Source organism: Homo sapiens, chromosome 3 (genome assembly GCF_000001405.40).
Source record: "Homo sapiens chromosome 3, GRCh38.p14 Primary Assembly".
Lineage (NCBI taxonomy): Eukaryota > Metazoa > Chordata > Mammalia > Primates > Hominidae > Homo > Homo sapiens.
In genome coordinates this window covers 3,645,179-3,933,536 of record NC_000003.12, presented here as the reverse complement: position 1 = coordinate 3,933,536, position 288,358 = coordinate 3,645,179, and the positions used below count along the sequence as shown (strand labels likewise).

General features: G+C 40.1%; 1 protein-coding gene and 1 long non-coding RNA gene across 5 annotated transcripts, besides 4 other annotated features; one reads left to right on the top strand and one right to left on the bottom strand.

Annotated features, from left to right (window-relative positions):
- Positions 1 to 83,702: 83,702 nt before the first annotated feature.
- Positions 83,703 to 134,106, bottom strand: LRRN1 (leucine rich repeat neuronal 1). Of its 4 annotated transcripts, none has more exons than NM_001324188.2 (3): positions 133,618 to 134,106; positions 132,291 to 132,572; positions 83,703 to 89,173 (listed from the first exon to the last, which is right to left on the bottom strand). In NM_001324188.2, exon 3 carries the CDS (start codon positions 88,893 to 88,895, stop codon positions 86,745 to 86,747), a length of 2,151 nt encoding a protein of 716 aa, NP_001311117.1. In that variant the 5' UTR covers positions 88,896 to 89,173; positions 132,291 to 132,572; positions 133,618 to 134,106; the 3' UTR covers positions 83,703 to 86,744. The 4 variants fall into 4 exon arrangements, with proteins under 4 accessions (NP_001311117.1, NP_001311118.1, NP_065924.3 ...); NM_001324189.2 differs by having other exon boundaries at positions 132,291 to 132,495; NM_020873.7 differs by lacking the exon at positions 132,291 to 132,572.
- Positions 130,958 to 131,252: a silencer, noted in NCBI's record as "tiled region #107; HepG2 Repressive non-DNase unmatched - State 21:Repr". NCBI's record gives its function as "represses a minimal TATA promoter and a strong SV40 promoter by Sharpr-MPRA in HepG2 cells {active_cell/tissue: HepG2}" and the evidence as "EXISTENCE:reporter gene assay evidence [ECO:0000049][PMID:27701403]".
- On the top strand, positions 132,662 to 232,723 carry LOC100130207 (uncharacterized). The gene is made up of 6 exons (NR_149025.1): positions 132,662 to 132,836; positions 144,463 to 144,623; positions 150,836 to 151,034; positions 154,215 to 154,296; positions 155,734 to 155,812; positions 231,076 to 232,723. It is a non-coding gene; the product is annotated as an uncharacterized LOC100130207 (long non-coding RNA).
- Positions 133,786 to 133,895: a silencer, noted in NCBI's record as "silent region_14013". NCBI's record gives its function as "represses an Ori minimal core promoter by ATAC-STARR-seq in GM12878 lymphoblastoid cells {active_cell/tissue: GM12878}" and the evidence as "EXISTENCE:reporter gene assay evidence [ECO:0000049][PMID:35858748]".
- Positions 134,036 to 134,125: a silencer, noted in NCBI's record as "silent region_14012". NCBI's record gives its function as "represses an Ori minimal core promoter by ATAC-STARR-seq in GM12878 lymphoblastoid cells {active_cell/tissue: GM12878}" and the evidence as "EXISTENCE:reporter gene assay evidence [ECO:0000049][PMID:35858748]".
- Positions 134,136 to 134,205: a silencer, noted in NCBI's record as "silent region_14011". NCBI's record gives its function as "represses an Ori minimal core promoter by ATAC-STARR-seq in GM12878 lymphoblastoid cells {active_cell/tissue: GM12878}" and the evidence as "EXISTENCE:reporter gene assay evidence [ECO:0000049][PMID:35858748]".
- Positions 232,724 to 288,358: the final 55,635 nt, after the last annotated feature.

The following is a 288,358-nucleotide window of genomic DNA, read 5'->3' as shown; positions in this document are numbered from 1 at the left end:
CAAGGTTTTTTTTTTTTTTTAATTTATTTTCTGCAGTTTGAATATCATATGCCTGAGTGTATGTTTTTTAATGAATTTATCCTGCTTGATGTTCTCTGAGCTTCCTGGATCTGTGTTTTCATGTCTGATATTAATTTGAAAAAATTCTCAGTCATTATTGCTTAAAATATTTCTTCCGTTTCTTTCTTTTATATCCTTCTAGTATTCCTATTACTCAACTACCTTTTGTGGTGGTTTCACTGTTCTTGGATATTCTATTTTCTATTTTCCAGTCTTTTTCCCTCTGCTTTTCAGTTTTGGAATTTCCAATGAGACATCCTCAAGCTCAGAGGATCTTTCCTTAACCATGTCCAGTCTACTAATGAGCTCATGAAAGGCATTCTTCATTTCTATTACAGTGTTTTTGATATCTAGCATTTATTTTTTATTTTTTTCTTAGAATTCCATCTCTCTGCATACATTAATCATCTATCCTTGCATGTTGTCTATTTTTTTCCACTAGCACTCTTAGCATATTAATCACAATTTTAAAAAATTTTTAGTTCAGAGTATCTGCCATATCTGAATTTGGATCTGATGTTTCCTCTGTCTCTTCAGACTTTACTTTTTAATATATCTTGTAATTTTTTTGTTGAAAATTGGACATGATGCACTGGAGAAAAGAAACTGTTGAATAGGCCTTTAATGATATGGTAATAAGGTGTAGGCATCAGGGAAGTATTATTCTGTAGTTCTATAATTAAGTTGCACACATTTAGTGAGCCTGTTTCCTTGCACTGTAATCTTCACAAGTGCTACTCGGTCCCTTTTCCTCCCCTTACGTAGGGCAGATAGGATGCCTAGAGGGAGTTGGAGTTGGATATCCCTTCCCCATATAAATGTTTTGTAGTTTTGGGTTTGGCATTTTTGCTTATCTTTTAATAGATTTATTTCTAAATACTTGATTTTTTGAGCCACTATGTAAGTGGTCTTTTTAAAACAATTCTTTCTCTAATATTATTTTTTCTCATATATGAAAGTGCAATAGATTTTTTACTACTAATCTTGTTTCCAGTGAACTTTCTGAATTCACATATTAGTATTAAAAATGTACAGATACATTTGGACTTTCTACATACATGATCATGTCATCTGCATGTAACAGTTTTATTTCTTCCTTTTCAGTGACTACACCTTCTTTTCCTTGCCTTGTTGCACTAGCTAACATGTACAGTTTAATGGTGGTAGAAATTGTAATAGTAGAGATATTTATCTCATTGCTGATTTTAGAGAAAAAGCTTTTAATATTTCACGAGCATAATGTTTATTGTAGTCCCTTCTATTTTTGTAGATAAGATTTGTCAGATTAAGGATGTTCCCTTTTATTCTTAGTATTTGAGTTTTTTCTTACATAGATACTACATTTTACGAAATGCTTTTACTGCATTTATTGAGATGATTATACTTTTTTTCCATTTTGTTAATTGGTGAATTTTATGGATTTTTTTTTAAGAGACAGGCTCTCACTCTGTTGCCCAGGCTGGAGTGCAGTGTCATGACCATAACTCACTGCGGTCTCAAACTCCTGGACTCAAGCTATCCTCCTGCCTCAATTTTCTGAATAGCTGGGACTACAGGCATGTGCCACCACAAATGGTTGATTTTTAAAAATTTTTTTTTGTAGAAATGAGGTCTTGCTATGTTGCTGAGGCTGATCTCAAACTCCTGACCTTAAGTGATCGTCCCACATTGGCCTCCCAAAGTTCTGAGATTATACACATGAACCATCATGGCTCACCCTGGATTAATATCTTGATAGCTAAACCAATCTTGCATTTCTAGAAGAAACTCAACTGAGTCATGATGGATTAGCCTTTTTGTGAATTGCTGGATTCAATTTCTTAATATTTTCCTAAGATATATACATCTATGTTCTTGACAGAGATTGACTAGTAATTTCCCTTTCTTGTAATTTTTTTGGTCAGATTTTGGGACAATGTTATGTTGTTCTGATAAAGTGAGTTTGTATTTTTTCTCTCTTTTTCTAAAATCTACAAACATTTGTGTAAAGTTAGTATAGTTTCTTCATTAAATGTTTATAAAATTTCAACAGAAAGGCCAACATGAGCCTGTATATTTTGTTGTGGGAAGCTTTATAAAGTATAGATTCAATTATTGGGCAAATAGGGAATTATCTAGACTTTTCGTTTCTTTTTGTGTTGGTTTTTGTGGGTTTCATCTTTCTAGAAATTAGTCTATTTCATTTAAACTTCCAAATTTATTGTCATAGAGTTGCTCCTAATATGTTCCTGTTATCTTTTTAACATTTATAATGTCTTTAGTGACGTTCCCTTTTTAATTATTGATGTTTAAAATTCATGCTATCACTTTTTTCTTAATCAGCTTTGTTAGGTGCTTATAAAAGTTATTCATTGTTATAAAGAACCATTATTTGGTGCTATTGATTTTTCTATTGAATGTTTTGTTTTATTCCATTAATATTTGCTCTTACCTTTATTGTTGCCTTCCTCATATGTTCTTTGGGTTTTATTGGCCGTTTTTCTAATTTCTTGAGATAAATCTTAAATCATTAATGTTCAGTCATCTTTTCAAATAAATGGATTGTAAGGCTAATCATTTTCTTCTGAACACGCCTTTATCTCCATCCTCCATATTTTTTCACTATCTAAAATGTTTTAAATTTGCTTTAATATTTGAAGAATAATTTGCTCTGAATGAAATTCTATGTTGTAAGTTTCTTTATTGTAGCATGTCAGATACGTCATCCCACTTTTTCTTCGATCCTATTACTTATTTTGAGAAGTAACCTGTTAATGTTATTGTTGTTTCTTTGAAAATAATGTCATCTTTCTTTAGCAGGGCTTAAGATTTTTCCCTTGCTTTTTTAAAATTAGTTTTGCCAAGATGTGCCTAGATGAGTTTTTTCATGTATTGATTGTTCTGGGAATCTGTAGCACTTCTTGAATATATGGGTTAATGTGTTCTATCATTTGTGAAAAATTCTTTGTTCTCTTTTCCCTTCCCTTCTAGGAGGCAATTACACTTATGTTGGTCCTTTTCACCATGTCTCCTGTCGTAGATTAAAGATGGCCACAGATTATTTGCTGCTCTTCCAATTAGGAAATGGAATCTATTCCCCTGAAACACACTCTATCTCCTTAGAATCTGGCCTGGCCCTGTGACTTGATTTGATTATGAGTACCTCCTCATTATAGCCAGTGGTACACAAAGTGTGGTCACTGGAGCAGCAGTTTGAATATCACCTGAAAAGCACATATTTTGAGGAGCTATCCCAGACCTACCAAATAAGAAACTCTGGGAGTAGGGCACAGTGAGCATTTTTTGACAAGTCTTTGAGGTGATGTTGATGCATGCTAAAGTTTTAGAATAGCTGTCCAAGCCAATGGCAGTTGGTCCAAGGGGGTGGTTAGATAAACTAAGCAGGATATTTGAGTCTTTTGCTATGATTATATAAACCCTAGGAGGAAGAAGCTCTCATTTTCTGATGGCATTGCTAAGCTAGTATAATATAACCTGGAGCTATTGGCAGCCACTTTCTGTCTCTTTGCAGAAAAAGTGCCCCTAGAGTAGGACAGAATAAGACTGACACATAGACAGGAGAAAGCCCAGACAACTTTGTGTGAACCCTTAATCCCATTGTGCCTAAAGTCCCTGATTAGCCGTTGACTTCTCAGTTATGTGAACATTTTTTCTTTGCCCAAGCTAGTTCTATATGGTTTGTGCACTTAAAACTAAAGAATCATGACTAATACACAAGTAAGCCCCCATCCCCCTACAAATGATATCTCATAGAGCACCTCTAACATATAAGACAGATAAAAGTAGGTCTGCTCTGAATGAGGAAGAAATAGAAGTCCTAAAATCTTACCATGTGGCTCTTCCGGGGTGTGATAGTTAATTTTATATGACAACATTACTAGGTTAAAAGATACCCAGATAGCTGATAAAATATCATTTCTGGGTGTGTCTATGAGGATGATTGATCCAGGCAATCAAAGGGAAATTGGATAACCACTCCATAATGGAGGTAAAGAAGCATATGTCTAGAATACAGGATATCCCATGGGGCATATCTTAGTATTACCATACCCTGTAATTAAGGTCAATGGAAAACTACAATTCAATCCAGGCAGGACTACAAATGGCCTAGACCCTTCAGGAATGATGGTTTGGATCACCTTGCTAGGTAAAGAGCCAAGACCGAATGAGATGTTTGCTGAAGGCAAAGGAAACACAGAATGGGTAGTATAAGAAGGTAGTTATAAATACCAGCTACAACCACATGACCAGTTAGAAAAACAAGGACTATAATCATCATGAATATTTCCTCCCTAATTTTTATAAGTAAATTTGTGTGTATATATACATATATGAAGGAAATACCTTTGTTTTCTTCCCTTTACTGACTTATGTAAGTATGTATAAGTATTTTCCTCATAGTATTTAAGTTATGGGATATCAGGAGAAGAGTAAATATCACTCATGGACTTTTTATCCTCAGGGAAAGGATTTGTTCATTTTTGTTTGTTTGCAGGATAGTTGCATCCTGCTAGGTGGAATTAGGATCTTGTTATTATCTTTAATTGGAGAGTAAGTATGGTGTAAGGAGATACATATGAGTACCAGTTTGACAAGGGAGGGACTTGTGATTGTTAATTTTATGTGTCAAGTTGACTGGGCCATATGATGCCTAGATATCTGAATAAGCATTATTTCTGGATGTGTGTGTTACCAGAACATATTACTATTTGAATAGGTAGATTGAGTATAGATGATCCCCCTCATTAATGTGGGTAGGCGTTATCCAATCAAGGGCCAGGATAGAACAAAAAGGTAAAGGAAAGGCAAGTTCACTGTCTCTTCTGGAGCTGGGATATCCATATTTCTCCTACCCTTGGGCTTTAGAGCTCCAGGTTCTTGGGCCTTCAGACACCAACACCAGCAGCCCCTACCCCTGCCCCAGGTTCTCACACTGAATTATATCACCAGTTTCCCTGGTTCTCCAGGTTGCAGACAGCTTATCATGGGTCTTCTCAGCCTCCATAATTGCATGAGCCAATTCTCGTAGTAATCCCCTCATATATATATAAATATCCTATTGGTTTTATTTCTCTTGAGAACCCTAATACACTAGGTCCTTTCTCAGGCCTCTCTGGAGCCTTTTTGCAGAACAACCCCAAAGTTGTAGGCAACGTACTTTAAAAACCACTTGTAGTAGATTCTTTGTGGCCTATGACACAACCTCTTGTTCCACCTGATTTCAGCTGCAGCTGTGATGGAGAGTTGCTTAAAGTACACTAACTCAAGTGCCAGGCTGTGTCTCTGTGCTTTTCTGTCCTTAGGCTTTTTCTAAAGTCACTAGGCTTGCTTAGTCATAGCCTGAAAACTTGGGGAAGTTAAGGCCTGTGGGAACAACCCTCTACTGGAATGAGTGGTTAAGTGTTGTGGGCTTCCATCCTGTGAAGGCACATTGCTGATGTATGTGGTGTATGATTCCAGTGGGTCCATAGTGAGATTTGGCCCTAGTTTCCCATAGTGATAACCAAATCAATGTTGCATCTATTTTTCTCTTCTTTCTGGCCTCATCTTCCTGCTTTATTGCTCCCATTTCTTATGATTACTTCTAAAATAAACCACCTGCACCCAACCCCTTTTCTCAGGCTCTGCTTTTGGGGAAATCCAAACTAAAATATCAGTATTAGGAAGTCTTATAGTTCTGAGTCTCAGCTCTGCAAGTTAGGTTATGATATAGGCCAAATTGCTTCCTTTCTCTCGGCCTTAGAGATGTCATTTGTAAAATGAGGAGGTTGAATTAGCTGCTTACTTGGTTCCTTCTAGCTCTGACTTTCATGTAACACTGTATATTGTTTCAGAAACTGAACACTTACAACATAAAACTAAAATGATGAGACTGGTTGATCTGAATAGTCAGGCCCTTGAAACTTCCCTGTTTTCTAGCCATCTTTTTCCATAAGTGTCCAGATGATCTGCCTTATCCTCCACCTTCACTGCTGGTTGTAGATACAGACACAGAAAAACACCAAAAATACCCAGCCCAAGCAAACTATACACAGCTATTTTGACAGGGAAGAAGCTCTCAAAAACCACTGACATTTAGAGCCTCATGTTTATGCAGGACAGAAAGATTGAGAGTGAAAACAAGTATAGGCTGAATATGATCAACTATCTGGATGACTAAATGCATCATAATAGCCTTAGTACTTTAGAGTTGGAGCCAAAAATACTTACTGCAAAATGCTTCCATTTCATATTGATTTTAAAAAATGAAACGTTACACCTGGGGATCTAGCTATAGATTTCAATCTACTTTTCCTTGTAATTTGAGACAAATTGAAATCTATGGTAATGAACATAATCAGGAAGGGAAAGTCTATTATTTTCTTCTTTTAGTAACTAGAAATGATCAATTTGAAATTTTATTGTTTTTTATTTCTATTTTTAACACAGTGGTAGCTTTCCGTGGGGCCTTAACACAATGATTGCATTGATTCCTGTGGGGAAGAAGAACAGAGAGACGCAATGCTTGCTGTTTTAAAAGGAAAAAGGTCTGGAAGGGAGGATATTCTGCATACTACTGTCTGGAGAGAGGTGCTCACCATGCTCACCAGTGGCTTCTTCAGCAGGACTGGTCTTAAGAAGAGAGTAGGCAGCCACCAACAAATATGGTTTAAGGGGTTCATGCAGGGCTCCTGTTTTTCAATATGTTTTCTCTTTACTCCTTGATGTGTAAAATTTCTTTAAGGTAAGAACATTCCTCTGAAATTAAAAAAAAATACCTTTGTGAAGGTATAATGAATAGAACTGTGAGTTGGGAGTCACGAAACAGAATTCTTGCTTCTGTTCTGTATGTACATCATTAGCTCTGTGAACTCAGGTAAGTCCCTTAACCTTTCTGTGGCTAGGTCTCCACATCTGTAAAATGACTGGGTTCAGAAATGGTTTCTATCATCCTTTGCAGCTCAAAAATCTGGATTATTGATGGAAATTCATGCTAATTCATAAATGACAGGTGTCATATTATTTCTCAGAGTTCATTGGATGGGAGGAAGAGAAGTAGACAAAAAGGAAGGTAAGTATCAAGGCTGGGAGAATCTGAAAGTGGCCTGGGGACACAAAAAGGATGAACTATGCTTCTTTACAATTTTACCTCTCATGTGTATTACCACTCCATCTGCAGCACTGCATAGAATGACATTAAATATAGGAGGAGGCTTGCAGTAGTCTAATACCAATAGTTTAATACTTTCATTGAAAGACAAACCTTGATTCTGATCCTGGTTCTGCCATTTATCAGTGACTACAGGAAATTACTTAATAGTTTTGAGCCTCAATTTACACATCTATAGAATGGGGAAGGAAGGAAGGGTTTGTAAGGATTTATAAGCTGGTTTTTGCCCTCTGGATGACATTGTGTCTCTCTAGTACAGAAGATCATGAGCTCTGCTCTCTGCAGGATATCAACTTGAGAGACAGAGGGAATCATAGACATGCTAATACTCTGGCAATTTCACCAACAGTTAAGCTACATTAGTACTGCTCAATACTGCATCATTTCAAAGATAGCATCCAGTGCTAATATCTTTGGAATCAGCAACATTTTCCAAAAGTAGTGATGCATCATAGATCTTATCAATATCACTAAAAATGGACTCATATCTAGGCACATGGAAAGTTAAAGCTTAATTATGGATCATTGCTGTGCAGTAAATATAGGCTGTGTTCAAGTAGCAAATAGTCTCAAATAACTGAAACCATTATTTTGAAGAGAATAGTCTGAACTGAAATCTACATTTATTATTAATGTTCCTGATGTTGTCAGAAAAGCTTAATATTTTCTTTTATTCTAATTGCTTTTGTTATGTGTAAAGCTTCAACCATAGAGAAGAAAACATCTCAGAATATATCTTCAGTTGAGTATGAAAATTCATCATTCCATAATGTGTTTTTTATACCTTGGAGAGGACTTTATGGTTAAAAACTCCTTTTATAATTCTTGATATTTTAATTTAAAAGCTCTTTATAGTCTTTAATACTTCTTTAGAAATCATGAATACCAATTCTTCTAGTGATATGTTACCTTAACTGACCACCCCAAACCAAGAGAAGTTGAATTTCATCTTAACTCTGAGGATGACAGATTTTGAAAACCTTAAAACTTCTTGAGCAGTTTGGATCTAATATGTGGACCCCTTAAATGGAAAATGCTGTGACTTTTCAGCTCCAGCTATTATAGAATCATCAGAATTTATTCCTACTTTTATTTCTGCACAGTAGGAATAGTATTCAAATCTCCTGCAGCTCATTGCTGCAAGATGAGGGATTGAAAGTCAGATTACATATGCCTACTATAAAAAGTCTGTGTGGGAAAATATGCAAGTTTCCAGTAATTCTCATTACCCAGTTTATCCATTCATAAATGCCTTCCAGTGAAACAATGCAATATGTACTTTGTGAGTATTACATGCTTCCTTATTAGAATTGAAAGGAGAACCATAAAATATAACTGGCCACCTCCTTCTTGGTAGTTATAGTGCATCTACTGGTGATACTACCAAGAAACATACATTAAGCTCCCATCCAATAGATTTTTTCTTTATGAGAAGAACAGTACATACATCTTCCCTTTTTTTTATAACCGTTAATGCCATGTACCTATGTGAAGAGGGGAAATCTAGACTCATTCAGGAGCTCGCTGATGAGCATAACAAGAACCCAACTGCAGCATCCATACAACATCATTTTATTGAGAAAATTGTTATTTATCAGCAGAAGCAGCAGTGGGCTGTTTGTTTCATAAGTAAGCTCCCCAGCCTTATTTAATTAACTTGGAGGACCTTATTCTCAGAAACAACAGCACTATAATGAGTGTACCATCAGACACCGATTTATTTGCTGAAACAGAGGGAGTTTGAAATGTACAGTAAATAGGGAGTTCCTGTGAGCAGAGAAGACAAACACCGGAGAAAGCTTGCTAATGTAGGGCATGGTATTTGACCTCTTTTAATTGGTTAAAATTTCAAAATTGGCTAAAATTTCAAAAACAAGGCTGTGAGGAGGAAGAAACAGCATGGGTAGTGATGGAAGAAGTGACTGGATCTCTAGAAACAACTTGAACTCTTTCTGCTCTGCAGCTTATTGAATCCTTTGAAGATTTTTCTGTGTTGTGGCTAGGTTGCTGTGCTGATTATGAGACAGATCCTGGTTATGAGCATATCACAGGGTGACGGTCTTGGTACATGATACCATCTGTGTATCATGAAGTTGTTATCAGGTAAGCCTTACCTAGATAGACATCCCTGCTTTGACAAAATAAATTATTAAGAGATTAGTTTGTTTTATTTTGGCTGATGTGAAAGAATCAGAGTGACAGAAAGAATGAGAAAGAAAAGAATCAGACAGCAAGAATGAGAATCACTGTATATGTGATATTCACAAATCTTGGCCTCTTTTTTTCTGAAGGTAGCCAGATCTTTTGTGTTCTTCAAGTCAAGGGCATTTCTCAAACTTAAAGTAGAAGCTGCTTGAAAATAATTTTTCTAGTTGCCTTTTGTGATTGTTATTGAGGAAGGGGAGGCAGAAGAGGGAGAGAGATGAGAAATTCCCTAAAGTAGAAGTGGGGCAGAGAATGACATTATAGGTCCCAAGTGTATCGGAGACCAGCACCATAAAGCTTGGCAGCATGCCAAGTAGCAGGATCTGGAAAGAGAATGGTGTTGTGTCCAGACTGGGATCCCTAGGTAAGCTGGTCAAAGGTGACCCTTTTTTCTAGGCTCACTTCTCTGGGGTCAGTCCCCTGGCTTGGCCTGGTTTTTATACTGGAGTCTAAAGACATCTCCAGAGCATGATGAGGGAGGGGTGGAAATGTCCCTAAGGGTTGAAATTCCACCTCCTACCAACTTGGCAGAACAGGGGCTTGTATTAGATTTCCAGGGCTGCCAAAACAAAGTACCACAAACTGGGTGGTTTAAACAACAGAAATTTGTTCTTCCATAGTTCTGGAGGCCAGAAGATAAAGGTATCAGTAGGGTTGGTTACTTCTGAAGGCTGTGGGGAAGAACTTGTTCCATGCGTCTTCCTTAGTTTTTGGTGGTTTGTTGTTAACCTTTGATAATTTTTGGCTTGTAGCCCCATCACCCTGATTTCAGTCCTTGGCTTAATCAACTACGTACATAGTGATGCCATTTGCTGAGATGGGGAAGATTGTGGGAGGGACAGATCTACACAGGAAAAATCAACAATCATATTTTGGCCAAGTTAAGACTGAAATGCCTATAGACACATAGATGAGGATGTCAAGCAGTTAGCTAAACAGATAACTTTGGGGCTAAATTAAGAGGTCAGGGCTAGAGAGTCCTTGTTATACATATTATATTTAAAACACAGGTCTAGATGAGGATTAATGTAGAGTTTGAAGAATGTAGGGACAGAAAAGAAGACTAAAGGAAAGCTTGGTGTATTCACACTTCAATGATTGAAACAGGAGAGAGAACTAGCAAAAGTGACTAAGAAGTAATGGCCAGTGATATGGAAGGCAAATCGTGAGAAATCAAGAGAAGGGAATATTTTAAGAAGGAGGGAGTGGACAACAATGATAAATACTTCTGAGAGGTCAAAAGAGATGAAGAGAGAGATGATCATTTGAGTTGGAAATATGGAAGACACCCTGTTAAGAGTGGTTCATTGGAAAGGGAAGGAGTAGTTGGCGGGAAAGAAGCCTGGTTTTAGAGGATTGAGGGAGAATAGAAGGAGAAGTAGAGATAGCCGCTTAGAGAGCAGAGAAACATGGATGTGTAGAGCTAGATGGGATTATACTGCAGTGACAAAAACCAACTAAAAGCTTCAAACAAAATTGGTTTGTTTCTTGATCACATTCCATGTCAGTAGCTAGAGGTCAGCTATGCCCTGTACCATGTGTCTTATGACTGGACACAAGCTGACAGAGCTCCCCCAATCTGGGACACATCCTTTTGATAGAAGAGAGAAGAAGTGAGAGACAGAACCATGCCTTGCAATGTCTCAAATCTTCAGCTTGAATTTGCCATACTACACATTTACACACATTCCATTGACCAAATCAAGTTACATGGCAAGCCCAATGTCAATGGGCAGAAAAGTACACTCCTTCTGTAAGACACTTCACTGCCTATGGTAATGTGCACAAATGAAGAAATAGTGAGCACTTGAAAACAATAATGCAATCTATCCCCCCGCCCCTGCAACCACCACATATACACACCTTTTTTTTTGTTGGGTGATATAGACCATGTTTACATGCTGTTGGAAATCATGCAGTAGATCCATTAATTGTAGAAAAAAGCCTCTGAGGAGGTGAGGTTGCTTTCTTAGGGATAAGAATACTATATTATTAACAGGAGGAAAGGTATAGAGAGAGTACGGATACTGAAAGGTTGGTATGCTTGCCATATTTTTTATATGATGACTTTTTGATTCTAAATTTTGGTTCTGTTTTTGCTTCCCAATAACGTCTAAGATCAAGGTACCTGGGGAGTATATTTTCTGAAATTTGAATATTTAGACATCTTTTGTTGCCTGTTGCCTTCAACAAAACAATTTGATAGGTCTGGAATTATTTTTTTAATTTCCAAATGTCTAGCCATATTGCTACATTGTTGTATGATAATATTTCTGTTACAGAGGTGTTTAATACTAAGATCTCATTATCTCTAGGACATGCCGCCTGAGGGTTATAGCAGCTCAAAGCCTGCTTATTGAATGAGTGCATGCATGAACTCCATACATTACATTTTTTCAGACAACTCTTTAATGGCTCATTCTTTAATATTTTTAATTAGATCATCTTTTTTAGCTCTGGGAGAGTAAAGTGCAATTCCCTTTGATGAATACTAAGTATGAAAGGAAAAAATAAGTGTTATAAGCATGTATTTTGAGAATGAAGTCCTGTAAAATGTAGATAGATCAGGCACAATTAAAAACTCTAACATGTAGTTTGTAGTTTCTTTTCTTGCCTGAGACGGTATGAAGAAAATCATGTATCTATTAAGGTGGTAAAGCAGCAAGGCTTTCAGGGTGAAAACTGGATCTTCCTTACAGTCTATATATTAAGATCATCAATCTTAGTAATAACTTCTATGGGATGAACAAATATAAGGGATTTCACCTACGTAGAGCTTAGAAATGAACTCATTTCCTTCTCATAAAATATCCTTTTCTTCATAGCAATGGTAAAAGGTGGTAACTCAAGTAATTATCATTGAAGAATGAGAACACCTACTTAAAGTGTCCTTGCATGGATGGCTTCCTTGCTCTCTTCACTGAGCAAAGCCATTGGGATTGGAGAGATGGGTATGAATGCTCAAGTGTGTGGCACATCAATATGCAGTGGCATTTTTCAGTAAGTTTTGAGCTATTGAGTTGCCACTTGTCTCCTCTGAGAACCATGATTCTTAATTATAAGAAAGACATTTTGACAAAGATTGACAGCGGCAGAGACTTAAATGTAAAGTTAACTGTGAGAATATCATCTGCCCCCCGTTTTTATGTGTTCTGGAGAGTATTTGGGAACAAAGTTCCAATTTCATAGCTATTGCTCTTTAGTATATTAATTGGCAGTGATGGGAGAGGGGAAGTTCATGGCATTTCTGCCCAATAATTTTTAAATTATTCCTAAAACAAAAAAATCACCTGATTCATTTTTGAAATTTAGGTGTTGTCTAACCAATAGGAAGCTCAGGGACCTCTGGGAGACAGCAAGCCTTCTCCTGTAGTTTAGCCGTAGATAGACCCAAGTTTGAAAAATGATTCTGTCACTTACTACTTGACTGAAATTGGGAATGATTTTTTTTTCTTTATGGAGGCTGGTTTTACTCATCTATAAATAGGAATACTAGTGTTTGTCTTATTAACTCGTCTATTTACTCTTTTAATAATCACTGACTAGTTACCATATTCTCATCCCTGGTTTGTGGATACTAAAAATGCAAATAATAATAGCTAACAATTGATGGGTATTAACCAAATATAAGCCACTCTGAATGCTTTTATTGTTCCCATCAGATCTGGGAGAAAAATGGATACCATTATGCTCATTTTACAGATAAGAAAGCTGCACTTAGAGTTTAAGTACCTTGTCCATGTTACATAAACTAGGAAGCATGGAGCCGAAATTCAAACCAAGACAGCCTTCAGTTGAGAGTTTATTTTCTTAACCACTGTGCTATACTGCAAAGATGCAATGATAGACTCTCTGCTTGCTAGTATGGACACAGACAAGAAAGTAAGCAATTATAATAAATGGATATGCAAAGTATCCAGGCATTATAGAGGAACAAGCATTTACTTCCTTGGAATCAGCTTGTTTTGAGATTCAAGATCATGATGAATCTACAAAAGTCTTATCTGATGTGTTGGATTTTGTGCTGATATCAAAGCCGTTGGCATCAGAAACATGCATACATACTATAATTTTGGAAATGTCAGTATTTAATGTCAGTCCCTCTCTATAAAAATTCATGATGTTTTGGTGATACAGTACCAGAAATCTTACCAAATTTCTGCTACTAGGAAATACTTAGCCTAGGCCACCATTTACATTAAGAACATGGTTAGACATTTTAAAGATTCTGATTTTGTTAATGACTGATGCTATTAAGAATACAATTCACAGAAAATATGCTAATAATATTTTCATTAATCAAGTGCATATTTTAATAAACACCAAAACGTAATTTTTATGAGCACATAATAGGAGGATGTGATGTGTGAACTGTACTACACGGGTGCTGATAAATCAGAATGAAACAAATGAAAATAATTAATTTTTAATGACTTGAAGTTTGGGTCAGAAAAAAAGTGAAATTAGAACGTCTTCAATTAGTAGCAGACTGCAAGCTTGAAGACCTGGATACAATCCACCCTTTGTATGTATGGTGTGCTATTAACTTGAAAGCAAAAATGGCCTCTGTAAAACATTGCCTTTTGTTAATTAGACAACTTTGAGCTTTGAACATGAATCATTAACTGCTGATATTGCCCTAAGGCCAAATATTTGTGATCTCCTGGGGCTGTGAGAGATAAAGAAGATAAAACAATGAGGAAAGGAAAGTGCTTATTTCTCAGTTTTAGATTATCCAATTATTTCAAGTAGAGAAATACCATTAAAAGAGTCACTTAAAATAGAGTCAGTGGGAAAATAGGAAGACAGCATCCCCATTTCAGGCATGGAATTTTATGACAATTACAAAAACCTAGCAATCTATCATTTTAATGGTGGCAGGAGAATAGTGGGTTGCAAGCTTGTCCATGTGAGGAAGATGTGACATGTACCAGTAACATCTCTATTACTACAAAGTAGGGGACCCAGCTTTCAAGCAAAGCCTATCAGCTATTATTAAGGACTTCTGTGATGTTCTTGGCCATATGAGACTATGTAGATTGAAAGGGAAATTTCATTATATCTTTAAACATTTAAATACTTGGCTTCATAGTTCACTGATCTTGAGCAGCCTGACTGTCATTTTGATTCAGGTTTCCTTTGTTCCTTGGTGGTTTATTGATGGTGCTTTTCTCATTTATTGTGTCACATTGAGAGGCGCTCCCTCCCTAAATGTAGAATGACTGTCATGTGCTGATTTTGCCAGTGATGTGACAGATTTCCTGGGATCATTTGTAGGATTACCTCTTTGAAGCTCTGGTGTCAGGATCCACTGCACATGTGCTGAGGAAAGTGTTCTTTATCTGCAAAACTACAAATTACCAGGATGAGCCTGCTTCACTCTGCTCTTACAGCTCTTTTGTGGCCTCTGTTCCTGGGAAACAAAAGGTGTAGAGGTGAGAGGTAAAGACCAAAGTGTTCTCCATTCTGTTCACATCAAGAGACTTCAGCACCCAGAGATGATAAGCGGCGGCCAAGGAAAAATGGAGTGAGGAGGTAGTGTCAAGGAGAAAATGGCTCTGAAACACTTCACAAAATGTAAAGTGCTATATTTAAGGGTTGTAGGTATTATTTTTATTTCTTGCTTCGACAGTTTAAATTTCCTGTGCTCCCTCTGAAATTATGCAAGGGACCAGGCTATATTTTTCTTCTAACACTTTTCTCTTCCCTGCCACTTTCGTTCCTCTTCAGTACTGTTCTTCCTATGCCCCTTACCCTCCTCTAACAATGAGGCCCAGTAAGTGGCGGATGGAAGGTCTGGGCAGATCCACTCCCTGTCTCTGTTCCATGACCCCTGCCCCTTCAAACTGTGAGGAAACTAATGGTGATCTTGTTGACTGACATGTTTACATCCTTCCTATGTTCAGAACCTTCCACTTGAGTCACAGCTAGTTTTTACTCCAGCATCCCGGCCCTCTAAGTGCCTCTCCCAATGTCCTCTCCCTCATGTCTAGTTTTTTCTGTGACCTATTCCTTGCCTCCATTGGCAAGTACTTTCTTTTTTTCTTTTTTGGTCTCTTTATGTGCTCAATTTTAATAAAAATCATGGCCCTTTTGTACTGCTTAGAGGCATTTTATCATGATCTTCAGACAATAAAAGAGAGAAACATTTCAAATGAGAGCAACAGGGACTGTGTGCCCAGATCATCTTTGTTGGATACATGCCGGTTTGCACAGCTAATGGTCTTCTTTGTGCCTGGGTGGTTATTAGATGTTTAATGACCATTGCTCTGTTAGAAATCTAGATGGTCTTAAATCTGGGTGAACAGTTTAAAATCTGGCTGCATTAGCGAATGCCTCATTGTAAGGAGACATATTTCTTCCTATTTCTAAGTAAGAACACAGCAAGATTTAGTTTTTGATTTTTGTGGGGGATGAAATTCGGCACGACAGTGGATCTGTTCTGTCAATAATTCTTATTGGAAGACTGCTAGGTAAGGACATCGTAAGCACGTGGGTATTTAGAATGAAGGGTGATACAAATAGAAATAAATCTTGTTTATAATTTTATTTATGGAGGCAACACATAATTTCTTGATCAGAGATTTTGGGATTCTGTTTCCTGGAACCTAGGAAAAGACTTGGTCCATAATGGACACTCAATAAGTGTCCTAGCCAACTACATAGTGAATGAATGAATGAATGCAAAACGCAAACACAGGAAGAGAAACACATGGCAAACAGAAGATAAGTATTCAGACACTGCTAATGAAACCATCCATCAAGGAAAGCCATCTGTTCAGTGGTAGTATCTCTGATAGAAAAGGTAAATATACATGAAAAACAAGTAGTTTTGTTTTTGTGACCTCTCTGTGCCTCAGTTTCTTCATCTATAAAAATGAACAGTCTGAATTAGATCAATATTTTTAAAACTTTAGCTTTGTGCATGACAATCACCTTGCTGAAGAGAAAGTTTGGGAATCCACTCCAGATAATCTGAGCTGATGGTTCTGGGGTAGAGGTTAGGAGCCTACATTTTTCAAAAGCCATGTTCAGTTACCTTCATGGATTGATGGCCAGTCTTTGAGTTGGCTGACCTTGGGTCAAGTTCACAGAGTTCTGGCTGGAGTGAGGCTATTCATGTGTACAGAAGATGGCCTTCCCTGCTCAAAGAACTGCTTTTCTCAAAACAGGCTGTGAGTGCGGCAAGCACTGACTGACCTACCACTTCAGTATTATCCAACTTGGCTCTCACATGCTCATGTGGTAGAGATGGCCTTGCTCAAGGCACCAAGATTCTTCTGATGGAGCTGAAGCCACAATGGGTTTGGCTGCTCCCTGTTCTGGTGAGGCACTTCTGCCTTCCAAATGCCATGCTTTATGCTAACAAAACTGACAAGACTCCATATCAGCCTTTGCTGATGTTATTGCTGAAAAACTGGTATCTGTTTTTACTTCACCTTGTACCTTCCTAAATTCTTTTCAGTTGAGTTGATGGACTGTGGCACTCCTGACTTGAGCTCAAGTACATATGCCTTGAGTAAAATGGCATTTATTTTCCTTATCTTTCATTTTTTATATGATTTTTACAGGAATACATTTTATAGTTTTATAGCTAGGAAAAAAGTGAATGAGCCCAGGTAATCTTATTACATACCTGTCTTCTCTGGGTGTACTGGAATTTTTTTTTTAAATTCTGATAAATCTCTCCAATCAGCTTGACATTCCTCCCATCTCTTCCTTACGTGACTCTTATTTCCTGGTTGGTGAAGAGTATCTGTGGCTTCTGTCTTAACAGGGTCTTGTGAAACATTTATTATTGTTCATTGGCTCCAGTTGCAAATACTGTATTAAGAGTTCATTTCCATGATATGTTTTTGGAACTGGGGTGATGCTGACAAAAGAGCACAGTGCCTGGCACATAGTAGATACCCATAAATGCTGTTGGATGAACAGATTAATGCCTGAGTTGGGGATGTCAAGTCCTGACTCTACTATTTCTGAGTTCTGCCTTCTCAGGCAACTCATTCAGCCTTTCTGAACTTCAGTTTCCTAATCCGTAAATGAGTTCAGATTAGGTGGCCTCTTTCTGCTAAAACAAAAAAAAAGTAAAAATTCTGATGTGGCTCTAAGCATAAAAGAAACCCTGGATAGTTGTGATTGTATATTGAATATTTGCCTTACCTCTCAGGATACTTTCTGCTGCAAATTCAAAGTAATAGAATCCTACACTGAAATGGCCTAAAGGACATTTATTTTCTTATATAACAGGAAGATAAGAGGTAGCGCAGGCTTTATATTTCAGTGATTCAGCAGCTCAACAATGTCACAGGAACCCAATAACTTTCGTCTCTCTGCTCTGTGATCTTCTGCATCAGCTTCATCCTTTGCTGGTTCTCCTGGAGACTTTATGTAAATTGAAGCGTCATGCTTTTCACATCCAATGTGAGAGAGAAGAAAAATCTCCTAGCCAACTACATAATATAGTTCCTTCTCTTCAGTCTGTTTGGGCCAAAGACCCGTGCCCCTCCTTGGACCAGCTGAGCCCCCAGAGGATTGAATAGGGTGATTAAATTGGACTGATCATGTGGGATGGGATAGACATGAGTCTACTCATGCAATGTCTACTTAGGTTTCTTAATCATTTCTGCAATTGTTCTTCGGGTGCCAATCATCTATCTGCTGTCCATTATTAGCTATTATGTATTTGGTCTTGCAGTGGTGAATAGAAGGCAAAATCTACTTTGATGCCTTTATATATCTACTAGTAGGTACTAGGCTTGCTATTGTAACTGTGCACACCAAGAACCAAGTTTCAGCTTGGTTACTGTGTTGAAGACACCTTTGCTATATTTCAAGTCATTCCTTCTTTTCTCAATTTTTTTTAATTGACAAAAATTTTATATATCGTGTACAACATCAATCAATCTTGGCATCTGTATTTGTCAGGGTTGTCTTAGAGGGACAGAACTAATAGGATATATATAAGGGGGAGTTTATTAAGTATTAACTTATATAATCACAGGGTCCCACAACAGGCTGTCTGCAAGTTGAAGAGCAAGGAGAGCCAGTCAGAGTGCCGAAACTGAAGAACCTGGAGTCCGATGTTCAAGGGCAGGAAGCATCAAGCATGGGAGAAAGATGTAAGCTGGGAGGCTAGGCCCATCATTGTTTAATGCTTTTTTTTTCTTTTTTTTAAATTTTATTATTATTATACTTTTAGGGTACATGTGCACAATGTGCAGATTTGTTACATATGTATACATGTGCCATGTTGGTATGCTGCACCCATTAACTCGTCATTTAGCATTAGGTATATCTCCTAATGCTATCCCTCCCCCCGCCCCCCACCCCATAACAGTCCCCGGAGTGTGATGTTCCCCTTCCTGTGTCCATATGTTCTCATTGTTCAATTCCCACACCTATGAGTGAGAACATGTGGTGTTTGGTTTTTTGTCTTTGCGATAGTTTGCTGAGAATGATGGTTTCCAGTTTCATCCATGTCCCTACAAAGGACATGAACTCTTCATTTTTTATGGCTGCAGTATTCCATGGTGTATATGTGCCACATTTTCTTAATCCAGTCTATCGTTATTGGACATTTGGGTTGGTTCCAAGTCTTTGCTATTGTGAATAGTGCCGCAATAAATATATGTGTGCATCTGTCTTTATAGCAGCATGATTTATAATCCTTTGGGTATATACCCAGTAATGGGATGGCTGGGTCAAATGGTATTTCTAGTTCTAGATCCCTGAGGAATCTCCACACTGACTTCCACAATGGTTGAACTAGTTTACAGTCCCACCAACAGTGTCAAAGTGTTCCTATTTCTCCACATCCTCTCCAGCACCTGTTGTTTCCTGACTTTTTAATGATCGCCATTCTAACTGGTGTGAGATGGTATCTCATTGTGGTTTTGATTTGCATTTCTCTGATGGCCAGTGATGATGAGCATTTTCTCATGTGTTTTTTGGCTGCATAAATGTCTTCTTTTGACAGGTGTCTGTTCACATCCTTCGCCCACTTTTTGATGGGGTTGGTTTTTTTTTCTTGTAAATTTGTTTGAGTTCATTGTAGATTCTGGATATTAGCCCTTTGTCAGATGAGTAGGTTGCAAAAATTTTCTCCCATTTTGTAGCTTGCCTGTTTACTCTGATGGTAGTTTCTTTTGCTGTGCAGAGGCTCTTTAGTTTAATTAGATCCCATTTGCCAATTTTGGCTTTTGTTGCCATTGCTTTTGGTGTTTTAGACATGAAGTCCTTCCCCATGCCTATGTCATGAATGATATTGCCTAGGTTTTCTTCTAGGGTTTTTATGGTTTTAGGTCTAACATTTAAGTCTTTAATCCATCTTGAATTAATTTTTGTATAAGGTGTAAGGAAGGGATCCAGTTTCAGCTTTCTACATATGGCTAGCCAGTTTTCCCAGCACCATTTATTAAATAGGGAATCCTTTCCCCATTGCTTGTTTTTGTCAGGTTTGTCAAATATCAGATGGTTGTAGATATGCGGCATTATTTCTGAGGGCTCTGTTCTGTTCCATTGATCTATATCTCTGTTTTGGTACCAGTACCATGCTGTTTTGGTTACTGTAGCCTTGTAGTGTAGTTTGAAGTCAGGTAGCGTGATGCCTCCGGCTTTGTTCTTTTGGCTTAGGATTGACTTGGCGATGCGGGCTCTTTTTGGTTCCATATGAACTTTAAAGTAGTTCTTTCCAATTCTGTGAAGAAAGTCATTGGTAGCTTGATGGGGATGGCATTGAATCTATAAATTACCTTGGGCAGTATGGCCATTTTCACAATATTGATTCTTCCTACCCATGAGCATGGAATGTTCTTCCATTTCTTTGTATCCTCTTTAATTTCATTGAGCAGTGGTTTGTAGTTCTCCTTGAAGAGGTCCTTCACATCCCTTGTAAGTTGGATTCCTAGGTATTTTATTCTCTTTGAAGCAATTGTGAATGGGGGCGTTCACTCATGATTTGGCTCTCTGGTTGTCTGTTATTGGTGTGTAAGAATGCTTGTGATTTTTGTACATTGATTTTGTATCCTGAGACTTTGCTGAAGTTGCTTATCAGCTTAAGGATATTTGGGGCTGAGACAATGGGGTTTTCTAGATATACAACCTTGTCATCTGCAAACCAGGACAATTTGACTTCCTCTTTTCCCAATTGAATACCCTTTATTTCCTTCTCCTGCCTAATTGCCCTGGCCAGAACTTCCAACACTATGTTGAATAGGAGTGGTGAGAGAGGGCATCCCTGTCTTGTGCCAGTTTTCAAAGGGAATGCTTCCAGTTTTTGCCCATTCAGTATGCTATTGGCTGTGGGTTTGTCTTAGATAGCTCTTATTATTTTGAGATACGTCCCATCAATACCTAATTTATTGAGAGGTTTTAGCACGAAGGTTGCTGAATTTTGTCAAAGGCCTTTTCTGCATCTATTGAGATAATCATGTGGTTTTTGTCTTTGGTTCTGTTTATATGCTGGATTACATTTATTGATTTGCGTATGTTGAACCAGCCTTGCATTCCAGGGATGAAGCCCACTTGATCATGGTGGATAAGCTTTTTGATGTGCTGCTGGATTCGCTTTGCTAGTATTTTATTGAGCATTTTTGCATCAATGTTCATCAAGGATATTGGTCTAAAATTCTCTTTTTTTGTTGTTGTATCTCTGCCCGGCTTTGGTATCAGGATGATGCTGGCCTTATCAAATGAGTTAGGGAGGATTCCCTCTTTTTCTATTGATTGGAGTAGTTTCAGAAGGAATGGTACCAGTTCCTCCTTGTACCTCTGGTAGAATTTGGCTGTGAATCCATCTGGTCGTTGACTTTTTTTGTTAGTAAGCTATTGATTATTGCCACAATTTCAGAGCCTGTTATTGTTCTATTCAGAGATTCAACTTCTTCCTGGTTTAGTCTTGGGAGGGTGTATGTGTCCAGGAATTTATCCATTTCCTCTAGATTTTCTAGTTTATTTGCGTAGAGGTGTTTGTAGTATTCTCTGATGGTAGTTTGTATTTCTGTGGGATCGGTGGTGACATCCCCTTTATCATTTTTTACTGTGTCTATCTGATTCTTCTCTCTTTTCTTCTTTATTAGTCTTGCTAGCGGTCTATCAATTTTGTTGATCTTTTCAAAAAACCAGCTCCTGGATTCATTAATTTTTGAAGGGTTTTTTGTGTCTCTATTTCCTTCAGTTCTGCCCTGATGTTAGTTATTTCTTGCCTTCTGCTAGCTTTTGAATGTGTTTGCTCTTGCTTTTCTAGTTCTTTTAATTGTGATGTTAGGGTGTCAATTTTGGATCTTTCCTGCTTTCTCTTGTGGGCATTTGGTGCTATAAATTTCCCTCTACACACTGCTTTGAATGTGTCCCAGAGATTCTGGTATGTTGTGTCTTTGTTCTTGTTGGTTTCAAAGAACATCTTTATTTCTGCCTTCATTTTGTTATGTACCCAGTAGTCATTCAGGAGCAGGTTGTTCAGTTTCCACGTAGTTGAGCGGTTTTGAGTGAGTTTCTTAATCCTGAGTTCTAGTTTGATTGCACTGTGGTCTGAGAGACAGTTTGTTATAATTTCTGTTCTTTTACATTTGCTGAGGAGTGCTTTACTTCCAACCATGTGGTCAATTTTGGAATAGGTTTGGTGTGGTGCTGAAAAAAATGTATATTCTGTTGATTTGGGGTGGAGAGTTCTGTAGATGTCTATTAGGTCCGCTTGGTGCAGAGCTGAGTTGAATTCCTGGATATCCTTGTTAACTTTCTGTCTCGTTGATCTGTCTAATGTTGACAGTGGGGTGTTAAAGTCTCCCATTATTAATGTGTGGGAGTCTAAGTCTCTTTGTAGGTCACTCAGGACTTGCTTTATGAATCTGGGTGCTCCTGTATTGGGTGCATATATATTTAGGATAGTTAGCTCTTCTTGTTGAATTGATCCCTTCACCACTATGTAATGGTCTTCTTTGTCTCTTTTGATTTTTGTTGGTTTAAAGTCTGTTTTATCAGAGACTAGGATTGCAACCCCTGCCTTCTTTTGTTTTCCGTTTGCTTGGTAGATATTCCTCCATCCCTTTATTTTGAGCCTATGTGTGCCTCTGCACGTGAGATGGGTTTCCTGTATACAGCACACTGATGTGTCTTGACTCTTTATCCAATTTTCCAGTTTGTGTCTTTTAATTGGAGGATGTAGCCCATTTACATTTAAGGTTAATATTGTTATGTGTGAATTTGATCCTGTCATTATGATGTTAGCTGGTTATTTTGCTCGTTAGTTGATGCAGTTTCTTCCTAGCCTTGATGGTCTTTACATTTTGGCGTGTTTTTGCAGTGGCTGGTACCGGTTGTTCCTATCCATGTTTAGTGCTTCCTTCAGGAGCTCTTTTAGGGCAGGCCTGGTGGTGACAAAATCTCTCAGCATTTGCTTGTCTGTAAAGTATTTTATTTCTCCTTCACTTATGAAGCTTAGTTTGGCTGGATATGAAATTCTAGGTTGAAAATTGTTTTCTTTATGAATGTTGAATGTTGGCCCCCACTCTCTTCTGGCTTGTAGAGTTTCTGCAGAGAGATCTGCTGTAAGTCTGATGGACTTCCCTTTGTGGGTAACCTGATCTTTCTCTCTGGCTGCCCTTAACATTTTTTCCTTCATTTCAACTTTGGTGAATCTGACAGTTATGTGTCTTGGAGTTGCTCTTCTCGAGGAGTATCTTTGTAGCATTCTCTGTATTTCTTGAATCTGAATGTTGGCCTGCCTTGCTAGGTTGGGGAAGTTCTCCTGGATAATATCCTGCAGAGTGTTTTCCAACTTGGTTCCATTCTCACCGTCACTTTCAGGTACACCAATCAAATGTAGATTTGGTCTTTTCACATAGTCCCATATTTCTTGGAGTCTTTGTTCATTTCTTTTTATTATTCTTTCTCTAAACTTCCCTTCTTGCTTCATTTCATTCATTTAGTCTTCCATCACTGATACCCTTTCTTCCAGTTGATCGCATCGGCTCCTGAGGCTTCTGCATTCTTCACGTAGTTCTCAAGCCTTGGCTTTCAGCTCCATCAGCTCCTTTAAGGACTTCTCTGCATTGGTTATTCTAGTTATCCAATCATCTAATTTTTTTTCAATGTTTTTAACTTCTTTGCCATTGGTTTGAATTTCCTCCTGTAGCTTGGAGTAGTTTGATCGTCTGAAGCCTTCTTCTCTCAACTTGTCATTCTCCATCCAGCTTTGTTCCATTGCTGGTGAGGAGCTGCATTCCTTCGGAGGAGGAGAGGCACTGTGCTTTTTAGAGTTTCCAGTTTTTCTTCTCTGTTTTTTCCCCATCTTTGTGGCTTTATCTACTTTTGGTCTTTGATGATGGTGATGTACAGATGGGTTTTTGGTGTGGATGTCCTTTCTGTTTGTTAGTTTTCCTTCTACCAGACAGGACCCTCAGCTGCAGGTCTGTTGGAGTTTGCTAGAGGTCCACTCCAGACCCTGTTTGCCTGGGTATCAGCAGTGGTGGCTGCAGAACAGCGGTGGTTGTAGAACAGCGGATATTGGTGAACCGCAAATGCTGCTGCCTGATCATTCCTCTGGAAGTTTTGTCTCAGAGGAGTACCCGGCTGTGTGAGGTGTCAGTCTGCCCCTTCTGGAGGGTTCCTCCCAGTTAGGCTGCTCAGGGGTCAGGGACCCACTTGAGGAGGAGCCAAGATGGCCGAATAGGAACAGCTCCGGTCTACAGCTCCCAGCATGAGCAACGCAGATGACTGGTGATTTCTGCATTTCCCTCTGAGGTACCGGGTTCATCTCACTAGGGAGTGCCAGACAGCGGGTGCAGGATGGTGGGTGCAGTGCACCAGGCGCGAGCTGAAGCAGGGCGAAGCATTGCCTCACTCGGGAAGCCCAGGGGGTCAGGGAGTTCCCTTTCCTAGTCAAAGAAAGGGGTGACAGACGGCACCTGGAATATTGGATCACTCCCACCCTAATACTGCACTTTTCCAACAGGCTTAAAAAATGGTGCACCAGGAGATTATACCCCACACCTGGCTCGGATGGTCCTATGCCCACAGAGTCTCCCTGATTGCTAGCACAGCAGTCTGAGATCAAACTGCAAGGTAGCAGCCAGGCTGGGGGAGGGCTGCCTGCCATTGCCCAGGCTTGATTAGGTAAACAAAGCAGCCTGGAAGCTTGAACTGGGTAGAGCCCACCACAGCTCAAGGAGGCTTGCCTGCCTCTGTAGGCTCCACCTCTGGGGGCAGGGCACAGACAAACAAAAAGACAGCAGTAAACTCTGCAGACTTAAATGTCCCTGTCTGACAGCTTTGAAGAGTGTAGTGGTTCTCCCAGCATGCAGCTGGAGATCTGAGAATGGGCAGACTGCCTCCTCAAGTGTTTCATTCTTTTCTGCCTGCTTTATATTCGCTGGTGGCTGTTTAGATGGTGCCCACCTAATTAAGGGTGGGTTTGCCTTCTCCAGCCCACTGACTCAAATGTTAATCTCCTTTGGCAACACCCTCACAGACAAACCCAGGATCAATGTTGCATCCTTCAAGCCAATCAATTTGACACTGAGTATTAACCATCAGAGCATTATATAGAAAATCCAGATTAAGTAAATAGCATGTTTCTTGCTCTCCAGGAATTCAGAGTTTCATAGAAGAAGCAAGGAAGAAATACCCAAAAAGTTAAATTAGAATACAAGTAGAGTACATGTGAAGTGCCAAAGGACCCATAACAATATATAACCAACTACTAGACACCTACTGTGTACGAGGCATTGTGTTAGGTGTGTTGTATATGTGATTGTATTTAATTCCTGCAACAAACGTACTAGGTAGATGGCAATATCTCCACTTGATGGAGGAGAAAATTTAGGCTCACAGAGATTAGGTACCATGACCCAGATAACACAGAGCTGGGATTTGAACCCAGAGCTCTGTTTCCAAAGCCTGTGTTAATGTTACTACATCATGCTTTGGACAATATGTAAAAGTAGGACCAGAAACTTCCAACCAATTAAGTATTTTTTATCAACTTATTTTGGAGTGTTGGGCTGAAGGGGATGCAATTAAGAGGAGTTAAGATCACAGAACAGAAAAAGGTGATTGTCACAGATTGGGTTCTCAAGAAGCAGATGCTAAAATGGAGTTTGAGATGCAAGACATTTCTTGGGTTTCAACACCTGCAAAGGGGAACAGCAAGCAAAATTGTACAGAGGAATAAGTTAAACTGTGATGCAGGCCCAAGAAACCCATGGCCAGGTTGGCAGGGAGTGCTGCAGTGAGCATTGCCCTGCATAGTGTCCTGCTACAGGCTGAATGGCAAGACCTGTCTAGCCCCACTTTTCTCAGCCAGTGGATAAAAGCTATCCTGGGAAGGGCATGACCTCTTTGAGCCAGCTCTCTGCAGCTAAGGTGGTCCTGCAGAGGCTGACAGCTGGAGGCTGTCTGCTGGTGATACTCCCTGTGGCAGGGAAGCAAGGCCTTCCTTGAAGGGGGCCTGGACCATGCCTTTCTATGTCTACCACAGTGATGCCAAAGGCAAATTCTGCCGGTATCCCAATTCTACCCATATCCTAGTTTGTGTCCAGTGGGTGTTACTAAAAGTGGTGAGCAGGGACCTATTTGAGTGAAATGGATAGGGGCCTGGGAATGATAAGCCCACAGATGTCATTTCCATGCTTGCCAAATGCTTATGGAAGGACATCTTTCAGTCTGGCCTCATTTCTTTCAAACTGGGGTCTCATTTACTTTCTCAGAAGCAATTTTAAAAATGGGCCATGGTGTATCAAAAGACAGGAGTCATGCTTTTTATCACAGCAGTGAGGTTTGGCCAAACCAGGTCACCAGAGTTCATTGTTTTTTCAAAGCTGATGGATTGGGCTCTGCTGTGGTAATCACCAGATCACAGTAAGCTTCTTGAGGTCAAAAGTTTACTCCTCTCATTCAGGGATCCTGGCTGACTCACTGACTCATCTGCAGAGGCCTAGGTTACTAAAGTGACCTGGAGATCTTTTCTGTCCCATACTGCTTGCCTGAATTTGCATGTAATAATTAAGAGATATTACACAATCTAAACCACACTAATGTGCCCATGAAACAAGGCTGGAGGAGAAGCATAGATTCTCCTTTGTCATTCAGATATCATACATAATAACATTCCACCTTGCCTTGCAATGGTCAGACAGGTCTGGAGTAGTCTTTCCTGGCTCTCTAAGATGCTAGGATAACTGAGTGCCCAGCATACCCAGTGCAGGTTAGTGGGGATATTTGCAAGCATGCAGTGTGCACCTATGAAAGATTCCTCCCAAAGAGGTGCTGGAGTTGCTAATGGAAGCGATTTTTCCTTCTCTCCTTTTCTGTCCAGAATGTGCTGCCCTTCTCCTTCTTAGCCTCTGTATTAGTCCGTTTTCATGCTGCTTTTCTTCCCGAGACTGGGAAGAAAAAGAGGTTTAATTGGACTTAACAGTTTCACATGGCTGGAGAGGCCTCAGAATCATGGTGGGAGGCAAAAGGCACTTTTTACATGGTGGCAGCAGGAGAAAATGAGAGAAACAAAAGCAGAAACCCTGATAAACCCATCAGATCCCATGAGACTTAATCATATCAGGAGAGCAGCACGGGAAAGACCAGCCCCCATGATTCAGTTACCTCCCCGGAGTCCATCCCACAAGACGTGGGAATTCTGGGAGATACAATTCAAGTTGAGATTTGGGTGGGGCCACAGCCAAACCATGTCAGGCCCCATCAGGTTCCTGGGCTTGCTAGGTGGGTGGCCTTGATACACCAAAGCTGAGCTCTCAAGCATCAAGCCACACACAGCCTCAGCCAGGAGAACAAGGGAGCTGGCTTTTGGCAGGGTTCCACACAGGCTCTATTGGAGAGACAATTGGTGGGGCTGTCATTAGTTACCTCTTAATGGCTTTCTTAAATGTGCTGACTTAAATTTATTTACTTCTAGGGGTTCTCTGAGCAGTCATAACTATATTTCAAATTGTGATTTCTATAAATTAGAAATGCCATTTTTCTTCAGCTCAAGAATTTCAATGAACCAATTATTCAAAACCAAATCTAATCAAGTGCATTTTTTTCCTTTGCAAGCGTGTGTTCCCTGGACCTGCAAAGAAACACAGTGTTGCCATTGGATTGGCTGAACAGAGCTGATAGATGGGGCTATCAGAATTTATTGCTAATTTGGCTGTTAAGCCTTGAAAGGACTTGATACAGAACTGGTGCCTTACATAATAATATTTAATGCCTGGCCTTGGGTTTAAACTTCAGTTTTCCCAAGTGTTGGTAAACACATGGCTTTGCTGTGCTTTTGCAAGTACTCTCGACTTGGTTGATTTCCTTTGACAGAAGACAATGTACAGTTGTGGCAATTGTTTTACTGCATTCTCTCTTTGTTCTCATTGTGCCCCATGTGCTATAACTTGTGCGTGTGTGTGTGTGTGTGTGTGTGTGTGTGTGTGCGCACTCATGCACACAGGTGTTTCAAGTAACTACCTCTGACTGTGGTATCCACAACCTATTTTATTGAGTAAGGGTATAAATTCTGGTCAAGGAAAAAGGACTGCAGAAGGTTACCAGAGTAAGAAAGTATGAGAAATATTATAAATTCTTTTGTCATATTTAGAGACCAAAAATGTACTAAGAGCACAAAATCAGCCCAAGATTCCCTAGGCTGAATCCTGGCATCACTATTTACTAGTTGTATGACCTTAGTGAGTGACTTGTTGTGGGGATATGGTCCATGTAAAGTGGTTGCTCATTGCCTGGTTAGAAACTGCCCACTTTATGCTGGCTATTGTTACCATCAATACAAGCTTAGAATGTGCTACTGAATGATTGCTTCACAAAATTCATGGACAAAGGTAACCCCATATAACAGAGACAAGGCTTAAAGACCAATAAATGATGATCTTCCCACCTTGCACAAGCATTCATTGAGTTCGACGTATGTATAACCTTGTAATGGGATCTCTGCCTCTCCAAAAACTAAATAATAATAAAGGAGCAAGGTCTTGCTCTTGAGGATTCCAAAATCAAGGTATGTTAGACTACAAGATACCTGAGATATTTTTCAGCATAAAAGTCTATGATTTACAGTCTCTTTACCTTCAAATTTGGTGATTGTTATTTTCTAATATCCCCAGGGAACTCTGAGATGAATCTCATAGGGTAGCATTCGGTTTCAGCTTTCAGGTCTATATATGGAAGATTTTGGAAATACAGCCAGATCCCATTCCCCATCTTCACCTCATGCCTCCAGGACCTATTCTGGCCCAGTGTCTAGGAGGTGAACTGAAGGGGAGGATTTCCCCACATATTATGGCTGGCTCCAATTTGTGTTCTAGGATGGATCTCTATCATGGATAATCATTCTAATAGCTAACATTTATGGAGCACTTACTATGTGCCAAGCATTGTGATGATTACTTTATGTGCATGTCATATTTAATTGTTACACTCACCTTGTCATCTAGGCATGATTAGGATCTTTATTTTACCTGGGAGGAAATTGAAGCTAAGTGGGATAAAATAAGTGGCAGAGTTGGAACCTCACCCCAGATTGCCAAACCCCAAAGCTCTTCCTGGTACCAGCATGGTGGCATGGACAGTTATTTCCTGGCTCTTTTTTTACCTTTCTCATCTATAAAGTGAGGATGCTAGGCTTTGTCTCTAAGACTCTTCCAGTTATAACATTCTATGACTTTAGATGCGTTGAATGCTTTATATCAAATAAAATTTTTGTAGAATCCACAGTCATATACATCATCCCCCTAACTCCTTCTCTCCTTTGACTTTGTTTCAAATGACCTGAGAGTGGATTGCAGAGTAGTATACATGCATTTTATTTTCTTCTTTTTTATGTGTGAACTCACCTCAGTGGATCGCTTACATACTTTGGGCTTTGCTTGTTTCTGTGTCTGATTCTGGTCCTGAGAGGCACCCATTCTTGCCTACAGTGATGACTGAGAGCAGCTATCTGGGGACATTTGACAAGTCATGGCTGAAACAAGGTAATAGTTGTGTTCAGTAAAATGTTTTCATCCAAGTTAGCACTGAGGCTTGAGGAAAGCAGGTAATAGCTGGCCCTCTATTAAACAGAAGTATTTGAAAATATGTGAGTTCTTTGGAGTGCCTGATAGTAAATATGTGGTATAATTTTTTTCAGGTTTAGGCTATCACCCCTTCAGGTTTGATTATTAATGAGGAGGCTATGAACTTTGGAGAGTGATAAAGCACTCCCTGCTCTCTGATAAATGACATGTGAAATCAAATGACATGTAAAGACACAGCAAAGAGAAAAGGAAGGTGAACTAGAAAAATTTCAAATCCTATTTATGGAAATGTTTAGGATAAGCCTTTTTAGGCCAGGTGTGGTGGCTCACACCTGTAATCCTAGCACTTTGGGAGGCCAAGGCAGGTGGATCACTTGAGATCAGGAATTCGAGACCAGTCTGGCCAACGTGGCAAAACCCTGTCTCTGCTAAAAATACAAAAATTGGCTGGGCATGGTGGTGCATGCCTTTAATCCCAGCTACTCGACAGACTGTGGCACAAAAATCACTTGAACCAGGGAGGCAGAGCTTGCAGTGAGCTGAGATTGTACCACTGCACTCCAGCCTAGGCAACGGCATGAGACTCTGTCTCAAAAAAAAAAAAAAAAAAAAAAAAAAAAGGAAAGAAAAAGAAAAGCCTTATTAAATTATCAGAGATTTTACTCCCTTCCTTAGAACAATGCATAATATAGATGTAAACTTACCTGATTACCATGATATTTATAACTAAAACAGCATTGCAGAAGGCTTTTGATCTCAACTCAACAATTAATGGCTAAGAATGGGATGATAAGCAAGTATCCATCTTTTATTCTTATATTTAGTCATCACCCATCTTTGTCTGGAATCAGAATTATTCATGTAGGATTGTGTCTGAACTTTGGAAAGATGTTTGTTACTTTTACTTCCATTTCTTTCTTTGTAATATAAATTAGAAATTGCTAAAACTGAAAGACCTTGACATTTGAAGGCCAACATAAAAATATCTGAGAAGGCAGATTTTAGGAGGTACCTTTAAAGGCTGGATGTCTTGGTTTCTTAGCTACCTGACCCTCCAAAGACTGAGAAACTAGTTTTTTGAAACTTTTGATGTCTCAAACACACACGCACACACTCAAACTTTATATATAGGGAATATAAAATGAGGATCAAGATGGAAGAAGCAGCAAAACTGTGACCACTGGATTTTATATAGTTGTTAAACATAAGTTTGGCTAAGAGCTTCCTGGTTGCCAAGACAAAAATGGCAACACTAAAAATTATGAGATTCACTAAAAATTATGAGATTCCCCAGTTTCCTTCTGGTGGCAAGAAGGATACATATTTATTTTACTTCCTGTGATATTTTACTGTTAGAATATTCCAGAAGGCAAGAAAACAGTGGAAACCTTGTCAGTAACTGTAGAGGCATGCCTTGTTCGTAGCTTGAATGTATATGGCGGTTTTAGTAACCCAAGAATAACCCTTAAGTCAGCTGCCTTCATGGTTCAGATTTTTTCTCTCAGTTTACTTCTACTCCCTTACTGAGTTGATTGACAATTCTCTATGTATATCTTGCATTCCACTTCCCCAAGAAAGGAGAACTGGTTGGAATTGTTGGTCACTGTTCAATATGGAGCATTTCTGTTGGGCACAGTTCTCAAGTCAAGTAACCCTAGAGGTTATTTCCCAGCATATAGAACACCAGTTCAACCAGGTGTGGCTAATTCGACCTGGTCTAGTGGAAAAAGCATGCCAAACCTCTGAGTAAGCATCTTCTTGTAACAGTTTCCTCAAAAGAGAGAAGTGCAACATGTAGGATCTTTGAGGTTTTGTGACCACTTGATACACTTTCCTTGCCAGAAAGGAAGAAGCCAGTGTTGGCTCTATCCCTTATTCCCCACCTTAGAGCAGACACACCATTCCTGGGAAATGGTAATGGCAGGGTGTGCAATTGTTTCATTTTACTGAACTTATTCAGGGCACCAGATGAGTGAGTATTCACCCTTTTCTAATCCTAGGCTACTGGGATTTCTTTTCAAGTAGCAATGCTAACAAGTGAAATAGATGAAAGAATCTGAATTGTAATGACCTTATTTTTTGCCTAAAATGACTTAACCAGCATCAGTGAGAGAAACAACAGGTCTACAGAATCTAGAAATCCACTTAATAGTATGATATCAAGTTAACTTTTTTGTATATAACTAAATTATTCTCCTTCCTGAAGTTTTAAATCTCCCAAAGTCCTCCCTAGACTTTTTCTCAAGAAGGAGATACTAGATCACTGTGGCTCCATTTCTAATTACTGTTTGCTTTATTGGCATGTGGTTTTTCTTATTTTAATGCCAGGACAAGCAGGAATGAAGTATCCAGAGAGAAGCATTTAGCAAACACCACATTTTCATTTGTTCAGCTTCATACTGTGTTCTTAGTCAAAAGAATGGAAACCATCCCAAAGTTACTTTGATTAATCCCACTGTATTATTTCCTTATTTAACCATGACTCCTGACCTGAATTTATTTAACTGAATTTATTTACTCTTCTTATTTCTACTACCAAACTTTGATATCGTTCCCTCTTTGTATACAGTTATTTCCCCTTCTATTTATAATGCTGCCCTTTCAAAATGTAACGCTTTTACAAAAGAAACAAAACTTTTCCTGGAATTGACTTCAAAAATAAGGTTCCAATATGGACTCTTAACTGGGGGTTTAGTAGTATAATTGATGAACAACTAATGATGAGTTTTATAGCAAAACGAACACAGTTTAAGTTTGATCAACACCCAATATTCCTGGGCAGGGAGTTGAGGAGTCATGTGTTAGATTCCTATGAGTGGAAGTATGAGAATTCCACTTTTTGCCTTGCTTTTCTTTGTGTTGCATTTCCTGCCTGTGATAAATGTGTCCCAATATTTGTCTTTTGGTTGTTGTTGTTGAGAATCATTTCTCATGTTGGGAAATGTGAAGTCAAATAGTGTGACAGGACTTGCTGAATGATTGAGTCAACCACAAATGGTATTGTCAACCATGGCTGTTGAATTAATGAGAACAATTAAAACTCATTTTTCAGAGGTCAAAAGATGCTCACTTTTGTGATTTCATGTCAGATGATTGATGACTTTTTTTTTTTTTTTTTTTTGAGACGGAGTCTCACTCTATCGCCCAGGCTGGAGTGCAGTGGCATGATCTCGGCTCACTGTAACATCTACCGCTCAGATTCAAGCAATTCTCTTGCCTCAGCCTCCCGAGTAGCTGTGATTACAGGCGCCTGCCACTGCGCCCGGCTAATTTTTGTAGTTTTTAGTAGAGGTGGGGTTTCGCCGTCTTGGCTAGGCCAGTCTTGAACTCCTGACCTTGTGATCCACCTGCCTCGGCCTCCCAAAGCGCTGGGATTACAGGCATGAGCTACCACGCCCAGCCTGATGACCATTTTTCCACCCTTCATTTTGACATTTTTGATATTGAAAACCACCTGCAACAGAACACCATTTAAGATCAATGACTAGTGTCAGAATGAAAGAGATAACACTGTTCATATTTGAGAGGCAGAACCTTAGAAGAAACTGGGTGTTAAGACGATTTGTGTTAGAATTCTAGCTGTGTGATTAGCTCTGTGACCTTGGAGATATCATCAAACCTCTAAAAACTTACCTTCTATTGTTTTTTTCACTTGTAAAAGCTAGGTAATACTCTTACTTTATTTTAATAATCAAATAACATGATAAATGTGAAAGTTTGCAATCTATAAGTCACAGTGCAGTTCTATTATATATTATAATTTTCTTATTTTGTTTACTTAAAATTTGTTCTGAAAACATATTATCTATCAAATGTTCCTTAAATTACCTCAGTGAGTGCTATATTGGGTCTTCCTCTGGTAGGGCTGTGATTAGTCCCTTCTCACATTGCTATAAAGACATACCAAGAATGGGTAATTTATAAAGGAAGGAGGTTTAATTGACTCACAGTTCTGCATGGCTGGGGAGGCCTCAGGAAACTTACAATCATGGTGCAAGGTGAGAGAGAAGCAAAGGCATGTTTTACATGGCAGCAGGTGAGAGAGAGAGGGTGTGTGTGTGAAGCAAAGGAGGAAGAGCCCCTTATAAAAACCATCATATCTCATGAGAACTCATTCATTATCGTGAGAACACCATGGGGGAAACCACCCCCATGATGCCGTCAACCTTAAACTTGGTCCCTCCCTAGACACGCTGGGGATTATGGAAATTACATTTCAAGATGAGATTCGGCTGGGGGCACAGCCAAACCATATCAGGTTAAGGGCTATTTCACAGGAGATGTGACACTTTCAAACGAAAGGCAAGAAAACTTTTCTTTGAACAAAAAGATTAATTGTATGCCAGGAAGATTGACTAGAACGCTGAATAAATGTCCATCTACTTAAGTAATATGGCTGTATTCGTTTTCTCTTACTACATAACAAATTACCCCCAAACTTAGCAGCTTAAACAATACATATTTAGTATCTCACAGTTTCTCTGAGTCTGGAATTCTGCTTTGTTAGATGTTTCTGGTTCAGTGTCTCTCATGAAGTTATGGTCAAAATATCAGCTTGGGTTACAGTCATCTAAAGACTTGAGAGTGGCTGTTGATAGGAGGTCTCAGTTCCTCACTAGCCATTATCCGGAGGGCTCAGTTTTTTTTACCATATGGGCCTCACCGTACGGTTGCTTGAATGTCTTCACGAAATGGCAGCTGGCTTCTGCTAGAGTGAGTGATCCAAGAGAGAAGGAGGAAGCCACAGTGCATTTTCTGACCCAGGCTCTGAAATCACACATTACCACTTCTACTAGGGTTGCCAGACATGACACAAAATACCCAGTTACATTTGAATTTCAGATAAACAATAAATAATTATTTTTACTATAAGTATGTCTCATGCCTGGCTCACCTGCAGTATTGTTGATTCCCAACTATATGTTTTCTCCCTTTGTAGCTATCAATGGTGCTAAAATCTGAGTTCAAAATCCATAGAATTTCATATATTTAAAATTAAATATTTTGTCAAAGGCCTTTTCTGCATCTATTGAGATAATCATGTGGTTTCTGTCTTTGGTTCTGTTTATATGATGGATTACATTTATTGATTTGCTTATATTGAACCAGCCTTGCATCCCAGGGATGAAGCCCACTTGATCATGGTGGATAAGCTTTTTGATGTGCTGCTGGATTCGCTTTGCCAGTATTTTATTGAGCATTTTTGCATCAATGTTCATCAAGGATATTGGTCTAAAATTCTCTTTTTTGGTTGTGTCTCTGCCTGGCTTTGGTATCAGGATGATGCTGGTCTCATCAAATGAGTTAGGGAGGATTCCCTCTTTTTCTATTGATTGGAATAGTTTCAGAAGGAATGGTACCAGCTCCTCCTTGTACCTCTGGTAGAATTCGGCTGTGAATCCATCTGGTCCTGGACTCTTTTTGGTTGGTAAGCTATTGATTATTGCCACAATTTCAGAGCCTGTTATTGGTCTATTCAGAGATTCAACTTCTTCCTGGTTTAGTCGTGGGAGGGTGTATGTGTCCAGGAATTTATCCATTTCTTCTAGATTTTCTAGTTTATTTGCGTAGAGGTGTTTGTAGTATTCTCTGATGGTAGTTTGTAGTTCTGTGGGATCGGTGGTGACATCCCCTTTATCATTTTCTATTGCGTCTATCTGATTCTTCTCTCTTTTCTTCTTTATTAGTCTTGCTAGCGGTCTATCAATTTTGTTGATCTTTTCAAAAAACCAGCTCCTGGATTCATTGATTTTTTGAAGGGTTTTTTGTGTCTCTATTTCCTTCAGTTCTGCTCTGATGTTAGTTATTTCTTGCCTTCTGCTAGCTTTTGAATGTGTTTGCTCTTGCTTTTCTAGTTCTTTTAATTGTGATGTTAGGGTGTCAATTTTGGATCTTTCCTGCTTTCTCTTGTGGGCATTTGGTGCTATAAATTTCCCTCTACACACTGCTTTGAATGTATCCCAGAGATTCTGGTATGTTGTGTCTTTGTTCTCATTGGTTTCAAAGAACATCTTTATTTCTGCCTTCATTTTGTTATGTACCCAGTAGTCATTCAGGAGCAGGTTGTTCAGTTTCCACGTAGTTGAGCGGTTTTGAGTGTTTCTTAATCCTGAGTGCTAGTTTGATTGCACTGTGGTCTGAGAGACAGTTTGTTATAATTTCTGTTCTTTTACATTTGCTGAGGAGTGCTTTACTTCCAACTATGTGGTCAATTTTGGAATAGGTGTGGTGTGGTGCTGAAAAAAATGTATATTCTGTTGATTTGGGGTGGAGAGTTCTGTAGATGTCTATTAGGTCCGCTTGGTGCAGAGATGAGTTCAATTCTTGGGTATCCTTGTTAACTTTCTGTCTCGTTGATCTGTCTAATGTTGACAGTGGGGTGTTAAAGTCTCCCATTATTATTGTGTGGGAGTCTAAGTCTAAGTCTAGGTCACTCAGGACTTGCTTTATGAATCTGGGTGCTCCTATATTGGGTGCATATATGTTTAGGATAGTTAGCTCTTCTTGTTGAATTGATCCCTTTACCATTATGTAATGGCCTTCTTTGTCTCTTTTGATCTTTGTTGGTTTAAAGTCTGTTTTATCAGAGACTAGGATTGCAACCCCTGCTTTTTTTTGTTTTCCATTTGCTTGGTAGATCTTCCTCCATCCTTTCATTTTGAGCCTATGTGTGTCTCTGCATGTGAGATGGGTTTCCTGAATACAGCACACTGATGGGTCTTGACTCTTTATCCAGTTTGCCAGTCTGTGTCTTTTAATTGGAGCATTTAGTCCATTTACATTTAAAGTTAATATTGTTATGTGTGAACTTGATCCTGTCATTATGATGTTAGCTGGTTATTTTGCTCATTAGTTAATGCAGTTTCTTCCTAGCCTCAATGGTCTTTACACTTTGGCATGATTTTGCAGTGGCTGGTACAGATTGTTCCTTTCCATATTTAATGCTTCCTTCAGGAGCTCTTTTAGGGCTAAAAACTCTCAATAAATTAGGTATTGATGGGATGTATCTCAAAATAATAAGAGCTATCTATGACAAACCCACAGCCAATATCATACTAAATGGGCAAAAACTGGAAGCATTACCTTTGAAAACTGGCACAAGACAGGGATGCCCTCTCTCACCACTCCCATTCAACATAGTGTTGCAAGTTCTGCCCAGGGCAATTAGGCAGGAGAAGGAAATAATTTCCTAATTTTCCAATTAGGAAAAGAGGAACTCAAATTGTCCCTGTTTGCAGATGACATGATTGTATATCTAGAAAACCCCATTGTCTCAGCCCAAAATCTCCTTGAGCTGATAAGCAACTTCAGCAAATCTCAGGATACAGTATTAATGTACAAAAATGCACAAGCATTCTTATACACCAAAACAGACAAACAGAGAGTCAAATCATGAGTGAACTCCCATCCACAATTGCTTCAAAGAGAATAAAATACCTAGGAATCCAACTTACAAGGGACGTGAAGGACCTCCTCAAGGAGAACTACAAACCACTGCTCAGTGAAATAAAAGAGGATACAAACAAATGGAAGAACATTCCATGCTCATGGGTAGGAAGAATCAATATCATGAAAATGGCCATACTGCCCAAGGTAATTTACAGATTCAGTGCCATCCCCATCAAGCTACCAATGACTTTCTTCACAGAATTGGAAAAAACTACTTTAAAGTTCATATGGAACCAAAAAAGAGCCCGCATCGCCAAGTCAATCCTAAGCCAAAAGAACGAAGCTGGAAGCATCACGCTACCTGACTTCAAACTATACTACAAGGCTACAGTAACCAAAACAGCATGGTACTGGTACCAGAACAGAGCCCTCAGAAATAACACCGCATATCTACAACTATCTGATATTTGACAAACCTGACAAAAACAAGCAATGGGGAAAGGATTCCTTATTTAATAAATGGTGCTGGGAAAACAGGCTAGCCATATGTAGAAAGCTGAAACTGGATCCCTTCCTTACACCTTACACAAAAATTAATTCAAGATGGATTAAAGACTTAAATGTTAGACCTAAAACCATAAAAGCCCTAGAAGAAAACCTAGACATTACCATTCAGGACATAGGCATGGGCAAGGACTTCATGTCTAAAACACCAAAAGCAATGGCAACAAAAGCCAAAATTGACAAATGGGATCTAATTAAACTAAAGAGCTTCTGCACAGCAAAAGAAACTACCATCAGAGTGAACAGGCAACCTACAAAATGGGAGAAAATTTTCGCAACCTACTCATCTGACAAAGGGCTAATATCCAGAATCTACAATGAACTCAAACAAATTTACAAGAAAAAAACAAACAACCCCATCAAAAAGTGGGCGAAGGACATGAACAGACACTTCGCAAAAGAAGACATTTATGCAGCCAAAAAACACATGAAAAAATGCTCACCATCACTGGCCATCAGAGAAATGCAAATCAAAACCACAATGAGATACCATCTCACACCAGTTAGAATGGCAATCATTAAAAAGTCAGGAAACAACAGGTGCTGGAGAGGATGTGGAGAAATAGGAACACTTTGACACTGTTGGTGGGACTGTAAACTAGTTCAACCATTGTGGAAGTCAGTGTGGCGATTCCTCAGGGATCTAGAACTAGATATACCATTTGACCCAGCTATCCCATTACTGGGTATATACCCAAAGGACTATAAATCATGCTGCTATAAAGACACATGCACACGTATGTTTATTGTGGCATTATTCACAATAGCAAAGACTTGGAACCAACCCAAATGTCCAACAATGATAGACTGGATTAAGAAAATGTGGCACATATACACCATGGAATACTATGCAGCCATAAAAAATGATGAGTTCATGTCCTTTGTAGGGACATGGATGAAATTGGAAATCATCATTCTCAGTAAACTATCACAAGAACAAAAAACCAAACACCGCATATTCTCACTCATAGGTGGGAATTGAACAATGTGAACACATGGACAGAGGAAGGGGAACATCACACTCTGGGGACTGTTGTGGCATGGGGGGAGGGGGGAGGGATAGCATTAGGAGATATACCTAATGCTAAATGACGAGTTAATGGGTGCAGCACACCAGCAAGGCACATGTATACATATGTAAGCAACCTGCACATTGTGCACATGTACCCTAAAACTTAAAGTATAACAATAATAAAATAAAAAATAAAAATAAAATTAAATAAAATGCAGAGAAACTTAGAGGCAGAGAAAACACCTAGTGAACCACAAGTGTAATTAATATTTTCCAAATAACTATAATTGTTGAAGGACAGTGGTATTATCAGATACTCTCCATCCTGACCCCTGAATTCTATGTATAGTGTAACTGCCCCCAATTAGGGGAAAATACAGGGTGCCTATAAGTTCAGAAGCACAGGAGAATGAATGAATATAATGTTGTTCAGGACAACTTCAGTCTGTGTGTGTGTGTGTGCACATAAACATATATAAAATTCACATTTTCAGACTTTGTAGACGTCCAATAGTTAAATGTCAGACAATGTAAAGAGAGAGTAAGAACAGTTAAGGTATAGAGATAATTAATGCCTGAATAATTCTTTTTGAACACCATTCTGGGATGATGTACATTTATTCCAAATTATCCAATATATATAGTCTGCACTGATCACAGAAATGAAGTCAAGGTGGAGGCAGTGTGACATAGTGGCTAGGAATATAGCCTCTCTGGGTACCATTCTGGCTCTGGGACTTGAAACAAGTTTCTTATCTCATAGGGGGCTTGATTTCTTGATCTGTAAAATGGGAATGATAATAATAGTACCTCACAAAAAAATTCTTTTCTTAGGATCAAGTAAATTAAATTTTCTACATAGTAAGAGCTCAAAAACTGTTGGTAATAATTATTTAGGAGTGATTGAAATATAGAAATGAATAAGAATTGTTCCCAAGGAAGGAAAAGTCTGGCTTTGAATAGCTAATCAAAAAGAACTGGTGGCTTCTACATGTTTAGGTTTTATGTGCTTGGTCATCATTGACTTTTCAAGACTGATGTGCTGACTGGTAGGGTAAAAAACTTGCGACCTTCAGTTGCTGAGTTTCCCCCCAAATAGCAGCAACTGCTTCGTTTTCCCTCAGTTCCTTTGCTCAAAGACTCAAAGACATTCCTGTTTTTCCCACACATCTTCATCCTCTTCTCTGCCACCTATTGCTGTTAGTGGGAAAGTTTTCTGAAATAAATGAGAGCTCTTTCTCCTCTTCTGTCATTTGTTTTCCAGATCTTTTCTAAATTATACTTCAAATGCTACTTCCCCATTTGTCACCCACCTTCCCGTCAAGGTTGACAGTGATGATTAGCATACCCCTACATCCTGCCACTCATTCCCCGCCTACCCTAGCGTCATACTGTGTAAAGGGGTCTGCATTTGCACAAGAGCAACTCCAAGACTCCTTGAAAGGGGCCCTGAAATGAAATGCAAAATAAATATCGTTGGTACACTTCAGAGGTGCTGTAGAAGAGATCCTTGCTTTGGGTAAGAAAGGGGACTAATGACTGATAAGTTCTCATTCTCTGCAAGGACTCCATGAATATTATGGGAGATTTATCATAATTCACTATGATCTTATTTTATGATTCTTTTTTGGCTCCCTGTGGCAAGTTTCTTAATTTTTCTTCCTCACTAACAAGAATGATAATTTGGGGTATGTGAATGAGATAAAAATTCACAAATAGCTCCAAGAACACTGAGAAATTAGTTTGATGAGTATTTTTTATTTTGCCTTTTCCTTCTCTCCTTCATCTTTTATCATTGTACTAGTTATTTAAAGCTGTTGGAGTTCATTGATTCTAAGGTGCTTTTTCTCCCCCACATTTTTACTTCTCTGCAATAGAGCTTTGTCTCATGTTTGATGGTTTTTTACAATTAATTGACATAATTTTTTTCTTTTGTAGAAGCACATGCCTCAACGGTGCATCTTATAATGGATGATTTCTTAGAAAAAATGAAACAGGGCATTGTCCAGGCTTTGTGCTATGTCTGTTGTGTACATTTTCTAATTTAGTCCTTACAATAATCCAGTGATTAATTAACCAGTAGATTTACTCTAAACAAACATTTATTGAGCTAATACAATTAATAATAATATTTAACATATTGAGCAGGCACTATATAAGTACTTTACATATACTCTCTCCACTTAGCACTTAGATGACCCTGGGAGGTAGATATTGATATTATTTGCATGTTTGCATGTTATAGGCCAGCAAAGGGAGTACTCAGGCGTTGAAAAACTTGCCAAAGTTAGAGAGTTAGTAGCAGGCAAGGCAAGATTCAAGTCTGGGTTGTTCTGACTTCAAAACCTATGCTATTGACCACTACCCTACATTGTGTCAAATTATTATAATTAACATTGGTGAAGTACTCTACCATTTACAATGGCTTTCACAAACATCTAATTTATTCCTAGCCTAAAACAAGACAATGCAATTCCTTTTATATATTTTACTTTTAAATATATAAAACACTGTTAAAAACATTCTTAAAAACCTTCTTAAAATGGTATTAGCAAACCAAAGAAACTTTAAGGAAAACTGAAAATCTGGGACTGTTTCACTTTATTAGGACAAAGTAGAGAAAAGCTGAATCAGAGTTCATGCTAAATAGTATCCAAAGGATAATTATCTACTTTATTATAGAAAATCAAGCTATTGCACCATATGAGCCTTTGCTCTGAGATCTAAGTTTGAATTTCCAACTAACTAAGGAAAATACCACCCAAATCAACTGGATTATTAAAACGACGGGTAATAATAATTTGTAAAATGGATCACTGGAGTTAGTAAATATGATAAATGAACTTAGGCCAATGAGTCTTCTGTATAGCTTCAACTTTACAGGGAATGACTTGAAAATTCACACTATTAATGTATTTGGGTTAAATCTATTGTCTTGTTATTCTAGTGATTTATGGCCAACAAAAAAATACCCTAAAAGAGGCATATGTCTGAATGAACAAGGGAGCTATAGTTAGATTCACATTGTCCCCAAAGAATTGTAACCATTTCATCCATTAAGTAATCTAGAAGTGGGTAGCTGACAAGGTGGCTGAATAGGAACAGCTCCAGTCTGCAGCTCCCAGCAAGATCAACGCAGAAGGTGGGTGATTTCTGCATTTCCAACTGAGGTACCCAGCTCATCTCATTGGGACTGGTTAGATAGTTGGTGCAGTGCATGGAGGATGTGCTGAAGCAGGATGGGGCATTGCCTCACCCAGGAAGTGCAAGGGGTCAGGGAACTCCCTTCCCTAGCCAAGGGAAGCCTTGAGGAATGGTGCATTCCAGCCCAGATAATAGGTTTTTCTCACAGTCTTTGCAACCTGCATACCAGGTGACTCCGTTGGGTGCCTACACCACCACAGCCCTGAGTTTCAAGCACAAAACTGGGCAGCCATTTGGGCAGACACCAATCTAGCTGCAGGAGTTTTTTTTCATACCCCAGTGGCACCTGGAATGCCAGTGAGACAGAACCATTCACTCCTCTGGAAAGAGTGCTGAAGTCAGGGAGCCAAGTGGTCTAGCTCAGCAGATCCCATCCCCATGGAGCCTAGCAAGCTAAGATCCACTGGCTTGAAATTGTCCCTGCCAGAAGAGCAGTCTGAAGTTGACCTGGGATGCTCAAGCTGGGTGTGGGGAGGGGCATCCACCATTACTGAGGCTTGAGTAGGCAGTTTTCCTTCACAGTGTAAACAAAGCTGCCTGGAAGTTTGAACTGGGCAGAGCCCAACACACCTTGGCAAAACCACTGTAGCCACACTGCCTCTCTAGATTCCTCCTCTCTGGAAAGGGCATCTCTGAAAGAAAGGCAGCAGCCCCAGTCAGGGGCTTATAGATAAAACTACCATCTCCCTGGGACAGAACACCTGGGGCAAGGGGCGGCTGTGAGCACAGCTTCAGCAGACTTAAACATTCCTGCCTGCTGGCTCTGAAGAGAGCAGTGGATCTCCCAGCAGAACACTCGAGCTCTGCTAAGGGACAGACTGCCTCCGCAAGTGGGTCGCTGACCCCTGTGCATCCTGACTAGGAGACACCTCCCAGTAGGGGTTGACAGACACCTCATACAGGAGAGCTCCAGCTGGCATCTGGCAGATGACCCTCTGGGACGAAGCTTCCAGAGGAAGGAACAGGCAGCAATCTTTGCTGTTCTGCAGCCTCTGCCGGTGATACCCAGGCAAAAAGGGTCTGGAGTGGACCTCCAGCAAACTCCAGTAGACCTGCAGCAGAGGGGACTTACTTTTAGAAGGAAAACTAACAAACAGAAAGGAATACCATCAACATCAACAAAAAGGACGTTCACACAGAAACCCCATCCAAAGGTCACCAATATCAAAGACCAAAGGTAGATAAATCCACAAAGATGAGGAAAAACCAGCACAAAAAGGCTGAAAATTCCAAAACCAGAAGGCCTCTTCTCCTCCAAAGGATGACAATTCCTTGCCAGCAGGGGAAAAAAACTGGATGGAAAATGAGTTTGGCAAATTGACAGAAGTAGGCTTCAGAAGGTGGGTAATAACAAACTCCTCTCAGCTAAAGAAGCATGTTCTAACGCAATGCAAGGAAGCTAAGAATCTTGAAAAAAGGTTAGAGGAATTGCTAACTAGGATAACCAGTTTAGAGAAGAACATAAATGACCTCATGGAGCTGAAAAACACAGCACAAGAACTTCCTAAAGCATGCACAAGAACTTCATGAAGCATACACAAGTATCAATAGCTGAATAAATCAAGCAGAAGAAAGGATATCAGAGATTGAAGATCAACTAAATGAAATAAAGCATGAGGACAATATTAGAGAAAAAAATGAAAAGAAACAAACAAAGCCTCCAAGAAATATGGGACTATGTGAAAGGACCAAACCTACATTTGCTTGGTGTACCTGAAAGTGAGGGGGAGAATGGAACCAAGTTGGAAAACTCTTCAGGATATTATCCAGGAGAATTTTCCAACCTAGCAAGACAGGCCAACATTCAAATTCAGGAAATACAGAGAACACTACAAGGAAACACCTCGAGAAAGGCAACCCCAAGACACAAAATCGTCAGATTCACCAAAGTTGAAATGAAGGAAAAATGTTAAGGGCAGCCAGAGAGAAAGGTCGGGTTACCCACAAAGGGAAGCCCATCAGACTAACAGTGGATCTCACTGCAGAAACCCTGCAAGCCAGAAGAGAGTGGGGGCCAATATTCAACATTCTTAAAGAAAAGAATTTTCAACCCAGAATTTCATATCCAGCCAAGCTAAGCTTCATAAGCAAGGGAGAAATAAAATCCTTTACAGACAAGCAAATGCTGAGAGATTTTGTCAACACTAGGCCTGCCCTAAAAGAGCTCCTGAAGGAAGCACTGAACATGGAAAGGAAAAACCAGTACCAGCCACTGCAAAACATTCCAAATTGTAACGACCATTGACACTGTGAAGAAACTGTATCAAGCAATGGGCAAAATAACCAGCTAGCATCATAATGACAGGATCAAATTCACACATAACAATATTAATCTTAAATGTAAATGGGCTAAATGCCCCAATTAAAAGGCACAGACTGGCAAATTGGATGAAGAGTCAAGACCCATCAGTGTGCTGTATTCAGGAGACCTATCTCATGTGCAAAAACACACATAGGCTCAAAATAAAGGGATGGAGGACTATTTACCACGCAAATGGAAAGCAAAAAAAGCAGGGGTTGCAATCCTAGTCTCTGATAAAACAGACTTGAAGCCAACAAAGATCAAAAACGACAAAGAAGTGCATTACATAATGGTAAAGGGATCAATGCAGCAAGAAGAGCTAACTATCCTAAATACTTATGCACCCAATACAGGAGCATCCAGATTCATAAAGCAAGGTGTTAGAGACCTACAAAGGGACTTAGACTCCCACACAATAATAGTGGGAGACTTTAACACCCCACTGCCAATATTAGACAGATTAATGAGACAGAAAATTAACAAGGATATTCAAGACTTGAACTCAGCTCTAGAGCAAATGGACCTAATAGATATCTACAGAACTCTCCAACCCAAATCAACAAAATATACATTCTTCTCAGCACCACATCACACCTTTTCCAAAACTGACCACATAATTGGAAAGAAAACACTCCTCAGCAAATGTAAAAGAATGGAAATCATAACAAACAGTCTTTCCACAGTGCAATCAAATCAGAACTCAGGATTAAAAAACTCACTCAAAACCACACATGGAAACTTAACAACCTGCTCCTGAATGACGACTGGGTAAATAACGAATTTAAGGCAGAAATAAATGTCTTTGAAATCAATGAGAATGAAGACACGACCTACCAGAATCTCTGGGACACAGCTAAAGGAGTGTTTAGAGGGAAATTTATAGCACTAAATGCCCACAGGAGAAAGCAGGAAAGATCTAAAATCTACACCCTAACATCACAATTAAAAGAACTACAGAAACAAGAGCAAACAAATTCAAAAGCTAGCAAAAGACAAGAAATAACTAAGATCAGAGCAGAACTGAATGAGATAGAGACATGAAAAACCCTTCAAAAAAAACTCAGTGAATCCAGGAGCTGGTTTTTTGAAAAGAATATCAAAATAGATAGACCACTAGCCAGAATAATTAAGAAGAAAAGAGAGAAGAATCAAATAGACACAATAAAAAAGGATAAAGGGGGTATCACCATTGATCCCACAGAAATACAAACTACCATCAGAGAATACTATAAACACCTCTACACAAATAAACTAGAAAATCTAGAAGAAATGCATAAATTCCTGGACACATAAACCCTCCCAAGACTAAACCAGGAAGAAGCTGAATCCCTGACTAGACCAATAATGAGTTCTGAAATTGAGGCAGTAATTAATAGCCTACCAACCAACAAAAAGCTCAGGACCAGATGGATTCACAGCTGAATTCTACCAGAGGTACAAAGAGGAGCTGGTACCATTCCTTCTGAAACAATTCCAAACAAGACAAAAAGAGGGACTCCTCTCTAACTCATTTTCTGGGTCCTGCATCATCCTGATACCAAAGCCTGGCAGGGAAATAACAAAATAAGAAAATGTAAGGCCAATATTTCTGATGAACATTGATGCAAAAATCCTCAATGAAATAGTGGCAAACAAAATCCAGCAGCACATCAAAAAGCTTATCCACCATGATCAAGTCAGCTTCATCCCTGGGATGCGAGACTGGTTCAACATATGCAAATCAGTAAACAATCCATGACATAAACAGAATCAATTACAAAAACCACATGATTAACTCAATAGATGCAGAAAAAGCCTTTGATAAAATTCAACACCCCTTCATGCTAAAAACTCTCAATAAAATAGGTACTGATGGAATGTATCTCAAAATAATAAGAGATATTTATGACAAATCCACAGCCAATATCACACTAAATGGGCAAAAGCTGGAAGCATTCCCTTTGAAGACTGATACAGGACAAGTATGCCCTCTCTCACCACTCCTATTCAACATGTTATTGGAAGTTCTGGCCAGGGTAATCAGGCAAGAGAAAGAAATAAAGGGTATTCAGTTAGGAAAAGAGGAAGTCAAATTGTCTCTGTTTGCAGATGACATGATTGTATATTTAGAAAACCCTGTTTTCTTAGCCAAAATCTGCTTAAGCTGATAAGCAACTTCAGCAAAGTTTCAGGATACAAAATCAATGTGCAAGCAATATGAAAAATCACAAGTGTTCCTCTACAACAATAATAGACAAACAGAGAGGCAAATCCTGAGTGAAGTCCCATTCACACTTGCTACAAAGAGAATAAAATACCTAGGAATCCAACTTACAAGGGATGTGAAGGACCTCTTCAAGGAGAACTACAAACCGCTGCTCAAGGAAATAAGAGAGGACACAAACATGGAAAAACATTCCATGCTCATGGATAGGATGAATCAATATCACAAAAATGGCCATACTGCCCAAAGTAATTTATAGATTCAATGCTGTCCCCTTCAGACTACTATTGACTTTCTTCACAGAATTGGAAAAAACTACTTTAAATCTCATATGGAACCAAAATAGAGCCCGTATAGCCAAGACAACCCTAAGCAAAAAGAACAAAGCCGGAGGCATCACACTACCTGACTTCAAACTATACTACAAGGCTACAGTAACCAAAACAGCATGGTACTGGTACCAAAACAGATATATAGACCAATGGAATAGAACAGAGGCCTCAGTAATAACGTCACACATCTACAATCATCTGGTCTTTGACAAACATGACAAAAACAAGAAATGGGAAAGGATTCTCTATTTAATAAATGGTGTTGGGAAAATTGGCTAGCCATATGCAGAAAACTGAAACTGGATGCCTTCCTTACACCTTATAATAAAATTAACTCAAGTTGGATTAAAGACTTGAACATAAGACCTAAAACCATAAAAACCCTAGAAGAAAACCTAGGCAATACCATTCAGGACATAGGCATGGGCAAACACTTCATGACTAAAACACCAAAAGCAATGGCAGCAAAAGCCAAAATTGACAGATGGGATATAATTAAACTGAAGAAATTCTGCAGTGCACAGCAAAAGAAACTATTATCAGAGTGAACAGGCAACCTACAGAATGGGAGAAAATTTTTGCTATCTACCCATCTGACAAAGGGCTAATATCCAGAATCTACAAGGAACTTAAAGAAATTTACAAGAAAAAAACAACCCCAACAAAAAGTGGGTGAAATATATGAGCATTCACTTCTTAAAAGAAGACACTTATGCAGCCAACAGACATACAAAAAAAAGCTCATCATCACAGGTTATTAGAGAAATGCAAATCAAAACCACAATGAGATACCATCTCATGCCAGTTAGAATGGCAATCATTAAAAAGTCAGGAAACAACATGCTGGAGAGGATGTGGAGAAATAGGAATGCTTTTACACTGTTGGTGGGAGTGTAAACTAGTTAAACGATTGTGGAAGATAGTGTGGCGATTCCTCAAGGATCTAGAACCAGAAATACCATTTGACCCAGCAATCCCATTACTGGGTATATACCCAAAGAATTATAAATCATGCTACTATAAAGACACATGCACACGTATGTTTATTGCGGCAGTATTCACAATAGCAAAGACTTGGAACCAACCCAAATGCCCATCGATGATAGACTGGATAAAGAAAATGTGGCATATATATACCATGGAATACTCTGCAGCCATAAAAAAGGATGAGTTCATGTCCTTGGCAGGGACATGGATGAAGCTGGAAACCGTCATTCTCAGCAAACTAACACAGGAACAGAAAACCAAACACTGCATGTTCTCACCCATAAATGGGAGTTGAACAATGAGAACACATGGATACAGGGAGGGGAGCATCACACACTGGGGCCTGTCAGGCGGTGGGGGGTTAGGGGAGGGATAGCATTAGGAGAAATACCTAATGTAGATGACAGGTTAATGGGTGCAGCAAAACACCGTGGCACGTGTACACCTATGTAACAAACCTGCACGTTCTGCATATGTATCCCAGAACTTACGTATAATAAAAAAATGAAAATTAAAAAATAATCTAGAATTATCATAAAGGCACAGAGTGGTAGAATTTTAGAGATAGGAGGAGTCTCAGGAGGTTGAGCATTTCCCACTTACACAGATAGAATGTGAACTCCCTTAAACAGCTATCAATATTTCATTTCATTTCTTCTTTGTTGGGCGTCTTCTTTAATTGCAATTTGTTCTTGTCTTATAAGGTTTTATAGGTATCTGACCTGGGTTTGTTGGTTTTGAAACTTTTATTTTCTGGAACAACACCCTTTCTAATCCCCTTCTGACAGGTGGAGGGGGGGCAGTGATATGGAATATGATGTTACTTTTGACAAAGGGGTAGAAATATTACCATTTTGAACACCAGGCATCCTCCAAAGCGTCCCATGTTTTATGCAAGAGATGGATTATGCTTGGTCCTGAATGCCTGCCTTTTAGTCAAAGATCTCCAGGGTGAATGAAGCACCTACCAACTAGGTAAAGGATTAGTAACCAAGGTGAGGAAAAGAAATCTTCCTTTTATCCAATCCCAAACTTTCCCTTCTTCCTGTTCTTCTGTCTGTGGAGAAAACCCTCACCATAAAAAAGCCTGTATAGCCCAAGAGACAGGCAATAATTTTTTATCTCAATATTTAAATAAAAATTTTTATAATATATTTTTCTTTAAAAATATTACCTGACATTATTTGCCATGGAATTATAATGGATTTAGAACTGGAATATACCTCAGAGATTATCCATTCCAATTCTCTTATTTTGCAAATGAAAGATTTTGTAACTGGAGTGATTAAATGCCTTACCCAACAACATATAGCTATTTGTGGCAGCTGTAAATCTAGAACCTTTGTGTTATAGTCTGTTTGTGCTGTTGTAACAAAATACCACAGATTAATTAATTGATAAAGAACAGAAATTTATTTTTCACAGCTGTAGAGGCCAGGAAGTCCAAGATCAAGACTCTGGCATATGATAAGGGCTGCTGTCTGCTTCCAAGATGGCACTTTGAATGCTGCATCCTTTGGAGGGGTACAGCGCTGCACCTTCACATGGCACAAGGTGGAAAAGCAAAAAGGAACAAAACTCTCTCTATCAAGCCCTTTTATAACAGGATTAATCTATTCATGAAGGCAGAGCCCTCATCATCTAAACACCTTCCAAAAGACCCCACCTTCCAACACTATTGCAATGGGGATTAAATTTCCAACACATGAATTTTGTGTTGAGGGACACATTCAGACCATAGCACCTTGTTTCCTGACTCCCAACTTGATTCTCCCCCTATAAAAAATTTTTCAATTAATATTGGAAACTTCTCACAAGTAAGAACAATTTCCGTAAAACTCTTTTCTTGGGAAAACTGGCAAAATATCCTGACTAGGTTGCAAAAGAGATTGCTCTTTAAGACAAAGTTTCAGAAATGACCTTTGAGGGCATTTTCCGTATTTCTGATTAGTGGGTGCAATAACCTTTAGCTGAAGAAAAGGGCACCCAAAAGAGCAGAGCAATAATAGAGGAATTACTTTGGCAATTACTATTACAAGTCCACCTTTGAAAACAGGTGGAGAAGTCAGTGATGGAAAGAGCCAGCATCACAACCTATGATAAGAACAGAAATGTCAATATCAACCATCTAGGGCATTTCTTTGCCTTCTCTGCTTGGTAGCTAAAAAATGAAAAAAACAGTATGTTTTTTCCCAGTTTAGTAAAAGATATTTTCTATGCAGCTAGGTGTAATTAAACCTAAGAAATTACTTGGTATCTTTTAATTAATATAAGCCATAGCCTTGTCACCTCTAAAATGAAAGTAGTGTAACCTAACCAGCTTACCTCATATGATAAACATAAATTTAATAAATGATAAGACTGAGAAAACCATTCTGGTTTTGAGTGAAATGTTTGAACTCTGTTAGGGCTTCCTCTTAATGACAGTAGCCTTTAGATGCATTTCTTTAGATTATTTTATGTAAGTGCTGACTCCTGCTTCCCAGTTCTCTGTAAGTTATGGAAGAAGACAGAGAGTATCTTGCTTAAGATGAGAAAAGCTTCAGGTCATTTTTAAGTTAAACTATTCAGCTGAGGATAATTGAGTGAGGGAATACAAGGTGTGCCCAAGAGTATGCCTTCAACATTTCCCACAACACAGGCTTGGCTTTGCCCATGGTGGGCATGCCCATCATAAACAAAGCCCATCCTAGCATGGCAGAACACAGATTAGACCAATAAACCCTTTATTTGAGCAAGTTACATTTGCTTTATCTTCTTTTATCTCTCCAAAGAATACAATGAGAAAAAAATTACCTTTTCTCTGACATTAGCTTTTCTAGATTCCCAAATCCTTCTTTTTCTGTTTTTTTTTCCAGAATTAAGAATTTTTGGCTTGTGGTGACATGGAGTGTCAGCAGTTAAAAAAAAAAAAAAAAAAAAAGACCTTCATGACTCTGCCATTCACACTCCCACTTGGGACCATGATAGTTTTCTTGCAATTTCTCTTCCCTGTTTCCTCCTTGGAGGGGAAAAGTACTGTCTTTTATCCATAGTTTACCCATTAGGGATATCCTGAGAATAAATGAAACCATCACATGTTGAGATAATCCTCTGAATAAAGATCTCTTAGAATCTGATACCATTCAAAATTTTAATAGAGTCACAGGGTACAAAATCTCTCACTCTTTGCCAGGCTATCCCAGGGATTTTTGAAGATATGAAGGTTTTACTCTCAGTTCTATCACTGGCTCAGCTGTAGGGCCAGATGAACACCACCTGTCAGCTCCGTGCCAAGCCTTCTCTTCTCCAAAGTAGTCACCATCATCTTTCATCTTTTGACATCTTTTTTTTAATTGAGACAGAGTCTCTCTCTGTTGCCAGGCTGAAGTGCAGTGGCATGATCTCGGCTCACTGCAACCTCCACCTCCTGTGTTCAAGCGACTCTCTTGCCTCAGCCTCCCAAGTAGCTGGGACTACAGGCATGCGCCACCATGCCCAGCTAATTTTGTATTTTTTGTAGAGACAGGATTTTACCATGTTGGCCAGGATGGTCTTGATCTCTTGACCTTGTGATCTGCCTGCCTCAGCCTCTCAAAGTGCTGGGATTACAGGTGTGAACCACCACGCCCTGCCCATCTTTGACATCTTAACCAGCGCTCCTAACCAGTTCCTGACCTCCAATTAAGAATAGGACTCTACCTGGACAGATGATTTAACAAACCATATAAAATAAAAATATTTATAGTTATACAGCACCTTTTTAGATATGAAAGTACTTCCTCATTCATTAATAGAAAATTAGGCCAAGATTTTGAGGAATATGCTTTCTCAAAACCTGAAGTAATCTTCATAAACCATCTACCTTAAGGCATCAGCCTAGCTTTGCCACTTGACTTAAAATTTCTGTGTTGCAGCTTTCCCCTCTGGGGAGAGGCCCAGAAATGTTATGAGAATAATGAAGCCACCATTGGATTCAGACAATTTCCTGGACAAAAAATGAAAATGCCCTGTGAACTCAAAACAACGTTAGTTATTCTACGGACTTGGGGGTTGCTGTGCATGCATTTATGCCCACGCATTTTTATCTCTGTTTCCTTGAACACTCCTTCTTCAAATTTAATTGTTCTCATTTTTTTCTGTTAATACCCCTTGACCACATCCAAATCCTTGATTTCATGCTAAGGCTTTGAGACACTGAGAAGGAGCTATGCTACTTGGTATAAGTGGGGGTTCCAGTTCAATTTAAGAATTTCTGAAATTGCCTTAAGCTGTAATCAGAGCAAAGGAGCAAGTGTCAGAATATTTCTGTCTGTAATGGAAATAACCAGAGAAATGCAAAATATTTTTCTCTAGTCCATACTAACCAATTCTATTTTAGATTCCAAGGCAACTGCCAATTTGATACCTGGGTCCCTTTAAGCAGAAGTTTGGACTTGCAATGAATTTAACAGGCTGCAGGCTATTAAATGACTGTTCTCTTTATAGCAGCTCCCTCTCCCTTTTGTTTGAAAAATTTAAAATGGAAATCACATAGTCAAAAATTCCTGATTTATTTAGGTTCCTCCTTAACCTCACTCATCCAACCGATTAGGAGAAACAGTGCTTTTAGAAGAATGTCTTAATTTTGGTTTCTCTGGAAGCAAACTCTGAGGAAAGAAATTGAGTACAAGTAGTTGATTTGGAAGGTGATCCCAGGAAACAGTAGTCTAGACGTGGGGAAGAGAAAAACAGAAGGAGTCAGTAAAGGCTGTGCGATTAAAGAAATTACCACTGTGGGTAACTGAAGCTCATTCCTACCGGAGAACTCCGGGAACTAGCGTAGAACACACACCTCCCTGCTCTCTCCCTGGAAGAGTGAGAGAGCTGGGGTATTTATGAAGCAACTCCAAAACCATCAGATTTTGGTTGAGAAATGCAGGTGGGGATGTTGTGCAACTTACCAGCAATAGGTCCTTGATTATATCACTTAAGTCCTTTGAATTTCATTTTCTTATGAACGAAGTGGAAACAAGAACATTGCTTCACGAGATTGTAGTAAGAATTCCATGCACTAGTGTGTTAAAGGGGTTTGTAAATTACTAATTTGCTAGACAAATGTTATTTATTATTAATACAGATGAATAACACATGCTCTACACCACCAAGGACCTTGAAGTCTTAGGGAGTTAAGACATAAATAAATACAGCAGTTCTCCCTTATCCTTGGTTTCACCTTCCACAGTTTTAGTTACCAAAGATCAATCACAGTCCAAAAATCTTAAATGGAGAATTTCAGAAATAAACAATTCATAAGCTTTACATTGTGCACTGTTCTGAGTAGCATGATGAAGTTTCACACGGTCCAGCTCCATCTTGCCCAGGTCGTGAATCCTCCCTTTGCCCAGAATATCCATGCCGTAGCTGCCACACATCCACTAGTCACTTAGTGGCCATCTCAGTGGTCAGATCGACTATGGCAGTATCACAGTGCTTGTGTGTTCAAGTAGCCTTTATTGTCCCTAATTGTTCTATTTTATTATTAGTTATTATGGTAAATCTTGTACTGTGCCTAATTTATAAATTAAACTTTATCATATGTATGTATGTACAGGGGAAAAAATGCATAGTATATACAGGGTTTTGTCCTATCCGTAGTTTCAGGCATCCACTGGGGGTCTTGCAATATATTCCCCATGGATAAATGGTGACTACTGCAACTATCAAAGACAATATGTAATCCATACCATTAGAGAGGAACAAATTTCTCTGATAGTACAATGGATTAAGAACCTAGCTTTTGAGTTCCAACCTTTGCTCTGCTACTTACTAGTTTTGTGACCTTGGGCAATTTACTTGCTCCTTATGAGTCTCAGTTTTCTTATCTACATGATGGGAATGCCAGAACTGTTCATGAAGTTGGTATAAATATTAAATTAGACAATATAAGTAAAGTGCTTAGTGCTTATTAAATGGTGGTATTATCACTCTTATTATTATTTCTGCTGCTACTACTACATGGGACTCACAGGAGGGAGAGATCACTAGTTTGGAATGTGAAGGACTCTGGGAAGTCTCCTGACATGAGGTAGTGAATAATGGAAGGCCTTCATTAACTGTACTTTCTATCATCAATTTCAAGGTATGATTAATCATAAATAGGGTTACATGACTTGGGCATTAGAGTCTGTAGAACTATGGAGGCAGACGTGAGAGAGGAAATGCATTTTAAGTATGAGAAATGGAACATGGAAATGAGAAAAGACTGCAGTGTCTCAGACACGTTTTGCAAAGAGTGAGCAGAGTCGTGGGCATGAGGAGAAGGAAGAATGAAGTGGGAGATGGCGTCAGTACAGGGAAGGTCTTGGGGACCAAGGTAAAGAACTGGAGACCCAATTAATGTTTTAAAGAGATGAGTGACTTGGAGTCATTGCTTTCACAGTTTTGCATGCCTGAGCCTTCATCCACTCATGTGTGGCCTCTTCAGTCCTCAATCCAGAGCCACCATTGTACTGCCTGGCTTGATTTCCTTCTCCTTCCTCTGTCCTGGGTGCTCCTCTTCCTACTCTCCCACTTGTCTTCTTGCTAGTCTTTGCTAATGCTGCACTCCTTACCTGGAGTCCCTTTCCCAATTGTGTCCTCCTTAATCACATCTGCCCCAGTCAGCCATGCATTTCCCACAGCGATCCCTTCTGCCTTAGCACTTTCAACACTTTTAGTCTCTACCATCCACTTGACCCATTTCCCAACAAGAGTAAGGCCTTTCAATGCAGAGAATGTATTTTCTATTTTCATATTCCACACAATTTTGGATTCACAGAGAGTTCTTAGCAAATACTTGGCTGCTGAGACCAGTGGCCGTATCTTCCCAAGGGTCTCAACTTGTGTTTGTTAGGTCAATTGTGTCTTTCTTGAATGCATCTGGTCATAGTCAGCGGAGTAAAATGACAGGCCTGTCTTGACTTCTTTAAAGAAGGTCTGGTGATGTTAAAATTATATGGCTCTGTGAAATGGGATCCATGAAGCTCCAGGTAGCAATTTGGGAAAAAAGACTGATGTTTTCTGTGATATTTTGGATATAACTGTCTTGTGTGCTATTAAATTTCACCTTGATTCACTACTAGCTTTGAACCAGAAGTCAAGAGATCCCATTTTAGTTCCAGATTTTCCATGAACCAGCTATGTGCATTTGGGCCAGTGTTTTCCTCTCTTTACCAGTAATGGCTGTCATTTATTTGACTGAGTGCTAGGTAGTCTGCTAAGTGCTATACATTCATTATCTCAATCTTCACATCACCCCTGTGAGCTGGGTACCACAACTCATCCTATTTTCAGATGAGTAGAACCAGGTTCCAGTCTGTAAAGTAACTTGCTCAGAGACACAAAACTAGTAAAGTGGCAGAATCAGAACTCAAAGCCCAGGTTGTCTGATTCCAAAGCCTATGAGTTTAACCACTATGCTTCACTGCCTCAGTTTCTTCAAGACTCTGCATTTTCAGCCTTACATAAAGAGATGGGACTCAGATCTTTAGGATAATTTCTAAGTTGATGACTGTACTCTAGGGTCTCATGTTATTTCAGGCATGAAATAGAGATCTGTAGCTTATAACTCTGCCATCCCCCAGCTTCTAGCTAAGGTTACTCCCTGAGGAAACCCTCACTCTCACTTGGCAGGGTGTGTGTGGTGGGGTGGCTGACCTCTGCTCCCCCCACCACCTCCAGGGCTGGCATGGGACCCAGGACCAGGCTGATCAGCTTATTGTATTCTTGGGCCACAGTGCTTGGTTCAGATTTGACCATGTGATTTAATTCAGGCCAGTAGTAATGAGGCTCAGGATTTTTGTTCTGACTTTGGAGGAAAACAAGTACTCATTTGCACTGAAATTGAACCTGGGAAGATGCAGACTCAGAGCTTGTAGCAGTCAGCCACATTGCTGCTTGTGGAATCTGGGAATAAAACAACACAGAACAGAGGAGAGCCAAAAGAGGGAAGGACTGTGTCTTACTGACATTGTGATATCCCCTGAATCCAGCCCTGTCTGAGGTCAAGGCCTACGGCTGAACTTTGCAGATAATTGAAGCATGTGTTCCTTTTGCAGGGTTCAGTTTTCTGTTTCTGAGCACCAAAAGAAAAGAGGAGATCATGATTCTATTCTTCTTTTTGGCACAAACCTACCAAAATCTGATTGAACAAACGATCAGGATCACACCCAGCCAGAGTGCATCAGGCCTGGAATCACCTTTAATTATTGTAGGGAATATATTATTACAGTGGATGGAAAAGTACCTAATTTATCATATGATAAAATATCTGTTAAGTGGTACGATGAAACTTTATGACTCCCTTCTGCCAAGAGGCTTCCTGATCATTTGCTTGTCTCCAGAAGACGTTAATTGCTAATTGTCAATGTGCATTTCCAGAAAGCGAGCTGCTGCCTGTGATGCCTGTTAGCTTTCAGTGGCAACTCATGTCTGTCCTCTTCATTTCTCTGTAATTACATTTGAACTTTGAAACGCAAAATCATTTAGATTGAGGCAATATAATTTGATTGAATGAATTATCTTGTATTTTTACATTAGTAATTATATTTCATTGAATCATGGAATGTTAGGGTCAAAAGAGACTTTTAGAGAATAGATTTTCCAACCTCTCTAATTTAGTAGATGAGGGAAATGGCAGCCAGATGTTGACACTGAGTCACAGGGCAGTGAGAGCCTGTTAGGGACTAGAGTCAAGGTCTCCTGATGAAACCAGGGTAATTTTCACTATACTATACCATCTCTCTTGACCCTGTCCTGATGTGTTACATGAATATAAACTAAAAAAAAAGCTCAAGAGACATGCTAAATAAGTGTAGTCTGCCAGATACGAATTTACTCATTGACAGTTCCGCCTCCCCAGTTCTTTCTCCCCACCTTCTGTTCTTTCCCTGTGTCAGGCTAAGGGGGTTGAAATGTCTCCTGGGTAGCCGATTCAGTTAGGAAACCTACCAAGAAGCTAATGCAAAGTAAGGTAAAACCTTAGGCACTTGTCCCCACAATTTGTGATGAGTTTTAAGGAATTTGTGATGAGTTGTGGTGCCTGGAAAAGAACAAATTTTTCCATGTGATATAAGAAAATTCATTTTCTAATTACAGGTGGTTTTTGAGTTTTCATTATAGTAGGTTTGATCCATTCTCTGCCTGGCAATACTGTTAGAACTTCAATTTATATTATTACCCTTGAAAATAAGAAGATCCTAATTATTAATTACATTCTGTAATTTATCTATTTTTCTTTCTTTCTATGTTTGTTTGTTTTTGTTTTTGTTTTTTTGAGACAGGGTCTCACTCTGTCACCCAGGACGGAGGGCAGTGCCATGATCATAGCTCACTGCAGCCTTGACCTTCTGGGCTCAAGCAGTCCTCCAACTTTAGCCTCCCAAGTAGCTGGAACCACAGGTATTTTTCTTTTTTTCCAGATTTACATTGTGCACCAAGATTTCAACTATTTCAGTGAGAGACAAGATTAAATTTATTTTGGGATCACTGAGTCCATTGTAGACTAAAGCCACTTAGCAACACTGCAAAAATGCTATCTTAATTCATCATTAAGGGTCTCCCTCCTAAAAACTTAATTAGTACACTACTATCCGTAATTTTTCAGAATAAGAAATCAGAGAAGAATCAGAAGGAGGACCAATAGGAAACTTGGATTTCCTGCTGGATTTATAAGGACACATTTTTTAAAGACGGCTTTCACTTTAGTGACAGTAAATAACTGGAAGTGCTAACAACCATCCCTGAGGTTGGTTAACCAAGGGCATAGACTGTCACTCAGACTCTCAGAGTGAAGAGGGAGAGCTGCAGAAATTACCCTTTGAAAATGGACATGTATAAGTGATGGTCCTTTTCTGTTGTCTCTGAAAATTTACATTGCAATTCATCAGTACAGCATCAAAGACAAAATTTAGGCTCCTTGAAATTTTGAGCTTTTGATAGACAGGTTTAACGATAAAAAGTGAGAGCCTCAGTTCAGAATTAGAAACATAACTTAGCAATGTATAAAGTTAAATTTTGACACTAAAAAAAACACATCACAAATATCTGTTTAATTATTGATTCTTGCTAGAAGTATTAAGGTCATAAGAAGAAGAAAGGTAACTTTGGAAGATATCAAAATGAGGCCCAGTGTAACTTTTCCTAAAGTAAAATGACTGGGAGGTGATTGTACATTTTTTTTAAACAATTAAGCAAGTGATAATACTGATGCTGATAAACTGGGTTTCTAACCAAAGGTGATAATCTTAGAACTCAGTTCTTTTTTATGGAAGATCTATTGAGAGCTTAGCGGATGTCTTTTCGAAAATGTTAAATCCCTGTAAAAAATTATGTCAAGCCAATAGGAAAACTCCCCACTCTCTGCTAGCAGTAAAGGATACTTTATGGACTTGAAATGTTAAAGGTGAATGGACAAGTTTACTGCTGATTTAGTGTCCTGTCTCTGCCGAGTTCTAATGCTTCGTGTAGTAAAGAAAGGAAGGGCCTTTTAATAGGAACTGCCCCATTGGAGCTGTGGATGGGGGCCGAATGAGGGCAAGGGACTGGGCAGGGTGGCCGTTTAACACAGGTGGCAGGTGTTACGAAGATGGCTGTATTAACAGTGCAGAAATGCCCTCCCGAGCCTTTTCACAAAACCACTATCACAAAACACCACCACAACAAAAACCAGCCAGGAGAGTGAAAAAATGGAAAAATGCCAGATTGTAGGCCCCCAGTCACATCTGACAGGTGGGCACAATGCCAACCCTTCCTGAGGACCCTCCCAGCCTCCAGGGCTCCTCAGAGCCCACAATTCTACAAGAGTATGGCACTCTAGAGTTGGCCTTTTCTGCTGTCTGTGCCATTATGTTGACCCATGTTTGAAGAAGAAATAATTAATGCAATCTTCAACAAATCCTTATTGGACACCTATTCAGTAGCATCCTACAGATCTTAAAAAAGCATCCAAATATGGATTAATATAACTACATTTTCTCACTGATACAGTGGTAGATAGTAGGCCTCTAATCCAACTAGTTGATTACATTCCAAATAGTTAAAACTCTTCACTTTGAATATTAAATAATTAATGCAAATCTTAAATACTGGGTGAACACCTATTGGGTGGCAGATTTTATTGCCTCACATCCCAGAAAGACTCTTTATTTATTGAGCAATGATGACATTAGATTAATAAGAAGAACATAGTCACTGCCATTTGGGAGTTTACAGTTCAGTGAGGAGACAGGCAATAAGCAAGTAAACAAACAGAATTTATAAATTGTTGTAAGTACTAAGAAGGAAACAAACAGGGCTCAATATTAGAGGACATTAGGAGAAAGAAAAAAGCTGAAACCAAGAGATGGACCATTACTTGTGCAAGACCAGCCAAGAAGTTAGTGATGGAAAGGAGATTTTAGAATCTATAAGCAATTCCTGAGCTCTATGTCCCAGGTATTTTTCTAGGCACTGGTGGTATAGCAGCAAAAGCAACACAGACTAAAATCTTTGCCTGTATGGACTTTTAATTTTAGTTTGGAGATATAGATTACAAATAAATGAGCAAACAAAAACATATAGTATGCTTATGTTTCTAATTACTATGGAGAAATTAAGCAAACCAGGGAAGGTGGATGAAGAGTGCCAGGTGGCGGTGACTTGCTCTTTTAAGTACTTTGATCAGGAAAGCCTCACTATTAAAGTGACATTTAAGCAGATACCTGAAAGAAGTGAGGGAATGAGCCATGCAGATATCTCAAGGAAGAGCACAGTAGACCTGCTTTGTCTAATATGGTATGCACTAGCAACATGTGGCTGTTTACATTTAAAATAAATAAAACACATACAATTAAAAACTCAATTCCTCAGTTGCACTGGCTGTATTTCAAGTGCCCAAAAGCCACAGGTGCCTGGTAGCTACTGTACCTAAAACAGATCTAGAGCAGATCTAGAACAGCACAAATCTAGAATATTTCCATCATGATAGAGAGTTCTATTGGATAGACAGAGGAACTAACCAGTGCACAAAGGCTTTCAGAGGAAAGAGGGTGTGAAGTGTTTGAACAGTGGCAAGAAGACCGGCACAGTAAGAGTAGAGGACTGACTGAGAGAATTGGAGGTCGTGAAGTCTCAGAGGTAGCTGGCAATGATAGGAGCACAACTAGGCCTCAAAGGCAGTTGTAAGAATATGGGCTTTCACTCAGAGTGAGGTGGGAAATCACTGGAAGGTTTTGAGCTAGGGAATTCCATGCTTAGTCTTACATTTAAGGGGATCATTCTAGCTTAGGGTCAAGGGCAGGAGCAAGGGGACCATTTAGGAGTCCCTTGTAGTCAACCAGGCAAGAGATGATAGTGAATTGATCCAAACCAATCAGAGTCTGGATATTTTTAAGGCAGAGGCAAGAGAATTCACCAATATTTCAAGTGAGAGGTGATGGTGGTACGGATTGGGTTTGTGTCATTGGAGGTAGTGAAAGTGTCGGATTCTGATTTTGCACCAACGTTAGAGCCAACGGGATTTGCCAGTAGAGCAGATGAATGATATGAAGGGAAAAGAAGAGGCCAGGATGAGTCCAAGATTTGAGACTCAGACAAAATGAAGGTGGATTTGCCTTTAACAGATATGGGGAAGTTTGGGGGTAGAGTACGTTTTGGGGAAAAATCAGGAGTTCAGCTTCAAACATGTTAACCTTAAAAGGCTTATTAGAAATGAGGGTACAGATGCATATTAAAGACTAGAACTCAGGAGAGAGGTGTGAACTGGAGGTAGAAATTTCAACCATGAATGTGCTGGTGACAATCAAAGCCCTGAGACTGGAGTGTGTGTGGGTGGAGGTGTGGGGACTGAGTCTTGGAGTACTCCACAGCGAAGAGTTTGGGGAGATAAGGAGAAACCAGCAAAAGGGCTGAGAAAGACTGTTCTGTAAGGCAGGTGGAAAATCAAGAGGGTGTGGAGTCCCAGATGCCATGGGAAGAAACTGTTTCCAGGAGGCGGGAATGATCAACTGTGTCAAATGCTGCTCACCTTTCAAGTAGGATGAGGCCTTTAAAGCAAAATCATTCAGTTTAGCAGCATGGAAACCATTGGTGTCTTTTTCAAGATCAGTTTCAGGGAAGTAGATTCAAAAGTGGATTTATGGGAGGGGATAAACTAGAGAGTCTGCTTTAAAGGGCAGCTGAGAAATGAGGTGGTAGCTAGAGGGAAAAGTGGGTCAAGATTGTTTTTTTTTGTTGAGATGTAAGAAATTACAGCACACTTGAATGCTGACGAGGATAATTCAGTAGAGAGGGAAAATTTAATTATGCATGAAAGAGAGGGACCAATTGCTAGGGAAATATCCTGAAGTAGGCAAGAGTGGATGGCATCTACTGCACAATTGTGGGGAATTAATTTAGGTAGAAGCAAGGACAAGTCCAGGAAGCAAACAGGAGTAACAGGAGGGAAGGCAGGGCATATGGACACAAATGCAGGTGGGAGGGTAGATGTGGCTATGAGAACATACAGAATTTCTCTTCTGATTGTGTCTATTTTCTCCATGAAATAAGGAGAAAGGGCATTCATTAGCTGGGAGTAAGGGAATGGGAGGAGTTGTGATGTCAGGGGAAACAGAAAGCGTGAAATACCTCTCTTAGGAAACGGGGAGAGGGAATGCACTGGGGGATGCAGTAGGATTACTGGGTACTGCTATAACCCTTTTGGGGTTCACAATCGTTAACTTAAAGGCAGAACATTTCTAATGGTTGTAGTTTTCTTTCCCCAGCCATTTCAGCTACACAGGTATAAATTCAGGGTTGGTAAAAAGTTGGATTTACCTAGAGTAGCGTTTGGTTGGAGAATATGAAAACAATAAAGGGCAAAGAAGTGGGGGTTGTATACACATCAAGGAATGACACACCTGACATAGAAGCTGGGTAATAAAGAAGTGAGGACATACGAGGTTTAAAGGACAGGAAAATGGCTTTAGAATAGTGGACTGCTTGTCCTGGTTGGGAATGAAGAATCATAGGAGGCAATGGATCTGCTTTCCAGAGTGGAATATTTGAAATTGAGAGTATGGAGGGTTGTTAGGAATGATGAGGTCCAGAGAATGACTGTTGGGTAAGTGGCTGAGATTGTGTGTGGGACAAGGTCATTGGAAGACAGGAAGGAAGTCAAGGAATTAAGATGCCATGCAACTGGAAGGATTCTCTACATCAATATTAAACACATCAGGAATGATGACAGGAGTAGTACTGGAGAAAGCAGCAGTAAGTCAGGACCTAAGATCTCCAGGAATAATGGGGAGTGACAGGGATCTGTAGAAGCCTGTAATAAGAACTAGTAGTAAGGGGTAAAGCCAGATCTTGGGGTGTTTATAGAAGGGGGGAGGAGAAAGGTCTTTAAGTAGAAGGAAGCATAGGATGCCTTAGAACCCTATTCCTTCCTTAAATGCCTTTATCTTCACCTAACTACCATAAATACCTTTTCCCCACTGGGTCAGGGGAAAGAGCTGGGTTGGCACCACACAGAGTTGGCACTGCTCATGATTTTTTGTCAGTTGAGAACAAATTGTGTTCTTATAATATTCCTGGGTCTCAAGGTTGTGAAGCCACATGATTGCAGAGATGCCAGAGGGAACATGGCCCATTGGTGAAAGTTTTCAGTTCTAGAATCAGAAAACCTATATCCAACCTACCTTTCTCCACTTTCAGTGTGACATTGGGCAAATCACTAAATCTATTTTTGTTCTCCATGTTCTCATCTGTGTGACAGAGTTAATAGTAGCAATCCTTCCAATTGCATGGCATCTTAATCTATTTTATCAAATTGTGGTGAGGATTAAAGGAAATAATTTACACTAAGGGCCTTGAATGTAGGATGTAACTGGTAAGTTTCGGCTATTGTCAGTGATATTCAGATTGTGATGTTTATCTTTACTCAGCAAAATGTACTTTGCAAAGTACATTCATTCCTAGATTGGGAACTGGTTGGTTCCTTGCAGATACTGGACTTGTAATTCAGGTAGGTGTCACCAAAAGTGAAGGCCTCCTAGATTTCCCAAACAAGACTTCTTCCCAGGCTGGCCTAGTGGATTATCTGTCCTCTATTCAAGAGTTGAGAAATCTCCAAACTGCTTTCCGTAGTTGTTGAACTAATTTACATACACACCATCAGTCTATAGGTGTTCCCTTTTCTCTGCAGCCTCGCCAATATCTGTTATTTTTTGACTTTTTCATAGTAGCCATTCTGACTGTTGTGAGATGCTATCCCATTGTGGTTTTGATTTGCATTTCTCCATGATTAGTGATGTTGATCATTTTTTTCATGTTTAAAGAAACATAAATCATTCTACCAAAAGATACATGCACTCATATGTTCATTGCAGCACTGTTCACAATAGCAAAAGCAGGGAATGAATCTAGATGCCTACAAATGGCAAATGGGATAAAGAAATTGTGGTATGTATACACCATGGAATACCATGCAGGCATACAAAAGAACAAAATCATGTTCCTTGCAGCAACATGGATACAGCTGGAGGCCATTATCCTAAGCAAATTAACACAGGAACAGAAAACCAAATACCACATGTTTTCATTTATAAGTGGGAGCTAAACAATGAATAGACATGGACATAAATATGGTAACAAAAGACACCAGAGACTGCTATAAGAGGGGGTGAGGAAGGGTAACAATGGCGGAAAAACTAATTATTGGGTACTGTGCTCATTACCTGGGTGATGGGATCAATCGTGCCCCAAACCTCAGTATCACACAATGTACCCTGCACATGTACCCCCTGCATCTAAAATAAAAATTGAAATAAAAAAGCGGGCTGAAAGGAGAATTTGCTTATGCCCTTGAGCAAACCATTTAATCTTTTGAATGTTAGTTTTGGTATCTGTAAATTGAGATAATAGTACGTCTCTGATCTAACTCAGGTACTCAATAAATATTTGCTGAATCAATCAGTCAATTTGCCACTACTTAGAGGAAGCCTACCTTTACAGCCTTATTTCTAACACTCCCCACCTTGAAATCCATGCTGTAGTCATGCCAGACTATCTGCATGTCCAAGAACACACAATTTACTTACACATCTCTGTCCTTTGGCTGTACTGCTCTGTCAACTGGAATTTCATCCTTACATTTCCAAACAGCGACATTCTGCTTTTCTTAAAGGACCAGTAATAAAATAATCTCCTTTTTGAACCTTCTCATTGTCTTCATTGAATTATTCAGTCTCTGCTTTCCCTCTCCAAGGCATTCTGCATATACAGTTATATTTGTATTGACCATAGCATCATATTATAGTAGGGAACATAGGTGTTTTCATTATTAAAGGATGGATTCCTTATGGGGAAAGATGAGTCTTCCTTATAATTGCATCTCCAAAGGCTAGCTCAGTACCTCAAAATTAGAACATGCCTGATAAATGTTGGCTAGATATATAGGTTATAAGCAGGCTCTGTGTTGGTTATTTTACATTCATTTTCTTTCAGATTTTTATAGTAGTATCCCATAGGGATAATTACTATTATTATCTCAGCTTTGCAGATGAGGTTAAATTCTTGTCCAAGGTCTCAGTTAGTAACTGGCAGAGCCTGTATTTGACCCTAGACAGTTTGACTCCAGAGCCCATAATCCTAAGAATGCAGCTACTAAAATGGGGGTTTTAAATACAGAACTCTCATTTTGGGCATCTCTCGTGTTTCAAGATGCCAGCTTTGCAAATCATTTTTGTGAAAAATAGGATTTACTGAAAATGTGCAGTGCAGAAGTCTGCCATCTATTCTTACATCAGTACGGTTATTTGCTGTCTCTCAATTTTATTTCTTTAGGAATAAACTTACTTCTTTTAATCTCTTCATTAAAACTTAATTTTCAACTCCCAGAGCTACTGTGTTTCGAGAGAGAGTGGGCAAAAAAAATGCATAAAAGAGGAATTGGAAGAACAGGATAATTAGAAAGAGTGGTGTGCAGCTGGGCCTATTTCTATATCCATGATTTGGTAGAAGCAGATCCTAGCAGGTCATGGAAGAGCCGCATTTGATGTTTTCTTTTTATTTCTGCAAAATTCCCCATCCATTCTCTCTTCCTCTGAACTACCAATATAGGAATCTAGATTACACAATTTAGTATTTGATTTCATGGTGTCTAGAGGTTTTGGGGCTGCAAGATTTCCTAAAATGCTAAGATTTTAGAAAGTTGGAACTAAGAGAGCTTAGACATCATTTGTCCAAGTCTATCATTTTATTTATTTATGTATTTTATTATACTTTAAGTTCTAGGGTACATGTGCACAATGTGCTGGTTTGTTACATATGTATACATGTGTCATCTTGCTGTGCTGCACCCATTAACTCATTATTTACATTAGGTAAATAATGTAATTATATTCCTCCTAATGCTATCCCTCCCCCCTCCCCCCACCCCATGACAGGCCCTGATGTGTGATGTTCCCCTCCCTGTGTCCAAGTGTTTCCATTGTTCAATTCCCACATATTAGTGAGAACATGTGGTGTTTGGTTTTATGGTCCTCGTGATAGTTTGCTCAGAATGATAGTTCCCAGCTTCATCCATGTTCCTACAAAGGACATGAACTCATCCTTTTTTATGGCTGCATAGTATTCCATGGTGTATATGTGCCACATTTTCTTAATCCAGTCTATCACTGATGGACATTTGGGATGGTTCAAAGTATTTGCTATTGTGAATAGTGCTGCAATAAGTATACGTATGCATGTGTCTTTATAGTAGCATGATTTATAATCCTTTGGGTATATACCCAGTAATGGGATTGCTGGGTCAAATGGTATTTCTGGTTCTAGACCCTTGAGAAATCACCACACTGTCTTCCGTAATGGTTGAACTAGTTTACAGTCCCACCAACAGTGTAAAAGTGTTCCTATTTCTCCACATCCTCTCCAGCACCTGTTGTTTCCTGACTTTTTAATGATTGCCATTCTAACTGGTGTGAGATGGTATCTCATTGTGGTTTTGATTTGCATTTCTTTGATGGCCAGTGATGATGAGCATCTTTTCATGTGTCTGTTGGCTGCACAAATGTCTTCTTTTGAGAAGTGTCTGTTCATATCCTTTGCCTGCTTTTTGATGGGGTTGTTTGATTTTTTCTTGTAAATTTGTTTAAGTTTTTTTTGATTCTGGATATTAGCCCTCTGTCAGATGGGTAGATTGCAAAAATTTTCTCCCATTTTGTAGGTTGCCTGTTCACTCTGATGGTAGTTTCTTTTGCTGTGCAGAAGCTCTTCAGTTTAATTAGATCCCATTTGTCAATTTTGGCTTCTGTTGCCATTGCTTTTGGTGTTTTAGTCATGAAGTCCTTGCCCGTGCCTATGTCCTGAATGATATTGCCTAGGTTTTCTTCTAGGGTTCTTATGGTTTTAGGTCTAACATGTAAGTCTTTAATCCGTTTTGAATTAATTTTTGTATAAGGTGTAAGGAAGGGATCCAGTTTCAGCTTTCTACATATGCCTAGCCAGTTTTCCCAGCACCATTTATTAAATAGGGAATCCTTTCCCCATTGCTTGTTTTTGTCAGGTTTGTCAAAGATCAGATGGTTGTAGATGTGTGGTGTTATTTCTGAGGGCTCTGTTCTGTTCCATTGGTCTATATCTCTGTTTTGGTTCCAGTACCATGCTGTTTTGGTTACTGTAGCCTTGTAGCATAGTTTGAAGTCAGGTAGCATGATGCCTCCAGCTTTGTTCTTTTGGCTTAGGATTGTCTTGGCTATACAGGCTCTTTTTTGGTTCCGTATGAACTTTAAAATAGTTTTTTCCAATTCTGTGAAGAAAGTCATTGGTGGCTTGATGGGAATGGCATTGAATCTATGAATTACCTTGGGCAGTATGGCCATTTTCACAATATTGATTCTTCCTACCCATGAGCATGGAATGTTCTTCCATTTGTTTGTGTCCTCTTTTATTTCATTGAGCAGTGGTTTGTAGTTCTCCTTGAAGAGGTCCCTCATATCCCTTGTAAGTTGGATTCCTATGTATTCTATTCTGTTTGAAGCAATTGTGAATGGGAGTTCACTCATGATTTGGCTCTCTGTTTGTTATTGGTGTGTACGAATGCTTGTGATTTTTGCACATTGATTTTGTATCCTGAGACATTGCTGAAGTTGCTTATCAGCTTAAGGAGATTTTGGGCTGAGATGATGGGGTTTTCTAAATATCCAACCATGTCATCTGCAAACAGAGACCATTTGACTTACTCTTTTCCTAATTGAATACCCTTTATTTCTTTCTCCTGCCTGATGGCCCTGTCCAGAACTTCCAACCCTATCTTGAATAGGAGTGGTGAGAGAGGGCATCCTTTTCTTGTGCCAGTTTTCAAAGGGAAACTGTTTTTGCCCATTCAGTATGATATTGGCTGTGGCTTTGTCATAAATAGCTCTTATTATTTTGAGATATGTCCCATCGATACCTAGTTTATTGAGAGTTTTTAGCATAAGGGGCTGTTGAATTTTGTCAAAGGTCTTTTCTGCATCTATTGAGATAATCATGTGGTTTTTGTCTTTGGTTCTGTTTATATGATGGATTACATGTGTTGATTTGCGTATGCTGAACCAGCCTTGCATCCCAGGGATGAAGCTAACTTGATCGTGGTGGATAAGCTTTTTGATGTGCTGCTGGATTCAGTTTGCCAGTATTTTATTGAGGATTTTTGCATCGATGTTCATCAGGGATATTGGTCTACAATTCTCTTTTTTTGTTGTTGTATCTCTGCCAGGCTTTGGTATCAGGATGATGCTGGACTCATATAATGAGTTAGGGAGGATTCCTCCTTTGTCTGTTGATTGGAATAGTTTCAGAAGGAATGGTACTAGCTCCTGTTTTTATCTCTGGTAGAATTTGGCTGTGAATCCCTCTGGTCCTAGACTTTTTTTAGTTGGTAGGCTATTAATTATTGCCTCAATTTCAGAGCCTTTTATCGGTCTATTCAGGATTCAACTTCTTCCTGGTTTAGTCTTGGGAGGGTGGATGTGTCCAGGAATTTATCCATTTCTTCTAGATTTTCTAGTTTATTTGCATAGAGGTGCTTATAGTATTCTCTGGTGGTAGTCTGTATTTCTGTGGGATCGGTGGTGATATCCCCTTTATCATTTTTTATTGCATCTATTTGATTCTTCTCTCTTTTCTTCTTCATTAGTCTTGCTAGCAGTCTATCAATTTTGTTGATCTTTTAAAAAAAACCAGCTCCTGGATTCATTGATGTTTTGAAGGGTTTTTTGTGTCTTTATTTCCTTCAGTTCTGCTCTGATGTTAGTTATTTCTTGCCTTCTGCTAGCTTTTGAAGGTGTTTGTTCTTGCTCCTCTAGTTGTTTTAATTGTGATGTTAGGGTGTCTATTTTAGATCTTTCCTGCTTTCTCTTGTGGGCATTTAGTGCTATAAATTTCCCTCTACACACTGCTTTAAATGTGTCCCAGAGATTCTGGTATGTTGTGTCTTTGTTCTCATTGGTTTCAAAGAACATCTTTATTTCTGCCTTCATTTCATTATTTACCCAGTAGTCATTCAGAAGCAGGTTGTTCCGTTTCCATGTAGTTGTGCAGTTTTGAGTGAGTTTCTTAACCCTGAGCTCTAATTTGATTGCACTATGGTCTGAGAGACAGTTTGTTATAATTTCTGTTCTTTTACATTTGCTAATGAGTGCTTAACTTCCAACTATGTAGTCAATTTTGGAATAAGTGTGATGAGGCCTGGAACATATAAATGACTTGCCTAAAGTTACACAGCAGGTAAGTGGCAGCACCAGAATTAGAGGGCAGATCTGCTCACACTCAGACTAAGACTTTGGATACTAGATCAAGGTGCCTCTTGCCTTCCAAATTAGATTTTAAACATCTCTTGAAATATTTACTCTTGCCTTCATATAACAGACATTGTCAGAATGTTTTCTATGTGCCACACATGTACTAGGTACTGAAGTATGAAGAGGAATATGTTCGCATCTCAAGGGCTCAGGCATGAAGCATCCTTATCTCAGTCCCTTGAAAACTCATCCTTACAGGCATGAGCATTAACGAAGGTGTGTACAGAATCCTCCCAGACTTCTGTACGTACAAATAAGTTTCCAAGCAGGAGCTGGGAGGCAAAAGGCATCCCAGCAGAGGGATGGGCATTTGCAGCAGCATGGTGCATGAAGGAGGATGGTTTGGCTGAGGGCAGAGTATACAAGGTAAGAAGGTATGAGAATGAGATGGGAGGAAGAATAAGGGAGCCACTTGGGGAATGGTGAGAAATAAGGCTGATGACTGTGGACAGGGGTCAAATTGTGAAGGGCCTAATATAGTATCCCTAGAATGATAGACTATATCCTATAAAGAGTAGGAAATAACTACAAGTTGTTAAGCAGGAGAATAACATGATCGGACAATATGCTCTTTACTTTTCTTAAACCCCCATGTAGAGTCAGGCTGGTGTTGGGTAGATAATAACCGATACGGTTTGGCTGTGTCCCCACCCAAATCTCATCTTGAATTGTAGTTCCCATAATCCCCATGTGTTCTGGGAGGGACCAGATGGGGGGTAATTGAATGATGGGGGAGTTTCCCTCATGCTATTTCATGATAGTGAGTGAGTTCTCACGAGATCTGATGGTTTTATAAGGGGTTTCCCCCTTTGCTTGGCTCTCTTTCTTCTTCTTCCTGCCACCATGTGAAGAAGGATGTGTTTGCTTCCCCGTCCATCATGATTGTAAGTTTCCTGAGGCCTCCCCAGCCTTGCTGAACTGTGAGACAATTCAACCTCTTTACTTTATAAATTACCCAGTCTCTGGTATGTCTTCATTAGCAGTGTGAGAATGGACTAATACAATAACATGAACTTAATTGACTTAAAAACAGAAACTAGATTCAGTGGTAAGTTTCCAATCAAATATGCACTTTCTCTTTCAGGAATTTCTGGAAGTGATCATGCTTTATTTATTAAAATTTATTGGCATTTTTGGACAAGTACAATGGTTTATACATATATTGGTTGCTGTAAGAATTACAGCCTTTAGAATAAAGGAGTAGCCCGCCTATTCTATCTCACTATTATACTTCCCTCCTGCCATGCATGTAAAATGAAGGCAAAATGTAGAAGAAGGCACAATGGATAAGCAGAGGATGCTCAAAAGGAACTTCAGGGATTCACACTGGGCATCTGACTTAGTGATCAGAGGTTGAGAGTTAGTGGATATTTCAAACCCATCTTGTCCTTCATTTCTCCTTGAATTGTTTCCTTACATACTGCTTACATCCTGTATTTTCTTCTATAGAGAATTCCATAAAATAACATTCTCCAAGTTTTTTAAAGAACATTTTTATAGTGTTTCATTATTCTAGTATAAATTCACTTTCCCTTGGGTTTGCAGTGTAGATGTTTGTAAACTGACCTTTGGTCTTATCTGTGATAGTTGTTAACTATGTTAAATATTGCAGAGTATATGATGAAGCTAAGTTTTACCAATGATACCAAAATTTTATAAGCCTCTATCTTTCTCTGGGGCCTTTTTTAGTCATAATAGACAAGGTCCTCTATCTCTCAAATTGCCAAGAACCCACAGCAAGAAAGTAACACGTTGAGGTGAGATCCACAGAGAGACACATCAAAGTGTGCTGCTTTGGCCTCTTTCGGTAATGCTCCTCACTGCTTATTTCATGACTGAATTGTTGTAACAGAAGACAGGGTTGGAGGGGATTAGGAAGTCTGGTAGTACAGGCAGTCAGTGCTCTGCCCTTATGTTGTTGAATTTACACCAGTCTGAGTATAGATGTCTACACCTGTGTCTCTTTGCCTGAGGCTTCCTCCAGTCACAGCCTGCAGAGTGGAAGTGCTGGTGAATAAACATCCCCGAAACGGTCCTTTAAAAATGGCTGATGAGAGTGGGCATATGTATTAGTTTCCTACTGCTGCTGTAACAAACTACCACACACGTGGTGGCTTCAAACTCTGCCAATTTATTATCTTATAGTTCTGGAGGTCAGAAGTCGGACACAGGTCCCGCCAGGCTATCTCAACAGGCTGGCAGGGGTGTGTTCCTTCTGGAGGGAAGAATCTGCCTTCTTGCCTTTGCCAGCTTCTAGAATTCTGTGGTCTGTGGCTCCATATTGCTCTGACCTCTGCTTCCTCGGTCACATTTCCTTCCCTGACTCTGACTCTTCTGCCTCCCTGTTTTAAGGACCCTTGTGATTACATTGGGCCCACCCGGCTAATCCAATCTAATCTCACCATCTCAGTATCAATGTCCTTAACTTAATCTTGTCAGCAAAGTTCCTTTGGCCTCGTAAGGTAATATATCCACAGGTTCTGGAGATTACGGCATGGACATCTTTTGGTGGGTGGTGGACATTATTCTGCTTACCACAATGTATGAATATTCTAGTTTCCTCATTCTTTAAGTGTGTAACTGAAGCATATGTTCTGCGGTTTTCACGGTCTCCAAGTGAAATTTAGCCCTAGCTGTTCATATTGGTTACTTGCTCAATAAATACCCTTTCCTGATTTCCTTCCCTTTCCCATTTCACTGCCTCATTTCCTTCCCCATGGCTCCCAGAATTACCTCCCAAATCCAAATACTCGTATTTGGATCCTTTTCTCAGGGTCTGCTTCCTATAGCTTAGTTGCCTAACTTCTATAAATTCTTATGAGTGAATTTCTTTGAGTGCTCAAATAATGATGGACAAAGGGACAGGTCAAAAGGACACAGGTGCCAGCTTGAAGGAACTCCCAATAGCCAAATCTGAGACAACTGGTGAACCAAAATAAATAATTATAATAAAGGATTATAATGTATTGAATAAAGTGTTATAAGAATCCATGAGTCCATAGATAAACAAAAAACAAACAAATGAAAATGGAAAACTCTTTCTTATAGTCAAAGTCCAACTAATAAATATAGAAAGGAAGATGAAATTATCAAATCATTATTTGGCAAACATCATAATAATAACTAATCCAGACAAGAATATTCAATGACTCTTAAAACCAGTAGGTGAAAGTTTGAGGAGTAACAGGATATTTACATAGTCTCAAAGCATTTCCCTCACGAGATAATTACAAAGGGTAAAAGAATAACTTTATAGTGGAGAAACCTGATATGCCACCTTAACCAAATGACCTAATTGGCTTATGGGATATGGGATATATCTGTAGCATGTGCCTTCTGATATGATGCACCGAGAAGAACTCAGCATCACTTCTGTGATATTTCTGCCAAAAGTGTGTAGCTGGAATCTAATCTTGAAAAAAGATCTGACAAAACCAAATTGAGGGACATTCAGTAATCTTGGCCTGCCCTCTTCAAAAATGTCAATGTCACAAAATACAAAGAAAGACTCAAGAACTATTCCAGATTGAAAGAAACTAAAAAGACATGAACACTAAGTGAAACACTTAATCTTAGATTTTTTATTTTGCTATAAAGAACATCGTTAGGCAATTAGATAAATCCAAATAAGGGCTGTAGATTAGATAATAGTATTATATTCATATTATTTGTCCTGATTTTGTAAATTGTACTGTGGTCATGTAAGAGAACATTCTTTGTTTTAGGAATTACACATTGAGGTATTTAACGATAAATGGACATCGTGTTTGTAACTTGCTCTTAAAGAGTTCAGAACAGAGAGAAAAATGAAACAAACGTAGTAAAATGTTAACATTTGGAAGATCTGGGTAAAAAGTATATGAGAATTCTTTGTATTATTCTTGTAATTTTCCTGAATGTCTTTAAAATTATTATAAAATTTTAAAAGCACAAAAATTGTACGGTGTTTTGAGTCATTGGGTCTTTGTGCTTGCTTACCTCCATGATGGATCGTGTCATTATGAGATAAGTGAAGTGCCCTCAGAATTCTTACGCCAAGATATCTCTGTCTATATATGTCAATTGGGAAACCCAAGGATGTACTGACTATTAAGGAGACTTCCTAATACCTGTACCAGAGCACAGGATTTGGACTAAAGAAAACAGAATTTGAGTCTTTCTCAAAAGTTGTGAGACCTTTGATAAGTGATTTCACTTTTCTTGGCTTTAAACCATGTCTGGAATGTTAAGGGCTTGATATAAGTGATTCTTCTTTAACCCTTCCAGAACATTAATTTATTATTCTCATATGTTCTTTGAGTATTTAAATAACTGAGTCTGTTCTTCTGAATGTGGCTCATGATGGCTGCCTTATAACAAATTCCACTTGATGTGGTCATGAATTCATGTGAAAGAAATTTCCATTGTAAGGTTACTTGTTTGTTGTTTTAAAGGAAGAAAAAGCCAGCTGAAACAGTCAACAAAATTATTCAGTTTGTGATTCTGTTGACTAGATTTTCTCACACAGGAAATTTTATGAGTTTAGGCAAATAAACTTCATATTAATAATTATTGAAAACAATTTACTTAGCGTAACAAATATGCCCTGTTTGTTGAGTTGGGATTGAGTTGGTTTATTTCTAAAACCTTCGGGCATATGTTAGTTCCCAACTTACACTGAAGGATAGAATTAAATGGTCTAATGTAAAAAGCTAGCAACAGGGGGATCTGAGCTGAGCCACAACATCAACCCCACAGCTGCTTTGCTCCTTAATATTTGGCAGAGGGTAGTTCTCCAGTCATTGCCCTTCCTCTTTCTTAAATAGAAGTAATGAGGCTTGAACCTCTGTTGCCTCTCAGGAGTGCTGCAGTGATGAATGGAAATGCCATTTGAAAACTGCTGTGAGTCCTCTGCTAGGAAGATATTTAAGTAACAAAGCATCCTCATCAGAGTACAGTCAGCTATTGCTACAAAGCCAGCACCAGGGGACTGAATCTTTTCATAATAGCATGATCTAGAATGTGCTGTAGATAGCCGTGGGTGGGGGCCAGGGAGGGTTGGGGAGGCGGGGGAAGGAATAGGCTACCTTCTCTCTCTCACACAAAGTATTCTTATCTCAGTACTCTTATTTTTTATAGTACTTATCATAAACTGAAATTAACTAATTATTTAACTTATTATCTAGTTGTCCTTCAAAAACATAAATTCAAAGAGGGCAAGAAACAAGTCTGCTTTGTTTTCTTGTATCCCCTGACAAATGGTAGGAGCTCAATAAAGACTTATTTAGAGATTAATTAATGAATTAGAAAATCCATGATACAATTTTGCTATTCTTTTTTGATAGAATTTGAGCACATTTGCTAAGATGCTTATAATTGCTCATGAACATTTGAATTTCCATAGCCAATAGGCAATTTGCCATGCATGTGATTTTTAAGATATCAACTGTAGACAACAAATAAATAAGTTGGCATGAGATGCTTAAAAGTGAATACTTCATGTGTCAGTACAATCTTCTTAAGGAGCTTCAGCATGTACACCTAGTATCAGTGAAATGGATAATTGAGAATGTAGATTTTTTTTTGCAAAGTAATTTTTTTTTTCTTTTTTTGTGACAAAGTCTGGCTCTGTCGCTCAGGCTGGAGTGCAGTGGCATGATCATAGCTCACTGCAGCCTTGAACTCCTGGGCTTAAGGGATCCTCCTGTCTCAGCCTTCTAGGTAGCTGGGACTACAGGTGCATGCAACCACACCCAGCTAAGTTAAAAATAATTTTTTTAGAGATGGGAGCTCGCTATGTTGCCCAGGCTGGTATCAAACTCCTGTACTTAAGTATTCCTCTGCCTCAGTCTCCCAAGCAGCTGGGATTACAAGAGTGAGCACTGCACCCTTGAAGTAATTTTTATATCTGTTTTTTCTGCTCCATATCTTGTCACATTTTGTTGTGTTACATTGCTATAAAAAGCGCATCATCCACTTTATATCCATCTCTTTATATCCAAAGAGCTAAGGGTCTCATACCACTGCAGGCAGAAAAGGAGCAAGGTGGCAGTAGGGCCACCCACTGGGATTAATCATTTTGTCACAGGTAGTCCCCATACTTCTATGGGTAATTGATCTTTACTTCCATGCAGGTTTTAAAGATGAAGAAACTTTTGTGTTGCACCTTCCAACAGCCACCATTGGGGATTTGCTTCATTTGTCTCTCTAGCCTCCTCTGTACTGGTGCCCCATAGCCTGACGTCCTGAAGCAATTCATGAAATACAGGTGGGGAAAGATGAAGACTGTCTTTCTCTTATTAACTGCCTCAGTTCTTTAATGGTAGCTGAAGCAGGGAAATTACCTTGGTGCTTGAAAGCTGCACTTTTATTTTATATTTTTAAACTTTTGTAAGAAGTCTTGGTGGGGGTCTTTCTTGCATGTATTTTGGATGCTTGATCCTTGATCATTGTATTATTACCTTGACCCTCCTAAAGAATGACATTGATTATGTCATTCTCATTGTTCAAAGTCCTTCAGTGGCTCCCTTCTACTTGAAGAAGATAGTCTCAGGCCTTCACTCCAGCACAGTTTTCCTCATAATCTAATCCTAGGATAGTGTTGTGGTGATGAGCATTGATTCTGGGTTAAATACCTGATTCTGCCTCTTGTGACCTTGAACAAATTGCTTAACCTTTCTAAGCTTCCTGTTTCCTCATGTATAAAATGGAGGAAACAAGAGAACCTGTCTCATAGGATTGTTTTGAAGATTAATGAAATTATTCATATAAAGTGCTCACCATTGTCCCTGGAACATTGTAAAGGCTCAATAAAAGTTTGTTATTTTTACCACTTCTCCCTCCTGAACTAGTCCAGCAACTAAACTAATTTTTGTTGCAATACCCCATAATTGACATTTTCCTTCAGACTTCCTTTAGTTCATGCTTTTCCTTCCCCGACTTTCCCAAGTTCAAATGCTCCCCATTCTCTGAGGCCCTGCCACAGTGTCACCTCATCTCTAAATCCTTCCACAAAAATATACTTCCCCCTGTTTTTCCCTCTACAGTTCTAAGAGATCTCTCCTTTTTTTGAATTCCTTAACACTTTTTGAAAGCCACAGCCACTTAAATCAAGGAGGCTCTCTGGACTCCCACTTAGGTGAGGTCTGGGGGATGTGTCTTCTTTTCCCGTGGGCTTCTATGATGAGGTAATGTCAGTCCGCTCTACCATGCTGACTCTAACCAGTAAAGAGGACCACCTGTAATTATGCCCAACACATAATAGTTGCTCAAAAAGTATTTATTCAGTGAAAGGACCATCCTGTGACTACTGTACAGATCACTCCACCAGAAGCCCTAGTTTCATTCCAAACTGCAATTCCTCAGAAAATGTGTGTTGAGATTTCAAAAACTGTTGAGCCTTGGGTCTGGGGAGGATTTGGTAACATGTCAGATATATTGTATGACTCATTAATTTAAAGTGGTTTGGGGGATTCTATATGCTAGTACTCGATCTTTTCAAACTAAGAGTTCTTTTCTCCATAACAGCTATAGTTTTTGCTCGTGTTAGAGGTTCAAAATGATTGCATGGGAAGTGGAATGCTTTGGTATTTGAAAAGATTATAAGGAGTTATTTCTGTCTTGCTATCTTCTTCCCTCACAAGATGGCTGGGAAAAAGATGACATCCCCTATATTTTGAAAAAAAAAAAAAATGTCTTTTTTATCCAGAAGAATAGAAATGGGCTTGAGGATTGCTGCCTGTGGTTTTGCTCAGCCCAATTGATCTAGGCAGGGTGTTGGGGTGAAAACGGAATGGAACTTCTACACATTATAGGAGCTAACAGCAAGACTGTCACTCACTGGTGGCTGCTGGAAGGTGCAATATATATAGCCAGAAATATATATGTCCGTAGATTATTCCTCCTCAACAGACTTAATGAAATTAGCCTAAGGCAATTTTCCTCATAATGCAGGGTGAGAAAATTTTGGGGGAAAGCTTAAGTTTTCCTATTTCTAAATGTAGGGAGGCTTTACTTCTAGTTTCAGCTTCTCCACTCACGGGTTGAGAGTGCCTGGCTAAATTATTCTCTTTCCCTGGGCCTCAGTTTCTCCATCTGCAAAACAAGGGTATTGAACTAAATGGTCTATAAAGGTTCCTCAAACTTTTATCAATATGCCTTGATGAGACATATCGGGTTGGGAGCACCCATTTGGCGAGTGAGAAAAGCAGAACTTGTTTTGTATGTCATTGTGAAGGGTATGCCCTACCCAGGATTCACAATGACAGTCAACTACCTGGACATACTCATCCAAGCAGAACTCCCAATTGTTGTGGTTGAATTGTCTCCCCAAAGTCCCTAACTGCCAGTACCTCAGAATGTGACTACATTTAAAGACAGGGTCTGTTTGGAGAAAATCAAGTTAAAATGAGGTCATTAGGGTGGACCCTAATACAATATGACTAGTGTCCTTATAAGAAGAGGAAATAGGACCAGATGCGGTGCCTCCTGCCTGTAATCCCAGCATTTTGGGAGGCCAAGGCAGGCAGATCACCTGAGTCAGGAGTTCGAGACCAGCCTGGCCAACGTGGTGAAACCCTGTCTCTACTAAAAATACAAAAATTAGCCAGGCATGGTGGCGGGCACCTGTAATCCCAGCTACTCGGGATGCTGAGGCAGGAGAATCACTTGAACCTAGAAGGCAGAGGTTGCAGTGAGCTGAGATCGCGCCATTGCACTCCAGCCTGGGCAACGAGAGTGAAACTCCATCTCCAAAAACAAAAAAAAAAAAAAAAAAAAAGAAGAGGAAATAGGACACAGAGACACACAGAAGGAAGACCATGTGAAGACATAAGGGGAAGACAGCCATCTACAAGCCAAGGAGAAGAGCCTCAGAGGAGACCAACCCTGCCAACATTTTTCCTTGGACTTCTAGCCTTGAGGACTGTGATGAAATAGATTCCTGTTGTTTAAGCCATCCAGTCTATGGTACTTTGTTATGGCAGCCCCAGCAAATAAATACAAGGACTGTGCTCTCTAAGGAAAAGTAGAAATGCTATTGTGGTGAGGGAGAATAGCAGGAAAAAACTGGGGTGAGAGAAAAGATTTTGCAGGGCTGCTCCTAAAATTGTATTTCCTAAGTGCCCAGTCCTTGGGTCAGAAGTTGGGCATACATTTACTCATTATTTAGAAACGGGGGAGAAAACAATTGAGAAGTTACCTGGGGCCATGTACTGTTGTAGGCCCTGGGCATGCAGTAGTGAATAAGGCAAATATCTTCCGGTGGTGAATAAAGTCAGCAGCCATAACGGTTGCTAAGAAGGAGAGAACAGCCTAATATAAGAAGGTATGACAGGCAAAACTAACTTAATCTGGGCTTCGAAGGCTTTGTCTAAAAAGCTCCAAGGAAAGAGTGAGGATTAAGCAGGGGAAAAAGGAGGAGGTGTTTCAGTGAGAGATCTATGTGAATGTGAGAAGGTACGACCAAGGTTCTGAAAAGCATTCTAGTGGAACTGCAATACAGAGAACAAGAAGTAGGGATGTGGAAGTATAAGCCAGTAAATTAGAAAAGATAAGTAGCTTAATTAGCTTAATACTTTTCATGGAGGAAGAGAAAGGACTAGGGTTAGAAATGAACTGACCGAGCCATTTGGCTCTGACTGCTAGCCATTCTAGACTTTATCCATCATTCTTTCACCTTCAGGATGGCTAATCAAGGGATGGTCAAGCCTATCATATGCATTTTTTTTTTTTAAGAATGCATGGACAGAGCTTTTATTCTGGATGCCTTTTTTCCGTATGCCCTGGGGAACTGGCCAGGACAACTTAAAAAGAAAACTTTAGGATCCTTAGAGTCCAGACCCCTGCCTCCACTCTTCTACATCCAACTTCGAGCTTTCCTCACTCCCCAGAATGGATGTTGCCTACAGAGAAGAAGATAATCCAAATGAGAGAGGTGTTACAAGTAATTGTAGAAATTCTGAACAGCTTTGCTTAGAGAAAGTGAAAAAGAAGAGGGAAAAGGAGAGACTGTTTCCTAAGAGGCCAGTTTAAAAGGCTCTTCTTTCAGCAAACTTTGAGTTATAATTTGTCCACTCCCACCAGGATCTCATGTTACAGAGCTTTGAGGGAGAGAGAGATGTCTACCACTCTGCCCCTAAGCAGTATTTTCTGACTACACCATCTCCACTGTTTGACATTTCCACAGTGGCTGTGTGGCTTTCTTTCCCTTCCTCCTCTGGTGTCATTACTCTTTCCCAAACTTCTCCCTAACCTGACCTTTGGTAGTTGTGCTACAAGAGGAAGATTGTGTGTTAATTCCCAGTATTCATCTCCAAAGTGCAAAATTTGCTGGGGTAAAAAATAAGATGGCTGTACTCTTTTGAATAAGGCTTCCAGAGTTTGAGGAACTGTGAAAGTGTACCCCCCTGAACTATAAAGAATAGGTACTCATCTGACCAAATCTACTGAGAGTTGCTACGTGCCCAGAAAATGTAAGCTGTTGTGTTGTGTGTTCAGAATAGCACCTTGGGGAGCTGAACACAAATCCAAGCAATCCCAGATCATTACAAGTGGCTCAGCCCAAGCAAGATGTCCTGGGTTGTATGATTTCCACAAACTTGGAATGAAGTTAAGGGAAATTTCCCAGGTCTCAATATGGAAGAAAAAAAAAGAAAATTTAAGAAATACAATCTGTTCCCCTAAATCAACCAAATGCCAGCTTGCTCTCTGCAACAGTCCAGAAATCTATTACCAGACAAAACAAAGTATAACCAGGGAGATGAATGCATTTGCTTCTAGCAAAAACTTACTATTCACTCCAAAGTCAAAGTTGTGAATGACTTCATTCATTCAACAAACCTCTATTGGCTTTTGGATGGTCCAGTGTTTTTCACTGCTTACAAACTGCTCCTCTCAATTTATGTAGTTAATGGGAAGCTAACTATAACTTGTAAGTCTGGGGAAATGAATTGAAATTAAGCGTTTTGTAAGATGGTCAGTTGAGTATTTCTCCAGAGAGAGACCAATAATTCAGAGGAGGTGTTGATGGAATCTGCCCTGGACAAATCTCCTAATGATCAAAACAACAAGACGTATAATGTCCACCCATATACTTGTTAAGAGCAGAATTGGGGAAAATAACCTTTTCTATCAATCTCTTTTTGCTATCAGGAATTTCCATGATCAGAAAATCAATCCAATTAAAAACCCAAGGAAAATCCCATAGGAATAAAATCTAGATTCAGAGGTATTTTGTATTAAGTTATACTACAATGTCTTTGACCTGTTTTACTTTTGGAAACAAAGGGAGGGGAGCAATATGTGAGTCTGGGGGTACATGTATCCAAGTATGGTTCTTTATTACTATTCCAAGTCTAAGGCCTTGTTTGTTACACTAAAAAAAGGATCAGAATTTTGTCTAAGCAAGTGAACTAGAAATATTTGTATTTAGTGGGCAAAGGACAAGCTGAAGAGGATTCATTTGTGCTTCTAAACACCACATAATCAGTTTCAATTTTCCAAACACGCACTTCCTATTTTCTTGACACCACAGACACCAAAGAAAACCTGTACTAAGTGCAAGCCACTGACTGGGATAGTCTTAAGCAATTAGGGCAATCTCACATCTGTTTAATGCTTATGTCTTACATATTACCACAGCTGAGGTTCCACACTGAGGCCCCAGGGCTTGGAAGGTTTATCAAATTGCTCTTGTGAGCTTCTCTTATCTCACCAGGAAGGCACTCCCCCCAGTGATTATGTGGAATGGCTTAAAAAATCAAACTGGGAATAAAGCTTCATCTGGGGACCATAGGCTCCTCATACAATCCAGCCTCTCCCTCTCCCCTCTGCACAAAAACTTGCTGTAGTTTCTCTCCTACTTCAGCTCCCAATGTAGTTACCCTGTATTTTTAGGAGCCCTTTCCCTTTTATCAGAAGGCCTCCAGAATCCCCAAGTCCTCCGGGAAGACTTCTTCCACTTCCTTAGAAAGCCTGTGATCACAGCAATTTGTTCGCTGCCTAGGATGCCCTCCCTCTGGATGCTTGCTTGTGAAGCCCTCGGCTCATCTTTTCATTCTGAGCTTAAGTAGTGAGATCTGAAATTTGAGCTCCCCAGTCTGACCAGGGTTCTTCTTCCCTGTGCTGTCCTGCTGTTTCATCTTCTCCGTGTAGTTATCATACTGGATGGTCCTTTACGTGGATGTCTATCTTCCTCTGTGACTACATCCTGGAGAGCAGGGGCAGGGTAGGCTCATCTTTATGTCCCTGGTGTTTGACGTGGAAGAGGCAAAATGCTTCCAAAAGGACTTGTTCCATTACTGAATATCCATATGATAGATGGTTATACAGCCTTTAATACCATGGTTTCCAAGATAGTTTAATAATATAAAAAGATGCTTACATTTTGCATAATAGAAAAAAGTGTACAAAGCTATATATACCATGATTCCAATTCTATACTCATAAAGGTATATATTTTTTATAATTATATGTATATATACATATATAAATACATACACAGAGAAAAAAGAGAGTAGAAGGAAGTGTACCAAAATCTCATCTGGTTTTGAGTTGTTGAATTCTATTTTTAATAAATATTTTTCTCTAGATTCTCTATAGTAAACATATACTACTGTTATAATCAGAAGAAAAAATGCGATTTTTAAATGAGTTGCAAACACGAACCATCTTATGATGGTGGGAGCCCCCCTAAGCTAGTTAGAACAAAAATTTGGTAAAATCAAGTACTGTTAATAGGTGTGTGGTGCTCTGATAAGTGAGAAAATAATATGAAAGCATATATTTTGGTTCATATTCATGGTCACCTTCTTTTCCTAGTTTCATCAGTAGCACAGGAGATACTTAAACCAGTCTGCCTCTTACAAGATTGAAAGTAATATATTTTTAAATTAAGGGCTATTGAGATCACAAAGATACAGGATTAGTCATAAAACTCTTCACTAACAGTTCTCCAGGGAGTTTATCCTCCTAGCACCCCCAGCCCCCAGAATGGTCTATAGGAAAGTTAAGATGAGATTACTTACAGCATCAGAACAAGACTTTGCTCTGGATGATGTGGTATATGATTAAAATGGGAGACTAACCTTAATGGTTAAAAAAGAAAAGCAGCAAGGTAGCATTTCCTTTCTTATCTAAGGCTGTGGTATTAAATGCCACATGAACAAGCCTTCTGTGGGGAGGTCCCTTGCAAGATTATGACACCTACCCTTTTCTTTGTTCCTCATTCTCAGGAAAGAACTAAATCCATCAGGCCAATGAGATGGCCAGCCCAGTACTCTGAGTGCCTTTTCAGTTAGAACATAGATTCATGGTTAGTCTTGGGCCTTGGAATCTGATAGCCAGGGCTGCTTGGCCTCATCACTTATCAGTGATGAACTGAGGCTCAGTTTCTCTATGTGAAAAATGGGGACAGGAATATACCTACTTTACAGTTATTGAGGATTCCACAAGATAATACAGGCCAAGCGCTCAGTACGGCATCTGAAGCACAAGTGCTCAAAATACGGCCATATTTGGGACCTACTTTTACTCCCACCCACTCTCATTTTGACTGATTGCTTTTCTTTTGCAGCTTCAGGTTCTTCCAGTTCAATGTAGGGATTTGTTGTCACAACCATGGAAGACCTGTCCTTTACTTTTTCCTCTTTGGCTTGTGATTTCCGTATATTGATCTCAGGTTTGAGTCTTAAATTAGACCCTCCCTCTTCTCCATTGTTCCTGACTCAAATGCTGAATATTTGGGAGTTATGTGCTCTCTATTCCTGACCTAGATTTAGCTTGTGGACCATTATACAGTTGGAAAACTACTGGTTTTAGTCAGTCAGTCCTGAGTTAAGTCTCAGTTGTTTCTTACCAGCTGTGAGATTTCAGGCAAGTTGCTTGGCTCTGTGAGGCTGAGTAAACACTATTCTCTAACATAGGGACGACATGGGCAACTGAAAGGATTCAATGTAAGTAATCTCTGTGAAGCTCCTAGCAGAGGGTTAGATGCACAACAAATGCTTCTCCCCACTTAAGTCACAGCTGTAAAAATGTAGTCCTTTCTGCCCCAATTACATGGTTTGTTTCCCTTCTCCTCATGACCACTGTCTTGTTTATATGAATGAGACGTGGTAATACGCAGACTGATGCATTAAAATGCTACCTTATTAATTCAGGACACCCCCACCCCTTACTAGAAATTCATGATCACTCTGTCAGGGCCCAGGCTGAAATTTACTTTGTCCATCTAATCTTATGGGAGGGAGACAGGGAGGCCCAGGTGGAAAGGAGAGGCATGATCTGACGCACTTTGTGGCCAGAACTGCTTGCATGAGGTACATGATACTGGATTTGCTTCATATTTAATATATAACTGACATAATGGGCTGTCAGGAGGGCAAATGCATAATGCCACTTTAATGTCTTACGGCATCCATATAAACTGGGGAGGGGGACTGGATGATTTCCTAAATATAAACACATCCACAAACTCCACAATTTGGTAATTATGCAAGAGCCATTGTCTGGCTGTTCCCTGTGTTTTCAGGCATGTCAGGTACCCTTGCAAATTGCTCAGTTTATATGAACTTCACATTTCCGCATTTAAGCTTTGGAGCTAAACACTTGAGTTTGTCATTAATTTTATAAAAGCTTTCCATGGTTTCCTGCTAAGGAAAGAGTTTGGTGTCTTCTCCACAAAAATCTATACATTTCAAAATTTTAGGAGTGTGTAACAGAGAATAGTATGGGGGAGTTCAAGATTAGAATTAAAATTTAGCCTGATATAAGTATAGTTTTGGAATGTACCTCAAGATTCCCAGCATATAAGGTTTCTTAAAGAAGAAAAGATAAATAAATTTGAAGACATAAAGAAAGCCTTCATTGTCATCTCCCGCCGTCAAGTCTCCTAGGAATTCTTTAATATGAGAAACCCATTTAGTTCTGTTTACCTGTTCTGGGCAATGTTGAACCAGCAGACATAAAAATCCTTAGTTCCCTCAGCATCTCCTTTTTACTAAAGAAGCTGGTATCAGTGCTTATGGGGGAAGTGGGGGTTGGGGCAGGGGAACTGTCCACACCAGATTAGATCAAGTCCTGCAGAGATTCCAGGCCAAAATTATTCTAGACCTCCGGATGGTGATTCTGAATCACCAATCTTTAAAGAAACATTTTTTTTTCTTCCAAGCTAATCCCTTTTGAATAACAATAAAAAAGTCTATTTGCAAGCAAGGCGAGAGTGAAAGAACTGAGGTGAAGAAAGCATTTCCAGTTGTACTTAGAATGCTTCAGAAGTAGTTACATTTCCCTTTCCAGTGAATAGAAAGGGAAAAAGTGTGGTTTTTCCCAGCAAACTGTTGGAGATATAAAATGCTTCCCCCTACCCCACCAATGGTGAAAACAGTAATAAAGAAAAGAAAATGCCTTGGAAAATGAATACAGAAATAGAAAACAAACACCAAGTAAAGGGTTGACTATGGCGTCCTTAGCAAACAAATGAATGATTGAATAAATAGAAACCACATGAGAGAAAATATGCACTTTGATATTGTTTGCAAAAAAATAGAGATGATTCCTTTTTGCCAAATCAGAAACACTGACAATCAAACATTACATTTGTTTTTATATCCATGGCATCAGTTCAATTTTTCATTAATTAAATGAGCAAGTTAGGGAATGCCTGTTTTAAGAAACTGCTCCAAAAATAACCTTGAAAAATCAGGTTAGAGATACACTATATACCCTGAAGGCAGCAGAAAGCAAAAGGGAAAATATGAAATTAGAAAGTGACCTATAATAACCACTTCACTGTTAAAGGTGACATAACATTCATTATCCATCAGGACCTAGTTTGAGGTCTAATTTCACTGGCTGTCTAATTTATGAAATTAAATACAAATGAGAAAATACTTGGCCAAGGAAAAAAGTACTCTATCATTTTGTTTTCTATCAGCTGAAAATCAGCTCATTAGCACAGACAGGGAAAAGTAAGTTCCAGTACTTTACTGAAGAAAAATGTAAAAGGGGTTTTTCCCCCCAAACTGGGCTGGCAGAAGATATTGTTGATGAAAAATCTTAGATTTCCCGGTGCTTGCTATATCTTCAGAATGGAGAAACGGCTGAGGTTTTTCCCTTCATTTATTGCACCCGTATTTAAGTGCTCATTCTGTGTAAGTTCAAATGTTTGCTTTATGGGCCGAATGAAACCTCGCAGATTTGCAATTGCAGGCTGCTGAGGGTCTAATGCATCAGTGCCATCCATTTTCATGGTTCACAGATGAACAGGAAAGTTGTAACATGGTCCATTACTCTGCAGACGTTTGAAGACAAGAATTCCTCAAGGGAAACACCTCAAGTTTGCATTCAACGCAGCTCCAATTCTCTGTGTTTCCCATACATACTTTGCAATACTAACAGTAGAGACACCGTCTGATCTGCCCTGTGCTAAAATGTATCCTGAGTAAATGGGAACTTGAGGATGTACTGCATTTTTGAAGCAGGGGCACTAGAGGTTATTCAGAACTGCAAAAGAGGGGCCCTGCACAGGAACCTAACAGGCTGCCGGGCCTAGAACAATCAATGGAGTGCAGAGCGCTGAACTGGCAGGAGTCCGAACTGGGTAAGCTGCAAGCCCTCCCTGGGCCCAGGTTTTTCTCACCAATAAGTGAAGGCTTTGGGAAGGGATACCTCGAGCTCAGGTACTTATTTTTCTGTTGCAGCTCATTTGTTTCAAGATCTGAAATTCTGTTTGCCAAAACCCCTTAAGAATGGGAAGAAAGTGATTTTTTTTAATAAAGTGATTCACAAAAGCAAGATACTGCCAAAGAAAGAAATACCTCAACCTACATCACCTGGACTTTCTTTCTGCCAACTTCCTTGCTTTTGCTTGTCTGGCACCTGTCTGATGGAATGCTGTGTGCCTGGCGGCAGCTGCCTTTTGAAACAACCTTTATTTTCAAATGGGTTCTTCTTTACCTATTAAATCCCATCCCTCCCTCTGCCCTTTGTGGAACTGGCCTTCTACCTAAACCTAGTTCCATCTGCTCTAAATGTTACATGTTTCCTCTATAATCTTGAAACAATTCTCCAAAACTGTCTATATATATTTGGATGAAAAGTTTGAACTGTACGGAAGTTGTTTTGTTTTCTATTAATCATTTACTTGTCTCAGCAGATATTGCCACACAGATATAGAGACTAACACGGGTCTAAGCATATAGACAACTGTTAAAAAGAAATAACATGTCATACAGTTTGTGACACTCCACAGACGTTTTTGTACTTTGATGAAGAATGTGGATACTACAAAAGAAAATCAGGTTTTAACAAAACTCTTACAGAAATGACATATCCAATATATTCATATATATATACACACGCATTGTGTGTGACAGGTTGGGATGTGTGTGAGTATATATGAATATATTGGTGTATATATATATTTACCTTTATTTATGCATGGGATACAACAATACACCTTTTTTTCTTCATATGAACCACCCTCCCACTGCCCATTAGGTGCTAGTCAGTACTATTTAAAATACAGAAATCCTGTTCATTAAAATATCTTAATTAAAATAGACATTTCTTCCCTTAGAAAAAGAATTAAAACCTTTTAGGGCCTAGCTTTAAAAAGCAACATGCTACAGCTGATTTATTTTGGTAGTTGTTTTTATGGATGTGAAAAATATTACCACTGCAACTAGCAAGAACTATAAATGATACATTATTGCAAGTGTTCTAAAAAATCAGAACAAAACTAATTTATTATAGTTCTGTCTTCATTATACACCACGTGTTGGTGAGTTAAACACAACAAACTTGTCTTTTCTTTTAAAAGTGTCTACTAAAGATAAAAAGAATAAGATAACAATTAACATGTAGTTTGTTACATTAAAAAATCTGATATACATATTTCTATTGCCTGTTAGCTTGTTCTAAGCCTCTTTAACTATTACAACAAAAAAAAAAAAAAGGAAAGAAAAAGAAAATTCATTGTTTAAAGGCAAACATTCAATTCAGTTGATACAACATTACAGTACAGTCAACTAACATCATTCAACGAAGGTAACAAGTCTAGCCTTAGCTTCTTGAGTTAAAAGTCTATAGACCAGATTGCTACAAAAGTTTCAATGCTGCTTCAAAACCGTATGTTAGCTTTTTGGAGGACAAAGTACTTTCTACGGATGGCTTCAGAAGGGGTCATGCTACTGGTAAAAGCACAGGGGAACCCCATCCTGTCATTAATCATTTTATTGAGCACTGTAGTTAGAACAGCATTATTGAGTTTAGCACAACAACTAAAATAAAATAATAATATAATAACAATCATAATAATGATAAGAATAAAAACCAAACACAGACTGGAAGCCTAGAGTCGCTGGCAGCCGTGTCAAACCCTTGCGATACGCTATACTAAAAAAATTTGAAATATCCACCCGTCCTCTCCACTCTGCCACAAACTAGCAAAGTCAAAAATACAAAAGTCTTCAACTTGTTCACTTTTGCAGAATAAAGCAAAAACGTCTTTGTGCTCCTTACTACCAGAAGCAAAATATCCTCTGAGTTACCACATGTAATAGCTTCTGGATGTGTCGACCTGGGTTGGCTTGGTGTCTGCAGAACCATCTTTGTCTTTCTCGCTGTCACCTTCCCAGAGGTTAATGAGTGGTGGGTACAGCTCATTTAGTGGGATTGAAGAGGTTTTTTGCATATACTTTTTTAATGAGTGGTGGTAGTTTTTTCTCTTAAATCTTTTGGCAAAGTACACAGCAATGGACGCAAGGCTAATGACGGCAAACATAGACCCCATTACTGCAGCAAGGGCTGTACTGGTTTCTTGATCAGAGATGTCCACTGCGAAGGCGGCATTTTTGGTTGTGACATTTACGCATGACTTTTGAGTCTGCTGATGAATATTGGACACTGTGAGACACACTTCATAATCTGTGGAAGGCTGCAGATGCGTTAGGTTGTATTCATGGACATCGACTGGGACCCTGGCAGTATATGTTATGTGAGGGTTATCAATCTTCATGGTGGCAGACGACCATTTTAAGTTTGACGTCATGACATTGGAATTAACTTTCCAGGACACTAAGATGGAATGGGATTCTGTCTGCTTGACGTATATTTTTAGCACCTGGGTACCATCCAGAAGGGTCCCATTAACCTTAATTGTTGCCACCCGAGTGTCTGCCCCTTGGACATTCTGGGCAACACATGTGTATCTTCCTGAGTCTTCAATTTGTATGTTAGATATTTCCAAGGTACCTTCGCTACTTAGCTTGTATTTATCTGAAAGGGTTTCCACAGTTATCTTATTTCCAATGGGAGTGACCCAGTAAATTTCAGGTTCTGGCTCAGCCATGGCTCGACAGTCTAGGAAAACCGTCGTGCCGATATCCACGTTTAAACGATTTGGGAAGCTGTCGTGAGATATCATTGGGAGGCACTGTTCACTCGAATCCTGGATTAAAACTTCCTTCACCTGGTGCCCTTTATATTCGGGCGGCATGGCACAGAACATGGACAGGGGCTCCATGAAGCGGATGTTGGTTTTGTTGGAGTTAATCCAGTGGATCACACAGTCACACCTGAGGGGATTGCTATGGATACTGATCTCACGCAGATTGGGGAGGGATTCGACTGTCTTTTGGTAAATGGCATTCAAGGCATTGTTGTTCAGCATCAAGCTTTCCAGAGCAGGGACACTTCGGAAAGCCAAGCGGTGGATGTAAGAGAGTTTAGGGTTATTGGTGGCTTCCAGCTTTGTGAGTTCAGGCAAGTTATCCAGGGCATAGCGGTCGACAGAAACGAGCTCGCCCATATTGTTGATTCCCAGTTCTTTTAACCGAAGCATATTTTTGAAGTCCCCTTCTTGGATTTTGTGAATGGGGTTTTTGTTGAGGTCTAAGAATTTCAAATTTGGAACTTTTTGCAGGGCAAGTTGAGGGACTTTAACCAGTTTGTTATCATAAAAAGACAGGCTCTCAAGGCTATCCAGACCCACCAAAGCATTTCCAGGAATATCAGTGAGATACATTCCTGCCAAAACTAAGCTTCTCAAATTTGCGAGGGGTTTGAAGTTCATATCCAGAATTCCAATCACAGGGTTTTCTCCGATCATGAGAATTTCCAGGTTGGGTGTAGAATCAAACCAGCGACTATCAATAACTTTCAATTTGTTGGAGTTCAGGTGGAGCCTTAATAGATTTTTTAAGCCTGCAAAAGCATGAGCAGAAATAGTGCTAATTTGGTTGTGGTTGATGTAGAGTTCTTGAAGGTTGCTGAGGTCTTGTAGACAGTAATCAGTCATCTCGGTAATCTGATTTTCCTCCAAATGCAGCGTTGTGAGCTGGGTTAGGTTTGCCAGCCCGACCTCCTTAATGTTAGTAAAGTTGTTTTGGGAGAAATCTAGTTCAGTCAAGTTGAAAAGCTGCTGCAGCTCATCCACAGTCTTTGCGATGTTATTGCTCTGTAAGAGAAGCACTTGTGTGTCACTAGAGAGGTTACTGGGAATCCTTGTTAAGCGGAGGTCATTGCAATCAACAGTGGTGGCTTCTCTGTAAGTTGACTGTGGGGTAAACCAGGGACGAATTTCACATACGCAAAGTTGTGGACACTCACTATTCTGTATGGAAGACTCGGTTAATGAAGTCATTAGTAGGCCCAGCACCAATTGGCAAGCTGCTATAACAAAGCTCATCCTAGCCATGCTGGCTTGCTGAGCAAGCTCAACTCCTGACACCCCAAAGTTTTAACAAAACGTGAACACTATATTGTGATATGTAGGACAGCGAGCAGAAAATGTAAACATTCAAGCAAAGTCTTGGTTGAGCTGTGTAGAATTCCAGAGTCCAAAGGGATGGTTTTCAGGAGTTTTCAAAAGGCAGAAAGCAACTTGGAGTCTTTTAACTGTGTCTCTCAATTCCAGGCATGTGCACAGGTCCGTGGCATGAATTATTTCAGCCAAATTGAAGTCTGGAGATGTGCCTGAAAATTAGATTAGGACAGATGTTATGCTTATTCCATATACTTTCTACATTATAGCCTTTCTTTTGTTTACTAAAAAGGCATAGTCACTCGCAAATCTAGTATTGAATACATTCAAAATCCATTGAAGATAACCAAATAAGCTTTTAAATTGTAGGACATTCTTACTATATCCCACTTACTATACTAAAACTAGTTTTAGAACTCCTTCACTTTTACAATTAAATTGAGATTCCATGTACCACTAGTCATATATGACTGTGTACATTTGTATGTATACACATGTAAAGTCACTAAACATGCACACACACACACACAAATGCACACACTCATACATACTTAATAGGAACACTAAGAAAAAGCCTGCAGATGTCTTTTCTTTAAAAACAAAGATGTCTTTAGAAACTACATGTATTTATAGCTCCAAAAAATTAAAAGTTCATTCCTAGTGAAAGCAAAACATGAAAGGTAGTTTATTAAAGACTCAAAGCTAATTTTTAGTTATTTACATTTTAGTTACTACCTCATTTGTCTCCTGGAAGTCTTTCTTTTCTAAATGCTACATTCTGCAGACATATTCAGCCAATGCTTTTCTAGCTCAGTTATTCCTATGCAAAAAGTTAATTTAATATCCTACAACATGGATGAAAATATCAAAAACATGCTTGAAAGATGCCAGTCATAAAAGATCACCTATTTTATGATTCCACATATACAAAGTATCCAGAATAGGACAACCTGCAGGGACAGAAAGTAATTTAGTAGTTGCCTATGGCCAGGGGTATGGGGGGGGGTACAGTGGGAAGGGTGCTAAAGGCTACAAAGTATCTTTTTGAGATGATGAAAATATTCTAAAGATTGTGGTGATGGTTGCACAATTCTGTGAATATTCTAAATATTCACAGTTATTTAAATATTACATTTAACTTAACTAAAAAAGGAAAACATCAGTTTTGCCTATATTTGAATAGCCACATCAGATCTTGACTGACTGATAAAAGGACTTCATTCTGTCATACCATTGGTCTCCATTAAAAACACAAACATACACAATAGATGTATTTGTATCTCACACAGATGATCTCATTAATCTCGTGAGAATGTCACTCACTGCTTAATAACTGTTGACCATGAACATGTTTATATAACCTCTTGAAGCCTCAAGTATCTTCAGCTATAAAATGGGGTTGCTCATACAAGGACAGTTCTCATAGGATTATTGAGAAAATTAAGGGAATCTATGTAAAGTTCTTAGTGTAGTAGCTGACTCACATTATATGCTCACAAAAGTTAATAATTGTTATTCATCATCTTGTATCTCTAATCCATTTTAGTTTTAGCTAAATAGTGGTTGTCAGATGACAAGTAAAAGAAGGAAAGCTGAGGATATTTGTTTTTATTAACCATCATCTATTGGTTTCAATAAAATCCTCTGAAGTCAGGTATGTACTGCTCACCTGCTGGCAAAGATAATATTAGTAGTTAGTGGTTCCATTTTTTCTGCATTCCAATCAGGTGTAAAAAGCCATTATGGATCCAGTGTTTGTCTTGCTTTCCCAAACTGGGCCATTCACTTGCTAAAGTATTCGAAGCAGAGTTACATGTTTCCTGGTGTTTGTCTTGCTATAGTGCACTTGAGTCTTGAGCACTGAAGGAACTTCAGTGACTAGTGTATTCTTCACTTTCCTACTATAAGGACTTAATAAAATAGAGCATATGTGTTTAAACCCAGTGCTCAATACATAGCAAGCTCTGAATTCATGCTAGCTGCTATTATTAACCTTTCGACTTTGTAAAACGTAGTTATCTTTGTGACTAAGAGTATAAGAATACAAATGGCCAATACTAAAAGTTATGTATTTAATGAGTCATATTTTCACAGTAAGAAGGAAAAGTCCTACAACTTTTTTGTTATACAAAATATGAAAACTGCATTACTGGTCTAACAATAAAAAAAAAAAATTAAATCCAGATTCTGGCAAGTGTGAGACAGGAGTAGGAAATGATTGTATAAGTGTGTTGCCTGATACTAGATGCCTGCTAGTCTGTGGGAGGAAACATACATTTGGCATTCTTCTCCCTCCTCCCCATCTCCAAGTCTGGTTACTTTACCATTTATTATGTAGTCTTGTGCCACCATAAAGAAAGTTTGGCCAATGATGGACCGCATATACAATGGTAGTCCCATACAGTTGTATTAATAGTACCATATTTTTACTATACCCTTATGTTTCAATACACAAATACTTGCCATTGTGTTACAATTGCCCATTGACTTCAGGATAGTAACATGCTATACAGGTTTGCAGCCTAGGAGCAATAGGGTATATCATATAAGCCACATATATCATATAGGCTACATACCACCTAGGTTTATGTAAGTATACTCTATGACATTTGCACAATGACGGAATCACCTAATGACACATTTCTCAGAACACATCCCCATCATTAAGTGACATGCTTGTATTTGCAAAACTTTTCAGTATTATAAAACTAGTTGACTCTGACTTTTATCTGGAAATTCTATGAAATGAAAAAATACAGGCCGGGCGCGGTGGCTCACGCCTGTAATCCCAGCACTGTGGGAGGCTGGCAGGGGGCAGATCATGAGGTCAGGAGTTCGAGACCAACATGACCAACATGGTGAAACCCTGTCTCTACTAAAAATATAAAAATTAGCTAGGCGTGGTGGTACGTGCCTGTAATCCCAGCTACTCAGGGGCCTGAGGCAGGAGAATCGCTTGAACCTGGGAGGCAGAGGTTGCAGTGAGCCAAGATGGCGCCACTGCACTCCAGCCTGGGCAACAGAGCAAGACCCTGTCTTAAAAAAACAAAAGAAAAGAAAACATACCACAGAGAATAACATTTTTATTATTAACTCCACAAATTTATTTCACTCTTGTTTCTGTTTAGAGTAATCTTGAAACAGGTGCACTGGCCACAATACATTGTTAAGAAAACCTCTGCCACAGGTTATTTCTCAGTCATAACTCAAAATAGAAAACCAAAAGAATAAAGCTACCTTTCATAACTGAGACAGAATTTCAACTAATTTTTTTTTTTTTTTTTTGAGACAAAGTCTCGCTCTGTCGCCCAGGCTGGAGTGCAGTGGTGCGATCTCGGCTCACTGCAACCTCTGCCTCCCGGGTTTAAGCAATTCTCCTGCCTTAGCCTTGTGAGTAGCTGGGACTACAGGCACGTGCCACCACACCTAATTGTATTTTCAGTAGAGACAAGGTTTTGCCACATTAGCCAGGATGGTCTGGATCTCCTGACTTCGTTATCCGTCCACTTCGGCCTCCCAAAGTGCTGGGATTACAGGTGTGAGCCACCGCACCCAGCCTCAACTAATTTTTATGTTTCTATTGAATGTAAGGAAATGTACCAAGAAGTAAAATATGTATTAAAGTTGTGTGAGAGACTTCCAAAACAGTCTGTTAGTATTGAGAAATAGCCTTTATGGGGCTATAGGTTCAACATTATTATAGCTAATGCCCCCATTTTAGTTTAAATTATATGATTTGAGATAACTGTGTTGAAATGTTCAAATTTTTCTTTGACATACACACATACCTTTTTCAAGCAACTAACCAACCAATCAACCATGGAAACTCAGAATGTTAGAAATCAGATCAAGCACAGAGGAAGACATTTTTTTCTCCTACATTCTATAAGAATGTATGTATAAGAATTTCCTCTCCACATCCTAGAAGACATTCCTTTGGCAGCAAGGAATTAAACATCCTTAATAAAAAAGGAGATGTTTAAGATATTTCTATTTGTATTTAATTCTGAATTCTCTTTAGCAAATTTCACCAAACTTTTTTAATGTGACATTATACATAGAACAACTTTATTATAGAGTCCTTAAGCCATTTTAGATGTTTACAATGTATGGCATTTCTCAGGAGCTACTCGCCAATAGTGTTTAAATGTAAATCCATTATCACAACAAGAAAACTACAGACCAATATCCCTAATGCATACTGATGCAAAACTTCTCATATTAAAAAGATTATATACCATGAACAAGTTGGATTTATACCAGGAATGCAAGGAAGGTTCCATATGTGAAAAACTATCAGTATAATATGCCACATTAACAGAATGAAGAAGTAAAAACACATGATCATCTCAATTGATGCACAAAACCATCTGACAAAATTCAACACTTTTTCATGATAAAAACACTCAACAAATGAAGAATGGAAGGAAAGTACCTACACATAATAAAAGTCACATATGAAAAGTCCACAGTTAAAATGATTCTTAATAGCAAAAAACTGAAAGTTTCTCCTCTAAGAATGGGAACAAGGAAAGGATGCCTATTCTTGCCATTTCTATTCAACACAGTACTAGAAACTCTAGTCACAGCAATTAGACAAGAAAAATAAATAAAAGGCATTCAAATGGAAAAGAAGTAAAATTATCTGTTCCCAGATTACATAATCTCATATATACAGAAAATCCTAAAGATCCCACAAAAAACCCACTAAAACTAATAAATGATGTTAGCAAATTTGCAGGATACAAAATCAACACACAAATGAGTTATATTTCCATAAACTAACAATGACTAATCTGAAAAGGAAATTAAGGAAACAACCCCATTTACAAAAGTATCAGAAAGAATACAATGCTTAGGAATGAATCGAACTGAGGAGGCAAAAGACTTGTACAATGAAAATTGTTAAGAGATAACCAAAATAAATCAAAGATGATATAAACACAATGATGAAACATCCCATGTTTATAGACTGGAAAATTTAATATTGTCATACTGTCTATAACACCCAAAACAATCTACAGAATCAATGCCATCTCTATCAAAATCTCAATGGTAATTTCTACAGGAAAAAAATCTAAAATTCATATAAGATCAAGAGATTTTAAATTGCCAAAGTAATCCTGAAAAAGAACAATGTTGGAGACTTCACACTTCTTGATTTCAATACATACTGTAAGGCAACAGTAATCAAGATGGTGTGGTACTGACATAAAGGCAGACATACAGACCAATGGAACAGAGTCCAGAAATAAAGCCTTCTATACATGCTCTTTATGATCTTTGACAAGGGTGCCAAGACTATACAATAAAGGACAGTTTCTTCAACAAATTGTGTGAGGAAAACTGGATATCTACATGAAAAGAATGAGGTTGTACTCTTACCTTATGCCATATACAAAAATTAACTCAAAATGCATTAAAGACCTAACCATAAGACCTAAACCTATAAAACTCCTAGAAGAAAACATAAGGAAAAAGCTTCAGGGTATTTGGCAATGGTTTCTTAGATATGACACCAAAAACACAGGCAACGACAACAACAACAGAAGACAAATGAGATGATTTCAAACTTAAGGTCTGTGCATCAAAGGAGATAATCAACAGCAAAAAAAGATGACCTACAGAATGGGAGACAATATTTTTAAATTATATATATGATAAAGGGTTAATATCCAGAATATATTATAAACTCCTACAACAAAATAACCTTATTAAAAAATGGGTGAAGGGCTTAAATAGACAATTCTCCAAAGACATACAAATGACCCACAAGCATATGAAAAAATGCTCCATATCACTAATCATAAGAGAAATGCAAATAAAAAGCACAATGAAATATCACCTCATACTCATTAGGATGGACACTATCACAACAGAAAATAACAGGCATTGGAAAGGATGTAGAGAAATTGTAACCCTTGTTCACTGTTGTAGAGAATGTAAAATGGTGCAACCATTATGGAAAACAATATAGTGATTTCTCAAAAAATTGAAAATATAATCACCATACGATTATGTCCCAGTTCAGGGTACATATCCAAAAGAATTAAAGCGGAATCTTAAAGAGATATTTGTACACCCACGTTCATTGCACCTATTATTATTCACAATAGCCAAGAGGGAGAGGCAGCCCAAATGTCCATTGACAAATGAATGGATAAGGAAAATGTGGTTTAATTAGATCCCATTTGTCAATTTTTGCTTTTGCTGCAATTGCTTTTGGTGATTTTGCCTGTGCTTATGTTTTGAATGGTATTGCCTTGATTTTCTTCTAGGGTTTTTATAGTTTTGTGTTTTACATTTAAGTCTTTAATCTATCTTGAGTTAGTTTTTTTATAAGGTGTAAGGAAGGGGTCCAGTTTCAATTTTCTGCATATGAGTAGTCAGTTCTCCCAGGACCATTTATTAAATAGGGAATCCTTTCCCCATTGCTTGTTTTTGTTAGGTTTGTCAAAGATCAGATGGTTGTAGATGGGTGGTCTTATTTCTGAGTTATAAAAAGAAACAAGATCATGTCCTTTGCAAGGACATGGATGAAGCTGGCAGCCATTATCCTCAGCAAACTAACGCAGGAACAGAAAACCAAACACCACATGTTCTCACTTATAAGTGGGAGCTGAAAAATGAGAACACATGGACACACAGGGAGGGGAACGACACACACAGGGCTTGTTGGGTGGTGGGGTGAGGGGAGGGAGAGCATTAGGAAAAACAGCTAATGCATGTTGGGCTTAATACATAGGTGATGGGTTGATAGGTGCAGCAAACCACCATGGCACACGTTTACCCATGTAACAAACCTGCACATCCTGCACAGGTACCCTGGAGCTTTAAAAAAAAAAATTAAAATTAATTAAAAAAAAAGAAAAAAAAATGTGGTGCGGTGGCTCAAACTAGACTGCTCTGATCCCACCAGAACCCTGCTGCTGTCCATTCACATCAGGATTACCCAGGAAAGCAAACAATTTAGCCTTCCTGGCATTATATCACCTAGTTCCTTGGACTATAGAGTGAGGGCTTATGTATCTCCTATTTAGAGAGTGTGTTTCATAATTGTAGAAAGGGTAGAAAATGGACCAACCAGCAGGCTGAGTCATTTTTTAAGAGGGTGGCAGGAATAACCCCAAATGAGCTCAACAAAACTGAGGAACCCAAGGAATGGTGCTTGAAGGGAAGGTGGGGTTGGTTGTGGTCCTTAAAGCTCTTGACACTTGGTGTGGGGTTATAAAATGGGGGGGGGAAGGAGTAATAAAGCCCTTGCCCCCAATCCAAATGCTCTCAAGGACTTAGTATGTAGTCTTATTTTCCAGTTTTGTTTGTTTACAAAGTAACCTTGCTTGATACTGCATGGAAAGTCAAGTTTTTCTTTTTGCACACTCAGGGCCACCTGCCTGGGCCGGCATCTTCCCCAGCGTCTTCACAGCACTCCTAAGGAAGACTTTTGCAGTGCTTTCCAGAGCTGAGGGGAGTGGAATTTAGTCCAGAGAAAGTGAAAGGAAAGTGAGGTTTCCTGTTTCATCTTCTCAAGGCGGATGTTCTCAGCTTCCTTCACACCTCCTTCCCATGGGTGCAGGAGACAGTACAGCTGGGTTGTGTAGGTGGGCCAAGAAAAAAGGGGCACTGGTCCAGTCCCAGGTTTGGCCCAACACAGGTACACAGCAGATACCATCCTATCTTCCCCTCTTAATAGCAGGCCAACCACATGTAACCCTTTTTTCCTTTACTGATGAACCTTCTTATGTGGTACCAGCAACAGGGGACAGACAGGCCCACCCACTGTAGTCTAGGGAGAGTTTTGCTACTACCCCTAAAATTGTACCACCCCCCATATCCCACTCCTTTTTGTAAAAACGAAAGGAGTTTAAACCTGTAAGCATGCTATTGCTTCCTATGTGTTAATCAGTTTCCTTCCATTTGAGCTGCATAGGAGGGAAGGGTATTGGAAGCACAGGCCGTGATCTTGTGCCAATCAGTAAAAACCACTACTACATACACACACACAAACACACACACACGAAAATGTGGTGTGTACATACAATGGAATACTATCCAGCTTTAAAAAGGAAGTCCTGTCATATGCTACAACACGGATGAATCTTGAGGACATTATGAAATAAGCCATTCACAATAGCGTGAATAGTACGTGATTCCATTCATATAAAGTAGCCAAAATCATAGAAACAGAAAGTAGAAAGGTGGTTGCCAAGGGCTTGGAGGTAGAGGGAATTAGTGTTTAATAGGAATAAAGTTTTAGTTTTGCAAGATGACAAAGTTCTAGAGATCTGTTACACAATAATGTGAATATACTTAACACAACTGAACTGTACACTTAAAATTGAGAGATGGTAAATTTAATGTTAAGTGTTTTTACCACAAAAAAAGCGAAGCCATAATAATTCAGGCCAACTTTTATAACATATACAAATTAATTATCTTAAATTCTGCAACAAATAAGAAATGGCTGGAATAGATTTTTTTTTTTAAGTGAAATTGCTTTCTTCTAGGGCTGACTGACTAGATCTATCAAATGTAAGAAGAAAATGTCCTGCTAATTACCAGGGTGATGTTCCACAAAGAAGTCTGGCAGTTTAAAGAAACAATCCTTTAATTAACAAAACATGGCTTTAAGGCCCAGAATTGGCACGGGATGCATTTCAAGAGTCCCACAAACAATTATACATTACATTTGATGCTTCTTTTTTTTTTTCCAACACGATATGTTTGGGACACTCTGTTCTGAGTATAAAATTCTGAAGGAAATGAACTGCATGATCATCACCATCACTGCACTTGGCGGAGACTCTCACTTTCCCCATAGCATTGTGTCAGATAGGATATTAGTTTAACAGAATGACATTATTCGGTGGGACTTAGCTCTATGATTTATATGCATTAACTTCTTATGAAGTTGGGCAAAAAGAAATATATACTCACAGTAACAAGCTAGTTATTTGTATTTCTGTTACTGCAAAAAAAAAAAAAAAAAAATCAGGCAGCTCTGGGGTTGGAGAAAGAATTCTACCCTGGAGGAATCAAGTGTTCTGTATTCGAATTATGCTTCTCCACTTACTAGATGTGTCACTTTGTGCAAGCTGTAGACCTTCCCCAACTGACGATAGTTCAACTTACAATTTTTTGACTTTACAAAGGTGTGAAAGCAGTACACACTTAGTAGAAACCATACTGTGAGTACCTATATGATAGCATCCTATTTTTCACTGTCACTGCAGTGTTCAATTACATGAGAAATTCAACACTTTATTAGCAAACAGACTTTATGGTAGATGATTTTGCCCAATAAAACTAATGTAAATGTTCTGACAATATTCAAGGTAGGCTATGATGTTTGGTAGGTTAGGTGTATTAAATGCATTTTAAACATAATGATATTTTCAACTTAAGATGGGTGTATCAGGACGTAACCCTATCATAAGCTGAGAAGCATCTGTACTTAAATTCTCTGTGCCTCAGTTTCCATAGCTAAACTTAAGGCTAAGTATATATGGTTCATACATGTAAATTATGATAACAAAAAAGTACTTATGTAAAAATATTCAGCCTAGGGCCTGGGTATGATGGTTAATACCCAGTGTCAACTTGACTGGATTGAGGGATACAAAGCATTAACCCCGGTTGTGTCTGTGAGGGTGTTGCCAAAAGAAATTAACATTTGAGTCAGTGGGCTGGGGAAGGCAGATCCACCCTTAATCTGGTGGGGACAATCTAATCAGCTTCTAGTGAATATAAAGCAGGCAGAAAAACATGAAAAGAAGAGATGGGCCTAGCCTCCCAGCCTACATCTTTCTCCTGTGCTGGATGCTTCCTGCCCTCGAACATCAGACTCCAAGTTCTTCAGTTTTAGGACTCAGACTGGTTCTCCTTGCTCCTCAGCTGGCAGATAGCCTATTGTGGGACCTTGTGATCATGCATGTTAATACTTAATAAACTCTCCTTTACATATATTATATATATAATGTATATAAAATATGATATATAATATGTATAATAATATATATATCATATATATATATATATATATATATATATCCTGTTCTGTCCCTCTAAGAGAACGCTAATACAGATTTTGGTACCAGGAGTGGTTCTAAAGGAACAGAATATTAAAGGATGGAGTTCTTTCATTGGTTTTGGGGTTTCTGGAGTTGGCTGCTTAATATGATTAGACCCAAAAATGCTAAGGACTGTACTTCTAATAGTATGGAGAACACTGATAGTCGTTGTTGTAAACTATTTAGAGACTTATGCAAAATAAATGCATTTGACACTCCTGATTCACTGCTTGTAAGAGGCAAGGAGTTCAGTGACTCTATACATAATGCCTTTGACCATATGTGGAGAACCGAGGAACACAATGAAGCTGGTTGGTTGCTCCTAAGTTCAGTGGACAAAGTGATGAAAGAAAATGATGGAAAATGATGGACTCAGGGATTCTGTCTCCTGGCTTCAGAAGCAGATACCGAGCCTCAAATCTGCTAAGATTACCCTGAGTGAGAGTCTTGTCTTCTGTACAGAAAGAGCTGAAACTGTGGAAAAACAGACACAAACTCTTATCATGCGAGTGGGTGACCTGCAATGAAAGGTGCATGCACAGCCTCACCAAGTGTCTACTGTTAAAGTGAGGGCACTGATTGGAAAAGAATGCAACCCTGCAACTTGGAATGGGGATGTGTGGGAGCACCCTGATGAAGCTGAGGACACTACGTTTGTAAACTCTGATGCACCTTTTTTGCCAGAAGAAACAGCTTCCCCATCCCCAGTAGTGGCAACATCCCCTCCCCAACACATGCTGCCATAGGCCTTTCCGCCTTTGTCTGAGGAGACAAACCCTGCGCTGCCTGAGGCAACAGTGATGGCCTCTCTCCTGAGGCAGTTGCCAGGCAAAATAATGTTGATTCTCCTCCGGAGCCACCCCTAATACCCCTGTTTGCTTCTAGACCTATAACTAAAATCCCGATGGGCCCCTGGAGGTGAGGTTGAGAGTGTGACCCACGAGGAGCTGCACTACACTAGAAAAGAACTGTTTGAATTCTCTAATTATATAAAGAGCAATCTGGAGAACAGGTTTGGGAATGGATATTAAGGGTATGGGATAATGGTGGAAGGAATACAGAGCTGGATCAGGCTGAACTTATTGATTTGGGCCGACTAAGTAGGAACTCTGCATTTAATGTTGCAGCTCAGGAAGTTGAAAAGATTCTAATAGTTTATTTGCTTGGTTAGCTGAAGTATGGATTAAAAGATGGCCCACAGTGAGCAAGCTGGAAATGCCTGATCTCCCTTGGTTTAATGTAGAGGAAGGGATCCAAAGGCCTAGGGAGATTGAGATGGTGGAGTGGATTAGTCACTTTAGACCCACTCATCCCAGTTGGGAGGGCCCAGAAGATATAGCCTTGACCAATGCCCTGCAAAATAGATTTGTGAGGGCAGCACCTGCATCTCTGAAGAGCCCTGTAATTGCTCTTCTCTGTATGTCAGATCTAACGGTGGGAACAGCAGTCACTCAACTACAAAATTTAAATACAGTGGGAAGAATTGGATCCCAAGGTGGCAGGGGCCAAGTGGCAGCACTCAACTGTCAAAGGCAAAGTGGGCATAGCTACTGTAATGGACAGCAGAGGCAAAGCAGCAATCAGAATAATCTGACTCATGTAGAGCTCTGCCATTGGCTAATTAATCACGGTGTTCCTAGAAGTGAAATTGATAGGAAGCCTACTGCATTCCTACTTAAATTACACAAACAGAAAACTTCTAGGTCACATGGACAAAATACTAATTTGAATTATAAAAACAGAGAATCATGACCGCTCAATTTCCAGACTGGAGCCAGTTTATGGAACCAGAACCACTTGAATGAAGGGGAGGCTGGGTCCCTTTAAGGAAAAACCCCACTACATTACCAACAATTTATGCAGTGAATCTTTCTTCCATCCTTCCCCTAGGAGACCTCCAGCATTTTACCAGGGTAACTGCACTGGGGAAAGGGAAATGATCAGACATTTTGGGGACTACTGGACTCTGGCTCTGAGCTGATGTTGATCCCAGGAGACCCAAAACATCATTGTGGTCCTCCAGTTAAAGCAGGGGCTTATGCAGGTCAGGTAATTCATGGAGTTTTAGCTCAGGTCCAACTTACAGTGGGTCCCCTGACTCATGCTGTGGTCATTTCCCCAATGCCAGAATGCATAATTGGCATAGACATACTTGGCAGCTGGCAGAACCCCCACATTTTCTCCCTGACTGGAAGGCTATTATGGTGAGAAAGGCCAAATGGAAGGCATTAGAGCTGCCTCTACCTAGAAAAATAGTAAATCAAAAACAATATTGCATCCTGGAGCAATTGCAGAGATTAGTGCCACCACCAAGGACTTGAAAGACGGAGGGGTAGTGATTCCTACCACAACCCCATTCAACTCTCCCATTTGGCCTGTGCAGAAGACAGATGCATCTTGGAGAATGACAGCAGATTATCATGAGCTTAACTAAGTCGTGACTCCAATTGCAGCAGATGTGGTTTCATTGCTTGAGCAAATTAACACGTCTCCTGGTACCTGGTATGCAGCCATTGACATGGCAAATGCCTTTTTCTCCATTTCTGTCCATAAGGCCCATCAGAAGCAATTTGCCATCAGCTGGCAAGGACAGCAATATACCTTTACTGTCCTACCCCAGGGGTATATCAACTCTCCAGCTTTGTGTCATAGTCTTTTTTTTTTTTTTTTTTTTTTTTTTTTTTGAGACGGAGTCTCGCTCTGTCGCCCAGGTCGGACTGCGGACTGCAGTGGCGCAATCTCGGCTCACTGCAAGCTCCGCTTCCCGGGTTCACGCCATTCTCCTGCCTCAGCCTCCCGAGTAGCTGGGACTACAGGCGCCCGCCACCGCGCCCGGCTAATTTTTTGTATTTTTAGTAGAGACGGGGTTTCACCTTGTTAGCCAGGATGGTCTCGATCTCCTGACCTCATGATCCACCCGCCTCGGCCTCCCAAAGTGCTGGGATTACAGGCGTGAGCCACCGCGCCCGGCCGTGTCATAGTCTTATTCAGAGAGACCTTAATCATTTTTGCTTCCGCAAAATATCACAATGGTCCATTACGTTGATGACAGTATGCTGATTGGATCCACTGAGCAAGAAGTAGCAAACACAATGGACTTATTGGTGAGACATTTGCGTGCCAGAGGATGAGAAATAAATCTGACTAAAATTCAGGAATCTTCCCCCTCAGTAAAATTTTTAGGGGTCCAGTGGTGTGGGGCCTGGTGAGATACTCCTAAGGTGAAGGATAAGTTGCTGTATTTGGCCCCTCCTACAACCAAGAAAGAGGCAGAATGCCTAGTGGGCCTATTTGGATCTTGGAGGCAACACATTCCTCGTTGGGGTGTGTTACTCCGGCCCATTTATCAAGTGAACTGAGAGGCTGCCAGTTTTGAGTGGGGTCCAGAACAGAAGCAGGCTCTACAACAAGCCCTGGCTGCTGTGCAAAGTGCTCTGCCACTTGGGCCATATGACCCAGGAGACCCAATGGTGCTTGAGGTGTCAGTGGCAGACAGGGATGCTGTTTGGAGCCTTTGGCAGGCCCCCATAGATGAATCACAGTGGAGGCCTCTAGGATTTTGGAGCAAGGCCCTGCCATCTTCTGCAGATAACTACTCTCCTTTTGAGAGACAGCTCTTGGCCTGTTACTAGGCTTTGGTGGAAACTGAACGTTTGACCATGGGTCACCAAGCTACCATGCAACCTGAACTATCATAAACTGGGTGCTTTCTGACCCATCTAGCCATAAAGTGGGTCATGCACAGCAGCATTCCATCATCAAATGGAAGTGGTATATACATGATCGGGCTCAAGCAGGTCCTGAAGGCACAAGTAAGTTACATAAGGAAGTGGCTCAAATGCCCATGGTCTCCACTCAGGCCACCCTGCCTTCTCTCCCCCAGCCTGCCCTGATGGCCTCATGGGGAGTTCCCTATGATCAGTTGACAGAGGAAGAGAAGACTAGGGCCTGGTTCACAGATGGTTCTGCACAATATGCAGACACCACCTGAAAATGGACAGCTGCAGCACTACAGCCCCTTTTTAGGACATCCCTAAAGGACAGCGGTGGAGGGTAATCTTCCCAGTGGGCAGAGCTTCAAGCAGTGCACCTGGTTGTGCACTTTGGATGGAAGGAGAAATGGCCAGATGTGTGAGTATATACCGATTCATGGGCTGTAGCCAATGGTTTGGCTGGATGGTCAGGGACTTGGAAGAAACATGATTGGAAAATTGGTGACAAAGAAATTTGGGGAGGAGGTATGTGGATTGACCTGAGTGGTCAAAAACTGTGAAGATGTTTGTATCCCATGTGAGTGCTCACCAATGGGTGACCTCAGCAGAGGAGGCTTTTAATAATCAACTGGATAGGATGACCCATTCCGTGGACACCACTCAGCCTCTTTCCCCAGCCACCCCTGTCGTTGCTCAAAGAGTCCATGAACAAAGTGGCCATGGTGGCAGGGATATAGGTTAAACATGGGCTCAGCAACATGGACTTCTGCTCACCAAGGCTGACCTGGCTCCAGACACTGCTGAGTGCCCAATTTGCCAGCAGCAGAGACCAACACTGAGCCCTCGATAAAGCACCATTCCTCGGGATGATCAGCCAGCTACCTGATTATATTGGACCTCTTCCATCATGAAAAGGGCAGAGGTTTGTCCTCACTGGAATAGACACTTACTCCAGATATGAGTTTGCCTATCCTGCATGCAGTGCTTTTACCAAGACTAACATCTGTGGACTCACGGAAAGCCTTATCCACCATCATGGTATTCCATACAGCATTGCCTCTGACCAAGACACTCACTTTACGGCTAAAGAAGTGTGGCAGTGGGCTCATGCTCATGGAATTCACTGGTCTTACCATGGTCCCCATCATCCTGAAGCAGCTGGATTGACAGAACAGTGGAATGGCCTTTTGAAGTCACAATTAAAATGCCAACTAGGTGACAATATTTGCAGGGCTGCAGCAAAGTTCTCCAGAAGGCTGTGTATGCTCTGAATCAGCATCCAATACATGGTAATGTTTGTCCCATAGCTAGAATTCATGGGTCCAGGAATCAACAGGTGGAAGTGGCGCCACTCACCATCACCCCTAGTGATCCACTAGCAAAATTTTTGTTTCCTATTCCCACGACATTACATTCTGCTACCCTAGACATCTTAGTTCCAGGAGGAGGAACGCTGCCACCAGGAGACATAACAACGATTCCATGAAACTGGAAGATTGCCACCTGGACACTTTGGGCTCCCTCTACCTTTAAGTCAACAGGCTAAGAAGGGAGTTACAGTTTTGGCTGGTGTGATTGACCCAGATTATCAAAATGGAATCAGTCTACTACTTTATGATGGAAGTAAGGGAGAGTATGCATGGAATACAGGAGATCCATTAGGATATCTCTTAGTATTACAATGTCCTGTGATTAAGGTCAATGGAAAACTACAACAGCCCAATCCAGAAAGGACTACAAATGGCCCAGACCTTTCAGGAATGAAGGTTTGGGTCACTCCACCAGGAAAAAAAAAAAAAAAGAAAGAAAAGAAAACACAACCTGCTGAGGTGCTTGCTGAAGGCAAAGGGAATATAGAATGGGTAGTACAAGAAGGTAGTCATCAATACCAGCTACGATCACATGACCAGCTGCAGAAACAAGTGCAGAAACAAGGACTGTTAACTGTCATGAGTATTTCCTCCTTGTTAAAAACACGTTTGTGCCTGTATATACCTGTACTAAGAAAATATCTTCATTTTTTTCCTTTATCATGTGACATAAGATTTATTGACTTCATATCAGCATTTAAGTATTGTTAACTTTATGTAACAGTATTTGGGTTGGGGATTAGTGTGTTTCCGGTTGTGGGAAGGATAGTTATGTTAGGTGTAATTATGACCTCATTATTGTCTCTATTTAAGGTAATGTATGATCTCAGGAGATGTGTGTTCAAGTTAACAAGGGATGGACTTGTGATAGTTAATACTGTCAACTTGATTGGATTGAGGGATACAAAGTATTAATCTTAGGTGTGTGTGTGTGGGTGTTGCCAAAAGAGATTACCATTTGAGTCAGTGGGAAGGCAGACCCACCCTTAATCTGGTGGGCACGATCTAATCACCTTCCAGCAAAAAAAAAGGCAGGCAGAAAAACGTGAAAAAGAGAGACGGGTCTAGCCTCCTAGCCTACATCTTTCTCCCGTGCTGGATGCTTCCTGCCCTGGAACATCAGACCCCAGGTTCTTCAGTCTTGGGACTCAGACTGGTCTCCTTGCTCTTCAGCTTGCAGACAGCCTATTGTGGGACCTTGTGATTGGTTTAATAAACTCCCCTTTATATATATAATAGTCACATACACTAATGGGAGATATATATATAATATATATATATATATATATAATTCTGTCCCTCTAAGAGAACCCTAACACACTGGGAAAATATCCAGCACATAGTGAGCCCTCAAATACTTATTTTTGAACCTCTGGAACCCTATCAGATTTGCCTTTGAATTTCATTTTCATCTTGTTATTGGGAGTAATGAATGATCTCTTTAAGGCCCTTGGGCATGGCAGATACTTGGTAAAGAGTTATTATCAATATTATTTGTCATTTCTATTATATTTTCAACCATTATCATTGAAATTAATAAAATCCAGAGACCAAATATTGTATTAAAGCTAAATTGAAACCCTATCCAGGCAATTTATAAAACACAAACCTCCAACCTGGAAATTATCACCATCTCATAGATAGTATAATCACAGCAAAGAACTAAAATTTTGATCCCCAAATGAAGAAAAATGCCTTCTGAGGGCATGAGCTTTATGTATCCTTTCTGGATTGGCCAAATCCATATCATGTAGATAATGTTCAAAAAACATCATTCTTTTAGCTTTTTCTCAGGCTCCAAATAGATCCATGGCAAATGCAGGATTCAAATTTGCTTCCTTTCTTTTAGGAATGGCTTGAATAATGGGGAAATGGGATTTTTGTTCAACCAAGATTTCCTTCTTGCCTTACAGAGTTTAAGAAAAATAGATTGCCTCAACACCAACATTGCCTGTAGCTACTCCATGAGGCAAGATGGACCCAGACTCCACTGTGTGGACTGACCTCCCAGAAGGATCCTCCTGTCCCTGAAGGCCACTCTGCCTTCAGCTACAGGCCCCAGTGCTGATTGTGATACTTAACAAGGGCTTTCAGATGTCTGAAACAAGAGTATAGCATAAAGTTAAGAATGCGGCTTCTGGAGAGACAGACTTGGTTTCAAATTCAGCTCTGTGACCTTGGGTAAGTTATTGAAACTTTCTAAGTCTCAGTTTCCTCTTTAAGAAAATGGAGATTATAAAACCTGCTTTATAAGGACTGTGAGAGAATTAGAATGAACTGTTAAATGTAAAGCCTTTGGCAGAGGGCCTGGCACATGGCAAGCCCCGAGTAGATGTTAGCTACTATTATTTACAGGATTGATGTCTCGTATTGAATCTGAGTCTTTTTCATGGGTGTTGAAGATGAAAGTAAGGCATAGATCGTTGAAATCAGTAGAGAATGCCTTTTGTGGTATGATCCAGTACAAGTTCTGTACCTTAAATAATGTAGCTAGCCAGTACAGGGGGGTCAAAGAGAGAAATTACAGTAAATTTTGTATTGAGGATGTATTTTATTCCTCTTGGGAAGGAAAGAGGGCCTTGCACATACGATCTGAACGCTGAATCTGCACAGACTCTTTTTAAAAACATTAGTTTCTTAGACTTTTTTCTGGCACCTGACCCTTTCTGACTCTTAGATTTCTTTCTCCAACCATTTTCCAAAATTATGTTCCTGGTTCACACATTATCCAAAGCCAACACTCTGTAGTGTGTGTTAAGTGATCACAGATGGAGGGTCGTATGAGAGGAAGAGCTATAATAGTCTCCGTAATGCATTAAGGAAACAATATAGTGTATCCCCTTGCAAGGACACAATGGATCTTCCTGAGGCTCTTTTGCATAAGGAACTGTTCCTAAAAGCCCACATTATTCATCACCAAGCAGGGCGGCCACACATCTCAATAGGCCAGGCAACAGAACAAGGATGTTCGCCAAGAAAGGAATTCTTAATTTTGGCTTCAGCATAAACTTTCTGGACGACCTTGAACAAGTCATGTAACTTTGTATCCTATTTTATTTTTCTTACCTTAAGTAGTCATAGCTTCCCAGGCCTAAAGGAACCTCAGGAAGTCATCAGCCCTTTCCTCTGGTGTCATGGAAAACTTTACTTCCAATCATTTTCAGAGAGGCAATGCTTCCTCCCTCCCTTTCTCTTCCTTTCTTCCCTTCTTTTTTCTTCCTCTTGTGTTATTAAATTGTTTTGGAGGGATGGAGTTTGATTGTGACAAAGATCTCAAACTTAATGCTTTCTAGGGCCAGGTAGGTGTAGGGAGTTGATTCTAACACAGTAAGAAGCAGTAGTCATGTAGAAGGCTGGAGAGTGCATGAATTCCAAAAGGCAACCCAAAATGTTTTAGCTGTGCAGGCCAAACAGAACCTACCTGCTTTCAGAGTCCCTTTATGGCCCATGGCCAGTTTGCAACCTCTGAATATAAGTATAAAAATAGCATCTATAATGGTGAGCTAAAGGGAATATATGATAACTAGATGATTAGATATAAATTTTCAAATATTATTGGCAAATACTCCATACGTGAAAATCTATAATTATAAACTCAGTTTATTATGGTGTGACTCTCTGCTCAGAAGAAAACTTCTTTAGTGCTTTAAGAAGCATTACATTTCCAAAAATTCATTTTACACTCCTTTCTTTCAGAAGACCTACTTTAAAAGGTAGTCAGGACCTTAGAGATCCCCTAGGTGATCCAAATTGACCCAGTTAATTGTCAGGGGAACAAAATGAAACTCGAGTGCCTTGCTCCCAAATTCAGTGTTTCCTAATCTGACCATGTTAAATTTCTGGGGTGGTTTTACTGGCTCCCAGAGAAAATTAGATTGTCCTCCCCCTAATTTTCTTTTCCTTTTCTCCTTTTTCTTGTATGTTATTACTATTAATTCATCGAGACAAAAATTCTCTGGTGATATAAATGTACTAGTGTACAAAGAAGGGGATGGATACAAGTGATCTTTTGATTCTCCCTCATTTTCCTTCCTCTTTCAGGCAAGGGCAAATCCATCACACTGCAGGTGCAGTCTCATCCAACATCTCTGGGAAAAGCCCAAAGGCGCAGCTGGTCTCCAAGTCGAGCATAAAAGCTGGGGTCACAATTCATTCAGCTCCTAAGAGGAACTGGGCATGGATGGCACTTTAGCCCTTTCAGGAGGGTTGGCCAGGCATGGGAAGCAGGGTAGGCTGGACTGGATGGACTTAAGAATTACAACAGAAAATGTAAAAAGCAAAAGAAAAATGAAAAGCCAAAAGCCCAGTGCCAGCTGGCATGAATCCAAACCCAGGAAGGTGTCTTGGGACAGACGGGAAGGGTGTCTATGAAAGAGCCCTAGGGAATAACGTCGACCTCAGAGTCTGATTTGACTTCAACTGATCAAAAGCAAGCAGGCTAGCCTCCCTGTGAAATATACAGATGCGCAAACTGTGAAAGGTAGAGACGGCCTTACAGATCACAGGACACATCTACAATAACCTCTCATTTTGCAGAGGACACCTCAGAGAGGTGAGGTCACATATTTGGAGGCCAAGCTCCACTCTCCAAGCACCCTGTCCTGCACTCTAGATAGACAATCCCACATTGCTTTGCTTTGTCTAAGGTTAAATTCATATTCTTTGCCACGAGGGCAGGGTCTACAGTTCTTTGAATGACATTAGTCTTTAGTGCTCCATCAATGAATCATTTATCAGTAGCACAGGAAAACATCACTCAATTTAGGGATAGTTCAGTGGCTGGTTTTCTTTAATAACCTCCATTTTGACCTTTGCTTAGGTAGGTTGGGGGTTGTACAGATAGCTCAATCAATTACACTGATGGCCAACTTATTTCAAAAAATTAGTCAGGTCAGCCGAACAATGTTCACTGATTTTTTTTTTAACATGGCAGTAAATTGATTGTAATGTTGATCTGTGCTGTATAAGCACAGCCAAATTGCATGTATAAGTTGTAAAATGTGTAAGTTAAATTTCTCTTAATTGGTGATAGAACATGTGCCTGTAAAGTCTATGAGGGCATAGAAATTCAAGTGAAAGAAGTGCATAGATTTTTAAAATAATTAGGAGTTGGAGTTGGACATTCAAGATAGGAAAGCCCTCATGAATAATATGAATGTAACTAACTCTACTAGTAAACTCACTTTAATAAAAGACTATGTACTAACCACTACACTGAGTGACTTACGTGTATATGGTATGATCATCTCTATTCTTTACAATGATGTCAACTCATTTGTCTCAAGTGAGCTAGTAAGTCATGGACATAGGGCCCATGCCTGAATGCTGTCTGGTTCTGAGTCCTATCTGACTCTCAGGTAGTTTGAGAAGCAGCACGGTACAGGGGCTGGAGCACTGGACCAAGAGTTAGGGGACCTGAGTCCTTACCTCTGGTCTTGACTCCAGCTCAGTGCATGTTAGCCATCTTTCCTACCTCTAAATGATGAGGCTGGGCTGAAACTAGGGCTCCAGCTCCAGGTATTGAGTATTTGATGCTTTGTTCAGGTTTCTGCTCTTAAAGGTACCCATTAAGCAGCACTTCTTGATTGGGAGCAAAACACTTGCTCCCAGATTTTTAAGAGAAACTGTGTTTAGCTTTAAAAAAAAATTAAAAAGAAAGGCACAGTCTCAAGAGGCAGACAGAGCTGGGTCCATATCCTGGTACTACCTATGCCACCTGGGACAAATGACTCCACCTCTCTAAGCCCTGGTTTCCCCCTCTTTTTGATGGGCATAGTTATACCTACCTCATTTGGATGTTCTGAAGATTAAATGAGATAACATGTCTTGAGCAGTGGATCATAGCAGGATTTCAACAAATTTCCTTTGGCGTCAACTTAAGACAATTAGAGTCAGGTGCTGAAAACCTAAGTTAATATCTACTCTTCCGATAAGAAAATTAATTTATGTCCTGAAAACAATCTCCTGAAAATTATCTGGAACTTTTCTTCTTTTAACCTAACCTTCTTCTTCTTCTTTTTTTTTTTAAACAACATCCCCAGGAGCTAGGTACTATGATTGTCCCCTTTTTACACTGAGGAAATAGATGCATAGAGATATACCTGCTCAAGGTACACATCTAGAAAGTGATGAAGGAAGGAATCAAATGAAATCGTCTTGGTTTCAAAGCCCATGCTCTAAGTACCACCTCCCACAGGACACACAGTCATCCCAAAAACCCCCAATTTTGAATCAAATGAATGAAGTATCAATAGTATAGTCTGGCTACCTGGGAGCATTTATAGCTCTTGAAGCCAACACCGATTTTTCCCAAATGACTTGAGCCCCTCCAATCACAGTGAAGACCCTGGGACAGTTCATCTGTTCACTGAATAGCTTGGGTGCCACAGAAATATCCTCTATCCCTTGGGTAAGGATAGAGTAGATTTCTAGAATATTAGAAAAAGTTTAAAGCAGGTTTCATGGAATCTGAGGTAAGAATAAAGCAGGTCCTGGATTTGAAATTAATTTCACTATTATATACAGGTGCACAGCAAAGTCTTCTTCTCCCCCCGATGAAAGAATGGGAAGGACTCAGGAAGGCTCAACTTGCAAACTCCCCAGTATCAAGTGGCTGCCTTCAAAATCCAACCCTTCTCTTCCCAGCTCATTTCCAGTATGTATTTTCAAAGGCCATGTCATTTTTGAAGGTAAGAAAAAAAGTCACACATTTATTTTAATGAGAAATGCTAATTAAATATTTGCATTCTAGTTATTAGGATTTCAGTTTTGCAGTTTAATGGTAAGCCTCTTTAAAGAATTCTTTGTGATCTCTCTACACCAAGATAGGTTGAATGACACCTGAAGCATTTCCCTATTCTTAATTGTCTGGAAAGAAGTGTTTCAAACAAGTTAAATCCTTCACCAAAGAAACATAAAAAATAAAACAAGAGATAGGCATCTACCAAAACATTTATATATCCATCTCAGTGATTTAGGATGCAAGGATGTAAATAGTAAGCTACAGGAATTAAACTGCTAGCTCAAGAAAGACAGAAAACACCCTTTCCAAATAATGAGTTATTTTCTAACCTTGCAGACACCTAATTTTTTACATCTTAATGTTAATTGCAGGGTAGTTTTGGCTGAGTAGTAGTTGTAAGAGTAACAGCAGTTAGTTCTTATTAAGCTCTTATTATGCAACATGCACTGCATTGAATCATTTACATAAATTATTTCATGGAATGCTTGCAACGCTATGAGGTGAATGCCATCATGTTCCTATTTTTATGGGTGATGGAATGGAGACTCAGAAAAATAAAATGAACTACCCAAGGTCTTGGAACTAGTACAGCAGAGTGGTTGAGGTTCTATGTGAATCCAGGCATCTGATGCCAGAACCCAAATCGCATCGCTTTTCTATCCCAATCCGTCTGGGCAGGGAGACTCCTTGCCAATATTTCAATATGCCATATGAGAGTGTGCATCTCATGGAGTGAGGAACCCGTTTCTGTCTTGTTCACTCTGAGTCATTCCAGGGTGAGGCAATGAGTCTGGCATCTACATAGTGGGCACTCAATAGATAAATCAAACAGCTAGCTGAATCAATTCAAATGTGCTTTCTAGGTACCCAAATATGACAATAGGTTTAGGCTTGCAAATACTCACAGCTCTGGTGGGTCTTTTCTACATTTTGTGCTTAAGAAAACCTTGCAATTTAGCAAAAATCCATCCTACTGTTTGTGATTGAGACAAACCTGTTCTGTGATCCATCCTTTTCTCTAGACTCTGATGAAATCTAGTGTCAGTTGAAAGGCAAAAGAGATCCAATAAAATGGTGCAAATTGAATCACACTGATTTAATTAAAAATACATTCAGTGTTTGCTGTGTCACAGGGCCAGGAAGACCAGACCCTGCCCTTAAACAGCTTCTAATCTTAAGGGGAGTGTATAAGACAAGTACACAAGTTACTCAAAAAAAAAGAAAAGGTACATGTCAAAAGGGAGGAGTAAAGAGATAGGTGGATCTTTGGGAGGGAGGAATGAGAGTTACTAATTTGTGTTTGCTCTATTAGCACTATCTAATGCAACTTCAGAAATATTCAGTCTGCACTGCCTAGCATGGTAGCTCCTGAGTGGCTACTGAGCAAGTGAAACGTAGCTGGTGGGAATGAGAAATGGAGGTTTCACATTTTATTTCAATTGACTGGAATTACATTTAAATAGCCAGATGTAACCAGTGGCCACCACACTAGGCATGCACAGCCCTATATCTCCAAACTTAGTTGTTCATGAATCTGGAGATCGTTTTAAGGGAATGCACATTCTCATGCCTCATGGAGATTTTGATTCAGTAAGTCTGGGATGGGGTCTGGGAATATCTGTATATTTTTTAAAGCACCAGAGTCCTGTCATGCAGACCACGTTTAAAAAGATTCCAGCCTTAGTCTGGCTCTGACCTGCCACCACTCACAGGCTCAGAGGATCCAGCAGGCATGTCAGCTGGGGCCTGGTAACTGCAAAGACAGAGGTAGCCATGGCTTTGCTCTAAGCCACACTGTTTCATTCTTCCAGTCACTCATCAGAGTGTTCTCAGAGGTGACTCAAACTCTTGAAGTCCAAGGTTATGTTTTATTCATCCTGGTAGGTACTGCACTTAACACAGTGACTAGCCTGCAAGTGTTCAATGAAACAACAACCAGAGTACATCACAAAGTATATTTAGACCTTTCTTCATTTATTGCATTTCTCTCGCTATACCTGCGAGAACAAAGCCTGTCTGAAACAGGTGTATGGACTCGTAAAGTTCATGTAATTTGAATCCAGAAGGAAATACATAAGAATTCTTTTACCTAAACCCTTAGGATGGAAGCAAGCAAAGGTTTCCATCAGAATAGATCTCCTCTTTTCAAGTATCAGAGTACACCATTGCTCTCCTTATTTATTGTATTTGAATAAATGAAGAGCGGTTTACATAGAAAATAACTTAAACAAAAAATGTTCAGCCCTGTATGAAAGGCCATGACTCCCACCATATTCCCTAAAGAAAAGGCTGAATGAAACTTTTTAGAAATTAAGAGCTTTTGATGGCAAATTTGCTAGACAGGGCCTAGTAGAATGCTAGCCCTAGAGCAGGTACTCGAAAATGACTGTTGAATGCACAAATATGCCTTTTAGGTGTTTTGTACTTTAGGCATTTTAGTTACTTCCTATTAAAAATATATGTCATTTCTAGATCACATTCTTGGACAATGTAATTACAGAACATATGAAGTAAAAGTAATTCTAAAAACTAGCAGGGCAAATTAATATTATTGTGAGAAAGGTAGACATGGTTTTTGAGAACTCAGGAAATTATCTCTAGATTTTCCAACAACAACAACAACAACAAAAGAGAATGGGAAAACAGGATCCCTGGGAAGGCAGCTCTTTAGAATACGAGAATGAGCATAGGCTTCGGAGTCAACAGATTTGAGATTAAAATCCAGCTCCACACATGATACTTTTCTAGTCTCTGTGTCTTCCTTTGAGAGTAGTGTCAGCATCCTTTCCTCATGTGGTTGTCAAAAAGATGAAATGAGTTAATATGCACAAAATGCCTACACCATTTACCATCAGTGTATCCCATGATCTGGGTCAAAATGCTTGTTAGTTACGGATTGTGGATTCAAAAAAAGAGATGTTGAAGTCCCAATCCCAAGGACCTCAGAATGTGGCCCTTTTTTGGAAACAGGGTCATTGCAGATACAATTCGTTTAGATGAGGAGTAGACTACTGGAGTAGGCTATAGGCTAGGCCCCTAATCCAATATGACTGGTGTCCTTTAAAGACGAGGGAAAATGATGTGAAGACAGGGACACACAGCAAAAACACCATGTGACAATGAAGGCAGAGACTGGAGTTCCACAGCTGTAAACAAAGGAATGCCAAAGTTTGCCAGCAAACCCCCAGAAGCTAAGAGGCAAGGACTTATTCTCTTACAGGTTTCAGAGGGAGCATGGCCCTGTTGACACCTTGATGCTTTCATCTTGGACTTCTAGCCTACAGAACTGTGAAATAATAAATTTCTGTTGTTTTAAGCCACCTAGTTTGTGGTACATTGCCACGGCAGCCCTAGTAAACTAAAGAAGTGTAAGATTTTAAAGTAGTTAATATTGGGTTGAGCACATTGGCTCACACCTGTAATTCCAGTGCTTTGGGAAGCTGAGGCAGGAGGCTTGCTTGAGCCCAGGAGTTCAAGACCAGCCTGCTAACATAGCGAGATCCCATCCCTACAAAAAATACAAAAATTAGCCAGGCATGGCGGTGTGTGCCTATAGTCCTACCTACTTAGGAGGCTGAAGCAGGAGGACTGCCAGGAGTTCAAGGCTGCAAGTGAGCTGTGATCACCCCACTGCCTTCTAGTCTGGGTGAAAGAGTGAGACTCTTGTCTCAAAAAAAATAAAAGTAAAGTAGTTAATTAATATGTGTATTAACTGCCATCTAAATTATTTTTATATGAATGCTTATTTTATCAAATACTTAGAGTCCTGACTTTCCTTACCCTACTTCTCCCCATTGTACTCTTACTACACACAACTGATTATGAAAAGAGTTTGCTTTCTACTGTTGCCTGTATATCCTACAGATAGGGAGACAGAGGTACCTGTTCCTTAACTTTAAAAGCTGTGGTAAGCTCTATGATCTTTATAACTTCTTCTAGGACCCAGCAGGCTAAACTTATAATTATTCAAGAAATACCTTAGCTCTGTGCCAAAATCATTTTCCTCCCATGTTTTGAAAGTCACACACCAGATACAGTTTGAAGAATCTCGAGCCTTTAGTCTTTCACAGCCCTTTTAAACCCAAGATTCTATGACAGGCAAAGAAAGTAGGACGACGGGAAAAATTTTTTTCTGTTTAAATCACTTGTAAGATCAAGAAAGTTGTTTTTTTCTTTTTAAGAAATAGACTATTTGCATAGCTGGAATCATGAAAGTGGCAATTTAACATTATTGAATTGAGAAACTGACAGAAGGCCCAGCACAGAACAAAACATCAACCAACAACTGGGCTGTTTTTATTGCTCCTTTTCAGCACCAGCAAGTGTAGTTATTAAAAACTACCATGAAATCAATTAATTTTAGTCTTTTACAGATTATTTTAATTCTCTCCCTGTAATATGTCTATATGAAATAATTGCTTTGTAATTAGCTGCATGATTAAATGTTAAATGCCAAATCTTTACTTTGGCAGGCTTAATATGCCTGGAAGGCCCAGTTGCATTACTTCTGTTTAAGTCTTTCACAGTATAGCACTGGGTATTCTCACTTCGGACAGATTTCGCCATGCCCTGTTAGTAAGTGTTGCATAAGGAACTGGTTGCTACAATGGTTCCGGATTGTACATTCAACACTACACATACACCAGTGAAAAAATAGACTCGTCACTGTGGGCACTGAAAGTGCCAACATGTAGGCGGCTAATACTGAGCCATAGATTTTTGGATGCTGATCAAGTCAAGCAATTCCATTAGACTACATCAGATTTGCTTTTCTCCCAGACTGAATTAAGTTTAGTTTGTAATGGTGAGGATAATTCTCCTCATCAAGAAAATGGCTAACATTTTCACATTCATTTCAGAACATTTATTGCATTTTTCTCTGCTCATCTAGAGCTCTGCGCTGTCTTTTGTTATATTTTTTAAACCAGTAGTAATCTGTACTAATTATCTGACATTTTAACAACATTTTTATTTAAAAAAAAAAAAAACTAACATCCAATGTCCTTAAGACGGGAGCCTTTAGCTCTGATCTAGTGATATTTCTCTAAAGAGCCTGACTGCTTAGGGCTTCCTAATTAGAAGACGAAGTGCTGTTTAAACTTTAGACTAAGAAAATGTCAAGAACATATCCCTTCCACATTAAAATGTTCCTTTAAAATTTGAAGGCAGATGTACAGAAGTGTGCATACATTTAACATAGAAGTTCCCGCTAGTCAAGGTTAAAGACAGCAGTGTTTGGGTGAATGAGACAGTACTTGTCCTTTGACTTGATAGAACTCAACCACATTGAATGCCATCTTTTTTTAAAGAAGCAAAGTAACGCCATCTGCCCCTGAACTCTTAAAATAAACTTGATTTCAAATTCCTTTTCTAAACTATTTTTTATGACTATTTCTAATAAGGACTTAAAGAACTAGACATTTTTAATCGCCGCAAGAAAATGAAGTAGAGGTGTGCCTGCTTGTTGAAACCTTTCCTCTGAAAGCTTGGGGGCCACAGTGAGTCTTTAAGGAAGTGGCCAAAGACAGGGATGGGGAGCAGAATACAAAACAGAAACTGTGAAAGGTGCTTTACTTACATTCTTACAACACTGGGACAGAACATCAGTTTTCCAGCTTATAGATGGCAGGTGGTGGGGCTTCTCGGCCTCCATAATCACGTAGGCTAATTCCTGTAATAAATCTCTCTATCGTATCTTATCTATCTTATCAATCAATCAATCAATCACCCATCCTATTCATTCTCTTTCTCTGGCAAATCATGACTAATTCAAGTAATGTCACAATTCCCGCAGCTATAAGTGAACCAGCTGAAGTTAAAGTCAAGTTCGTTGCACAGGGCCTTTCTGTGATACCACCTGCCTTAATTGTCTTATTGGACCCCAAGAGTACATTGCAGCCTTCTTTTAGACACGTAGAAGAAAGCTAACTTGTAGAGCGAAACCTTGGTTAACTAGAGCATTAGGCTCAGGGAATGTGCAAATTTAATTTTCTGTTTGACTGAAGGTTTCCTAGAAAGCTTTTATAGTTTCAAATTGTAATACCTATATTTTTGCCTTTAATAAGGGTGGTTATATATTTTTTACTAAGACATAGTTTTCTTCAAGGCCCTAATAATGAACTCATATTGGAATATTTTTTTTTCTTAATTGAAAGCCCTGGTTAAATTATTTTCTTCCAATCTTCCCTTTTCTTCTAAAAGTGGACTGAGGGTGGAGGGGATCTAGTTAATTAGGATTTCTGTTAATCAGGTTTTTTAATTGTTTTGGTAAATTAAAATCAGGTGAAAGTTACATCCCTGAATTTGAAAGAGTTTCTTATTGTAGATTTTCCTTGATGCCAATGTGTTCCCCTATCTTAGTATGCATTTGAAACTAATGGTCCAATACTCAAAGTGCTCAGATCATCGATGACCTGGAAACCATAAATCCACCAGTGCACATTAGTGGATGGTCCTTAATTACACAGTCTAGGCTTGTGTAATCATATGGTGCAAAGGAACAGCTGAGAACATTAAAATGCATTATAAATCATAGTGCATTCTATAATAGCTCTTCAACTAATATGTTCATTATTAAAAGTAAAAAGAATAATTTTAGTTGAATATCCATATTGTCCTTCATAACCATTAAAATACAAAAGAATCCAATGCTATGATAAGATCATCTTTATTGGCTTACCTCCTATTTTTCTAATAGAAATTGTAGTTGCATTTTGAACTTTCAATATAGAAATTTTTTATATGAAGCAAAATTAAAGTTATCTCTTAGACTAAGAAAGGGTTATTTCTTAATAAAATAAATTTTAGAGTAAATTGCAGTGCAATCATATATGTCTAGGATGAACATGTACCTTAAAAATTTCTGTAGAGTTTTTGATTTAAGGGGACATAAACTATAGAATATTCAAATGGTTATAATAGTGAGGAAATACATTTTAATGGTGGTTTATTATTACTTCAAATTACATTTAATTGAGGATAATGAAGACATGGTTTGAAAACAAGATCAGAAAATGAGAATTATTTTATTGGAGAATTAAGCAACATTAAGTAGTATGCTATGCTTCAGCAACTTAGCACAAAATGTGAGCAAGTAGTTAGTTTATTTTCACTTCAGCGTTTTCAAGTCTCAAAAATCCAGCTAGTACCTATGTTGGCACTCACCAAAAAATTCTGGGTACACAAATATTACCATCAACATGTGGCTAGTAAGTAGGTTTCTGTACCATTCCAAATGCCCACAGGAATGATAGAAATGAATTAGAATAGTTTATTGAGCAACTCTTCTGTGTAAGGCACTGAGGGCAGTGGCAGGGGAGGTGGGGAGCTGTACACAAAGCAGTGGTATTCTGAGTCAGTTGTGAGCATTTCTTTCCAAATCTGAGTTCAGAGACATCACACTGGTAGCTTAAAATTGGTCACAAAAAGGAGGGCTTACCTTTTTGGAGAGCCAGTTGTTAAACATTTACACTGGTGTAAAGGCGTCAGGGCAGCAGACTTGGAATAGGGGACAGAATAGGAATGCTTTCATTTTGAATGGGATTTTGGTTATGCCACAGTAGCTATGGAAATCAAGACAGGAAGGTAGGATGGTTCCTAGATATGGAGGGCCTTTATGCTTCACTAAGGAGTTTTCTCTGATTTCTCATCCTTGTCAGAGACTTAGAAGAAAACAGATGGTACATTAAAAAGGGAATGAATACAGAAAAGTTTTAAAAAGGGACCATTTTTAAGATTCTTACTCCATTCCTGTCACTATATTAAAATACCTGAGACTGGGTAATTTATAAAGAATATAAATTTATTTTCTCACAGTTCTGGAGGCTGGGAAGTCCAAAATCAATATACCAGGAGATGTGGTGTCTGGTGAGGACTGCTTTCTGCTTTGAAGATGGTGCCTTCTTTCTGTGTCTTCACATGGCAGAAGGGGGCAAAGACAAAACTGAGGCTGTGTCCTCACATCCTCACATGGCAGAGGAGATGGAAGGACAAAAGGAGACTAAGGAACTCCCTTCAATCTCTTTTATAAGAGCATTAGTCCATTCATGAGGGCAGAGCCCTGATTACTTCATCACTTCCCAAAAGGCCCCACTTCTTAATACCATCACCTTGGGGTTTAAGTTCCAATATACAAATTTTAGAGGGATGCATACATTCAAACAATAGCATAAGGGATGGGCGAGGTTAAAGTCAACTCACAAAGGATGGGCAAACAACCCTGAGTGAGCTACCGCAGGATGCAGAACCCAACAAGAAGCCAGATGGCAAGGGACCCATTTATGGGTACAGCCCATATACATCTGATTCCTGGGGCACACAGCAAAGTGGAAAGGGGTACTGGGTGGAACTGGAGGGACATCAAGAATATCCAGCACATTACTATAGCCAGGGGGACCATTTAATGCCTCTTTACAGGGGAACTATGGGATCAGTTCTATAATTCCGAAAGATGAATCCACCAGCTCTATGTCAGAATGGAGAGGAGGCACACTAGATAGGGAGAAACTGGTTAAGAAGCACTTCCAATAAGCTAAAGGAGAGGCGATGAGGGCTAGAATTCGGGTGGTGTTGACAGGAACAAAGAAGAAGTGCCATATTTAAAAGACACTAGGGAAATATAACTAGAGAGGCATCTATTGGATACTGCAGTTGACTAGATGTGCAGACAGGGGAGGGAGGTGTTACAAATAATTTCAAGGTTGAGCCTGAGTGATGGGATGATAGCAGTTCTCAAAACAAGATAAGGGCCAGCAATGGCAGGAGCTCATTTTGGGAGTGGGGTGAGTTTCCATTTGAATGATTAGAAGAGGGTGGGAAAAGAGAGGCTGGAGTACTTCTCCTCCTGGTTCCCTCCCTGCTGGGTCAATAGGCAGGGGCTTCGTTCCTCTGCAAAAGGACGTTCTCTCTCCTCTTGTACAGCCACAGTTCACTCTGCATCCTGGAAACCACCTCTTCCTCTTGCTCCTTCGGTGATGTTGGGATTTTCAGGGTGAAAATATCCAGCAGGCATTTGGAAATATAGGACTGGAGTTTGGAAGTGAGGTTATGGTTGGAGGGAAATTTGGGAGTTTTTCTCATAATCTAGTAAGTAGAAGACTTAAGATCTCAAGGGACACAGAAAAGCAGGTTAGTAATAAAAGGGTGCAAGGGAGTCCAAGATTTACTGCCATAAAGCATGTAATAAAGGATAACTCAGCATCTTGCTGAAAAATAACCCACTCTACCCCCACTATCTTTTTCTGATAAGTATTTGGTAATAGTGTCTAAATTTACTTATAAGTCAATACAAAGATGGAACTAAAACAAATTGTTACAAGGGCAAAATGCTAACTCAGTGTTGAAATGATCTAATATTATGAACCATAATTAAGATCAGGCAGAAAAGTACATCTCTCCACTGAGGACAAATCAATAACAACTAAGTGTTATGGTCATTAGAGCACCGACGAAATTACCATCTAAAGCTTGTGAAGGATCTTGTCCACTCACCAGCAGTCACCTCTGTTCATGCGAACAGCAGCCAGATGTGGCTAAGTGCATTTTACACAATGAGTTCATGAACGAGAATGATAGCATTTGCATGCCAAGCAAGAGAAATGTTTCGGCTATCACCAAACTACTATAAAAAATCTGTATCTGTGAGCAACACAGGTGATGTGATCTCAGTTAGCAAGTATCATAATGAGAGGTTCACTACAATGAAAGGAAAGTGTAGTACAGGGAGAAAAAGGTTATGAGGAGCAGAAAATAAAATAAGCTAAGCTAACTTACTAGACACTATGTGCCACGTTCACATGCATTATATCTTCCCATTCCCACAAACTTCACAAACTTGTGGTGCTACATCTTTTTTTTTTTTTTTTTTTTTACAACCAAGATTCAGAGAAGTTAATCAGCATGCTCAAAGCCACACAGAAATGGAGGAGAAACTTTCTTCCTGGTGTGCCCGACTTGGCATATGCCAGTCCACACATGTAAGACAATGACATGCCACCTAACCAGCCAAGACTCAATAGAATTACTCACACAATTTCCCTCTCCACCAATTCAAGCCTTCTGTCATGGTGACATATCTCTTCGGTATAGGATGCAGTCTCTTCCTTCGCTGAACTTTGTACAAGTTCTGCCTTCTCTGAACTCCAAGTGCACTTTGGAAGTAGGCAGAAAAGAAAGTACCCTTTTATTCTATTCTAAGCCACACTGGTCTTCTCCCTGTTGATCAAGCATACCAAAGTCCTTCTCACCTCTGGGCTTTGGCTTACAAAGATCTTCCCTCTCCATACGCTTTGCCTGGCTAACTCTCCCATGACCTTCAGATTTTGGCTTAAATAAGTGTCAGTTCTTTAGGAAGGTCTTCTCTTAGAAGGCTTTATGTTACATTCTCCTGGCCTCGTGTACTTCTTCTTCACTGGACTTAACACAGCCATCATTTTACATTTACTTGTGTGATAATTGGATTATTGCTTTTATCTCACATCAGACAGCAAGCTCCACATGGGAAAGGAACACACATCATCTGTTTTGCTCACCACTGTACTCCCAGAAAAAGATCTGCACACAAGTGGGGCTGTAGATATCTGCCAAATGATTGCAGTGAATGACTGTCATGTTCTAAGAATTGTACCAAGTGCTTTCCCATACATTCTCATAGCAGCCCTAAGGGTAGACATTATTCCTCCATTCTACAGATGAGTTTGCGGTCAATAAATTGAGTCTTTTAACCAATACTGAGCACAGCTATTACGTGACAAAGTTGAGATTCAAACCCGTCTGGTCTGAGCCCCTGTTTTTCTGCTTTGTTGCAGAATTCCTACAGATGATCACTTAATTATTTTGATTTGATTCTATTCACTCTACCTCCCCAATGAGTCTGGAAGCTCATCTGGACAGAAATAACACCATGTACATTTTCTTCAACCCTCATATCACCTTTCTAATAGCACTTGATATTCGACATGCATTTAATGAATACTTTTTGATTAATAACACTTCCTTGGCAATAATATCACAAAAAGCATTCCCAAATGAGTTCAACTTTCTATAATAAGCTCTCTAAAGCAGTAACATAGTAATATCTCTGAGTATAATACAGGTTTATGAACTACTCATTTTCTACCAAAATACAGATGAAATAACTTTGTACAAATTATTTTAAAGCAGCAATATGGCAAAATGAAATAGACATATGATACGGAAGCCCCTTTCCTCTTTCAACGACTGAATATTTGCTAAGTACATTTTCCATGTGCCAAATGCTTTTATAGGTGCCAGGGACCTAAGACTCAGTCATAGCCTTTTCCCTTACGAAGCTGCTTGGTGGTGGTGGTACTACAGGATGTAAATAAAGATAACACATGCTAGACTTGAGTGAGGACAAGGAGATGTGGGAAGATCAAGGACAATGTGACTAACTCAGTCTGGAGGAAAACCAGAGTTAAGAGTATTGTTCCTATGCATACTTCTTACTAGCTGTACGATACTGGGCAAGATCCTTGTCTAGGGTTTTTTTTCCACATCTTTAAAATGGGGATAATACATAACTCCCAGAGTTGGTATGTGTTCCTCTCAGCACACTTAGAAAACTCTATTTATTGGCCTGCAAGGGTAGCCAGGTGACCAGCTGTGTGGTACTGGCTTTCCCCCAGAGCTAAGAGTATGGATATCTACAATTAACCTGTAAATGTGGTCACAGCAATTGGGAAGCACTGATGACGAGGATTAAACAAGACAATGAAGTTCTCCACAAATAATTACTATTTCCATTTCACAAAGAATTCAAAGAAAATCAAGTTAATGGTATTCTCAACTCTTCCCTTCATGTGCAAGTGAAAATCAGCTAGCTAAAACACGGGAGGTGCCAGGGAGGCCAACTCATAGCAACTGGCCTCTGTGGGTTCATCTCCCTAAGGATCACACCTGATTTGGCTTGCCTGGTGACTGTCTCTTTTTCTTTTCTTTCTTTCCTTTTCTTAAAGAGACAACATCTTGCTTTGTCACTCAGGCTAGAGTACAGTGGTGTGATCAGGAATCACTGCAGCCTGAATCTCCTGGGTTCAGGTGATCCTCCCACCTCAGCCTCCCAAGTAACTGGGACTACAGGTGTGCACCACCATGCCCAGCATACCTGGTGACTTTCTCTTGCTTCCAGAAAGATTTGTGGTTAAACTGCACTGTTCTAATCTGGTCCTAACCAGAAGCCTTGTGGTTTGGTCAAGATACAAGATGATGATATTGTATGATGACGATGATACTAAGAATTAACAGTAACAATGGTAGCTGCATTGTCTATGGACCATTTACAACACGCTCAGCATTGTTCTAAGAGTTTTACATGGCCAACCTTCATATCACAGTGGAGGCAGAGAGGTGAAGCTTTTGGGTTTGTTTGCTACAATGTCTTAAATTCAGCTCCTCTTGGTGGAATGATATCTCTGAACCTAACCTATTCTCTTTATTTAGAAAATGTGATTCCATGAATCACCATTTAGGGGCATTATAATATTTTCAGAGAGAAAAGAGAGAGTGGGATACAGAAGAGAATCTGGAAACAAACAAAAAAGGCTCTAATGTATTCACCTGTTTGCCAATTCTTTCAAAGCACATCAGTGGAATCCATATTTCTCATGTCTAGACAAACATAAAGCACTCTAGGGGTCCACCACGAAAGGTGACAACCATGTCAACTACGGACTTCATAAAATATCTAGTCTGAGTCTTCTTGTCCCTTAAAATCTCTCCACTTGCCTCAGAATTAGCATCCTCAGAATGCAGACTTTGTAGCAGGCAGAAATGTCAGATTTGAACACAAATACCACTTCTACTCATTGCTACTGTATACTAAGTATGTACCTTGGAAGAGGAACTGTGCTAAGGACTTTATATGCATGTTCTCACTGAATGATTCTAGTGATTCTAAGAGGCGGGCTCTATTATCATCCCCATTTTGCAGATGTAGATACTGAGGTTCCATGAAATCACTCTAGATCACAGAGCTGAGAAGCAGTTCTGAAACTAACTCTTCCCAAATCTAGGACATGCCTTGTTACCCACTCCTTCCCCTGCCTTGGGCTGCATGTCCTGTAACACTACGGCAATGACTGACACATTGCTCTGATGCTTCACTTGCATGTCAGGAGGATACCTTAAAGCAAAACAATCCTTAGAAGCGAATCTCAAGTAGTAGCTTTTAATATTGCTAGCAGTTTGAAGCTCATAAAAATCATTCAATACTTTTCATGGCCGGGGGCAGTGGCTCACGCCTGTAATCCCAGCACTTTGGGAGACCGAGGCAGGTGGATATCTTGAGGTCAGGAGTCCGAGACCAGCCTGGTTAACATGGTGAAACCCTGTCTCTACTAAAAATACAAAAATTAGCTGGGCATGGTGGCAGGCACCTGTGATCCCAGCTACACAGGAGGCTGAGGCACAAGACTTGCTTGAACCCCGGAGGCAGAGGCTGCAGTGAGCCAAGATCACGCCCCTGCACTCCAGCCTGGGCGACAGAAACAAGGCTCCATCTTAAAGAAAAAAAAATCATTCAATACTATTCATTAGATTCAGCAACCTACTTATTTCTGCAAATATCGGCAGTAATTTTTTCAAAATTAATCACTTTACCTGTCTTTTCCCTGTGTAACAAAAGATGCTTTTCAATTTTTAGACACCTAAATTTAGACAATGATGATATAACTTAATAGGCAGTGAGATGGTAAGGGTTAGGAGAATGCAATCTGTAACTATGCATTCTCATCCATTTAAAATGATTTAAAGAGGGTTTATAAATATGTTCTGTTAATAATTCTAATATAATTTTAAAAGATAATTCAATGATTGGTTAAATAAAAATACCAAACTAGATTTCAAAATTAAAAGTAGTAAAATAAAAAAAAAGTGATTTATTTTACATAGACTTTAATATGGAATTATGTAACTTTTTGAGTGGAATGGGCTAAGAGAGCTAACGTAGTCCAGTCCTCTTGTTTTATAGCTGCAATTAAAGAGGAAGAAATATAGCCAAGCACTTTAACAGTACAGGTTTAGAGTCAGACAGACCCAAGTTCAACCCCTGCTTCTCCACCGACCAGCTCTTCCCCTATCATTCACAAGTCACAGAGGCAGTTCTTGAAAATGCTCTGCCTGGAAAGCAGGAATGCCATAAACTGAGAATTCAAATAAAGGACTCTCTCCTCTAAAACAGATGTGTACCCATTCATTCATTCATTCATTCACTTGACAAATATTTATTACATACACACTAGTTGTTTGACCTTGGGCAAGGTACTTAGTTGCGGTCTGCCTTAGTTTCCTGAGCTATAAAGTGGGTGTCTACATTACAGAGTTGTTGCAAGGATTAAAGGAGTTAATGCACATAAGGTGTTGGTGATGGGTCCCAACACATTGGAAAGGCACAGTGTAGAGTATCATTATTCTACTGCTACTACTGTATGCTACGTTAGGAAAAATGGTGGGCTCTGGGGATAGAATTTGGGAGCTCTATGTAATATTTTCCTCTCGATCACTAAAGCATCTCATTTGCATAGAACTAATCTCCGCTCCAGTGCTCAATCCTGGTAGTGAAGCCATTTGGGAACTTGTTCACCAGGACTCCAATTTGACAGTGTGAATGAATGCATGAAGAGAAACATATCCCACCAGCCTTTGCCCACATATTTTGTGTTTTGCCTTCAGATGGCTTTGAAGTGACCTACATTTTTCACATGGCCTCCCCATGAGAAAGGATGAGTTTCTGAGTACGTGAGGAGGCTGGCTGTGTCCCTGTGGAACACAGCAAAGCTAACTGGTCCTTTGGGGGGTTAGGCCTTACATGTAGTCCTCACTGCACAGAACCACAGTCAGCTGGAATAACAACCTGGAGAAAGCCAGTCATTGCTACTCCACTGTCCTTATGGTTCTCTGATGGTCTGATGAGTTCATGTAGATTCCACATGTGTCCTGGAAACTCTCAGGATATGGTTGAAGTCCTACCTAACTCTCACTCCTGATCCTGGAAACCACAGAGAATGAAAAGAACCTTGAGTAGTCATGTGGCTTCTCAGTCTTACTTCTCATAGGAAACCTTACACTCATTATCCCAGAGAAACCAGAAATAAGACCTTGAGGGAAGGTTCTCTCCAAAACTCGTTCTGACGTGCAAGTCTTACTAAACAAACAAGAAAGAAACATAAACTTGTATGAAATCTGTCTCCCCTGCTCTATATGTGTGATGTGTGTGCATGTAAGTGTGCATATCTGTATACACTGGTCATTATTCTCTGATAGGAAAGTTAAAACGCTCCTATCAAAGAAAAAACAAAAATCAATGAAAACAGAAAATGATACCACTATAACATCTATTCTAGGCAGTCCATTCTTCCCACATGTTCTGGGTTGTCCCATTTTCTATCTCGTTTTCTAACTCTAGCTGCACTCTCCTATGAACCTTTCTTCCCAGATTGTCACAAGTCTTTTTTTAAGTGGCTAAGGTCAGCTTAAGATAAGCCATTAGGTAGGGGGCGTGGTTAATCCTTAGGTATAGGGGAAACCCAGCTTAAGTTTCTCTGCATGATACTTTTTAACCGATGCATCGTAGGTCCTTGCTTTCTTCGGTAACCCAAGAGCTAGCATGCTGAGTCACCGTCAGCTTGTTACCTGTTAGGACTCCACGGTCTAGGAAGCTGCTACCATCTGAGTGGAAGACACTAGGTCTGAGAGAGACAGGAGTCTCAGGTCTTATCCCACCTCCAGTCTCCCCCTAGATGGGTGACCCTAGACAAATTCAACTTGTGCTGGGAAGAGGAGCCTCACAAGACCTCTCCTTTTACAGATAAACTTCATCGAGTGACTTGTCCACAGTCACAATGAACCTCTCCATGACTCTTGTCCCTCAGTTACTGGGGAAAAGGAGAAAGAACAATCACATTTGGTTTCTCAGGATGTTATAGGTCAAATGAGATAAATATTTAAGGATTTGGCAAAGTTTAAAGCTCTAAAATATGAGGCAGTGACAGCTTTGTCAACTCAGCTGCATCTTCTCTTCATGCAGCTTGTGCTGTCCTATGTCTATTGCTATCGACTTTCTCTCTGTTTCCAGCCTCCTCTCCCGTTTACTCAAGACACACTGAATTCTGACCAACTCCTACAAGGAATTAACTCCATCTTCAGTTTAAAGTTCTTGACAAACTTAAGGAGTCTACCCTCTCTCAAGCAACCATCCAACCCCCTTATGTTCAAAGAGGCTAGATGGAAAATCGTCTCCTGCTGAGCACTTGTGTGGCAGGTGAAAGCCTGTTCTGTGAATTAACCAGTCTGTTTCTTAAAGCCTCTGCTGGCAGCTGACATCTGAGTTAAGGCTGCTGCTTCTGTACTTGTGTAGCCTGCACTCCCACCATCATAGCACGCTATGCTGCACTTGTCAGTCTCCTTTCTGTAACCCCGACTAGACTGAAGCTCACTGAGGGCAGAGGCAGGATCCTTGCGACTACTGACATTTGGACCAGATAATTCTCCGTCGTGGGGCTTCCTGTGCTATGCATTTTAGGATGTTGAGCAGCATCCCATTAGATGCCGGTATAACACCCTCATCCCACCCTCACTTGTGACAGCGATGACAAAAAGAAGGCTCCAAATATTGCCTAATGTCCCCTCAGAGGCAAAAATCACCCTTGGTTGAAATCCTCTGTGCAGAGTGCCTTTTTCCTACAGAGCACTCAATAAATACTTGTAGGAGAATGCATAGGTTGATGGAAACAAAATGCTCCAATGTACAAGCTGCAGAAAAATCAAGCTAACTTATTTCAGTTTTACTGCCTTCTGTAATGCCTGGCATACAGCAGGTGCTCAATATATACTTGTGAGGTGAACAAATGTTTAATGATTGTAAATGGCTTCCTGTACCCCTGGTAAAATTTTTCCCCTCAAGCGGGCCCAGGTGAGGTGGTGAGAAACTGTCAATGCTAGGGAGAGAAAATTTTAAAAAGAACAACAAAATCTCTTAGCTATGGGATTAGGGACCAGAAACATCACCTTGCAGAAAGGTAGGGGCTGTACCCAGACCATTAGCTCTCCATATAATTCTAGCTCTTGGGGCAGAAATCAAATTATTCGCACTGGTGATATTGAAATCATCTACCAGTGTTCCTGGATCCTTTAACGCACAACTCTGATAGAGCCATGAAGCACCGGGATGGTTGCAGGACATCCAGAAGGTCAGACATTGAGTCATTAGTGTCATTGCTGGGAATTGAGCCTGCGCCTTCCTGATTCTCTGTACAGTACTTGATTACACTGATTATTATGGATGCAAACTAAGACTTATCACTATTGTGAAATAACAATGCAGGTTAATGATATTCTTTATTGCCATGCTAACATTTTTCTTTCTAGAGGGGAAAATTATAGGCATGAAACCAATTAAGCCACCTTTCTCTCTTTTAAAGCTTTTTTAGTTTTTCTAAAGGATGATTCTTTCTGTGGCTCACTGCTTAATAGTGCAAACTCCTTTTTTGTTTCCTAGGTCTTACTGAGATAGGTGCTAATATTGGTGCTGCCCACTGTCCCCCTGCAAATTGAAAATGACTATGCTAATACATTATCTCACAAAGGGCAGTCACAAATAGGAAGAGCAAATATTTTGAAATGAATATTAAATGGACACTCTCCTGAAGAGGTTAGGCATTGCTGGAAATGCCTCCCTTGAAAATCTTTGTTTCCAAGATTGTCCTTTCCTGGACACCACTGTAGGATGGCTCTCTTCCCTGGATTGAAATGGTGGCTCCGGAATACAATGGCAGACTAATTTATGTGTTCCCCAAACTTTAAATAGTTTTCCTTTACTCCCAGTTCTACAAAATATCTGCCACAGAAACCTTTCACATAGAAGGATGTCACATGTACATTGTTAATGTAACTATGGTAACCAAAAAATGCCACCAGTGTGTCTGTTTCATACACAAATGAGGGGACAGCTGTGGAGTCCACATGTCTGCCAGTGGTATAATAGATGTGAGCTAGGACAGCCTGGGTTGGAAAATTACAACTCATTTATATTAATCGGAGCTTTCAAATAACACTCTAACCTCTGAGCAATAAAGAGTATAAATGGAAGGCAATAAGCCACTCTAAAAGCAGTTTTCACTCCATAGATTTTAAAACTAAGTGTCTTAAGCTGATACAGCAGCATCTTTAGAGGGTACTCTAAAGTCAGAGTGGACAGGACCTTGGGAATGTATTATTCCAAGTTCACCCCTAGATTCTCCGCATCTCAGGAATGATCCTCAGTTCATTAGGTACAATGGTTCCATATAAGTTAAATGTTGATGTTAATTGTGGTACTGGAGGCATGGCTTACATAAACCTTTTAGTAATCTCACTGATTATGGCAGTTAGTCCTTCCAGCGTTATTCTCCCAACTCGATTATGTTATACATGACAAAATTGAAGGTTGGTATGGGGTTAAGCAACTGATCCAAGATCATCCAGCTACGACTGGATAATAGCTTGCTAACCAACCAATCAACTGATAAAATTGTTAATAACTCCCGACATTTGCCTAGAGCTTTGAAAACATTCAAAAAGTAGAAAATATAAATAGTAGTAAAGCTTGCATATTGTTTCTTTTAAAAAACTGTAACATAAAATGGTATGTATTTTAATTATTGGATAATATGCTTAACAGTTCTACAGGGTGCCCATAAAGTCTGGAAACATTTATCATTTTATCATGGATTATAATGCAATGTCAATAAACCATTTATCATGCATTTATCTATGTTTCAGAACTCGGGAGGCTACATTCTGTAACAGATCTGTAAAGCAGGTGAATGCTAATATATGCTAAAACAAGAAATTAAAAAGCAAACTTCACCTAAAAAGACCTTTAGAACAAATGGATCCCTTGGTCACTAAAGTATTGAATTTTACAGATAGGGTTTAACTTTTATCTCTATTCTGTACTTTGAGCCAAAACAAGAGAGAATAAATGTTTTTCTGACTTCATCCATATAATTTCATCCTGAATTAAATATTAATCAGAGCTCTATTCATGAGTTAAAGATACTTTCATTGTTCCCAGAAACATATGATTCTAAATGATCATATGATTCTACAATGGAATTTGCTTTATCTCCAGATTGGCTTAACCCAAAACAGATGTTCAGCATAATTTTTTAAAATTAAATACAATATTTGAATAACCTGACATTAGTGCTGAAATGAATCATTCGGGGAACTATTATTTTGTAACTTAAAAATAAATTTTAAGTAAGCATTGTGCAAGTCTCGTAAAACTGGCATCTGCATCCTATAATTTACCATATTTTATTTATGACTTATGGCCTACTTATGGTGGTATAAAAAGCCCACCATTCTGATTATTTATCATTATTATTTATATTCCACTGGCTTGGGAAGTAGCAATATAACTCCGTAGAGACCGATTTTCTTTAGTACCTAGTATATTCCCATGAGTGTCACTGCTTTAGAATATGTGGTAATGGCTCTAGCAGTTTAGATCAAGAAGGTGGCCTTAGCACAGACTAACCAGAGAGAGATCAATGGTTGAGTTTTTCCTTGCTTTCCCAGAATTTCAGACATTAACCAGAGCTAGCTGAGGTTATGTTTTAGAAACACAGTCTGCAGTTGGATCTGGTCTTGAGATCTTTTATTTAGCAGAATGATCCTTTTCTAATAATTAAACACTTTATCAGTTTTATTTACCAAGGAATGAGTTCTAATCTGTCCTTTCATTAGACTTGCAGAATAACGATTACACAGGCAGGTTAATTGCCAAAGATAAGGTTTCACAAATGTGAGGGTCATTTTTAACTTACCAGGTTTCAAAAATATCTAGATAACTTTACAACAAAATGGTTTATAGTCTAGAAATGTCAAGTTTATTTTAAGTTACCCTTCAACTCTATCAGGAAGACATCAGGCGTGTAGAGTCAAATTAAGAGTTTATTAGAATGATTTGTTACTTTCTGACTTCTATATAGCTCTAAGACACAAAATGCAAACTTGGCTATAACATTTTCTTACTTAAATTTGATTCAATTCATTTTTCCCCATCCTGTGAAAATATTGCCTTATGTATAAAAGGCACTGAACCTGCAAAAATAACTTAAAGGAACATGTAAAATAGCAGACTAACATCTGTTGTCCACCCCTCCCCCGAAACACTGAGCCCTCCAAAACAATGTTGTCTTTTTTTTCTGGCGGGGGTTGGGGGGGTGTTGTATTTTAATGTCCCTTTCAGTGAATATATAGAATACTGGGGCAAATGCTGTTCCGTGAATAGGTTCTTTTTCCCTTCAACAGTGTTTGAGGTTGACAAAAGAAGAGGCCACTGGGGCTGGTTAGTCGTAGGTATTAATATAATCGCCTGCCTCACGTGCGGCCCACACTGCCTGCCTTTTGTTCAGCTGTCGCACAACGCCAAGAGGTGAACAGTGCAGTGTGGTCACGCAGCTAATGTTAGACACGGCAGAAAGGCCCTTGCTCCAGAGTCTACTGCACGACTACCTCCCCGTTCACTGTTATGTGACCTGAAAACCACTCGGGTAACTAGGGTTGGGACAGTTGCATCACCTGCAGTTCTACAGTTTGGTGCCTTAAGAACCGAAATGACTTTGGCTAGACAGTGGACATTCTCAGCTAGACAGTGGACATTCTCAGGAAATCTTCATGTCGGTCAACGACAACGATCTTCTACTATAATGAATAGCTCTGAAGATGAGGACCAAATTTGAGCAAGAGTCAAATTATTAAAAGAAAACTCGAAAAGTTGAGGGGTCAATTCAGAAATCACTTCAAGCCGCCAGAAGTGGGTTAAAGTTACTGTCTGCTTCACACAAACCTTTTCCTAACTAGCTTAGAATATCCAGCTTGAATATTGCACGAATATATACAGCCAGGTAAAGAGCAAGCAGCACTTTGAGCTTTCAATACAATAGCACTTAAAGAATTTGGCTCCTGAATAAAGGTGTCAGCAAACCATGGAATTCCCAAACAGAAAAACTCACACTGCGTCTTTATTCTCTTTTCTTAAGGTCTATTGTTAACTGAAGACTCCTTGTCTTTTCAAATTCCTTCATGTGAATGGATGAGGCCAGACATCTGCCAGGATCCGCTCACATTTGCATGCAAATCAGAGACTTCGGGACACATATGGCCCTGGAGCCAATAACACTTTTACTCTAGATTTATACTGATCAAAGTGCCTTCCTGAACTTTCCACTCCTCCAGCCCTAGCTTTTAAAAATGAAATAATGAGCCTATTCCACTAACATGATTTAGATTGTCATGGCAAGACAAAACAAAACATGTTGTCTTTTAGAAAATCCTCCACGCAAAAGCCAGAGTCGGCAGCACCTGTTCCCTCACCCAATTAGAATTCCACTTTTCCTTTACGATTTAGGTTTGGGAATGAAAATACTTACGGCGGGATGGGATTTAGACTCTTAGCCTTTGCCTGTGAGCTTCAAGTGCTTCAGAACCATTTGTACCCCGGCCAGTCGTTCACTCACGGCCAGGCTCTGTTCTTGGCGCTGGGGCCGCGGCGGTGGACACGGCAAGCGAGGTCCCCTTCTCCTGGATCCGGCATCCGGGCCGAAGCGCCTGGTCCGCGTTTCCGCGCGGGCTCCCCTGGAACCGTCCCGGGACACGCGGCCCTCTCGCTGCTGGACTTTTCCCCGAGCCCCAGCTTGCCAGGCAGGGACTCCCTGGGCGGGCGGCGGGGAAGCGCCGAGTCGGCGGCCGCCCACACCCCTCTCCACGCAGCACAAAGGACACTCGCCGGCAAACTTTCCTCGCTTCTGACCCGGGCCGAGCCGGGAACTCAGCGCCAGCTCTGTTCCTGGCGGGGCTGAGGCTTCCCTCACATTCCAGGCCACCTGGCAAACGTCCTGAGGCTGCCACTCCTTCTGGGCTCAAGGCTCACGGGCTGAGGTCTGTCCCCGCGTGGAGCTCAAGGCTCACGGGCTGAGGTCTGTCCCCGCGTGGAGCTCAAGGCTCACGGGCTGAGGTCTGTCCCCGCGTGGAGCTCAAGGCTCACGGGCTGAGGTCTGTCCCCGCGTGGAGCTCAAGGCTCACGGGCTGAGGTCTGTCCCCGCGTGGAGCTCAAGGCTCACGGGCTGAGGTCTGTCCCCGCGTGGACCGCCGAGAGTTCGGTAGATCCTTCCCAAGGCTCTGACTTCAATACTTTCAGTGCCTTGTCAATTATACCCCTTGCCCCTTTCTCTTACCAAGGCCACCGCCAAGACACCCTTTTTCTTTCCTCTCCCCGTCGCCCGCCACCTTCCTTGCCCTCCTCTTGGCCCTCTTTCCAGCTCCCTGGGCCCCCTTTCCGCGCTGCTCTCCAGCCCCAGCTGCCTTCCCCGGTTCACATCCCGGCAGCCCTCCTCCCTCCCCGTCCCCGGGCACCTCCCTCCCCTGGTCGGCCCCTGAAATCCAGCAGGCTCGGCTCCGGTCACTGCCTTTTTTTGCCTGTTTCTATCTGGCCTGCCTTCCCAACTATCGCTCTCCCACACCTTTTTTTTTTTTTTTTTGGCAAGGGGGACGGGGGGAAACGGGGCACTATATTCTCGTTTCCCGACTTCGTCATTTTCCCCAGCTCCGTGAGCCGCGCCCCCTCGTCCCCCTCAGGCCCGCGATCTTACCCTGAGGTTCCCCAGACCCCGTAGGGTCTCCCACGCCACCAAGTTTGCCTCGACTTCCCCTCGCTGCCTCCCACACCTCCTGCCGCGGCGCGGCCGGCCAGGGACTTACCCCGAGGCCCAGCTGGTGGGGGTGTTGGGGTGCGCGCGGACCCGGCACCCACGGCGGCGGCGGCGGCAGCAGCAGCAGGAGGAGGAGAAAGACGAGGAGGAGGAGGAGGACTAGCTGAGCGGCGCCTCCTTCCCAGCCCGCAGCGCGCACTGGCTCCTTGGGGCACCCCCGGGAGAGCACCAAGACCGGAGACTAGGCGGCGACACAGGCAACCGCTGCTGCACGGGGCTGGGCTCAGTCGGCTCTCAGAGGCCAGGGCAGGGGGAGGCAGGACTGGGAAGGAGGGTCGGAGAAGTGGGGTGCAGAGGGCGGGGCAGCGAGCGGCCAGGTCCGGAGGAAGGCGCCCCAGGCGCCTAGGGATGCCGCCGCCCGGGCTGACGCCGTCGGCCCCTCTCCCCGCCAGGCGGGCGCTTGCAGCCGCGGGCGCACGGGCCTCGCCTCGTTCACCGGCTCGTTGCCGGCGCCCGCGGTGCGCCCCGCTTTGTGCTCCCCGCAGCCGGCGTGCACCTGGTGTAAGCAAAGGCGGTCAGCTGATGGGCCGCGCGCGGATTGGCTGCTCCGCCGTCTCCTCCCCTCCCGCCCGACCCTCTTCGCGGCCTCCCGCCCCCGCCCTCGGCGCGGCCCCGTGCTGGGCACCATCTGTGGACCGCCCAACAAAGGCGCAGCGCGGCGGGGCTCGGGTGGCCGGGCCGCGGTCGCCGCTTTTTGTCTAGGGGACGGCAGGCTGCGGCTGGGCAGGGAGGCGAAGCGCACTGCCGGTTTTTAGCAAAAGACAGACCAAAAGAAAATACACGTCCGTGCTAGGAGGCCAGCTAGGCACAATGGGGCCCCATCTCTTTGCGGCGTAGAACTCGGGCTCGGGGGCTGAGAACCAGACACAGTTCGGCCTGGGGCTGTGGGAGCCAAGTTTCGGGGTGAAATCCGACCCTGCGTCTTAAAATACAGGGCGCGTCCTCGGGCTGTGTGTGCGCGCCCGGGGGCGTCCTCCGCAGACCTGGCCCGGGCCGGTGTCCCTGCCGCGGGAAGGAGGATTCGGACGCTTAACTCAGCGGCGAAGTCGCTTCCCATTGGAGGAGGCTTTCCGAAAACGTTTCTGAAACTTTGAAATTACAGCTTTCTGATTTGTGAGGGGTGGAAGTTGTGTTTAAACAGGCGGCGAGGGACTGAGAAGGCAGTGTTAAGTGGAGGTGTCTCCGAGGAAGGGGAGGAGGGTGGGGACGGAATAGGTCTTCGGAAACTGCGCGTGAACCTGCGTCTCAGCTTCAAAGTCGCCAGCCGGAAGCAGGGCTTCAGAAAAGCCTTGGCACCCTTTATTGGGGGAATCGGCTTTAAGCGAAAGCATCATTAGCCCCTCAGTACTGAACAACTTCTGGCAGAGGAACGTGGTGACATTTCATTATGATGTCTAAACTTAGAACTTCTGGAGAATTTGGAAGGATACATTATTCGAGAATCATCCTTTGGATTCTTCAAAGCCACAGGATACATTCAATGTCAGTAACCATATTCTTGATCCCTGTAACATTTATTGGCGTTTCGCTTAGGTCTCTGATAAATGTTTGACGTCTTTGTGTGTCTTCACACTTTGTTATCCTGAAACTGTGTCATGTAGACATAAATGGTCACAGTTTGTCTTAAAAGTCTTTAGGAAAAGGTGATACTAGCACTTGGGCTAGAAGGTCGTGCAGAGCAGAGGAAGAAAAAGGCCCACTGCTGTCTACAAATGAATGGGAAGATTTAAGATCTTTCAAAGCAAGTTGAGTCTAGACCCTTGCCCAAGTTTTGTAACATGATTTTGTCTCTTTCCCCCCTTTTCATGCAGATTATCCATGGAGTTAGCATGCAGATAGCATGGAGTTTGTCTGATAGAAGTTGGGCTCTGGTGGAAGTACGGAAATTGAATGGTCAGGGAAAGATAGAATGCAGGTTTCTTAGGGAGTCTCTATTAGGTTTCCAGCCTGCCTTCCTGGGAGTGGAAGAGAGATGAGGTTGTGCCCTTCAAGGAGGAGCTTTACAGAGGTAGGTCTTGGAGGAGCAGTCGGAGCAATTAATGATGGTGAGAGTTGCTCTTGGGAGGCCAGATCTAGAACAGCCTCCAGGTTTTGGAAGAGACTTCATGAGAATGGTGTGAGTCAGGGACCAAGGTGTGAATTTTGAAACCAGGCCAACACTGCTTAGGTCCCAGCCCTGCAATTTATGAGCTGTGTCCCTAATGGCAAGTCACTTTATCTCTTTAAGGCTTAATTTCCTTGGCTCTAAAGTAGGGTTAATATCAGTACTTATCCCAAAGGATTGTGATGGTTAAGTGGGAGTAAACATGTAAAATGCTTAGGACAGTGCTTAGTATATAGTAAGCATTCAACGACAGATGTAAGCTCTAGGCATTATTAGGCAGGTATTGAAGACTAAAACAAGACATCAATTCAGACAGGTGGGATAATGATTCCGCATGTGACAGAATATCTCAAAGGCACTAGCTGCTCCAGTGGAGGAAATGGACTCTGTCTCTCCACTGTTCGATTCATTTCTTTTCAAATTAGCATATCATTTATTTAAACTAATTTCCCTCTTCCCCAAGGCAAGAGTGAGAAAGGCAGCTTTTCCCATTTCTACTTGACCACTGCATGCATTTGGTTCCAGACAGAGAGAAGAGCATTATCATTAGGAAGAAATGTGTGTCAGGGATGGGGGAAGGAATTTGGGTGAGAGGATGGGGCTTGCTGTGGACAGAAGAGGAAAAATGAGCATGACAATTATGAAAGAGTCTGAAATGTGGTGTAATTATTAGAAATTTGCTGAATTGCCTGAATTGGTAATTGGTCCAAATTTTAGAAATTACCCTTTTTTAACTCTGCAAAGGGGTTTCGGGACTGTCTTGTTAACTGACACTTAAAAGCTCCTTGTCATTGGGATGGATGAAGAGGAAACACGCATTTTTGCATCATTGGACGAAGAGGAATCAATGAACCAGCATAACCAAATCTCTTACTTGCTTCTTGCTTAAAGAGCTCAAATCCATCTGAATTACTCCTAATGAGCTCACCCAGTCCTGGGATCCTGAATTTATTAGTTAGTAAAAAAGCACTTAATAGTTATTTATTAAGGTGTGGTAGAAGACCTTGGAATTTTTGAAGGAGAACGGAATTGGAGACAAGAGCCCAAGAGTTCCCAGGAGAGCAAGGTCTTATTGTTGATGTAAAGAGTTCTTGCCCCTCGATTGGCTGTGTTGAGACACTACAAACCCCTCTGGATTCCCCTACCAGCCCCTTGAGGTTCTTTAGCTTTGGTTTGAAGGAACATTATCATTGGTGTTAGCCTAATTGTACTGATCTATGTGGTAAATGAGGAAAAAAAAGAAAGATGAAACTTCAGAAGACAGTCGTATTTGAATAATCTTTAGAAGAACATCTGTATTTTGAAAAGAAAATTATCATATGCCTCTTAAAACTGCAATTTTTCAAAGTTGAAAATATGTCTCTCTCTAATTGAAATATTAATAGAGTACCGGTAGTCAGAGTTCTTTCCAATTTCTGAACTGAAATTATGATTTTAAAACAACCACCACCAAGCTCTTAGAGGGTGATGACTGTAGCTTAAAATTTTGTGACTATTGTGATCATTGTTAACTTTCATACCAAATGTATTGTTTCTCTAAGAATTTTTGACAATGAGTGGGTTTACTACATATACGTAGTTCCTGTTCTTCTCGGGTTTTGTTTGTTTGTTTGTTTGTTTACTGCATATGAAACATCCCAACACAAAAAAGGGATTAATTGACGTTTCTGTAATTAAAACTAGTTTTTGCATTTAAGCTTAAAAATTTGACATAGAACTAAAGTGACCAACCATCTTAGTTTGCCTGGGAATCTCCAGGTTTTAGTCCTAAAAATCTCAACATCTCAGGTCACACCTTAGTCTTGGATAAACCAAGATGGTGGGCGGTTCTAAATAGAACTAACATTAATAGGTTTATGGTGCTGTTACAATTTTAGTTGAGTTGCAGCTTTGCAGATATATCAAATAATGTTTTATTCCTGACTGAATAAAGGGTCCTGTTTCCACTTGTAGAACTTAGTTGTTGCAGAGATGTTGACAGTCATTGTATTGGTCCATTTTCATACTGCTATGAAGAAATACCCAAGACTGGGTAATTTATAAAGAAAAAGAGATTTAATGGACTCATAGTTCCCATGGCTAGGGAGGCCTCACAATCATGGCAGAAGGCAAAGGAGGAACACAGGCACATCTTACATGGCAGCAGGCAAGAGACCATGTGCAGGAGAACTGCCCCTTAGAAAACCATCAGATCTTGAGACTTATTCACTATCATGAGAACAGCACAGGAAAAACTCACCCTCGTGATGCAATTACCTCCCACTGGGTCCCTCCCACGACATGTGGGGATTATAGGAGCTACAATTCAAGATGAGATTTGGGTGGGGACACAGCCAAACCGTATCAGTCATCAAATCCAACTTCTTTATTTTGTAGATAAAGAAACTAAGCCCTAGAAGAGGAACTCTGCCAGTCTATTTACAAAGCCTGCACTGAAAGCTAGACCATATACTCTTTGGAGAGGGATGATGTGACCAGCTCATAGACTAGGGCCTATACCATGTAATAGGTACTCAAACTTTTTTAAAATAAATGAATCAATAAATGAATGTCTTTATGTAATCGGGTCACATTATTTCATGAGTATTTTCTTCATATCATTAAAAAGTCTTTGAAGCTATAATGCTCAATGGCTGCATAATTCTACCAACTTTTTGTTGGTGAGAAATAAGGACTCTCTCAATTATTTGCTATCACATATAATAAACAAACTTGTTTAAAATGCTATTTTGGTTATTGATCTATAGATATAAACTACACTTTGGATTATCAGGTTAACATATTCAACTTTTTCTGTTTCCTTACTGTTTACCTTTAGCCAGCCAAACGTTATTAAAAAATAAAAATATTTGTTTGCTTATGTAAAGATTTCGGTTGATAGAATTTTAGAATTTTCTTTGTTTTTAATTGTTTGCTCTCCATTCTGATTTCTCTTTTGTCTGTATAACAATAGTTAACATAAACTAAGAACTAACTCTGTGTCATTACATTACACTTAGTAGGGTTTTTTTTTTTTTGTATTGAGAGAGACAGTCTAGTGCAACGATTCAGAGCCAGAGCTCATGATTTGGGGTCCCTAGATTTACATTCCAGCCCAACACACTGTGTGAATTTGAACAATTTACTTAAGCTCTCTGTGCCTGTAATAGTACCTGTATTGTGGAGTTCTGTGAGACTTAAAGAGGTGCGTATGCAGCATACCTATGTAACAAAACTGTACATATACCCCCGGAGTCTAAAATAAAAGTTGAAAGAATAATAATAAAAAAGATGCTCAACATCACTAATCAGGGAAGTGCAAATCAAAACTACAATGAAATACTACCTCATACCCATTGGGATGGCTATTATACAAAAACAAAAACAAAAAACAAAAAACACCAGTGTTGGCGAGAATGTGGAGAAATTGGAACCTGATATGGTTTGGATTGGTGTACCCACCCAAATCTCATGTCGAATTGTAATCCCTAATGTTGGAGGTGGGGCCTGGTGGGAGGTGGGGCCTGGTGGGAGGTGATTGGATCATGGTAGTGGATCCTTCATGAATGGTTTAGCACCATCTCCCTAGAGCTGTTCTTGTGATAGGGTTCTCATGAGGTCTGGTTATATGAAAGTGTGTAGCACCTCCCGCGTCTCTTTCTTCCTCCTTCTCTGGCCATGTAAGACGTGCCTGCTTCCCCTTCACCTTCTGCCATGATTGAAAGTTTCTTGAGGCCTCCCCAGCCATGCTTCCTGTACAACCTGCAGAACCGTGAGCCAATTCAACCTCTTTTCTTTATACATTTCTCATTCTCGGGTATTTCTTTACAGTAGTGTGAGAACAGAATAATACAGAATACTTGTGCACTGTGGGTGGGACTATAAAATGATACAGCCACAGTAGAAAACAGTATGGGAGTCCCTCAGAAAATTAAAACTAAAATTACCATATGACCCAGCAATTTTACTTCTGACTGTGTGCCCAAAAGAACTGAAAGCAAGGTCTCAAAGAAGTATTTGTCCACCCACATACATAGCAGCATTACTCACAATAACTAAAACATGGAAGCAACCCAAATATCTATTGAGGGATGACTATATAAACGAAATGTGGTATATACATATGTATTAGTCTGTTTTCATGCTGCCGATAAAGACATACCTGAGACTGGGTAATTTATAAAGGAAAAGAGGTTTAATGGACTCACAGTTCCACGTGGCTGGGGAGACCTCATAATCATGGCGGAAAGTGAAAGGCACATCTTACGTGGCAGCAGACAAGAGAGAATTGAGAGCCAAGTGAAAGGGGCTTCCCCTTATAAAACCATCAGATCTCGTGAGACTTACTCACTACCACGAGAACAGTATGGGGGAACTGCCCCCATGATTCAATTATCTCCCACCAGGTCCCTCCCAGAACGTATGGGAATTATGGGACCTACAATTCAAGATGAGATTTGGGTGGGAACACAGCCACACCGTATCAACATACAATGGACTATTATTCAACTTTAAAAAGGAAATAAATTCTGACATACCCTACAACATGAATATGAAATGAGGACGTTGTATTAAATGGAGTAAGTCAGTTACAAAAAGACAAATACTGTATTATTGCACTTATATGAGATACTTAAAGTTGTCAAAATCATACAGAAAGTAGAACAGTGGTTACCAGGGCATGCAGAGAGCAGGGAATGTGGAGTTTTTAATAGGTGTAGAGTTTCAGTTTTATAAGATGAAAAGAGTTATGGAGACGGCTGGTAGTGATGGTTGCATAACGTTAGGAAAGTGCTTAGTAACACTGAACTGTACACTTAAAATGGTTAAGATGGTAAATTTTATGTTGGTATATTCTATCACCAGGAAAAAAAGAAGTGTGTATGTGCCTACCATATAGCAAGCACTCACTAATATTAATGTATTAGTTAATATAATGGTCACTGAAAACAAGTAAACCAAAGACCATCAGTGGCTTAAATAAGGCAAGTTTATTTCATACTCAAGTAACAGAGTATGCTTCTGGCCAGGTAGCCTCTACCCAGTCATTCCAGGCCCAGGTGACTTCCATTTTTTGCTTCTTCCTCCTCTATGGCTATAGACATTTTTTTCATTCACACAGAGTGTAGAGAAAGAAAGATAATAAAGGATCACACGGGAACATCCTATGGGCCAGCCTAAGAAATGGCTCATGCTATTATTGGTGAGAACCCAGTTACATAGCTATGTCTAATAGCAAGGGAAGCAGAGGAATGTAGGCTAGATATGTGCCTAGAAAGTAGACAGAGAAATTGTGCAACACATTGCAATCTGTATTAGCAATATAGCAACATACATTAGAAACACAGTCATCTCTCCTACTGTTGGCTATTATCTTACTTAGTCCTCATAACAAGTCTGGTAAGGTAAGAGAGAAAATGACTAGTTCAGGGACATCCTGCCAGTAGGAGGGCATCATTATAGCAAACAAAATGTCTATAGAACAGCTACTAGAGCGGTGCTTTCCAGTTCTCTGTTCAGTTTAAAACTATTCTTGGTTGATTGCTAACCTAATTGTCATCAACACAGTGCCTTCTTGAAGTTCCCAGAGACTTCAAGCAGGGAGAGGAAGACTGTCAGCTGCCCCACCGGCAGCTTGTACTTCTTATTCTTTCAGTAACATCTTTCTTCTTTCAGTAACCATAAAACTTTAAGGGAGTTCAGAATTGTTCCCCATAAGAAAGCGCTTAGAGACTATTGCACTGGAATTCAATGCCCCTATTATCATAAATTTAACATCCACACTTACTTTTAGTCCTAGGGGCCTATGAGGCTATAAAAGAAAGATTGGCAGATAGAGTAGACACAATTGGCTTATACACATTTTGCGGAAACACTGAAGCCCACAGAATTTCCTCTACATTTCATTTAGTACCTTCTTCTGTCAAGTTTGTCTCCATTTTGCCTGCACTTCATTTTATTTTTATGGTAGAGAACTCTCATACTTGTTATCTCTGAGTATGTTAACAGTCACTTTTGAGCAAAACATTGCCCTTATTGCATTTTTATGGATAACTAAGTATTCGCCTACTGGACCAATCATCTGTTGAAATCCATATTTTCTTGAATTCAGGTCACATTGTACTCTTGAGTCTGTATCCCTTTGCTCAAACTTTGCATCACATCCAAGCTATCTTTTGGAAAGGAGACTGAGTTTTTGAGTTTTGTAGCTTTGGAGAAAGAAGGCTGCAGATGCATTTGTGATGTATGAATGGTGACTTATCTAGTTACTAGAAGCAAGGTCATATTGTAATTCAACTCAGTAAGGACCAGAGGGTTTTGGAGCTATAAAGAGCCTTATAGATGATCTGGCTCAACCTTTTCATTTTATAGATGAACAAACTGAAGTCTCAAGAAGGCCAACACTTCCATGTACTTCAGAGCATCTGGGAAATCTGACTGGATTTAAATCCTTATCCAAGGTCCCACTGCTGGTTAATAGGAGAGCTAGGCTAAAATCTAGTTTTCTTGATTTTTCTCTTATATTAGTGTAACTTTAATTAGGATCCTCAGGCCTCCCTGAAGTTCATGGGATATACTCTTAAGAGTCTGTGACTTTGCTATATATGAACCCCAGATCACGGATAACAAAAGCAAAAGTATATGAATAGGATTACATCAAACTAAAAAACTTTTGCACAGTCAAGGAAACAATCAACAGAGTGAATAAAGAGCCTACAGAATGGAAGGACATATATGTCTCATGCACACCATACATCTGATAATGGGTTAATATCCAAAATATATAAATAACTCAAACAGTTCAATAGTAAGAAAATCACCTGATTACAAAATGAGCAAAATATCTGAATAGACATTTCTCAAAATAATGTGTACAAGTGGCCAACAGGTATATGTATATTTTTAAAAAATGCTCAAAATCACAAATTATCAGAGAAATGCAAATCCAAACCACAATGAGCTATCACTTCACACCTGTTACAGTAGTTATTATCAAAAGATGAAAGATAAATTTTGGCAAGGATGTGTAGAAAAGAGAACACGTACACACTGCTGTATAAGTTGGTTCAGAATTGACTATCCAAATATCTTAATTGTGCTGTCTCTCTCTCTCTCTATGTATGTATGTGTGTATATATATACACACATACATATATGTATGTATATATACACACATATACGTATATGTATGTATATGTATATATGTATATGTATATACGTATGTATATATGTATATATGTATATGTATATACGTATGTATATATGTATATATGTATATACGTATATATGTGTATATATGTATATATGTGTATATATGTATACGTATACATATGTGTATATATGTATACGTATACATATATGTATACGTATACGTATACATATATGTATATATGTGTATATATGTGTATACGTGTATGTATATATGTGTATATATGTGTATACGTGTATGTATATATGTGTATATATGTGTATACATATGTGTATACATATGTGTATACATAGATGTATATGTGTATACATATGTGTATACATAGATGTATATGTGTATACATATGTGTATATATGTATATGTGTATACATATGTGTATATATGTATATGTGTATACATATGTGTATATATGTATATGTGTATACATATGTGTATATATGTATATGTGTATACATATGTGTATATATGTATATGTGTATACATATATGTATATATGTATACGTATATGTGTATACATATATGTATATATGTATATGTGTATACATATATGTATATATGTATACGTATATGTGTATACATATATGTATATATGTATACGTATATGTGTATACATATATGTATATATGTATACGTATATGTGTATACATATATGTATATATGTATACGTATATGTGTATACATATATGTATATATGTATACGTATATGTGTATACATATATGTATATATGTATACGTATATGTGTATACATATATGTATATATGTATACGTATATGTGTATACATATATGTATATATGTATACGTATATGTGTATACATATATGTATATATGTATACGTATATGTGTATACATATATGTATATATGTATACGTATATGTGTATATGTATACCTATATCTGTGTATATATGTATACATATGTGTGTATATATGTATACATATGTGTGTATATATGTGTGTGTGTGTGTGTGTGTGTGTGTATATATATATATATATATTTGGAGAGAGAGAGCTCTGAACCAAAGTCAGAAGATTTGAGTGTGTCACTTGCCAGCCATGTACCTCTCTCTCTCTCTATATATATATATATATATACACACACATGCATATATATATCCAGACAAGCATATATATATATATATATATACAGACAAGCAAATATATATATATATATATATGTATATTTGGAGAGAGAGAGCTCTGAACCAAAATCAGAAGATTTGAGTGTGTCACTTACCAGCCACGTACCTCTCAATGTGCCATTGACAGTCTGTCAGCTTTCACATGCTCCCTGAGAAGTCATAGTAAAAGCATCCATCTGGCCTTCCTCCTCAGTTTCCAGATCAAATCAAACTGTTCAGGGAAGTACTTTGCAAATGGCGGAATGTGTAGACCATTTTATCATGATACTGGGATAGTGGAAGGCTCTGTGAGTGGTAGACTTCCAGAATGGGGTTCCCACAGACTGTGGCAGCCTGCGCCATGTGGATGATGTCTAGTGTAGAATTATACCAGCCAACTGCACCTGCTCCCTTTCACTTCAGTGCCTGAGAAGAAAACAGAACTGCCAGCAGACTATGGGACAAACGACTAAATGCCCTCCAGACGTTCCAGAGTCCTCTGCCTCTCAGGCTTCAGTTCTTCCTGAAGGAATCTGGAGCTGGAAAGCAGGAAGCAATTTGCTGTGGAATTTTTTCCATCACAGGTAAGTTTTAGTTTCAATAATAATAGTAATAATAATGGCTAATTAAGTATGAACTGTGTGCTAGGCATGGTGCAATTTCTGCTTGAATTCTATGTAATTCTTAGAATAATCCCGTGAGACAGTTAGATGTTATTTATTAGTCTCATTTTTTTCAGAAGAGGCCACTGAGACCTTAATGAAGTTAGATCATGTGCCCTGGATCACCAATCTGATACCAGAGCTCATGCTCTCAACTCTGATGTGATCTATAGTCCCGGATTTTATCTATGCCATAATACTAGAATCTGAAAGGCCTGCACTGTTTTGAACATATCAACACTGATACTATGTCTACTGGGGGAAAAGATTCTAAATTCAAAAAACAAAATGGATTGAAGTAGTGTCCAAGGAGCTGTCCCCAGATATATTATTTCTTTCTAAAATGAGGAACATGAGGACTACTGCTCACATTTTATTAGAATAACAGTCACATTCACAAAGTAATGTTGGAAAGTGAACAGTAGGGGATTTAAAAATGTTTGATATGTAAAAGGTGATGAATTTTCTGTTTATGACACTGGAGCTTTCTGACAGGGGCGCGCAGAGGGCCAGCCATGGACCACGTGGTTGATTCTTTTTTTTTCTTTCTTTCTTTTTTTTGAGACAGAATCTCTCTCTGTCGCCCAGGCTGGAGTGCAGTGGCGCGATCTCAGCTCACTGCAAGCTCCGCCTCCCGAGTTCACGCCATTCTTCTGCCTCAGCCTCCTGAGTAGCTGGGACTACAGGCACCCACCACCACGCCAGGCTACTTTTTTTTTTTTCGTATTTTCAGAAGAGACGGGGTTTCACCGTGTTAGCCAGGATGGTCTCGATCTCCTGACCTCGTGATCTGCCTGCCTCGGCCTCCCAAAGTGCTGGGATTACAGGCGTGAGCCACCAGGCCCGGCCAACCACGTGGTTGATTCTTAATGGCAGGACAGTTATATGGGATGTGGTTTGCCAGGTCACTTTCTGGAATGTTTCCTGGTGAGCCTCTGGTGAGAACTGGATTCTAGATTCAATCTTACCACTCATCACTTTCCATCTCTGACCCTCTATGTTCTTTATGTGTAGAATGAGACCACTGAAAGTATCTGTGATATTCATACTTTCTTTCCCCCCAGAACTTTTAGGTTAAATTAAATCATAAGAAAACACCATATCAGGCCAGTCCTGGTGGCTCATGCCTGTAATCTCAGCACTTTGGGAAACCAAGGCAGTTGGATAACTTGAGGTCAGGAGTTCAAGACTGGCCTGGCCAACATGGTGGAACCTTGTCTCTACTTAAAAATACAAAAAGTAGCTGAGCATGGTGGTATGTGCCTGTATTCCCAGCTACTCGGGTGGCTGAGGCAGGAGAATCACTTTAATCTGAGAGGCAGAGATTGTAGTGAGCTGAGATCGTGCCACTGTACTCCAGCTTGGGCAAGAGAATGAGACCCCCATCTCAAAAAATATAAAAAAAAAAAAAAAAGGAAAAGAGAAAGAGAAAAACCATTTCAAGACATAACAGCAAATTTATCCAGGTTCTTGGTCACAACAACCAAATCTACTCTAGCTAATTGGGCAGGAAGATATTTACTAAAAGGTGCCAGTTTGCCTACAGGGTCTCTGGAAGGGCTGGAGAACATGGATGTTGCCCAGCCGGGAATAAGCCCCCAGAGAAAACCCCCTGACATCCCACGTGCCTCTTCTGCTGGAATCAATGTTGTCATTCTTGCCCATCATTCGATACCTATCCCACTATGGTCTGGTCTGGTCAGAAAGTCTGCACACTTCTCCCAAATCATACTGACATTGTCCTTGCCAGAAGATCTAAGCCCCTAGCCATAGCAGTCTTTTTATGTAGCTCACTGTGCCTCTGTGCTGCTTGACCAAACCTAGGCCCAGTGCAGAACAGGAAGCCAGCTAGAAGCCAGGACTGGGTGCTGGTTGGGCCAATTCACTGTTCCTGCCATCGGCACTCATTGAAGATGGCCAGGGCAGGAGCCCCTATTCAACTTTCTCTTGTCCCTGTTACTTGGGGATGATGGTGCCTTGTTGGCTGGTCAGGCACTGAACAGGGCCCCAAAGCTCTGCAGATCAAAGTCAGATAATGACCAAACTAGATTATTTTCAAGATTCTCTCTACTGCTAAAATTCCTTGATTCTGTTTTCCAAGGTTAAACTAAAGTAGAGGTGTTTAAACAAGTACTTTCCTGTAGGTCTTGGCTAATTCCAATAAATTCTCTGTAATTATCAGTAGTTAAGAATATTATACCCAAGGAGTATGGCTTTGTCTATATTTACATTGCCTACAGTGTTTGGTACAAGTTCAAATTTATAAGCCCCTAGCACAAAGCTCCAGAAGTCAAAAGAAGGAGGGGGCAAACTTAAGCTACCTTAAATTATACAGAGGTCTGTTTATGTAATCTTTGGCTCTCTAAAGTCTCTCAATTATCAGAAAATAACTGTTATCAAGGTACCCCAAAGACATCAGATATCGATGAGGTGCCATCTTATTAGGCATAATATGTCCATCACTGTATGATAACTTGGGATACACCATGTCATTTTGCCCAAGAGCTTGGGCTCTGGATTTATTCCCTTGACTTTTGGAAGCATTAGTTAACTTATCCATTAGATGGGAATAATACTAGTAACTGCATCATGTTGCAAGGATTAAATAGGACAATGTATGTTAAATTATTAGCACATTGCTTGAGACAATAGATGTTTTGTCTAGTGCAGTCGCTGGAGCATCTACCCTAGCCTTTGGACCTTTGGGAGTCCACATGGGGCCTAAATGGTGTTAGCAGCTGAACAGTGATTTGGGGAGGCTGCTGCTGGGGAGGGGAAAAGCAAGAGATGTGATATTCATAAATGTGCCATCAACCCACAAGTCCTCCATCATCACCAAGACATAGGGACAGAGTCTACTTCTGAGTCTCCCTTAACTTTTAAAGTTTGCCCTTGATGTTTATTATTGTATTAGTCTGTTTTCATGCTGCTGACAAAGACATATCCAAGACTGGGCAATTTACAAAAGAAAGAGGTTCAATGGGACTCACAGTTCCATGTGGCTGGGGAGGCCTCACAATCATCATGGAAGGCAAAGAGGAGCAAGTCACATCTGACATGGATGGTGGCAGGCGAAAAGAGAGCTTGTGCAGGGAAACTCTCGTTTTTAAAACCATCAGATCTCGTGAGACTCGTTCACTATCACGAGAACAGCACAGGAAAGACCCGCCCCCAGAATTCAATCACCTCGCACTGGGTTCCTCTCACAACGTGTGGGAATTGTGGGAGTTCCAATTCAAATTGAGATTTGAGTGGGGACACAGCAAAACCGTATCAATTATAGACGGATTTCATCTATATTTGACTCAGTAGACATCGACAAACATCAGCTACATGTAAAACAACAAGGCCTGAGAGGATCATATGGGGGCTAAGGTGGGGACATGAGGAATTAATTATGTTAAAGAAGAGACATTAGGGTTGACTCTGCCCCATATATGTTGGGAAACCACAGATAGCATGAGTAACCATCCCAGTTTGCCTGGGACTGAGGGATTGTCTCAGTCATAAAACAGTTCTTTTTAAAACCAGGATTGAGTGCTTTCCCAGGATGTGGCATTTTCATGCTAAAGCCAGGGAGGTTCTGCTAAATTGGGATAGATTGGTCATGTTAACGTGTTTTACATCCCCTCTTGGACAGCCTCTCTACCTTTGAGGAATTTAATTCCCTGCATTCAAAATGAAAAGCTTTGAACTGGGATGTGGTGGTGATGTAGTACAGAGAAGTCTGGAGTGAGATATAAGAGAGCAGCTCAGACCCTGGCTCTAGCTCTTGCTATTGTGATGACTCTTGGCAAATTGATTACCTCTCTGAAATTCAGCTCTCTCATCTATACAAGCAGAAATACCCACCTCCTGGGAGTTCGAACAGGTTACATAAGATAATATGTGCACAAGTGCCTAGCACAGAGAGGAAGTGCATTTACATTTTAATTTTCTTTTGAATAAGAAAACATGTCACATTGGCTTAGAGATAAGAAGTTTCATACACACGCTTGTCTGAATTAGCCTTTCTTCGTTTATGCTTCATGTATTGCCCTGGTAATGCTATTTAAATGTTTCCATTGAGTGTGTTCCAAGTTACTAACAAAATTGTTGTAAACTCCCCAAGTGTAAGCGTTACCTTTTCACGTCTTGGCTATCTCCTGAAAGCTTCTAGAAATTAGTGTAGTCAAATTTTGGGAATACAAATTGCTGAGATTGGTTCGTAATGCCTTTAGAATAAAATATGCAGCAAATATTTAGTTTTTGATCTGCATTTTATACTGCAAGCCTACCACCATGAATGTTAATGTTATATATATATAAGAGGAGCCAGCTCAGAACAGATCCTCTTGAAGCCTTTATCTTACCTAAATTATTGCATTTTAATCCCTTTATCCATGTGATTTCCTTGCCATGTGCAAATGCAAGGGCAGTGAAAGGTGGTAGAGACAGGACAGATGTATACCTTGCCATGCTAAGTAGGCAGAAATCCTTCTGTGCCCATGAGCCTGAGAAAACATGGTTGAAATGTCAAAGCTAACTGTGGGGCCTGGAGTTTATAAGCAGCAACAAGCAGCGCATGCAACCCCACATTAGCCAAATGGAGATAAACGTCTTTGTAATTTCTAATTTTCTGTTAACATAATGGGTTAGTCGGTCTGCTCATTTGGGAAACTCTTAAGGGCTTTATTTAAAAGTTCCTAGGGGAGAAAATGTCACCCATTAGCAGTGAGCTTGACTCTTCCCATATTAATTTCCTTTCTCTCCTTTTCCTCCCTCCCTCCATCTCTTCCACACCAAGCAGTTTCTGTGATTGACTTTATGCCAAATGTTCATTCAGCATCCTTGGCGTATGTTGTTGTATGATGGCTGTGCTGGTCTTCACATTATGTCTCTCCTCCGGATGATTGAATCAGCAGAGCCAGATGCTCTGATGGCGAAAGGCATTGCAGATTCTGAGATGGTTTAGCCCTGGGTCGTTGGGATCATCCCCTAAACCAGGCTGGAGAAATCTGCTAAAATCACTTAACTGGAAACATTCCCTTCTGCTGCTTGAAAGATGTTCCTGGGTGTGTGCCCATAGATTGAAAGAGGTGATTTGCAGCGTTTTATTTTCAGGGTGGCAGAAGGGAGGTGGGCTTCAGCTGAATATTGCCAAAAGAGCGAATATGACCTTGGGCTTCATTAAAAGAAGTGCTGAAAACAAGGGAGGAGAGGTTTTGCTGAACATGAGCGGCGGTCTTTAATTTACTCATTTATTCGACTAAAATATATGGCGCCTATTCTATGAAAGGCACGGTGCTGTGAGAGATACAAAAATAATAGCAGCACAGCAAGACAGATGTAAATTGTATTAAATGAGAGTTCTTTGAGGGGACTGCTGCTTTTCTAGTTTGGCTCATGGAATTGCTAGATTCTTTACTCCAGCAGTCACAAACCCAGATGTCTGCAGGGGGCTGGCAGATAAGTGAGTAAAGTGGCATGGTAGGGACTGTGCCAAATTGGAGAGGATGTGCCCTGTCTGAAGTGGGCAGCTGCTATTCAGTCCTATTTGATTGCCATCTTCTGAGACTGTGGGTCTGGCTTTGCCAAGAAAAACTGGGAATCCAAAATTTGGGTGAAATAGTCCATTTAAAAACGTCAAGATAGCAGCTAAGTCAAATTTTTAAAAGCTCTGTAGAATAACTCAAATGTCTTTGGGCTACATCCTGCTCATGGGCTTCTCATTTGTAAATTCTTCTAATAAGTAGTGTTCACCCAATCGAGGCATATTTGTCAGTAGTTAGAGGAGTCCTTTAAGTTGAGATTTCATGTAAATAACCAACTGGTGTATGCGATAGTTAATATTGAATGTCAACTTGCTTGAATTGAAGGATGTAAAGTATTGTTCCTGGGTGTGTCTGTGAGGGTGTTGCCAAAGAAGATTAACATTTGAGTCAGTGGACTTGGAGACGCTGACCCACCCTCAATCTGGGTGGGCGCCACCTAATCAGCTGCCCGCACAGCTAGAATAAAGCAGGCAGGAGAAGATGAAAGAGCAGACTTGCTGACTCTTTGCCTTCATCTCTTGCCTTCATCTTTCTTGCCTTCTTGTCTCTCTTCCCTTCATCTTTCTCCCATGCTGGATGCTTCCTGCCCTGGAACATCAGACTCCAAGTTCCTCAGCCTTTGGACTCTTGAACTTACACCAGTGTTTTGGCAGGAGCGCTCGGGCCTTTGGCCACAGACTGAAGGCTGCATTGTCAGCTTCCCTACTTTTGAGGTTTTGGGACTCAGACTGATCCACCACTGGCTTCCTTGCTCTTCAACTTGAAGACGGCCTATCGTGAGACTTTACCTCGTGATTATGTGAGTCAATTCTCCTAATAAACTCCCCTTCGTATGTACATATACCCTATTACTTCTGTCCCTTTAGAGAACCCTGACTAATACAGTAGAGATTGCCTGGACTTATTAATAATAATGACTCTGTTTAGTTAATGTAACAGACAGATAAAGACAAATGAGTGACACCCATGCAATTAAAATAATTTTGGTGGGGAGTGAGAGGAGTTGGTTCTCCACTCACAGTGGAAAGTTTTAGCGTATACTGCTGCACATGACATGGGAGTATTTTGCACTTCCACTGGAAAAAAGTAAGGGGAATAAAAACCCCTGGATTCTACTTGCTGACTTGAGAGTGACTAAAGCGATTTATCTGAAGGTTCCCCAGGGTGGATTCATAGTGGACTCAGGCCAGATTCTCTGCTGATGCTTTGAACTTATGTCCAGAGCATCATCTCCACCACAAAAGAGCTTGCCTGCTCTGTGTCCTGGCCAAAGAGATGCACGTGCTCTCTCACTGGGTTGTGGCTCTTGAGTAACTCCTGGAATTACCCAGCTGGAATTTCTATTCCTTTGGACCACAAATTTCATATCTTCACCTGCTGCCTATATCATGCTAAAAGATGGAAATGTCTCAACTAAACCATGTAGGTGGACTAGCCTCATTAACAAGATAAGCAATGGGCCATTTTCTCACTGGTTATTAACTATGTACATTATCTATGAAATAACATATCTGGTCATGGTTACTACTCTATTCTGTAGGGTGGAATAGAAAAAGGTAGAGGATATATATTTCAGTTGCATTTTTAAAATTGTTTATTTTGTTTTTTAATTGACAAATAATATTAGGTTGGTGCAAAAGTAATTGCAGTTTTTGCCATTAAAGGTAGACAAGGCTGGGCACGGTGGCTCAGCACGCTTGTAATCCCAGCACTTTGGGAGGCAGAGGCGGGCAGATCACAAGGTCAGGAGACCGAGACCATCCTGGCTAACACGGTGAAACCCCATCTCTACTAAAAATACAAAAAATTAGCCGGGTGTGGTGGTGGGCACCTGTAGTCCCAGCTACTCGGGAGGCTGAGGCAGGAGAATGGCGTGAACCTGGGAGGTGGAGCTTGTAGTGAGCTGCACCACTGCACTCCAGCCTGGGCAACAGAGCAAGACCCCATATCAAAAAAAAAAAAAACAAAGGTAAACAAAAACCTTAACTACCTTTGCACCAACCTAATAATTGTACATATTCATGGGGTATGTAGTAATGTTTTGGTACTTAAAGTGATCAGAATAGGGTAATTAGCATATCCATCATCTCAAACATTTATCATTTCTTTGTTACTATATTAGTCCGTTCCCACACTGCTATGAGGAAATACCTGAGACTGAGTAATTTACAAAGGGAAGAAGTTTAATTGACTCACAGTTCTCTACGACTGGGGAGGCCTCAGGAAGCTTACAATCATGACAAAGGCAAAGGAGAAGCAGGCATCTTCACAGGGCAGCAGGACGAAGTGAGTGAAAGCAGGGGAAGTGTCAGGTGGTTATAAGACCATCAGATCTTGTGAGACTCACTCACTATCATGAGAACAGCATAGGGGAAACCGCCCCCATGATCCAGTGACCTTGACATGGTCCTGCCCTTGAAACGTGCGGATTATGGATATTACAATTCAAGATGAGATTTTGTATGGGGACACAGCCAACCCATATCATTTGTGTTGGGAACAGTTGCATTTTTTTTAGGTAAAATGAGTGGCATAATGGTTGACATTAACAATGTGAGGTGATTACTCACTAGTTGTAAAGAACTGAAGATGTGACTGGTAAATTTGCTCAGATTTTCCTTTCCTAGGCTGGGGAAGCTAGAATTCAAGCAGAATCTGTGACCTACATAGAAACACATAGAAACTGAAATTAACATATTTTGTCCAGATTCACCTGGATTAGCCTGTCCCACATTGGCATAGATAAAACATGATTAATATGCTTTGGGAGGGGCTGGGAGATTGAGGAACGCATTTTACACTTGGCCACAAGAGGAACAGGTGAAGCACCATTAGCTGTTGAATTTTTGATCTTTTTATTTTCTTCATGAAAAATTTGTTATTTTTAACATTTTTTACATAATAAACAGAAAAATAAATTATATGTCACATAAAAATTTATGTTTCACAAATTTACGGTGATTGATGTACTTTTGACACATCTATCACGTTTTCAACATTTATAATTTTTTTCCACTGGGGAGTTGAAGTTTTTGTACGTTCTTTCTGTATGTTTATGCAAAGCTTGTTTTTCAGACTCTTTGTTTGCATGGTTTCTGTGCACTAAGGACTTTATAAAAATCAAATCATTCTTCATCCCAACAATCTCATGAGGTAGATATTGTTATCTGGCTTCACTTTGCAAGAGCTGAAGCTTAGGGCAAATAAGAAATGCTTACAATCTCGCAGTTAACAACTTATAGAGCCAGGATTTGAACCCAGTTCTGGCTTATTCTCATAGTAACTTCATTGCCAGCTATGAAATATCCATGACACCTGTTTATACCTCAGAGCAGTCACTTTAATATATTTATATTAACTTCTACGGAGAACATAGTTAAACTGAGGCCAGACATTTTTAGCAAATGCCCTTAAACTGGGGAGGTGATGAACACTTGAGATGGCACAAGACCCAGGTTTCCATTAAATTTGAAATTAAATGGAAATACAGTTGACACCTGTGTCTTTAGGCAAATTAACTGCTATAACTAAGTAGAAATTACCCTCTTCCTTGTGGAAATACACCAGTTGGAGCTGTGTAGGTTATGAAGATCTAGCTTGCGATTTGAAAAAAGAACCCATTCCATGAGCCTGGGCTCATGGGACTTTTAGGCAAGTCATTTAGATCTGATCTCATCAAACTGGCTATGTCAAAATGCATGTAACCGAAATAAAAGCTGGTGCTCGACATATTCTAGTACTTGTTCAGTGTTGCCTTCAAAAAAATATAAGCTATCAATCAAAAGTAATTTACACAATTCAGATCTTTATTGGAATCTCTTGAATAATGTCAAGGCAGATAAAAATCTGAAAATCCTATCCACCTTTATTAAAATAATATTTCTTTAGTTCTCTCAAACCCAGTATCTCTCAGACCAGGAGCTGACCTTAAAATTAAGGCCTTTTTATTTATTCATTTTTAAATATTGCCTCTCTCAAGCCTTGCCTGGATTCTCCACCTCCTCAACCCCAGGAAGCAACAAGCTATCAAAGACAGAATTTGCACAACAGGACAAAGGAAGGTAAGGCTGGGAATACTGATATTTTATTTTTGCTCTGTCAGACATAAAAATACTATGTGTAATTCCTAAGGATTGTGTGTAACAGAGAAACTGGGACACACTCCATCCCTAAGTCTCCCTTGCACCGTTGCCACAGGCATGACTCAGGAGCCACAGGAAGTTCAGGGAGAGCATGAGAGTCGAGAGTGGTGAAAGATTCATGTATGTGGTGGGAGGGGAGATAAGATACATAGGTGGACTGAGTTGAGTAGCAGGCATGGGTTGAAGCTTAGCATTGGGGTGAATATGACAGATTTTTTGGTGTGTAATTTTTAGATAACATGTGATGCCTTCTGTTTTAGGCAGCATCAAAATGATCCCATGCCACAGTGACTATGTCAGAATGTCATTGACCCTGCCTCTGATGCGCTCTGATGGGCTTGCCTCTCTCTTTTCCACTTATATGCTTCTTTCCCAACTTCTGGATACCGATCAAATGTCAGGTCAGGTTGGAGTCACAGAATGTCATGCTTAGAAAGAACCTTAAAGGTCATACACTTCAGCAGTTCCCTAATCTCATACCTGGCCTGTTTTCAACATGCATATTCTTGTATTGCACTTCTCAGAGTTTTTTCATTTATTTGTTTGCTATGGAACCCCAAAAACTGCAATTAAAAAAATCTTCCCAATTGTTTTTTTTTAACCACTCTGCTTTGAGAAATCCAGATTAAATTCACCTGCTTCCATCCCACTTGATCCTATGCCTTCTACTCAATTCAGTCCACCTGTAAATCTTACCTCCCCTGTCATCACATACTTGAATCTCTCACCACTCCCTCCACCAGCAGGGCTCTTAGTCAGCCTAGGGATGGTGTTGATGATGGGGATGGGAGCTCATATGTACTGAGTGCTTACTAATGGTCAGTCATTGAGCTAAGGGTTTTACCTAATTTATCCCACTTAATATATATAGCAATCTCAAGAGACAAATAAGATTATTATCCTCATTTTCCCTTAAGTCATTGAATTTGCTGTGAACACACTCTTTTCTAGGTTTCTGCTCAGGTATTTCTCCCGTTGTGAGGCACTCCTGGCTACTCTGTGGTCTTGGTGATGTGCCTTACCTTTGTGCTGCTGCAACGTCTGTGCTAACTGGGGTTCTTCCATATATTATTGGGATGATAATACATTTAACAGCTGAGAGTGTGGAGTTACTCTGCCACTTCCTGGCAATGTGGCTCTGGGCAAGATAAACTTGCTCTGCACATTTTTTTTTCGTCTGTAAAATGAAGATTAAAATAGCACCTCCTCTTAGGTCTGATGTGAGGACCAAGGCACAGATGCATGTTAAACACTTAGAATAGAGCTGGGAAGAGAATAAATGTCCCACAAATGTTACCTATAATCTTATTATACCAAATTTTAACCGTCCATTTACTTGTCTTTCCCCTTTCATAGGCTATAAGCTTCTTGAAGGCAGAGATTATATCTCATTCAATCTTCTATCTCAAGTATCTACTGCAAAACCAAGCAAACGGTAAGAGCTCAATAATTGGTGGTTCTTCATGTCATCCTTATCTATAAAAGGGCTCAAAATAAAATATCATAAAGACATCCAGCCCACACACTTACTTATTTCTCTGAACATTTACAACATTTCTAAATGATACCACTCTACTGTCAATTAATAAGAATAATTTATTTTATTGTGATTTAATTACATGGTCCTATACATTTACTCACTGCTTTGCCTACCAGACAAACCTAGATTTGAACCTTGCTTGCTTGCTTCTCTTGCTCTCTGTGTGGCATTGGGCAAATCATTGCACCTCTTGGATCCTCATTTTTCTCATCTGTAAGATGGAGATGATATAATACATCTTCCTTGCAGAACGGTAAAAGGATTAGCAGTGTTGTGTGAAGGACATGTTGTACAGTGGCTGGGATGGAAAAGATGTCCAGGAAGAGGTACCTATGCTTTCTATTGCATGGAAGGAGTTCACCACAAATATTTGTTAATTTATTATCGGCCTCTGTTTAGTATAGTCATACGCCTCAGAGATATTGAGGGTCTGGTTTCAGATGACTACAATAAAGAGAATGTTACAATAAAGCAAGTCACACACATTTTTTGGTTTCCCAGTGCATATAAAAATTGTGTTTATGCTACACTGTAGTCTATTAAGTGTGCAATAACATTATGTCTAAAATGTACGTACCTTAATTTAAAAATACTTTATTGCTAAAATATGCTAACAATCATCTGAGCCCTTCTCGAGTCTTCATCTTTTTGCTGGTGGAGGGTCTGGCCTCAATGTTGATGGCCACTAACTGGTCAAGATGATGGTTGCTAAAGGTTTATGATGGCTGAGGCAGTTTCTTAAAATAAGACAACAATGAAGTTTGCTGCATTGATGAACTCTTCCTTTCATGAAATATTCCTCTGTATCACGTGATGCTGTTTGATAGCATTGAACTCAGAGTAGAATTTCTTTCAAAACTGGAGTCAATCCTCTTCAACTCTGCTGTTTGTGTGGTAAATGCACCTGATAGCATTAACTGAAACACACCCCGAGGATGACCGTGTGTGGTAGATGCACCTGAATGTGTTCTGAGCTAGGGAATCTGGGAGTGGCCAACCTGGAGATTCATTCCTTGCCTGTGAGGAACATCTGAGTCCTTGTCCCATCCCATGGAACATGGGCCATACAGGGGATTGAGACCCTGAGTTTTCCATTAAATAGAGGTTGCCAGGTGGAGGTCATTAAGGGGAGGGTATTAAGTGAAAATGCAGTGTAAACTGCATACTGTTTGCAAACTTTTGTGGCCTTCCTGTCCAGCCCACCACCACTGTACCATTTCTGTATGTAAGGCGGCTCCCCTGTCCAGCTCTCTGCTACTGAACCTCCCTTGTAAGTAATCCCCTAATAAACCCAACATCTCATTTGCTGGCTCTGGCTGTCATCTTCAGCTTCTTGAACAGGTGACTTGCCTATTGAGGTTAATAGGGGTTTGGCACAACACCATTGCTTTATCAACGAAGTTTATGCAGTATTCTGAATTCTTTGTTGTGATTTCAGCAATGTGCACAGCACCTTCATTAGGATCACCAGGAGTAGATTCCATCTCAAGAAAATACTTTCTTGGCTCCTCCATAAGAAGCAACATGTCACCTGTTTCAGTTTTATGAGGTTGTAGTAATTCAGTCACATCTTCAGGCTCCACTTCTAATTGTAGTTCTCTTGCTATCTCTGCCACATCAGCAGTTACTTCCTCTATTGACGTCTTGAACTCCTCAAAGTCATCCATGAGGGTTGGAATAAACTTCTTCCAAACCCCTGTTAGTCTTTTATTTTGACCTCCTCTCATGAATCACAAATGTTCTTAGTGGCATGTAAAATGGCAAATCCTTTCCAGACAGTTTTCAATTTACTTTGCCCCAATCCATCAGAGGAATCACAATCTACAGCCTTATGGAACATATTTCTTAAATATTAGGACTTGAAAGTTGAAATTACTCCTTGATCCATGAGCTGCAGAATGAATGCTGTGTTGGCAGGCATGAAAACGACATTCATCTTGTGCATGTCTGTCACAGCTCTTGGGTGACCACTGACGTTATCAATGAGCAGTAGTATTTTGAAAGGAATCTTTTTTTTCTGAGCAGTAGGTCTCAACAATGGGCTTAAAATATTTAGTAAACTATGCTTTAAAGAGATGTGCTGTCATCCAGGCACTGTTGTTCCATTTTGAGAGCACAAGCAGATTAGGTTTAGCATAATTCTTAAGGGCTCTAGTATTTTCAGAATGGTCAATGAGCATTGGCTTCCACTTAAAGTCACCAGCTGCATTTTAGCCTCTAATAAGTGAGTCAGCCTGTCTTTTGTAGCTTTGAAGCCAGACATTGACTTCTCTCTAACTATGAAAGTCTTAGATGGCATCTTCTTCCAGCATAAGGCTCTTTGATCTACACTGAAAATCTATTGTTTAGTGTAGCCACCTTCTTCAGTCTTAGCTAGATCTTCTGGATAACTTGCTGCAGCTTCTCCGTCAGCACCTGCTGCTTCACCTTGCACTTTTATGTTATGGAGATGGCTTCATTGCTTAAACCTTATGAACCAACCTCTGCTAGCTCTAACCATTTCTTCTGCAGTTTTCTCACCTCTCTCAGCCTTCATAAAATTGAAGAGTTAGAGCCTTGCTCTAACTTAGGGTTTGGCTTAAGGGAATGTTGTGGCCAGCATGGTTTTCTTTTGTTTTCTTTTCTCTTTTCTTTTGTTTTCTTTTCTCTTTCCTTTCCTTTCCCTTTCTTTCTTTCTTTCTTTCTTTCTTTCTTTCTTTCTTTCTTCCTTCCTTCCTTCCTTCCTTTCTTTCTTCTTTCTTTCTTTCTTTCTTTCTTTCTTTCTTTCTCTTTCTTTTTTCTTTCTGTCTCTCTCTCTCTCTCTCTCTTTCTCTTTTTTGCTCTTGTTACCCAAGCTGGAGTGCAATGGTGCGATCTTGGCTCACTGCAACCTCCGCCTCCTGGGTTCAAGTGATTCTCCTGCCTCAGCCTCCCTAGTAGCTGGAATTACAGGCACCTGCCACCATGACTGGCTAATTTTTTGTATTTTTAGTAAAGACAGGGTTTCACCATGTTAGCCAGGCTGGTCTCGAACTCCTGACCTCAGGTGATCCACCTGCCTCAGCCTCCCAAATTACTGGGATCATAGGCATGAGCCACAGTACCTGGCCGCCAATGTGGTCTTCTATCCAGACCAGTAAAACTCTTGATATTAGCAATAAGCCTGTTTTGGTGTCTTATCATTTGTGTATTCACTGAAAAAGCATTTTTAATTTCCTTCAAGAACTTTTCCCTTGCATTTATAACTTGGCTTTTGGCACAAGAAGCTTAACTTTTGGCCCATTTCAGCTTTTGACATATCTTCCTCACTAAGCTTAATCATTATTAGTTTTGATTTAAAGTTGGAGATGTGTGACTCTTCCTTTCACTTGAACACTTAGAGGGCATCATAGGTTTTTAGTCAGCCTAATTTCAATATTGTTGTATTGCAGAAAATATGGAGGCCCAAGGAGAGGAAGAGAGACAGGTGAATGGGTGGTTGGTGGAGCAGTCAGAATACACATGTTTATTGATTAAGTTCACCATCTTATATGGACATGGTTAATGATGTCCCAAAACCATTACAAAAGTTGTATCAAAGATCACTGATCACAGATCACTGTAATAGGTTAAATAATAATGAAAGACTTTGCAATATTGTGAAAATTACCAAAATGTGACATAGAGACATGAAGTGAGCATGTGCTGTTAGATAAATGACACCTATATTGGGGAAGAAGAAGTGGGGAGGGGTGAAGGATAAATAACTAAACATTGGGTACAATGTACACTACTCGGGTGATGGGTGCACTAAAATCTTAGACTTCACCATTATACCATTCATCCATGTAACCAAAGACCACCTGTACCTCTAAAGCTATTGAAATAAAAAATATTTATGAAATAAACTAAAGAAAAATGGCACCTATAGACTTGTTCTATGCAGGGTTGCCACAGATGTTCAATTTGTTAAAAAGAAAATTTGCAGTATCTGAAAACTACAATAAGGAGAAGCACAAAAAACAGGGTGTGCCTGTGATTTTCATTGACAGGAAAACTCTTTTTTTTTTTTTTTGAGATGGAGTCTCGCCCTGTTGCCCAGGCTGGAGTGCAGTGGCGCGATCTCGGCTCACTGCAAGCTCCACTTCCCGGGTTAATGCCATTCTCCTGCCTCAGCCTCCCGAGTAGCTGGGACTACAGTGCCTGCCACTACGCCCAGCTAATTTCTTGTATTTTTAGTAGAGATGGGGTTTCGCCGTATTAGCCAGGAGACATGAAAACTCTTTCGGGCCTGAAATCTTTTGAGTCAAATTTCCTGAAGAGCTAGTATGGTTGAATTGTGTGCCCCTAAAACATGTGTTGAAATCCTAACTCCCAAAACCTCAGAATGCGACCTTTTGGGAAATAGCATTGTTGCACATGTCATTAGTTAAGATGAGGTCATTCTGGGGTAAGGTGGCTCCTAATTTGATGTGACTGGTGCCTTATAAGAAGAGGAGAGAGAGATGCAGGGAGAACGCCATGTGACAACACAGGCAGATTGGCATGACCTGGCTGCCAGCCAAGGAACCCCGGGGACTGCTGTCACCAGCAGATGCTCGGGAGAGGCAAGGAAGGATTTTACCCAGAATCTCACGGGGAGCATGGCCCTGTTAACACCTCGGTTTTGGAGTTCTTGCCTCAAGGACTGTGAGAGAATACGTTTTAAATTGCTTCAAGCCACCTAGTTTGTGGTATTTTGTTATGGCAGCCCTAGGAAATGAACACAACTACTATGCTAAACTTAATGAGCATGTTTAGCTACTCTACAAAAGTAGCTTTCTTAGAGTTACTCTAGAAAAAAAGAAATATTTGTATTACTCATGAAAATGAGCACCTTGAGGTTTTCCACAGGTGATGGATTTTTCTATCCTAGACATGATTATAGCTATAGAATGACTGGCTGACTTCCAGGGGAAAGAGAGAGAAAAAAAACCACCCTATTCAGAGGTTTTTTTTTCCCCTGAACTTCCAAACTTTTTGTAAAGAAGTTTGGGTCCCAGGAGGATCAAAGAGCTTTCAGTTATAAGATAAGAAAATTCTGCTTGCATTTACTATTTATGAGTTGTGGCTTCATATTGTCACGTGACCACATGATGCTTTGCTTTTAAGAACCTGCAAATGACATGAGATTCATTATTTTTTCATGTAAAGAGGATGATGGCAAGCTCTGCTGTGTAATACACAACCAGCCTATCACTCTTGCTCTAGAATTGATATTAACATTGTCCATTTAGAAATTAGTGGACTACACACCATATTCATGAACATAATATTTGACACACAGGCAATATTTGATGGATAGAGCGTTCAAGTGTTTAATTGCAGTACATGATTCATGGGAAAATCTTCAACTCTGAGTTATTTATTTCCTGGTACTAAACTCAGGAGCATAGTTTTCCAAGGAAAGCACACATCTAATAAGGAAACCCATTAGCTTTGTTCTCATATTTCTCCTCCAACAAGGGGGCTGCTACCATTTGTGCTGCTACGTTTGATTCAATTTCTCAGTGCAAGCAGAATGAAATTGAAATAGTCAAATAAGTTGGAGTAAATACTAAAAATTAACCTTATAGTAATCCAAAGTGTCCTAGAAAATAATTTATTTATTTATTTATTTTGAGACGGAGTCTCGCTCTGTCGCCGAGGCTGGAATGCAGTGGCGAATTTGTATGTATTTCTAAAAAGCCTTTCTTCTGGGGGGAAAAAAGTTTTGTGTTTCAGTCTGAAATACTGCTAATTGGAAACCCAGTCCTGTCATGGAAATGCTGCTATGTCCTGTTTTTTGCATACATTCAATGCTAATGTGTCTCTCCTGGCCTCAGCTTCAAGGAATGTCTTAAGCTATGAAATGATGAGCTTCCTCTCTTTTTGTTGGAAGCAATTCCACATTTCCTTGAATCAGTTTTTGGCTCAGGTTACTACTGCACAGTTATGACTATTTTTAGTGTTTTTTTTTTCTTTTATACTTTAACATGTTCCCCAGAATTATTCTAAAATAGCTGAATGATCATATAATTATTTTCTCTTCTTGTGAAATTCATCTTCCATTGCTTTTGGTGTTATCTCTGTTCTCTAAAACATTGAATAAAGGACATTCATTCATTCATTCATTCAACTATTGTCTACCACTGGAATTGGCGAACAGAGGCTTTCTGCCTGTATCTGTACCATTTGCAGGCTAAGAATGCTTTTTACATTTTTAAATGATTGGGAAAAAATTGAAAGAAGAGTAATATTTTGCGACACATGAAAATTACATGACATTCAAATTTCAGTGTCCATAAATGAGGTTTTATTGGAACAGGGCCACACTCATCTGTTTGCTATTGCTTATGGCTGCTCGTGGCCTGGAAAAACCTCATGGCCAGTCTAGTAACTCAGGACTTCTGCCTCCTTCTCATGGCTCCAAATTTACCAGCACTGCCTCAAGGGCTGTTGTTCCTATGATGTGCCACTGCCTTGATCTATTTCTCTCTGGTCTACCCAGCCCCTTTCATGTGATACCCCAGTAGGGCTCTGCATGACTTGAACCCAAATTTTCCTTTCAGGGTAGATCAGCAGCTCATCAGCTAGCTGTATCCACATCCCCATCGAGCCTCATCTGCTGGTTTGGCATCCCACATACTCTCTGTCTGGAAGGCGAGCTTGGACAATGATGAAATAAAAGTTACTATTTAAAAAAAAAAAAAAGAGAGAAATGGCTCTCAAGTTGAATTTCTCTAATCTTGCATTTGTTTAGCTGATTTTTTTTGAAGCTTAAAGGTAGGAGCTTACTTTCATAATTGTTAAATTTCTTCTGATTAGTTTTGGCCCAGTATAGCTGTCTGTGGAGATGTTTTTGAAACTTTATTTTCTTGGCCATTATACTGCTGTCTTTCTTAGAGTTGTCTGTTCTAAAGATTTTTTTGTTTGTTTGTTTGTTTGTTTTGCAGACATGTGTTCTGCATTTTAATCTGATGTATTGATCAAATGTTTAAGAGCAGTGATCCCTAAACAGAACTTTGTGTCACTATCCGAGAGACTTCTCTCCAATTCAATATTAATCTATTAAGTAACATTCATTAGGAATGATTTTTTAAATAAATGCTAATATCCATAACAATACGTGATTATAGAAGATTGTCATATGTTTTATAAAATTAAGATAAACTGTGTCTAAGCCCTTCCTTTGCTCTAAAAGCTTAGAAGTTCTCTTCAGGCTCTCGGTGAATATAGCAGAGCCAAAAGAGAAATTTTTGGAGTCAGAGCAGAGTTCAAACTCTGTGTCTTCCACTTCATCTAGGGAAGGGCTTCTCTACACCTCAGTGTGGTGGTGAGGGTTCTGTGGAATGAGGGGTACGCTAATAAAGCAATTACATACACACATGGCATTACTAATAGATTCTCCTATAAATGGTAGCTTTAATTATTACCAGTAATAAAATTATAAAGAAAGAAATGAGGTTAGCTTAGGGCAACTTATTCTCAGTAAATTCACACTGGCATCCAGTGGAGAAGAAATTTGTTTCTAAATATCCATATATCATTTTTTGATCATTGGTTCTTGTGGTTTGCATGGGTTTAATATCATGTATACTGTCCTGGGGTTTCTGCCGTCTATTCTTGGCTAAAGTTTGTTATCCCACATTTCTGACTCCAGTCCTTGTCAAATCTCCTATATACTGAAATTCTTAAATATTACTAATGGTCTTTTTATTTTCAGACCCCCTAGTCCTGCGTATAATTTTTTTGAGCATGTGAATATGAACACATGGAAGCAGCCAGATATTTCTGTATAATCTCCTGTGAGGCTTCTCTTCAGCTGAAAAATTGGATATGGGGTTAAGAGCTCTGGATCAGGAGTAAAAACCTCTAAATACTGGTGTTAATTTGCTTCTTAACTAGCTGTGTGACCTGAGATGGGCTGTTTAACCTCTCTTAACACTAGTTTTATTCCTTGGTAAAAATAATTGGTTTCTACCAGATGCTGTCCACGAGTTCCTTCTTGTTCTAAAATCTCATAATCATAAGCAATCTATTCAGAATATAAGAGAAACCCTTTGAAATGTTTATAGGGAGGGAACATGCATGGAACTATTCAGTAAACATACAAGTTTCCTGTAATGACTGAGAAAATTGTGGTGGCATGTATATTCTGTAGGAATTCAGAGAAGAGAGGGATTTATGGGTGTCATATTTTTGGGAATGGATTATCTGGAAGAAGTATAACCAAAAGAGAGAATAGAGATGGAAAAGGGTTGATATCGGAGATTGTTTTTAATTCTTGCAAAATGAAGATAAACTGTATCTAAGCTCTTCCCTTGCTCCAGAAGCTTAGAAGTTCTCTTCATGCTGTCTGTGAGTATAGCAGAGTCAAAAGAGAAATTTTTGGAGTCATACAGACCTTGGTTCAAACTCTGTGTCTTCCATTTCATCTAGGGAAGTGCTTCTCTACACCTCAGTGTGGTGGTGAGGGTTCCGTGGAATGAGGGGTGCGTCAATAAAGCAATTACATCTTGTTGATGTTTTAATCCTCTCCAGGATGAATGTTAGTATAAGATGGCTGCCGACCACTCTTTAGAATACTGCCTTGACCTGATCTCAGAAATGGGCAAGATGGTGCCAATTATTTCCGAGCACACCATTTTGAGACAATATATAATTTTAGTTGGAGTGAAACAACATTCAACAAGTATAGCTGTTTTGAAGTGGTCCTCTGGCCTCAGAAAATTTCTGAGTATTTCTTTTTAGCAACTTTTGAAGGCAAACAACTCAGATAATTGCTACTAAGTTTTTGTTTCTTAATGTTCAATCAAGGTTGAGAGAAAAAACTGTGGAGTAGTAGATGGCATCAGCTTAGGGTGCTCTTTTGAGGGATGCAATGAAATATGATGGTTGGGCATATAGGTTCTGGACACACTGGTTTTAACTGAATAAAGTTAGAGAAGTAACTTAACTTTTTTACCTCAGTTTCTTCATTTTTAAAATGGCCTTAATATAAAACCCATCACTATTTTGTTAGGGTGAAATGTGTTATTACCTACAGAGCTTACACTAGTTGTTGGATTAAAGTAAATGCCTACTAAATCTCATTTATTATTATTCTTAGAGTTTTTGTATGCTCCCACAAATGCATTCACATGTCGTTAAAAGAAAACAGGACTTTATGAAAACTGATGAAACATACTTATGAAATAGTATGAAATGAAAAGGAGAAATGTGAAAAATTCTGGGGGTTTCTCCAGGCATAAATTATGATACATGGGACCATTATATATCCTCCTTTATGTATAGGAGGAATGACTGGCCTCTCTGACAGTCAGTCCCATCACATCTCCTTACTTTTTGAATTGAAAATTGTTATGCAATTTTTAAAAAAGATCTTAGAATTTTGAGTGACCTCTCTGGACCTTAGAAATCATTGTATCATATGACTCTAATCAGTGATTTTATCATTTAAGATTAATTTGTTTATTATCATTGGAATGTCAAAATCTAAACATCGTTTTGCCTAACTTGTGAATTCATTTTAGTAGATCAACTGTGTAAAGGATTTCATTATACAATAAAATAATAGGAAATCTGTTTTAAAATGATTAAAAGGATTAGCTAAAGATGAATGTATTCCTCTAGGAGTTTCTGGCAGAAAAAAAAAAACACATTATTCCCATTAAATGGGTGTAATAGATCTTCCTCTTTCAGAATTTCTGCAACTCTTTCATCTTGCATTAACTCAGCTGTGGAAATCAACACCCAAAGGATGTAGTAGGGTGAGACATAACATGTGGGAATGAAGAAAGCATAAAAGGCATTTAAAAAACTAGGGGTACTGAGTAGAAAATTCATCTGCTACTGCAGGGAATCAACTAACTCATAAAGTGCTTCGTGCATTCTTCATTCTGTAGCAGAATTAAAAGCTAGTTCTTCAACTCTTTGTTTTCTTTTTGAAGGCTTCTGACAATCAATTCTCTGTCCACTCTTTTTTTTCCTCTCTCTCCATAACAATTGTTACTGGGGACAAAATAGGGTGCTGGAGGGGAACAGTAAAAAGAAATAATGGTTTGAACTTAGTTCAGTGTACGTTTAGTATAAGGAAGGAAAGCTCTTGGATGGTGAAGAGTGCTTATGCAGTGAAAGGCTCTTTGCTTGGTATATTTAAAATGGGATTAAGTAAAGTACTAGAAAACACATGCCATGCAACAATGCCACTTTGGCAGGAAGATGGCTTAGAGGCCTCCATAGAGGTTTTCCATCTTAAAGTTCTCTATTTTGGTAGCACAAGACATTAGTTCATCAAATGGTGGAGTGGAAATATTGTTTGCTTATGCAAACCGGCTAGATTTGAAGAATTGAAAACACAGCCAATAAGGAGCTACGACACAATGGTTTGTGTACAAAACTAAAAGACCTTGGTTTCACAGTGAGCCTCTTGCTGGCTGCCAGGCTTAGTTCTCTTCCAGGTAGGAAGTCACCTGTGAATTGATTAAATGTGGATAGACTCAACTTTGTTTATAGAGTTGGATGACACTGTAGAGAAGACACATGCAAGTATTTGTCACCAAAGTATTTATTTGTCAATCATTCTCTACTGTCTTTTTTTTTTCCCTCTTGAAATACAACTTGGCCTTCTCTGCAAAACCCATTTTTTTCTACTTGAAGGACAGATCATAGTTGAAAAGACACAACAAATTCCACATACTATCCTTCCACAAAAGGATTCAAAACCACTGAGTATCATGGAAAACAAATTTTTATAACCTTTTCAAATGTTTTGACTTGTAACATCCTTATGTTGGACTTAATTTTCACCTCCTGCCTGATTATCCATCTTCACCTTGACAGGAAGAGCGTGTTCTGCTCTGTGATCTTCTCTCTTAAAATGAGTGTGAAAAGTAAAGGCCACCTGTTACCATTTAGAAGTACAGTTTTTCTTTAAATCCACTTGACATTTCAAGCCTTCACATTTGCTACTTTGCAATAACATTTTCCTTTATGGACTATGTGGTTTCTAGAATGGTGCCATGTGGGTCAAAATCTAGCCAGGAATGAATGGTGTTAAAATCCCTAAGCTTGAGGTTGTTTTAGGTTTTCATCTCCTACAGGGGAAAGATTATACTATGTCCTTATGCAGAAATACATGAAGCAGATTTCTTCTTATATACCAGGTCTGATGAGTTGGAAATGACTGCCTGGATGGCTGCATTGAGATTGGCTATTTATGGACAGCCAAGAAAAAGTCTGCACCAATTTGGGATGTGTGTCCTGGGTTAGGGGTTGGGCAGTGTCCTGTATTAGCCTTTCCTTCTTTAGAAGCCTCTTCCAGGATGTCACTGCTATACTACACACCCCCACATTTTTAGCTGAGAAAGTAGCATGGCCATGGGTGTGTGGCAACAACTTCTGCCCTGCTCCTTCCTCCTCTTTCCCCTATATACTGCCTTAGACTGATGGATATTCGATCCCTGTGCATTTTCCAAACAAAGAGGGACAATTACTGGCCTGGATTGAAAAGCCCAGGCAATGTGATATGTGCTCATCAAGATAAACATATATCTGCAAGCCTTCCCTCTGAGCCTTAGGGGGGTCTTAGTCACCAAAGAAGTGCAGGTTGCAGCAGTATTTGCTCTTGGTGAATTTTCAGAGGCTAGGGTAATTCCACAGCCTGTAAATGGAGACAAGCTTCAGGCTGCAGACTGGGCAGCAGTTGTGGGCAGATAAGAGTGTGTCGTTCCATGCCAGAGGTTAATGGGAATTGTCAGTGTGGTGGTGATTTTTCCAATCCTTTGTTCTCATTTTGACAGAGGTTGTGGTCTGAGCCAAACCTAGGATCCTATTTCCAAGAACACCTGTTGCTTCATGGATCAAATGTAAGAGATCCTTCTTGGGAACTCCTATTCCAAATAGCACCATGTCTGTCCGTCGCATACTGTCTACATTCCTGACATACGCTTTCCCCTGGCTGAGCCTTTGGTCACCAAATGGCTAATCTCTTTGCTGCATGTTGTTTTCTTGCAAAGCTTTAAAAATATTTATTTCCTTTTTGTTTCTGAGTAGTATATAAATATACCTAGAAATATATTTCAAGTCAGCACTTAAGTCTCTCTGCCGGCTTTAGCAGAGAGTTCTGTGTAATAATAATCCGTGAAGTAATCAAAGTTCAAGTTTATTTTAATATTTATATTTAGAATACAATCAATCAAATGCACATAAACACACCCACTCAGTACCCAAGTCTCCTCTCTCTCCATGACCGGTCTTCATGTGAGTCCAAACCCGGGAAAACCTGGCCCCTGAAATTATAAATCATTTGTACCCAGTCACTGAATGACTTGCATTAGTTTTCAGTAGATTTTTTTTCCTTCAGCTTATCTGAATAGCTGCAAATTACTTCTATTATTTTTAAAATGAAAATATTTAGTGGACCAATCTATAACATGACAGGTTCCATTTAGCCTAAAGAGAGCAATTTACAATAATAAGATCGTTTCACCTGGAAAAGAGAAAGGGCATCTTGAGAAAGTAAAAAGTCTTGTTGGCTTTGTTTTAAAGGTATTAGCATTGTGTTATTTGTTATCTCCTACAATAATGCCATATCCCACTTATTGAGTGTTCACCATGTGCCAAGCGTTGAGTTAATTTTGCATGCATGATCAGACTTAATCTTCACGGAAATTCCTGAGGCAGTTATAGATTTCTAGTTGATGGATGAAGATACTGAGTTGGAGTGAGAAAGGTGATAAAGCAGCTTACCAGAGGTCACACAGACAAGACGTTGAACTAGAATTTGAACTTAGGTCTTTCTGCTTCCAATGTCCTTGTTCTTTCCTGCTTCCCAATAAAGCAAAAGACCTGGCCTTCGAGCAAACAGTGTTGAGAGATCTCTTTCCAATTATTTAATATCTCAAGTCTTCTTAGTTTTCTGGGCTTGCCTAAGATCTTGAATATAAGTGTCCCTAACAAAAACGAGCCCTTGGTGAGAAGGGTATAGTGAGGGTCCATATCTCCTGGCCATCTAACTCAAGACATTTTCTGGATTTCACCACCTCTTGATAGGAGGTATGACATTGGCAAACCATTTCATAAGACCTTCCTTCGATCACCCTTCCTAGCCACCTTCCATCCTGCCCTCTTTTGTTGCAAAACTCATCTGCAGAGACCAAATCCCTCCTTAACATTTTATTGCACATTGTTTTGTTTTTTATCATGTTTCCCCAAATAGAACCTCTGTCCCTGGAGAAGAAGACTTTATTTCACTCACTGTTGTATCCTCAGTACCTAGAATAGTGTCGTCCATAGTAAACCCTTGCTAAATATTTGTGGGATGAGGGAATGAAAACATAAGGCTTAGTTAGACGGTTCCATTTTCTTGTGCTCATAGGCATTTGAAATTTAGCCAAGAGCCTCTCTCTTTCACATAGCGTATATGATGAGCTGTGGATACATTTTTATGTACTCTCGGGTTTTTGTTTTATAAAATAATTTAATGCATCATTAGTATAGTAATGTTTCATATTCAGGACATATCTATCTGTAAGCCCTGTCCTTTTGAAAACTCAAGCCAATTTGTAATTAAATACGCTTCAGAAATATTGCTGTGATTTATCAAGCAACATCACAGAGCTTGAAAAACATGTTTTCCTCACCTACCCTCTCAAAATGCAAAAAAAAAAAAAAAAAAACCCCATAAAAGATCCATTCTGTTGCATTGCTTGAGCTTTCTGTGAAACCTTTGAAACATTCATTACATTTAGGCAGAATGTGTACATGTTATCTCATGTCAATAGGTCCAGATTTCCCAAGTCCAAAAGGTAGAGGAGAAGAAACTCATGCTTCTACCAGGTTTTGGTGGCTTTGAAGGAGAGAGGAAAAATAGTTCTAGGGTTTTCTGGCTTTGGCTATTCCCTCTGCACAGCAGGATGTTTAAGGATTGGGAGTCAGGCTGCATTACAAACCTTCACAGGAAGCACTATTTACAACGGTGTTAAGTGTCAAATGGTTAAGAAAGTCCATGAGATCTTGTTGCTGGAGAGCAAGCTAGGAAGAAAATCTTTTTATATTCCTAATGTTAATGGAAATGATCTTTCTTGCACTTGGATAAGGGGGGAAATATTTCCTCTTATTTTACTTGCAGAAAGGGGGGCAATTCCCATATTTCATAAAGCCAGTGCATATCAAGTGATCTTCCCTGCTTATGTAGATGACTTATTCTTTTTTTTTTTTGTTTTTTGTTTTTTTGAGACGGAGTCTCGCTCTGTCGCCCAGGCTGGAGTGCAGTGGCGTGATCTCAGCTCACTGCAAGCTCTGCCTCTTGGGTCCATGCCATTCTCCTGCTTCAGCCTCCTGAGTAGCTGGGAGTAGATGACTTATTCTGAAAGGATTTTTCTCAGCCTTTCAGCAGGACTAGACATTCCACTGCCTTTTCTCACCTCCCCATTGTAAGCTTTTGATGTGTGACTCCTTCAGAAAGATCCAAATTCTCATTGACTACTTTTAAGTTAAAGTGTTTACTTAACAGCAAATGATCAATGTTGAGCTAAACAGGGAAGAAATCATCTGTATAGTTACATTTCTTTATATCTCCCAGCACATGTTTGCCTATTTTAAATGCTAACGTGGCAAGCTATGTTGGATAAGCATTCTGGGGTGTCCATGTGTTCGTTATTTTGCAGCATAAAGTGGAGATACTCAATCTTCGAAAATTGCTTTCTGAGATTGGATACTGTATCGTGTCTCGTAACTCATATTTGTTCTTAATAAAAAGGCATTACCCGAGGAATATTCTTGTTATTGCTGGATCAACTCGTTACGAGAAAAGTGGGTTAAGATATATTGACATTTATTCTTTTGGGAAAAGCTGTTCGTGTGTGTGTGTGTGTGTGTGTGTGTGTGTATGTGTTTATTATGCAGCTATTTAACAGTTAGATTGATGTCTTTAGAAAAGGAATGGCTCTTTTACAAGAAAGTCAAGTGTTAAGGGCATGACATGTCAAGGAAGGCAGATCTGGATTTGATTTTTGACTTTAGTTTTCCAGCTTTGGGCAAGTACTTAATCCTGCTATGCCTCCACTTACTTCCTCATCTACGAAATTGGAAAAATAATAACACCAGGTTTAACACAGATTTAGTATGAAGTTTAAATAATTGATTTGTGTAAAGCACTTACTACAAAGCTGAGCACATACTAAGTCCTCAGTTTATGTTAACTTTCGTTATTAGTTCAGTTGGCAAGTGAACAGACAGTGATGCAGACCAGGATTTGGAAAGGGATGGTCAGTGCCCTGTGGGTCCTAATTAATTAATGTTACATCCCCAGGGAAAACTGCTTTGAGTCCCTAAGTTAAGGTAAGCAGCCTCTGGTATACACTTTCATGGCATCTTGTACTTTTTTCTTTATCACAGTTTTAAGACATTATTGGTATGATTATCCACCTAGGGGCTGATAGGGGATGAAAGGCACCCTATCTATTTGGTGCACTGTCCACAGTGCCTGAAACAGAGTGGATGCTCAAACCCATTTGGTGAGTGGACGGACGCATTCAACAAAGAGGTATGAGGAGACCTTGTGTCGCCAGGACCTTCGTAAATGAATGAATGAAGGAAGGAAGGAAAAGAAGGAAAGAAGGAAGGAAGGAAGGAAGGAGGAAAGAGAGGGAAGGAAGGAACTCTCCTGACTTATCTGGCTGCTCTTTTTTTGTGTCCTATCCTGGCTCTTTCTACTTTGCTTGATGTCTAATTGTATTTAGAGTATTTTAGATGTGAAAGTTAGGAGTAGAAATGGCAGATTATCACATGTGATTCTAGGTCTGGAGAACTGTCTTATTGCTTGATTACATGACCATTCTAGAGTCTGCACATTTTTAATCAAGTTTACCCTTAAGCTGCCTCCTTGCATAGCTTAAGTTCAGCCTAAAGGTTTGTCTTTATATTGTGAGCTATAACCTAAATGGAATTGTAAAGAAACTGTAGTCTACTGTTGTACCAATCACTGAATTTTGGCCAATCAAAGGTGACCAAGAGTTCAAACTGTGTTTAAATAAGGGAAATGCAGAGCTGTAACCAATATGGCTATTTCTGTGCCTTGCTTCCATTTTCTGTATATCACTTTCCCTTTTCTGTCCATAAATCATCTTCCACCACATGGATGCACTGGAGTCTGAACCTACTCTGGCTCCGGAGGCTGCCCAATTGATAAATCGTTCTTTGCTCAACTGAACTCCTTTAAATTTGATTTGGCTGAAGTTTTTCTTTTAACAGCAGCTTAGAACTGAAGAAACATGGTTCTCGAGGGCTTGAAATAGGTTCTGTCTCTTCATTGTGCCTTGTACCATCTAAATTCCCCATTTGGCGATGGTTTCTACAAGCATGCAGTAACTTGAGGATATTCGAGCAATTGGTTTCAGTACATCAGTTTTCAGTAGAAACAGCATGTTTCATGCACATAGGGGCCAGACATAAACTAGTGAACCTGGCTGGATGGGGACAGTGGCAAACTGGAGACAAGTGCCCTATTCCAGGGGCAGCCCCCACTCAGTTCTGTTGATTTTTGCCAATGAGGGCCCAATATTACCAAATCTTCCAGTTTTTCAAGAGAAGCTAGACATCTACCTTTCTATGGGCAATCCTCCAATTTAAAAATGTTATCAGTTAGTTAATTCATTTTTCATAAAAAAATTATATGGTCCAAACCAACAGTTCTAATGCCTCAATGCAGCCTATGGGAACCTGTACAGACAGCTATGTCTGTACAATCCTAAATCACATACTGCTAAGTGAAAAAAGAAAATAGTGTCCTAAGGAATGTGAAAAAGCTACTTCAAAAAATGTCTGCAAAGAGTTGGGGTGCAGAAGATAGAAACACAGGTTTTAAGTTCATGGATCTGGGCATGAGTCCTAGATCTGCCACTCACTAACAGTATGACCTAGGGTATATTATTTACCCCCTCTGGGATTGCTTCTGCTACGATGCCTTAATTTCCTGGGGGTTTATTTAATAGAGAGGAATAAAAATGTTTATGTATACTTTATAAGATGCTCAATTTATTACATGAAAATATACAGATCTAATAAACAAAATTTGAAATATCAAATGGAACATTTAAAAGTTACTACAAATGCAATTCATTAAATTCTCCTAGAATATACAAATTAAAATTAGAATTTTAATGTGGCTGAAACGTTTGAACACTATAAATACCTTAAAGTAGACAAAATAACTATAATTGTAATGTTTACTAAACTTATTCCTATAATTATACTATTCAAAATAATCTATGCTCTGATTTATTTCTTTATTATTCCTACATATGTTTTTAAATAGCTTTATAGGGTTATAAAAATATTTGTTTTAATTTAACCTGAAAATTATACTAGAATTTATGTTGATGCCATCCCAGGATTATAAAGGTTTTCACTGATTCAAGAAACAAACAAACACCCAATACTTTCTCATATTAACCAACATAAGATCTGGATTAACAGCCAGCTGATTTCTGATCTATGTAGAATTGCTCATCCCAAAATGATTCAAAACTGAGCCACTGATCATTTGAAGAGGTTCCTTATAAAACTCTACTCTATTTGTTATACCAGTGAAATAGTTTTAATCTTAGGTTTTCCCACCGGTTTATATATTTGCAAGTTGTGTTTCTTTTATCTCCAGAATGAAGCACTCTTAAAAAGTTTTGCAAGGCCAGAACCGTATCTTCACTCTCTTGTCAATGACTCTTAATTGCCCTGTCCTAAACACATTATTTAAAACTTATCTATTTGTTAGTATTAATGAATACTACTTCTTAGTATTTTATTTTACTCAGTAGGGCATCTAGCTCTCTGAGGACATTTGGCTCATTAATCATCTCAAAATGTATTGTTGAGCCCTCTTTCTATTCGGTCACTGAGTGTGACCACACACTGCACCTTCATGCTACCTGATTACTACCCGTAATGAATCCTTCCTAACTTGGAGTTTCATTCCGAAGTTCCTTGGAACTACTTGCCTGACTCATAATTCTTTATCTACCCTTCTCTACTTAGACAGAAGATATATATCTACAACTTATGAACAGATGTACAGGAGAATAAATAGAAGAAACAATACACTTACATGTAATCTCTTCTAATTATTATAACCAATTGAAAAGAATACATGCATATTTATAGTCACTCTTCTTTTTGCAACAGAATGACTGCTTAGATCACTTTGTGTTAACTTTCTCCGTTTGTTTTCAGAATAGAATCATGGTCAACTATTTTTCCCAATGTTCTCAAAAGCACCATTTTTTTTTTTTTAAGCAAATTTGGTTGTTCCAGGATGTCCTGATATTACTCAGTTTCAAGGCAGGGGATCAGTCACCCTCTAAGAATCCTAGGTTTCTTTTCAGGAGAAACTTACTGGTAACTGATATCTGGACCCTAGAGATCCACATAAAGAGTTGATGAGGTAAAAGTGCTGCTGACATTGTTGGGTCAATTTTAGAGAAAAAAAATGAAAAAAAATTTCCTTTTAGGTAAATTGAGTTCATTTTGATTTTTCCAACTTAACTATTATATTACTCAATTCTCCTTTAAATGTGATTTTCTAATTAATTTTCTCCATACTAAAAAAAGTTGTCCCACAACCAAGCTGTAATAGTATAATCTCTGTTACAATTCTTATATATTCTCATATTCCACCAATCTGTAGTCATTTTGGGGGTTTCTTCCTCCTCGGTAGAATGACTCTAATAACACGCAGCTGGCAGGGTTGTTGTGAGGAGCATAAAAGAACTCTCACAATGCATAGCAGAGGACGCATTTGGTGAACAGAAGCTAACATGGTTAAGCATACATAACCCAGCAGCACACATACCTACCATGCAAAATACCTCTTGCTCAGAAAGTAGAATTTGTATGTAAGCTGTAGAAGCTCTATTTAAAATGTACTAGTGATACACAGAAAAAAAATTACTTTTCCAAAAATAAATGCCTTCTATCTCTTTTGTATTGCTAATCCTCTGTGTGACATTCTGTAGCTCTTTTAAATATTTTTGTATTAACATTGAAATTATCCATCTGGGTGGTTTCTGCATCTGCTTGGGTGTTAATAGTCTATTCTGATCTGTCTCCATTTTGGAGGAGCTGTTATACCATTAAGGGTTGGGATTGTGTGGCTGGAAACCAGTAGGAAAAAAAACAGACCCATAGGTTAGGTAACTCAGATGTATCTTGAGCAACCTTGGCCACAATCACAGACAACTGTTTTTTTGTAGCTGTGTTTTAAATCCAAAAATTACTGTCCATGGCAGTATAAAAGATGAATCCTTATCCTCAGTTCTTCTGCATTACCGATAAAGCTGATTTTGAAGGAGGCCTCATTTTAATCATTAACCAGCAGTCATTTCGTCTTTCAGTACTACCCACTAAATACCTACAATGTGGTTAAAGCTATCTTGGGCACATAGGGGCGTTTGTATCAAGGGTCCTGTATTTGAAGACTCTTTACTGTTATGGTCAAAGAGCACTAGTGTTGGAATCAAAGGTCCTCATTTTAAACTCAGCTCTGTCTGATTAGCTGTGCAATCTCAAGTTAATTGGTTCCCTTTTCTGAGCCTCTCTGTTTTCCCCTCTGTCCACAGGTAAATAAAATATCTACCTAAGTAATAGGGATTAAATTTAATGAGATAAGGTTTGTCAATATGCTTTATATACTGTATATGTATAAACAAATGTTTTACTAGTAAAGAGTGTAAGATACATTGCTCTTATGACTTAGACATACCTATTGTTTGCTAACTGCAAAATGATAAATTGTCATTGCAAAAGAAAAAAAAGGATCATTTTCATGAGGTGCCTTACAAGGAGAAAAAGGGCATACCTTAGAAGTTAGGGAGTTGGCCACGTGGTGGCTCATGCCTGTAATACCAACACTTTGGGAGGTCAAGGTGGGCGGATCACGAGGTCAGGAGATCGAGACCATGTTGGCCAACATGGTAAAAGCCCGTCTCTACCAAAAATACAAAAATTAGTTGGGTGTGGTGGCGGGTGCCTGTAATCCCGGCTACTTGGGAGGCTGAGGCATGAGAATCGCTTGAACCCAGGAGGCAGAAGTTGCAGTGAGCCAAGATGGCTCCACTGCACTCCAGCCTGGCTACAGAGCGAGACTTTGCCTCAAAAAAACAAAAAAAGAAGTTAGGGAGTTTAGGCAAAGATATATATTAGAACTCAGATTTAACTTAGGCTTTGAGGAAGTGTTAAGAATTTGAAAAGAAAATAAATGAACAGAGGCAAAGAACACCCTAACATCTAGGAGGTAGTCAATAGATCCACCTGACTGTAACAGAAGGTTCCTGAGAGGGGCAGAAAGATGTGAAATTGGATGAGTAAGATGGAGATTAATGTTGCAGGGCTTTAAATGCCTGGCTAAAGATTTCAGACTCTCCGGTCGGCAATATGGGGAAACTGTAATGGCCTACAAATCAATTTTAAACAATCAGCTTCCTGAAACACAGAGATTTTTATTTATTCTATTCACAGAGAGGCAACTTCTTTATTCAATGATGGGCTGAAATTTGCTTTGATTTTCAATAATTTTCAAATAATCTTTTCAGTGGTTCTTAAAGATGATTCTGGGAAACATTTTTCTTTTCCTTTACAAAGGCAAAATTTCTGGATGAAATTCAAGCCCAGTGTGTTTGTTCTCTAAGCCCATCTCTTCATTTCCTCTTTCCTCTTGGAGACAAATACTTTGATCTGTTTCCCAAACATTTCTGTTTATAGACCTTCTCGGGCTGCCTAGCAGGCTGTCGTGTGTGTGGTAGCATTCCGTTGCTCTATGAATGTGGAGACCCATCTGCAATAGTACCAGACACATAGTAAGCGCTCAGGAAAAATTTGCTGGACAGGTGAGGAAAGGAAGGAAACAGGAAAGGTTAAAAATAAAGGACTGAAGAGAGAAATGCAAGCCTACCTGGAAAATGATGGGGCAGCATCATTTGAACCCAGCAAATTGCAATCCCATGCCTTGGACCGTTTACAAGCTCACTTCTTCATGAGTAGAGTGTTAAAGACTGAAATCAATAAGAAAGATTTATCTTTCAAAATAGCAGAATAGTTTGAGAAACACCTTGTAATAGAAGGCCAGCAGGGAATTGCTAATGGACCATATATTCCTGACCATTTTCCCCATCCCTCCACTTGGTATGATGTAATTTAAAAGGGCCTGGGGAGCTCAAAGCAGATTTGAAGGAACTCTGAGTGGTGATATGAAAAATAGGAGGGTTGGGTAATAGTTGCTCTGTCAGTTGACTGCCGCTACATATTGACAAAGCAAACTTATGTACAAATAAGTTTTCTGTGGCCTTCTAACTTTTTTCTTCCATCAAAGAGGAAGACTCTATGTCAAAAATGTGGTAATATTTTTAGGAGAAAATGTGTATAGAAGCACAAGTAATAAATAATGCTAACCTATTATTTATAGACATTAACAAGCTCTTCTGTGTATATGTGGCTTTGAATTGAGGGTGGGAGGTGGCTGGGAATGGGCAGAAAATAGCATCAGGAGACTAAATTGCAGAGTGACCTTTAAAATGCTTTCAATGTATTACCTGTCTCCTATGGGACTAAGTTTGTTTGGGAGCAGGGGTTTCATTCAGCTATAAAAAAAGGGAAGTCACCACTTTTTGTTTTGCCATTAATATCCCTCTAGAACTGTGACACCCATTATGGCAGGTCAAGCCATATGTGGCTCTTTAAATTTAATTTAAACAAATTCGAGTTGCATAAAATGTAAATTCAATGCCTCAGTCACATTACTACATTTAAAGTGGTCAGTTGTCACATGTGGCTAATGACAACCATATTGGGTAGGGCAGATACAGAAAGTAGAAAGTTCCACCATGATGGAAAGTTCTGTTGTGCAGTGCTGTTCTTGAAACCAGCCAGGTTTGGGGCCTAATTATCAATAGCCAGTGTCACCTGTCTTGGATTTCACAGTACCTTTAGGTCTTTCACTTTGGATTTTTTTTAAAGTGATTTCACTTTTATCACTTGTATGAATGGCAGCGATTTTACTAAGCCTGTTGGGAAAGCCTAGGTTGGTTTGGTAGGAAACAGCAAAGAAAAAAAAACCTGTATGAATCACACTTAAATGTTTGTTTCTTACTATATGAGAGATTGAGAAATAATATTAGGTTGGTGCAAAGGTAATTGTGGCTTTTGTCATTACTTTTATGGCAAAAACCTCATTTACTTTTGTACCAACCTATACATTAACTAGTTACAAGCCTCTTTATAACTCCTAATTTAACATTTTCCAAAATGCACTGTGAAGGACACACTGGAGAAAGACCCTTGGAGAAAGCAGGGATCCACAGTCAAATCACAGTGGAAAATGCCCCAGGCCATCCTCCATACCCAGTCAGAGTGAGCTTGTAAAACTGCTAAGGAGAGTTCACTTCCTTCTAAAACTAAACCAAAATGACCTTCAAGTGCTTGCTTTTGCATTTTAAAATCCAAACTCCCCAATAGGAGCTCCAAGACCATATACGTAGCTCGTGCCTGCATTTCCAAATTCATCTCTTCTTATTCTCTCCCGCTACCAACTCTAGTCCAGGCAAAATGGCCTTTTTAGTCCTTTAAATGACCACATCCTTTTCAGCCTTGAGGTTTTGCCTGTGCTGTTCTTCTCACCTAAAATGCTTTTCCCGTCCTTGCTGCCCTGACAGGTTCCTTCTGATAATTTAGTTCTCAACTTTTTGGGGGAGGACTCACGTGATCATCTCCCTAGTTTCCAGTGGTTGGCTATCTCACACGGCTCAGTAATTTTCCCCTTGGCCATCCTCTGCACAATTCAGCCTCATTGTTTATTAACTCATGAGGTTTATTCACTAATTTTTTTTTGTCACCTGCCCTAGACTGGATGTTTACAAGGCCAGAGAGCATAGCTGTTTTGCTCATTATTGTTCATTCATTAGTGGTTATCACCTATGTTGTAATAGGTGGAACCAGCTTGCACTGGCTGGTGAGTGCCGATTGGGTGCGTTTCTTCCCTACTCTGAGTTCAGTGATGTCATATTGATAGCTTGTAATCAGCCATGTGGGAATAGTTACACCACAGAAATGGGCAAACGCTACAAATTAGTTTTTTTTTTTTTTCCTAAGAGAGCTGGTTTTAAAACATTTACCAATATACCTTTGTAAACATATTACCTGGCAAATGGTAGATTCTTAATGTTTGTCAAATGAATGAATGAACATAGTGTTTCTCTCTTGGGCGATCAGAATACTCACCAATAGGTAAATGCCCTGAGTTCTGTAGATTGAATTCATACATAACTTGATAATCCCAAATATACGTGGCCTAGGCACTCCTTTTCAAGTAACTTCTGTTTCTTTCACTCAGAACTAGTGAGAAGCACATTTTGAAAAATGTTATCTTAAACATTAGGGAAGAGGAAGTATCCATGCCCTAATTTGTCTCCTCTGTTGTGCAAAGACTCCTAATGCAGAAGTTCCCACAGCATCTATTCTAGGGAAACTACAAAAAATTTAAAAATTTCTTTTAAAAATAATCATAATCATTGGGCATTACTGCTGTGCCTACTACATAGCACACAATGCTGGGCAAAAGCGGTAATCTTATTCAGTAGGGAAGTATTAGTTGGGGGTGGGGCTACTTATACAATCTATATTCCAGGTAAAGGCAGGGGGGTGGGAAAATATCCCGCTTGATTGGTCCCTTCTGTGGGAACAAGGGGCTCACATCATACTTGAAAAGGCAAATCAAAGTTTGAGGGCCTTGTATGGCAAGTTAGAGGATTTGGACTTGACTGATAAAGCGGGGAGGCTCTGAAAATTTGGGGAAATGAAGATGAAATTTATAATAGAGGATTCTGCTTCAGAGAGACTCTTCATGGGTGAGTGCAGCCAAATCATTAATCCATTAATCCTCCCTACAAAGCCCTTACATGGTCTGGCCTTGTCTGTGTCTATGGCATCACCTTGTGGGATTCCTTCCACGACCACTGCTCTGCATTCCAGACACCCTGGGCTTGCTTCAGGTCCCTGAACTATGCTATGCTCCTTCTCCTCCGGGGCCTTTTCTCCAGGGCTTTTCCTCTGGCTGGACTGCTCCCCTCCACTCCCCCATTCGCCCCTTTAGCTAGTTAACTTCTCTGTCTTTTAGGTCTCTGCTCAATTGTCATTTCTCTAGGGAAGCCTTTCCTTATCACTCTCCTGCCTATATCTACATTAGAATACTTAGCTATAATCACTAATAAAATTGTACTTTTAATTTCAGAGAGTTTGTAGCTATACATTCATTATTCTGATCAATTATAACCTGCAATTTTTCACTAGATTGTATATTTCCTAAGAATAGGGAGCAATGTTATTGATCCCCAGAGGCTAGCCCAGAATCTGACACCATAATTGACAATATATGTCAGTTGAATGAATGAAGTAGTGAATTAAATGCAATTGATCAAAACGATAAATGCAGAATAGGTTGAGGGAGCTAGCATTTTAGGTCACAGATATACCCTCCAAAATTACAATGGGCCAAATGCAATAGGATGAAATTTAAGAGGGAAAATGTAATGAAGTGAGGGGGCAGAGTAGAGCAGATGGGGAAGGAGCGAGTTTGAATGAACTGCAGGTTTCATGTGGTCTCAGAGTGGCGAGGCAGGAAAGCTGATGCAGCCTCCAACTGCAGTCATGGAAACATGTACACTCACTCCACGTGAAAGATCACTGTTTCTGTCTCCTCTGCATTCAGCCGACTACTCATGGAAGATTGTGCCCAATTCTGGAGGAAGAATGTAGAGAAAAAGAACTGTGTTTAAAGGAGGATGCCCAGAATGATGTGGGAGACCCAAAAAGATGTTTTGAGAGCAAACTTCAAGGAATTAGCAATGCTAATCCTGGAGGAAAGAAAGCTTGGCCAGATGGGATGGTTTTTCTGGGAGGGGTCACGCTGGGCATCTGAAAGTCTCTGCTTATTGTAAATATTTTAAGAGAATAAATTTCAAAAGTGCTTGAAAAATCAATAAAGCAATAATTCTTACTTTTTTTTCTTTCAACAATAGAAAAATACTAAGAGTTTTCTCATGGATGGAGCCTGAAGCCATTATCCTTAGCAAACTAATGCAGGAACAGACAGCCAAATACCACATGTTCTCACTTATATGTGGCAGCTAAATGACGAGAAGTATTAAAATGAACTAAATATGGCCTGAGAAGGACTCTGTACTTCTATATTTGTGTCCTTGTGGACGAACTGTAACCTAACTTAATAGGTAGTCAGGACAGAAAACCTAACTTAGGAGTATGCACCTATAACAATGGTGGAGTCTTGGACAATCCCAGCAGCCATACTTCAACCACTGATACACTGCTGAGTGTCAAATTGTGTTCAAATAAGGCAAATGTCAACCCGTAACCAATCCAGCTGTTTCTCTACCTCACTTCTGATTTCTGTACGTCACTACCTTTTTTTTTTTTGTCTATAAATTTGTTCTGACCACGAGGCATCCTGGGAGTCTCTCTGAATCTGCTATGATTCTGGGGGCTACCCTATTCGTGAATCGTTCATTGCTCAATTAAACTCCTTTCAGTTTAATTTGGCTGAAGTTTTTCTTTTAGCAGAATGCTTGGACACATAGAGGAAAACAACACACTGGGGCCTATTGGAGGGTGGGAGGAGGGAGAGGATCAGGAAAAATAACTAGTGGATACTAGGCTTTATACCTTGATGATGAAATCATCTGTACAACACACCCCCATGCACAAGTTTACCAAGTAATAAACCTGCACATTCTGCACATGTACCTCTGAAACTAAAAGTTAAAAACAAAGAAAAATACTGAGATTTTCATGTAAAAAGATAATTTGGAAACACATAGAAAGGAACTAGATTTATCTTGAAAGGTGTAGGAGAAAACCCACCATTAGGAGAATTGTTTAATAATAAATAGAAATATTCTGTAATGAAACGGGCTGCCTTATGAAAATGATGAGTTATCATTAGAGGAAGAAGCAAGCAAAGTCAGACAGTCTGTTGGAGTTGTTGCTAAGGGGAATTCATGCGTTCCTTAAGAGTTGTCTTGGTCACCTTTGAAATTAAATAAGAAAATAAAGACAGCAATTATTCTGAGCTAGCCACTCTTTAAATAAGTAAGTTTAAAAGCAAATTGTTGAACTTGGAGGCAACCAAGCTCTTCTTCAGTAGGTGAATGGATAAACTGTGGTATATCTAGACAGTGAAAAATTATGGAAGAACATTAAATGCATATTATTAAGTGAAAGAAGCCCATCTCAAAAGGCTATATACTGCGTGATTCCAACTTTATGACATTCTGGAAAAGTCAAAATTATGGAGACAGGAAAAAGATCAGTGGTTGTCCAGAACTGGGGAGAAGGAAGGACTAACAAGTTGAGCACAGGGGATTTTTAGGACAATGACACTATTCCGTGTGATGTTATAATGGTGGCTACATGGCATTACACATTTGTCAAGACCCATAGACTGTAGTGAACCCTAATTCAACTATGGCCTGTGGGTGCTAAGGATGTATCAATGTAGGTTAATCAGTTGTAACAAACGTGCCATCTGGTGAGGGATCTTGATCAGGGAGGCTACGCATGGTGTGGGATGGTTATATGGAAATTCTATATTTTCTGCTTAATTTCGTAGTGAACCCAAAACTGCTCTAGAAACAGTATATGTATGTTTTAAAAAAAATAATTGTTGTACTAGTTCATGGGAATGTAGAGCCATCATCTTATCTTTCTTCATTTAAGACTTTTTGATTTTCAAATTTTGACCATGCCTCCCTGTTTTTACCAAATATTTAACACGTTTGTTGTAGTTTTACTGAAAGTGTAGAAACACGTCTTTTGAGTATTAGTGCCAAAATCACTTAAGTGATTTTCCCCCAGTATGTTATACAAACATCTAAATTTAGCCACAAAAATGTTTTAGATTTATCTGATAGCATATGCAAAATCATATTCTGAGTAATATGGTACTTTGCTATTCAGGACAATGGAAAAGTGAAAAAAAATAGGAGAATGTAAGACCTCAACATGTTTTTCTTCCTTTTGTAATAAATAGAAATCGAGAATCAGTTCCCACAAGGGAAATGTTAGTATTTTGGGAAATGAAGAAGAATGCTTGATTCTCTCTGGTTGCCAATATAATTCAGATTCTAAAACAGTGATTTTGCAAGCTTCAAAAGAATATTTGCTTTTGATTTTTGCTGTTCCTGAAATCCATCTTCTCCCAGTAACCTGTGGTCTAAATCTACTCAATGGGGCTGTTGGGTTTCTGAGGTTGCCTTAGATGAGAACAGTGGTCTGGACCACATGGGATCAGTCACTGCTTTGATTTTTATCAACTAAAAGATTTAAAAACTTAAAATTTGGGATGTTTATCTGTATCTCTATCTACTTAGAAAGAGTATAGGGAATTCTGAGGTCTTTCCTAACAGATTTTCATTCCTGTCTGCCCCATGTCAGCATTTTCATATCTACGTTTGTTTGATGTTTATCTAGTGGATGTTCATATAAGAGAGAGAAGTCCCTCCATTATGGTCAGCATTTTGATTCAAACTCCAAAGAGACTCCCAGTAGGGGAACGATTCAGGTGTTCATGCTGTTGTAAAGGGAAATGAAATCTGGGTTTTCTAATGCTATTGAATCAGAAGTGAATGTTTTCATTAAACAAAGCTGGAAAGTAGAGTGTCCTAAGGAGGGGAAGTCTTGAGCTCCAAGTACCTGAGGGCCTTGAACTGAGGTTGAGGGACCAGGCCTCCCTGATGCTGGGCAAGTCAGCCGTGAACACCCAGCACCTATAGATAGCTTGGTCCTGGGGAGTTGGTGGAGGAGGAGTTCTCAGCGGGCCCTTTCCACACAGCACCTTCAGGTCAAATGCTTCTGCCTCTCAGAAACCCATCAAGGACTCATGAAGCAACATTGTTGTTTTCTTTTATGGGTAAACGTTGTGATCTTTTTTTTTTTTTTTTTTTTTTTTTTTGAGATAGAGTTTTCGCTCTGTTGCCCAGGCTGGAGTGCGGTGGCACTATCTTGGCTCACTGCAACCTCTGCCTCCTGGGTTCAAGCAATTCTCCTGCCTCAGCCTCCACAGTAGCTGGGACTACGGGCACACAGCACCATGCCTGGCTAATTTTTGTATTTTTAGTAGAGACGGGGTCTCACCATGTTGCCCAGGCTGGTCTCAAACTCCTGACCTCAGGTGATCCGCCAGCCGCAGCCTCTCAAAGCGCTGGGATTACAGGCATGAGCCACCGTGCCCGGCCTGATCTGACTTTCTATGGTAGCTTCCACTGAGGAGGTGAAATGCCCTTTCCTTCTTCCTCTTAGCCTTCTTTCCTCTTTCTCCATGGAGTGGGAATAAGCTACAGATTATAGAACTCAAAGCTCTGTGGAGTGTCAGGGGGAGGTCCCCTGGGATGGAAGGAAAGGAGCCAGGCAAAGCCAAGGGAGAAAAATGCAGACAGGCCCTACTCACATGCAAAACTCTCCACAACCCTGCCTGTGGCTTCATGTCTCCCATTCCTTCTCTGTGTTGTGTTCTTCCCAACACACCAAGCCACTTCCCACACATGGACACATGCTCATTATTTTGTCTACACCTTCCATGACCTTCTCCTGTCATTGAGCAGCTAGCTCTTAATCCTTCCTTCAAGAAGTCTTCCCTGGCTCCCTCACAGCTGGCTTGGTACTCCCATAGCCCTCTGTGCATAATTCTTGCCTTTTCCACATTTCTTTACAATGACCTTTTGAAACATGTCTCTTGTACCAGAGAGTGAGTTCCTTGAGGGTAGGGACTGTATCTGATTCATGTTTTTATTCCCTGTGCTTAACAATAATCTGGAATATAATTGATGTTAAAGAAATGCTTTCGAATAAATAAATGAATGAATGGATAGATTAATAAAATACTTCTCCTGCTATGCTTTTCCTGGAGCTTGGGTCCCTTCATGAATTCAGTCATTTATACACATTTTTATTGAGAATGTGCTAAACTTGGGGGTTTTTTACCTCTAGTATATCCATAATATCTCTTCCTGAAAGCAGATAGAAATACCCCCTCTAAGGTCCACTTTTACAGTATTGCAGTAAATGGTTAGATGGATTGTGGGGCTCAGTTGAACAAAGCTCTACCACCATTAATTCCCAGTCGAATGCATGGTGAGGGCCATTTACATTTCTTTTCTTTTTTTTTTTTTTTTTTTGAGATAGGGCCTTGCTCTGTCACCCAGGCTGGAGTGCAGTGGTGCTATCTCAGCTCAATGCCGCCTCAACTTCCTGGGCTCAAGCGTTCCTCCCACCTCAGCCTCATGAGTAGCTGGGACTACAGGCATGCGCCATCATGCCTGGCTAATTTTGGTGTTTTTTGTACAGATAGAGTTTCGCCATGTTGGCCAGGCTGGTCTTGAACTCCTGACCTCAAGTGATCTCCCCACCTTGGCCTCCCAAAGTGCTGGGATTACAGGTGTGAGCCATTGTGCCTGGCCTACATTTCTTTGTAGAGTATAAAGCATTGATTTTTAAACCAGCCTCCTGGAGCACTAGGGAGTCTTTGCAGAACTCAGGAGCAGGCCCAAGGAACAAGAAGGGAGAGAGGCTCATACTGGGAATATTCGTTACCTCCATCTCATGCCTCACTTTCAACTCCATATTTTTTTTTTACAGTTATTTTTCTTATGAAACTTTGTTAGAAGAATGGATTTGCTCTTTGTAAAAAAGCTTGAAAACCACTGGTATTGTTTTTGAAAAATGAGGATGTTAAAGAAAGAAAATAGTTGCCCATATTCTTTTTTTAAGTTGTGGCAAAAAACCCATAATATAAAATTTACCATCTTCACCATTTTAAATGTACAGTGCAGAGTTGTTAACTACATACACATCATTGTGCAACACATTTCTAGAACTTGTTCATCTTGCAAAACTGACATATTCTTTTAAATGCATAACATTTGATATAGAATAGTGTGACATTTCGCTATTAATTGCTCCTTTCGGCCTGTCTTATAATCTATTCCTCCCCCCACCCAGCAAATTTATCATGGTATTACGATAAAAGATATTTATTTCCCCCTCCTATGTTTTTGCATGAAGAAGAATTATTAGCATGCTAAACTATGACCCTTCATTCTTAAATACCATGTCTTGACTTGATTTATGTAATACAAGCCTCTAAGGACTTGGATTTCATTTAGATTACCTAGTTCAACCCTCCTTATTTGACAGATGAGAAAACAGGTCCAAAGAAGCTAAGTGACTTGCTCCCAATCACAGAACAAGTTAATTGCAACATATGGACTGGTTTTCTTATTTCCTGATCCAATGTGGTTCATCTTCTTATAAGCTTCACTTCAGAATCAAGGGTTCCTGAATTATCTGGTGTTTGTTTGGCTATGTGGCATTAAATCTTTGGCTATGTGCACACTCCAATTATTTTTGCAACTATTTATGGTGGGGAGGAGGGAGAAAACTAAAGAAGGAATGTGTCTAATAGCTACCTGCTTCTATTCTAGGCGTCACATTAGGGGATTTCCTTAAACTATTTCACATTTTAAACAATGTTTTAGGATTTATTTTTTAAATTTATTTTAAAAATTAGAGTAAAATATATATAACATAAGATTTGCCATCGTAACCATTTTTAAAGTGTACAGTTTAGTGGCATTAGGGATATTCACATCGTTTTGAAACCATCATGAGCAGCCATTTCCAGAACTCTTTTCATCTTGCAAAATTAAAGCTCTCTACCCAGTGAACAGTAGCTCCTCATTCTACCCTCCCCCTGGACCTTGGCAAAAGCCTTTATGTTTTTTACCTCTATGAATTTGATGACTTTAGGTACCTCACATAAGTGGAATAATACAGTATCTGTCTATTGATGACTGGTTTATTTCACTTAGCATAATGTTCTCAAGGTTAATCCATGTTATAGCGTGTGTCAGAATTTCCTTCCTTTTTAAGGCTGAATAATATTCCATTATATGTACATAGCACATTTTGTTTATCCATTCATCCACTGCAGGTTACGCTCTCTCACTTTTGAAGGAGTATTATTTTCCTAATTTCGCAGATGAAGAAACCAAGGCTGAACAAAGCTACATAACTTCCCACTGGTCACAGAGCTGTAGGGGTAAAGGTGGAAGTTGAATCCATATGTACTTGAATCTAAAAGCCGTGTTCTTCTCAGTTTATGAGGCTATTTCCCAATATCTGAAATACAGTTTACCTACATCAGCATGGTTGGGGGAATTCAATATTGCATTTTAGAGCCTTTATTTCTTTTATTTTAGGAATAATATAGAAGGTGCATTTTCTAGCCATGTTTAAATTGTTCAGATTTTTAACATTTAGGGTTTATTTACTTACTGGGAGTAAGGTATTTATTCAAGGCAATTGTATCATAGTATGAATACATGGCAATACTCAAATAAAAAGTAAATTTTATTCAAATATATAGTTCCTTTGTAAAGTACAAGATGTAAAAATCAACTTACGCTGTTATGAAAAATCATTATGCCCTTTAGAGTTGGAGGAAAATGTTATCCATATGGACTTCTGTATAAGCAAAGCAAAATAAATTGAGCTCTAAGGCTCTATATCCCCATTTCATAATAATACTAGCTAACATTTGATGCCTTCCAGCCATGTGCCAGGCACTGTGCTAATCCTTCTACATGCATAGCCCCAGGTTCTCCACAGCCCTGTGAGGTCAGCACTTTTATCCTCATTTTATAAAGGGGAAGTGGTGTTAGGAGGGAGGTTAGGTAACTCTAATGGGTTGAAATGTCTGTCACATAAAAGATACATTGATGTCCTAATTCCTAGTATCTCAAAAAAATGTGGCCTTATTTAGAAATAGGATCTTTATGGAGGTAATCAAGTTAATATCAGGTCGTTTGTTGGGGTCTAATTCATTAGGACTGCAGTCCCTATAGAAAGGGGAAATTGGGACACGGAGACCAACATGCACAAAGAGAAGATGGCAATGGACAGGAGTGGCATATCTACAAACCAAGGAATGCCAAGGACTGCCAGCAAATACCAGAAGCTAGAAAAGGAGAGGAGAGATTATCCCCTAGAGTCCCCAGAGACAGCATGGCCCTGGGACACCTTAATTTCAGACTTCCAGCCCTTACAGCTGTGAGGAGATACATTTCTGTGGTTTAAGCACCTAGTGTTAGGTACTTTGTTATGGCAGCCCTGTGAGACTAATACAGTCACTTTCCAAGCTCAAATCAACAGCAAGTGGTAGAGCTGATTTTTGGACGGAGGCGTCTATTAAGAGCTCAATAAATATTATCTGCTATTATTATTTATAACTTTATCAGCAATGATATTTAATGTTATTATTAATAATAAAACCTGGGGCGCTTGTGGTTTCCTTTCTCTTAAGCCTGTGCTATTATATCTGTCTACTATGCTACAATTGGGTCTTGCTTGTCATAGATTCAAAGGCCCATCAGTCTCCCTCTAAACTGAATGTGAAATCCGTTATCTGTGTATGAGCGGCTTGGCAAATTCAGACAACAGATAGTCCCCACTAAAAGGAAATATACCCCCAACTGCCAGCGTGAGGCATCTGTGAAACTTTTTGAGAGAACATATGCAAAATAATCACTAAATATAGGCCCTGCACACAGTCCACACCCAAAGCTGAAGCCCGAGTCCTGAGCAAGTGAAAAGAGCAGATTGCTGAAGTCCTGTGTTTTGACCAGGATTTTTCTGGAGAGGATTGTTAGAACTCTCTTCTCTGCACTAGTGCCTACCGTCTGAATATGCATCCACGAGAACATAATTCAACTTTTTAATTTTCCAGGCCTACCGATAATTGGTTCCACAGAGACACAAAGACTCACGCTCTCAATGCTGCTTACCAGTAATCAGAGGATCGGCTCCCTTTGAAGTTAGAAAAATGAGTGTAGCAGGGGTAGTGGGCTGGGCAGAGCTTCAGTTCTGGGTTCCTTATCGTAATTATAGTGGATTATGATTTTTTAAGGTAAATCAAATCTAGCAGCACAAACCCAAATTCTTCACCCTCTCCCTGCCCCATACCTTAGCTAAAGTCTCGTGTGATTTGCATGCTGAAGAGTACATTGAATTGGAAACAACGTGAGCAATCGTTCTATTTTCATAAATTATCCTTGTTCTCATCTTTGGGGAAATCATAAGCAGTTAAGCGAGGACAGCGCTGAGGATGTGGATAGGACATTTGGAGGTGCGGTTTCTAACTCAGGTTTGATGTTATCGACTTGCTCTGGCCCCGTAGTAAGTCACATGTTGCGACCTTGGTGGGGTTATTGGTAAAATACCACACACACAGCCCAGAGCTGCAGTATGAAGTTGCTGGAAGGGTTATAGTGATGAACTTTGTAAACATGGAATCTTCAAAAGTGAAGGGCACTGTTAGGGAACACTGTCTCTATCTTGAATTTGTTGGCATGGCATAATGTATCCAATTCTTAGAATAGTTGGGGAGAAGAGTAGCATGGCTAAAATTAGGCAGTGATTTAAACCTCCTTTCTTACCTAGCCTTTTTATCATAGCTTTGGAATCAAAATAATTCCACAAATCTTCATTACCTTTCAGTTCCGCTAAGTGATTCTGGCTATATGCAAGGGCGAAAGAGTCAGGGTCAAAGGTTATAAACAGCAGCTATAATGAACTCCAGCATGAACTCTGTCTCAGAGTTGTGAAAGCCATTCCTTTATCCTGACCTGAACTCCAGCTCTGAACTATTTTTCTCTGTAGTTCAGCTGCCCTGAATTTCAGATTATTTCATTGGTATCCCTCTTGTATTGGCACGTGGTAATAGTTCAATTGCCTTATTATCTTGGAATCCCACCCCTGGCTTTTGGCCCCCACTTGAGAAATTTAGATCCAAAAGAGCAAGTCTCACATCTTCTCTGGAACAAGTAGCTCTAGGTGGTAAATCCACAATATAATGAAGGGTTCCTGTGTGTGTGCTGTCTCAGTCTTAGTGCTAGACAAATTCAGAGAAGGGGAGAGCATAGGATTGGTTTACCTGTTCCAGTGAGAAACAGCTAGAACCACTGCTCCCTAAATCCTGCAAATATTTTCAGATTAATCTTAAAGCCTCAGTACATACCCTTCCCTCCTCTAAGACCCTTCAGTAACTCTCCAGTTGTATCAGTAGTTTTCACTGCATACTAAACCGCTCTAAAACTTAGTGGACTAAAACAAAGAATTATTATTTATCATAATTCTGAGGGTTAGTTAGATCCTTCTGGTGTGGGTCACCTCTGCTGGGGCTGGTGTGTCTAGGATGGCTTCATTCATGGGTGTGAAGGTGGGTAGGCTGGTTGGTATGGGAGCCTTTTGAGGACAGCTTGTCTTTGGTGTACCTGGTCTCTCATCCTCTGGCAGGCTAAGCCTTGGCTTCTTCATATGTGATCTTAGGGTTCCTAAGGGCAGCAAGAGAAGCCAAGCCCCAATATGGAAGTACTTCTCAGGCTTTGCTTGTATCACATTTGCTAACGTACCATTAGCCAAGCCCAGAATCACAACAGGGATATAGGGAGCTCTGATTCTTGCAGGGGCTTATCACTACCACACCATATAATAAGGTCCAAGATCCTCAGTGAGATATTAATTTATTCCAACTGCAATCTAGCATCCCAACGCACCAGACACTGCTTGCACTTGTATTCCAGCCAAACTGAACTTCTTGCTTTTTCTAGTTGGTAGCATACATGCTGGTCTCCATTATTCATGCAAATCTTTCTGCTGGGATACCTTTCTTCTGCTTGCCACTTGGCCAGGTTTACCACAGAACAAAAATGTATTAAGTCCCTGCAATGTGCTAAGTATGCTAGGTTCTGGAGATACAATGAATATAGCCTAAGGTTCCCAGAAGCTCAGAGGCTACCTATCCTCAAAGAGCCGGTTCAACTGTTGCCTCTTTAAAACCTTCATGATACCCCCTCAATAAAAGTAAATTTTATCCCCTTTTAATCTCCCTTGGTAATTTAATGGTCTTTTCATGGTTCTGATCAGTTACTATATTGTATTATAGTTAACAATATCTGTGTATATTTCCTCTATTCATTCATTCAATATTTATTGGGACCAGCCATGTGCCAGGCATTGTGCTAGGAGCCAGGGATCTAGAGGAATAGAAGATACTGCTGGTGTCCTGCCCATTTTCCTGAGGGCATTGGCTGTGTCAGTGCCTGCTGCTGATGTTCTAGGCAAGCTCCTGCAACTCTCTGCCTGGGGCCTTTCTCTCAGGTACCCAGGGCAGGTAGAAGTGCCAAGGAATCAATGTGCCAACAGCAGCCCTCACCCAAGAGTGAATGGGAATTAGTGGATTAACAGCCCTGCTTCCTCGCTCGCTCAACTCTTACCTTCGTGCAAAGATGGACATGCTGGGGTAGATAAGCACCCAGCTTGCTCACCGTTCCAGTGGGAAACCCCTGAAGCATGCTGTGCCAGAGGATCCCAATGGGACTGAGCCTCAGCCGCCCACAGCAGTAGCAGGCTAGACACTGCATTCACCACTCCCTCCCCCTTTCCTGCCTTGTTTCCCTAGTCTCCTACTCCTGCCTTGTGGGACCACCACCAAATGAACTTATTGCTCTCAAATCCTTGTCTTGCGATGCTTCTGGAGCAAGCCAGCCTAAGCGAAGAGATGAGCATGGAAGTCAGTTTCTATTCTTACATAATTTATTGTTTATCAGGGGACTCAAACGAGAGAATGGGTAATTACAATACAGTATAAGAGCTAACATTTATTGTGTAGTCTAAAAGCAATTCTAATAAAAATGAGAAATATTATTCCTACTTTATTCCCACATTACATATGATGAAATCAAGGTTTAGAGAAGTTAAGGAGTCACCCAGGAGCAACACAGACTGACAGCTTTTGGGGATTTCGTTTCAGGTTTGTAAGATTTCAGAGCCAGAACTCTGCCATTTAGTTACCTGCCTCTCACTTAGTTCTTCCTCCTCCATTGGCAGATGGTTTCAGGAGGGTTTGATTTATTAAAAAATCTTAACAGAGATTGAACTCATGGGCCATAAACATCACCCAGGTGTCTAATTAATGGTTACGATCCATCACGTGGAAACTTGGCACAGAGTAGTGAGGCTCTGGGGCCCCGAGCTGCTCAGGCCCTGAGATGTGCACATCCCTTTAAGCCAGTTGGTTGCTTACAGCTAACCCCCTTTCTCCAAATGCCAGCTAGGTCCTGGGAATACATGGGTCGCTTCCTGTAGCAGAGCCAAAGGGCTCTGACATCTTGGATAACAGCAGCTCCTAGGATTGTCTGCTCCCAAGTGGTCAAGGCCCCCAGACTCCCAGCTCACTGTAATATTGTGATGAGGGCAGGGCTCTTTCACTTCTACTTCCCAGGTCACTGATGGCAGCAGTTCAGCATGAACAGCTAATTGCTCCATTCTCCAAATGACCCTTTTGTGTGTTCCAGGTCACCAGGGCACCCTTTCCCACAGGAAGTCGGAGAGGCTGCTTGTTGCTGAGAGCTGGCCTTGTGGGGAGCACAGCACTGGGCACCTGGGGAGAGCCAGGGAAGCAGCTTCAGGGCTAATGGCCCCTGGGCTGGTGTTTAGCAGAGATGTCACTCACAGTTAGGATGCAGCACCTGGAAGGCCAGCAACCTGTCTCACTTTCACCCTTCCTCCTCAGATTAAAAGCAAACATGTAAGCAACAAAACTCCAAAACAACAAACACCAAAATCATGATAAATTATTCCATTCTGTCTTTACCAATTGCTGTGAGTGCTAAAACCTAGATTTGAGCTTCTGTTCTACCAGTCCCTGGCTGTGTGACTTTGAGCAAATGGCCTTGCCTCTCCCACTCTCTGCTTCTTCAGAGGTCACATGGATTAAGTGCTTTAAGGACATGCAGTGAAGGTGGCACAGCTGGGACTTTATCCCATGCCTTCATTGGTATCAAAACACACATTGCTCCCTCTTAGAAAGGGGTTTGGTGCATAGTAAGGGCTCAATAAGTTAAGCTCTGGGTCACCGCACTGCCACTGTGGGGAATCTGTGAAGGAGGTATGAAGTATGTGCTCATTGCTCTCAGCAGCTTTCTTTCTGTCCTAAACTTCACACACTCAGAATCCTTTACATCTTTCCCCTTTACCCCATCACACCTGCTCCTTCAAAAGAGCCTGGAATTTGGACTCCAAAATTCAGAAATTCTTGGACGTGGGTTCCTGCTCTGCCACTTACTGGCTGCATAATGGTGGTTGCATACTTCTACTGTCTGCTTCTCCATTTCTCATTCTTTAAAAAGAAAGCATTGGTCTAAATGATCTATACATTCCTTTCTTAGTTTAAAAGATAAATCTGATGTCAGGTGATCAGGATGATAGTTTCCAGGTGTGTGCACTGGGGCACGCCTTTACCTTGCCTAAGTCTGCAGTCACTTGTAGAATGGGAATCATGAAAGCCCTTGCCTCATAGGTAGTTGTGAGAATGACTTAGTGTAAGTGAAGCATTTGTTAGGATAGCACCTGGACCGTACTATCGTCAGTAGCACCAGTAGCTATAATATTCTCAATCTAAGATTCTATAATCTAGGATCAGGTGGATCATTTCCACCTTCAACCTGAGTTTCAGTCATGGTGTTTTCTTTCCCTGGGGGCAGTTGCTTTATAGAGACATTGTTAGCTGTTAAAAGGATTTCAGTCAAAAGGAAGTATTTCAGAGGTTTTCCAAGCTCCCTGGAAATCATGCCTCTTGGGCATCTGTCCACCTCAACAATCTGTAAAACCTGTTTTGTGTGGAGCAACCAGGTAGTTAGGCCAGGAGGTCAGATTTTTTCTTAGAGGCTCTCTGTGGAATCCCAAGAACTATAGACCAAAGTCTTCAGTGTGTGTGTGCTTGTGTGTGTGTGTGTGTGTGTGTGTATGTGTGTGTGTTGGGGGAGGAAGGTGGAGGAGCTTGGCTGAAGATGCAACTCAGCTCCGGTCTGACATTTTCTTTTTAGAATTTAGAAAGGCTTCCTATGCCTTTGCTTTCTCTTGGCTCGGCCTGCTTGGCATTCTTATTCAAATCAGACCCCAATCAGAGGGGAGTACACATCATTCTGTCAGACACGCTTGCATGTGTGGGCTTTAATTACCCTGTGCCTTCCGACCGTTCACACCCAAAGGAAATCACTGCAGCGCAGGATCTGGACTATATTCTCAAAGGAAACTCTCAGTGAATAGAAAGTGCAAAACCCGTGAAATGCGATGGAAATTGGCACACAGTCATAGATGGAGGCAGGCCATGGAAACTCAGTCAGGGTGACTCTCGGGACCCAGGAGAGAACCTCCAAGTCCTCAACTACCGGACAGTACATTTTCCCAGGAGGCACTTATTTGATATTTTTACTTGTGATCTGTAAGCTTCTACAACTGAAGTCCTTCTAGTGATAGGAGCACAGCCTCGTGTGGTTCAAAGGAACTTTCATGGGCACATGGCCTAATCATCCATCCAAAGTCCGAATCCCCAATGCCTTAGTCAGGGTTCTCCAGAGAAACAGAATCAATAGAATATATATAAATGCATTGAAGGGAAGATTTATTCTAGGAATTCGCTCACTTGGTTATGAAGGTCAACAAATTCCATGACCTGCTGCTAAGTGGGGAACCAGGAAAGCCAGTGGTGTAATTCAGTTTGTGTTCGAAGACTGTGAATCGGTGGGTTTGGGGTGATGGTATAAATCCTAGTTTAAGTCCAAAAGCCTGAGAACCAGGAGCTTCCATGTCTGTAGGCAGGAAAGATGGACATCTCAGCTCAAACAGAGAAAGTGAGTTTTCCTGTCCTCTGCCTTTTTGTTCTGTCTGAGCCCTTAGTGAATTGGATGATGCCAGCCTATGTTGCTGAGGACTGATCTTTTTTACTCAGTTTACTGATTTAAATGCTAATTAATCTCCTCCAGAAACACCCTCACTGTCACACTCAGAAATAATGTTTTACCAACTCTATGGACATTCTTTAGCCTTGTCAAGTTGACACCTAAAATTAACCATCATATAATGTTTGCTTGAATGTCTCCAGCAGCAAAATGGTTACCTGGTCCAGTCCATCTTTGTTCAGCTATCTTAAAAAGTTCCTCCATCACAAAATACTCTTCCTGAAGCTTCCATCTTTTGCTTCTGGAATCTTTTTGGACCACCCAGAACATCTATATGAATGCTTCCCAAAATTTAGTCATTCATGTACCCCCTTTACAATTGTTTTATATCTGAGTACTACCTGTAATGTTATTCACTTAATACTTTTTAATTGACTTACTTTTTTAACTTAAATACTTTAGTTTTATCCTAAGCAAAATGACCTGTGAAACTATGGCTTTGAAAGGGGAGTACATACATATACCATGTAAAATCATCGTGTGCACCATGCGGGGCAGCACAGCATTTGTCTATATTTCATGTAACACAGCCTTATTGTAGTTAATTAAATGAAATAAATGGGGGGGCATTAATATTGAGCAATTATTCTGTGCCAGATACATAGTAGGGGCTTCATATGTTATCTCAGTGAGTACTTTGATACTCAGGGTAATCCTCTGAGCTCAGTGTTATCTTTATACTTGTTTTACACATGAAAGAGTGGAAATTCAGAAAGGAGAAATCCTTGTCTGAAGTTACACAGTTAGTGACTATAAAGGTTAGGACTTGAATTCATGTCTTCTGGTTTCAAATGCCACACTTTGTTCACTGGGCCGCAGAATGACTAGGGGTTCTAGTTGTCCCAGAAAGAAGGAACTTCCAGTGGCTTTGTGCCTTTCTTTATTGTCTGAGCCATGGTGGAAGAAGATATCTTTTTCTCCAAACAGCTGACTGCTGATTAGAACAGTTGTTCATTCTTCAGTGAGTGCTCTTAAATATTCTAAATAGATAGCTCAATTGACAGACATATATGTGGCAGGTGTATTTTAGCCACAAATCCTTTCTCTTGAGAAATATCTTGGTCTCTAATGGAGCCCAAGGCATGCCAGACACAAATAACAGATGTAGATATAGAATTGGGATAGGGTGGGGGAAGAGACAAGAATCATTAGTTTTCTAATCCTTTCAGCCCCTTTATAAAATGTGTTTGCGTATCATGTAGTGGGATAGGGGAGGGGAATGAGAGACAAGATGAGGGCAAGTTGCAGGAAATCTATAAGACCAGTTTGCTTACTCAGGACTGACGAAAAATTGTTAAGCCACCACAATCCTCAGGAAAGAGCATCCTTTCTTCTGTTATCTCTAGGAGATATTAATATTCAGGATTTCCCAAACAGAGCTCTGCAGAATACTGAGGTTTTATAATATCTTAAAAAGAATTCCATGAAAAAGAGTCTCACAGCCACATAAATTTGGAAAATAGTCCATGCTATATTACCTTCTTATTGATTCTAAATGGCTCTTAACCATTAAAGGCTTTGAGAACAGCTGGTAACTTCGTTTAACTCAATGTTTGTCAAAATTATTTGATCACTATCAGGAAAAGTTGAAAGATTGAAATGGCCAGAAGAGATTTCTGGGTGTCCCTTTAATTGAATATGAGGTATTAACTACTGCCTTGCTCTTTTGGGTTATCTGATTTTATGAGTCTTGGTTTTTTATTGCCTTTTTTTTTTCTTTTGAGACAGAGTCTTACTGAGTTGTGCAGGCTGGAGCGCAGTGGTGCCATCATGGCTCACTGCAGCCTCTAACTCTTGGGCTCAAGTGATCCTCTCACCTCAGCCTCCTGAGTAGCTGGGACTAGAGACATGTGCCACCACACTTGGCTAATTTTTAAAATTTTTTTGTGGAGATGGGGGTTTCACTTTTTTGCCCAGGTTGGTCTCAAACTTCTGGCCTTAACAATCCTTTCACCACAGCCTCCCAAAGTGATCTACTCTGCCTGGCCAAAATAGTTCCTACCTCATGGGGTGGTTTGAGACTTCTGTAAGATTTTTATTTTGTTTTTAGAGACGCGGTCTGGCTCTGTCACCCAGGTTGGAGGGCAGTGGCACAATCATAGGTCACTGCAGCCTGGAACTCCTGGCCTCAAGTAGTCATCCCACCTCAGTGTCCCAAAGTGCAGAGGTTACAGGCATGAGCCATCATCGCACCTGCCTCTTGTTGTCTTTGACCAAGCTATTTTACAAATCTGCAAATTATAGGAAACTAACAGTAATGCAAATGATTCTTGTACTTGGAAGTATAATTGCATGTTTTTATTTGGTGGAGTTACCAGGCTACACCTCTGGCAGGTTGATTTCAGCACTCCTGGTTGCCTCTATGTTCTTTGGATTTCCCTTTGTACTCAGTTTTTACATCTTACTTATTCCCTCATTATTTGATGAGCTAAATAAAATCTTTGACACATTTTAATTTTACATTTGTAGGAGAGGCATGATTTTTTCCTTTTTTCTAAAAATTATCTTTTCATACCCATAACTTCCTTTTGTTTCTTGCCTGTTATTAATTTTGTCTCTTCACATACCTACATGTCTAGCCCTGTGCCCTACCAGTTCTGGCTCCTGGTTTCTCTTTCTCTTCTAGTTTAGTATCTCTAAGTCAGACTCCTGCAGTAACTGACTTCCTTCTGGTTCTCAGGACTCCCTCCTTGTAATGCCTGTGGGTCAGGTAGCCTAAGAAAGCGCATCATCTGACATGGTTTCCTTGCCCATTCTTCCTAGAATATACTTTCCTTTTCTTTTTTCTTTCTTTCTTTTTTCTTTTTTTTTTTTTTTTTTTGAGAAAGAATCTAGCTCTGTTACCCAGGCTGGAATGCAGTAGTGTGATCTCTGCTCACTGCAACCTACACCTCCTGAGTTCAAGCAATTCTCATGCCTCAGCCTCCCGAGTACCTGGATTTACAGGTGCGTACCACCACATCCGGCTTTTTCTTTTTTTGGTAGAGATCAGGTTTTACCATGTCACCCAGGCTGGTCTTGAACTCCTGACCTCAAGTGATCCACCTGTCTCGGCCTCCCAAAGTGCTGGGATTACAGGCGTGAGCCACCACACCCAGCCCCACTTTTCTTTTTTCCACCTTCACTTCTGGCATCATTTTCTGCTTTTCCTGAGTTGCCATCACCTAATCTTTGTGTATCCAAATCCTTCCTATCCTTCCAGACCCAACCCCTCCCTCCATGCAGCTGTCCATGGCTATCCCAGCCTGAATTACTTTATTCCTGTGCTGCTGAAATGCCTCGACATTTCATATCCCCCACGTGGCCTTCTTCATATACGTCCTGATGTCATGTCATTTAAAAATCTCAACCAATTCCGGAAGGGAGAGCACAATTTATATTTTTTGATGGAAGAATTATACAGCCTATTCTAGTCCATGAATTTGTTCTCACTGAACCAAAGTGGGGCGTATGTGGGGGGGCAAGTAATTTCTTTAGGAAGGGCTCCAAAGGGAGACTGGTGTGCATGACAGGGAATGAAGGAATGGGAGGAAGTCACGCAAAGGTGAAGTCTCGTGCAGAACCTTTCGGAGGCTGTGTTCAGCCTGATCCCATGGGAGCTCTGCAGCATAAGCTGTGCGCAGAGTTCTCCTAACTGGGCAGCACTCCTGAGTTGTTGGCTGGAGGCCATCCAGGCACTTCCTGGGCATTGGTGAGTGCAAAGTGGCTCAAGTTACCTGAGGGAAGTCCTCAAAAGATAATCTATGGGTGCTGGTTGCTGGAATCAAGATTATACAAGAATGGGATGCACAAAAATGTTGAACAGGAACCCGGAGCACCAACAGTGTCCACGATACTCTGCTTCCTAAGAAATTTTTAAAAGTTGGCGTAAAGTACACGTAACATAAAATTCACCATCTTAGTCACTTTTAAGTGTACATTTCAGTGGCATTAAGTGCATTCACATTGTCATGCTGCCATCACCGTTATCCAGCCACAGAACTCTATCTTGCAAAACTGAAGCTACACATTAAACAACAACTCTCCATTTCCCCTCCCTCCAGGCCCCTGACAACTACTTCTATTTAATATCTCTATGAATTTGACTACTCTAGGTACTTCCTATAAGTGGAATCATACAGAATTTGTCCTTTTGGAAAACTGTAATATCTTTTAGCAAATGCCAATGGTACTTTAAAAAGTAGTGCCCTGAAATATTTACATCACAGAAATGGCCTCTCCAGCCTTTTCTTATTCTTATTGGGCACTAGAGACACCTCTCTCTCCTGCCAACAATTTCAAATAATAGATAAAAAATGGGCCCAAGAGGACCCTGATTTACGTGGAGTTCTATGACACCTCATCCTACAGGTGAGATCAAGCTGCCATGGTACCTCTTAAAGTGCCAATTCCAAGTTTCCTCCCAGGCCTGGGACTCAGAATCTCCCATGCTGGGAGTATATATTCTCTTTAAGAAGATTCTTTCCATGTGGATTTTATGAAGACAGAAAAGCATTTTCAAAATCAGCAACCTTGAAAGGGTAGTTTTCAGCCTTGAGTTTAAACCACTGAATGCTACCTTGAAATGACATTTCTCCCAGGACACCATTTCCCAAAACAGGAAAGCAGAGCTAATTTTAATGATGGGGAAGTGAGGAAAAGGCCTGAGGACTCAGTCGCATCTCACCTTTCTCTGCAGTTCCTGCTATGGCACCTCAGAGCCCCAAGGCTTTTTGGAAACAGCTTGAAAACTAATGATCTAAAAAATAGATATGGAAGTCTTCTTTTCTCTACCCTTGTGTGGTAGGTTGAAAAATAGCCCCTTAGAAGATATCCACATCGAGTCTCTGGAACCTGTGAATGTGACCTTGTTTGGAAAAACGGTCTTTGCAGATGTGATGGAGTTAAGGATTTTGAGATGAGCGGGTTACCTGGATTACTCTGGTTGTCCCTAGTTACTGTCATACATATCCTTACAAGAGGGAGGCGGAGGGAGATTCAGACAGAAGAGAAGACACAGACACACAGAGAACAAGGCGATGTGAAGACAGGCAGAGATTGGAGTGATGCCGCCACAAACCTGGGAAGTCTGGGGCAGCCGCAGGAACTAGAGGAGGCAGGGAACGGAGTCTTCCCTAGAGCCCTGGGAGAGAGCACGGACCTGCCCGAATTTGGACTTGTAGCCTCTGGAACTGAGAGAGAATACATTTCTATCATTTGAAGCCATCAAGCTAGTGGTAATTTGTTATAGCAGCCATTGGAACCAATACACCGTGTAATTAAAAATAATTTTCAGAGGTGTTATAAAATGTCCATAGCCATTCTCTGTGAAAACAATTGTTGATTCTTGTCATCAGCCTCCCCTAGGAAGAAGATGGGCCCAATATTAACATTTTGGATAAGCGGGAAAATTGAATCAGAAACCTTCCTTTCTCTTTCCTCCTTAAGGGAAATAATAACTATCATTTCAGCTGGTTTGATTTTCAAGCGCCCCCTATCAACTCAGGCTTTAGAGGAACTCTTATGTGAGAAGAGATTCCAATAGTTTCAGAGCACAAGCCCTTCCTCCAGTCAAATTTCTCCCTGCAAGGACTATATTTGTTTCTATGCCACGAATCCATTTACATAAGTTCTGTCTTGGGGAAATGCAAATACAAATGACTTGGAAAAAGAGGACTCTGTCTGCAGTAAGAGATAATGTACCTTTTTATTTTGTGGAAATTAAGCTATTACTGAGTCCACATAATATAAATATTTAAGCATTAAGTGACATTTTATGCAAATCAATAAATGAGAAGGAAACAGCACTTGCAGAAAGATAAAATCCACTTTGTAGAAGTAGCAAGGCCACTTCCAGTCAGTTCTTATGTGCAGCATAATCAATAGGATGGCCATGTGCTGTAAAGCTCAAAAACTAAACTGACAATTAGGTATACTTTATTCCTAATCATTCCTAATGTTGGTGTAGTACTTTTACAGCTTGCAAGATGCTTTTGTAGCCATTTGTTATGGGTTGAATTGTGAGCCCCTCCAAATTTCATATTCTGAAGTCCTAACCCCCAGTATCCTAGAATATGACCTTATTTGTAAATAGGCTCATTTCAGATGTAATTAGATAAGATGAGGTGATGCTGAAATAGGGTGGTCCCCTAATCCAATATGACTGGTGTCCTTATAAAAAGGGAAAATTTGGAGAGAGACACACATGGAGGAAAGATGATATAAAATAAAACAGGGAGAAAAATGCCTGAGGCTTCCAGAAGCTGGGAGAGAGTTCTGGAACAGATGTTTCCTTCACAGCCCTCAGAAGGAACCAACTCTGTCAACATCTTGATCTTGGACTTCTAACCTCCCAAACTGTGAGACAATAAATTCGTGTTGTTTGAGCCATCCAGGTTGCGACATTTTGTCATGGCAACCCTAGCAAACTAATACATTAGTAGAGTTTAGGAAGTGTTTTCATATCTAGAGACTATTTGGCAAGATCATGTAGAATGCATGCAGGATGAAAACCTAGATGTTCCGATTCCAGTAAAGTGATGTGAAAATTTCAGGTTCTATTGGGTTGAGGTACCAGAGCTGGGTCAGATGAGGGGAACCACTATCTGCAGCTGAGGAATATCATGGGATGAGTTAAGTTTAATATCATCCTCTTCTAGCATTGAGACTAGAGAGGTTGAGAATCCTGGGCACTTAGCATGGACTAAATACAGCCATGAACTTTGAGTCATCTTAAGCAGGTAGGTTATGGGGGTTTGCAGGGATGTGCAAAGTCTAACAAATAGCAATTGGTTTATGGGTCAGAAAGTGGCTAATGGCTGAAGAGCTCAAAGAGTTGATGAGTTAAAGCCAAGCCCAGCTTTCCAGCAGCCCAAGAATATACCCAGAATAGGGCAGGAGCCCTATCAACCAGGTGTGGGAATCTCTGTGGGACTCAAGGGAGCATGTTCCCAGAAGCAGGGGTTTCCCCAAAGAGCATGTAAGTTGTCCTTGCTCATGACTGTTATCCACTTGGTGCTTGCTTTTGTATGGATACATGTTAGGGAAATAGTGTGTTGCAAAGAGGGCTGGATGCCAATTGACGTTCTCTAGCTACCTTTGATAGGAGCCCTGGAGTGAGCCAACAATTGAGGACAACTGCATGGTCCCCTGCTAAGACATATATCTGATAGATAGAGGATATCAGTCATGGCCTGCTGCTCTCTGAAAGTCAGTTGTGTGTGTGATAATGAAATGTGCAGTCCAATGGGAAGCATGGAAGGTAGATTCTTTGGGTTACGGGAAAGGGAGACAGTCAGGGTATCTTAAGGATCCAGTATTATTGTATATTGATTCATGGATGAATAAAGAAGACAAGAATATTGGCCATGCAGTTACTCCTCTCAGAAGCTTGAGTATTGTTTGGATAATGGAGGGATCTGCACCTCTCAGTGATCTGGGTATCACACTGCCCATCAGCAGAGCAAGTTCCCCAATTCCTAATCCTGTCCTCTGCTTCTCCTTCTCTCTCCTGTGATTTCTGCCAAAGGAGGCTGCAGGAAACAGAAAACCCAAAATGTGACACAGATATTATGGCCAGTGAAAGTTCTGGGGCAGGATAAAGAGTGTTTCCCAAGGGAAGGCATGGGGAGGTAGATGCCTGGCCAATTTACTGTTTGAATAATAGCAGAAAAATTTTGTTCTGAGAATTTGAGGATACAAAAGTGATCAAGCTACCGATTCAAATTTAGTTAATTTTTTAAAAAAAGAATTGGCTATGCACTATACTTGATGCCTTTACCTAAATTATTTAATTTTGAAGCTGAAAGTACAATTCCTGTTCAAAGGAGAATTTAGGGAATGCTTGGATTGATGGCTTCTCTGGAACTCCTTCCTGCACCCCACTTTTTATGGGCGAAAGGCAGACATGGAAATATCTGAAGCTCTGTGTAATGAAGCCGGTGAATGTCGAATTTCCAAAGACAGCCTGAGAAGGAGGGGTTTTAGCATCCTGCAAGTTAATCCCTGCAATGACTCTGTGAGAGGGATACCCTTGCTATCTTTATATCACCAAATAGAAGACTGTGTACAGTAAGTTTAGAAATCTGCACAGAGCCATACAGCTAACTAGTTACAGATAAGATTTAAACACATTCCGTTTGACAGTAAAATTTGCACTCTTAACCATTAGGCTGTACTACTTAGAAACATTTGCCTGTTAATATGTATCTCATGCAATAACAAAAAATAAATCCCGAGTATCTCCAAGTAAATTTCCACTTGGCTTGAAGAATCTAGCTTCCCTTTCCAATGTACAAGCAGTGGGTCTGGTTTGCAGAGATGCAACCTGCATGGTGTTCTTGAAGCTGGTCATTGTGAGGCAGATGAGAGCCTCTGCTTTCTTTCCAAAGAGTGGGTGTAACAGCAACAGAAAAAAATGGCATCACAACAGAGCTGCTTCTTACATTCTTGGATTAGATTGACTTTGTAATATGTTATGACCAAGAGAGGGAGGCTGAAAGTTATGCTGTTTTTGAGATAATGCAGTAAACTGGAATGCTTAAGTGCTTATCAGGGAAATTACTTACCAAAAAAAAAAAAAAAACACAGAAAACAGATTCTATTTAGAGAATTTAAGCAAATGTACCTTTAATGTGGACTGGACAGCCTATTACTAGAGTGGACGTAGCTAATTGTAAGCTTCTGCACAGATTGATATCCCTCAGGTCATTGGTAGGGAGAGATGGAGTGTCCAATTCCATTTGTGGTAGAGACCATGTGTTGAGCTCAGAAACTTACAAAAATCACTTTTAATTTGCTTCTGCTGTAAGCGGATTATATAGAATTTGATTTTCACGTTCTGAGGATCTTGCTTCTAACCCAGGCACTATTACTAGAGCTGTCACAGGGAAGGGAGATGCTCGTGTTCTGCAAAGCCAAATTGCAGTGTTTCCATTGAATTTCACAGCAACAGAAGACAGGAGCGTTTTCTCTAGTTATACTTTGCTTTAAATCCTGAAAAACCTGGAGATATTACACATCCACCTAACTTTTTGAAAACGGAGGATTCCTCTGGGGTGTTTATTTCTTTCATAACCACAAGATGAATTGATAGTGTGTGTGCTGCGAGAGAGGAAACAAATAGACCATTTCCAAATGCTTTTGCAATGAATATAACTAAACTGTCTTAAAAAGCCAGCCTAGTCAAAATAAGTGCAATTATTTTAAAAAATAAGTCATCTTTATAGGAGAAGCAGTCTGAAAGTGTAAGTTGGGAAAAGCTGTGTGTGTGTATGTGTGTGGGTGTGTGTGTGTGTTCCCGCGTGCATTTGGGTGTCAGTCTTCAAAGGCTGCAATTATGTGACAGTGCTTCCTTAAATTCTTCAGAGAATTTTTCACTGTAGTGTATATCAAATAAAGAAGGATAAGAAAATCTAGCAAACCATTGTGTAGTTCAGGATCTAGCCTATACATTGTGCCCAGGGTTCGTATGATGAAAAGCATTAATTTCCCTTAGTTCCTAAGAGGGTTTGTGAACATAGGTGTCTATTCCCAGCTCTGTGGGGATGCATTTTTATGTATTTATTATATTCGTAAAAGCCATGAAAACCTGGTCCCATTTAGCCTCAGGATGTGCTAATGTCATTTAAAAATATGCAGAATTAATAACCATTTAAAAATTTCTATTGTTTTTGTATCTTAAAGAAAAAAGAAATTCAGGAAGGCAGGATGGAAGGAAAGAAAAATAGGAAACTAAAAACATATCAAACTCGCTGGCCAGTGGGATAGCTTGAGAGCTGAGTCCCTCTTCCCTCACTTCATAAATGACTTTGTGTGGCACAGTGACATCTTTGCAACACAGTGGCTGCTCATTCAATATTTGTCTTTCTTTGGAACTGTTGGAAGAAGAAACCTACAAATTGAGTAGTAATGGCCATAACATTAACTATTATTTGTATATAGTCCTTTAGAGATTACAAGGCAAATGCCACACCATTAGACCCTGGTGACTATTGGGGATTTGTCAGATAAAATGTGACCAGGGGTTGAGGTTGGATGGAGAGTCCTGGGAAGGGACGATATTGGCCCTTCACAGGTAATAACTCCTTGTTTATTCCTTGATTTCAATCATGGTTCTTTTACTATCAGTTGTTAACTTTTAAAGGTAAGAAATTGAGAAATGGGCCAGGTGTGGTGGCTCATGCCTGTAATCCTAGCACTTTGGGAGGCCAAGGTGGGTGGATCACCTGAGGCCAGGAGTTCGAGACCAGTCTGGCCAACATGGCAAAATGCAGTGTCTACTAAAAATACCAAAATTAGCTGGCTGTGGTGGCATGCACGTATACTCCCAGCTACTCTGGAGGCTGAGGCAGGAGAATCGCTTGAACCTGGGAGGTGGAGGTTGCAGTGAGCCAAGATCGTGCCACTTCACTCCAGCCTGGGCAAAAGACCAAAACTCCACCTCAAAAAAAAAAAAAAAAAAAAAAGAAATTGAGAAATGAATAAAAGCTAAGAACTTATTCCTTAGACAAATAAACACACAACTAAAACTGTCTTTATTTTCAGCAGGTTAGTAGATGCCTTGCTGGCTAGCTGTGGACCTGGCTTAGGGAATTCTGCCTCTTAGTTCTTAGTACAAGATGGACGATAAAGAACAGATAGCTAAGAGATTGTAGGCAGTTATTTTTTACATCTACTTATAGCTGTATGCCTAATACTTAGCATTTCAGCTGGCAGGTAGAACGTGTTCAGTAGATATCCATTGGATGAATGAATTAATGAAAATGAGACTGTATTTCTATAATTTGACTTTCAACCAAGCATCTTAAAGTGTTATTATGGTCATCCCTTGATTGCTCAAGGCTAGTTGTGGTTTTCAGGAATATCAGCAGGAAATATTCAATTCAGGTCACTTTTTTTTTTTTCCTGCTGTATCCTCTTGTCTGACTTCTAACCAAGTGGGTACTGGTTCTTATGTCTCATAAGCAGCTTTGTGACTTTGAACAAATCTTGTCTTTGCCAAAGTTGAGATGCTAATTTAATAGCTTTTCTCCTGATCCCACTGGGATGTTAGAGAAAGGAAGTAAAATATGTGTGAATTTTGTTTTAAAGGGGCCAAATATTTTTTAAAGTATTCTAACTTACCATTGGTGTGGTGCCAGAGGTAAGACTTCACCCTGTTTGTCGTTGTGGGAGGATGTACAATATGCTATTAAACATCAGGTGGCCAAGGTTTTGTCAGCCACACAGGTGATGTTTTAGGGCATCGTGTTTAGGTGATGTTTTATAATGGTATTTTCTCAGGCAGATAATAAATTATTAAACAATACATTGGAAGGGTTGCTTATCTGCCTAATACTGAACCAGGGACCTCCTACTTCCTTCTCTTCTGACATCTTCCTTTCCCACCATGCCACCATCATCATCCTAACAGATTAGTCCAGAGTTTCTCACCAGAGCGATGATCTCGATAGTTGTCTTTCCCAAGACACTCCAAATAAAGCCTTTTTGCTTTATCTGTCTTGCTGGTTTGGAAATTTAAGCTCCTCTCTATTTTCAAGGATGTCATTTAAATAATAACTGTTGTTAAAATCACCACACGTTCCTGTACATCACCACACCCATGAAGAGTCTCCTTCTCCCTTTTTTGTTTTGTCCTGTGATTAAAGACCCTTGCTCCATTGTAAGACAGACTTGGGTTTAAATTTAAGGTCTGCTGCTTACCAGCTGTATGTTCATGAGTAAGTTTTTAACCACCTAAGATTCAGTGTTCTTATTCTGTGACATAGGAATAATATGATAACCTCATAGGGTTATTGTAAGGCTTAAATCTAAAAAAGAAAAAAGCTTAAATAGAAAAGATAATGCTATGCAGCGCTTAGTACAGTGTGTGACCACGAGAAAGAGCTTTGTAGCTCTTAGTTGCCGTCATCTTGTCATTGATGCTGGTGACATTTGTATGTTGAAGAAGCTGTCCTGAGAATGGTAGTCTGGCTGTGACTTTAGAGTGATTACTGTGGCCTCACAAAAGAGGCTTCCCCCAGGGCACTCCTGCTGGGCCTTCAGTCAAGCTTCAGCTCAGCTGTCTGCCGACGCTTATAATCTGACACTCTGAGACTTTTTCCAGGAGGCCTTGAGACTTTTTCTTCCTGGGTCAGGATGCACAGAAGCTTCATCAGGAGATGAGCCTCTTAATATTCAAGGAGCTGATGAAATAAACTTTTTCTTGGAGTAAAAACTCAGCAAGAACCCCAGAACTCTCTACCTACCCACAAATAGCAGTTTCTAGAAGTACAGCTCTACACAAAAGGCTCCGTTTGGTCCATACTAACTTTGCTAGACCCTGCTAGTATCTCTCTTTGCTAATACTTTAGTGCTTCTGTATTCGACAAATTGCCACGTCAGAAACTCTTTTTTTTTTTTTTTGAGATGGAGTCTCACACTGTCACCTGGGCTGCAGTGCAGTGGCGCGATCTCGGCTCACTGCAACCTCCGCCTCCCAGGTTCAAGCGATTCTCCTGCCTCAGCCTCCCGAGTAGCTGGGATTACAGGTGCCCACCACCACGCCCAGCTAATTTTTTGTATTTTTAGTAGAGATGGGTTGTCACCATGTTGGCCAGGCTGGTCTTGAACTCCTGACCTCGTGATTCGCCTGGCTCGGCCTCCCAAAGTGCTGGAATTACAGGTGTGAGCCACCAAACCTGGCCCAGAAACTCTTAATCAATCTCCTCTTTACCACTAGACAAACCAGTTCTTTCTATCCCCTATGTCAAACATACTGCCTAATGCCCAGCTAATGCAGATTGTCCCCAGCTAATGGCCAGTTCTCTGTTTCATCTTGGTACTTCTGTTCCCACCAGTGCAGTTGATCACTTGCCAAGAGTCAGTTGTGCTGCTGCCCATATCTATTTATGCCAGTTTTATTTGTTATGTAATTACATGCTTTGATTAAATGTTTCATAAACTGATTTAATATAAGCACAAAAAGATAGCTGTTGATTCTATGAATGTTTTGGAAACAGTAGGGTTGAGTTGCTAAAAACGCTGCTGAATTAGATGTGGGTGAGATAACACTAAAAGCCTTAGGGGTGGAAGGAATCATAAAAACTCCAGAGTCCGCACTCAGATTGTTCCACAAAGGTCTTTACATTCTCACTTTGCTTTAAAGAAATAAACTTGTAAATCCCAGGAGACGGTGCATGTAAGTTTTTCCTGCAACAAAGACAATGTGAACTCTGACTACTGAACCAATTTAAAGTCAATCACACTACAAAGCCTTGGCATCAAAAGCTTAGAAGTGGATCCAGTTTATACGTTGTAAGTGACAATCAAAATTTAAGTTATGTATACATCATTTTATTTTTATTTTCTTTTATTTTTTAAGTTTTTTTTTCTTTTATTATTATACTTTAAGTTTTAGGGTACATGTGCACATTATGCAGGTTAGTTACATGTGCCATGCTGGTGCGCTGCACCCACTAACTTGTCATCTAGCATTAGGTATATCTCCCAGTGCTATCCCTCCCCACTCCCGCCACTCCACAATAGTCCCCAGAGTGTGATATTCCCCTTCCTGTGTGCATGTGATCTCATTGTTCAATTCCCACCTATGAGTGAGAATATGCGGTGTTTGGTTTTTTGTTCTTGTGATAGTTTACTGAGAATGATGATTTCCAATTTCACCCATGTCCCTACAAAGGACATGAACTCATCATTTTTTATGGCTGCATAGTATTCCATGGTGTATATGTGCCACATTTTCTTAATCCAGTCTATCATTGTCGGACATTTGGGTTGGCTCCAAGTCTTTGCTATTGTGAATAATGCCGCAATAAACATACGTGTGCATGTGTCTTTATAGCAGCATGATTTATAGTCCTTTGGGTATATACCCAGTAATGGGATGGCTGGGTCAAATGGTATTTCTAGTTCTAGATCCCTGAGGAATCGCCACACTGACTTCCACAATGGTTGAACTAGTTTACAGTCCCACCAACAGTGTCAAAGTGTTCCTATTTCTCCACATCCTCTCCAGCACCTGTTGTTTCCTGACTTTTTAATAATCACCATTCTAACTGGTGTGAGATGGTATCTCATTGTGGTTTTGATTTGCATTTCTCTGATGGCCAGTGATGATGAGTATTTTTTCATGTGTTTTTTGGCTGCATAAATGTCTTCTTGTGAGAAGTGTCTGTTCATGTCCTTTGCCCACTTTTTGTTGGGGTTGTTTGTTTTTTTCTTGTAAATGTGTTTGAGTTCATTGTAGATTCTGGATATTAGCCGTTTGTCAGATGAGTAGGTTGCGAAAATTTTCTCCCATTTTGTAGGTTGCCTGTTTACTCTGATGGTAGTTTCTTTTGCTGTGCAGAAGCTCTTTAGTTTAATTAGATCCCATTTGTCAATTTTGGCTTTTGTTGCCATTGCTTTTGGTGTTTTAGACATGAAGTCCTTGCCTGTGCCTATGTCCTGAATGGTAATGCCTAGGGTTTTTATGGTTTTAGGTCTAACATTTAAGTCTTTAATCCATCTTGAATTGATTTTTGTATAAGGTGTAAGGAAGGGATCCAGTTTCAGCTTTCTACATATGGCTAGCCAATTTTCCCAGCACCATTTATTAAATAGGGAATCTTTTCCCCATTGCTTGTTTTTCTCAGGTTTGTCAAAGATCAGATAGTTGTAGATATGTGGTGTTATTTCTGAGGGCTCTGTTCTGTTCTATTGATCTATATCTCTGTTTTGGTACCAGTACCATGCTGTTTTGGTTACTGTAGCCTTGTAGTATAGTTTGAAGTCAGGTAGTGTGATGCCTCCAGCTTTGTTCTTTTGGCTTAGGATTGACTTCGCGATGCGGGCTCTTTTTTGGTTCCATATGAACTTTAAAGTAGTTTTTTCCAGTTCTGTGAAGAAAGGCATTGGTAGCTTGATGGGGATGGCATTGAATCTGTAAATTACCTTGGGCAGTATGGCCATTTTCACGATATTGATTCTTCCTACCCATGAGCATGGAATGTTCTTCCATTTGTTTGTGTCCTCTTTTATTTCCTTGAGCAGTGGTTTGTAGTTCTCCTTGAAGAGGTCCTTCACATCCCTTGTAAGTTGGATTCCTAGGTATTTTATTCTCTTTGAAGCAATTGTGAATGGGAGTTCACTCATGATTTGACTCTCTGTTTGTCTGTTATTGGTGTATAAGAATGCTTGTGATTTTCGTACATTGATTTTGTATCCTGAGACTTTGCTGAAGTTGCTTATCAACTTAAGGAGATTTTGGGCTGAGACAATGGGGTTTTCTAGATATACAATCATGTCATCTGCAAACAGGGACAATTTGATTTCCTCTTTTCCTAATTGAATACCCTTTATTTCCTTCTCCGGCCTAATTGCCCTGGCCAGAACTTCCAACACTATGTTGAATAGGAGTGGTGAGAGAGGGCATCCCTGTCTTGTGCCAGTTTTCAAAGGGAATGCTTCCAGTTTTTGCCCATTCAGTATGCTATTGGCTGTGGGTTTGTCATAGATAGCTCTTATTATTTTGAAATACATCCCATCAATACCTAATTTATTGAGAGTTTTTAGCATGAAGGGTTGTTGAATTTTGTCAAAGGCCTTTTCTGCATCTATTGAGATAATCATGTGGTTTTTGTCTTTGATTCTGTTTATATGCTGGATTACATTTATTGATTTGCATATATTGAACCAGCCTTGCATCCCAGGGATGAAGCCCACTTGATCATGGTGGATAAGCTTTTTGATGTGCTGCTGGATTCGGTTTGCCAGTATTTTATTGAGGATTTTTGCATCAATGATCATCAAGGATATTGGTCTAAAATTCTCTTTTTTGGTTGTGTCTCTGCCCGGCTTTGGTATCAGAATGATGCTGGCCTCATCAAATGAGTTAGGGAGGATTCCCTCTTTTTCTATTGATTGGAATAGTTTCAGAAGGAATGGTACCAGTTCCTCCTTGTACCTCTGGTAGAATTTGGCTGTGAATCCATCTGGTCCTGGACTCTTTTTGGTTGGTAAGCTATTGATTATTGCCACAATTTCAGATCCTGTTGTTGGTCTATTCAGAGATTCAACTTCTTCCTGGTTTAGTCTTGGGAGGGTGTATGTGTCCAGGAATTTATCCATTTCTTCTAGATTTTCTAGTTTATTTGGGTAGAGGTGTTTGTAGTATTCTCTGATGGTAGTTTGTATTTCTGTGGGATTGGTGGCGATATCCCCTTTATCATTTTTTATTGCGTCTATTTGATTCTTCTCTCTTTTTTTCTTTATTAGTCTTGCTAGCGGTCTATCTATTTTGTTGATCCTTTCAAAAAACCAGCTCCTGGATTCATTAATTTTTTGAAGGGTTTTTTGTGTCTCTATTTCCTTCAGTTCTGCTCTAATTTTAGTTATTTCTTGCCTTCTGCTAGCTTTTGAATGTGTTTGCTCTTGCTTTTCTAGTTCTTTTAATTGTGATGTTAGGGTGTCAATTTTGGATCTTTCCTGCTTTCTCTTGTGGGCATTTAGTGCTATAAATTTCCCTCTACACACTGCTTTGAATGCATCCCAGAGATTCTGGTATGTTGTGTCTTTGTTCTTGTTGGTTTCAAAGAACATCTTTATCTCTGCCTTCATTTCGTTATGTACCCAGTAGTCATTCAGGAGCAGGTTGTTCAGTTTCCATGTAGTTGAGCGGTTTTGAGATTCTTAATCCTGAGTTCTAGTTTGATTGCACTGTGGTCTGAGAGATAGTTTGTTATAATTTCTGTTCTTTTACATTTGCTGAGGAGAGCTTTACTCCAAGTATGTGGTCAATTTTGGAATAGGTGTGGTGTGGTGCTGAAAAAAATGTATATTCTGTTGATTTGGGGTGGAGAGTTCTGTAGATGTCTATTAGGTCCACTTGGTGCAGAGCTGAGTTCAATTCTTGGGTATCCTTGTTGACTTTCCATCTTGTTGATCTGTCTAATGCTGACAGTGGGGTGTTAAAGTCTCCCATTATTAATGTGTGGGAGTCTAAGTCTCTTTGTAGGTCACTCAGGACTTGCTTTATGTATCTGGGTGCTCCTGTATTGGGTGCATATATATTTAGGATAGTTAGCTCTTCTTGTTGAATTGATCCCTTTACCATTATGTAATGGCCTTCTTTGTCTCTTTTGATCTTTGTTGGTTTAAGGTCTGTTTTATCAGAGACTAGGATTGCAACCCCTGCCTTTTTTTGTTTTCCATTTGCTTGGTAGATCTTCCTCCATCCTTTTATTTTGAGCCTATGTGTGTCTCTGCACGTGAGATGGGTTTCCTGAATACAGCACACTGATGGGTCTTGACTCTTTATCCAATTTGCCAGTCTGTGTCTTTTAATTGGAGCATTTAGTCCATTTACATTTAAAGTTAATATTGTTATGTGTGAATTTGATCCTGTCATTATGATGTTAGCTGGTGATTTTGCTCGTTAGTTGATGCAGTTTCTTCCTAGTCTCGATGGTCTTTACATTTTGGCATGATTTTGGGGCGGCTGTTACCGGTTGTTCCTTTCCATGTTTAGCGCTTCCTTGAGGAGCTCTTTTAGGGCAGGCCTGGTGGTGACAAAATCTCTCTGCATTTGCTTTCTGTAAAGTATTTTATTTCTCCTTCACTTATGAAGCTTAGTTTGGCTGGATATGAAATTCTGGGTTGAAAATTCTTTTCTTTAAGAATGTTGAATATTGGTCCCCACTCTCTTCTGGCTTGTAGGGTTTCTGCCAAGAGATCCGCTGTTAGTCTGATGGGCTTCCCTTTGAGGGTAACCCGACCTTTCTCTCTGGCTGCCCTGAACATTTTTTCCTTCATTTCAACTTTGGTGAATCTGACAATTATGTGTCTTGGAGTTGCTCTTTTCGAGGAGTATCTTTGTGGCGTTCTCTGTATTTCCTGAATCTGAACGTTGGCCTGCCTTGCTAGATTGGGGAAGTTCTCCTGGATAATATCCTGCAGAGTGTTTTCCAACTTGGTTCCATTCTCCCCATCACTTTCAGGTACACCAATCAGATGTAGATTTGGTCTTTTCACATAGTCCCATATTTCTTGGAGGCTTTGCTCATTTCTTTTTATTCTTTTTTCTCTAAACTTCCCTTCTGGCTTCATTTCATTCATTTCATCTTCCATTGCTGATACCCTTTCTTCCAGTTGATCGCGTCGGCTCCTGAGGCTTCTGCTTTCTTCACGTAGTTCTCGAGCCTTGGTCTTCAGCTCCATCAGCTCCTTTAAGCACTTCTCTGTATTGGTTATTCTAGTTATATATTCTTCTAAATATTTTTTCAAAGTTTTCAACTTCTTTGCCTTTGGTTTGAATGTCCTCCCGTAGCTCAGAGTAATTTGATCATCTGAAGCCTTCTTCTCTCAGCTCGTCAAAGTCATTCTCCGTCCAGCTTTGTTCCGTTGCTGTTGAGGAACTGCGTTCCTTTGGAGGAGGAGAGGCGCTCTGCGTTTTAGAGTTTCCAGTTTTTCTGTTCTGTTTTTTCCCCATCTTTGTGGTTTTATCTACTTTTGGTCTTTGATGATGGTGATGTACAGATGGGTTTTTGGTGTGGATGTCCTTTCTGTTTGTTAGTTTTCCTTCTAACAGACAGGACCCTCAGCTGCAGGTCTGTTGGAGTACCCTGCCGTGTGAGGTGTCAGTGTGCCTCTGTTGGGGGGTGCCTCCCAGTTAGGCTGCTCGGGGGTCAGGGACCCACTTGAGGAGGCAGTCTGCCTCTTCTCAGATCTCCAGCTGTGTACTGGGAGAACCACTGCTCTCTTCAAAGCTGTCAGACAGGGACATTTAAGTCTGCAGAGGTTACTGCTGTCTTTTTGTTTGTCTGTGCCCTGCCCCCAGAGGTGCAGCCTACAGAGGCAGGCAGGCCTCCTTGAGCTGTGGTGGGCTCCACCCAGTTGGAGCTTCCTGGCTGCTTTGTTTACCTAAGCGAGCCTGGGCAATGGCGGGCGCCCCTCCCCCAGCCTCGCTGCCACCTTGCAGTTTGATCTCAGACTGCTGTGCTAGCAATCAGCGAGACTCTGTGGTCATAGGACCCTCTGAGCCAGGTGCGGGATATAATCTCATGGTGCGCTGTTTTTTAAGCCCGTCGGAAAAGCACAGTATTCGGGTGGGAGTGGCCTGATTTTCCAGGGCCGTCCGTCACCCCTTTCTTTGACTAGGAAAGGGAACTCCCTGACCCCTTGCGCTTCCCGAGTGAGGCAATGCCTCGACCTGCTTCGGCTCGCGCACGGTGCGCGCACCCACTGACCTGCGCCCACTGTCTGGCACTCCCTAGTGAGATGAACCCGGTACCTCAGATGGAAATGCAGAAATCACCCATCTTCTGCCTCGCTCTCACTGGGAGCTGTAGACTGGAGCTGTTCCTATTCGGCCATCTTGGCTCCTCCCTGTATACATCATTTTAAAGGATTTTCCAATTTACCAGTAGTCTCCGTTAACTGACCTACTACCCATTTTGTCACACTGCATAACAACAGAGCATTTCTACTGCTTAAGGTGTCCCTTCCATGTTATCTGATGCACCAACTGTCCACAGCACAAGCTCTGTGGAGACTGGCCAATGGTGGCAGTGGCTTGTACAGGCAGGTTCACCATCTCTGACCTGGTCTCCTTTGAGCTTACCTGTAGGGCTGAGGGTGCAGCCTGTGGCTGAAGAATATACATGTGGATGCCTTTCTATATTAACTAATACTTTATGGATAATTTTTTATATACTGTTTTGTTGTATCTCCACATAGCCCCCTGGGAGGTAGGAATTATTATCACTGCTTTATAGATGGAGCTGCTGAGGTTCAGAGAGGGTAAATAACTTGGGCCCAGTCACACATCAGTTAGAGACATGGCTAAGGTGAGTCCTAGACTCTAAGTCCTGTTATTTTTCCATCAAGACTGATGTGCCTGGTGATTTGGGTGGTAACGTTGAGTGATCCACTTGGTGCTGAGATCCAGGCCCTGATGCCTTTAGCACTGAGTTTAACCAGCTTCATCTTCAGGTTCTCAATGGTTGGTCTAGATGTAGGTGGAGAACTTGATGCAAGATCGTTCTCTGAGTTTCCAAGTCAGGAATTCATCACAGGAGCACAGCTCCTGGCGAACCTCAATTCCTCTCCATTCTCCAGCTGGCTGTGCTGCAGGGAAGCTGTGAGTGAGTGGACACACTAAAAAATTCAAAGTGAGCCACCAGAGAAGAGGGAAATGCTGTTGGCAGCACATGTCATTTGCAGTGTTGCAACACCTGCTCGTTTTGAAAAGAGTCTGTCAGAATTTCCATATTCCCCCTATTCATTGGGAAAGTCATTTGGCGAACTCTAGTCCCTCTGGTCTACAATTTGGGATATGGTATGTCAGCTTAGCTAACATTGCTTTATCATGAAAATTATTGTTGATCATTTTGGGTTAGTATTGAACCAAATACACCTGCTTGTTTTTTGTTCCCTGGTCTACTTGGGAAAAAGCACAAGAGAAAGAACCTGACTTTTGATTAAAATCAGGGAAGAAGCAAAGCACTTGACAGTTTAAATTAACATTTTGTAAAATTTTGTCTGTGATCCACACTATTGGAATCACTTAAGTGGCTTATTAACCACACACATTTCTGGGCTTTACCCTGAATATGCTCAGTCAGACCTGGTAGAAGTGGAACCTGGGATCACAAGTCTGAGAGTCACTAGTTTAAATGAGTTAGATGGAGCAATAAACACCTGTATCAGTTTCCAACAGCTGCTCTAACAAAATACCACAAACCCGGTGACTGAAAACCACAGAAATTAGGATGGGTGTGGCGGCTCGCACCTGTAATCCCAGCACTTTGGGAGGCCAAGGCAGGTGGATCACCTGAAGTCAGGAGTTTGAGACCAGCCTGGCCAACATGGCGAAACTCTGTCTCTACTAAAAATACAAATACAAAAATCAGCTGGATGTGGTGGCCGGTGCCTATAATCCCAGCTACTCTGGAGGCTGAGGTGGGAGAATCACTTGAACCCAGGAAGTGGAGGTTGCAGTGAGCCGAGATCATGCCACTGCACTCCAGCCTGGGCAATAAAACGAGACTATCTCAAAAAAAAAAAAAAAAAAAAAAAAAAAACACATGCAAGAAATTAATTTTCTTACAGTTCTGGAGGCCAGATATTTGAAATCAAGGTGTTGGCAGGGCCATCCTCTTTCTGAGGACTCCAGGGGCTGTTGTGTGCCTTTCTCTTAGTTTCTGATGTTGCTAACAACCCTTGATGTTCTTTGACTTGTAGATTAATAACTTCAATCTCTACCTCCATCTTTGCAGTGTTCTCCCTGTATGTCTGTGTGTCTCTTCTCCTCTTCGTATAAGGATACCAGTCTGATCGAACACACCCTCATCTTACTTTGAATACATTTGCAAAGACCCTTTTTCCAAATAAGGTCACATTCACAGGTACTGAGGGCTGGGCTTAAACCTGTCTTTTTTGGGGACACAATTCAACCCATAAAAACATTTTCTGTGAGGACCTTTATATCAATGAAAATTGTACATATTTACATCCTAATGTGAAAATTTAGCAGGATTTATGAGAAATAAGCATTCAACTCAAACTGGAGATATTACTTTTTATTTCATGATAGCCACTTGAAATTCTGAAACCTTATTTACAGTGTGCATTTAGTCATGAAACCTCTTTCACTTAAAGAACTCTTAAATTTCTTATTTTAAAAAATAATTTTTCTACTAATCAGAAAATAGTGGTGAATTTCTCCATTTTGCAACTTATCCTAAACACATGATTTAATTGCCAAGCTCTCCCACTTATTCATTCAGAAATATGTATTACACCATCCCTTATATTCCAGGCACTGTTTTAGGTTTTGAAGATACAAAAGCAAAAAAGTCACAAGTCCTTAGCATTGAAGGATTTGCATTCCAGTGGTGGGGACTGAGAAATGCATTAGATATTACACACACTGTGGTGGCAAGTATTATGATCAAAGTAAAGAAAACTTGGCAGTTGGGGGAGGTAAGAGGATGGGCAAGGAAGGCTTCCTGGAGGGGCTACATTTTAGTAGAGGTTTGAAGGAAAAGTAGAGATTTGCCAAGCAAAGAGGATAGGAAGGGTGGAACAAAAGACAGCTAGTCTATCTGGAAAACCTGCAGGTGTTCGTCAAGGTGGAGCAAAAGGAATGGTGAGCTGGCGATGGGAGATGGAAGGGTTGATGGGTCTACTATGGACTGAATGTGTCCCCCCGAAATTCATTTATGGAAGTCCTAACCCCCAGTGTGATGGTATTGGAGGTGGGGCCTGTGGGAGATCCTTAGAACTAGATAGGTCTTGAAGGTGGGGCCTTTATGATAGAATTAATACTCTTCTAAAAAGAGGAAGAAACATAAGAGCTTGCTCTCTCTCTCTCTTCAAGCATATACACCAAGGAAAGGGCCCTGTGAGTGCACAGTGAGAAGGTGACCATTTACAAGTGCTAGGACCTGAATGTTTATATCCCTCCCCAATTCATATAATGAAATCCTAAACCCCAATGTGGTGCTATTAGGAGGTGGGGCATTTTGGAGGTGGTTAGATCATGAGGGTGGAGCTCTTATGAATGGGATGAGTGCCCTTATAAAAAGATTTGGAGGGAGGGGGCATTCCCTTTGCTCTTTCTACCATGGGAGGACACAGAAGATGGCCATTTGCAGAAGAAGGCCATCACCAGAACCCAATCATGCTGGCACCCTAATCTTGGACCTCACATCCTCTAGAACTGTGAGAAAGAAATTTCTGTTGTTTATAAGCTAGCCTGTCAATGACGTTTTGTTTCGACAGCACAAATGGACTAAGACAAAAGCTAGGAAGTGGGTCCTCACCAGAAACCAAATCTGCACCTTAATTTTGGACTTCCAGGCCTCTGGAACTATGAGAAATAAATGTCTGTTGCGTAAGCCCCTAAGTCTATAATTTGTTTATTGTTGTTGTTTTTGTTGTTAGAGCTAAGATAGTAATGGACCGTTCAGAGCCTGTGTCTACTGGATGATTTGCCCAAGTTTTTCTCTGAAACAGAGTTTGCTAAAAGTTGAACAGTATTCAATGCAAAAACCTATTAGAGAAAGTAAGTAATACCAGTACTTTCTGGTAAAGTAGTTTCTAAACAATGCATATTACTGCACGTTTCTTTCGTATAGATTCACAGGTCTTTCCCTATCAAAGACTCTAAAATACCCTGCAGAAAAGAAGCCCATTTTAATGCAACTTAGCATTTTTCCAAACTTCTCTGATAGTGGAACTCCATTATGTAACTGTGACTCGAAGAGTTTTCTTGTCCTGCATTGGAATAGGCTGAGGGGATGGGGCTGGAGCTGGATAAGGGAACCTGGGTAGAAACTCCTCCAAAGTGGCTCAGAAACAATCCCTTCTTAGTCTCAAGTGTGAAGTTTTATAATGTTGCTGCTCTGAGTTAGCAAATAAGACAGGAATAAAAGGAATATCAAAGAAAATTGTATTAAGGGATATAAAAGATCCTAAGGTTAGGGATGCTTTTTTTTTTGATAAATAAGATTTTAAATTAAAAACAAATCATTGTAAGGTAATATATGTTCATGGGCTTAAAAAATTTAAAATAATATCTAAGTGTATAAAGTAAAATAGAAACAATTTTTTTCATATTTATTTATAAATTAGATCATGCTCTAATCCCTGTTTTCCAAGTTGTTGTTTCACTTAACTATATATTTTAACTATGTTTTTACATAGAACATCATCACATTTTGTTGCATACTTTAAGTAATTTATCCACATCCTTAAAGATTTTAGAATTACTTATGTTTGGTTGTTTCAAATAGTGCTGCAGTAACTATCCTTAGGCATGTATCTTTGATACCTGTGTGACTAGTTGCTGGAAGTAGAAGTCCTGTGTTAGATGCAAGGCAAAGATTGCTAGTTGCCCCTCAATATTCATTCTTTCCTTTTTCTTTCACAATATAACCTCACATTTATTTCAGGGAGCAGAGCAGTCAGCTAAAAGACTACATTTCCCAGATTCCCTTGTAGCTAGGTATGGCCATGTGACTTACTTTTAACCAATGAAATTTGATCTCAAGTGTTATTTAATTTTTTTTAAGCAGTCTCCTTACTAGTTAAAGAGCAAACTTTTCTTCATTCCTTCCTTTTTCATGCTAACTGGACTTGGGAAGCTGTGGTGAATCATGGGGTGACATGCTAAGGTCACAGGGGAACAGCAAGACTAACAGAGCCTGGGCTCCTGAAAACTTTGAGCCACCATAGTATCCCTGGAGTATTTGACTCTGGATTTCTTTTACAAAAAGAGAACTAAGTTTCTATATTGTTTCAGCTACTACAAAAAGTTTTCCCTGTTACACACTGTCACATGAAATCCTAACTTATTCAAATGAAATATATATTGAAATATTTGAAAATAATATCTAAATGTCCTGAAAGGGAGCTGTACCTGTAGAAACTCTCATCTGCAATGAATGAGATTGCCTGAAAGAAAGTAAAATTCATTACAAATAATGCAGTCTTTATCATTTTTATTCAAAAGAATTTTAAGGGTTTTCAGGACCACTGTTTTAAGCTTTCAAATATCCATAAATCAACAGCATTCAGTAGAGACGAAGTAGAGTCATACAAACCTGTGTTGAAATCTTGACTTGGCCACTGAACAGCTGTGTGGCTGTTACCCTGAGCTAGTTTATAATCTTTTAGAGCCTCAATTTCCTAATTTGTAAAATGGGGTTAATAACAGTAACTCCTTGGGTAATTATGAGGAGTGAATAAGATAATGCATGTAACATGCTTAGCCTGGATAACATACTCCACAAACGTTAGCCGTTGTATGTAATAAACAAATTAATTATCTGCTTTTGTGAGTTATTGTGTGGGAGACAAGTATGGATGGCACAGTGCCTAAGATCAAGTAGCTCAATAGACTAGTTGGGATCACAAATACTGTAACCACTACAGTGAAGAAAGCAGGAATCCCAAAAGAGAAAAATACACAATCACAGGAATGAAGGGAGGGGAAGATTACTTCTGTTTAGGGGCACAGTGTAAAGAAAATCATTGCAAAGCCTTTGAAGGATGGGGGAGATTCCAGCTGCCAGAAATATCAGAGGACTTCTTTGTAAACCAGCCAGCATGGCAGCAGCAAGAAGTTGGGATGGGAAGGCATGGGTTAGCTGGTGAGGCAGGTGGCTGCAGAGCAAGGAACATGCAGGGAAAACGCAGGGAGCCACAGCAGAAAGGTGAGGCCAGATCCTAAAAGGCTCTCACTGAACAGCTTGAATGGGTCTCTAATGCACTGGAGGATCACTGAAGGGCTTCAGCATGCGTGTGAGGGCAGAGAGGCGAGCAGAGGTGTGCTGTGCGAAAGTCCACCTGGCACTGGGGTGCAGCATGGATTCAACAGAAGCAAAACAGGAGGGGGTGATGGAAATTAATAGGATCACGTCTCTGCACAGAGCATCCATCAGATAATTTTTTTCTGATTACCATTTGGGGAAACCAAGAGGCAGAGCAGCCCTATGTCTTCCAAGATTGATAAATGAGTCAGTAACGAAACCATTGGCAAGTTGCTTTTGATTCCTTTTCCTTATCCACAGGGCAAGTTTGTCTCTTAGCAACACATTTTGAACTTGGCAGCACTCAAAGCTCTCTGTGAATGAATAAAGCAAAATGGAGGCAAATGTGAAAGTTATTTTGATGTGAGAAAGTGTAGATGCTGGGCCTGTGTATGCTGGGCATGTGCCGGATCCCTAAATCACAGGGAGCCCGTGAAACGTATAGTAGGAGACTCAGCACTCAGTAAATCGAAAGTTCCCTTCTCCCTGCAGTTGGAAATAGGACATGGTTTTAAAATACATAAATTAGGCACTTATAGAGGATTGCCTACTTTTTGTTACTATAGAAAAGGACAGTCTGATATGAGAGGTGACTTTTCAAAGGATATAAAGAATACCTGTAAAGCTAAAATTTAAGCAGAATCACCACTGCATCAGCCCCATCATGTCCCTTGGTATGTGGGCTTGATGCATCTTGAAGGCCTGCCCTGTGTCTTTGTAATCAATAGGTCCATTGCTTATTGTTTTATTATATACAGGTAACTTTTTAATACCTTATATTCTTATTCATTTAACACATTGATTGAAAACTTGCTATGTTCTGGACAGAGTTTTTAGGCCCTTGAAGTATTTTAGGCATGAATTTGACATGGGGAGATTTGTTTTGAAACAGGATGAAGAAAAGAGAAAAACTGTGGATAGAAGAGCAATGGCAAGGGCCTTCTTGCACCTGTCCAGCTAAGACATTATCAGAGCCTGCATACTTTTCTATTGTGCGTAACAAATTGTCACAAACTTAGCAGCTTACAGCAACACACATTTATTACCTTACAGTTTCTGTGGATCAGAAGTCCAGGAATGACTTAGCTGGGTTCTCACTGAGGTTGTTTCAGGGTCTTTCACAAGGCTGCAATCAAGGTGTCGGCTGGGTTGCATTGTCTTCTGGGGCTTGACTGGAGAAGAATCTGTTTCCAAGCTCTCACAAGTTATTGGCAGAATTTACCTGCTTATTTATTTTGCAACTGTAGTGCTAAGAGCTGCCCTCAGCTCCTGCAGGGGATTGGCAGGGTGGCTTGTTTCCCTGCCACGCAGTCCTCTCCATAGGCAGTTTATTATCTTTCAGCTCACCTTTTTAGGCCAGCAGTGCAGAGACTTGAAGTAAGTCTGGCAAGGAATCTTATAAAATGTGAGCACAGGAGAGACCTATTTTGATATATACTCTTTGTTAGAAGCAAGTCACAGGTCCACCTTCCCACATACACTCAAGGGGAGAAGATTACACAAAAAGATTACCATAGCATGTGGAGACTAGTTGGGGTCAGCTTACCGTTGTTAAAGTAGGTTCTTCACCAGGCCTGAAGAATCTCTGAGCAGACAAAGCCAGTGCCCTTAACTCTGATTACATTGCAAACGTAAGTGAAACATAATTTGAGCTCTTTCTTGTAAATGTCTGTATTAAAGAAAGGCAGAACTTAAGCTCAACCAATCAGGAGCAGTGAACAAACTTTTGTAAATAGAGACTTTCGAACAGGATAGACCAAGTAAGGCAACCGTATAACTATAACCAGTCAAATATTTTCTTTGCTTTACTTCTGCATTTGTCGTATAAAGCCTCCTCCTTGAGTTCCTTCAGCGGATCCCCTAAACCACTTCTGGTTTGGAGCTACCCAATTCATAAATCCTTATTTGCTCAAATAAACCCTTTAAAACTTTATTGCTCCTCTGTTTACTTTTTAACAGAGTCTGTCCACCACAGAGGGCATTGGAATTAGAAGACAATTATTTAAATTAAGCTTGGAATATATTTTATTTAACTTTCTATCCTTATTGCCCTGCACATAGTAACTAATGGAAAATATCAACTTGATTGGGCTTCTTTCTTTGCTGATTGGATGTGAGGAGTGAGGAAGGAGTAAGTGAAGAGGAAGCGTTAAACACGACCTTGGGGTTTCTACTCAGGATTAACTGGATGCTGATGCCATTAACAAGGACAGGAAAACAAGTGAAAGAAATGTCAAAGTTTAGAGATATAATAGGTTAACTTTCAGATACTAGGTGAAGGAATCTTACAGAGCTTCTTAAACCTTAATGGGATATGGGCCACTTGGGAATTGTATTTGAATGATTCTGATTCAACAAGGTTGAGGGGAGGCCTGCTATATCTATTTATAACAAGTTCTCAGGGATGCCACTGGAGTCTCACTTTGAGTAGCAAGGCTCAAGAACAATGGGTTTCAAACATTTTTGCTTCTGAACTACCTAAAGAAGTTTGGAAATCTACTCTCTTGCACATCTCTAAGTTTACAGCTGTTATTTTTAATTGTGTTTAAACAGTTACAAAGGATAATTTCTAGCCTGTTGTAGTGACAACATATCTTAAATAACACAGTTATATCCTTCTGTATTAGTTCATTTTCACTCTTCTATAAAGAAATACCTGAGAATGGGTAATTTGTAAAGGAAAGAGGTTTAATTGATACACAATTCCACATGACTGGGGAGGCCTCAGGAGACTTATAATCATGGCAGAAGGTGAAGCAAACATATCCTTCTTCACAAGGCAGCAGGAGAGAGAAGTAAGGAGTGAAGGGGAAAGGGCCCCTTATAAAACCATCAGATCTCATGAGAACTCACTCACTGTCATGAGAACAGCAAGGGGAAACTTCCCCCATGATGTAATCACCCCCAAAAGGTCCCTACTCCAACCCGTGGGGATTACATTTTGGATTACAATTCAAAATGAGATTTGGGTGGGGACACAGAGTCAGAACATATCACTCTCTTTTAAATGAATCCATGCGCCTATGAAACATAGTGATTTGATTTCCATTATCATCTATTTAAAATACACTCGAACAAGCACAATATACTTGTATTTAAAATATAGTTGAACAAGTTTTTCTTACACAGCCAAAAAAAAATACATCATTCCTTTTACTCATATTTCTTTCTATGTTTCCCACAAAATTTTATCCTAAAGTGATAGATGTTTGTGTTGAAAGTTTTTTTTCTTTTTTTTTTTTTATTATACTTTAAGTTTTAGGGTACATGTGCACAACGTGCGGGTTAGTTACATATACCTAATGTTAAATGACGAGTTAATGGGTGCAGCACACCAACATGGCACGTGTGTTGAAAGTTTTTTAGTATTCTGTCTACTTCGCTACCATAAAAGTATGCATATAAATTGAAATTTTAAAAGGATCAAAGTTTTTTTAAGGCCGTAAGGTCCAAATGTTAAAAAACTTTCTTCTGGATTAAGTTGTTTGTTTCAATTAGTTGACAACTGGTCAAAATAACACCTAATACACATTTCAATAAATACTAAATATAAAATAATTATATTGGAAATCTTTATATTCGAATCTCTTAATTAGATGATTGAGGCTGGTTTCCTTTTTAATTAGCTCATGTATTAATAAAGATTACTTATTGTTGGAATGAGAGATGATGCAGCATCAATTCTCTGTCATTTTTCTGTTTGTTTGTTTTTTTCTTTTTAAGGGCAATGTTACTCAAGTCTATGAATGCCTTTACAGATATCTGCTAAAAAACCACGTAATACTTTATCATCAAACTAATTTTTAGTGATGTGTTAGTGGTCATGTTTATTAAATTCTTCATGTTTGTTGAAAGCAAAGAATTGGAGATTGCCAAATTGATCTTACAAAGGTAAGATCAGGATAGATGAGACTTAAGCTTTTCTTTTGTTAAAATGGAGAAAAAGGGGTCGTTGGGAGGGTGGAAAGAATATTGCATAATGCTGACTACAAGCACTTTCTCAGGCAGATAGGTTAGGCAAAAAGCACGTGTAGGATCTGGAAATGTCTTCCCTTGAAACTATTTGTGCTCACATACCCTTTGGAATGTCTGTACATTGAAATGTCAGAGGGCAGGGATATCCCAGTTTGGAGATTGCTGCAGTAGAGAATTGAAAATGTGTAAAGCTCAGGGAAGGGGCTGGCCTGAGGGTAAAATTAGGGGATAGGCAGACAGAAATTTAGGCACATTAAAACCTTCATTGCACAGACCTTATGAATTCAGAATTTTGGAGGTAGAGTCTGGATGGAAGGGAATTTTGTCCTATATATGAAAAGAAGAAAAGTGGTTAGCAAATGACATTGCAGAACAGGCTTATAGGGAAAGGGGTCTTGATCCAGATCCCAAGAGAGGGTTCTTGGATCTCACATAAGAAATAATTCAGGGTGAGTCCACAGTGTAAAGCAAAAGCAAGTTTATTTATTAAGAAAGTGAAATGGTGAAAAAAAAGCTACTCCATAGACAGAGTAGGGCATTCCTGAAAGTGAGAGGAGGAATGTGTTCACCTTGGGTACAGTGTTTGTTTACATAGAGGATAAAAAAAGATCATGGGGAAATGCATTATGTTACAAGGGTTTGTGATAAAGGATTAATTTCCTTAATTACTATATTTTGCAAGAATCAATATTATTTTTAAAGCAAAATTAGGAGTGCTTCTGTTCTCAAGATATCAGGATATCAGGACACTCTTAAGTCTGGGTCTGTTTAGTAAATGTTATCGATCTGTTCCCTTAACTGCACACATTTAGAGGCTAGGAATACCTCACTTGTTGGGAATGCAGCCCAGCAAGCCCTAGCTTCATTTTACCCAGCCTCTATTTAAGACGGAGTTTTTCTGGTTCAAACACATCTGACAGAAGCACACAAAGTACCTTCAAACCCTTTAGGACATTCATGTGTACATACATAATTGATAAATGACTATAAGCCTCCCTTATCTATTTGTTAGAGTTGGTTCTCCGCTCAGCAACACTTCCTCAGCTTAGTTCTAGTTACTCAGTGTAGACAGTGTGCCTGGGGTAGTAAAACCTCATTACCTTAAAAACAGAAAGGAAATGAAATTTGACCCTTTCCTTCAATCTACCTGTCCCTCTCTTGCTACATCTGCTACATTTATGTAGGTGTTTAGAAGTTTCTTTCAACATCAAGGTATCTTGATTGTACAAATTGGTCATCCTTTGTGGTTATATAAAATAGACTGAGTCACACTTTTCTTTTTTACTTTTACTTTGAACAGATCCTTGGAAAGACCTACCCAGATCTGCGTATTTTTGTAGGGATGACAGGTAGGAGAGCGAGGGTGAGAACTTCTACTCCCAAATTGGTATGGGAGCTCTCCTTTGTTTGCATCTTGCTCAAAGCATTGATAAGGAAATGCTATAATCCAAGGCTGGGGAATGGCTGCTTTAGTGGAACAAGCACAAGGAAAACAACTACAGGGGTGCCAGCCACATTCTAAAGCTAAATCATCATTCTCGGAAAGAAAGTCTTATCTGTCTCCCACATCCCCAGGTCTATTTTGTGCCCACCTCTGTCATTTCTTTGTGCTTTTCCCTTTCTGAGCAGCAGGCTTTTGCCTGCCCTATTGGTATCTATCTATGATCAAATACCTTGTGACATTTAAGCTTAAGCAGCAAGATACTCCTGAGAACAACTATGGTTCGATATTTTCCATAGAACTAATAATAATTCTGCTGCCTTAGAAACTATAAAGAGCAACTGATGCCTCATGGAAAATGTAGAGGAGATTGAATTTTTTCAGTAGAGTCACGGGGCTAGAAGAGACCTTTCTATGTTCCTATGAATCCATCCTGGGTATTTTCTTCCCCCTCACTCCACTCCCACTTTCATGAGAAAGTTACAGGAGGCATAATAAAAGGTTCTAGATTCTGGCCTATACATTTGTTATATCTCCTCCCCCCCCACTTCTGTCCTATTTCTCCTCTTCTGACCTAATACTCATGTGCACCCTTCCCGTTTAAATAGGTTAGAGGTGATGCCCACACTCTGAAGCAGCAAGTCAGCAGGGAGAATAACTGGGATCAAAACTCCACTTCACTGCAGAATTTAAATGCAGAAAAGCAAAGCTGCTTTTGCCTAATACATCTTTTATCTTTTCTTCATCTGCCAAAGCATGCTTGGCATTAAGTAAGAGCTTAATTCTTAAAATTGGATGCAGAATTTTGCACGTTACTGCATTTTTCTCCCTAGCTTTCATCAGAACCTTGAAGAGAGAAATTTCTCCCCAAAGATAAAGAACTGCTAATGTGATGGGCTGTTTTTACTCTGTGACATCGAGTGACTCTTGGGATTGCCCTCATGAAGTGAATTCAGGGCACCTCCAACACCTAATCTTTGGATATTTGACAACTTCAGCTAAATAAAGACCAAAGTTTGCCCTCTGCCTATGTTCCATTGGAAAAACTGTCCTCTTTAGCTCTAGACAATTTCAATTGTTTTTTTGTTTGTTTGTTTGTTTGTTTTTGTTTGTTTGTAAAAAATCAAGTGGAGATCATGAGAATATTTTTTCAAGGTCTGCTATGTAACTGGAAAATCTTGTCTATATAATCTGATACTGATTCACTAGTATCTAAATACTACATCTCCCCCAGCATTTATTAGGTCCTTGCTGTATGTCAGGCACTATGCTAAGTGCTTCATGAGCATTATGTTGCTTAATTCTTTTAATAACCCTACTAGGTAGGCATGATGACCATTCCCATTTTGGATATTGGGATATTGGCACAGAGAGGTCAGGATCTTTCTTATAGTCACACAGCTGATATATGATAAAGCCCACACTTACACCCAGACAACATGTTCATGGAACCCGGGCTCTGGTTTATTGAGCTGTTCCTGTCATCAGCTGTTCCTGGATGACATCCATAATGGTATGATGAACCTAGCAAGTGAATGAGAAAACAGAGATATATCCTTAGAAGCCTGGCCTCGGAGAGGGAGCACTGGGTTGGGATCCTGGTGTCAGAGGCATTTGAATCAGAGCAACTGCATCTTGAATAGGAGCTGGGTAAAATAAGGCTGGGACCTACTGGGCTGCATTCCCAGATGGTTAGGCATTGTAAGTCACAGGATGAGATAGGAGGTCAGCACAAGATACAGGTCATAAAGACCTTGCTGATAAAACAGATTGTATTAAAGAAGCCAGCTAAAACCTACCAAAATTAAGATGGCCACAAGAGTGACCTCTGGTCGTCCTCACTGCTATGCTTCCACCAGCGCCATGACAGTTTACAAATGCCATCATAATGTTAGGAAGTTACCCTATATGGTCTAAAAAGGGGGAGCATGAATAATCCATCCTTTGATTAGCATATAATCAAGAAATAACCATAAAAATAGGCAACCAGCAGCCCTCGTGTCTGTTCTGTCTAGGGAGTAGCCATTATTTTATTCCTTTACTTTCTTAATACACTTGCTTTAATTTTACTCTGTGGACTGACCCTAAATTATTTCTTGCACAAAATCTAAGAACCCTCTCTTGGTGTCTGGATGGGGACCCCTGTCTGGTAACACTGGGAGTCTGTTTCCCAATATCCCCTTGGTCATCTACATCCAGGGTAATATTAGGATAGTTATTTACTATTTCTCTGCCGGTTCCTCTAAAACATGGAAAGTTATTATTTAAAAAATTTATTTTTTATTATTCAAGTTAAAGAATAGATACCAAGAGCTTGGATGAAGGAAATAATGATGATAGTAATGATACCAATATCAATGCATCCGTAGATTCAGAGTAAAGGCCTGAATGCAGAAAAGCCTCAGGTTTCCTTTGTGGAAAAGATCCCTTTGTCAGCATTACTTTGAGCATGGTTCTTATTGTCAATAAGTGAATTCCAGTCTTTTCTTTAGGGATCTCCTATTACTCTCTCTCTCTCTCTCCCCCTCCCCCAACCCCCTTCATTTCTTTCCCCCTCATCCTTCTCCCTCCCTCTCCTTCCTCCCTTTGCCCCTCTCCTTCCCTCTTTCCCCTCCTTTCTTTCCCTCCCCCGCTCCCCTGTCTTGGATTACAAAGACAGCACTGTGCCTGGGAGAGTGCCGAAGGGGTGCAGTGGGAGATGAGAATAAGGCCAAATAAGTTTTAACAAACTCAGTCTCTTTTTGCAGCTGCTGTTTGGAAAGCAGGCTTCCTGCCATTCTGGGGCTGAACCTGCCAAATGCCTTATCCTGGGCTGAGCCCCAGGACCTCAGCTACAGACTACTTTCTATGGCATTTCCAAATGCAGTCCCTCAGCTGTGCTGCAGGCAATAAATATCTCTTTCTGTAATAGGGAAATGGGCCCACGAAATCTATCTGTTCATCCTTCCGCGCCTCCACTGGGCTGCCTCTTTATTTTTCACCAAAATTGCATTATTGCTCTTTAAGATATAATCTGCAGAAATTTCTCAAGTGCCTGTGTCAAAGTTCTGTTAGAATATTCTCAAATTCTCCAAGGGAAGAATCAATAGAAAATTGTAGTCAGATGACTGATTAGCAAGATAGTATAGAAGATACATATTTTTTTCCCTAGAGACTGTAGCCTGCTCGACTCACATCACTTAAATTTCCTAGCCCCTTATTATTAAAGATAGTAACTCCAGGTCTTAAGGTTAGAAAAGCTAAATTTATTTTCTTACCATTAAAAGATAGAACTAGGACCACTATATAAAAGTAATTTGATGTGTCAGATAAACCAAATGATGATAGCAATAACAATATGAACTATTATCATTTATTCATACATATTTTGTGGGCCAGGCTAAATGTATGAAATTTCTATCTCTATATCATCTCATTCAATGTTCACAAAAAGGCTTGCAAAATATTGTTAGCTGACTTTTAAAAGTAAGAAAACCAAAACTAAGATACTTTAGCCTTTATGTTTTCTTCCTCATATTCTACATCTTAAGTTTAGATGCTGAAAAGTAGACATTCTCATATACTGTTGGTAGGAGTGTAAATGCGACTGTAGATAATTTTGCAATGAATCAAAATTGAATGTAAGTATAACATATATTATAACCTTTTTCAAAAAATGGACTATATATAGCCATATTTATGCATGTGTATTTTTATATGTGTGTGTATATAAAAACAGCAATTACATTTATTTTTTCTTTGGGCAAACATTATGGAAGGATATGCATGGTTGTCTCTAAGGAATGACCCTGGAAATGGAGTAGAAAAAGAGGGCTTTTGTTGGTAACTTTATAGTCATCTGAACTTTTAATATATTACTTTTTGCCAAAATTATATATTACATTTACAGTATAAAAAACTAGTTTAAAATGAAATGAAAATAAGCATAATCTTTGACTCAGCCATTATATTATTTGGAGTGTATCCCAGGGAATAACTAGACAATTGTATACAAGTATGAATAGAAGGGTATTGATACGGTTTGGATCTCTGTCCCCACCCAAATCTCATGTTCAATTGTAATCCCCAATGTTGGAAGTGGTGCCTGGTGATTGGATCATGGGGGGTGGATCCTTCATGAATGGTTTAGCACCATCACTTTGGTGCTGTTCTCGTAATAGAGTTCTCATGAGATCTGGTTGTTTAAAAGTGTGTGGCACCTCCCAACTCTCTCTCTTCCTCCTGCTCCAGCCATGTAAGATGTGCCTGCTTCCCCTTTGCTTTCTGCCATGTCTGAAAGTTTCCTGAGGCCTCCCCAGAAAAGCTGCTATGCTTCCTGTACAGTGTGCAGAGCCATGAGCCAGTTAAACCTCTTTCCTTATAAATGACCCAGTCTCAGGTATTTCTTTCTAGCAGTGCAAGAGCTAATACAGGTATTCATTGCACTATCATTAGAGACATCACACTATCTATTAACAGATATCCAGTTAAATAAAATATGGTACATTCATACAATGGAATGCTATCACACAGATTTTAGAAATAAACAAATAGATCTGTGCATATTGGAATCAACTTCTCTACAGGCAGAGGCCACCAGGAATACATCTATAGTTGAACCAGTGGGTTGATTACTCATTGTAGTGAGAGAGAATGATTCCATGGGGGACTGTGGGTTATGTGAGTAAGAGGGTGTCCGAAAGAACTTGACCAGGTTTTTATTTTAAAACGGTTCCTTTGTCAATTGTGAGGAGAGGCATGGTAGGGCTTAAGAGTTGGTTCATGGAGGCTGGGAAGGTGATGGTTGTGTTAAGTGCAAGTGAGGGTGCCTTGTAGTATGGTGATGGCCTTGGGGGTGGTAATAAAGGGATTCATTGGGTAGATATACAGAAGTTAGTATAGCACTCTTTAAAAAATTACAAACTGTATCCGTTACTCTGCCTACTGGACAGAAAATGTATATACAGAAATCTTGGGAGGAAATAATGAGAGCATCTTATGGAAAACCCAGCCTTAGTACAGCAGAAGTTACCCAAGGTTGGTGGCATTATCATCTTATCCGACATATTATACCAGTCCCCAAACTGCATCTCTGCCCCTCCCTTCCACATCCATATACAGAAGACACCACTGATTGATCAGCGTTCCCAAATGAACCCCTTTGAGCCCCATTTCCTCACATAGAAAATGGGGATAGTAATAGTTCCTAGTGCCTAGAGTTGTTCTGAAAATTAAATGAAACTGTGCATATAAAGTGGTAAGCACCAAATGGGTATTAGCAGTTGTTATCGTTGCTATTATTATTATTATTTTTAATGTGTAGGGGTTTGAGCCAAGTACAGGGCCTTCTGCATGTACCAGATTCAGAGACAAACCACTGATTGATCAACGTTTCCCATATCAAGCAGCCTCTAAGCAGCCTGTAAGAACTGTTCCAAGCCCCTAAGAACACGTTCCAAGCAGCCTTTAAGAACTGTTCAGGATGATCATGGATGAAAATGTCTATCTGCCGCTTTGCTTAATTAGGGGAGTGATTATTTCACAAGTGCTCTTACTGATTAAGTAGATTTCCTATGGCTTCATCTCTCTCCCCTGCACCAGGCGATCTGAGCACCTGATGGCAGAACTGGAAGAGGTGAAAGAAAACCCCAGGGACACTCTGGACATGTTCTGTATTATTTGGATCCAGACTGGTCTGAATTTATCAAAAGAGATTAACATGATATAAACCAAGAGGGAAATGAAGAAACGAAGCATGTTCATTTTGGATTGAAGAAAAGTTTGTCATTATAATGTATCTTCAGATTTGGTTGCCGTGCAGGGCAATTTACTGTTCTTTTGATCTTTTTCTCTGTTTAAAAAGACATGGACTAGGCGAGGAATGGAGCAGGTGAAGCACCGCTGACATTATTAGTGTGCGTGTGAACCTCTGATATGCTAATAGGCAAAGTGGGTGGAATGGAATTGCTCTTAAATAAGTAAAAAACTTAACATTCAATTACCTTTAAAAATGGGCATAATTTGGAGGGTTTCATTTAACACACTGCAGGTAAAATCTAATTTTGTTTTTCTAAACTTTCCTTTGCTAATGCAAGGCAGGAGAGTTTTGTGTGTGTTTAAATAGACCAAAGTCTCACTGGGGAGAGTCAGAGGTCTGGGATTCTCATATTTTGGAGATAGTAATTTGATTTTCCTAGGATCCTTTTTTTTTTTTTTTTTTAGCAGAAAAATGTGGTAACAGTGTCATCCAGTCACAGCCATGGAGACGACCCAGTAGGGATTCATAGAATTTTGCAAATGCTCCTCTGTCCCGTGAGATGAAATTCCTTTCCCATCCAAAGTACCCACCCAAAGAGAAAACTATCCTAGGACTTTTGCTTCTTCCAGAAATTACTTCAGACATCTCCCCCTTTCAGACTCTCTCTCTTTCCCCTGCTGTTTCATTTCCTCTGGTTGTAGTAATGTAGAAACCCTTTGTGTCGTGCAGGGGCTAAGAGCGTGCTCTCTGAAGCCACGCAGCCTCCCAGACAGTCTAGACACTGCTGTTGATGAACTGTACCATCTTGATTATTTCACTGAACCCCTTTGAGGTTTTCCTCACATAGAAAATGGGGATAGTAATAGTTCCTACTGCCTAGTGTTGTTTTGAAGATTAAATGAAACTGTGCATGTAAAGTGGTAAGCACCAAATGGTGTTAGCAGTTGTTATTGTTGCTATTATTATTACTATTACTTTTAACTTGTAGGTGTTTGAGCCAAGCCCAGGGCCTCCTGCATGTGCCAGCTTCAGTAGCTGCACCAGCAGTCCCCATTGGGCACTGTGGCAGTGGTGGTGATGGAGGAGGAGGTGGTGGTAAAGAGGGGAACAAGTGGATTAAGCAGAGGGAGGTGAGGCAGGAGGAAGGCATGATGGGAGGGTAATATGGTTAGGCTTTGTATCCCTACCCAAATCTCATCTTGAATTGTAATTCCCAGGTGGTTAGGGAGAGACTGGTGGGAAGTGATTGGATTATGGGGGCAGTTTCCTACACGCTGTTCTCATCTCGTGGTAGTGAGTGAGTTCTCGCTAGATCTGATGATTTTATAAGGGGCTCTTCCCGCTTCAATCCTCATACTCTCTCTCCTGCCGCCATGTGAGGGAAGGTCTTAGCTTGCTTCTCCTTTGCCTTCTGCCATGATTGTAAATTTCCTGAGGCCTCCGCAGCCATGTGGAACTGTGAGTCAATTAAACCTCTTTCCTTTATAAATTACCCAGTCTCAGATATGTCTTTATAACAGTGTGAAAACTAATACAAAGGGAGAGGCTGGAAGAGCACCTAGAATCAGGAAGCATCACACATTGAAACTGTGATCACTGAATCCATGAATCAGAGAGCTTTCTTATCCAAGGTGCAATGTCAGTGTTGAATAATAACTGATAATATGAAATTTTCTTTTAATGCCTAATCACGCTTGAAACATAATGTGACAAGGAGCTTTCACCCTTGGCATTTAGAATACTTAAAGGGTTTAATAATAAGAACAATCATTTTTGAACAATAGCACCTGGACCACTTGAAAAGAAATGCTGCAAATAGCTGGTCAAGTCAGAATGCAGGAAATGATTTCATTTAACCACTGAGAATGTTAACTATCTGACCTGCCCATACAGTGGCTGGCATGGCACTTATCTCCACATGCCTGACTAGACGATTGTAGTTATTTGCTTTCTGTCAAATACACCTGGATTCTTAGTAAACACCCTGATTTATGTCTACTGGAACTCAAAATAGAATCAACAAAATCAGGGTATAACTGCTTATGATTGTGTGTGGGTAGAAAACTGATCATTTTTCAGGCCTGGAACCACCAAAGAATAACTACTTTTTAAGTTCCTATTTACCAAGGGGTAGCACGGAGCTAAGTTTAATAGGCATAACCCCTGATTTCAAGGAAGTTATAATCTTCCTGCCAGGCCAGTGGGAGTAGCTATTAGGAGTCACACGGCCCACATTCAAATTCTGGCTCTGCCATTTACCAGCTTTCTTATCTCGAGAAAATCACTTTATCTCTTTGTGCTTCTCTGACAATAATAATGGTATCTACCTCACAGGGATGTTTTGAAGGTTAAATAAGTTGATACGTGTATAGTGGTTTGCCCCAGATACAGGCAAGAAGCTGCAGCCAAGGCAGGACATGCATTGTTCATAGAGAATTTAGGAAGAATAATGAAACCAACGAATCATCTGGATGCTTTTTATTATCATCCTGCAGCTGAAATTCTAAACAATATCAGTGATAGCATACTCCCCATTGGGGATCAGTATGAAGAACTGTGCCTGCACAGAAAGCCCTCAGTGCATTGTCTCCTGCTATTATTTTTCCTTGAAGTTCCATTTCTCATCATTGACTCAAAATCCTTCACGGGCTCCCTACTGCCAGCAGAAAGGTGATTCAGACTGAGCCTGCCATTCAGGGCCTCCATATCTGATTCCAGCACGTGTTTTTCTAATCAGAGACCCATGCGGCACCTTGTTTGAACTTTCAGGGAAACGAAGAGTTGTTTTTCCCTGAAAGCTTCCAGTCACGTGTGTGTAGCATATTCCTTCTTTTATCTCTTCATGACCAAAGAATGCATGGTCTCCAAGATCTAACCAAAATGAAGCCTATTCTTTTTTTTTTTTTTTTTTTTTTTGAGATGGAGTGTCCCTCTGTCACCCAGGCTGGAGTGCAGTGGCACCATCTCGGCTCACTGCAACCAGCTCCCGGGTTCAAGCAATTCTTCTGCCTCAGTCTCCCAAGTAGCTAGGACTACAGGCATGTAACACCACACCCAGCTAATTTTTGTATTTTCAGTAGAGATGGGGTTTCACCATATTGGCCAGGCTGGACTTGAACTCCTGACCTCGTGATCCGTCTGCCTCAGCCTCCCAAAGTGCTGGGATTACAGGTGTGAATCACTGTGCCTGGTCAAAATGAAGCCTATTCTAAATTTCTCCATCAAAATCATTGCTATCACTCAGAACTTTCCCAGCATTTCATCTCTTTTTGTCTTGGGATTGCTTTTCCTTCTTTCCACCTAATTACATCAACACCTTCTGTCTCCCACTGTACTCTAATTCCCAGGACAGAATCTAAGGCAAATTAACCTTTGATTTCTCACAGTACCTTGCACAGCACTTTACTCCTACTGAATATGAATAAAGGCATGTTGAATGAATGGGTTCCAGGAACTACTATGCACTACTATGCAATGAATTCCAAAGCCAGTCTTCCTAAGGGGGAAGACTCACACTTTGCCACCATGATCGCCACTCAACAGAAACACTCTACAAGGCAATGAGCCACGCTGTACATTTGAGTTGGCTCTTCCTAGAGATTTAGAAATTGGATAGTATGCTAAGGATAACCAGTTGTATAATTTGTTTTAAAAACTTGGTTTTTTTTGGCTGGGCACAGTGGCTCATGCCTGTAATCCCAGTACTTTGGGAGGCTGAGGTGGGTGGATCACAAGGTCAGGAGATTGAGACCATCCTGGCAATGGTGAAACCCTGTCTCTACTAAAAATACAAAAAAAAAAAAAAAAAAAAAAAAATTAGCCAGGCGTGGTGGCAGACACCTGTAGTCCCAGCTACTTGGGAGGCTGAAGCAGGAGAATAGTGTGAACCCAGGAGGTGGAGCTTGCAGAGAGCCGAGATCGCACCACTGCACTCCAGCCTGGTCTACAGAGTGAGACTCTGTCTCAAAAAAAAACAACAACAACCAAAACTTCTTTTTTTTAATAAAGGTGGTCATTCAAGTTGCAAATACTGAGTGCTATATATACAGCAAGAATGCATTAGAGATGGGTCTGAAGATAGAAGACATCATCCCTGCCTCTATGAAGCTTACAGTCTGGTTGGTTAAAGAAAAATGTATGCTAGCTAGAAAGTAGGCAACACTTATAAAGCACTGTGTATACACAGAGCAAAATGTACACATTTGCTGAATAAATGTTACGTGAATAAATAGAGTTATTCAGGGGACTTTTCTTTTTTCTTTCTTTTTTTTATTATTTTTTTTTATAGGGTCCTGCTCTGTTGCCTGGGCTGGAGTGCAGTGGCATGATCATAGGTCACTGCAGCCTCAAACTCCCAGGTGCAGGCAATCCTCTCACCTCAACCTCTTGAGTAGCTGAGACTACAGGTGTGCACCACCATGCCTGGCTAATTTTTCAATATTTTTGTAGAGACGGGGATCCACTAGATTGCCTAAGCTGGTCTCGAACTCCTGGGCTGAAGCAATCCTCCCACCTTGGACTCCCAATGTGTTGAGATTACAGGAGTGAGCCACCACGCCTGACCTCACCGGACTTTTCAAAGGAGGAGGCAGTGGTGCTGGGAGCTGAGTGTGCTGGATATTCTCTGTTCACCTTCTCCCCGGGTAGGCTCTCCACCCCACTCCATGCCCTTCATGGACTGCCTGGACACTTGGCCATGCTTTCTCACTTCCCATTGTGTTCAGCCAATGGAGGCGCTGGCAAGAGAGGGAAGGGCTTGAAGGAAAGACGAGGGGAGAGAGAGGTTGGGGAGGAGGTATGTGGCCAGGAAGTCCTTCCCTTCCGAGATACAGGTCAGCTGGTTTCTTCTAAAGAAGGTCAGGCAGTGCGCTCTTAGCACCTACAGCTTCCATGACTTTCTCAGAGTTCCTGTAACAGTTGTCTTCCCCTCACCCTGTCAGGGCTACCAGGGGTAGTAATTATTGCCATTGCTAGCTTTGGGGTGCTTCACCACCCCTTGATGGTGGATTCACCCTAATGCTGCTTAGATCTTGTCAATAGTCCCTTTGGTAAACTCACCTCAATTGCCCTGTGTGCATGGACTATCTGTTTCTTGCTGGGCCTCTGACTAATAACACAAGCGAAGAGATGGATGATGCATGGGTTCAATTCTGGAAACACCTCTTGAAAATCTCTCCTTGTCAGGCATAGTTCTAAGCACTGAAGACAAAATGAGATTAAAACAAAGTCTGTGCCATTAAGGGACTTAATGTGTGATTAGGTTGTTTCAAACTGAAAATGGGCATTAGAAGAATGCATTGTAACCGATAACAAAGAGGGAGGTGCTTATGGAAGAGAGGAATAAGGCTAAAGCTAGCTGGCTGACATTTTATTGTAAAATATTATCAGGATTTTTAGAACTAGAAGGGATGATAGATATTTATCTGGCCCAATGCCTTTATTTTACAGAGGAGATACTGCAGGGTCCGTTGAATTAAAATGACCTATCCCCACTATTGAGTAGTGACCAAATGGAGGGAGACCCCAAGTATTCTCACTCCCAGCCTGCTGTCGTCTGTACCCCTATCCTAGACTGCAGATCCTGCCAATTCTAACTCCATCTATGTCCTCCGAGCCTGTCTTGGCTTCTTCTGCCTGAGCCATTTTTCATTTCAAAGCACATGAGTCTGTGGAGCAAGGAGGGTGAACTTATTGATTTCAATATTCTCATTGTCACAGTCAGAGGGAAAGGTGAAGAGGGCTGAGACATATGGAGGTGAAGTGTGTGGCTAAGGATATATCACCAATACTAATCCACTGGCAACCAGAAGCAATCTGCGTGTCGGCAGGCTTTGAAGTGTTTCCAAGCCTCCTTCCTGTGCTTGGGAGTGTCCTGGAGACTCTAGCTCGGCTGGGGCGCTAATAGACATCTTGAGTGCAGCTGATTCATCCTTCCTTCCACCAGCATCACCAAAAGGCTAAAACTACAGCGTGGATTTTTCCACATGATATTTTCAATGATAGGAAAATAAACTGCTTGTTTAAAATGACTTTGAATGTTACAACTTAATTTGCTTGGGTGCGGAAAGACTGATGTTATTCACACAAGTAATTGCGAGTGGTTCAGAGTTACCTTAAACATTAGGATTTTAATAAGAACTGCACTTACAGAGTGATTACTGTGTGTCAGGCACTGTCCAAAGAAAACTACATGTCTTGACTAATTTCATCCTATGAAGTAGACAATATTATGATTATTAATATTGTTATTATTTTCACCTTACAGATGAGGAAACAAAGGCACTTAGAGTGGAGGTAACTTGTCCAAGGTCACACATCTCATTAGCTGTAGATACAAACTCAGGCATGGGGCCCCAGGGTCAGTCTTGTGCATTATGTTAGGATTCTTATATAGACAGTTGTCCAAATGGTAGTCTTTTGTTTGACTTTTTTTTTGGACAAGGTCTTACTTTGTCACTTAAGCTGGAGTGCGGTGGTGCGATCATGGCTATCTGCACTCTGGAGCTCCTGGGCTCAAGTGATCCTCCCACTTCTCAGCCTCCCAAAATGCTAGAATTACAGGCATGAGCTGCCATAGCCAGTGTGCACCCCCCTGCCACACCCATTTTTTCTTTTGTTTCCTTTTATTTACTGGAATACTTTCTTTCCAGGTATGAGGGTAGGGAAATTGGAGGTAGATATGTAACCTCTGGGAGCAGGATCTTCAACTCAGGGCCTCATGAGTTTTTAAGCATCAGGTCCGATCTCAGCATGTATCACAGATTTGAATCATGAAAGGAGTCAGTTGAAGTGTTTGTCTGTGGAGGAAGGCTGGTGCAATACGAAGCCTAGCGGAATGCATGAGGTTGAGGTGATGAAGCTTAGGTCTTCTGTGAGCTCCTGACACAACAGCATGTCCATTATGCTAGGGTGGCCGATTGTTCCAGTATATCTGGGACTGAATGGTTTCCTGGAACATGGGACTGTCCATGCTAACATTGAGAAAGTTCTGGGTAAATTAGAATGAGTTGATCACCCTACTTTTTGCATTGTTGGGACCAGTTGAAGCTCACTCCGTTCTCAGACTTTGAAATTAACCTTAACTTAATTCACTGCTTCCTAACCAAATCCATAAGCAACCTGCATCTGAGGCACTTAGGACCCTTATTAAAAATGCTGATTCCCAGACTTCACTCTAAACCTACGGAAGCATAACATATGGGTAAGGTATGGTGAGGACTTACCTTTAAATATTTAAAACAAGCCTGCAAGGTTATTCTTATGCACGTAAATGTCCCCAAGCTACTGACTTCATTTTTAACAAAATGAAGAAACTGAAATTTCATAGCTTAGGGGCTCTGAATCTATCACTCTTGCTGCTGCACTTATTTTGACTTGGTGCTCAGTTTTTGTCAGTGGGGTCTTGTTTTGTTTCTTAATCTTTATGTGTACCTCAGTTTCCAGAACTGTGTTCTCAGTCTCTACTCTCCACTCTATGCATCCTATTGTCTGCCTTGAACTGGATCTAGCTTCTCATTTCTATGAGACCAGACCTGACCCTGCCCTTCTCTGTTCTCCTGGAGCTCAAATTTCTCTCCTGAAGTCCTATTACCTGTAGATTTCCAAGCAGTCAACCTGTAGTCTGTCTAATGCCACCTTTACATCTGCTGGTCAGAGTCAAGGGTAGAATAAAGTAATTGTTTTCATATTTCTTGTAAGAAACTGCTTGTCTGTTTTACTGTCAACAGCTTGGAACATCTACATTAGCTCTGAAAACAGGGCACGTTGAAACCTGTACCTACCTAAGCAAAAGCATATGTATATATAAATATATTTATAAATATATATTTATATTTATATAATATAAAATAAAAGCATATAAAATAAAATAAAAGCATATATATAAACATGTATGTTTAAACAGTGAATCTGATCACAGCTGATGCAAAGGTAGGACTCACTGAACTATCTGTGGTCTGATATTCTACTTGAATGTATTTGCAATTAAGTAGCAGTCTTCCACCTTCACTCCTTGTATTTTGTAGAGCAGTGATCCACAACCTTTTTGGCACCAGGGACTGGTTCCGTGGAAGACAATTTTTCCACAGACGGGAGATCATTTTGGATGAAACTGTCCCACCTCAGATCATCAGGCATTAGATTCTCATAAAAAGCGCACAACCTACCTAGATCCTTTGCATGCACAGTTCACAATAGGGTTTGTGGTCCTATGAGAATCTAATGCTACCACTGATCTGATGGGAGGCAGAGCTCAAGTGGTCATGCTCACTCACCCACCACTCACCTCCTGCTGTGCGACCAGTTGCTAAAATGCCATGACCCAGTACCAGTTCACAGCCTGGGGACTGGGGACCCCTGTTCTGGAGAATACTCAGTCATCTCAGGCATCTATTGTCCTCTGAAATGTTGACTTCCAGGTAGAACTGATTCTTTCCTCTTCTGGGTCCCATTCTACAATGGTGGACTCTAAATCACCATCTGTGGCAGAGGCTGCTGATGTCATACCCATGCTCCTTGGCCACTGTAGAGTTCACGGGAAGCTGTGGTGGGTGTCTCCCCTGTGTGCCCATGGCTCCCCACCTCAAGAGCCTGCATCTCTCTGCTTCTCTGCCTAAGGGCTTTTTATGGGCCAGACAGCCCAGAAGTTCCAGGGACAACCTTCAACCAGTGAGGAGGAGGGTGATGGAGACCTCTGCTTTCCCATTTCTAGCAGGATGATTCTGAATACACTGTACGTGGTTCCTCACAAGACCTCGGTGGCATTGAATCCCAGCAGCCCACGAGGTCACCTACTCATTTGTGTTCCTAGGGTCCACTTCCAAGTAAACTACCTGCACCCATGTCTTTGTAAGAGGGCCTGCTTTGGGGGAAGCCCAAACTAAGCCACCATTTTTTCCATATTACTAGAAGTGTATGTTTTTATGCCTGTCTTCTCCTCTCAGACAAGACATGGTCCCCTATGGAAGGCATCATTGTTCCCTAACATGCAGCTTGACTGACACCCAATAGGTAGGTACTGAAGCAACATTTGTAGTGTAAAAGAGTGAGTTTATCTGCATTTCAGTGACATAATGATGTCTCTGAGGTGCAGTAAAATCTTAAGGTATGTCCTAAAGCAGCCATTGTAGTGCTATGGGGATTTTGACATAGTAAAATTTCTTTTAAAAATTAGAAATCTAGGCTGGGCATGGTGGCTCATGCCTGTAATCCCAGCACTTTGGGAGGCTGAGGCGGGAGGATCACTTGAGGTCAGGAGTTCGAGACCAGCCTGGCCAACATAGTGAAACTCTGTCTCTACTAAAAATACAAAAATTAGCTGGGTGTGGTGGCAGATACCTGTAATCCCAGCTACTTGGGAGGCTGAGGCAGGAGAATTGCTTGAACCCAGGAGGTGGAGGTTGCAGTGAGCCCAGATCACACCATTGCACTCCAGCCAAAAAAAAAAAAAAAAATTAGAAATCTACTAGGTTTCTACAGGAAAGTTAATATTAACTCTCTTATGGGATTAACCAGAACATTCTATCCCTATTATTGAACCAGATAAAAGAATTTATTGTATTTTTCTAATTGTTTTACTATACTTTGCTTAAGTCAGGGAAAATCTGAGTCATTTCTTCATGGACTATAATAACTGTTAAGCCTATATTGAAAGTAAATCTTTCATCTGTAAATGAGGATAGTGCTAAAGAGGACTGGGGAAATTGTTAATAAACTGAGGACTCCTTTTTGTTGTTCCATTGAAATATATATATATATATATATATATTTTTAAATGTATTAGACTGAGAAAAATTCAAATTAGTCTATTCTTCAGGGACTACAGTCTTTAACTACCTTTCACTGGAGAAAGAACTCTGGCAGTGTGTGCCATTTTGTTAATATTTTCAGAAAGCTGGCAGTTCTTGAGCATTATTATTAAACCAATAATTTATTCCAGTTTCTCTCTGGAATCAGTAAGCAAGACATTTGACATCAGTGAGCTCTTTCTTCTTTATTTAATTTTTTTCTTCAAAGTTATGCACATTCATTTGCTTCAGCAGTGAAAAAACACAAAGCCTGCAGAATTATGACTGTCACTTTGCTTCTAACAAAACACCAGAAAGGATTGAAGGAACACAATATTAACTAACATAAGATGCACCAGGTGACCAGAGAACAAGTTCTAATAAGTATTTATGGTTTAAAAATGAATAATTTTCTATTTATCATCCTTCTCTATACAAGAATAAGTGAGATTTTATTCATAAGAGCAATGAAAAGGCTGAGCTTACAAGAAGGTTTTTAGATAATTTATGTCAGAAACATTGCTGTGATGAGCTATTATTTTTAACAAATCACTCTAATAATCACATAACATTGAGCTTTTGGGTATCCTAGTTTTCATTAAAATATACAGTTACTCAAATATTTAAAAAGCTTGATAGATTTACTATAGTTAAGGATCTAAATCACAAAAGAATGTTCAGGAAAAATATAAATGTTGATATGGGGCTTTCCAACCAACATTTAAAAATAGCAAGAAACTCATCTTTATATTACAAGAGATACCTAGCATTGCAATAACACAACCAGGTAGATAAAAAAATAAATTGGTCTACAAAAGAATGTTGTGGTATAGATGTTTATTGTACCAATTTTGATTGACCTTGCTTCTTTATTATATTTTAAGCTCCCCAAAAGTAAAACCTTTACATTTCCCTTGGCTAGTGCACATAATAGCATTTCAATTGCCTTTTGAATAGATATTTCCCCTTTAAATATTAAAACAAATCTTAAAAGTAATTGTGGAAATCCTTGTGAAAGGACAAAAGTAGAAACAGGAGATTGTGATTTATTCCAACAAGTCAAAGAAACCATCTTCTAAAGCAAACATACGTCATGGGCATTTGGTTTTCCCCAAGAAAAATAGATTGCTCTATACAAATACATGGTAAAGCCTGAACAACTAAAGACAACGTATTCCAAAAGTCTAAGTTTGTCAATGCATCTACAGGGAAAATAATAGAAATAATAATTTTCTTTGTTATAAAGAGCTGTAATCTTTCCTCTTGCAAGGTTCCTGAAATTTTTAATTCATGTACTGTGTGTTAATCCTCAGCTGGTATGCAGTACCCAAAAATGCTCCTCTCATGTTTATTCAATTACTTTACTACATACTTGTATAGAAAGTCTTACTATAAATTCAGCCCATGCATTGAAATTCTTGCATCAGGAAGAAAAGTTAAGCAACTGTGAGGGAGATTGGTTTCTAAATCCATATAGCCAGATAATATTTTGAGAGTGTTCTGAGGTTTTCTTCACCTGAGTTTCTTTTATATGGACCCTTTCATTGTCCACTTTCTTGAATAAATTGCTCTCTCTTATTTAATCATAAGCATTCATTGTTCCAGATAAGAGAGAATATGGCAGAAAAGCAGAAAACCTACTCAAAATGTACACAAAAACAAAGGCTGATGTGTCAGAAGAACCTGGAATTAGTTTCAAAAGTTAAAGCCCTGAAGGATTTAGAGTGTAAAATTTATGCAATGAATTAGATGAATTGAAATATAGGCTGCTCCCCTCCAGCATACTTACCTCTAAATTGGGATTACTACAGTGTGAGCTGGGCTCTCTAGCTTTGAGCAATGCATTTGAAAACATTTTACATAATACCCTTGAGAAAAATGTCTGCATTTGATGGTGTCTAAGGGGAATTCAAAAGTTGATTGATGTATAGGTATCAACTTGGAGGCCAGGTTGCTAGTGTCATTCTATGTGGCTCTGTTTTATTCAATAATTTTGTTAATTATTTAGATAAGATATGAAAGGGTTTGCCAATCAGATTTGTGGGAAGCTTGACATTGGGGAAGTTTGGAATCATGTTAGAAAATTCATGGCAGATTTAAACAAAAATAGCTAGGAACACAAATCAGACCAAATTTAAAAAGGTAAAAATATACAAGTAAGACCTTTGCTTAGGGTTTAAACAAGCAAACAAACAAAAACCCACATTAACTACACAAATGAGGGGGTGGCAATGCCTGCTTGAAGAAAATGTTCCTGTGGGGCTATGAGTTAACTTCACTCAAGCTGAATGAGTGACTTTTTTGCCAGAAAAGATACTGTTGCAATAGGTTATGTTCAAGGGGATAGAAATGGACCCACTGTACTTTGCACTTTGTACCTGTAAGATTGTGTTCAATTCTGATCTTTATCATTTGGGTAGGTTATTAATAAACTGTAGGACAGGTAGAGTATGTGGCTATATTTTATATTTAGCAAAAATGTTTTTGAATTTCTCTTATATCCTAGCTATTGTCCTAGGTATTGGGGATGTATTGGTGAACAAGAGTTTCTGGAAAAAGGGATGATTAATCTGGAGATGATAATAGAGGCCCTTGCTAGCTGACAGCAATTGAACAGCTGACATGCAGAAAAAGAATTAGCCCAATACTGTGTGGCTCCATGGGGATTAGGCAGAAGTTATAGGGATGCAGATTTTGGTTACAGCATCTGTTCACAAGTGAAGAGCATGGTCTTGGGTTAGAAAGTGCCTTGTCATATTCCAGCGCAGGCAGATGTGCATCTGTCAGGGCACATGACATAATGCAGAAAACACTTAGCACAGTACCTGGGCACGTCACAAGTGCTCAGCCAATGGAACAAAATAGTTGGACAGGGGATTCTTCTGTCTTTGGGGAATATGTGATAGATCATTCTAGAATTCTAAAGAACAGGAACTCTTGCCCATATTTTTATCCCTCCTCTCCATCACTGAGCTTGGCATATGGTTGGTGGTCTTTAAATGTCTAATAAATGAATGAGAGGTTTGTATCATCTCCAAAGTGTACATTAATAATTATGATACTAAAAGAATCATAAGCCTTCACTGTTCCAGAAAAGAGGGAAGATGGCAGAAAAACAGAAAAACTACTCAAAAAGTACACAAAAACAAAGGCTTTTGTGTCACAAGAAACTGGAATTGATATCAAAATTTAGAGTAGCATTTACAGTTCAGAAATCATTGATTCCAGCTTGTGGTTTACTGGCAGTGTGATCTGATGTTATATGTTACAGCATCTTTTTTTCCTACTTACTTAAAGAAAATCTCAGTTATTCTCAGGAGCACACAAATCTTTTTGTCATTTCATAGAATGTCAACATTTGGTGGCTTGTGGATTTACTGAGAGTTTACAGAAGATTCATAAGTTCATTCTCCAAATCAAGTAGGGTCCCATTTAATCTTGTTATAACTTGCATTATTCTGATCCACACAATTCATCTTTCTCTTAATTTACGAAGTCTTCTGACTTCCAGAAGGTTCTTTGTATTTCCTTTCTTTTAAAAATGAATATTGTATTAGTCTGTTTTCACACTGCTGATAAAGACATACCCAATACTGGGAAGAAAAAGGGGTTTAATTGGACTTACAGTTTCACATAGCTGGGGAGGCCTCAGAATCATGGCAGGAGGCAAAAGGCACTTCTTACATGGTGGTGGCAAGAGAAAATGAGAAGGATGCAAAAGTGGAAACCCCTGATAAAACCATCAGATCTCATGAGACTTATTCACTACCATGAGAACAGTATGGGGGAACCCACCCCATGAGTCAAATTATCTCCTACTGGGTCCCTCTCACAGTATGTGGGAATTATGGGAGTACAGTTCAAGATGAGATTTGGGTAGGGACACAGAGCCAAACCATATCAAATGTTGTAATTCTTATAAACTGAAGAAATAAAATTCTAAGCCCTCCAACCATCAGAATGGACCCCTCCTCTCGGCCAAGGGCATTCCAAAGTTAACCTGAAAAACTAGTTCAGGCCATGATGTGAAGGGTTTGGGGGGCCAGACATACTTCATTATACCCTCCTCCCTTTTGGAATACAGGCACAACTGACTAGCATTAACATTAAAACAGAGATCTTAAGACTTTTTGTAGCAATAAGACACCAAATTCCAGCCTGACTCTAGTGTAGCATCACCTGACAGAGAGCAGGCCTTGAAAAAAATAAAAGTATTTTACCCTAAAGTATATTTATTTGACGTATTGTGAATTGGCCCTGCAAAGCTATCTCTTGTGGGGAAAATTTACATTCTGTAGAGAATCCCCTTCCCTTTCTGGGTCTTTCCCCTGATGTGGGAGAGAACTAACTAAGAATCTGGCACCTTTTTAAGTCTAATAGGAAACATTTACAATCTATTCTCTCTGAAGCCTGATACCTGGAGGCTTCATCTGCATAGAACCTTGGGCTCCACAACCCCTTATCTTAACCCAGAGACTCTGTTCTATTGCTTCCAGGTCTTTAGATAAACTCTTTCAATCAGTTGCTAATCAGAAAATCTTTGAATCCACCAGTGACCTGGAAGCTCTCAATTCAAGTTGTCCCACCTTTCCAGACGTCACCCATGTACATCTTACATGTATTGATTGATGTTTTATGTCTCCCTAAAATGTATAAAACCAAGCTGCGGCCTGACCACCCTGAGCACATGTCATCAGGACCTCCTGAGGCTGTGTCACGGGCACATCCTTAACCTTGGCAAAAGAAACTTCTGCATTGGTTGAGACTTGTCTCAGATACTTTCTAGTTTATGTTTTCAATACCCTTTCTAACCACCCTTCTCTCCCTCTAAACTCATTCTGGAAATAATTGATTATTTCCAGTTTTCCCATGACATGTCAATATCCAAAAAAAAAAAACAAAAACAAAAACCGAAGACTCCTCTGCCATCTCTAGAATGCTTATTATATACCAGGGGCCCTACATATATTATCTCATTTAATGCTCATGACAACTTTAACTGTCAATGCTACTATTTCCAATTTACAAATGAGGAAATGGAGAGTCTGAGAAGGTCAACAAACAGCTCATTACTGAAACCACTAGAGTTTGAACTCATTTCTTTCTGTTAACTCCACATTCTATGGACTATTCAAGTTAACTGGAATTTTAGATCGAAAGTATAAACACTCAAAAAGGAGAAGTTGAAAACTGAGCTCTGTTCTGAATGGGGTTTATTTTTGTCAAATAAATTGCATAGCTCCTTAATGCAATTAACCATAAACAATGAGAGATTTAAAAGACTGATATCTCCCAAAGTATTGTCATGCCTTCAGAGTTAGATGGCTCCTATCACCAGACTAGAAACACCCTTTCAGAGGATTGAGGTCAACCTCCTCCTCGTTTTAGGACACAGAGTGTGGTGTGGTGTGTTGACTTGCTAAGGTCACCTAGCTGGTCATCAGCTCAGTGAGGACCAGAGGCCAGACTCCCAGATTCCCAAACTATTCCTAGAGAACTTTGAACAAAATCATGTATACTTTTCCCTGAACAGAAACTCTACTCAAACATAAGACACAACAGAAGAGATACATTTTGATAGTTTCAAGGTAAAAAAAAAAAAAGTCTTGATTTAAGATCAAGCAAGTGTTTAAAAGCATTTCTGAACCCCTTGGAGAAAGGCACTTTCTAAATAAAAGTTTCATTCGATCTTTTTAAAATGTTTATTTTAGGCAAGCATCCTTCTCATAAAATATTTACACGTTCTAATAGCAAACATTCACATTAGTATGTGTTAAAGATCTGAAATTTACTTAACCAAAATTGTTTGCTTTTCTGCGTCCAACCGGCAGGATTTCCAGAAATCCAAAAGAGATAAAGAGATTTTCTTACAAAGCCAGTTAAAGCATCAGATAGAAATTTGGAAAGGGCAATTCTAAAATAAGGCTCTTTTAGAATAAGAACTTGCTGAAGATCTTGACTTGAGGAGTCCACACTAGCTCAAACACCTGCAAAATGAGCAAATAAGGCATAATTTCCCCAAGACGTTATGCCGGAATCTTGCTAAATTCTTTTCACTGCCAAGGACTCAGTTAATGTTTCAAAGGATAAAGCGCAGCAGGTTTTAGCAGTTTTTCTGGGTATCGAGAAGAGAGAATAGATTTAGGAACTGCCTGTTTTTATCAAAAGAGAACAGATAAGGAGTCGTCTTCTGCCTCCATTAGAGTTGCTTCTGGAGATGTCAAAATATTTCTAATGTTGGCAGCAGGCTCTGTGGTAGGTATATTTTGGGTAGAAAACAACTCCACCTGTTTCTTGGAACTTATTTTGAATAAATCTCCTGGGAAATCATGAGGCACAAGCTCTTTATGAAAAGAGGAAATCTCACTGCTGGAAGCCCCGCCATATGCAGAAAGAGCATCAGGACAAGATAACCTGGAGTTCTAGTTCTTCCTCCAACTTTGCTGCCTGTCAGATACGTGGCCGTAGGTAAATCGCTTACCCGGCCTGGACTTCAGTTTCTGTCTCTGTAAAAGGAAAACATTGGACAGTTTCTAAGTCTTCACTAGCGTTCTGTTATCACTGTCCTTTCCTGGCATGTTGGCTGTGGCTATTACCAGCCTCCTTCTCCCAGAAGCACTATATCCTTACGAGACACGACTTCTATCTACCCTTGTAAATGATATTTATAAGGCAAAAGGCACATATATAAATTTCTCATTTTTTAATGACTTTTAAATACTTCTAGTAAATACAATTTACTAGCAAATTGTATCTAGTAAAACTTCCTTGGCTGGAACCCTATTAAATTCTTTCTTTCAGAAGAGAAAGAGGAGGTCACTTAAGAAAACTATTTTAGTTAGGTTTGTAAGGAGAAACTTAAGAAAATTAACTCTTTAGGCATTGTGGTAGCAGACAGTCACTAATAATGAGATAATGACAAGACTAAATATACTGAGTTGGGTAAGGGTTAACAATCTGTTAGTCTTAGTTGGATTTACAACACATGATTAAAGGTAATGAGGCCCATTTCTTTAATAGTGGTCTATGGTTGAGATTTTTCACTCTTTGTGGCCGCACACATAGAACTAATTAGGCCTTTGGATCCAAATTGGCCTATCAAATTGAGTATCAAGAGGAAAAAAATCTGATTAGTTACATTTTTCAAAAGTACAATTGGCCAAAATAGTTAATCTGATTGCACATCTAAATAAATGCTTTTCAGTCTGTGGATCAAGACTCATTAGTGTGTTATGAGATCAATGCATTGAGTCTTGGAGGGCAGTTTGGTTGTTTTTTTTTTTTTAATAACAATACTAGAATAGAAAATATCAGAGTATATCATAATAATGGCTAGTATTAGTTTGTGAACATTTATTTTATGTATATAGGGAGAATATATATATATACACACACACATATGTGTGCCTGGTCACAATTGTAAATTTTATTTCTCACTCTAGGTCTGGTAAAGAGAAGGTCAGTTTCCCTGGGAAAGGTTCTGAGATGGAGATCTGTGTGCAGTGAACTTATTGAAAAGTACAGTGTGGAAACAATACCTGTGCAAAAGATGAGGGCAGCAGGACTGGTCAGCGGAGGAAATTGAACAGAGATGTCATTGCAACAGAAGTCTAAGCTGATCCCCATGGGTAACTGTAGAGCTTGGATGGCCCTGCAGATTTGTCCTGAATTGAGGCCAGAGGGTGGCAGGACCTTTGTATCCTCACAGCCAGATGGATATTGGGCAGCCCCTGGGGATAGTTGGGGAAAGGGTGTCACCTTAAGTGAGGTAGCTTTCTTCACTGACCAAAGGTAATTACAGAGGGGGTTTCTGTTGCCAGCTGGGCAGCAGGGCTGCTCATCACTGGAGGACCCCAGCAATGAGGGAGCCTGTCTGGGAGGCAGCCTCAACATCCACACAGCCACCACCTAGATACAGCGTGAGTCAGACTAGCCTTCTTCCTGCGCAGGGGTTCTCAACCTTGGCATTATTGAGATTTGGGGTTAGATAAATCTTCATCATGGGGGCTCTCCTGTGTATTGCAGGATAGAATAAAGAGTCTGACTCCGTTTTTTATCATTGACCACCGACAACGTTCCAGTCCCACCACCCTCTATTTCCCTCTTGCCCCTCATCTGTGCAAGCCTTAACTAAGAAAGCTTGAACCATCTCTCTCTTGGCTCCAGGGGGAAGTTCAAACCAAGCAAACACAGGTCCATGGGTGGGAATCTTCACCCTAGCTCACTTCCTAACCATAATAAAAACCCAAGCCACATTCAGACTGACTTGGGTCTCTGCCTTGCATTCTCCAGAAAGCCTTATTATGTGAGTAATAAACCTTTGCATACCCCCTTGGTGTGTGGGTATGGCATCAGCAGCCTTAACATTGGAACCAAATCTTGGGCATAGGGCATTCAACAGTATCCCTGGCTTCTACCCACTAGATGCCATTAGTAATCCCCTCCCAAATTGTGGCAACCAAAATGTCCCCACACATTGCCAGATGCTCCTGGGGGAACAAAATCTCTCCTGGGGGAACAAAATCACCCCTGGTTGAAAGCCACTGCTCCAGGTATAAATTAATGTTGGCTAGATAGGCCATTGATAGCAAGATTTAAGTCCAGTGTTCCCTGCCCCAAGTATTGTGTAGGGTACTCAGAAAAGACCTGTGGTAGCTCTAAATCCTCATTACCCAACAGGATGGCAAAGATAGTTTCATGGGTTCTCTCTGATTTCTTACTTCCAGTACGGCTGTGAAATCAGAGTGGATGGTCTGGTGTGAAAACAGGCTGAAGGCTTTAAACTTTGATTGTTTTATTTATGGGGCACATTAGCTGCTTCTTTAGAAGACACATAAAATCATTTAGGCTCAGTAAAATGGGATAATGTGCTGATTTGCATTTGCCTGCCATTTACAAAATCCATTTTATGAAGTGGGAGTGAAGCAGAATGGTATAGTTGGATTTTAATCACTAGAGTGTCTACCTCCCTGCTTGGGAGTTTTCATGCTATTCCAAAGACTGGAAGCTACAGAGAGCAAGAGAAGTAGGGGTGGCTGAGCTGAAGGAGTGGCTCTTAAGTGAGTCATTGCTGAGGATGTTTCTGCTAACAATTGTAGACCACAGAATCACTCACTTGTCCTTGGTTGCCTTAATTTTTAAGTCCATGCTTACACTAAAATATGGGTGTTGAGATGAAGTAGAATTAAGTGACACAATTGCGTTAGACCCTCTAGTAGTTATTTTCAAATACTTATTTGGAGTACAAGAGTAAATCTTTCCCAGCTTTCATTCAAGGTTCTTTTTTTTTTTTTGAAATGGAGTCTCACTCTGTTGCCCAGGCTGGAGTGCAGTGGCATGATCTCGGCTCACAGCAGCCTCCACCTCCCAGGTTCAAGCAATTCTCCTGCCTCAGCCTCCCGAGTAGCTGGGAAAACAGGCATGTGCCACCGTGCCTGGCTAATTTTTGTATTTTTGATAGAGATGGGGTTTCACCACATTGGCCAGGATGGTCTTGATCTCCTGACCTCGTGATCTGTTGGCCTCAGCCTCTGAAAGTGCTGGGATTACAGGCGTGAGCCACCATACCCAGTCCTCCCCCCCCTTTTTTTTTAAAGACAGGGTTTCACTCTGTCACCCAGGCTGGAGTACAGTGGCACAATCATGGTTCACTGCAGCCTCGACCTCACAGGCTCAGGTGATCCTCCTACCTCAGCCTCCTAAGTTGCTGGGACTACAGGTATGTGTCGCCATGCCCTGCTTATTTTTGTAGTTTTTATGGAGACAGGGTTTCAACATATTGCCCAGGCTGGTCTTGATCTCCTGAGCTCAAGTGATTCGCTGCCTTGGCTTCCCAAAGTGCTGGGATTACAAGTGTGAGCTTCCACACGTGGCTGGAGCCACCACACCCAGCCCACGAAAGTAGGTTTTAATGGGGAAATTATTAAGTCATCTAGAAAGAAGTTGTTGTCTTGTCCTGGGCTTGAGTGCCAAGGACATCAAGTATAGAGTCAATTATTTTCTGCGGATATCTACTTAGATTATAAATGGTTCAGATATACGGGACTAAGGGCAGGAGTTGACATGACTTGCTCTGAACTTCACACTGTTGCTGACCCAGAGTCCCAAAGCCAGATTTCTAGGAAAATAATCAGACTAGGTTATGTGTCCATCCTTTGTCCTCAGCTGTGGCTACTGGGCCAGCTCCTTCAGCAGAGTTGTGGGTGCGTGGATAAGAATAAGAAACCAGGTCTCCTAGGCTTTCATTTTAAAGAGGAGAGAATTGAACACCTGTGAGGTGAAGTGATTTGTCCATGATTATACAGCCAGTTACTGATTTACAGACAGCAATGAAACCCAGGGCTCCTTATTCCTCTATAGTCCACACCATTTTGCCTTTAAAAAAAAATCACCAAAGGTTTATTATATCTGTCCCACTTTTCTAGCACTTCTCCTTAATTAAAGGGAAGAAGGACACCCTTAGGTTGGGAAACCGAAGCAAAGGCTGACTTGCACATCACAGAAATGCATCTAAGTTTTCTACGTTACTATTCAGTAATTCAGTAGGTTGTCAGTTTGACTTCTTTTCTACTGTTTTATTGAGATATAATTTACATACCATACAATTCATATTTTTTTTTTTTTTGAGATGGAGACTCGCTCTGTCACCCAGGCTGGAGTACAGTGGCACAATCTCGGTTCATTGCAACCTCCACCTCCTGAGTTCAAACGATTTTCCTGCCTCAGCCTCCCCAAGTAGCTGGGACTATAGGTGCACACTACCACGCCTGGCTAATTTGTCTCTACTAAAAATGCACACATTTTAAGTGTATAAGTCAATGCACTTATGTGTATTTCCAGAATTGTTCAACTGTCCCCACAGTCTAGTTTTAGTATATTTCCATCACCGCATGCACATTTACAGTCACTCCTCATTCCTACACCATGGAGTAACTGGTATCCTACTGACTTGCTGTAGGTTTGTCTTTGTTGAACATATCATAAAAGTGGAATAATAGAATGTGTGTTATTTTGTATCTGGCATCTTTCACAAAGGATGATGTTTTTGAAGTTCGTTTGTTTTGTAACATGTATCAGTACTTAGTTCCTTTTTATTGCTGTATAATATTTCAATATATACATATAATACATTTTGTTACTCTGTTCATCAGTTAATGAATATTTAGATTTTTCCACTTGGCAGGGTCTTGCTCTGTCACTCAGACTAGAATGCAGTGGCATGATCATGACTCACTGCAGCTTCAGCCTCCTGGGCTCAAGTGATCCTCCTGCCTCAGCCTCCTGAGTAGCTAGGACCACACAGGTATGTACCACCACAGCTGGCTAAATTTTTTTTCTTTTTTTTGAGATGGAGTCTCATTCTGTTGCCCAGGCTGGAGTGCAGTGGTGCGATCTTGGCTCACTGCAAGCTCTCCCTCTGGGTTCATGCCATTCTCTTGCCTCAGCCTCCCGAGTAGCTGGGACTACAGGCACCTGCCACCACGCCTGGCTAATTTTTGTATTTTTAGTAGAGATGAGGTTTCACCGTGTTAGCCAGGATGGTCTCGATCTCCTGACCTCGTGATCCACCTGCCTCAGCCTCCCAAAGTTCTGGAATTACATGTGTGAGCCACTGCGCCTAGCCCCACAGCTGGCTAATTTTTTAAATTTTTAGTGGAGATGTCTCACTATGTTACCCAGGCTGGTCTCAAACTCTTGGGCTCAAGTGATCCTCCTGCCTCGGCCTCCCAAAGTACTGGGATTACAGGTGTGAGTCACCAAACGCAGCCTGTTTGCACCTTTTGGCTATTATGAATAATACTGCTGTGAATATTTGTGTACAAGTCTTTGTGTAGACATATAATTTTTTAAAATTTCTCTTGAGTATACACCTGATAGTGGAATTGCTGGATTATATGGTAACTCTATGTGTCAAATTGCTTCCCAAAGCAAGTCCACCATTTTACATTCCCATCAGCAATGTTTGCAGATTGTTTCTCCACATCCTCACCAACATTTGGTTTTGTCTGTCTTTTAACTTTTAGCCATCCTAGTGGATGTGGCATGGCATATTCTTATGGGTTTGAATTGCATTTCCCTAATGACTAGTGGTGCTAAGCATCTTTCCATGTGATTATTGACTATGCATTTTTTTTTTGGAGAAATGTCTATTCAAATCTTTTGTCCATTTTAAAATTAGGCTACTTATCTTTTCATTATTGAGTTGTAAGTGTTCTTTATGTATTCTGGACACAAATCTTTTATTGAATATAATTTGCAAAAGTATGTTGAATTTTGCATACCCAACAAAAATTGAATCCAGTACATTTTGTATTTTTCGGCTATACTGTAAAGTAGGCATTGTGCTAAAATTGCTATAAAACTGTCCTTGTATATCTTACATAAGGTGTGACATATATAAAATAATACATGATAATGCCATAATAGACGTACGGATAAAGTGCTATGGAGACACAGAGGAAGAACCAGTTAATTCATCATTAGATAATATAATAATTTATAATAACTATAACATTTAAGTGGCTGCCAATTATGAAAATTACTGGATAACAATGTATTGATAAATTTTCATACACAATCTAATTTAACTCTAAAACTAATTTTATGGAAAATGTGTCCCCACATTTTCTCATTCAGAGATTGTGACTTCTGAAAATACATATAATTTTAAACAAATTCTGGAAATAGATATTGACTATCTATGTGGAAGTCACTGTGGATAACACTAGAAAATGTGATCCTGGCCTTTATAAATCTAGGAGGGGATAGGATATATTTACCAATACTATTTTATACAGGCAGATTATTACCATCTCTCTTCAAATAGCCATAAAATCAAAAATAGGGAAGAATGATAACTTATAAAATTAGGGAAGGCTTCTTGTAAGAAGTAGTGATTAAGCTCTACATTGAATAATAGGGAATATTTTCAAAGATAAAAGTTGACATTGAGGGCCAGTCACGGTGGCTCACTCCTGTAATCCCAGCACTTTAGGAGGCGGAGGTCAGTGGATCACTTGAGCCTAGGAGTTTGGGACCAGCCTGACAGCCTGAGCAACGTACTGAAACCCCATGGCTCGTACTTGTATTCCCAGCTGCTCAGGATGCTGAGGTGGGAGGATCACCTGAGGCCCAGGAGGTTCAGTTGCAGTGAGCCGAGATCACACCGCTGCATTCCAGGCTGGGTGACAGAGTGACACCCTGTCTTAAAAAAATAGAAAAAAAGGCATTGGTAAGATGATAACTTATTGTTTATACTTAGACAACAGGAGAGAGACCAGAGATAAAAAAGGCAGTATTCCCAATTATGTGGATGTGATATGAATAAACTGGGATGTCCTGGGAAAATTGGGATATGTGGTCACCCTAGTCATTGGAAGGAAGGTAGCATAGGTGGAGAAGATTGAGCAGAAGTTCAAAGGTGGGAAAGGGGAGTCCATTTAAGGATATAGCACATGAAATGATTTGGCTGTGCTTACCAGTACTCTTGTTCATAGAGGACATGTATAATGGGATCTGTCCTCTCCCACCTTTGTGGGTCATGAATTTGATTCCCACTAATTCCCCACTTTTATTTGGGGAACAACAAGAGATGAGGGTCCAGGGAAGCATAAGGAGATAAGGACTTCGGATATTCCATGGCCAGTGGGCTAGACCTTGAGGATCAGCACTTAGCTCCCAGTTCACTTTCTTTCCCCAGGAATGGTCCTTTTTCCTCCTTCCCACCTCAAGTATGCCAGGTTCTTTACTCCCAAAGTCTAAGTTATCTTTTTAATTTCTTCTCCCCCTTCCTAGCCCAGTTTTGTCTGTTTTTGTAGAAAAGCAAACTCTGCAAAATTTTCTCTCTCCAACTTCTGCCAGCTAATTATTTGAGCCTTTGTTTCTAGTTCAGTGTGAGCTGAGGGATAAAGATGAGTTATAACTCTGCCATACAATTAATCTATTGTGGTTTCTACCTAGTTGTAACTAGGGCAGTGGTTGTGAGACTGAAAACACTCATGAATGAGGGACACGATTGTTTTCACTGTAATTCCTGTGGTCCAGTTTCAAATGCAAAATCTTATAGAAGTAGAGAAATTATATGTCTTCAACATGGAACATATGATACCTATGACAAAGGAATCAGGTATTTAATATGGAGCTTAAACTAAGACTCTAGAATGTGAGGCCAACAAAAGAATAAATCATGCTGATATAAAGACACATGCACACATATGTTTATTGCGGCACTATTCACAATAGCAAAGACTTGGAACCAAGCCAAATGTCCAACAATGATAGACTGGATTAAGAAAATGTGGCACATATACACCATGGAATACTATGCAGCCATAAAAAATGATGAGTTCATGTCCTTTGTAGGGACATGGATGAAGCTGGAAACCATCATTCTCAGCAAACTATCTCAAGGACAGAAAACCAAACACTGCATGTTCTCCCTCATAGGTGGGAATTGAACAATGAGAACACATGGACACAGGAAGGGGAACATCACACACTGGGGCCTGTTGTGGGGTGGGGGGAGGGGGGAGGGATAGCATTAGGAGACATACCTAATGTTAAATGATGAGTTAATGGGTGCAGCACACCAGCATGGCACATGTATACATATGTAACTAACCTGCACATTGTGCACATGTACCCTAAAACTTAAAGTATAATAATAAAAAAAAAGAATTGGTTATAAATATTTTTAAATGGTGCTGAAAATTTTTTTTTAAAGACTGTTTTGTTTAGAAGAGATTCTGTGCATAGACTCACAGTGCTAGAATTTTGGGACTAATTTAAAGAAGATTTAATATGGGAAGGCTTGAGCTGTGTCTTTCACAGAAGCTACCTGAACCTACCCAGACGTCTGCCTCTTGTCTTGCATCTTGACAAAAGTCATGTTTTATCAGTTGCTTTGCTCTAAGGATTACATAGTTCCTTGCCATGAAGCAGTAAGAGGAAAACTGTACATGAGAAGCTATGGTGGGCTATGTACATGTGGGATTTGTTTCAAGATATTGCTTAGAAGTCAAAAGCCTCCTAAAATGATGACTGAAAGAACCTTCCACTCGTTTCCCATCTATCAACATTTCACTGTGCTTAATAAATATAATGATTCTAAGATTTCCAGAACCTATATAGTTTTCTAATTTCCATATGAAATATTAATATTAAGTAGGTTTAAACAAAGGTAGGACTTTGGTTTCATGTGCTTCTGGAGCAATTTAATAAATATACCATTATAATAAACTGGCAACATTTCAAAGATACTAACTCCAAAATGAAACAAAGTGATCTTTATGTACACGAAGCTAATTAAAAAGAACTTGGTAATTTAAGTTTTTCCATTGTGGTTGTAAGTCAAAGTATAATTAAAATCATGAAAATAATATTATGAGACACTGATATTTTCATTCCAATGATGCTCCTATGATGTGAATCAACACGTTGGAGCCATCATTATTCTGTTAAAATTGAATCAGCTTTGAGTGTCTGTCAAAATTTATCACAGTCCTATTATGAAGCCACATTAGCTGTAGTTTATTTAAACTGCCAGCATACAAAAATCTCTACGGAGGTTCTTATTAAGAGCATAAATCTAAAAGAAATGAATAAATCCATAGCATTATTGCAATAAACAGAGACAGTTCTTTCATTGTAACCTAAAGATTATAGAATTTTACCCAAGTGAAGAGCACTGGCTTTCATCTTGTACAATCTAACATTTTATCAATGAGGAAATCGAAGATAAGTAAGTTACCTGTGTTACCCAAGATCAGACAGCTAACCAGCAATTGATCTAGAACTAGAACCCATGTGATAAAGTGATAAATATTAATAGGAAGTAGTGTCCTTCATAGAATACTGCCATGTAATTGTGTCTTACTGTAAAACTCTTTACAGAGAGGTGTGCGTTAGTTTTAATGAGGGATGAATGGTCAAGTATCTCCCTACCACTTACCAGCTATCACCAAATGATTTAAACTCAGTGCCACGATTTATTTATTGGTGAATGGAGATCTTAGTCATGCTTCCTTCTTAGGGTTGTTGTAAAGAACAAATGAAGAAGAGATTCCTTTATTTATTCCATATTTTGTTGGACACTTACATGTTTGTATTGTAGTGTTGAGTGTTAGCTCAAAAGTAAACCGGGTAGTTGAGGAGCTCAGACTTATCTGTCTTCCCCACCAGACCGTAAAATGTGTTTACTGCTGTATCCCCAGAATCTATCACAATGTTTGATATGCAGTCGATGTTCAAGAAACACTAAGTGGATAAATGAATAAAGGACCAATTGAGCATCTAGAAGTAACTCCAGTGGAAAGTAAGAAGTAGTAAGGGCTGTAAAGGAACAGCAAATTGAGTGTTCTAGGTGTTTACAGGTCATTGATAGATTCCAAAGGGCCCATGAAGATAGTGTTAACACACTGAGCTTAACCAGAAGCCTCGGGCCTAGGGCCAGATATTAACACTGTACCTGTATCTATGACCTTGACCAAACCACTTAGACCTCTCAGTTTTTTTTTGCAAAGTGGAAAGGTTAGACCACAGAGCCCAGGCTGATAATGTAAATGAGTGAAGTAGAATGAGTGCAAGATAATGGGTGCTGACAGGGACTGTGCTAATCTAGAAAGCATACTCTGTCTGGAAGGACTCACCCCTTCTTAATCTAACAAATTGTTTCCTTCAGGAATGAGGGCCAAGTGTTGTCTGCTCTTTCACATTTTCAAGGGAAATTTAGATTTTTTAGCTTTCAGAATTTTCTAATTTTTAAATGTTGGCAACTAATTCAAAATTAAAACAATCAGAAAGCACCAAGTGACCATGCAAGTCAGACAAATATTTGTCTGGGCCAGATTCGGCCCATGGAGTGCTAGTATTTGAGCTCTAGATTGGTTGATCTTCAAAATTCTAACAATCTGACTCCCTGCTTTAGCTGCATGTCTTAAACTAAGATTGCTGTTTCAGAAATGATGTGGTTAATTTTGGAGTGACCCTTGATTCCTCCCCCAAATATGTCCCAGTCCATTTTTCTTTAGGAGGTTTGTGCTGACAGTTTACCATGCAGATATGGTCTGTCACACCACAACATAAATGTTAATTCTTGGGATTTTGAGAGATAATTAATGCTTGAAAACCATACTGGGATCTGGAATGGCTGCTAACCACAGAAGAACAAAAAACAAAGAGTTTATCTTTATCAGGCTCTCTTTGTTCAGTTTATCTTGCTGAATTTTTTGTGCACTGTTTTCCCAGAGAGTATACCCTTAATTGAATGCTGACAGCTTAGAACTAAATGGAAGAGGTTCTTGGCTTTCCCATCATGCATTTCTCTCTCTGGTCTGGGTATCCATTTTCCATGAGCTGGCTGTTTTAGAACAGTAGATGCCTCTTATTATTGCTGACATAGATCTTGAGTTTTTTTTTTTTTTTCCACATTTGCACCATGTAGATTGATTTCTTTTATGTTTATTCAGCTAAAACTTGCGTGCCTGAGAAAAATTGAAATGGTATGCCATTTGTCATTCTACCTGGCCATGTCTTTAAATAACACTTGCTTTTTATTGAATATTTGAAAAATAATTTCTTTATAGAATTTACACAAAGGCAGCCTGGCAGCATATTATGATATCTTCCATCTCTTGACCTTAAACTGCACTTCTCTCTACTTCCTTTGTGCGATATATGTTTTAGTGGGAGGGCTCCTTTTGCTTTCCTGTACTCTAGTCTGCCATCAGGAATTTATCTTCACTGTGAGTTTACTCTAAGTAGTTTTTGAACTAAGAAAAATAAAATAAAATAAAATATTGCATGGAATAACATGGTATAGGCTCTGAGTTAGATTGTGGGGGTTTGACTTTCATCCATTTCTATCACTTACTCTGTGACTTTGGGCAAGTTATTTAACTAAGCTAAACCTCAGTTTCCTTATCTGCAAAATGGAGATAATACTACCACCTCAAGGGATTATTTTAAGAATTAAATCTACTCTTTTGGCTTAGGATTGACTTGGCGATGCAGGCTCTTTTTTGCATCCATATGAACTTTAAAGTAGTTTTTTCCAGTTCTGTGAAGAAAGGCATTGGTAGCTTGATGGGGATGGCATTGAATCTGTAAATTACCTTGGGCAGTATGGCCATTTTCACGATATTGATTCTTCCTACCCATGAGCATGGAATGTTCTTCCATTTGTTTGTGTCCTCTTTTATTTCCTTGAGCAGTGGTTTGTAGTTCTCCTTGAAGAGGTCCTTCACATCCCTTGTAAGTTGGATTCCTAGGTATTTTATTCTCTTTGAAGCAATTGTGAATGGGAGTTCACTCATGATTTGGCTCTCTGTTTGTCTGTTGTTGATGTATAAGAATGCTTGTGACTTTTGTACATTGATTTTGTATCCTGAGACTTTGCTGAAGTTGCTTATCAGCTTAAGGAGATTTTGGGCTGAGACAATGGGGTTTTCTAGATATACAATCATGTCGTCTGCAAACAGGGACAATTTGACTTCCTCTTTTCCTAATTGTAAAATTAGGAAATTATTTCCTTCTCCTGCCTAATTGCCCTGGCCAGAACTTCCAACACTATGTTGAATAGGAGTGGTGAGAGAGGGCATCCCTGTCTTGTGCCAGTTTTCAAAGGGAATGCTTCCAGTTTTTGCCCATTCAGTATGATATTGGCTGTGAGTTTGTCATAGATAGCTCTTATTATTTTGAAATATGTCCCATCAATACCTAATTTATTGAGTTTTTAGCATGAAGGGTTGTTGAATTTTGTCAAAGGCTTTTTCTGCATCTATTCAGATAATCATGTGGTTTTTGTCTTTGGCTCTGTTTATATGCTGGATTACATTTATTGATTTGCATATATTGAACCAGCCTTGCATCCCAGGGGTGAAGCCCACTTGATCATGGTGGATAAGCTTTTTGATGTGCTGCTGGATTCAGTTTGCCAGTATTTTATTGAGGATTTTTGCATCAATGTTCATCAAGGATATTGGTCTAAAATTCTCTTTTTTGGTTGTGTCTCTGCCCAGCTTTGGTATCAGAATGATGCTGGCCTCATCAAATGAGTTAGGGAGGATTCCCTCTTTTTCTGTTGATTGGAATAGTTTCAGAAGGAATGGTACCAGCTCCTCCTTGTACCTCTGGTAGAATTCGGCTGTGAATCCATCTGGTCCTGGACTCTTTTTTGTTGGTAAGCTATTGATTATTGCCACAATTTCAGCTCCTGTTATTGGTCTATTCAGAGATTCAACTTCTTCCTGGTTTAGTCTTGGGAGGGTGTATGTGTCCAGGAATTTATCCATTTCTTCTAGATTTTCTAGTTTATTTGCATAGAGGTGTTTGTAGTATTCTCTGATGGTAGTTTGTATTTCTGTGGGATTGGTGGCGATATCCCCTTTATCATTTTTTATTGCGTCTATTTGATTCTTCTCTCTTTTCTTCTTTATTAGTCTTGCTAGCGGTCTATCTATTTTGTTGATCCTTTCAAAAAACCAGCTCCTGGATTCATTAATTTTTTGAAGGGTTTCTTGTGTCTCTGTTTCCTTCAGTTCTGCTCTGATTTTAGTTATTTCTTGCCTTCTGCTAACTTTCGAATGTATTTGCTCTTGCCTTTCTAGTTCTTTTAATTGTGATGTTAGGGTGTCAATTTTGGATCTTTCCTGCTTTCTCTTGTGGGCATTTAGTGCTATAAATTTCCCTCTACACACTGCTTTGAATGCGTCCCAGAGATTCTGGTAAGCCAAAAGAACAAAGCTGGAGGCATCACACTACCTGACTTCAAACTATACTACAAGGCTACAGTAACCAAAACAGCATGGTACTGGTACCAAAACAGAGATATAGATCAATGGAACAGAACAGAGCCCTCAGAAATAACGTCGCATATCTACAACTATCTGATCTTTGACAAACCTGAGAAAAACAAGCAATGGGGAAAGGATTCCCTATTTAATAAATGGTGCTGGGAAAACTGGCTAGCCATATGTAGAAAGCTGAAACTGTATCCCTTCCTTACACCTTATACAAAAATCAATTCAAGATGGATTAAAGACTTAAACGTTAGACCTAAAACCATAAAAACCCTAGAAGAAAACCTAGGCATTACCATTCAGGACATAGGCATGGGCAAGGACTTCATGTCTAAATCACCAAAAGCAATGGCAACAGAAGACAAAATTGACAAATGGGATCTAATTAAACTAAAGAACTTCTGCACCACAAAAGAAACTACCATCAGAGTGAACAGGCGACCCACAAAATGGGAGAAAATTTTTGCAACCTACTCATCTGACAACGGGCTAATATCCAGAATCTACAATGAACGCAAACAAATTTACAAGAAAAAAACAAACAACCCCATCCAAAAGTGGGCAAAGGACATGAACAGACACTTCTCAAAAGAAGACATTTATGCAGCCAAAAAACACATGAAAAAATACTCATCATCACTGGCCATCAGAGAAATGCAAATCAAAACCACAATGAGATACCATCTCACACCAGTTATAATGGCAATCATTAAAAAGTCAGGAAACAACAGGTGCTGGAGAGGATGTGGAGAAATAGGAACACTTTTACACTGTTGGTGGGACTGTAAACTAGTTCAACCATTGTGGAAGTCAGTGTGGCGATTCCTCAGGGATCTAGAACTGGAAATACCATTTGACCCAGCCATCCCCTTACTGGGTATATACCCAAAGGACTATAAATCATGCTGCTATAAAGACACATGCACACGTATGTTTATTGCGGCATTATTCACAATAGCAAAGACTTGGAACCAACCCAAATGTCCAACAATGATAGACTGGATTAAGAAAATGTGGCACATATACACCATGGAATACTATGCAGCCATAAAAAATGATGAGTTCATGTCCTTTGTAGGGACATGGATGAAATTGGAAATCATCATTCTCAGTAAACTATCACAAGAACAAAAAACCAAACACCGCATATTCTCACTCATAGGTGGGAATGGAACAATGAGATCACATGGACACAGGAAGGGGAATATCACACTCTGGGGACTGTTGTGGGGTGGGGGGAGGGGGGAGGTATAGCATCGGGAGATATACCTAATGCTAGATGACAAGTTAGTGGGTGCAGCGCACCAGCATGGCACATGTATACACATGTAACTAACCTGCACAATGTGCACATGTAACCTTATACTTAAAGTATAATAAAAAAAAGAAAAAAAAAGAATTAAATCTAACAATAGCAAATGGTACACAATAATTGTTACACAATAAATATAAACTATTATGTTTATTATTACTATTTTAAACTCTGCAGTTTAGAGAATAACGTTTACATTGCACCACCTACTTTTCAAAAAAATTCTTCCTTTCCTCCTGCCTTTCATTGTTGCCTCTCCGTGTTTTCTCACTCTTACTCTCTCTTTAATTTATTCATTGAATATTTGAGTCCCCACGAAGTGCTCGGTACTGGGCAAGAGACCAAGAAAACAGTGGTGATCAAAAGAGACTCAGTCCCAGCTTTCAGGAGCTTGTAGGATGCTGAGGGGCAGGAAAAGCCATTAGTATAATAATCACTTGGATATACAATTACAAACTATGACAGCTAACCAAAATTAATGAGCACTTTCAACTTTCTCTTTCTTGAAGAACTGTGAACGATAATAGTGTTATCAATTAATGTGTATAAAGTGTTTACCTCTTGCAAAGCACTTGTACTTACTTTTTTTTATTTGAACCTTATAATGGTGCTGTGATGTAGATATTATTCATTCCCACTTCACAGATGAAGAACCTGAGAAGTTAAATGACTTGCTTAAGGTCACACAGTAATCTTATTAAGAGTCAAGGCAGGATCTTCTATCTCTAAACTTTATAATCCTAATAATCTATAAAATAAGAATTCTTGAATTGTCTGACTCACCTGGCATCTTCTGGAAATGACTGTGTGTCTTAAGGGACATGTATTCAAGTGGCATTTTAGAACCCAAGCTCTATGCGTCAAACCCTGAACAGGTAAATTGGACAGCCTAACTCTAGGCTGTGATTGAAATTCCAGTCAGTTCTCCCAAGAGCAAGTTCCAGATACCAAGGAAGGCCATTGAGAACATAGCCCTAACTTCTCAGTACCACCTACAGCTCTTGGGAGAGTGCCCTTAAGACCCAGAAAAATATTTCCCACCCACTTTGGTTGCCAGCCTATATGCCAGAGTTCTTGTTGTTGCCACCCCCACCCATCTTGGTTTTTCTTAGTTTACAAAGACAGAAAGGCAAATTAGAGAAACATCCATTGCTTTTTAGCAGAACTGGAATTTTTAGAGTTGCAAAGCCACCAACCATGGCTTGATCAGGTAGGAATTCTGTTCTTCCAGATGTGTGTGCCTGTGCTTCCCTGGGCACAGTAGAGCCCACAGTGGCTTTACATTTCAGGAAATGTGCCTGGGACCCAGTCATCATACCTGGGATACATGCTTGAAGAAATATGTGGGGACGCTTTGCATGTATTTCCCTTGAGGTTACACATTTCAACAGTTCATTGTGTTGACTTCCTTGCTTTTTAGTAAATGTGGCTCTAATATGAGTTATCCTATTTCATTACATTCAGGAGGACTATCAGCAGTCATGTAACACCAGGCAGCCCATCATGTAGTAATGATGCCTAGTTTCAGGGATCAACCCTGAACGTGTTCCCAACTCCATCCTTGAGACTTCCTAGTGGTTATATAGCCATGACACTGTAACTTAGTGATACGGTTTGGCTCTATGTCCCCACAGAAATCTTACCTTGAATTGTAATAACCTCCACGTGTCAAGAGTAGGACCAGATGGAGATAGCTGAATCATGGGGGGACACTTTCCCCCATGCTGTTCTCATGATAGTGAGTTCTCAAAAATCTGATGGTTTTTAAGGGACTTCCCCTTCACATGACACTAATTCTCTCTCCTGCCGCCCTGTGAAGAGGTGCCTTCCGCCATGATTGTAAGTGTCCTGAGGCCTCCCCAGTCATGTGAAAGTGTGTGTCAATGAAACCTCTTTTCTTTATAAATTACCCAGTCTTGGGTATTTCTTCATAGCAGCATGAGAATGGACTAATACACTTAGTCTCTGTCATTTGTCTTAAATGAAGTGAGCACCCTCTTCAACTGAGAGATTCTGCCTTCAAACTCTCAGCAAACTTGTCTAGGATTTGTTGCAAAAAAGAAACATAACGCCTGTAATCCCAGCACTTTGGGAGGCCGAGGCGGGTGGATCATGAGGTCAGGAGATCGAGACCATCCTGGCTAACAAGGTGAAACCCCGTCTCTACTAAAAATACAAAAAATTAGCCGGGCGCGGTGGCGGGCGCCTGTAGTCCCAGCTACTGGGGAGGCTGAGGCAGGAGAATGGCGGGAACCCGGGAGGCGGAGCTTGCAGTGAGCCGAGATGGCGCCACTGCAGTCCGCAGTCCGGCCTGGGCGACAGAGCGAGACTCTGTCTCAAAAAAAAAAAAAAAAAAAAAAAGAAACATAACTTCTAGTTTTGACAAAATATGGAAGCAAAACAAGTCATGACATTTTGGATTTGAAAGAGCTTTAGCTCAATGCTTTCATTTACTGAAAAGGAAATCAGAGCATTGTGGAAGGCAGAATAATGGCTCCCTAAAGATATCTCCATCTCAATCCCAGAGCCTAGGACAATGTTACGTTACATGGCAAAAGGGACTTTCAGATGTGGTTAAGGTTAGGGACCCTGAGATGGGGAGATTATCCTGGATTATGCTAATGAGCCTAATCTGATTATGAATGCTATGAAGAGAAAAGCAGAATAGATCAGAGAGAAGTGATGTGAGAAGGACTTCACCATCATTGATGACTTTGAAGAAGGAGGAAGGGGTTTATGAGCCCAAGAATGTGGAGGTTGTAAGTGCTGGGGTTGGCCCTCCCTTACGGGCAGCAAGAGAGCCAGAAACTCAGTCTTATAACAGCAAGGAACTAAATTTTGCCACTGCATGTCTCAAGGGACAAGTATTCAAGTGGCATTTTAGAGCCCAAGCTCTAAGTGTCAACCCCTGAACAGGCAAACTGGACAGTAACAACCTGAATGAGAAAAAAGAAAAAAGAAAGAAAGAAAAAAAAAATAGATTTTCTTCTGTAGCCTCCAGAAAGAAACACAGCTCTGCTTAATCCTTGCTTTTAGCCCAGTAAAACCTGTGTCAGATTTCTGACCTACGGAAGTCTAGGGTAATATATTTGTGTTGGTTTAAGTTGTTAAATGTGTGTCAATTTGTTACAGCAGCAATAGGAAATGAATACAGATACAGAGAGGGAAAGAGACTTGTCTAATGTCACATGCCTAATTTGTGGCACAATAAGGCTGTGGTCACTAGTAGTTATAGTCAGGATTTTTCATTTCCTGTTTATCTAGATATTCCCCACCCATCCCAATCCCAATTATTCTCTCACACAACACTGGATTATTTCCTTTGTCCTGCTTATCACAGCCCAAGCAAATCTGAATTTATCTTGCTTCCTTATTTCATTTATCATCTGTGTCTATTTAGAATGGAAGCTCTATGAGGACAGAGGCTATTTTTCTTGTTCACTACTTTGTACTTAGGTATCAGTACAGTCCTGGACATGGAACAGGGTTCAATAAAATTTGTTGAATAAATGAAAAAAATGAATGAATGAGTGAATACTATGTCAAAATGAATGAAAAAAGGAACTAACAAGCTAAAGAGGATTTTATAAAATTTTGCTCCAATCTCTCATTTTACAAATGAGGAAACCTGGGACTCAGGAGGACACAGGTCCTGTTCTTAGCAGCTCCAGAACCTTGATCTCCTGACCACTAGCAGAGCACGTTCCTGTTTTTCATTTGACCTGCACCAAAACATCTCATTTTAAAAGCAGTGTGGAAGTAGATGGATATTGTTCAACTAGAGGGTAAAAATGGGAACTGACATCTCCTGAGTGTGTATTTTTCTGAAAACACCCAGGGGCAATACCTGTCCTAAAACTGTTCACCTTTTAAATCTTCCTTTCTATATTAGATCAGCTGGACTCCAGACAAGCATGCACTTTCCTTCATTCTTGAATAAAGATCATAAAACACTTTAGAAGGAATAGGCTCGGCCTGTCAAGCATCCTGATTGTGTGTTCTGGAGTAGTAGGAGTTCACTGTCTGGGCTACTATATCTATATAGAGATATTTGGCTTTTAGAACTCACTTCTAACTAGCTCATTTTTGTCCCTGTTTCTTTATGGCTTTTATACGTTCAATGTCCAGTTTTGGAGATGGGATCTCACTATGTTGTCCAGGCTGGACTCCAACTCCTGGGCTCAAGCAATCCTCCTGCCTCAGCTTCCTTAGTAGCTGGGACTACAGCCATGTACCACGGCACTTAGCTCTGTGTCCAATGTTTTAATTACCACCTCCAGGTGTTTAAGTAAAACGTTCGCTGGTTTTGTTTGTGTTTTGTTCTGCTAGAAAAGAATTTGGAATCAAGTAATTTCTGAGCTATCAGTTTCATCACTAAAAATCTCTTGATAATCTACCATTGATGGGAGCAGAAAAACCACCTTTGAGGAAATGTGCAGGCTTAGACCTCCCTGCTGCGACTGTTACAAGTAGACGCTTGCAGGGGTTTCCCTGAAAGGGTCACAGCAAGGCCACTGATGCCTTGTGACACCAGGCAGCAGGCCAAATTGTGGTTTGCACTCCTGCATATACTTGGGGTGTGATTTTCTGTTTGAGACATTTTTCTTTGATTTATAAATCCTTCCCCACTCGTCAACACTGGCTACATCTCCTTCTCTTCCCTGAACAAAACAACCCCTCACCCATCAGGGTGCAGGATGAGAAAACCAGGATATTTCTTAAATGGGAAGTAAACAGCCCAACAGAATCAAGGGAAAGACAGTAAAACATCAATTCCTGGCCACTAGTGACCACAGCCTTATTGGATTTCTCTCCTTTCTTGTCCTGCGTTGCCATTTCCACTTTTGCCAGGCAGTATCTTCCGTAGGGCCAGAAGGACAAGTCAGATATGTCTCCTGAGCTGCCTGGAAGCACAGACTGTGCCCAGGCTGGTGGCATCTATCAGTGTGGCAGCCGATGACAGCTTCGCCTCGGCCTCCTGCCAGCAGTGAGGAAGTGGCAAGCGCAACCTGGCTCCCATGGGTGACAGCCACAAATCACATTGTCATTCCCTTCATAAACCTGACCGAGGCCATCACTTCCATGAGATGGCCGTTTTCCAGGAGAGCTTTGTCGATTCTGACAAAACCCATGAGGCAACTATTTTGTGAAGAGATTGAATCTAGCCTTCCTATCAGGAAGAAAACTTGCAAAATTATACTCCAGGCAATGTTGATGTCAGTACTCAGCAGCAGGCACCTCGGAGTCCAGTTTCATTTCTGCTGCTGAGCACCTGGGCCACGGTGGGAAACATGTTTTAACCTCTCTGGGCCTTGGTTTTCCCATCGGTAAAGTGAGAATCGATCTAGAAGCAGAGATTACAAAATGGAGGCCTGGGGTCTGAAATTAGTTTACATGTTTATTTGATTTATTCTGAGCAATTCCCCTCTCCCTCCCTCCTTCTCTCCTCCCTCCCTCCCTCCCCCTGTCCTTTCTTCCTTCCATCCTCCCTCCCTCTTTCCCTCTCTCCCTCCCTCCCTCCCTCCCTTCCTACCTTCCTTCCTTCCTCTGTCTTTCTCTCTTTCCTGCCCTTCCTCCCTTCCCTTCCCTTCCCTTTTTTCTTTTTTGAGACAGGGTCTTACTCTTTCATCCAGGCTGGAATGCAGTGAAACAATCATGACTCACTGCAGCCTAGACTTCCTGGGCTCAAGCAATCCTCCTGCCTCAGCCCCTCAAGTCGCTGGGACTACCAGCACATGCCACCACACCTAGCTGATTTTTAAGTTTTTTATAGAGATGGGATCTTGGTATGTCACCCAGTCTGGTCTTGAACCCCTGGGTTCAAACGATTCCCCCACCTTGGCTTCCCAAAGTGCTGGGATTATAGATATGAGCCACTGTGCCTGGCTTTTTTTTTTTTTTTTTAAGCAAGAATTTTAATTGTCTCAATTGGGGTAGTTTCCAGCCATTTTCTCAGTCTCTCCTGCTCCATTATGGCTTAAACTCATTTAAGCCAAATTTTGCTCATTTATCTTACTTATTTGGTCTCTAAAGCATTTAGGTTTGCAATCCCTGGACTAGATAATCTTCACTTTATTACTGGATTTAACAGTTTATTATTTCCTGATACTAAATCGTCTGCAACTAAACAAAACAAACAAATTAGACATTTCAATAATGTGTTCACCTAAACTCTGGATTCTTGGGGACAATTACTTTCCATTTCACACATTCTCAAATTTCCATGCGTGGTGGTAATTCCCGGCAGTAACTCTGTCTTTGGTAAATGTTTGGTAAGTGACTCAATGCCTTATGAAAGAAGAAAACACGATAGGTGGTGGTTAAGCCAGGCAAGGGAATGTATTTGATAGTTATGGATTTGCAGAAAGGAAAAACTCTGGTTGATGACAGAGTGGCCATAATTCTCCACCCTTCCCTTTATGCATAACCTTGGCAATGTGACTGTGTACCCTTTCCCATCGAGAGATAGTTAATTTCTCCACTCCTTGAATCTGGGCTGGATTGTGACTTTCTTTGGTCAACAGAATGTGGCAGAAGTGATGTTATGCCAATTCCAAACCTCCAGCCTCAAGGGACCTGACATGCTTCCACTTTTTGTCTCAGAACCGTGACAGCTGCCATATGAATAAGCCCTGGTTAGCTTGCTGTGGCTCATACCTGTAATCCCAACACTTTGGGAGACTAAGGCAGGTGGATCATTTGAGGTCTGGAGTTCGAGACCAGCTTGGCCAACATGGTGAAGCCCCATCTCTACTAAAAATACACAAATTAGCCAGGCATGGTGGCCAGCTCCTGTAATCCCAGCTTCTCAGGAGGCTGAGGTAGGAGTTTGAACCTGGGAGGTAGAGGTTGCAGTGAGCCAAGATCGCATCACTGCACTCCAGCCTGGGCAGCAGAACAAGACTCTGTGTGAAAAACAAAACAAAACACCAGTTATTCAAGAGGTACAACTAAAATATTTTGGTAAGCTTTGATCTAATCTGATATTTTCCCTTTACCAGGAAAAGGAACCAAATAGTTGTTATGATGGTTAATTTTATGTGTCAACTTGACTGGTTCATGGGGTGCCCAGATATTTAGTTAAACATTATTTTTGGTGTGTCTGTAACAGTCTTTCTCGATAAGATTGAATTTGAATTAGTGAGTAAAGCAGGTGGTCTTCCTCAATGTGGGTGGGCAGCCTTCAATCCACTGACCACCTAAAAAGAACAAAAAGGTAGAGAAAGGGATAAATTTTTCTCTCTGCCTGACTGCTTGACCTGGAACATTGGTTTTCTCTTACTCTTGGACTGGAAATTACACCATTGCCTCTCTTGGGTCTCTAGCCATGGCAGATTACTGAACTTCTCATACTCCATAATCATGTGAGCCAATTCCTTATCCTCTGTCTCTCTCTCCCCATGTGTATTAGTCTGTTCTCACCCTGGTAATAAAGACATACCCAAGACTGAGTAACTTATAAAGGAAAGAGGTTTAATTGACTCACAGTTCACAGATTGCAAGGCGGGAGGCCTCACAATCATGGTGGAAGGTGAAGAGCAAAGTCACATCTTACATGGCAGCAGGCAAGACAGCTTGTATAGGGGAACTCTCCTTTAAAAAACCATCAGATTTCATGAAACTTATTCATTATCATGAGAATAGCATGGGAAAGACCCACCCCCATGATTTAATTACCTCCCACCAAGTCCCTTCCATGACACATGGGAATTATGGGAGCTACAATTCAAGGGAAATTTGGGTGGGGACACAGCCAAACCATATTACCATGTGTGCACACTATTGGTTCTGTTTCTCTGGAGTACCCTAATACAATGTCTATGTCATTTACTGAAAATCACACACCCAGTTAGTGCTAGAGGTACTAGGACCCAGGTCTCCCTGAGAGACCCCAGTCAGGAACAATGAGCACATTGAATCCACAAGACGGAGCAAGCCTAAGCCTTGCAAGCTAGAACCACAGGGGAAGTGCCCTGGTGGTGGTGGAACTGGGTTGGGTATTGAGTGACAAGGAGGATTAGACAGGACAACTGAAGCTCAGGGCATTCCAGAGAGTGCACCAAACATTCCAGATAGGACCTGCTGTCACTACTGCATTGCTCTTATATTTGCCGTAATAGATGGAACCAAAATACAGCAAAATACTTCCATTTTGTGCAAGAAAAGCATAATCCAATTAGGGGAAAGTACTACATTGCATTACAAATACACTTTATAAGGGATTTGGGTTTAGGTTTTTTAGCCACACATTCATGCTGTGATATTATGAATACTATCCAGTCACCTAACAGGATAGAGTTCTCTTCTCTCTCTTCTCGCTTGTGCTTGAGTACGTGATCATTAATTGCTCTTGTCCTCTGCATATGACTTTGCTTTCAGAGTGTATTGATTCAGCTAAGATTGAGGAATAAGCCAGAAGCTTTTTAGGAAATTACAAGGGCAGGGTAGTGAACAAAGATTTGTTTACCAATATTAATTACATAATGTTGTGAAGATGCCGTGTGGAAGTCATGTAGATTAGGAGTAGAGGAATCGCACAGAATGTCAGAATAAACTGATGACATGTCTGAACAAATGATGAGCGTTGCCCAAGCCAGAATTCCATTATACCTGATGTGTTCTTAGTCTCCAGCATGACAAATGGGTCTTTTGTTCCTGCATTGAGTATTCACACTAAGCAAGGAGAGTACATTTAAACACGAAGAGAGAAAAATCAAAGAAAATAAATTAAGGAAGGAAAAGTTAAAATGTATAATATGTCTTTAGATTGGAGGGCAAAGGGGCCTTCTATTGAAATTTTGAGTATGATATTCTTGCTCCTTAATTTAATTTCCCCCTAAATGGACACAAATTTAGTGCTGGGTTGACCACTCTGGAGGGGGTTATTCCCTCCCCCTCTCCTTACAACAGGGATAATGCAGAATTTGTCAGAGGTCTTCTCTCTCCATATCTCTCTTCAATTTGTTTTTGCTTCAGGTTCCTCCCTACTCTTGTAATTTAAAATATGCACATTTTTTAGAGAGAACGTTATCTTTTTTTCTCATTTAAATTTGTTAGCCCTACTTCCAGAGATCAGAGGCATTGGTTAGCAGGTGTAAGACATGTCCTTGCTGTGGCCAGTATCCCCTCTCTAATGAAATTTACATGGGATCATGAAAAACAGGTGTTTTAAAAGTTCTCTGCAACTTCAGTCCCATTTTTTGAAGCCTCAGGTTAACCTCCGGAACTTTGTTAGCCCAAATCTTACAGTTGGCGTCTCCTTAGATGTAGCAGTCTGTTTCTTCTAAACCTGCTGCTTTCTCTCCAGGCTGGATCCTGCTTCTTTCCTCCCCGCCTAGAGAAGCAACGTGCTTCTTGCTTCTGGGAACAGAGCAGAAGTGAACTGCAGCGGGGTTGGTGTTCAGCTTCCACTCCACACATCTCTAGCTGACTGATTTACAGAGACTCAGTTCACAATGGCTGTCCTGGGACCAATAAAGACTTTTAAAGAAGGGGATTATGGAGAAGGAATGGCCCGGTCTTTTCCGTGAGAATTTGTCTGTCCTCCAGAGAGGGTCTGAGTTTCACAGGATGGTAGGATCATGGCTGCACATTGCAGCTTTCTGGATAATGGACTGTAGGGTTCCCCAGGCAGGACTGGAAAGGGCTGGGTGGGGGCAGTTTGGCAGAGAGGTCATAAGGCATTGGAGGAGACCTTAAGTGATGGAAAACATAACACCTGTCCTCCAGGAAAGCAGAGTCCATTGTAGATAGGCAGTAAGGTCACAAGGAAGGGGAGAAGAAATAACTGTAAGTCACTAAAATGGTAATATGATAGATGAATATCATGGGCAACAATTGTGAAAGCATTCAGAGGGGAAACATTATTTCTTTCCAGAATGTTCTTGGAAAAGTTTCAGAGAGAAAGTAGAACATGATTTGGAGTTCAAAGAGTCAGTGTTAAATCAACTTAAAAATTAAGACATTTGAGATATAAAAAAACATTTTTAATGTAAAAATCTTCCAATAAAACAAAACCATGACCCTATCTATCATGAATACAAAGCAACTACTTTTATGTTGCCTTTCAATCTTGGACTCTATATTTCAGAGTTATAGTGTGCAACCAGTAATATATTGTGCTTTTTCTCCCATATTGTTTTGGTAATAAAAAGAGAAAAAAGCAAAATTAACCAATCTGTTATGTATTTCAAAATGTAAACAAATGCCTGGTCATAGCTACAAGGAAGGCCTACTGAATTGATCCAATGGTTAACTCTATATACAGAATCGCTGGAATCACATTTTTATCCTATATATATTTTGAATATATTTTGTAGATACTTCCATAGATGTACTGGATATGGCAATGTAAAATAGAGTGATCAAAGCATTCTGTTTTTGTTTTTGTTTTTTCTGAGACTTTTCTGGTTTCAGCACTGAAAGCTCTCCATTCAGCAACTCCCTTTTCCTCAGCCTCCCAATCCCAGCAAACTGGGACTGTTGGTCATTCTATAAAAAGACTGTGGCCTCGGGGAGATTACAGTGTGGTAGAGACAAGACTGTTAAGAGTGTAATTGGGATCTTATAATGATGAGCCAGGCAAAGACATCCTAGAGGAAGTTACATTACCTTCTTAGAGGAAGGTTGGACTTCCTCTGAGAAAAGTTAGGAGAAGAATCACCTTAAATACATTACATCTGGAGACACACCCAATGTGGGAAGTCAAGTCATAATCTTAAATTACTATTGACTCTAGATTCAAGGTAAGGAGTTCATGAAGAGTGACTATAATGTTTAGTTATGGTAGAACTTTCCATAGGACACATTAGTAAAACTGCCTATCAGTTTTAATTCTGTAATAATAAAAAGTTTTTTTGTTTTAATTTTCTGTATTGGTAACAAATTTTGCAAGTTTTCAATTATTGAAAAAAGTGTTAATTTGTGGGTCACAATTTATTTAACTGACTTCATATTTTTCTGACCTTTCCTCATGTCCCTGACAGTTCCACACATTTATTTCTGAAAAATTAGGGACACAGGACTTTGATCTTCCCTTTGTTTTACTATGCTTAAGAAAGGGTGACAATCTTAAAGGATTCCTCTTGCTATGGTTTGAATGTGTCCCCCAAAGTTCATGTATTAGAAACTTAATCCCCAATGTAACAGTGTTGAGTGGTGAGGCCTTTAAGAAGTGATTAGATCTTGAGTACTCTGCCCTCATGAATTGGTTGACGCGTTTATTGCAGGAGTGGGGTCCTGATAAAAGAATAAGTTCTGCCGCCTTCCTTTTTCTCTTGTTCTCTCTTGCATATGCTCTTTTCCCTTCTGCCTTCTGCCATGGGATGATGCAGTAAGAAGGCCCTCACTAGATGCCTGTCTCTCTTTCTTGTACTTCTCAGCCTCCAGAAACATTAGCCAAATAAATTTCTGTTCTTCATGAATTACCCAGTTTCAGGTGTTCTGTTATAGCAGCAAAAAGTGGACTAAGACAACCCTCATGAAGCTAATGTGGCTCTTTAAGGACAGAATGCTGGAGGGCACTGCATCTCCTCAGGCCTGGATAAATGCTGTCCAAATCTTTCCCTGAGGACATCTCTTTTCTTTCTTTCTTTCTTTCTTTCTTTCTTTTTTTTTTTTTTTTTTTTTGAGACAGAGTCTCGTTCTGTCCCCCCAGTCTGGAGTGCAGTGGCAAGATCTCGGCTCACTGCAAGCTCTGCCTCCTGGGTTCACGCCGTTCTCCTGCCTCAGCCTCCCAAGTAGCTGGGACTACAGGCGCCCGCCACCACACCCGGCTAATTTTTTGTATTTTTAGTAGAGACGGGGTTTCACCGTGTTAGCCAGGATGGTCTCAATCTCCTGACCTCGTGATCCACCCACCTCAGCCTCCCAAAGTTCTGGGATTATAGGCGTGAGCCACCTCTTATATTCCACATGGGCCATACCCCATGTCTATTGAAATGCTGTCTCTTCAGATATGTTAATACCATTGATTAAGCTACAGCTTTCTTATGTACTCAGACTTTGATTAGATTTTCCCAGTTCTTTTCTTTTTGTCTTTGGGCCTGAGAAATATTCTACAATGAGAGCTGGAACAGACTAAAATCATCCATTAGGATTTTACTAATGAAGCTCTCAGAGATTGCAGGGGTATTTCACAGGTTCCCCTGTGTTTTCAATATATTTCTCTATTGATGTTCTCTCCCCAAATCCAAAAAGAGGATTTTATGTGGTTGGTGCCTCCTTAGGCTTCCAATAGAGTACCTACCCCTGAGCAGGAACAATGCCATCAGCCCCAATGGGGGGCTTAGAAGTAGAAGTTATCTTTACTCCCAAGAACCTGACTTTCAAAAGCTGTCATTATGCATTATTTATTTCCAAATGAAGGATAGAAAAAAAAAGTGTTTAATTCCAAGGAGAGATAATGTTTTTGTGTAATCCGAGAATACTTAATGGAGGAAGATACTTGATCTGGATTTTCAGAACCAGAGAGAGTGGATCTCACAGTAGAAATTGCTATTTCCTTTATTAGCATACTGTCACTAGTAATGTTAAGGTCTGGCAGTATTTTCCTTTACAAATGTGTTTTATATACTATTCAAGACTTCACATCAAGCCTACTAACCCACTAAAAGAGGCCTTCAGAATGTCCTTCAAACAGGCACACCCCTGACCTGGAATGGATTACAACTAGTAATCTGAGGCGAAAGGTTTGCTTCTCCATGTCTGTCTAAGCTAATGAATGTACCTCTGTGGCCAGCCTGCCACTGTGCCATTTATACAACAGCATCTTCTAAAGAGAGGATAATATATAATGGCCTCTTGGACAGAGTAGTGTGTGGGGCATGGAAATTTAGTAGGGAGCTGGGAACAAGAAAGAAAGGCTCTCAGGATGGAGATCAACTGATTAGATTACCGATCTTGCAAACTATGGAGTCAGGCACAAATACAACTTTACCACTGCATAAATAATAGATCATGAAGGAGAATGCGCTACATTTTTTCAAAATTAAGTTTTCATTGATGCCCATGACTTCCGAAGAGTAAAAATGCAGCTAAGACAGATATTTGTTTTGTGGATGAATAAAATAAAATTTCAACTGGGAAAAAAATTAATAATAGAATAAATGCAAGTTTAATGTCTAACAAGACATACAGTATGTAATTAAACTCAACTTTATCAGCTCCAACATTCATTAATGGATTCAAAGCCTGGGGAGCTATGAAGTTCTTTAAGAGGCAATCAATAACCCATTACAATTGTGACATAAACTCTGAACCCTAACGACCAGCGACAGAAGAGTTGTGGCCTATTTAATGAGATAGTAGTAGTATTAAAGGTGAGCAAACGTATGTGAGGGTTAAACCGCACTGGCTTTTATTTCACCCAAACTTACACCTTCATTTTTCCTTTGCAATACATCTAGGAAAAATGCTAATTAGAGCTGTTCATTGGACCATCTTGTTCTTTCTAACCTTGAACTCCAGGTTTGTTCCTTCTGAAAAGTTTGCTGTTCAAGTGCTCTGAAAAGTGGATCTTTTAATTTTATGGGATTTTACAATATTTCCACTGAATGTTTCCTTTTTTCAGCGGTCTTGTGAATTGCCTTTACCATTCTTTCTTTTAATGCCCTTTAATTGACTCTGAGAGAATCCTGCTCCCTACAGGCATTTTCACTGGGATCTTTGGAGTGTCATTGTCATTGAACACTTTATATTGAAGCTTCCCCGTGCCTGCTCTACTAGAACAGATTTGAAAATACCAAGTTTAGTACATGTTATTACCCTATGTTTCTGATGTTACCTACTATCTTACTTTCGGCTCTCCAGAAGGAAACCCTGAGACAAGATTTGATGCAAGAAGCTTATTTGGGAAGTCAAGAGGCCACCAACAGGGATTGGGGAAGTAAGACAGTCAAGGAGAAATGTGGTCTAACAAATACATATGCTCTTGGTCCCAGGTTCCCTGCACAGAGCTCCTAAAACCCTTGGAATTTCCTAAGTGATACTAGTATCTTTTATTATTCACTAGAAGCCCTTTTTGGTCACATATGAGTTCATGCTAATGGGGTGACTTAGGAATAGCCTCAGGATGGAAAGGGTCACCAGAAAGACAAGTGATTAGAAGGCAGAGGAGGTGCTGGAGATTACGCTGTACAAAAACTCTTTTCGTTTGTTGGTTTGTTTGCTTGTTTTGAGACAGAGGGTCACTCTGTCACCCATGTTGGAGTGCAGTGGCATGATCATGGCTCACTGCAGCCTTGATCTCCTGGGTTCAAGCCATCCTTCCACATCAGCCTTCTGAGAAGCTGGGACTACAGGTGCACATCACCATGCCTAGCTAATTTTTAAGTTTTTCTATAGAGATGGGGTCTCACTATGTTGACTAGGCTGATACAAAAACTCTTGACCAAGGGGATTTGAAAAATTTGGGCCTGGAAGGGTGATGTGCCCAGAGAGGGCACAGAAGCTCTACGCTGCCCCTCCCTACCTCTATACTTTGCCCTAGACATCTTTTCCATCTGTCTGTTCTTCCATTGTATTCTTTATCATAAATTTAGGTACACCTAGGTAAAGTGCTTTCCTGAATTCTATCAGCCATTCTAACAAATTATTGAACCTGGGGAGGGGGTTTTGGGAACCTCCTATTTAGAGCCAGTCAGACTGATGTGTTGGTACCTGGGACCTCCTACTTGCAGCTGGCATGTGAAATGGGAAATCAGTCTTGTGGGGCTGGATCCTTAATCTCTGTGGTCTGCACTAACTCAGGGTAGATGGAATCAGAATTGAGTTAAATTGTAAGACATCTTGGTTTCCAGGGATTTGGAGAATTGGTTGGTGTTGGAAAACAGTCCAGAGGAAGGTAGTCACTAAAGAAGGGTGCTCAGCAAACCAGATTTACCATGGCCCCTTGGAGCTTAATTCTGCTGGGGAAACTTAATTCTGCTGTGGAGGCCAGGGTAGAATATACACCCAAAAGTCCTGTCACCCAGTGGGCAAAGGAGCTCGGTATTTTTATACCAATTCCTGTTGGTCATTGGTTGAGGACTGCTCTAAAGGTGTATTAATTCCCCGGTACTTCTCATCTGCCACTTGGGTGGCAAAGAGTGCTCAGAGCTCAGAGAACACCCTCAGTATTGGCAATTGGAAGTCAGGCTGCTGTGCACTAGTGTGGTAGGGGAAGGGGCGTGAGAGATCACCCAAAACTCTACCCCATATACCATTGGTAGACCTTCTGCCTGAGCCTCCTCTTATAGTTTGGATATTTGTCCCCACCCAGATCTCATGTTTAATTGTAATCCCCAATACTGGAGGTGGGGCCTTGTGGGAGGTGTTTAGATCACGTGGGTGAATCCCTCATGGTTTGGTGCTATTTCATGATAGTGAGTTCTTGAGAAATCTAGGTGTTTAAAAGTGTATGTCACCCCCACCCCCCAACACTCTCTTGCTTACTCCTGCTTTCTCCATGTGATGGGCCTGCTCCCCCTTCGCCTTCCACCATGACTGTAAGCTTTCTGAGACCTTTTGAGAAGCCGAGCAGATGCCAGCACTGTCTTCCTGTAAAGCCTGCAGAACTGTGAGCCAATTAAACCTATTTTCTTTACAAATTACCCAGTCTCAGGTATTTCTCTTTATATCAATGCAAGAACAGCCTAATGCACGTCCTTTAGTACATGAAGGCTATAGGACCTTGATTAGAATTTTACATTCCTAGCAATGCTTGTTGTCCTGTTAGACATTTAGATTTACACTGAATATTAGTAGCTGGAGAAATGGGCTTAAAGATAGCTATAGAAATATAATAGATGAGAACTTGGAAGGAAGGAAGCTTAGTGTTGTTATATGAGAAGATGTGGGGAGAAGATGCTTTTACTGACTGTCCCTGGAGATTTTTTAGTGGCGCAGAGGTCATTTGACAACTTCTGGTGGCATCCAAGTGTCAGAATTAGGTAATAGCCTAGGATTAGACTGGGTATGGGAGGGTGCAAGATGTGGTGTGTGTGTGTGTGTGTGTGGGTGTGTATGTGTACCTGTGTATGCCAGAGCATGTGTGATACAAGCACATATACTGGGAGACAGACTCAGAACTCCAAATCTGACATCATGTGTTTTGTTTAAGTTTTGCATGAGTCTAAACACCCTAATGCAAACCATTATTCCCCTTTCCCTTGTTCTAAAACACTATGCTTCAGTTTATTTTCAAACCACAACCTGTCTCGAAAGACCAAAAGATTCCAAGTAAATGGTATTGTTTTAATGAAGAAACAGAAGGACTCCTTAAGGAATTCAGCTGATTATCCTGAACATAACCCATGAGGCTTTTCTGTGATCTCAGTTTTCTCTTTAGCAGTGCTATTTTGGGGAGGAAAATCAGCATGTGTGAGGTTAGAGTTCCAGACTGAGTTAAGAGTGAGAAAAATCAGATTTAGCTTTTCAGCCTGGATTTTTCAATTGTCTCTTTTTGGGGCTATCAGTGCTTATGGTGGCAAATCCTGCAATTGCGTATGCTTACCTAAGTCATCTAGATAGGAACATGTATAGATTACATTGTGCATATGCATGCAAATGGAATCACTTTAGTATCTGGAAGTTTCTTTTGTTTTGATTGAGCTCTCATCCAAAGTATTTTTTCCCATTCGTTTTCTGCTTCTCAAGGACCATTTGTATATCTTAAACTGATTTTATATGCAATAGTCCTGTGGATGCTAATTAGAAAATCATCAGCTTTTGTAGCCTTTTGGAATCTCTTAGGAAATTAACATAATTGGCTATTTCTTGCATTTTGAAATTTCACACACTTGGTGAAGTTCACATTCATCTTGCATTGATTGATTATTCCTCAATTCCACACCCACCCTGCTCTTTATACCTAATAGCTGTTCAAAAAATCTTGGTTGAAATAAATCCATCATTTACGTCTTTCAAAGTCAGTCCTTCAGTGTGTCTAATGAATACTCTAGAATGTTTCAAGACAGTCAAGAAACAATCAAGCTGTACTTGTTTACCAGTGTCTTTCAATTGCAAAGATCTATAAGTCCCACTGCAGACTCAGTTTACCCAGTTTGTGATTCAGTCTCTATTCAAGTAGGCAGTTATAATGTTAGCCAAAGGGGTAGAGTGAATTTTGGGATTAGACTTATTGCTCCAGATTTGGATCTGTTTTGCCTGGGGTGGGGGTGCATGTCCACTAAGCCTCGGCATGCCCTTCCCATGGTGGCCTAGGATGTACGGCTGTGACTTTGCCTTAATTTCCTTCCCTAATTGGTACTCAGTTCCCTACTGAAAATGCAACCTGTGTGGGATCCAGTTTGCTCAGTTGAGGCCCTGATACCTTACTTAAATCAAGCTAGCTCTTTCTCCTAGGAGCTGAATCATACACAGATAACTCAAGACCACTGTCTGTAGTTCTCCTGTGAATGTGCTTGTCACCCACAGCTATTCTTCTGCCACACACTATACCTGAAGAATTTGTCATCACTTAGACCTATGACATTGTATTGTCCTGCTTAAATTTGATCACCTCGGTTTTCTGTTTTCCTTAGCCATTCATCCATCTACCCATCCAATTGTTTATTCATTCACTCCCTTACCCTTCTGTGGGGACCATTATGCCTTATGCACAATTCCAAAATAGATTCTACATTTTTGGACCTGAACTTTAGATTGTCAATTACTGCACCAACCATCAATTTTACATCTAGTCGATTTCCCTTATCTCTTGATTTTCACCCAGACTAAACTTCTCCTCCTTAACAATGCAGTTATAGAAGTCCTTATTTGTCTTACATCCAAGCCTACCGCAGTTTTTTTGTTTGTTTATTTTGAGACAGAGTGTCACTTTGTCACCCAGGCTGGAGTGCAATGGCATGATCTTGGCTTACTGCAACCTCTACCTCCCAGGTTCGAGCAATTCTCCTGCCTCAGCCTCCCGAGTAGCTGGAATTACAGGCGTGCACCACCAAGCCTAGCTAATTTTTGTAATTTTAGTAGAGATGGGGTTTCACCATATTGGCCAGGCTGGTCTTGAACTTCTGACCTCAAGTAATGCACCCTCCCTGGCCTCCCAAAGTGCTGAGATTACAGGCGTGAGCCACCACGCCACTCCCGGCTGCCTACTACAGTTTTAATAAGGGCTCCTCTCACTTTGGCCTTTCTATTCCATCTATTCTTGCTGAGTACATCCTATTATTTCTTTATAACTTATATGGAAATTGGGGTTGAGAATTAAGTTTTGTATCCTCAAAGGAAGAATAAAATTATATAAGTTTATTTGCTGGACAAATGCATATTCTGTGTGAGGCACGGTGGGAAACAGTGAACGAGACAGACTGGACTCCTGTTCTCATGAAGCTTATACTCTAGCAAGGGAAACATTCATTAAATAAGGAGAGTCAATCCCTCATTTTTTGTGGATTCTGTATTTGCAAATTTGTTTACTCACCAACATTTGTTTGTAAGCCTAAAATCCATACTCACAGCCCTTTCATAGTCATTCAGGGACATGCACAGAGCAGCGCAGAATTCAAGTTGTTGCAAGCTGAGGTTGAACAAGGTGATGCTCTACCTTCTTGTTTCACCTCTCAGAATGTAAAGAAGTATCCTTATTGTGGTAGATTTAGCACCATGTTTTTTTGCATTTTTATATACAAAATGCAAAATTGTGGTGATTTTGCTGTTTCAAAGGACCCCCAAATGTAGTGCTGAAGTGCTGTCTAGTGTTTCTAAGCACAAGAAGGCTGTGATGTGCTTTATGGAGAAAATATGTGTGTTAGATAAGATTCACTGAATCATGAGTTACAGAGCTGTTGGCCGCATGAGTTTGATGCTAATGAAACAGCAATATATAGTAGATACTGTGTCTTTAAACAGACACAGGCATCAGACAAAGTCATGAATTGAGCTGTTGATGAAACTCTCCTAACCAGAGGCTTGCAGGAACCCAATCTTGTATTTGCTAATTTAGTGTTCACAGTGACTTTGTAGAACCTAAGGACTGTGAATAGCAAGAATGACTGTAATTAAATGAATAACTCTTTAATTGCTAATATGATAAGTGCTACACATTAATAGCACTCCGTACCACAACAGCATCTATAGAGGAACTTATCCTGACCTTAGAGGTTAGGAAAGGCTTCCCTGAGGAAGTGGGGTTTCCCCTGTGATGTGAAAGAGATGTAGGGATTAGCTGAGTTGAGAGTAGGAGGTAGGGAATTTCAGACAGAGGGAACAGCATGGGTAAAAGCCCTGATGTAGGAAAGAGTGTGATTCATTGGAGGAATAAGAGAAGGCCCCCATGAGAAGATGATTGTGTGTGGGGTGGGGAGGGGAGGGTACAGGGGAGAGTGGTAAAAAAGAGAATAAAGCTGTAGACATGGACAGAAGACAGTTCATAGAGGACTCTGTGGGCCAGGTTAAAAATCTAAACTTTATTAAAATAGCCATGAAAAAATACTGATGGGTTTTCACTAGAGAACTGATAGTTCCTTCTGCTCTGTGAAGAATGGATTAAAGACAGGGAAAGTGAATAAGGGGACACCTGGCAGGAATCCAGACAGGGGATGACAATGGCTTGAGCTGGGGTTTGAATTAGGGTGTGACCATGGATATGGAGAGGAGGAGACAGACTCATAATAGATATTGAAAGTAAAAACGGTAACATTCAGTGAGTGAGGAGACATGGAGGATGAGGGAAAAGGAGAAGTCGAGGATAATCATGGCGGCAGCAACTGAGTACTTAATGATATAATTTATGAGAAGGGGAACTCTGGAAAAGGAACACCATTAGAGAGAATATAGTACATTTTGTTTCCAAAAATGGCTGCAACGGTATCTCCCACCTCACCTGCTTTTTTTTACAGTGTGACCTTACCACTCTCCCACTAAGAGGCAGAACTTATTTCCCTTCCCCTTGAATCTGGGCTGATCCTGTGGTCTGCTTTGTCTAATAGAATATAGTGGAAGTGATGCTTTATAGCTTCTGAGCCTGATATTTAAGAGAATTGCAACTTCTGCCTTTGTTTCTTGAAATGTTCCTCCTTGGAATCCAGTTGCCATCTTTGAGGAATCTCAAGTGGCTACACGGAGATGCTAACATGAAGGAGAATCAGAACCCATGGCTGATAATCCCAGCTGGCCTCGAGCTGGAAGCCAGCATGGACTGTCAGCTATGTGAATCTTGGACCTTCCAGCCTTCTCAGCACCCTAGCTGCACTACGTGAGCGGAAGAACCATCCAGGTAACCTACAGAAGCATGAGAAACAATAATTTGCTGCAATAGATTCTAAAACAGAGTATGTAGGAATTCAGTTTTGGACATGTACATGAAATGTTGTGGGGCACTCAGATGAAGATGACTGTTAAGGAGTTGGTTATAAATATCTAGAGCTGAGAAGTGAGATCTGGGTCAGAGATATACATTTGAAAGTTGCTAGTGCTTAAATCATATTTGTAACCATGGGAGTTGCTAAAAATCTGTTGAGACTGTAGAGTGAATAGAAAAGCAATATAGAATTAGGACTGGGACTGAACTTTGAAGAATTCTAGCTTTGAATGGCCGTGTTGCGAGGAGGTGCCCTCATTGGAGATTAAGAAGGAGCAACCACAGTTTTCTTGTTATCACAGAAGCCAAGAGAGGAGAGGAGACTACTTCCAGAAGGAGTGTGTGCTCCATAGTAGTATCAGAGGCAAGTGAGAAGTTACAGAACATGAGTTTGAAAAGTTTCCATTATTGATTAAGAAACACGGTGGTCATCGATAATTCATCTAAGTAAATTTCCAGAGAGCTCTCATTTACTTTTTACAGTGCTGACGACATTTTTGTTTTAACCATTTTAATGATAATAGCTTACATTGCATACTTTGTGTATGCCAGGCACTGTGTAGGATTCTGCATCTACATTACATCATCTTTGATTTAACCATAACAATTACATGTATTTTTGAGGCAACTGAAGCTTAGGGAAATTAAACGAGTTCCCTAAAATTATTCAGCTAGTCGGTGGCTACGTGCCCTTCCTCCCCGCCCCACCTAATCTACTGCTGTAAGTCTGTTGAAGGAAAGAAAGCCACATTATTGTTAATTGTTTTAGGTACAGTGATGGTCATTTTTATGGGAGTCTTTTTGGAGCTTATATCTTTTAGAAATACAAACTGAAATATTTACAGTTGAAGTTTTATATCTTACATATGCGTCAAAATAATCTAAGTGGTAAAGAGGGAGTCATTATACCATACTCTCTATTTTTCTATAGTTTGAAATATTCTATAATGGCAAGTTGTTTTATTTTAAAGTGTCTCAGTGAGGTTCTGAGGTCTACCCAGTGAATAAAGGTACAAGGGCTTTGCGTTAGCTATTTTAGGTACTCAGAGTTTTATTTCTGGTAGTTTTTCTCTGATGTTGTGGATAGCGAGTGGTCTAGATAAATGGTCACTGGACATGGGAGGAACTATTAAGTCCTCCATAAAGCCTGCAAAAATAAGGTAACAAACCTTCATATTTTGATTTACTGAATAATTGTGAACGGTGACGTTCATCATCACTCAAAAGGCTTAGCAGCATTTGTGAGATGACAATTAATTAGCAGGATGGCTTTATGAAATGCATGTTGCTTTTCATTGCTATGGCCCATTTTCCTTGTTTAATGCAAACTTGGAGGCTCTTAAATGCATCCTCAATCTTTCTGGATTTGTTGTTGCATGGTTCCACAGACATTTTCCCCTAGAGACATGGTAATTTTGCAACTTTTAAATATTCAACACAATTCTAATTATAAATAGTTCTCTTTCAAAAGCGATAGCCAGACACTTCGCACAAACCACATCTTGTTATATTGGAAAAGGATGACAGCATAATGACTGATGATATGTGTTAGATTCTCTCATTTCTCTTAATTAGAATTTTCTCTGCATTATCATGCTTTGTAACTAACCAGCTTATTCCTGACAGTGGTTAATGTGATTAGGAATGGTTTTAACTTTGTATTTCATTTGGAGAAACAGCCCAGCCATTCTGTCTGATAGCCTGTGTGGGCAGAGGAACAAATTTCTCCCAGTCCTCCAATATTTCTGTTCTGCTTGGGCTGGTCTGGTCAGGATATGAGAAGAGACCAGGGGAATGGGAGCATGTTTTGTGCTGTCAGAAAGAGAGAGATACTTGCAAAAGGAAGAAGAGTGTAGCCTTGGTACAGAAGGCAATGAGAAGGTTAGAAAGGGTGACCATATGGAGCCATAAATCAGTAGCTACCCAGGCAACAAAGCTGACTCTGTACATCTGGTATGTGACGCACCAGTTACTTATTGAGCACCTGCTGTGAGCACAACCCGGCCATCACCACTGTTGGGGAGTACAAAATACTCCAGAGACCTTTTCTTTGCCTTCAACTCTAGTTGGAGGCAGACTTCTACAACTTAACATCCTCCTTCAAGACAAGGACTCATCTCTTCGGTTCCTCCTCATATCCCATTGCCTGGTACGAGGTTTAGCTCACAGTAGTTACCCTTAATAAATGATTCGCTAATAAATGAATGAATGGATGAATATAATAACATGAGAATAGTTACAGGGTCACTTACAAGAGATCTAATAACCCACTTTAAACTAAATATGTAAATGCCAATAGGGTGGTCATAGAATAAAGGAATATCAGAGCAGCATGAGGTTCTGCAAAAAGATTTCAGGCTTCTGACAAGCCTGTGCTGGTTTCCACTTCCTCAGTCTCCCCAGACAGGGTAAATTAAGATGACGGCCCTGATGGTTAAAGTGCCCAGGTCCCACTCATGGAACATGCATGCCAGCAAAACTTCTGGAAATTATCCCTCAAGGTAAGTGAGAGGGTGTCTGGTAGATACAAGAAGGTGAGTGGGTTTCACCTCCTAATAAGTTGCACAGACATTCCTGGGCCTGGGACACCTGAGAGAGGAGATCGTGCAGCCTTACAAGGGTCCCAGGTGAGCTGGATGCAGAGTACAGGTGGATTTTATGATATCTGTTTTTTGACTGTGCTGTGGCCAATCCTGAACCTTTTGAAACATAAGGAGACACAGTGTCCCAGAGGTCAGTCATTACAGAGTCCTGGAAAAAGGGATTTCTGAGCCTTCTACTCACGATTTGAGAGAGAGATCTGTGGCAGCTTTATCTGCATTATCCTGGAAAATTAAGAGAAGATACTATGGTTTGCCTTTAGCTCACAGATTGCTTGCTATCAGCAAAGTGAAGACTTTGGGAGGAGCTGAAAACATAATTTTTGTTTGGGGATGCTCCTCTGAATTCAGCAGAATACCTGACTTGAAACAAATATTTGGATTATCTGTGGGGTTGCTTTATCTAGAAATCCACATATTTGTGCTTCAGACTAGTGGTATATATGAAAAAAAATAATTCAGCTAGAGAATTTATGAGGAACACCCTTCCGTCCTTCTCTTCCCCACACACAGATATTCAGGAACGTTTTTTTCTTCTTCCAGTGAATATGTGAACGTTTTGCTAAGTAGAACTTGTTAATTGCCACCACATGGCCAGACCTCTTCTTAGGGAAGAATATCATTGTTATGAACTGAATTGTGTCCCCCTAAAATTCATAGGCAGAACTCAATGTGACTGTATTTGGAGATAGGGCCTTGAAGGAGGTAATTAGGGTTAAAGGATATTATAAGAGTGGGTTACTAATCTAATAAAACTAGTGTCCTTAGAAGAAGAGGAAGATGCCAGGATGCCTGTGCACAGGGGGAAGGCTGGGTGGGGACCCAGCAGAAAGGAGAACATCTGCAAGCCAGGATGAGAAGCCTCACCAGAAGCCAACGCTGCCAGTGCCTTGAGCTTCGATTTCCAGTGTTCAAACCTGGAGAAAATACGTTTCTGTTATTTAACCCGCCTCGTCTGTAGTATTCTGCTATGGTAGCCTCAGTGGATTAATACACTAAAAGTAAATAAATAACACATGGCTTCTGTGGTTAGCGGATTTACTGCAGTCAGTTGAGGAGAAAAAACAAATGTGGATAAAATGGAGAGAATATACTGTTATGTTGAGCAAAGCTGACAGTAATATAATAAATATAATATAATACAGACAGTAATATAATAACAAGAGCTTATTTTAATGATTAACTTACCATGTGTTAGTTTCATGTGAAGGGTTGAATTGTGTGTCCCCAAAAAGATATGTGGAAATCCTAACCCCTAGTAACTTTGTATGTGACTTTATTTGGAGATACAGTCATATAGAAATAATCACATTAAAATGAGATCATCAGAATGGACTCCAATCTTGTATGACTGATGTCGTACAAGGGGGAAATTTGGACACAGAAACAGACATGTGCAGAGAAAAGATGTCATGATGTCATGAGGACACACAGGGAGAAGATACCATGTGACTGGAAGAGGCATCTACAAACCAAGGAGTGCCAAGGACTGCCAGCAAACACCAGAAGATGTTTGGTTAGTGTTGTAGCAGGCAAGCTGCAGACAAAACCCCTCAGACACCGAGTTAAAGAAGGAAGGGCTTTATTCGGCCGGGAGCTTTGGCAAGACTCACGTCTCCAACAACCGAGCTCCCGAGTGAGCAATTCCTGTCCCTTTTAAGGGCTTAGAACTCTAAGGGAGTCCGCGTGAGAGGGTCGTGATCGATTGAGCAAACAGTGGGTACGTGACTGGGGGCTGCATGCACCAGTAATCAGAATGGAACAGAACAGGACAGGGATTTTCACAATGCTTTTCCATATAATGTCTGGAATCTATAGGTAACATAACCGGTTAGGTCAGGGGTCAATGTTTAACCAGGCCCAGGGCGCGGCGCTGGGCTGTCTGCCTGTGGATTTCACTTCTGCCTTTTAGTTTTTACTTCTTCTTTCTTTGGAGGCAGAAATTGGGCATAAGACAATACGAGGGGTGGTCTCCTCCCTTAGTGTAATCGCAATTTTTGCCATTACTTTCAATGGCAAAAACCACAATTACTTTTGCACCAACCTAATAGCAGCTACAAGGAAGGATTCTTTCCTAGAGTCTTCAGAGAGAGAGAGAGACAGAGAGAAAGAGCTCGGCCCCCCTGACATGTGATTTCAGATTTCCACCCTCCAGAACTGCGAGATAACACATTTCTGTAGTTTCAGCCACCTAGTTTTTGGTGCTTTGTTTCAGCAGTGCAGGGAAATGAATACAGCCTTGTTCTCAGAGCTGGACAGGGCAGCTTCCTTAGTCACTAATTCACCACAGATTTTAAGCTATCACTGGAATGATTTAGAAATTATAGTGCCAGTTCACTCAGGTTTCCTCACATGGGGTGAGCTGTCCTCACTGAAGTACTGAAGTGTCTCTAATGGAAAGAAAATAATATGAATAATATAAAACATCACTTGTCATTGACGAACTAATGCTGTATTTTTGTGATGCACACACAAGTTGTATAGTGACTACCTATAAAGTAGCTACTATTATTATCTTATTTTATAGCTCAGGAAATGAGAGTCAGAGAAATTCAATGATTTGCCTGACTTACCCTTGGTCTCACACCCAGTAAATCCTGCAGCTGGCATTCAAACTCAGGTTTCCTCTAGCTAGGTAGTGAAAGGTAGGATTTGGATAAATAGTGTAGGAAGTACTTCTGAGCTGTGAGACTAAACAGAATTATTTCCACTAGAGATATTTCCAGGCATAGCTAAAAGAGAGAGTCAAAAGTGTGCTTGGAGAACGAGGAGCCCAACATAACAGGACTGGCATGGATAAGACTTCAAGGTGGCCCGTTAGTTTCATGGAAGGTCAACGTTTCCCCATCCTTAGGAATTCCTGCTTCCAAGAATTGATTAGTGATAAGCAGACAATAGAACTTGACCCAAATCCATTTCACATGCGTTTCCCACTGAAACTGCCTTTCCAAAAATTATGACAGTGAAAGAAATCTGACCTAACTGACTCCATCTTTCTTTTAACCTTTAAACTACCCTTGTTCATTCCTGTGTGTTAGCCAAAGTAACTTTGGAAGGAATTTAGTTTGTAGTTTAACTTTGAAACAAAGAGTATAACAGCCCCTCCCCAAAACAAACTACCTCCTTACTTGGGGAGCAGACCACCTTTGTAAAACTGACAAATTAGCCACAGAATTAGAAAGTGTGGTCAGGAATCATGCAGCCAGAGACCATAAGATTCCTAACCTCACCAATTGCTCCTGCAGATAACATTGCTGTTGTAAAACCTAAGATCAGTGTCCAAGACAGTTTTCAGACCTTGCATTATGACAGACCAGCCGCTGCCACCCAGACT

Bases quoted from the DNA above. Each gene is read 5' to 3' on its own strand.
- LRRN1 (NM_001324188.2), bottom strand. From the start codon at position 88,895: ATGGCTAGGATGAGCTTTGTTATAGCAGCTTGCCAATTGGTGCTGGGC.